Source organism: Equus caballus, chromosome 18, assembly GCF_041296265.1.
Source record: "Equus caballus isolate H_3958 breed thoroughbred chromosome 18, TB-T2T, whole genome shotgun sequence".
Lineage (NCBI taxonomy): Eukaryota > Metazoa > Chordata > Mammalia > Perissodactyla > Equidae > Equus > Equus caballus.
In genome coordinates this window covers 32,526,266-32,814,623 of record NC_091701.1, presented here as the reverse complement: position 1 = coordinate 32,814,623, position 288,358 = coordinate 32,526,266, and the positions used below count along the sequence as shown (strand labels likewise).

General features: G+C 39.3%; 2 protein-coding genes and 1 long non-coding RNA gene across 10 annotated transcripts; 2 read left to right on the top strand and 1 right to left on the bottom strand.

Moving 5' to 3' along the window:
* The first annotated feature begins 72,858 nt into the window (after positions 1-72,858).
* On the top strand, positions 72,859-89,650 carry MMADHC (metabolism of cobalamin associated D). Its single transcript, NM_001286855.1, is given in 8 exon segments — positions 72,859-72,914; positions 73,415-73,474; positions 78,473-78,617; positions 80,984-81,201; positions 83,680-83,785; positions 84,369-84,499; positions 88,180-88,266; positions 89,182-89,650. Coding segments are annotated over 7 exon segments (891 nt in total). The 5' UTR covers positions 72,859-72,914; positions 73,415-73,465; the 3' UTR covers positions 89,377-89,650.
* Positions 89,651-143,470: 53,820 nt separating this feature from the next.
* Positions 143,471-169,075, top strand: LOC111768899 (uncharacterized). Its single transcript, XR_002801542.2, has 3 exons — positions 143,471-143,556; positions 167,776-167,850; positions 167,996-169,075. It is a non-coding gene; the product is annotated as an uncharacterized lncRNA (long non-coding RNA).
* Positions 158,947-286,382, bottom strand: LYPD6 (LY6/PLAUR domain containing 6). 8 transcript variants are annotated; one of them, XR_002801541.2, is made up of 6 exons: positions 285,999-286,152; positions 262,558-262,649; positions 190,016-190,191; positions 182,719-182,817; positions 163,778-164,004; positions 158,947-161,912 (listed from the first exon to the last, which is right to left on the bottom strand). XR_002801541.2 is itself a non-coding variant. In XM_023622865.2 (6 exons), the coding sequence occupies exons 1-6, from the start codon at positions 286,044-286,046 to the stop codon at positions 161,893-161,895; spliced, it is 591 nt and encodes a 196-aa protein (XP_023478633.1). In that variant the 5' UTR covers positions 286,047-286,257; the 3' UTR covers positions 158,947-161,892. The 8 variants fall into 8 exon arrangements, 6 of the variants coding, with proteins under 6 accessions (XP_023478633.1, XP_023478632.1, XP_070097009.1 ...); XM_023622865.2 differs by having other exon boundaries at positions 163,849-164,004; positions 285,999-286,257; XM_023622864.2 differs by having other exon boundaries at positions 163,874-164,004; positions 285,999-286,250.
* Positions 286,383-288,358: the final 1,976 nt, after the last annotated feature.

The window sequence follows — 288,358 nt, the reverse complement described above, 5'->3', positions numbered from 1 at the left end:
TCTGAGGTACTGGGGGTTAAGACTTCAATACATGAATTTTAGAGGGATATAATTCAACCCATTACAGCAAATGAAAATGAAAAGTTTCTATGTATTTGTATATAGTTATATGATCGTTGAGAAAGAAGTGGAAAGATACACAGGATACACAAACTACTAACTTTCATTAACTAGGTATGGGATTAGCTGGGGTTAATGAGTACTTATTACGTATTTTATTATACACTTAATATTGCATCAATTGTTAGAATGAGTAGGTATTAATTTTTTAATTAAAAATATAATAAAAAGGAAAATGAAAACAAAATAAGTAATAAAATCTATTACTGGAAAGCAGAAAGTTTCTCAAATTATTGCATTTCTCCTCTTTCTTTTAATCCATTTCTATAAAGCCTTAAAATAATGATTCTCTCTGAGAGCCTAGGATGCAGAAGCCATACACTGATGAAAATAGAGAAAATTTGGATGTTAACAAAACCAACTGACAGAAAAGTAGGGACAAAAGCTAAATATAACTGATATGAGAATGATAGTTGTAATAACAGATTGTGTAAGTATAAAAATCATTGGTTTGAAGGGAGAGAAGAGAAAAAATTGAAATAAAGAAAAGTTATTCATGCATGAAACAGGAGTGCATTATAAAGATTGTTGCATGGAAACAAAGATCTGTTGATACGTTGGATGTGCTGGGGATAGAAAATGAAACAGAGAATGAGAACTCCAAGATAAAAATTAAAAGGCCTGATCATAATGTGCCTTCTTTAATGTGAAAAGATAAATATTAGAGGCAGAATAATGCCCCCCACTCCCTAAGATATCCACTCTCTAATCACTCAAAACCTATGAATATGTTACCTTTGTGGAAAAGGGACCTCATGAGTGTCATTAAGGGTACAGACCTTGAGATGGGGAGATTATCCTGGATTATCTGGATGGGTCAAATCTAATTTCATCAGTACTCAAAGCAAAGTAAACTCAAAGCAGTTTAGAATTTTTCTAAACTGAGTTAGAGAGATGAGACAGAAGAAGGAAGAGAGATTCCAAGCAGAAGGACTAGACCCACCATTGCAGGCTTTGAAGATAAGGGAGCCAAGAGTCAAGGAATATGAGTCGCCATTAGAATGGCCCTCAACTGACGGCACACAAGGAAAGCGGGATTTCATTCCTACAACCACAAGGACCTGAATTCTGCCAATAACTCAAAGGAGCGGCAAACAGAACCTCCTCTAGAATCTCCAGAAAGAATGCAGCAGCTTATCAACACCACGATTTTAGACTGCTAAATGGAACTAATTTACTGTGGTAAGAAAGAAGTAAAGGAAATGGCTGTTGACTACACTACTATGAAGAGTTCCAGATTAATGGAATGACATGTCTGCATGGCCACCTTTCTGAATAGACATCTAATTGCCAGGTGGATTCCTCACACCTTCTCTCACCATTCTGAAGGTCAGCTGCCATATTTGTGGTAGATGCCTTCTTTTTTCTGGGACAAATTGTGTCAGCAACAGAACTAGAAAACTGTGATTTCTATAGGCTACTCTCCTTTTTTAAAAGTCAAGTTCCAATTCTCCTGGGGCTCCATATTCACAACCATTTAAGATCCAATCCTGGATTCTGACTCATTATATATTTTGGTGGGTAAAAATAAACTCTAACTTAAAAAAAAAAAATCTGAGCGACCCAGGAAACCTGTTGCAAAAAATTGAATATTTATGTCCCCCCTAAATTCATATGTTGAAATCATAACCCCCAAAGCCATGCTATTAGGTATTAGGTGAAACTCTTATGAATGGAATTAGCGCCATTATAAGAGACCACAGAGAGATCCTTAGCCCTTCTGCCATGTGAGATTATATAGAAAAGACAGAGTCTAAGAGGCAGGCTCTCACCAGACATCAAATCTGCCAGCATCAATCTTGGACTTCCCAGCCTCCCGAACTTCAGAAATAAATTTCTATTGTTTGTAAACTATCTAGGCTGTGATATTTTGTTATAGCAGCTCGAATGGATTAACACACCTGTCATTCCAGAGATTCACTGAACTACCTCCACAGAGTGCGATTTGAGGGGAGGATAAAGGGGTTCAATCCTGTGTGACTTGCCCGCTGCTACTGGTACAAATAGCATTATTCTTTACCCAGACTATTCCCTCTGAAAAATCATTCTTTCCATTTATTTTTGAGATCTGATATCCTCATCTTGGAGAAGATTATACGGCCCCACCTAATTCCAAAGTTTGCAGTCTGCCCTTCTCATTTAGCAGCAGGTACAGAAATAATAGAAGTTAAAAACATTGATTGTGAATGATCCCTCAAAGATATTCAATTGTACTTTCATCTCTTCAGCTCTAATGAAGTTTGGATTTCTGCCTGTGTTTCCTGCCTTGATGGTTCAGGATGAGCTATAACACAAGAAAAAAAAACTCAAGATGATTTCCATGTCATTCCTTGGGTCATAAATCCAGAGAAAGAGTGGATTGAGAAACTTGTGCCAAAGATTCAGAAATTAAACAATAATAATAATAATGGAAGTTTCACAATTTTAACAGAGCAAAAATGTGTGTGCTCAGACTCTCATACGATATATTAAATTTGGCGGCGTGTTGCAAAGACGTCTGTGGGATAGGCAAACAGTCTGTCAGTCCCAATTACCTTGCGGGGCCTTGTTTTTGTTACTCCAGGCCCTCTGCTGTCTGGCATCGGCGCCCTGCATCAACCAAGATCCTAGCCAGCCAAAGAAGATTGAGCGGCACGCCTTGCACTTGAGCCTGGGAACTGTCACTCTGTTTCTCTTTAGACTTGTGACAGGGTATGCCTTTCCAATGGGCTGTCAGTTTGATTCCTGACTTGCCAAAGCAGCTGTGTGAACAGAGGTCTTTAAAAAGTCATAGAAGAGGACCTGATCTAGCCCAGCAAGTGATGACAAAAAACAGCCATTTCCTTAGGAAAAAAAAAAAAAAAAAAGACAGGTTAGCAACAATTATGTGACAAAATTAATTAAATCACATGGTGACCAAAAACTGCAATGCGAAAAAGAAAAAAAAAAAGCAGGCACTATCCAAACTCACAAATTAACACCGTAAATGATCCCTGCAGAAATGAACTTGAAATTAATTCTACTCGCTGAGTTAATGTGTTGAAAAAGCACATTGAGTTGGTAGGTTCTTTTAGCTTTCATTACATTGAACACTATTGAAAAAAAAAACCTATAATTGGCACCAACTCATTCTGTGAACTGCAAAGCCAAGAACGCTTTGCTGTCCATGACATTTTTTCCAGGGTTAATATCCTCTTACTTCAATTAGAGAGACATTTAAAAGATCAATCCAAGGATTAGCACCTGAGCATATTATTCTTTACTGTTTTAATGTCAGGAGTGGAAAGCAAAGAGTTTACTTCACCATAACTCTGAAGTTTCTTAAAACTCTGAGAGGAAAGGGAATAATTCCCTTCTTTAGACAGGGCAGTGATGAAGGTGTGGTCACAAACTCAACATCATTTGATATCATCATGGCTTTGTCCTTCTGACCCACACACCAAAGGAATTATTCCTTTAGTCTCCTCCCCAAAATAGACATCAGGACCCCCACTCCTCAGCCCTAAGTAATTCTCCACCCTGAAACATGGGGCCCATTTAAGAATGCGCAGAAAGAAATATGCTCTCCCATAAGAAATGGACAGTAATCTACACAATATCTCTGGGATGTTGGCTCCAAACTACCAGGAAAGAAAGAGTAAGGCTGGAGACTATGCAGCCTCAGGATTCTCCAGAGAAAGTTGTCTGATTGCCCACATTATGGCATAGAACTATCCAAACCCAAGAACTCAGTTTGAGAGATCTGTAGTCTGTTTTGGCTTCTTGTAATAGCTACCATTATAACTGTCCGTATACTTATTGTATGACTTTGGGCTAATTATATTTAGGTTCTCTCTGACTCAGTTTCCTCATCTATAAAATAAGAATAAGTAATAACACCTACATCGAAGGATTGTTGTGAAGACTAAATGAGTAAATATATGTAAACCATTTATAACAGAGCCAGGCAAGCACTATGTAAGTATTAGCTTTTATTTTTAATCTAACAACATATAACTAGCTTAATCTTCTATTTCTGTAATCAATATCTACTTCCTGTTGTAAATGAAGAAATTTCTATCATTCTATTTCCTTGTAACTGCCCTCTTCTCCCTTTGATCTTGGTTATGTTATTACATTCTTTATGCCTTTAAATAATATACTTTTATAACACTATGTAATATATTTACATTTATCCATTGATTTACCAGCCTTTAAAAATACACATTGACCTCCCCAAAAGAAAGTCAGAAAATATCTATGGGATAATTTCAGACTCACTGGGCACACTGTTAGATGGACTTGGGTCAACAGCCCATTTATTACCCAGCATCCACATGGTCTCACTTTGATTGGGGTACCACACTGGCATTCTGGCTCCTTCAGGGAATAGTATTACCTCAGAGCTGGCATCCAATAATCTCTTAATGACTTGGGTATCTCCGCTTATCATATGCATATTTATCCTGTTAAAGACAGTTTTCTTTGGGGGAATGCAAGAGGGTGGAGGGCTTTTCACAACAGCTACTTGTTCTAGGTGTATGGCTACCTAGAATTTGTTCTAGGTGTATGGCTACCTATGGCTGTGTAACAAACAATTCCAAAATTTAGAAGTTTTAGTTTAGGCTAAAGTCAAGCCTCAGCTCACCATATCTAAGGAGTTTTTAATCATACAAATAGGCTCTTAGTAGTTGCCATATCTGAGAATAATAAAATAGACAATCTTTTGGCAAGATTAATTAAGAATAAAAGAGAAAAGATACACAATGTTAGGAATAAAAAAGGGAGAATAATGACAAATGTAGTAAACCTTTTTTAAATCAGAAAGAGAACTCTATGAAAAACTTTCTGCCAATAAATTTGAAAACTCAGACAAAATAGAAAATTAACTAAAAAGGTATAACTTACTATTGCTAATTCAATAATAAATAGAAAACATTAATAGCCTTATAAGCACTTAAGAAATAGAATCACTAATTAAAAATCTCCACTATTATCTCTCTCAAAACCTTGCCCTTTATAGGCAAGTTCTACCACATATTCAAAGAACAGAACATGTTAATATTATACAAACTGTTCCCAAGAAATAGAAAAAAAAAAATAAGGAAAGTTACCAACTCATTCCATAAAGTTAAAAACCTTGAGATCAACAATGTATCATAGGAAAATCATAGACAAATCTCATTGTTGGAGGTAGATGTAAAACCCTGAATGGAATATTAGAAAACAAAACCAACAATGTCATAAAAAGTAATATATCACAACTAAATATTGCTCTAGGAATAAATGGATAATTGAATTTTAGAAATTATAGTAATTTTCCACATTAACAGATTAAAAGAGAAAAACTATATAATCCTCTCAAAAGGTATAGAAAAGCATTCAATAAAATCTAACCAATCTCTTAGGAAACTAGGATTAGCAGAAGCTTCCTCAGTCTGATACAGGGTACTTACTGCAAACCAGCAACACACGCCTCATAAAGCATTCTCTTCACAGTTGGGAAATATACAAGCATTCTCTGTCACCATCCCTCTTCCACAGTGAACTGGGTGCCCTGGCCAATACAGCAAAAGAAGAGAAAGAAATAAAATATGCAAAATTGCAACAGAAGGAAAAGAACTGTCACTACTCACAAAAAATATAATTGTCAGCATGGAAAAAAACACAAATAATTAGAATTAATAACAAAGTTTAGCACAGCAATGAGATAGCTATGAGATCAATACATAAAATTTTCCATAATTGGAGAGAATTTAAAATGTACATAATTTATAACCAAGTACTTAAACTTTTATGTAACTCCCCTAAAGAAACTCCCACAAATATGCACAAGGGATCCATAAAGGACATTCAATTCAAAGTTCTGTCTACCAAGAGGGGAATAAACTATGACATTCATATAGTGGAATACTACACAGCAGCTAAAATGAATGAACTAGAGCCATATGTATCAACATGGATAAATCTCAAAACACAGTGTTCCATGAAAAAAGCACGTTAGAAAAGAGTAGAAGTATGACCTTTTGCAAGTTAATTAACCTCTCTGTGACTCAGTTTCTTTGTTTGTAAAATGAGGATAATAATAGCACCCACTTTCTAAGGTTGATGTCTGTAATATGCTTTAGACCAGTGCCTGAAAGACATTAAGTGCTTAATAAGTGCTCACCATTATGATGATGATGGTGATGAGGACAATGATGATGATAACATTTACATACTCTTTAAACATAAAAATGATTCTATATCTTCTTTATGGATCATACACTGTAAAATTATAAAAGAGAAATGTCACAATAATAGTTAATTATGGAAAAAGGAGGGAGAAGAAAAAAGTGAAGTATCTGTCTCTATATTAATATATTTCTTTGTGAATAAGAGACATCTGAAGTAACTATAGCAAAAAGTTAACATACTTAAATCTGGGTGGTGGGTGTGTGTGATTTTGTTATATCATTTTCTATATTTCTATATATATGAAATATTTAATGATAAAAATTCAAAGGAAAGGACTTGAATGAGATATCTCAACATGTTAATAGCAATACGTCTGGATTTTAGGAGAGTGAGCGTCCTTTGTTTTCTTGAATAGAATTTTCTGAATTTTTCAAATTTTCCACAATAAGAATGTATGCTTTTATAATTAGACCTCCAAAAAAGAATTTTTTTAAAGCAGAGCTATCATCCTTTTAATACTGAAGTCACTAGAGGTCTGCTTCATCTAAATTAATCTTCATTTAGATGTCCTCTAATCCACACCAAATCTCTCTATATTACAAATTACATAATTTAATACAGCATTTGACTTATTACACCAAAATTTATGTTTACAAAATAAGCATCCCTTTCTTGCCTTTAGTCCTTAGAGTTATAATTCACAAATAATTTATGGATGTTTTTCACCATCTTATTGTAATATAATGTCATTCCCTATAAATTTCAGATTCCTGATGCAAAGGTGGAAGGGGTACTAGGATCCCTGGATGTATTTCTTAGAAAACCCACATAACAACACCATCACAGATCTTCTCTAACCTCCCCTATTTGATGTTTCATGTCTAAAATTGCATCTAATCTGAAAACAGAACTGATCTGCAGAGACCTTGTAATTTATCTTTTCCCATGATTACAATTTCTAATCTAACCAGCAGCAGTTCAAATTGAACTCTGATCCAAATGATCAATAGCCATGTGCGAGCCATTAGATGTGAGAATGTTAAATCGCTTTTGGATAAGGGCTGTCCAAATGAAAAGCATACAATTACCATCTATTAACATATATTGAAGCAAATAACACAAAACTTCAACATGTGTCACATACAACCTATCAGAATTCCAGTGATTATGATGTTAAGGTTAGATCTTATATTTTACATATGGATTAGTATTAAATTATGATTTATGTTTTTAGCTGTTTATTATTAATAATGTTGACCTTAGGCTACAAAATGGATAAATTTGTGAATAAACTATATTTAATTTTTTATTCTATCCTTTTTTGTGTGTGTGCTTCCTTAACATAAAATGTTTCCTACCTACTAATAGGAAATAGCTATGGTCAGTGAGTGAAAGGATAATTAAGTCAGTTTGATAAGAAAATAATTCCAAATATCTAACTTACTTTTTATGTTTTCCCTACAAATAAAAAACCCATACAGTTGCAAAAGCATAAAATTATATAAAGAGTAGAATTCAAAAAGAAATGAGTCCAATCGCCAAACTTCAGTGTCAGAGAGAATAGCAATGTAGTTCTGCAAACATCCCATGCTAACTCCTTCCAATACTAACAATGAAGTCTTTGGAAATTTTTCTTTCTGAAAACCTAAATCCCTAGTGTTCTAAGGTAAACCTAGATAAGTAACCTTTTATGGCATGTTTCCCAGTCTCCCTTGCATCTAGCTGAGGGTTTTAATCAGTGCACCAGGACAGTGTATATAAGAAAGATGATGTAATCTACTTCCAGATCTGTCCTTCAAAACATCTCCTGCCATCTTTCAGGCATCTCCTCATTGCTGTGGTGAGGCCACATGTTCCAAATGCCATAGCTAAGATGCAAGAGTATCACTCAGCTGCATGGATTTTGCATGAACCAAAAATAAACTTCCATTCTAATAAGCCTCTGAGGTTTCTTAGTTTGCTTGTGACTACATCACAGAACCTATTCAGGTCCTCACACTTCCTAAAGGTCTTCTCCGGTGTGAGCATAGTGAGAAAAATTTCCAACATTCACTCCCATTTCCACCCCCTCCCATCCCCAGCCCAGGCCCTTCTTTTCATTCAACAGCGCTGTAATTCAGGGTCAGCATCCTGTCCTTAGATGCTTAGATGCTTAGATCCTGCCCTGATGCTTAGATGTCCTTTTTCTCCCTCCATACTTACACAGACTTAGCCCCCAGTCCTTCCTCATTTGTACTTACATCTCTCTGTTTTCTCAGGATCCTAAATTTTAGCTCTCAAACACCATTCTCTCTCTTGGGCCAGAAGTGTATTTGGGCAAGCTGTCCTTAGATGTCCCTGCATCTTTACTTGGAGGGGATAATTCCCACTTCCTATCATGCCCTGGGATACAGAAGCCACCTTGTGAGAGGGTTCATGTGTCTGTTTTTAACCTGGGCGGGACCTGAGGGTCACAGAAGTTAGATCTTCTGCTTCAACAGATTTCAGCCTTGTTGGAAAGAGGAGTATGGAGCTCTCTTTTCTGGTCTTTTTGGGGGAGGGCTAAGGCTGTTATTTAAAGTCACTGCCTTTACTTCTCCTGTGATTGTTTTCCTGATGAAGATGTTTCTAATGAAGCCCATTAAAAACACAGGGAAATCTAAATAACGTCCACCTTCCATTCCCCATTTTAGTGCTTTAACTTTCTGAGTGATTGTTTGATGAGATTTCCCCATATTCTTTGCATTAGGGCTCCTTTTACTAACCTTTTACTGAGAGATCATTTGATGAGATTTCCCCCACTTTCTTTGCATTATGGCTCCACTTCTTCTTTTTTTTTTAATCTTTTTACACAGGAATCATTTCCACAAACCTGACATGTAGAACTAGAGTCTTTCAAGCAAGGTAAAGATTAGCCTGACCTTCCTTACATCAATTAATCAATATGGTTACACCATAGATTTACCTTTTAACCTTGGTGCTTCCACAGTGCAATATTAAAGCATGATTTGTGAGGTTGTTCCGCTTTATATATGGTTAAGAACAACCTTCTGTCTGTGTGCTTTGATAAAGTGTCAGAACATAATGCAACACAGGAGGGAAAGGAGGCTTTTATTGTCTTCATTGAAAATGGCTTTGTAAATCTAAGATTGGAGCAGCAACACCAGCAAAGCCGGCTGATTGAAACTAACTGCTGGGCTCTGTTTGTAGATTCCTGCTGCTGGAAAGGCCAATGTTGAGGAATGCTCTGAAGGGTGGAATCATTTGATCTGAATTTCCGATTGGAATATGTCATCTGTTGCCAGTATCAATACCCCCATCGCTGAAGCTTATCTCCAAGCCAAAAAGAAGGGCTCCTTGCAGGACATTTGGTCCCGTTCAAAACATCCATAAGACATTTGATCTATACCAAAAGGTCCTTGATATTTTGTCCTGTCCAAAACCATCTTGGCATAGACCAAATATGCTCACACATTTTCAACAGGACCAAATGTCAAGGACCTTTTTGGAGTGGACCAAATGTCTTATGTACCAAATGTCTAATGGACATTTTGGACAGGACCAAATGTCTGCTAATGGAAAGGTTTGCTCCACTCTATCCTAAACTTAAAATTGCCACTTTCCTGCCTGCCTTAGCCTGTTTCACAGGTGAGGAATTCAGAGAAGGCAAAGATGCTGAATTATCTTTAAATATGATCGAGACCTTTCACTGAATCCACTTAATGTCAGAGAACACTACCACTGTGTCCCCCTGTGTCTTTATAGACAGAAAGATTCTTCACCAGACCACAATGAGCTTAAGTGTTTGTCTCATAAAAGAATTATAGAATCTCTTTTTGGATATGTCATCCATCCCTTTTGCTTTACAAAAGAGGAAATTGAGCCCCAGAAAATAACATGTTTTGACCCAGGTTCCACAGAAATTTAGTGGAAGATTCAGACCTTGGAAGACAAAGCAGTTCCTCCCCCAAATGCAAAGCTGCAACACTAGCTCTTAAGAATGCTTTTAATTCTGTGATGATATTTGCAAACTTACCACTTCCACAGAAGCCAATAATAAAACTTCCTGTGGAGGTGTACGTTTCCTTGGGGCTGCCTGGCAGTGCTCTGTTTTCACCTAGCCATCTTGGTGTACCATCCTGAATCAGAAGAAAATTCAAATTACAGCTCTGCCACTTACCATCTGTGTGACCTTTGGTAAGACCTTTAACCTCTCTGTGCCTTAACATTCTCTTCAATAAAATAAAATAACTACCTCATGGGGCTATTTGTAGGGTTGAAAAAGTTAATACATATAAAGCACTTAAAACAGTATTTGGCACATAATAAACACCATATAAGTGTTAGCTCATATTATTCCTTGCATCCCTTCTCAGATTCTTCAGTAAATCCGGGGCATCACTCTGTGGCTTTAAGACATTTTGGTCCTTCACAAATCCTAAGAGTTTTATAATTCTTGACTTCCTTACGTGAACACATTATAGAGTTCCTCCAGTTCATTTTGAACATTCATATAGGGATTTTGAATATTCACATAGGGGGCATTTGGAAGAGGTGACTTTTTTACATATATTAAAAACAAAAACAAACCACCAACATCTATCATCACATTCACATTCTGATTCTTTTTGGGTGATTCACAAAGATTTAAGCTATTTCACTCCCAGGGCATGGTGCCAAAGATTGCTGAGTGAATTTCACTTTGCTTTCAACTTGTGAAGTATGGGAAGCACCAGAGAATGCCAAGCATCCTGCGATCAATGCACAAAGTGAACTTTGTTAGGGATTCTGTGATGTTCCCAATGGCACCTCAATCATTAAGTTTCCTTTTAATCACAGAGCAGTACCTTTCTCTTGAACCTAGTTTGACCAATCATTAAAATGTATCTGGTTTAGTCAAGGAATGCTCTTAGATAATGGGAGATCCTAGGCTATAATCACAGATTTGAGTTGATTATCTTTGTTTCCTTTCATTTAGCTAAATGAAACTTCCTATTTTAAGGAAGTCTCTTTAAAAAGTATATGCTTCTTAATAAATAAAGTGCAACTGATTCAAACATAAATTAATTTTTGATATGAAGTTCAAAATTATATGATGGTTTAAATAATACAGAGGAAGGATAAAATTAAGTGGAAAATGATGTGGAGCCAAACATAGTTTAGACTTGCTCAGTTACCAAATTGAGAATAATTGTATAAGGAATTAGCAGACCCTAAAAACATTATCTTCTTAGTGATGCCTGGATGCCATTATTTTTCAGCGTCTAGTGAGATGTGCATGAGTGTTTGTGTGTGTATATGTGTGCGTGTGTGTGAACGGCGTAACCCAGACAGCATAGCATAAATAATCATTTTGCAAACTGGTCTAGAGTATATGGAAAGACAATACTACTCCAGTGCTTTTCTTTGTGGAAAAATATGATAAGAATTTTGTTTAAAACAAAGCAGTAGTTGTATATTGTTTAGGTAGTTTTATTTTAATAAGGACACACATCCACGAAGGGTCAGACTATCAATTCTGTTCAATATTTCTCAAAACAAACCTACCAAACATATTTTGCATGGTTCTCCCTGTTTTCCCACTGAGCCTTGAGGAGACATCGGCACTACACCCTGGCTACTCTGGCACTGACCACAGAGGGACAAAGACTGAAGGAGACAAAGGTCCAAGCTAGACACAAAAGTGAGGCGATGCCCAGGCTTAGCTGTTGTAACCTCTCCTCTCCTGTTTGGGATTCTGCCTGGAGGAGTGGTTTTCACTCTCAGTTAGGATGAGCTTACTTAGCAGAGTTCTGAGAACAATGAGCTTGAGGTCTGAAAACAAAATTCAAGGATATTCTTAATAAGGTGATACACTGTTAATCTATTGGTTTCCTGCCAAGCAGTGTCTCAAATGCCTCTTTGGGGATTTATTCCATTTTAGGAGGATGGCAGCTATAAATATTTAAGTATGAGGAGACTTGTCTTTGACCTAAGGAAGTTTTCATTTTGTTTAGATAATAGCCTTAGAAATGTGATTATTTTATAGAATGGATAGACACAAGAATGCAAAGAAAAGCAATAAAGTCACTATTTTTTTTTGTCTAATGGAGTTCTCAAAGATTAAAAGGCATGATAACCGTTAGTGTGGGAGTGTGGAAATGGGCATTCTCAAACATTGCTGGAGAGAGTGTAAATTAGTCCCTTTTTAAGGGAGGGAATTTGGCAATATATATTAAGAGCCAGAGAAGTGTATAAATACCAACTGATACGTTCTACTTCTAGGGAATTATACAAGAATACAATTGGCCAAGGGCACAAAGATGTTTATGCAAGACTCTATAGTTTATAAAGGTAAAAAATTGGAAACAATATAAGTATCCAATAATAACAGTTGTTTTAATCATGTACTTTTATACAATGGAATGCTACATAGCTGATAGAAATGATTATGTAAACGTACATTTACCAAGAAAGATCTTTTTGAATGATCATTAATTAAAAACAGCAAACCAAATTGTACTATGATACTACTATAAGAGGAAAAAATAGTCAGGTATGAATTGAAGATATGCACCAAAATGTAACTTGTGATTGTCTTTGAATATTGAGTATTCACACGCTTTATGTTTATTTATAATTTCTAATGTTTCTACAATTAATATGCATTACTTGAGTACATATTTTTTTAAAAAATAAAGAATGGGGTATATTATGGAAAGGAATTAATGGCATTTGAAGATAGAATGATGTCATCATATTTACTTCAATTCACTAGAATGAAAATACTGCTTCATTCCATCTGATTTATATGTCATTGTTACGAACTTTTTAAAACAAAGACTCTACCTTGGAGAAGGTAGCACTGCAGGGAGAAGGAGAGGGGGATGGAGAGAAGAGACAAGAGAGGGAGAGAATGACAATTTCATGCGACAGTGCATTGTGGGCTTCAAACTGTCAGGTCTAAGTGAACTCCCAGCTATTACTCTCAGGTTTGCTTAAACCTGTAAAAACCACTTTACTCCCTTAAGTTTCAAGATTTTTATCTGTAAATTGAAAGTCATACTAATATTCACAGGACTGTTAGGAGAATTAAGTAAGAGGCGTAAGTCAAAGCTCCTTGCTCATAAAGGGTATGCGACAAATGCCTACAGTGAGTGGGTATATGTACTAGACGTAGAGCTACACACTTTACATACATGATCACATTTGATCGTTCCAACAACCCTGTCACACAAGCATTTTATCTCCCTTTTGCAGAAGAGGAAATAGAGTTGTAGAGAATTTAGGTAACTTGCCCAAAGCCAGAGGGCTGGAAAGAGGCAGGTGGAGACTGCCATGCAACTGTCCAAAATGGATGCTCAATAATAGATAGTGACAAACCAACCCCTCAGTCCCTTGTCCCTCCCTCTCTTCGTCCCTCTTTCCCTGCCTTCTCTACTCTCCTACCTCCTCTCTCTCCAGAAAAGAGAAAAGCAGATCACTTAAACTCAAAATGTATCCTGAAAAATGCCAAGTTGTTCGAATTCTCCATGAAACTCACTCCACTCTACAAGCTATTCTTGAAAACATGCAGGTCCAGAGGAAAGAGGGTGGAAAGACAATATATGCTATTTCCCATACAGTCGTGTATAAACTTCCCTTTCTCATGTGAATTTTTATGTGTTTTATTTTTCATCACAAATTTAATCTGATCCTTATACCCACATACCTACTATATTTCCCTACTAACATATTCTCTAATACAGCCCAAAAGGATAACTTTCTGGTTTTTCTTGTGTTGTTTTCTTTTTCATCTCAGCCTGTGCCATATCACGGTAGAATATTTTTTATCCCAAATCTGTTTGGAAATAATGAAACTTCTAAAATACAAAAATCTCAACTCCAAAATAACATGATTTAAAATAAAAGACTTGGGGGCTGGCCCAGTGGCACAGCGGTTAAGTTCTCACGTTCTGCTTCAGTGACCCAGGGTTTGCCAATTCAGATCCCGGGTGAGGACCTATGCACCGCTTGCCAAGCCATGCTGTGGCAGTCGTCCCACACATCAAGTAGAGGAAGATGAGCATGGATGTTAGCTCAGGGCGAGTCTTCCTCAGCAAAAAGAGGAGGATTGGCAGCAGATGTTAGCTCAGGGCTAATCTTCCTTAAAAAATAAATAAATAAAAGACTTGATTCAGATCCAAAATATTCTTTACGTGATCTATCAGGTTTTTTTTCTTTACAAATACTATGTAAATATGTATATGCATAATCATAATTCAATGCTTCAAAAGGGTTGTTATACATCAGACAAATGATCAAGAACAATCACAACTAGCATATACCCTGAAATACGGCTGTGCCATTACTGTGATAGTCCATTAGGATCAAAGCTGTTCCATAAGAATTATAAGAATCCATCTTGTCAATATGGTGCTATCAAACAGTTCTTCCAAGTCCACAAAACCCACTGACACATGAACCATGGCAATGCATTATTATAAAGAAGATCAACTCAAATCCTTTTAGCACAATCTATAGTTAGGTTACTTCTGATATTTAAGCTTCTGCAGAAATATATCCTACCTTTCTTCTGTTACATTCCTCATGCTCTTTTTGCCATCTATAGATCCCAACCTACAATCCCTTATAATTCCTGCACATTAATATTATACTCATCCTATTTGCACATGGGATTCTTTCACGGAGCCTGTCCTGTTGTCTCATGATCCAGATTTCTTCCTCATCTGCACTCAAGGAGCAGCTTCTACCTCTTATGTCACTGATTGTATTCTACTAGCACTGTGCAACCACAATCCCTTGGCTGGAAATTTGGGGACTTTAAAAAAGTAATACCATAGCACGAATTGTATATTACACAATAGTGTAATATTACAATAGTGTAATATACACAGCAGTGTAATATACAGTTTATATCCAGCAGTGAGGTGCTCAGTGGTTGACAAATAATGACCTTATTGAGAGCACATCTCCTTAACTGTACCCTTAGAAGGTTGCGTTTTCACCTATGGAACAAAAGAACCTTCTTTATCCCAAAGCCAAAATCTCCCGGATGAGGACAAAAGTCTTCTCCAGAGAAACTGCAATATGCTCAGAGGACTGGTACCCAGAGTCAATCGCTTCTTCCAGACTAATCTAATCACTTGAGAAGAGGTTGTCTCAGCTGAGCATCAGGGGGCTATGAAATCCCTTAGATCATACAACTTCATACAACAAAATAAACATGAGGCAAAGAGCTCTGTTAAGTACCTAGATTAAGTCTTGCAACAATTGGCAAATCACTAATAACAGGCCTTTTATTCTTGCAAGCGGTCAAAAATAATGAATAATAGAATGCTATGCCAAGTCGACTAACAGCAAGTTCACGTGAGATCATTTAAAACAGGAGAAAATGATGCTTGAAAAGGTCCCTGATGAGATTTTGCTTTTTCCTAAGAGACTCTAGATAGCATTCTGCTGCAGTATTTTAAAAACCACTTTCCAAAATTGGGCACCCTCATTATCATGCATTACATTTGCACTCTCCACTTAGGTTGCTTTGAAAAAGAACGGCACCCTAGTTGTGTTTTTTACATTAAAAGCACCTTCTCTCACATTTGATCTCTTCCTTTGTGACAGTCATTTTATTTCACAGCAACTACATTTCTTTGTCTCTATTTTACTGAATGTGTAGTTTTCAAATTATGCAGAGACGGCCACTTTGGGTGTTGTGGATAGAGAAACTGAGGGGCTCACTGCAGGCCCCAGCTTCATGCACCCCCTCAATGAGTACCAAAGTAAATAAATAAGCACAGGGGCTTTGAGTTGGGTCATTTCTATCCAGAGCAAAACAGAGACACTGGAGAGTAAAGCCAGCTATTGTTTATATTTACATTCTGGTTGTTTGGTTTTTTTTTTTTTCTTTCTGCGTTTTTCTCCCCAAATCCCCCTAGTACACAGTTGGATACTTTAGTTGTGGGTCCTTCTAGTTGTGGCACGTGGGACGCCGCCTCAGCATGGCCTGATGAGTTGGTGCCATGTCCCTGCCCAGGATCCGAACCAGCAAAACCCTGGGCTGCTGCAGCAGAGCGTGCAAACTTAACCACTCAGCCATGGGGTCAGCGCCTGTCTGCTTTTTTATTTTTAATTGAGTGAGATTATGTTGCAGACAGTAGGTTAATTTTGCCAGAGCTAAAAGGAGTGAGATCATTCTACAAGCTCTTGGGTAGAATGCCACCTTTAGTCAGTAGATGGTGGTACCTAAGGGTCAACTTCAGAGGCCTAGAAATAGACGGGAATTGGTAAATAAACACTGCACTCTGAGGAAACATAATTGTGACTAAAATGTCCAACTCACAGTAATATGGGGCTATCTTGGGGTTTCAAACTCCTCTGTACCCAGCTTTATCTTAGGCCACAAAAAAATAGGCCTATTTCATTGGCTCATCTAGAGCAAGAATTCATAGGAGAGAGGGGAAGATATGTATGGAAGTCTTGTGTATATAGTAGTCCACTCAAATATGTTACATTATAGTAAGTATAAATATCAAACATACTACTATAATGCCATAATACCTCACAGTATTCACAAATAATATAGCAATGTCAACACATTTAGTTAACAAATATGGATGCAAATGGTTGAGATTGTGTTAGAAGTTAGTTATCATTTATACCATAACTAATTCTAGAGTGTGAACTACAGTGCCATTCCTCACCTACTTACATCACCTGGTAACACAAATCCAACAACACAAAAAAGACCACAAAGAAAGGAGACTGGGATTATTAATATATGTGGACAATTCATCTGCTTGCATTAGCAGGCTCTGAGGGAGTTGCTATGTTCTGTAACAGTACAGCAGTTGATTCATAAGTAATCAAGAAAAGTTTAAATTATCCACTTTATATAAACACATCTAAGAAGTCAAAAAAAATGTCTAATACAACTTACGATCATTTCTATGAAATTATGAAAGCAAAACACAGCAAGGGGCCAATTTCACCTGGAAAATCCATTATTGTAGAACACCTCATTCTTCAATAACGTGTCATCATACTTACATTATTTTACATATTTAAGATAAGTCAGGGGAATTCCCAGAAGCTAAGGGAAATGATTAGTCTAAGAAATACTTGAGGAAAAATAGAGTTTCAGGTTTTCAAATTAGGAAAGTGAAATCCTAAGAGTCCCCTTGAGGTGGACATGAAGCAGGCACTTGGCCTCTGAACTGCTGGATTTAACACCATCTTCCCTTTGGGAGCCAGGCACCTGGGAGAGCGCTGATGCATGAGCCCTCTATCCTTGGTCTGGAGTTGGGGACAGGTGATTCCCTTCATAACCAAAACACAGCTGACTGCTCCCCACCAGTGTCACCCAGAGCTCCGGTCATCCATCACCTCTGCAGGAGAGCTCCAGACCGGAGGAATCAGGAGGAAGAAAACTAGAGGCCCTGGGAGCACGTCCTGCTTTCTCCCCAAGTTACTGCAGGAAAGAGGCCATTCCATAGTGAATTTACTAATTCATCCAGGTATTAGAAAATGGATTTCATACTAATCCCAAGTGGGGAGAAGAAAAAGAAAGGAATTAACAATGTTCTATTGAGTATACACTATAATAACATTTATAATAATGGTTTTGAGTGTTCTCAGGTACTTTACATGGTTCTTTAAACTCACCATCTAATTTAATCTTTAAAATAACCCTCCAAGATGGGTATTATCTGTATCCACTTAACATAAGAAAAATGAAACTTAGAGAGGTTAAACATTTTTGCCCAAAATCACATAGCTAGTAAAGTAGAAAATTATGATTCAAACTAGTTCTACCTGACTGCAAAAGCCAGTAATGGTGAGATTACTCAGTAAATGACAAGGTGAAGATGTGAGTCTCTGGTTTTCAGGTGTCTGTGTTGCTCTCCTTCTTTAATACTTCAATGTCAGCATACTAGCTCCAGTTCCTACAGGGCAGGCCTAGGAGTCCAACAATATTAGAATGGGAAGGACTCCTAAAGAGAAGCAAGGGTTCTTATCCTTTGAGGAGACTGCAGTACCCATTGGGAATCTGATGAGCATTATGGCCCCTGTCTCAGAACAACATACGCATGTCAATTCTTGTTATTCACTGCAGTTATGTTCTGTAAAGTCACCAGGTACACTGAATAAGTGAATACTGAACCATTATTCCTCAGGGAAATACAGGGCTATGTTCCTGCGAGCCTCTGGAAACATTATCAGCAACCAATCAATACATAACCTCATTTATGTGTGTTTCTATTTAAAGATACCTTATTTAGTATATATTGTTGATTCATTAACATTGAACTCACAGCCAGCAGCACTATAACTCATGCCAGAATGAAGCTTTCTAACATACATATTTTCTCCATAAGACACATCACAGCCTTCTCGCACTTAGGAACTCTAGACAACACTTTAGAGCGAGGCTTGAGGGCCTAGTTCAAACAGCGAAACCACCAATAAAAAGCACAAATATGTGAAAAAGGTGGCACCAAAAAGACTGTGAAAAGGACATTCATTTACAGTACAAGAGCTGGAACAAGAAGGCAGAGCATTGCCTTGATGACCTCAACTGGGAGTGTGTTGGGCAAATTCAAATTTTTCACTGTTCTGTGCATGTCTGTGAATGATTGTGAAAGTACTGCGAGTACTGATTGGGGGGTTACAAAATATTTTACTGAGTAGGAAATTTACATATATAGAATTGATGAATAACGAGAACTGATTGTGTGCATGTAAGCTTTCATGTAATTCCATAGGATATACGGACTGCACTAAGTCTACATATAGTCCCCTTTGAAATGCCGGATCTAGGTCAACTCATTTTACAGAAAGGTTCCTGAATATTGGGAGAACACTTGAGAATGAAAATGAGCTATAGTTTTGAATAATAAAGAAAACGTCAATAAGATTCCTAAAACAAGTGACCCATGAATACATATTAGTAAAATGGATTTGAAAAAAACCGAATGGACAAATAAGTTAAATTTTACTCTTACATGAAAGTTCAGGGAATGTATGATGTTTGCTTGTTACTGTATTAGCTCTTAAAAGCATAAACATTACCTTCTGTTAATTTCTGCTCAGAGAACTGAACTAGGTTCCAATTAATAGTTGATTTTGGTGATATGAGAAAGCAGAAACAACTGAATGCCTTTAACCTTGGTCTCTCAAACAATCCAGTATTATACCAGTTAGCTGCACTCTCAACCAGAGCAAGTTTGCCATTATAAGTTCCAGGAACCTGATCATGAGCACATACTGACAAAGAACAATGTAGAATGCAAACATGAAATTACTCACCCCAGATGTCTCCAATCTCAGCAGATACAGGAATAGAGTAATAAAGAGTGCAGATAAGGCCAAAAAATTTTTTAATTTTTCTTGGGCCACCTATCTCTCTTTTTTGCCCCATTCCTCTTCTTCTCTCTAGTCAAGTGTGCAAATGTGTGCACGCAAACACTCACATATAGTCATACGCTGCATAAGGACATTTCCATCAGCAACAGACCGAATACACAATGGTGGCCCCACAAGATTAGTATCATATAGCCTAGGCGTTTAGTAGGCTACCCATCTAGGTTTGTGTAAGTGCACCTTATAGTGTTCGCACAACAATGAAATCGCCTAACGATGCATTTCTCAGAACGCATCCCGTCATTAAGTGATGCATGAATATACACACATACATGCTATTCGTGCAGCACTGGGGAGCTCTCTGTCACCAGTTTTACCTTCTGAAATCCCACCTATCCTTGAGTCCTAGCTGCCTCTGTAAAGCCTCTTTTATCCCTTAGCACTGCTTAATTTCACCCTATCTGACCATTTTAGTCTCCACATTATTGACCTTACTCTGTAAATATTTTTGGGCTTGCCTGAAACCAAATACAGAATGCAAGAACAAAGAGAGCAGGGCAAGTGTCTCATGCATCCTAATATATCTCAGAGTCCTGATATATCTTACTGCTGTATCTTAACTCCTAGCATAACGTCAATTATGGACAAAGTAGTCAATAAAGATCTTTTGGATGAATGAATGAGTGAATGAACAAGAATGAGTAGACTGCATAGTATGGTTATTCAGAAGGCAAAAACAAGGCCAATTATGAAGACCAAAAGTTCCAGTCTGGTATAATTTGGTTGCATTTACAGTATCCTAGATTTACATTTATAATCAAATTTCAATTGATGTGAACCTGAATTCATTCGTTCAACATATATTCAATCAACATTTACTAAGCACCTGGTCTGGACAAGGCTCTATGCTAGGAGTCAGGATACAGCAGTGAACAAAACAGGCATCAGGGCTCCTGCTTAAAATGTGGAGATGAACATGAAAACAGGCTTTAATCTGTGAGTGTCAGTGAATTCAAAACCATGTTCTTTGGGTTATTCCAGAAACATTTTGATAAAACAGCCAGGAAATAAGTATCATGAAATAAACTCATTTCACACTGGCTTTCCCTCAAGCCTTATCTGTAAGACACTGTATAATACAGTACATGCCAGAGGGGAAGTGAGAACACGCCACCTGAGAAATCTTCAGTGCCATTCTTCGGCCTGAGCACTGTTTATCTTGAAAACTTACAGCTCCTGGCCTTGCTCCAAGGCAAGCAATGCAATGATTCATTGAGGTTTTACTCTTTGGGGATCAATTTTAAGCAGCAATGGCAAACAGGCTGTCCCAATAAAAACATGTCTTAAAGAAAGAAAGTTCCATATTTTTCTCCTAATAGACAGAAGTCTCATAAGTTTTGGAGTCAAGAAATTCCTCTATTCAAGTGGCACTGCCCAGATTTCTTATAAACATGATGTCTGAGATGGAAAACACAGACCTGCTCTTCAAAACTAAAACATCATCCTAAATCTAGATTTGGATTTATTCTTAAAACATAATTTTAGAGTGAACAGAGAAAAAGAGCATTAATATTCCCATATTGAAAGTGACTGAGATAAATCAGGAAAAATGATGATTCCAGTTTCACTAGTCTTCCTTTAAAGAGAATTTTCACAACTCTTCTCTGCCCTTATGCCCTTTCCATGCAAATTGAATTGGCTGCTTAAGTTATAGGGTAAGACTCAAATGAATAAGCTGCCATAACGCAGTCTTCAAAAAATTAACAAATTGGATAGGTTGAATCTTTTTATAGCAAGATAAAACAGATAAAACATCAGACATAGATCTTCCTACAGTAAGGAGAGAAACGCATTGTATTATCTATCACACTAAACCAAAGGACCAGTCTAAACAGTTCCATTTCATGGCAAAGTGTCATCCAAACTTCTCTTATAAAAAATAATAATAAAGTAAACAAAACCCTATTAGATGTGAGATATATTATAACAATTTTTTTGTTTGATTTCCTTGTATAACATGAAAAATAATTTTTTCCTCAATTAGATGAATTACAATATTTTAAGATTAAATTCCTTGGCATCATTTACATTCTAAAACTGAGTAGAAATACATGAGATAAAAATTTGCTGATTATTAATTTACTGTTGTAAAATATAATCTATTTACATATTAAAGATCAATATTCTTGCATTTAATCACTTGAACCTATGATTATACAAATGTATTTAGTTCAGACAGTTCTTTAGAGACAAATACCAGTCTGTTTTTACTTATATTGAAAATATATATCCTATTTATATTGATAGTATGCGTAAGATAATCAAAACTACATACATATTATGTAGTTATGGGAAATATTAGGGAAAATCAAGTTATTTGAGTAAGAAAAGAATAAGATATAAGCTTTACTGGTAACTTTCAAGAACTCAAAATCTTACTACACATAAAACAATGGTTCCCAAGCTCAAATATAAAATATTCTAGAAAGTCACATCTCAAACACTGTCCTAATTTTCTCAAATTCAAACAAGATTAATACACTTAACTTAAAGCAAAATAAAAAGGTAGATGACACTTAATGCTTTTGACAGAAAGGAAGAGAAAAGGAGAATAAAACAGAATCTCCTAAATGAATACAGTTGTTAAAGTGGTCAAGAATCTCAAACATTCTTGGAGCAGCTATCATTCATTTCTGTGGTGAACAGAACCAGAAAATTGTCCTATTTGAAATGGAAGCTATTGATGAAAGTTTTCCTTACTGTGAGATTTGCTAAACTCACTAGAAGTGAGGTGACAGGAGGAAGGGTTTTGCTAGAAAAAATTCAGAATTGGGTAATATCTCACTGGTATGAACTAATTTATATGTGACTCTGCTTGAAGCATGGGAAATTGATGAGATAGTCATTCAGGTCTCCTTTTAACTCTGAAAGTATATAGTAACATACTCTTTGAGAATGCACAGGATGGCTGGTCATTCAGCTTTTTCAAGAACGGACATACATAGGAAATGGGAAACAAATGCATTGAATTTTAGTTCTAAGATCTCCGTGCTCCTACCGTGCATTCTTTATTTAGGTTTTCCAGATACTATCTTTTCTATCATTTCATTCATATAAAAAGGAGGAAACCTGTTATCCGGATCTGAGGATTTACTTTTAATATTACATGGCCCAATTTTGGGACATTTAAGTTACTTTACTACTTTGTATGGCTATTATATGTTCAAACATTCTAACTCCTTTTAGTGACAATTTAAAAAGTCATGTTCAAAGCAATGGGGCCTTGTTCTCTTATATTTTTGCCACCCACCATTTCTACTATTATGGCAACTATCATGTAATGATACTTGAACTGGTATTCACTTGAACTGATCACATTTTGGGGATGGAGCATATGACAGATTCTTCTCATTGCCTAATGTTTGTTCTCAGTAACATTCAATAAAGCTTCATGCCCCTTCTGTAAACCTTGCTCTATTTTTCATCAATTTATTTTGGTAAAATATAGAAAACTGTCCCACTGATTCATGTTATTCATTATTTTTATAAATTATTCAACAGAGAAATAACAAAAACTCTATGAAGTTTAATCTAAATTGAACTAAACATATCAAAATTAATGAATAGTTCATCCTTGATTTTTATTGTGTTTATTCAATTGCTGCTTAATTAGAAAAATGTCATTCTTCAGACTACAGATCCCTATCACTGTAAAACTCTATGAGATTCTACTATAAAACTATTAACTTTAGACCCAGTGATTGCTTTCCTCAGGCCAGCAATAATGAAGACTAAATCAGGATTTCAATAAAATTGAAAGTTGGGTTATCCAAGGTACAAACTTCAATGGAGGTACCAATAAATATGCAAATGGTTTCCAAATTTTTCAGCATTTAAATCCTTTCAGAACCACTCTTATTCTACTTTGGTAGTTATTTGAGGGCAGATGATAGAAATTCAATTTAGTTAGATATAAATTCCAAAGAGAAGAAAATGTGTTAGTTCTGAGTTCCATTTCTGCTTGGGACCATAGAGAAAATAAATGATGCAGGATCTAATCATTCAGTCACCATTAGTTTGTGCAGACTATCTTCAAATTGCTTGGGCCATAGAACCCATAAGAACTTTGAGGAATAGAGGGGCTGGCGTGGTAGTGTAGTGGTTAAGTTTGTGTGCTTCACTTTGGCGGCCTGGGGTTCAAAGGTTCAGATCCCGGGTGCAGACCTACACACCACTTATCAAGCCGCGCTGTGGGGCATCCCACATACAAATAGAAGAAGATTGGCACAGATGTTAGCTCAAGAGCAATCTTTCTCAAGCAAAAAGAGGAAGATTGGCAACAGATGTTAGCTCAGGGCCAATTTTCCTCACCAAAAATAAAAGAACTTTGAGGAATAGAGCCATAGAGAAGAATAGTATCAAAAGGAATTAAGTTCACTTTTATACAGCTTGATTCATTAGCTCAGTCATATCAGCATGACTTTTGCCCATTAAACTCAACAAATCAATTCTGTTCAGTTCACCCCGTAATTTTGTAATCCTAGCGAAATTATAAAGTGTCATCTTAACGGTAAGTGAGCCCAATAAGAGTAGGTCACCATCCCCCATTCATATACTTACTCATACGATTATAATCTAATCTTAACAGAATGATTAAGTTTTTCTATCCTGAAGTTCAGAGAATATTGTGCAGAAGCACAAGAAATTAGGAAACTAGTATAGAATAGACCAAGTGAAGTATAAAGCTTACATGAAAATGTCAAATGTAGTCAGATCCATTTTGGGGGGCTATCTTTATAATGAATACAGCAAGACCAGTCACTATAACTCTGAAGTGTGTTGCTCAGCTATAACACACTCTGCTGCATACCAGGCAGAACCTAAAATTTTGAGCCGCATGAAATTTAAGTAGAGTCAACCAGGAGCACTTGTAAGCTACTATTACACCTAAGGTCAAAAGAGGCAAAAATCAAATGAAGAAGATTTATCCAACCATGGTCTAGCTAAAATATATGTTAACAACATACAAACAACCTGTAATTCTATATGTAAGAATCTACTCAAGGAATGATCTCTCCTCTAGGAGGCTTGGGTGTCACTGACTGAAAAAAAAAAAGCATAATTTCATTATTTCCCTTGTTTGGCTTTTGTTTGTTTTTCCCCTGTCATAGAGGCAGCAAAAACAAATTATTTGGGGGAGCCAGTTTGGCTTCCATAGCAGCTGCACCAGTCAGACGCATCGTGGCACATGATGAGATTGCCAAATGTTCATTGTTTAAATATGGCCCAATTTACTAGGGTCCAAGTTATAATTAGGTTTCTTCTTTGAATTTTAAAAGGAAAAAAGTGAAGACACAAACTCCTAATACATATAATTAAGACTAGCAGCCTTAACCTAACAGGTTTTTAGAGACACTCTCACTGTCACTCTAAATACAGGTTTCCCACTGAGAGCATAATTACAGTTTGTGTTGCACTTCATACTGTCTGCCTCCTAGAGAGCTAACACTGTTTGTTATTAAAAGAAGACCTTGTCATATCATGTTCACCTCTGCATATAATGTCTCTTGTTGTTGCTGCTTACCTTTTATCTACTTTTTTGGTGTGAAGAGGGGGAAAAAAGGCTAATAAACTATGGAGACTTGGTAAATTTTAACAAGTTGGAGTTAATAGGATGTTTTTTCCCCTCTCCTTTCACCAAAAGGAGGCCTGTCTTCTCAATTTGACACACTTGCATTCTGTCCCCATAGCTGCCTTTTCTTTATTATGCCTATAAACCAGGCTGGAAGGAAAAGCAAACCCACAGAATCCTAACTACCTAAGCCAGGAGGGTGGAAATTCCATTTCAAATTAAAAGCACAGTTTTAATCCATTAAACCTTTAGACTACATTTATATTTAACACCAAGGTGATAGCCAAACGTTTTCTACTGACATACAGCAAGTGCTTTGAGCAGGTCTTCGGGAGCAAAGTACATTCAGTTTCCGAAGAGATTCTATAAAATCATAGTGCTTTTTTTTTTTTAAGAACTTGCCCTACAGGGGACACTTACTGGTGCTCTGATAACTACATATTTCCAGACATTTTAATAGAATGGCAGCAAATGGATTTTTTTCTTCCGCATATTTACCGTCCTCAGTATTAAAGTCCCTATGCAGTATTGGCAATTTTTTAAACCTGCTTTGCATGTCTCACCAGGCTGTGACATCTCATTATGTGTTGTAACCTATTCTGACAAGTCTGCATCAAAAAAGACTACTTTGCAAGTTGGGATTTTTTTTTCACTATCATTTTTTGATCTGTTAAAGCTATAATCTGAGAACGAAACACACAGTTGTTCACAAAACTGTAAGATTTGAAAAGAAAAAAGTCACAAATAAGAATCTTGGATCAAGCAGGATTCATTAATATCATTGTCTCCAAGGCGCATTCAGCTATAATCATTCACTTGAGAGAAATGAAGTTATTTCCAATGATGATCATATCCAGCTAAATTTGAGGGTTTTTTAATATCCTGAAGCAGGAACTTGACTATGCTTTTCAACCAGCTATGTTTCCTCTTTATATGCCAGAAAGGTAAATTTCAACATTTTAATGTATAAAATAATGTAGTGGAATGGTAGTGTAAATTATGAAAGATCCGTAGAATGGAAAAGTCAAAGAATAGTCTCAAGGAAAGAAGTACATTAACATACACTGATAGAAAAGAGTTCCAAGACACACTGATAAGTGAAAAGAGCAAATTACAGAATAAAAAATATGCAGTGAAATTTTAAAAACATTCAAAACCACACTATTTACACTGATGGGGTTCAGGTCAGGCTGCCCCAAGATGTGCCACTCTGGTATGCAGATTATTTTGAGCTGAAGACAATAAAGACTCAGACTCAGGAAGAACATTCGACCTTTCCCCCCAACTGCCTAAAAGAAATTTAAAATAAAGGTTTGTCCCCAGGACAGGCCATCACCATAGATAACTTTGGGTTCCGGTAGACTGGGAGGACCCTTGCTAAGCCCACTCTTATCAAAGTTCTATTTACCAAACACTTGCTTTTCCATTTTCATGTGGGTTGCCTTCCTTCCCTTTGAAGCCCCAAATCACTACCCCAAACGTCCTCCTTGTCTGTAGCTGAAGATACTTAAACAGGCAGCCACGGCCAGTTGGCTGAGTTACTCAGTTTTCCCTGAGCTTCTCCCATGTATACATGCTATCAAACTTTGTTTGATTTTCTCCTGCTAACCTGCCTTTTTAATTATCTGACCAGCCATAAGAGCGTGAAGGAAAAGGGTGAGGGGGATTCTCCCACTTCCCCGACAACACACACACAGTTATATACATTAATGCAGACGTAAAAGAAGGTCTGGAAAGATACAAACCGTATTGATAACATTGGTTACCTCTGGTAGAGGGCATGAGATTGAGAGGCTGTATTAGTTTCCTACTGATACTATAACAAATTACCACAAACTTAATGGCTTAAAATAAACATGCATTTATTATCCTACAGTTCTAGAGGTCGGAAGTCTAAAATCAGTCTCACTGGACTAAAGTCAAAATTTTGGTAGGGCTGGTTCCTTCTGGGGGCTTTGAGGGGACAATCTATTTCCTTGCCTTTTTCGGTTTCTAGAAGCCAGCTGCATTCCTTGGCATGTGACCTCTTCCTTGGATTGATCCAATGTCTTGCTTCCATCATTATATCTACTACTCACTTACCTTGTCACTACCTTGGGCCCACCTGGATAATTCAAAATTATCTCCCCATCTCAAGATCTTCAACCAAGTTCCTTTTACCTTGAAAGGTAACGATCCATAGGATTCAGGGATCAGGACATGCACATCTGTCAGGAAGCCATTATTCAGCCTACCACAAAGGCCAAGAAGGGATTTTAGCTTTTTTGTATAGAGTTTAAATAGTACAATTAGAATGCATTTATATATTAACTATATAATTTACATAATTTAAAATAAAAAAGAAAGATAATTTCACTTCTCACTTTTAAAAATGTTTGAGACAGTAAGAAAAGTCATACTTCCTCTATATATTTAGTTCTTCTCTTTACTTATTTTTTTGCCACTCTGAATTCCTATTCTTTTCCCTTCTACACTCTTATTTCCTGGTTCTGCACCTACATTACAAGATTTCATGCCCATAATACAAGGTTCATAATCATATTTCATATCCTACCCTGAAAATATAACCTACATGGAATTGTGGCACAATTAGGTCAAGTATAATGGCCCATGGGATAAAGAATATGTCTTAACACATTAAACAGATGTTAACTGAGCCTCTACTATATGGAAAGAAATATGCAGAGAACTAGGGGTATTGATATTAAAAGTCCCACGTCTTGGAGAGTTCCCAATCTAGTGAAAAAGATAATATGCAAACTATTAATTACAATAGCATTTGAGGTGGCATTACAGAAGGATGCACAATGGACTATGGGAGGTTGACAGAGGAAGAAATTAGCTCTACTTGAAGTGCCAGGTGATGATAGGGGAGGAAGAGGTGGTTAGAGAAGAATTCATGGAGGAAGGCCTCTCTGACCTGGACCCCTCTGAATGTCTCCACATTTTCCATTCCATCCCATGGCCTAGGTTGTTAGCTCTCAGCTCTGCTGAAGGGTCACTCATCCCTGTAACTCTAGTCAACAAGGCATGTCTGCTGATATTCAACTCACCTGCCTTCCACATCTTCTCACTCAGAGTCATACAGCGATTTCTAGTTCTCACACACATAATACACGGAGACTCCGTGTCTTAGAAATGCTTAACTCCGGCTCTCTGTTTATTCATGCTGCCCCAAAGGGTTTACTGGGTAATAGAGGAAGCTGCCAGAAAATTGAATCCCAGATCCCTAATCAAGAAGGGGGCAAAAGACCCCTTCTGTCCTTAGGCTTCCTCCTATTTATCTGGATGGTTCTAATGGTAAAGGAAAAAACCAGAATTCTGACATTTACCTTTCTTTGCCTCTCTCAGTCTCACTCCTCTCTGCCTTTCCATTACAACTGCATTCTAATTGGGCAGCAAGCATTTTGGCCAAGCCTTAAAGGCTTTAATCTTGCCCAGACTTTAAGAGAAAACTACATCATCTGTCTTCTTGTCTTGATTCTTAATACTATGCTAAAACTTTAAAGAACTTCTAAGGCTGGCTTTAAGCCTATTGCTTTGCTAGACACACCAAGTACCAGCTCCCTCCTGCCCAATCTGTGATCTTTCTGAGACAGAAGGCTGTAAGGCAACATGATCTACTGGATGATGGATTGGTTCATACAACCCTCATTCCAAATGCTTTCTAACAATGTTAAGTGTTGAAAAACTAAAATCTACATTTCCCAGACTCTCTTGTAGTTAGGGTTCTGGATGAGATCTAGGTTCTGCTCATCTAATGCACTGGCATACAACTTTGTTTCACACTGAGCTACCTGGGGAGAGAGAGGTAGAATACAAGGCTGACAGGAACCACAGCAAAGAAAGCATGTTCTGGAGCTGGCAGCTGTCAAAGTAGCTCTCTGATTTGGCAACTTGTTGATGGTCAATTACTAGGAGTGGTAAGGTCTGGACGTGGTAGCCAGGCTGGTGGCAGCCTCCTTATCAAGCAGGGGCAGCAGCAACCTGAGCAGCCAGGGGCTTTTGAAATCATTCTTGAGAGCTGATTCATCCCGCGCAACAATTCTCTAAGCTATCTTCTCACTTAAATTATTTGTGCTTAGACTAGGTAGACTGGCTTCTGTTTTCTGCAACTAAGAATCCTGACTAGTATGTGTGTATGAAGCTGGGGGGGAGGGGCACAGTCAAATGCTTCAATTTAATATTGGAAAATACTGGCCCCCATCATGTCTAATTTGAGAGACAAGCGTGAGTCCAATATGCATTAGGTAATCGATGTTCTACTTCTGGGTAGGGTTAAGAGTAAAAGATCATTCTTCAAACACAGCACAATTTCCTTTTTCTGGCTTTTTCTTCTACCTACCTCTATTCAAGTTTTACAGGCTTTATACTTACAGTCTCCAAGCAGGGCCTCTTTACCTTATCAACTTTAGCTTTTTTGGTACAGGGTTGGGGGGCGGGTCTGGGGGACAAGTAAGGCTAAGGGAATAGTTCTTTGAGGTCTTTACAAGAAGAGAGAGAGAGAAAGCCCTTCAGTCCTCCACAATTCTAGCCATTTTCAGACAGTTCTGAATAAAACTGACATTTTGTTTGCATTTGGCTCCTTATCACTCTCCTCTATGACTTAGAACTCTATAGGATGGAGGGCCGAAGTGATTGATATCCACAAACTTCCACCACGCAAAGCTGGAACTCACGTTACAGATCATTTATTTCAACCCCCTGTTTTGTTGATGATGATAGTGATGTCTGTTATGGAACCAATAACTGGAAGAGCCCAAACTAAAACTCAAATTTGCAAATTCTGAGTGCACTGTTTTTACCATACCAGTAAAGACTTGGGTGAATGAATTTAAAAGACTAAGTTCTAGCCAGTGGATTGAATTTTCTAGTTCTCCATCCAACCCACTTTACTCTTTTATATATCCCTGCTACCCCTGTAAGCAATTGGGTTTGTAAGTCTTGATTTAAAAGATTCCTACATAAATATTTCAATGAACAAAAACTCCTTTGGTAAAGCAAATCACTCATTCCTTATATCTAAATTTTGTAGTTTGATATTCCTAAAAGCATAACCCACCTAGAAGAGGGGCTTGGAAGGCTGTAGGTCTAAAAATATTTTTTAACATAATCTTTTATCTTTATCTATCCCAGCTTATGGTTAAAAATGTACTGAGTTTGTTCTTACGGACAGACCATAACAAGAGCTCTCCAGGCCTGAGAAGCTTTTCCTACTGAACTGGGTTTGTAATGCCCCCACTGGCAGAACTTGCCTTGCCGTCCATCTGGAACAGCACCACCAGTTTTGTCATCCCCAAAGGCACTATTCTGACACATCTCATTAATTTTTACAGGGTCTTGACCCATAAGAATAAATGGTCTATGCTTCAATGTCTAAGTATGCACATAAAGAGAATAGAGTTTAACTTAAGTGCTATATCTTGGGTCCAAGAAAATATATATATATATGCTGAAAAGATATAAATTTCTTGAGGTGGTTCTTTATTAAGCTTCCAAGTAAATACAGTGTAGCATAAGACACTCCAAATCCATTTGGAAGTGAAGTATAAAAACACTATCAAGCATTATTGCTAGTTTCTTAGGCTGACTGTCATTATTCTAGCCCCTTTCATGCTAGTGTATTCCTAGTTTAAGTGTACCCATCTGTGGATAGGAAGCTCAAAAAGAAAGTGGTTAAATAATTCAAAATCCTCTCTCCTGTGAGAACATCAAATCCTAAAAATTTCCAAACGTCAGAATACAATAAAGTTGGTTCTGAGGCCATAATTAAATAACTGTTCACGAGGGAAAAATATAGACAAACCACAATGACTCATATTAAAAACAGACCCCAAAATTGACAAAGAAAATACAGATATACTGATGAATCAGATCCTAGCTCCAAAATATTGACCTTTTTTCCAAATAATCTCTTTTAACAAACTCTAACAATTAAGCAAATCAATTAGCACTTAGTACCTACACCCCTTCAGAATTTCACCTCTGGTAGAAGTGGTCAAGAAAAAAGTGAAATAATGAAAGGTAATACTTCTTGAGTTTTTGCTAAATATTAAGTGCTTTACCTGAAGTATCAAATTTCATCCTTATAAGAGCTATTATCATACCCATTTTGCTGATAATGGAAAAAAGCCTCGGCATATTTAGTGAACTGTTCAAGTCCACTCAGATAGTAAGCTGTAAACCCAGTCTATCTTCTCCAGAGCCAACCTTGGAATCACTATTCATGACTGGCACACTTGGGAGCAGCTGCATTTAATAGCATTCTTCCAGAAAAACTGCTATTTTAAGAAATTCTGGTTTTGGGATTATAAAATTTGTCAGAAAAGATCTTATGAAATCTGAGTATTTTTGTATGAATAAACCCCCATTGGGCATGCAAAATTCTTATTGTTTGTCTTCACTGAAAAAGGCATAGAATAAGAGGCCTACAAGAGTGGAAAATGCTAGAAAAAGAACCATAGGAAGCCTGAGCCACTCCTCACACACCCAATATATTATTTATGAACCTCCAAGAAAAATAGAGTAAGTGAAAAGGAGAAAGCAGGTAGTTTTTTCTCCTAAAATTTTACTTAAGTTTTCCATTTCTAGATTTTACTTAAAAATAATGGACTAATAAACATCAGCAAACATAGACTGCATTGCAGTCTATCCAGAAATTTCCTTTTATGGGTGAAATTCACATAAGACAGTCCATAAGTCACAAAAACATGTTGAATTATAAAACAACTACCTCCATATCAACTGGTACCTCGGTAGAATAGACAATCACCACATTAGTCGTCTCTAGTTTGAGAAGACAGAAAGCCAGAAGTAAAGTAAATGAAGTAAAGAAGCGAAGGTGAGAATTAGACAACGGCCTTGTTGGAGCCATCAGCCCTTCATAAAGCTTCAAATGGGATATGGGACTGCGTGGGGCAGGCCTAGACCTAGAGGTATGTAACACAGAATATATTTGTGTCTGGGTCCAGACAGGGGTGGTCATGATGGGAATCAAGGGAAGAAGTGAAGCATCAACACCGAGAAAGCAAAAATCAAGTAAGAGCAAAGCCAAAAGAACGTAAAGGAATATCCTGAGTTTCGGAGGCAAATCCTTTCACCTCCCACCATTCATGCTTTTTTCATCTCTAACCTTGGTGCCCCAGTGCAATGATGTGCAGAACTGGCTACCCAGTGTAACTATCTGGAGAGCTTTCAAAAACTATTGATCCTGTTCCCATACCCAAAACTTCTAATTTAATAGGTCTAGAGTGGGAAATACCACCCTAGTACAATACCACCCTAGCAGATTCTCAACCCTGGCTGCATATTAGAAAGTTCTGGAGCTTTTAAAAACTACCATGCCTAGGTCCCACCTCTCAGAGATTCTGATTAATTAATCTGAGGTGAGGTCCTGGCATTAGGTGTTTTTAAAAGCTCCCAGCTGACTCTAATGTGAAGCCAGAGTTCAAAACCACTACCAAACCTCCAAAGCAGAGAGATTCTATATTTTCTCCACTTTTTTTGAAACTACTTCCCCAAACCCACTCTTAACTATGACCATATCTTTTACCCTACTTAGACCATGGGAGTCTGAAATAAGCTCCATCATTTTTTCTCTTCTTCTTCCTTTCTTCTATCACTTTGATTTTTTATCAAGAAACGTCTTTATCATCTTAATCTCACTACCATCCTCATTTAGATTACTGAAGATAAACACGATAAAACTATCTCCCTTTCTTTACTGGAACTTTTCTTTCTGATCACAACCATGTGAAGTCTCTTTACTTTAAAAATAAACACCAAAGTCAAACAATACAACCTTCCAAAAACTTTAACTCTCGAGGCATCTCTCCATTGCTTTCCTTCCCTTCAAAGGCAAACTTCTTTGATAATAACGTCTCCTTACGACCAGGATTGGTGTGGTGATTCCTGATGATCTCTACCAACTTTGAAAAGTGGGAAAACCTGGAGAGAAATATTCTGTTCCAGAAACTCTAGCCAGGCCCCAGAAGAAGGGCCCTCTAACTTGTATCAAGCAGAATCAGAAGAGGAAATCCAACATTTTTGTACAAAAGGAGGGACTTTCATGTATTATATAAGGACAAAGAATTGATCTGAAAAGAAGATAAATTCTTGTGACATTAAACTGTAAAAGATTAGAGAACAAATTTCAGGCATTTTTACACTACTAATATTATATTGTTTGGTCAAAACTGTTACAATAACTCTGGTATAAAATAAATAGTCCAAGCCTGTAAATTTGATTCAACAATAGCTAGGTACAAATGAGAGAATAAATAAAACAAGGGTTGAATTATTGGCCATTGTATTATATGACTTCAGAATGAATTTACTGGTAATTAAAGTAATTACATGACATAATTCAATAGTTTCTAGGGGCAATAAAAATGGCACACTTGTAAATAGCCATATGGGTAAAAATGCCCATCATATTGGCTCAAAGTAAATAGGAGCAAAGCCAAGGACTGGAGAAAGGATCTCACAAACAAGTCCACTCATCTCTCTTCAAAGAGGGAGCAATATCTCTGGTTCACCAGACTTGAATGTTAAATCAATGGGCTTAAAGAAGAGAGATACAAGATTGGAAATACTTTAGTGACACACTCTGCCCTATCTCATGCTGCCATTTAGAAAGAATTCAAGGTCGTGCACCCATTCCACCACCATCATCATCGTCAACTTCAACACACTTATGACAATTTCACTTCCAGCAAGTAGAGCTCCAACATGGGTCCAAGAGTGTTGAGGATCAAGTAAATCTTTGTCTGGAAAATGAAGAGAGTAAAAGTAACTTTGTCTCAATTTTCTGGCCCTTTTCCCTTGGAAAGTTGAATGGAAAAACTGAAAGGAACCCATAAGAAGAAGTATAAAGAGAGTGGCTTGGTGGCTCTATTTTGGTCTGAAGGAAAGATTCCTTGAGAGCTCCTGCATGGTCTAATCCAGTTTACCAGGATAAAGAAGTGGATAGACTTGGCACTTGCCTGGAACAGATGTGAATGAACATACTACCCTGAAATCAAAGGATTCCAATGGTTATTTTCAAGATTTAGATATGTGAGGTATTATATATCTAAGTTCTCAAGTAACAATTACCATTATCTCTGGAAGGCCAACATAATTCCTTGCTTATTAATTGCTTAATAATCATTTGTTGAAATGAAACTTTTTGGTCTTAGTTTGCTTGATATGCCATAATTAGTAAAACTTACCTTAAAAATTTGTGGAAGAATAACTGAAAATGCCCTTTGAAAAATTGAATACTGCATAAATGCAAGATCTTCCTACTATTAACTGGAATATGAGAGTATAACAGCCCTACTGTGCATCTCACCAGGCAGTGTGCCTGTCAATTCATCAAGCTTCATTAAGAAACTAACAGATGAGCAATGTAAAAAAACTGACATTTGGAAGATCTTGGTCTTTTCCCTTTGGCTCCCTGCCCTCAGGCCAAGAGTATGGCCCTTAAATCCATCTCCCTAGGAGACTACAGGAAATGCCTGTGTGGTCAAACTGGTTCCGCCATTGGTCTCATTCCAACCAAAGCTCATTAGTTTTACTTTTCCCTTTAGATTTGTGGGTTAGAGTTTTATTTGTTGCATAATGGAAGACACTAGCAGCTTGTACTTTACCCCTTGGCATTGAATCAGCAATTTATCCATTACACTTTCTTTAATAAGATTAAGTGGTGGTTCACTATATGTCCTTAGACTTGATTGCCATTCTAAATGTTTAGCAATTACTCTAATTACAATAACATACTGACCATTCTATGTCTCTCATCAAAATAAAATAAAAATGAACTAGTGCTCAGTCTTCAACTTTAAAAATCGAGACCCGCACTGTCTAATATAGTAGCCTCTAGACACATATGGCTACTGAGCGCTCGAATTTGAGATGTGCTGAAGTATAAAATACAGACCAGATTTCAAAGATTTAGTACAAAAAGAGAATTTAAAATATCTCAATATTTTTTTAAATTTATTATGTGTTGAAATGATAATATTTTGGTTATATTGAGCAAAATAAAATATATTCTTAAAAGTGATACCAATTGTTTCTTTTTATTTTTTAAGGTGATGACTACAAAATTTAAAATTATATATGCGGTCTACATAATATTTCTACTGGACAGCATTGATCTAGATGCTCAGAGTCCTTCTGGAGATTTTCATTCTTAATGATCCTGAATAGTGTTGCTAATTTAATTAATTCTAATTCACTCTTTTACAGGCTTGTTTAAAATTTGTTTATTATCTTAACTCTAGAGTTGACAAGAATATAAAGAGAAAATTAAGTCCAATTAATTAATGACCATTAATCATGTTTAAATGGCACTGACCTTGATCTTCCAAGAGCTTGAGAAATCCTTTCAACATCTGCGTTAATGGCTTTGTGTCACACCTAGTGATACCAAGTGCTGAACCAGAAATATTCTAATGCTGTTCTAGCCTAGAGGTGACTGCCTTGACCCAGAGCCCCACTGAGCAAAATAAACAGCAAGTGACACATAATAGCCCAAGCACTGATGTATGTGTTGGGCAAATGTCATAGCACTTTTTCCAAAAGAGTATCACGAAATAGAATATAAGAAATTAGAAAGCAGATCTGTTCCTATACTTGTGATTTATTTTCAAACTCAGCTTTCAATATGTACGTAGTGTAAGGTATGCATGATATATGACCACCTACTCATACATTAGAAGTATTTTTCAAAGTGGATGACCACTGTATTTGTGGCCTATAAAAAGAAAATTTTCTTAAGGAAACTAAGAGAAATGAGAGATGAAAAGGCCTAGCATAAAAAAAAGTTCACAACCACCCCTTTGTGCCATTGGTTTCATCCATAAAATTGACAAGCAAGAATCATAAGAAAACAGCTCAACCAGAGCAAATAGCAATGTCCTTCTGATCTGGAATATACAGCAAGGGCTTTATTAAATATCAGAGTCTAAAGGAAGTATAGGCCTAAGCTGAGCCTTTGTGCAAAAGAAATAGAAGCCTGCAAGATGCCAGACAATGTGTGCAAGAAGGAGCTAATAAAGACTCAAAAAAAGAACAGCCCCATTAGGGAAATTGTGCTGTGTAATTTTCCTACCCTTCACTAAGGAAGTACACTCTATAGCTGTGACAGGATATTCAAAAACAGAGAAAACTATTTTTCTCTAACACAAGCTTCTAATAACAAGAAATTTAATAATAAGAAGTCGTTTGATGGATTTAATAATGCAAAGATAGTGTATTTAAAATAACAGATACCTGTGTTAAAAAAAAAATACAACGAAGGAAATGAAGAGATAACTAAAGACTGCTCAACATTTATGTGCAGAAGCACTTAATATTATTTGATTTTAACTCATCTTTAAGTTTCCCATTTTCCAGAGAGACAAACTAAAGCATTCAATTTAGTTGACTTGCCAAAATTAAAAGTAGCCTGTGGAAGGACCAGAAATAGAAGTAAATTAATTTCCAATTGATTTTTTTTTACTAATTTCCCAGGCAGTTCTTTCTCCTCACATCCTGACTATAAAACCGCTATTCTTAGAACAATCTGCATAGCTTTCAAGAGATCTAACATGAAGAAAATAATCTTAATAGAGTTCACTATATAGATGGTCCTTGAATCAAGTTCAACCTTTAAGACATTGTTCCACAAAATCGTGCTAAACTCTTCTTCCAAACTGTGACTACTCTAATAATTAATGATACAGCCTTTAAAACATTGTGTAAAATGTATATAATCATAAACTATTTTAAAATAAAAATGGCATAGGGCTATACATAATATCTTAAAGTTTTCTTTTTTTGGTATGTCATAAATATTTCCTTTTCAGTACTGTATTTTTTTTACTCTACATAATTTGTCACTCTATGAATGTCTCATAGTTTTCTCAACCACCACCATATCAATGGCTATTTATTTAGGTTACATACAATTCTAACTATTACAGACTATCCTACACTACTATTCTTTTGCTTATAGTTTGCAACTTATACAAGAATTTCAGAGGCATAAATTCCTAGAGGTGGAATTTCTGAGTCAAAGACTATTACATTTTGGGAGCTTTTGGCAGATACTGCAGAATTTACTCTCCAAATCATTTGGGCCAATTAACATTTTCACCAGAAATAAACGAGAGGGCCTGTTCCAATACCCTCACCAACACTGAGGGTTAATAATTCTATCATTCCTGACACGAGGGGAAGAACATATTTCAATTTTCACTCCACTTGGATTTTTTTGACAAATCAAAGTGGAAAGGTCTTTTTTCTTTTTAATTTTATCTTTTTATTCTCCTCCCTCTTGTTTAATTGATCTTTTCTGATGCTCTCTGAGAAAAATAGAATAACAATAATAGTTCTCTGTCTTGAGACTTACAGGATATATTTGAAAATATTCATCTGATTCCAGGGATTGGTAAATATAATTCAGTGCTGAATATACTGTGAATTCCAGCATTTTTTCTAACATCTTTGGTTTAGCTTTTCATCAAAGAAGAAATCAGTTTTATTCTATATAATAAAATTAGAAAGCAGATCTGTTCCTATACTTGTGATTTATTTTCAAACTCAGCTTTCAATATGTACGTAGTGTAAGGTATGCATGATATATGACCACCTACTCATACATTAGAAGTATTTTTCAAAGTGGATGACCACTGTATTTGCGGCCTATAAAAAGAAAATTTTCTTAAGGAAACTAAGAGAAATGAGAGATGAAAAGGCCTAGCATAAAAAAAAGTTCACATTTTAATTTGGCCTGTATTCAGCAAAAAATTCAAAACTTTCAATATTATCCAATTTAAAATTTCAACTCACTATTTATATGATTTTCTCTTCAAACAATTTCCGTCTTTCATGAACATAAACTCAAACCCAAAGAGATTATTTTCGTAAATGTATACTTCAAAAAGAAACAAACAAAAAACAAGAGAAGTGCTTCAAGATTGCCACGGAAACTGACATTTCTACTGTGCATCTTAAGGACAACATGTGAGAGCTTTAGTGAAGCCTTTGAAGGTTTAAGATGCATCAAATTAAAAACCACATCCATAATAAAAGAAAAAAAAAACTCCCCTGGCATCAATTCTGTCAACACTTCTTCGGGGAAGAAAATGATTTTTTTAAATATATGAACACAGTTGGGAATAAAGATATTTTCTTCTAAGAGACTATCTAGATATCTCACTGTTGGATATTAATGTTAAGATAAAAGTAAGGCAAATTTGTGCCAGGGGACATGACAGGGAAGTGAGCTACAAAGAGAAAATTTTCAAATTAAAAGAAATTGGAGTGCTTACAGAGTGTCATCAAGTCTTGAGGATTTGAAGACAACTTTAAAAGATATCTAGTTCAACCATTTATCCACCTAATGCTTAAATCTTCTCCATGGGAGATTGGTGAAATGTTCATTCACTTAATGTTTAAATATATGCAATGACAGGGAATGAGTTACCTACTGGGGCAGCCCATTTAACCTCTGGACAGCCAAGACGATTAGTAAGTCCTTCTTGGAATATCCTGCTGAAATCTGTTTTCTTATACTTGACATTTAGTGATCCTACCTACACACTGGCATTACATGGGAACTCTTGGGTGGCTCATTCTACATTCCCAACCCCCTCTTCCTTTCACCTTTCATCATACATACGGATAGTAAAACTGAATATTCACTTTTTCTGGTCTCCATTGCAGCTAAAGCTTGCAAACAGAACCCAGTTATAGCTAACGAGACATAAGAAAAGCTTACATGGCGGTTCTGGAAAAGCTTTTTTTCACCATTCTACCTTCTTTCTACCTTGAGCATAAACATGATAAAGCTATAATTGTTACTTGCAATCAAGAACCACAGACACTGGCCCTCACATTCCTGAACCACTCAACAGTAGCAGCCACCAACCTTCAGACCTCTTGTGACTTAAGAAAAGTAAACTCCAGGGGGCTGGCCTGGTGGCACAGCGGTTAACTTCCACTTTGCCGGCCGGGGTTCACCGGTTCGGATCCTGGGTGCAGACATGGCACAGCTTGGCAAGCCATGCTGTGGTAGGCCTCCCACATGTAAAGTAGACGAGGGTGGGCACGGTTGTTAGCTCAGGGCCAGTCTTCCTCAGCAAAAAGAGGAGGATTGGTAGCAGATGTTAGCTCAGGGCTAATCTTCCTCAAAAAAAACAAATAAAAAAAGAAAAAGAAAAGAAAAGTAAACTCCATCAATCCTGAGGAATTTTAACTCAGGGCTTCTGATGCTTGCACCTGAAGACACACTTATTTAACAAACGTACCATACGGTCATACTGAAAAGTCAAATACTTCTACTTGATAACACCTCATATATTAGCAGAGAAAAAGTATTTTAATAAACTGGTACAGCTAGCCAGACTGAATATACTCTCATGTTCAAATGTCAACAATCTAGAGTATATTATAATATTACAACAATTTAAAACTATTAGGTAGAGTACACTCAGAAGTAAGAGAATTTAGCAAATAAAAGTTAGAGACCTTTGAATTCTGATGGAAGACCACTGAAACAATTTATTCACTATTCCTGGTCAATTCCTTCTCTTTTCTATGTTCTCTTTCTATTCCTATCTTACCTCATCTCCAAGTCCACATTAAATTAAGATTTCTAAACCCAGAGAAGCCTGATAGAATGATCCAATTTGTTTTCTCTTCCTTTTTTTTTCAAGTCTATCAAGATGTCAGTTTTCCACAAATTACTGGCAGCCTTAGCTTAATCTCAAAAAGAACTGAATTTCAGCTTTCCCAGGATCATCAAATTTGAGTCTCAAGTTGCAATGTGATTTAGAGATACTAATCTGCTATATCTTTTTAGACTAATAGCAAAATGCCCCACCAGAAATATGTCTAAAACTTTGACCTATTTTTATAGTTTTCCATAATGCATATTACCATAATGCTATAAAAGAATTAATATAAGTAATCTCTTGGAAGAATTAAAAAATACAACAGCATAAATCTGAATTCCTCCCATAATTTACACCCAACTCACACCTTTTTAAGAAAAACATAATTGTATTATTATAGAATTTTTATTTTATCAGTTGCATTTCTGAACCAGCCAACAAGGTCAATCATACATCTCCCACTTACTTAAAAAAAAACTTCTAAGGATGATAGTAGAGTAGTTAAGAGAATGAACTTTAGCAAAAGTAAGACCCGAGTTTGAATTTGGATTTTGCCTCTTGTAAACTGACTGATTTGGGACAAATTACTTAACTCCACTTACATTCATCATCAGTAAAAAGAGAATAATTATACTACCTCATAGGTTTATTATAGGGATAAATTTTATAGGTGTGTGTGTGCATTTGTGTATAAGCCACATACATACATCTATATATCTATATATAGACATATATATAGATATATATAGCTTAGCAGCACACAAGCATTCAATAAATGGTCAGCTACTATCATTCCTAAAAATGTATTGGTACCCTTTGGTTTCCCTTAGACCTCAGCCATATTACTCTCTTTTATACTATCCTTGTTTTCCTAAATTATTTCTTCTAATTTGGTAGAATGACTCAAAACAAATGGAATATCTAGCATAAGTATAAATGATTTTTATATTTTTGTAACTTGAGTTTTTTAATCTCTGAAGCAAGCATTCCCCATTCTTTTGTAGAAATAGATTCTGTGTGATTTGGCAAGAGGTTATAAAAAGACAGAAATGATAAGCGGGTAGAGATAGAGCCCCCTAACATTAGAGGTATGCCTAAGTTTGTGTTCTCCCAGGAGGACACCCTGAGACGAGGATTTGAGTGCAAATGGTTTTTTTGGGAAACGCTGGGAATAATGGTGTGGAAGTAAAGAAAGGATACAAAGAAGGGTGCCTTACCAATCCAACTACCACTGTTGGTAACTTGAACTTAACTTCACTGAGGAAACTCTAGGAGCCAGTGCAAAACATACACCTTCAAATTACGGCACCTAAGAGGCAAGTGAGCTGGGGTATTTGTACCCTAATTCCTGAGATCATCAGTTGAGGGCTGCTCCCAGGGCTTGCTAATTCCCGGCACTTCTGGCCTACTGATCATGGATCACAGGCACAGTGGTTTTCTGAGGTGCTGGGGAAGGAGAAATCAGACACCGAGATGCAAATACTGGGAGATGCAAGTCAGGAGGAGCCCAGTGAATTAGAAGGATAGGAGGAAGAGGGCACTGACGGTGTATGCTTCAGGGCACCAAGCACCAAATCAAACCAGAGGAACAGGAGCTAAAATCAAGTCACGTCTTGTGACAGGATAAATTCCAGGAGTAGAAATGTTACACAAAAGGAATCTGAGAAGAGGAAGCAAAAGGCTGAAATTTTTTTGGGATCGGAAATGCCGACAGCCCAAAAGAAAGCTGGAATTTTAGCTTTATAGTACACATCTCAGCCAAAAAAATTTCATTTCAGTGTAACGTAGCAAAAAACTCATGGTGCCGTAAGTCCTTCTCCTAGCTGCACGGGCACACCTGGGCCTCTGGGTGCACCTCCTTTATCTGGCTGGCCATTCTTCTCAAATACATCCAGCCACACGTTTCGGAGCCTTTGAAGGGGAAGTCCATTTTGGAACTCCTCCTCAGGCCTGATCTTTCCTCTCTGGGGGGAAATTCAGACATGTCTAGATTCCACAAGTCCTTTGGTGCCTGCAACTTAGCTCACTGGCATGGCATTTTCTACATTTTCCTGGCCTGCTGCACAGAATTTGTTGGGTGCTATCCTGGTCTGCGTGGAGATCCAGAGAGAAGCCTAGGGCTGTGGGCTGAGGCCCAGAGTCTAGGTGGAAGTCAATCTAAAATTGTGAGGAAATCTAACACCTGACCTCTCCTTTCCTGACTTCTTCAGCAACATTTAGTAAGTACCTACTTTTCTCTCACTTCTCTCTCTGGCAGAGCTACCATGGCAAGCAAGCCAGGAGCTGAAACTTCCTCTTATTGGGTCTATCAGTTAGTCCATATGGACTAAGGAGATCAAAGTTGTAGATTAGATTGCCATGATTAGATTATCACTTATTTTCCAATGCCTGAATGCCACACTCTATCTCCACCCCACCATTGCCCCATTTCTGAGCAGCTTACCACAGGGGGAATCTCAGTCAAATCCATCTCTTAGACAATAGACGATGTGTACTTCTGGCAGCAAACATTGGTGGGGTCCTTCTCAGACACAAGGGATGTCACTATCATTGGAGGGGCTTGTGAAACATTTGGAAAGAGCTATTTGATAGTTTTTTGGGCTTCTGTGAAGTATGATTATACTTACGGAATTTTAAGAACTTATTAAGACTTTTTGATATGAGTTATGGGATATGCTTATTCAGAGAAACTCTTCCTTTGGAGTCATGATCACTTATTCCATTGATTTTCCATTTTTATAAACCCCTATTGATTTGATGTGTTGGAATAAAGATCTCTCTCAAGGGGGCAATTCTCACTGCACAAAAAAAGTGGCCGCTGATCAATGTGGAATTGTCCTTACAGATTAGTGTAAAAAAGAAACATTTAAAAGGCTATTTTAAATTAATTTGAGAACATTCTGAAAGGAAAATCAATTAAATACTATGTTTCTAGATATTTCCCTGAAATATCCGAACTTCCCATTTTGTATAGTGGGTTTGTTTTTGTTTTTTTTTTTTTAGAAAACTATATACGTGAATGAACACCTTTGGAAACATAACTGAATCTTTATCCCCTTGAAATATAATGATAAAGCTGAGAATGGTTTTACTAATAAAGACTCAACTCTAAATTATCCACACTAATGCAGGAAAACACCAATTTAATGATTTTTTAAGCACACAAACAAAAAAATAATTTACAGGTATTTCCAAGTGAGAACATGGAAACAAGGTAAGAAGGAGGAGGGAAATAAATTTAGATGCTCAACTTTGCCTTCATTATGCCAAGGAAACTGGTACTATTTTAAGGAGGCAAATGATAGTTGCTTCTGAGGGCCTATTTAATTCTAATTGTTTCCTAGGTTTACACCTATTAGTTCCTTATGGGAAATTCAAAGTGGGTAGAATGCACTGAGTTTTTTTTTCCTAATACCTTTAGGCAGGACTTTACTTTCTACTTACTGCCAACTCCATCACCCCCTATTACTCATAACCCCGTCCTAATTTAAACCTTTGTTTATTCAGCCTGGTCTCAGCAGGCATGTGATTTGGGACCCCTGTCCAACATTTTCCCCACCCAACCAAGCTATTCTATCTGCTATCCCAGAACTCTATCCCTCCATAATTCCACTCTCAAATAGCCTCCCTCATTTTCTCTCTGCCTGTCAAATCCCATGTCTCCATAAAATCAATTCATATGACAATCCCTTTATGAAGGAGTTATCACATTTATTATTTATAAGCAGTAGTTTACCAATAGATGTTTAATAACTGGTTCTCCCTGGAAAAGAGGGGGATCCTTGATTCGTACTGTGTGCCAATTTCTGTGGTGTAAATTCTCCTACCATAGCATGGCTAATTTCAAAACTTGGAGTGGAAAAGGTGCCCACAATCTACTCTCAGGAGTAGATCTCCTGAGAGCTGATGACAGCTGTCTCCAGCACACAATCATTTTATGAGACTAAATGGTCCAATACCTTCTAACATTGTTTCAAGGTATTATCTTTGAAGAGAGGTGGGATATTGTACTAGAAGCAACACTGAGCAGAAGCAAAGAGAACTAGGTTCTACCTCTAGCTCTGCCATCACCTAACTAGATGACTCTAAAGCCACTTAACCACTCAGGGTCTCAGTTTTCTTAACTATAAAATAACAAAAGCACACTGAATAACCTTCTAAAACTAGCAGGTCTATGATTCTATGTAACCCTTCATATGATCATGTCTTTTATCACCCACCTCAACTGAAATACTCCTTGAGGGTAGGCTATGCCATAACATATTATGTCCACAACACACCAAGCACAGTGCCTTCCACTTTGCAGATGCTTCACAAATAGGTTTTGAATAAATGATTTTCCTGGGTGACATTGGAGCTAGCAGGGTATATGATGGGTTAATGGAAGAGAATGGAGTATGGCATCATATTAGCACAAGGAGACAAGAATCAAGTGATTCATTTGAAGAATAATTTTCTCTATGAATATAGACTTTTCCAGATTAGTAACAGATGGATGGGAAGTGCCATATTTAGTTGCACACCATGTCTGTTCCTTTTATCCCCTCCAGGGACCACCCTAAGTAGGCATCAAGCTGTCCTCATTTGACAGTGCCTCCTAGTAGAAAATTCCCTTCCCCACCATCATTTTTCTTCTCTCAGGATCACACTAGACTGTGGTTTTAGCTTTTTTTTGCCATTTGTATTTCTCTTGTCATATATCTCTGACAGATTTATCTCAGAGAAAAGTGTCTTTTTTACCAATTTCTTTCTTTCCATTTTTCTCATACTACTACTTGTGTGTATAAAGAAGTTGAATTGGAGCACTTATTATTAAGACTCATATAGCAAAGTACAAGAAGACTATATGTACTGAAGTAAAATTGGACATTCAACAGAATGATAAATGAGGTTCTAGTTAAGTTTTGGCCAGGGCTCCAAAGGTCTGGGTATTATATAACAGTGAGGGAAGAAGAGTCCTGTGCAGAATTGCTAAGATTGTAGAACTATTTCTGCCAGCATTAATAACCTCCAACCAGTAAAAACTCTTGAGTTAGAAGAAATGGAGAAGAAGAAACCTTTGGTGTGAGTTATTGGAGGTATGGTTGCGCCAAAGGCAAAGGACTACTTCTTTGCTTTAAGCCAAGTGAGAGCAAATTCTTGGAGAATTTGAAAAGTATCTCCCAGAGTTTAAGAGCGTTTAGGTGCGGATATAAGAGGCTGGGGTTAGGCTGACCTGAAGGAGTAATGCAGAGAGAAAGATGGGACTCAGGTTTTCTGTAGAGCGGATGTGAGCCACACAGGAGGGCAAACCTAGAGGCATCTTGAAAGGACTGCCTGGAAGAAGAAAGTGACTCAAGAGATGGACGGCCACCAGCAGTCCAGGACCTGAGGACAGTATCAAAAGCAACCAGCTGTGCAAGCCCTCACCTATTTCACAGGAACTAGAGTTGTGGCTGAGGGTCCCAGAAGGGGAATCACCCTAAAAACACTCGATGAAAGAGTCTGCTTTGAACATCTATGAAGTCAAATCCGAATCACATGAGTAAGATCTTTGCTGTCCCCTTATCTCTCCTCCTCCACCTCACTCCAGTGCTGAAGGGGCCAGAAACCATAGCTAGAGACTGGAAGAGGAGACGCCACTTCCTACACACACACACACACACACACACACTCTCACACTCACACACTCACTCACACTCCAGGCTTTCTAACCCTTGGTCAGGCCTCGGTGTAGAATGAGAGAAAATTTAAAGAGCACAATAGGTTTACATTGTTGTACTGAACTGCACTCTTTGAAGCTTTAGAGTAACTGGAGAACTATTAATTATCTGAGAGTAATTTAAAAAGCTATGAGTTCTGCTCAAATTTCACCCAAGAGCCAGGGTTAAGGGCTTTAGGTGTTTTTTCTAATGAGTCCAGCTTTTTTACTATAACCTTGGCAGACTTTGAGAAAGACTGACCTCCAACTCTTAAACCCTTAAGTGTGGCCAAAGCCACTCTAAAACACCTGGAAGCTTGGCTCACCTGCCCCTAACTCAACCATAAGCACCAGCTTTCCAAGAAAAGCAAAAGCTATTTCTTCTGCAATTCTGTTGTTCTTCTATTTTGCCTAATGACTAGTATTAAAACTGTGTTTTGAAAATACACAGTGTATTTCTACTCCCCTATAGATTTTTTTTTTTAAAGATTTTAGTTTTTCCCTTTTCTCCCCAAAGCCCCCTGGTAGATAGTTGTATATTCTTTGTTGTGGGTCCTTCTAGTTGTGGCATGTGGGACGCTGCCTCAGCATGGTTTGATGAGCAGTGCTATGTCCGCGCCCAGGATTCGAACCAACGAAACACTGGGCCGCCTGCAGTGGAGTGTGCGAACTTAACCACTCAGCCACGGGGCCAGCCCCTCCCCTATAGATTTTTAAGTGGGCTAGTCCTATAATCCAAAACACTACTTACAGCATTCTTGATAAAGGAAAATGTGTGCATTGTTCCAAAATCAATGGTTGGGACCCAAGCCATTTGGAGATTGAGTTTTTCTGCAATATGTGCATAGTCCAGTAGGGACTGTCCATGTAAGAGTAAAATAAAAATCTTTATTCAAAACGATAATCTCTGTATATAACTTGTACACTGATCTCAAATTTCTCAAAGGATGTAGATGTTTCCCCAGAAGGTCTAGCAAGAGGATAAAAGAAACTCATTATTCTATCTGTGTTAATTTGTGACGGTGTGTATGGTCATGTGCCCAACATAGAAATGGCATGAGGAAATAGTTCCAGGCTGACTGTCTCTTGGGGACCCATGACACCATAAGTTGACAGAGTTAATAAAGATATAGTCTAAGAATTATGAACCTGCCCACTATTTTCCTGGGAATAAGAGCCAAAACTAATAGCAAAAAAGTGACCCAATGCTGCCAGGATAGCAGGCATTCTTTACTACATTTCATGCCAATTATTTCTTCTCACATGACAAGCAGGCATTAATTTCCAACTCCTGACCTATATTTCACATATCTGGGTTTCAGACCAAAAGAAACACTAGCTATCATAAAAATGCTACAATAGCCTACCACACGATGAGGAATCCCTTTAGGCTCCCAGCCAACAAGTTTGGATTGAGTCTGCAAAACTTTTATAGGGTGGAAAGGTGAGGGAGGGAAAAAAAGGATAATTGTCTTCTCTTCCTTGAGAGGTCTTATTTATTGCAATATCTACCACATTCAGAGTGGTAGAAAGACATGATGGAAAGAATAATCTAGTACCTACTTGTCTCCTTGGTGTCTCAGGAGCCAGCAGACCATGTCCTTGGCTGCTTCCCCTCTTTCAAGAACATACTAATCATGCAAGTAAAAACTCCAAAAAGAGATCTCCTGCCTCCTGAAATATCCCAAAGACATAGGATGAGAATAGAGAATATTCCAGACAAAAACTTTATGACAGAGTGTGGTTTTTGGGATGTCTTTGCCAAAAGTACTTATAGTGGCTGAGCAGGGATTTGCGTGTGATGGTGCACGTCCATTAAATGGTTCCCCGGGGACCCTAAAAAAGAAAAAGTAATATTCAAAAGTACCCAACATCTTCCCAGGGGTAGCTTTTTCAGGGGGAGAACCTAACTCTGTGAAGACTCACAATGTGTTAAACTGAAAAAATGTAATGAAGATATCATTCCCAGCCCTCTAAAGTAAATCCCAAAGGCAGACAAAAAACAAGACCACAAAATATTCTCAGATTATAGACAAATTTTAGATGGATATCAAGACCCAAAGAAGTTAATTTAACTTTCTAGGGTGACGGAGTAAGTCAAGAAACAGGGGTTTTGAATGAAATTCTTTTTGCCTCACAACCATACCAAGTGCTTAAATAATAAGTCATTGTCAAACTACACTGTTTCCAATTACAATTTGTATCTGCATATAACAGAAACACTGGGAAAGGGGACAGGAGGTATAGTACATTGTTATTCAAAGCAGAACATCAGCATCTTTCTGTACTTGATTCGTTCACCTCATTCAATTATTCATTCATTCACAAATAGGTATTGAGTAACTGTTACATTCCAGCTACCAGACTGAAATTGTGAACAAGATAGACAAGATTCCTGTCTTCATGAAGAGGCAGAAGAGAGAAGACAATTGTACTTTGGGCAACAGACAAGCTCTAGCTGAGGCAAAGTCCAAGGCCTACCCTCTGACATACTTGGTCAAGGTGGCCAATCTTTGTAAAAAGCAACAATTCTAGTCTAGACTCTACCACTAACCTAATGTGTGCCCTCAAACAAGTCATGAATAATTTCTGGCCCACAATTTGCCATCTGTAAAATGGAAACAATAGCACCTGCTTTAACACTTACCTAGAGGAACCGACATGCAAAGAAGATAACAAAGTTTTATAAAACACTGTATAAATAAAGTATCTAATCACAAATATTAGACAACACTTGTAGCAAAAATACTTGGTGAGAGTTAACATTTCTACTTGTTACCTAATTCAAGTCTAACAAAAAATACCTGCTGTCAGAAATGAGGACCAAAAAAGAGAAGTGGTGACTGTAAATAAACATTGACCCACTGCATCCTGAAGAACGCACAATACTGAGTTCTATACTAGGCCACAAGCTAGCACACAATAATGTTTTGCAAGGGCTTTATTTGAGTTATGCACAAGCTATATGATAAAAATAATATGCATATTTTCTAATACCTTCTAGAATTAAAGAAAAATAAGAGAAATAGGACAAACACACTTTTTTAATAGATAAATATGGTTTTCTTTAATGAACAAATAGGTTTATTTCAGTTAATATTCAATGACTCCAGGGAAAGAAGTTAGAGGAATAGTCCATGAGGTTTGTTTTTGGGTTCTGGTGGGGTTCCCCCCCCCCCCCCCCACCTCTCCACCAAAGGAAAGGAGCCAAGAAGAACTGTGAGCTGGGAGTTTCTTTTTCATTCTCCCATAATTCAAACATAATTTTTCCAACTGAAAAGCGGGCAAGCACTTCCTAAGCTGAGATCCAGAATGACCACTTTCAGCTTCAGAGAGGATGATTAAAATCGAATAAATACACAGTGGATGTACAATCGTAGTCACACAGAGGGATGTTTTCCTACATCTAAAACATAAATGCATCTAAATATTGTGAGTAGCTTTACTTCTAGGCAGAAAATATATTTTTTAAATACAGGGAATATGCAAAAAAATAAATCATAGATGAGTCTACTGGGTTCCTTATAGCAATGAGTACCTAGGGGTGCTTATTTTTAGGCAGAGAGGACAATAGGTTTGAATCCAAATCCACAGAGGATTCAGAAACTGCCATTTCTGGAGCAGTCAGTCAAAGAGATTGCCACTGAATGTTTAGCACAAGAGGCATGGGGAATACACTCTAGCTTGTTAAGGCCAGTTTCCCTGTCTGCGAGTCCTGGCACACATATATGGGAAAGCTCTGACCCTTTTGCAGACAGCTTGACTCCCCTACCTTTGGCATGGTGGGGCTCACCTCACCCAATAGCACACTTCCCATGGAGCAGGATATTAACTTGGCATGAGCTGATTTATCACCTAGTTATTGTAGTTGTGGCACGGTAGCTACAAGGAATAAACATTCTAATGCACTCTCACCCGAGGAAAACATAGACAAGGTAGACAGGGCACGTCTATTATAAGCTTAAATACTTAATAACTTAGTGCAGTAAAGATTTAATACCAGCTCCTTGCCGGGAGAGGTAAAAGAAGGGCAGAAAGAGCCCCAAAGAAGCAACGGGGAAACCACACAGCAAAAGAAATCAGAATTTTGCCTGTTATAGAATGCAATTCTATACATTGGCAGAAAAGCTGCAAATGAATAAGTTTTCAGTAAAGGTTGTCAAAAATTAAATCAGTATAAAAATACTATAAAAACACAAGAAAGAGAAAGACACTAGGCAGTTGGGCAATTACCAACTTGCAGAAAATGTCTTATAGAAACATCAGCATGAAGAGAAACTACATCCTAACCAAAACCATTTGATGACTGAACTCTAGATGCCCTGTAAACAGGATCTTCGCCTTTATTTTTCTCTCCCAGCAGCTGACTGGAATTTTGGTGGTTTAAACAAAAGTTGAAATGTTTTCTACAGATGAAACCCGTATATTTGGTGTTTGCATTTCTGAAATCTTTCTTTAGTCATACAAGGATCTGATGGATATGGGTACAAGTAACACCACACATACACACACACACATACTAAAAGTTGACATACACTCATATATCCAGATCTTGGAGTAGAAACATAGTTTCTGATGATGTAAAGAAATCCTCCCTTATCTGCGAGGGATATGTGCCAGTACCCCCAGTAGATACCTGAAACCGCGGTGAGTACCAAACTCTATATATACTGTTATTTCCTATACATGCATACCTATGATACAGTTTAACTTATAAATTAGGCACAGTAGGAGATTAACAACAACTAATAATAAAATAGAACAATTATAACAATACAGTGTGACAAAAGTTATGTGAATGTGATCTCTCTCTCTCACTCACAAAATATCTTATTGTACTGTCCTCATCGTTTTTCTTCTTGTGATGTATGAGATGACACAATGCCTGTGTGGTGAGATGAAGAAAGGTGAATGGAGTAGGCATTACAATGTAGCATTATTTTTGGACCTTAGTTGACCAAGGGTAACTGAAACAATGAAAGTGAAACCACCGATAAGGGGGAACTACAGTATAATCTTTCTTAGGGAGATTTCTTTGTTTGTTTGTTTATAAATATGGCACAGCCTTGTCAGATGTCTTATCTTCTTCAGTTGGTATCTCAGCTAGACAAAAAGGGAAGCTAAACATGATTCATCTGCACAAAATTTTAAATCTGCTGAATTCTCCAGCGTCTACCCTGAGCCAAGAGAATTGCATGATACATAGTAGGCACTGAGAACATTTTTGTTAAATGAATTAGTTAATATAGTAAGACCAATCAGCAAACCCAGTATTTAATTGGTTTTACCTTAATCATTTCTATAAACTAAAATAATTTCCATTTTAATATTGCTAGTTGTGAGCAAATAAAGAAAGACTGCTTAGATTTCACAAATGTGTTAGCATTTCACACCTTTCTCTTCCCAGCCAAGCCTCAGTAAATAATGGTATAGTGACATTCAAATCCTCATGTCTCAAGCTAACAAGTAAAACCAGCAGGGTAAGCAGCAAATTTATTAAGTATTATTTGAAGAATACTTAAAATACCACCTAGAAGTATTTTTCCTTCACCAAGTTACCATTGGTATCATCTGAAACTGCCACTATCAATCTACTTATTGGACTCAAAGCATTCAAAGTCTCTGTTAAAATGCAATTATGTTACAGGCACAACCTGAATTTTCTCACACCTTAACACAGTGGGTTAAAATGCAGTTGACTTAAAAGACTAATTTAAATGTTTCTGGCTTGAACATCCACTTGTGTTACACAGGCCCTCAGGACTTCAGCAACCCCCACCCCACTGCCTCACTCTTCACCCCATACAAACTCCTTTCCAATGTTTCTGGGTCCTCAGAGGGTATCTCAGGCCTGCTCCTAAATGACCATATTCCTGCTGGCTCCTGCAGCGACCTTAGATGGGGTCAGCCACCATTCCTGCAAGTACCCCAGTTCTTAATAGAGCCCTCCAGAAATCAAATCTATACAAGGAAGTGTGTCACAGGAAAGAACATCTCACTTCCATTTTGATCCCAGAACTTACATCTTTTTTCTCTCTCTCTTCCCACCTCCCCATTTCTACCTCTCCTCCCTCTCTATCTCCCCTTAAAATTTTAGTTAGGGTCCCTCTGCTCTCCACAGAGCTCAGATATGTTCCCAGCAGGGCTAGGGGACACTTCCAGGTGACTGAAACCACAGTGCACGCTGACCCAGCCCACCCTCTGACAGCCAAGGCTCTCTGCTGAGGGCTCATCCAGCCTGGCTCCCAAGACATTCCTCAGTGTTTTTGCAAACGTGCTTCTGGCAAATGCCAAGATAAAAATTTGCCAGATGTGCCTGAATTTCAGTCTCAGTTGAGACCATGTCCACATATGAAAGATGAAGAGATAAATATTAACACTCTATCATCCACAAACGTCTTCATGAGAATTAGATTCTTCTTTTCCAGCTTTATTGACGTATAATTGACAAATTAAAATTGTAACTATTTAAGGTATGCAACATGACAATATATGTATACATTGTGAAATGATTACTACAAACACATTTATTAACATATACATCACCCCACATACTTAACTATGTTTTGTGTATGGTGAGAACACTTAAGATCTACTCTTAGCAGCTTTCAATTTTACAATACAGTGTTATGAACTATAATCACCATGCTGTACATTAGATCCTCAGAACTTATTCACCTTATAACTGAAATTTTATACCCTTTGACCAGCCTCTCCCCATTCCCCTCATTCCCCAGCCCCTGGAAACCACCACTCTATTCTCTGCTTCTCTGAGTTTGACTTTTTAAAATTCCACGTATAAGTGAGATTATACAGTATATGTCTTTCTGTGTCTGGCTTATTTCACTTAGCATAGTGTTCTCCAGATTCTGAGACTAGCTGACCGCTCAGCAGAGAACAATCTCGGAATAATAGGACAAATGAGATTTGATGAGAGGATCAAAGAGGGAGAGGGACATAAAGCCTAAAAAGTTGAGAAGCTGGAGGTTCTTTGCAGGGAGAAAAGTCCCAGGAGCCAGGGGCCTTAGGGATATACGGCCATGGTAGCCTGAGAATATTGGGTCCACAGCAGAGGACACCCGGGTGCAAGGAGCTAAAAAGGGAACAGAAGGACAGCAGAGATAAACTAAATTAGGTCTCAGTGTTTCTCAGAATCAGTTTTAGAAATAAATAATTATCTTTTCCAATGAAATTCCACACAAAAGTTTTATTTCACAAATTTGTTGCTGGTCTTCCCTGTAACTGGCTCTGTTCCACCTGTAGCCAGTCATAACATCAGTCTACATGACATCGAACATCCAGCCATTTCAGTCATAATCAAAACTCCAGTTAACCAGCCAGCTGTTTTCTGTACATAACACCAAGCAGTCAACTGGACTAACTTCACACCTGGAATGATGGACAAGACCAGATGTTTGCCATTACATAAATAAGTGCCAATTGAAAACAGGAGTGTTAGCTGTCATTTTACATACAATCTTAAAATGACCCACCTCGTGCTTTTCTCATGACTAGGACATAAACTCAACAAAGATCTAAGATGTGCATATACAAAGACATGTGCACATGCACTGAAAATGCTAGTGAGTGAGCGTGTGTGTTACAGAATGTGTCAGAGGGATGGGGGAATAAATTATTTCACACAATCGAGATATTATAAACCTTATTACATATGCCTCTTTCCTGCCAGTTTGTGCTCTTCCCTGCCCTGCTCTGCTCTGCTCTGCTCTCGATCTCAGGGAACCACTCTTCCGGCTCTTTGCCCTCTGGCTTCAGCATAAGGGAGACACCACTGGAAGATGAATGGCAAGAAGAAGGGAATAATCAGATAATTTTTCCCTTTCTTTCTCTGTCTCCAGAAGTTGCAGCTCTTGCCAGGTAGCCCCTCTTTCCACAGTTCTTGTTCCCACAGGAAAGCCCCATCTGTGGTCTCTCAAGCTCTCTAGGCATCATCTGTGTAATCTGTTCTCTGGACTAAACTTCATCTACTGAGAGACCTAGAGTGACTTTTATTTTTCTGGGTGGACTCTGAGTGATACACAGGATCATCTGGAAAAGTAAAGTATCTTCTCATCCTGGGGTTTCAAGGACAGCCTGAGGCCTATTAAATAGTAGCCTAGGTGCCGAGTTCTTCTCCTCCTTTTCCTCTCCTCTCCCTGTCAAGTGTTTCACTGGAAGGAAAAATAAGTAAATAAAAGTGACTTATCAAAGTCCAGTCCAACTCAAAGTTTCTTCCAGTGGTTCTCATGAGAAGAACCCCCGAATCAAACGTTTGCAACACTTTCCAAAATCAGAAAATAATCCTTTCTGCTTGTTCCTCTCTCTGTATGTCTGCACATGATCTTCTGTTATTAATTTCACTTTATTGTGGTAAGAACACAACGTGAAATTCACTTTCTTAAAATTTTAAGTGTACAATACAGTACTGTTAACTATAGACACAGTGTTGTATAGAAGATCTCTAGAATTTATTCATCTTGCATAACTGAAACTTTATGCCCATTGATTAGCAATTTGCAATTTCCCCCTCTACCCTGCCCCAGCACCCAATATTTCTCTCTCCGATTCTATGAGTTTGACTACTAGATGCCTCATATAAGTGGAATCATGCAGCAGTTGTCCTTTTGTGACTGGCTCATATCACTTAGCATAATTTCCAATGTTCATGCTTGTTGTTGCATATTTCAGAATTTCCTTCTTTTTTTAAGGCTAATTAATATTCTATTGATTCTAATCCATTCCACTGATTCCACTAATATCACATTTTATTTACCCATTCATGCCTCAATGCACATCTAGGTAGTTTCCATATCTTGGCTATTATATAGTGCTTCAATGAACATGGGTGTGCTAATATCTCTTTGAGATCTTAATTTCAATTCTTTTGGATAAATACTCAAAAGTGGGATTGGTGGATCATATGGTAGTTCTATTTTTAATATTTCGAGGAGCTTCCATACTGTTTTCCATATCAGCTGCACCATTTTGTATTCCCACCAACAGCGTAAAAGGGTTCCAATTTCTGTACGTCCTCACCAACATTTGTTGTCTTTTGTTTTTTTGAAAACAGCTATTCTAAGGAGTGAGGTGATATCTCATGGTTTAATTTGCATTTCCCTGATGATTAGTAATATTGGGCATCTTTTCACACAGTTGTTGGCCCCTTGCAAGTCTTCTCTGGAGAAATGCCTATTCAAATCTTTAGCGCATTTTTAATCGGACTATTAAGGGGTTTTTTTGCTTTTAAGTTGTAGTAGTTCCTTTTATATTTTGGAAATTAACCCCTTGTCCGATATATGATTTGTAAATATTTTCTCCTATTCTGCATGTTGCCTTTTACTCTGCTTATTTCCTTTGCTGTACAGAAACTTATTAGTTTTTTGTAGTCCCACTTGCCTATCTTTACCTTCGCTGCCTGTGTTGTTGGTGTCATGTCCAAAAAATCACTGCCAAGATCAATGTCATGAAGCTTTCCCCCTATATATTCTTCTAGGAGTTTTACAGTTTCAGGTCTCACTTTTAAGTCTTTAATCCATTTTGAGTTGATTTTTGTGTATGGTGTCAGAAAAATGTCTAATTTCATTCTTTTGCATGTGGATATTCAGTTTTCTGAACACCATTTACTGAAGAGTCTATCCTTTCCTCATTGCATATTCTTGGCACCTTTGTCGAAAATTAGTTGATTATACATGGATGGATTTATTTCTGGACTCTATTCTGTTCCATTGGTCTACATGTCTTTCTTTAGGCCAGTACTATACTGTTTTAATTACTGTAATTTTGTATTATGTTATGAAATCAGGAAGTATGACGTCTCCAGCTTTGTTTTTCTTTTGCAAGTTTGATTTGGTTAATCAGAGTCCTGCATGGTTTCATCAGAATGTTTAAATTGTTTTTTATATATCTGTAAAAGATGCCTTTGGGATTTTGACAGGGATTGCATTGACTCTGTAGATCACTTTGGGTGGCATGGACATTTTAACAATATGAAGTCTTCCATTCTATGAACATAGGATGCCTTTCCATTTGTTTGGCCTATTTCAATTTCTTTCATCAAATTTTTTCAGTTTTCAGTGTATAAGTCTTTCACCTCCCTAGTTGTTTATTCCTAAATATTTTATTCTTTTTGTTGCTATTGTAAAGGGTTTGTTTTCCTAGTTTCCTTTTCAGATAGTTTGTTGTTAGTGCACAGCAATGCAACTGATTTTTGTATGTTGATTTTGTATCCTGAACCTTTATTGAATTTGTTCATTAGTTCTAACAATTTTTCTAATGGAGTCTTTAAGAGTTTTCTATATGTAAGATCATGCCACTTGCAAACAGGGAAAATTTAACTTCTTCCTTTCTGATTTGGATGCATTTTACTTCTTTTTCTTGCCTAATTTTCCTTGCTAGGACTTCCAGTAGTATGTTGAACAGAAGTGGTGAAAGCAGACAACTTTGCCTTGTTCCTCATCTTAGAGGAAAAACTCAGTTTGATGTTAGCTGTGGGATTTTCATATATGGTCTTTATTATGTTTAGGCAATTTCCTTTTATTCCTAGTTTGTTGAGAGTTTTTATCATGAAAGGGTGTTGAATTTGGTCAAACACATTTTCTGCATCTATTGAGATGATCATGTGATTTTTATCCTTTATTCTGCTAATATGGTGTATCACATTAATTGATTTTCACATGTTGAAACATCCTTGCTACCCAGAGATAAATCCCACTTGATCATGGTATATGACCTTAGTAATTTGCTGTTGAATTCATTGTGATAGCATTTTTTTTTCCCTTGGTGAAGAAGATTGGCCTTGAGCTAACATCTGTTGCCAATCTTCCTCTTTTTGCTTGATGCAAATTGTCCCTGAGCTAACATCTGTGCCAGTCTTCCTCTATTTTGTATGTGGGATGCTGCCACAGGATGGCTTGATGAGCGGTGTGTAGGTCCATGCCCAGGATCCAAACCTGTGAACCATGGGCTGCCAAAGTGAAGAGTGCAAACTTAACCACTATGCCACTGAGCCAGTCCCATTGTGGTAGGATTTTTCGAGGATTTTTGCATCTACATTTATTAGGAATACTGGCCTGTAGTTTTCTTTTCTTGTGATGTCTTTACCTAATTTTGGTATCAGAGTAATGCTGGTAATGAATTCAGAAGTATTTTTCCCTCCTCAATATTTTGGAAGAGTTTGAGAAGGATTGGTGTTAATTCTTCTTTAAGTGTATGGTAGAATTCACCAGTGAAGCCACCACATCCTGGGTTTCTTTTCTTTGTTGGAAAGTTTTTGACTACTGATTCAACCTCCACACTTGTTATTGGTCTGTTCAGATTTTATGTTTCTTCATGATTCAGCCTTGGTAGGTTGTGTGTTTCTAGGAATTTACCCATTTCTTATAGGTTATCCAATTTGTTGGTATATAAATTGTTCATAATAGTCTCTTAAGATCCTTTTTATTTCTGTGGTATCAACTGTAATATCTCCTCTTTCATTTCTGATTTTACTTATCTGAGTCTTTTCTCCTAGTCTAGCTAAAGCTTTGCCAATTTTGTTCATCTTTTTAAAAAATTAACTTATTTTCATTATTTTTTCTATTTCTATTGTTTTTCTATTCTCTATTTCATTTATTTCTGCTCAAATTTTTATTATTTCCTTCCTTCTGCTAACTTTGGGGTTAGTTTGTTCTCCTTTTTCTACTTCCTCGAGATGTAAAGTTAGATTATTTATTTGAGATCTTTCTTTTTGTTTAACGTGGGCTTTTTACTCATAGCTTCCCTTAGTCCTTCTTTTGCTGCATCCCATAGGCTTTGCTATGCTGTGTTTTCATTTGTCTCTAGATATTTTCTAATTCTCCTTTTGATTTCTTCTTCGACCTGTTGGTGGTTCAGAAGTATATTGTTTAATTTCCAAATTTTGTGAATTTTCTGAATTATATGATTATATTTGAAGTGTCCAGAATAGTCAAATTCATAGAGAAACAAAGCAGATTAGTGGTTGCCATGGGTTGGGGAAAGAAATAATGGGGAGTGACTGCTAACAGGTATGTGGTTTGTTTTGGGGTTGATTAAAATGTTCTAAAATTAGAAGTGATGGTTGCACAACTTTGTGTATATACAATAAACACTGAATTATACAGTTTAAAAGTGTGAACTACATGGTATGTGGATTATAGCCCAATAAAGCTGCTATAAGAAAAATAAAATTCCCCAGGGGGTTAGTAAGAAAAGAGAAGGAGCTTTGGATTAAATTGCTGGGACACTGTATTTTCTAAAAATTTAATAGAGGAGGAAAAGCCAGCAAGAGATAATGAACAGGATCAATTGGTGCAGTAGAAGAAAAAACAAAACATTATGGTATCATTGAGGCTGAGAGAAGAAAGTAACTGTTTCAAGAATTAGGCAGTGGTCAATTACGTCAAATGCTGCTGAGCAACTGAGTAAGAAGAAGATAAAAAAGTGACTACTGGATGTGACAAGCAATGTCTAAAAAATATATGTGACTTCTCTTTACGATATTTATTAATTTAGTCTATTATTTCAAACTACCAACAAATATTGCAAAGTATGGCAAAAATAAATTGCCTTTATAGGATTTGTCAGTTTTTTTAAGTTTATAATTCTCTGGGGCGAGCCCCATGGCCAAGTGATTAAAGTTCCACACACTCCACTTCGGTGGCCCGGGTTCACAGGTTCGGATCCTGGACACGGATATACTCCACTCGTCAGCCATACTGTGGAGGCATCCCACGTAGGAAAAATAGAGGGAGACTGGCACAGATGTTAGCTCAGGGTTAATCTTCCTTAAGCAAGTGAAGAGGAAGATTGCAACAGATATTAGCTCAGGGCAAAACTTCCTTACGAAAAAAATTTATAATTTTCTTAGTCTAAATAGATATTCAGTGTCATGCCTACAAAAAAAATTTAGAAAAGGTTGGAAGAAAAACTGGGGATATAGTCCAAAAATAGGACAAAAAGACACATAATGGAAATAGGGAAGAAAAACAATAAAATTAGAAGAACCTTACAAGGAGTCAAACATTTGAATAATAAGCATTCAGTAAGAACAATGGGAAAATGGAGAGGAGAAACTAATCAAAGAAAGAATTCAAGAAAACTTACCAGAGTCAAAGGACACAAGTTTCCAGATCAAAAGGGCCCAGTGAGTGCTAAGCATAATGAATGAAATGAGGCCACACAACAAACACCATCACTGTAAAATTTTAGAACACAGTAGGAAAAAGGACTAAACAATCCAATAAGGGTCCAGAAAGGAGGGAGAAAGGATTTTCATACAAAGTTTCAAGAATTACAATTACAGAGATCTTTTCAATCCCAACCCTGAAGTCAAAGGAAAATGGAAGCATGTCTTCAAAATTTTGAGGGGATGGGGCCAGCTCCATGGCCGAGTGGTTAAGTTTGCACGCTCCGCTGCGGCGGCCCAGGGTTCAGATTCCTGGTGCAGACATGGCGCTGCTCGTCAGGCCACGTTGAGGCGGTGTCCCACATCCCACAACTAGAAGGACGTGCAACTAAGATATACAACTGTGTCGGGGGGGGGGGGGGGGAGGGTTGGGGAGATAAAGCAGAAAGAAAAAGATTGCCAACAGTTGTTAGCCCAGGTGCCAATCTTTGAAAAAAAATAAAAAAAGGAAGATTGGCAACAGTTGTTAGCCCAGGTGCCAATCTTTAAAAAAAAAAATTTTTTTGAGGGGAAATTATTTGTAACCTAGAATTCTATATGTGGTAAAAATGACAATAATATGTGAAGGTAGAATAAGGACATTTTCAGAGGTACAAAATTATGAAAAATTTTACTTACCATCCAAGCCCTCTCAAAAAGCTACTGGAGAACATGCTCCTCCGATAGATGAGAGTAAATCAAGAAAGAGAGAGATATGGAACTCAAGGAACAAGGGATATAATATATGAATGAGGAGGCTTGTGAAGGAAAATCCCAGGATGACAGGTGTGCAACAGAGCTAGAGAGCAGCTGATCTAAGATTGGAGCAGGCAAAAGGTATCAGGAGAGATTACTTTGAGAAGATTTACCTGATAGAAACCTAAGGTGAAAAGTTTTGAGAGGGGATCTCCACAAGTGGGGGGACAGTTTGGTCTAGGATAGAAAGCTAAAAGAACAAAAACAACAGTAAAACCAGACACTTACTAACTTCAGGGAGAACAAAATGATGTTCAGGAGAAGAAAACTGATCATGGTACACTACTTCACTCATCCAAGAGCAGCAATTACACAGTCACAAAAATATAATCCTTGATAACTGGCCTAATCAGATAGCCATCTTGGGAGGTGGGTGAGACCAGAAGTGGATTGAGTATGTTCAAGGCAAGTAGTTGCAAAGCATTAAATTGACATCCTCCAGAGTGGAAAGTTATAATTTTAAAAATAATTTCGACATAAATGTCTCTTTTCATTGACTTTGTAAATGCTAATACTTTCTCTGTATTCCTACAGTTACAGCACAATGTCGAGCATATAAGAGATGCTAAAGAAAATATTTAATGGTAAACCAGTTACCTAAGTGTTTATTTCCAGAGGGATTATATATTGACCTTCAGGCAATATGAAAATGTTTGACCTTAATTTTATGTAGAAGTTTCCTCAGAAGTAATTTAGGAGTGAAGAAAGTACTTCGAAAGTAAATGTTAAAATTTTGAACTACTTTTTGCAATTCAGCTTATGGCATTCTCTTCACAGAAGAATCATAAAACAACTTATAAGAAAACATAAGTTTTAAATATAATTAAAAGATCATATCATCTGTCCACATTTTCTGCTGGGTGGTCAAGTAAAGTAAATTAAAAAAAAAGAAGTCAGTATGAAAGCTATTGAAAATATGGCTGTTCTTTCTATTTATGAGTATTTGTTTTTATTAAACACACTAACATCTTCACCGTTACCTATGTGCAAGCCTAGAATCCAACACTTAATTATCAGGACCAGCTCATACTAAGACTGTAGGAGTGCAGCCCACATCTTGGAATTGAGTGCAAGCGCTATCTGAGTCATTCCTGTTTCTCTATCATCAAATTCTTTGGAAATCTTTAGCTGTTATCTCTCCTTGCACTTGTAGCTTTCAAATCTTCTCCCTAGCAATGAAAGTCTCCAGAAATTTAAGAAACAGAAAGTATAAGCCTAATCAAAAGAAGACTGATTACTTTCTCGACATTCTACAAAAGAAGCAATAGCATCTTAAGGAGATAAAAAGCTTTCCTTATTCATTCATTTTTAAAATAAATCTGTAATTGAATCATTTGATTTTAACAGCTTCTTTGATTTAGAGGAGCAGATTCATTATAATTAGCATTTATAAATTCATGTCAAAGAGAAATTTATTAGGAATTATGGTTAAAACTTGCAATTAGCCAATATAAGAAAATTTTTCTATTAATTATGAGATTTTTTTTTTTGCAGAACATTTTAAAAATTATTTTACACTAAGATATTGTAACTGGGGATTTGAACCAATTTTAAAGATAGTTAAAACTGCCACAAAACAAAAATCTTCCCAAAATATTATTCCATGTAACATCGGAAAATTACAGCAAATGCTGAAGAAGCAAAGAATTTACATATTATTGGCTGGAAAGATAACTCGAAATGCACAACAATCGAGAGTAATTTTATTTGAAAATTCAAGACACTTTAAAAGACTAATAAAAAGAAAATGTTAAAATTATAATCCTTTACAGAGTTTGAATCTATATACATATATTCATGTGTGTATACATTTATATCACTTCTGAATGATATTACTATGCTCATAAAAAATGCTGTACTCTTTTTAAGAGAGATTTAGATATTAAATTTTGCACTGAATCTTTGGGGATTTATGCCAAAGCTGAAGCAACATACAAAGCAAAATTCTAGGAGGAGCTATTTTTAAACAAAATGAATTGAAAGGCAATAAAGTGTTTATCCAGCAGGAAGTTAAACAAATCTTCTCATTTGAAGTCAGAAGATTAGTTGCTTTTCATTTACCTATACCAGCACATACATTATTAAGGCTGTTGGCATATTAGTTCTACTTTGCCCTTTCCTGACAATTGTCTGCCAGAGAGAAAAGTAATGACCTCTCTGGATTTCACTTACTCCCTGAAATAAGCACAGCAATACTTTCCAAAATTCTAAGACTTTGCAGAGATTGTAGAAGAAAAGGACTCTACATTTCATGATATTGTTCCACTATAGTTGACGCACAACTCAAAGAACTTTCTAATTCAGAGGATCTCCGTGATCCTTTTATTTATCATTACCTGGGAATCACTGAACTGCTCATATATGTGCTAGTCTTATTAATTTCCTGGCTATTCTCTTCTATCATAAACTGTGGGGTGTTCATTTGGTCTTTAGTAGCCGCATGTCAGGAAGTCAGAATCACCTTCAAGCTCCATCAGCATATCCACTGACACTTTGCTTTAAGCCAAAATGGAGAAAACAAGGATGGATTTAGCACCATCATCACCCCCTTAAAATAAACAACTGGAAAATCAGACGAAATATAGGAAACAATGGCTTACAGACATTAGAGAAGAGGCATTCTAAGATTGTGACCTTTGAGAGAAAGAAAACAGACAATGGGACCTCAAGAATCCCCCGCTGACTTCCTAGAGGCAGTTTTGAGGCAACAATATGGAGTGGAGCAGGTTCTCTGAGTTGAAGAAGCAGAGAGCAGAATTCAGGTAAAGGGAGAGAGGAAGAACTTGCAGAGCACAGTAGCACAGAGAAAGCAGCCGCCTAGAGACAGCTCTCCAGAGCTCTGCAGTGTGGGGCACTTGAGACTTCGGCCACCTATCTGTGAGTGGGTGAGAGGAAACGGCCCGAGGCTGGGGAAAGAACCACAAGAAAGAAGTAGTCAGGAACACCCATGTGGTTCACAGAAGGCTCGGAATAGTTTGTCTTCCTACAAGACAGAATGAAAAGAAAAAATACAGAGAGAATCAAGTGGAATCCTCAGAAGGATACTGAATATCAAAGCACAACATAATCAAATTGCTGAAAACTAATGATAAAAAGAAAATCTTAAAACATCCAGGAAGATAAGATAGATTGTGACACATCACATACAGAGAAATAAAGAGAATGACAGCACATTCTTCATCAATGCAAGCCAAATGTACTGAAAAAATAAAACTATCTACCTACAGCTCTTTACCAAGGGAAAATATCTTTCAATAATAAATAAATATGCATTTCCAGATGAACAAAACAGAGAAAATTTATCACCAACAGAACTGCACTCCAAAAATGTTAAAGGAAGTTTCTTAGACAGAGCTGAAAGAACACCAGATAGAAAGTTAAACTTTCACAGAGGATTGAAGAAAGCCAGAAATGATAAATATGCAGAAGAATGTAAAAAACAATTTTCTCATTTTTTAAACTATCTTCAAAACATCATTGACCATTTAAAGCAAAAACAATAACAGTGTAGTTTGCTATTTATAGTATATATAGCAGTAAAACATATGACAACAATAGCATAAAGGATAAAGAGATGGAAGTTTACTGTTGTAAGGTTCTTATACTACACATGAAAATGTACAATATTTTTTGAAGGTAGATTGTGATAAGTTAAAGTTACACATTGTCAACTCAAGAGAAACTAATTAAAAAACAAAATACGGAGGTATAATCCAACAATGTAAATAAGACGTAATTATAAAAAATTGTCATTTAATCTCAAAAAAAGTAAAGGGAAGTGAAAAAAAGAACAAAGAGGTGGGGCAAATAGAAAACAGCAAGATGGTAAATTTAAACCTAACTATCTGAATAATGATATTAAATATAAATAGTCTAAACATTCTGATTAAAAGGCAGAGATTGTCATATTGAAGCAAAAAAATGACCACAAGAAATATTCCTTAAATATAAAGATATAAGTAGCTTAAAACTAAAAGGATGGAAAAATATATACCATGCTAACACTAATCAAAAGAAATTTTTGAGTGACAATATTAATATTAGACACAGTATACTTCATAACAAGGAATATTATCATGAATAAAGAGAGACATTTCATAATAATAAAAGGAGTTAATTCATCAGGAAGATACAACAATCCTAAATGTGTATGTGTCTACTAAAAGAACTTCAAAATAGAAAACGTAAAACTGACAGAACTGCAAAGAGACATAGGCAAGTCTGAGTTACACTTGGAGACTGACACCTCTCTTCCAGTTACTAATAGTGTAAGGAGTCAGAAAGTCTGAAGGATATAGAAAATAGGAACAAGGCTATCAACTAAATTGACTTCAATGACATTTATAAAGCACTATACTCAGTAACAGCAGAATTCTCACATTCTCCAAGCACATACTGAACACCAAAATAGATCATATTCAGGGCCATAAAATAACTCAATAAATTTAAGAGAAATGAACTCATATAAAGTATGTTCTATATCTACAAAAGAGTTCAACTAGAAATCAAGAGGAGATATTTGGAAAATCCCCAAGTATTTGATTATTAAACAATACACTTCTAAATAACTCATGAATAAAGAAGAAATAACAAGGGACAATAGAAAATATTTTGAAGTGAATAAAAATAAAAGCACAACATATCAACATTTATGGACTGCAGCTAAAGCAGAGTTTAGAGGGGAAATTATAGAAAATGCTTATATTAGAAAGAAGAAAGTTCTCAAATCATTTATCTAAGCTTCTACCTTAAGAAACTAGAAAAAGAACGGAAAATTAAACTCAAAGCAAGCATGAGGAAGGATATAATAAGGAGCAGAAATCAACAATATTGAAAACAGAAAAACAGTATAAAAACAATGAACTCAAAAACTATTACTAGGAGAAAAATCAATGAAATTGATAAATCTCTAGTTGGACTGATCAGGGGAAAAAAAAAGAGAAGACCCCTATTACCAATATTTGGAATGAAAAAGGGGCATCATTACAGGTCCTAAGATATTAAAAGGAAGATGCCTGCCCCTGAGGAGTTTATAATCTAGTTGGTAGGACAGGCTCTATGCCAGAATACAATGAACAATCTTATATCAATAATAATAACACAATCAATCACTTATTATACGCCAGGAAAAGTTTTAAGTACTTTATATAAATTAAGTCATTTAATATTCACAACCCTAATAGGTATACACCATTATTAACTCAACTCTACAGATATGAACCTTGGGTACTTGCCGAATGTAGATATGATAAAGGTAAATATGATCATTTAGTCATTCAAAATCAAGAGAAGAAATCAGGACCAGGAGGAGAAAAAGGATTGTCCTGGTCTTGGGAATTTGTCATGGAAGACATAAGGCTCAAGCAAATTCTTGCAAGGTCTGCGCTGATAACTACAGGTTTTCCACACTAGATGTCACAATCTGTTATCAGAGATCTAGTACATCAGCAGAGTAATTTAAATCAATTCCTCAGCTGTTTCAGTAAAGATTATTGAACACCTACCATGTTCCAGGCTCTGGGATCACAGAGACAGACAAAAGATGAATATCTATTGAGTATGTATATACAATATGCACCATACTGCTAGATGTCATTGGGGTATAGTCCATGCCCTCAAAAAGCTCACAATCTAGTTAGGGGTGTGTGTGTGTGTTTGTGAGCATGCATATGCATGTGTGTAAACCAATTAGAAAGCAATTGAAACTAGGTTATAGTCATGAGCCAATCTGAGTAATATTATACAAGCTTAGGAAAGCAGATTAGTGTCACTTACTCAGAGATAGCTTCATGGAGGAGATGCTTTGGAGCTGAATACTGAAAAACCAGTTGCATATATATAGACAAAGGAGGGAGAAGAGGCAAACCAGCTAGTGATAACAAGACGAGAAAGACTCAGGTGGGAATAAGCATTGTCTGCTTAGCTAAAGGCAGATAATGTGAGAAGACAGCAGAAGATAAAGCTGAGCACGGAAAGGGGACAAAAGGGATACCAACTGGGGCATGAAAATAAACTTAAATCCCAGATTGTTGTTGAGAATATAGGCCTAATAAATTTCATCCCTAAAGTCTAACTAAATCATTCTGCTTTACTTGGGAAGGAGAAAAGGCAGAAATACAAGAGGGAGTACAGAGAATTCCCAAAACAATAGAGAAAACAGTCTCAAAGATCCTTTGCTACGCACCTAATTTCCTTGAACTCAGAAATATCAGTAAAAAATAAAACAGAAAAAAAATTACCTGATGCAAGATTCCACTGATTTTTTAATGACAGAAGCTTCTTTAATAAGTAATTAATAAACATGTATCACTGATGCCATCAAAAATCATCAAACCACAGAAAATGGGAACCTTATACCAAAGAATAGTATAACCACTGATACTCCTGTGGACTGGGGAAGTGCCTGCTCTGCTCAAGTGACAGAGCACTGGGCCTTCAGCATGTCCAGGGGATAGTCCCACTGCAATTTGTCAGCTGATTAGCAAATGTTCTTAGTGACAGGAACACACAGCCCAGGAATATAGCCTTACCCTCACACGCGGCTCAAATCACCTCAGCGCAATGTTGCTCTCCTCTCCTGGCTCCCTTTAATGGCCCCAAATGCCAAATAAACATCTTCACCATCTCTGTATCTAAATTTGGATGCAGGTATCAAGTTTGGATGCCTGATGAGACTAATTAAGTACTTTTCAGAAGTGTGAAGTAATCAGTGCTAGAATGGAAGGAAAAAAAATGAAATCCCTAGAGGTGAATCTGACATGGTTCCTGTCCCTATTGAAGTTTCATAAGATCACAGCAGAAAGAATATTCTACCATAAATTGAAGGGCTCTGTGTTAACAGCAGGAAACAAAACCTCATCTCACAACTCTTCCCCGACTAACTCAGCATACCCACCACAAATTCTAAAATCTTCACACGGCTGTATATTGCCATCTGGTGTCCAGAGGCAGGGTAACATTGAGCCCACAGGTGATATTTTTCTGCAGTCACCCACCAAGTTCTGTTAAACTTGGCCCTTCACTGCATCAGGATTCCCGGTGTGATTCCTCATGCTACTACAGGGCATACCCACGAAAGTGTAATTATGAATTTATTTTATTGTCGTTACACTCTCATTTCGTGGCTTTCCCCAAGTACTCTGAAAATGCAAGTGTTCCCCAGGATCATTCTTTCTCCACATAGCATACATCCGACTCCCACCTTTCCTTCTCCCTGCTCTCCTCCATTATTGGGATGTGGACTCTCTATACATTTTAATAGCATTAGTTTCTGCATGAAATATAATTGGGAAGAAAGGGCTATATCAGAAATGCATCAGAATTGCTTATAACACCAACATCTGAGGGACTTTAGAATCATTTCATTTTGGAGATTCGCCATTTCCTTCCTTCTAGTTCCACAACCACACAGTGGGAGGGAGAAAGAGATGTTAATGAATAATCAAAAATAAACTGAATAAGAGAATATATTAGAAACAAAAAATAATTCTAAGGATCAATTATCTAAGGGCCCATTTCCTTCCGTGCAATCTTTAGAGTGTAAGACCGAGGGAGCCATTGCTAGCTGGGAAGCGTGAAAATTTTTGAAGATACGAGCTTTCAGATAGCAACAATTCTCTCAAAGCATTTTTAGACCTACATGACTGTCTTCGAGTCAGACTTTTTCCACACCAGGCAAAATAGAAGATTTGAGCAATTAGATGAGGTTAGGGGGTAGAAACATGAACATGGGACAGTTTTCTTAGTCTGCCTTGGACGTAGATTTGCCAGGTTGCCATGCCATATTTAAGACATACTTACACCAGAAAAAATTCACTGTTTATCTGAAACTCCAATTTACCTGAGTGTTCTGTATTTTATTGGGCATCCCTACTTGAGGTGGAACAAAAGACCTAGTTGAGAAAAAGAACTAGGCTCCTAAAGGAACTTGAGTCATTTTTATAGAAATGGTGCTTTGGTCGGGTTCCAAAGATCAATATCGAAGTAAAGGGCCAACACTGGAAGCAGTCAAATAGTACTTTGAATTTATTTAATGTTTTAAAATTTATAAACCATTTCATGTTTATTATATTATCAGATCTTCCTCATGACAACCCTGGTGTGGGTATTTTAATGCCCATTTCAAGGCTCACAGATGTTAAGGAATTGTCATCATGATCCACATGGAGCACTAGGGAAAAGCCAAAATTTGAATTCAAGTCTCCAAATATGGTGCAGTGTCTACAAATAAAGAAAATGTTCATGTGGACACTACACAAGACTTTCAATCCCTAGGCTGCACATGAAACTTCAATACCTGGCAAACCCAGTATAAAACTAACATCGTGACATACGCCTGGGAAAATGAAGATATTCTCAGAAAGAGTCACTGAGCTACCTTACATACTTGCAGCCTGTAGAATCCAGTTGGTTTTTAACCACAGATGTTCACTTTATTTCCCCAAGTACAGTGAGACATTATGCCCCTGACATAGGTTTACTCACATAGACCTCAAATCTCTAAATCTCCAACCACTGCTCTCTGTAAGCCATTTATATGTCCCAGAGATCTTCAATAAAAATCACAAGATAGTCCAAATCTGTTTAACTTGGAGTTCATTTTCCCTGGATCTTTACATTTCAAATTTAGAAAAATGTTATTGTAATAATTCTTTTGGCTATTAACTATCAGCGTCGTTTTTAAACTGTAGAGTAGTGACAGCTAGTGTTCACAGTGTGTATTGCACTTCTCTCCAACACAGTTTTTATCTTTTTTACCTCTGGTCCTCAAACTCTAGTGTTCATAAAAATTCCCTGAGGAGCGTGTTCAAATGCAGATTCCTAAGCCCCTCGTAGATTCTGATTCTATATATATGGGGTACATTATGCAAGCCCCAGTACTGCCATCCTTTTTCCACCTCCTGGTCAATCTCATTCAAAAGAACTTTATTGTGCATATGAATCACTAGGGATCTTCTTAAAATACAGATTCTGGGACAGTAGTTTTGGGATGGAGCCAGAGATTAGGCATTTCTAACAAGCTCCCAGGTAGCTTTATACCCTCATGTTAAACCTTTCCACTTCCTTTAAGTGAAAAATGATTCAGACCACCACAGCCTGAATCCTGGGTTTACAAAATGTGATTTACAGATGGCTCCCGCTCAGTGGTTAAACAGATTTTGCTTAAATATTCTCCTCATCCTGTTTTCTGCTCTATCTACATGATGTGAGTCCCAAAAGATAGGCACAGTCTCCTCAAGGACAAATAGCTTAGAACAAAGCAGGCCAACATCCTAATGGGAGTCATGCCTAAACCCATGGCTGTTCCTTTCTAGACCAAACCATTCGCTGGTACCAAAGAGACAGAAAGGCCCAGGGCAGTATCACCCCCTATTAGCACTGTGCATGTACATGGAAACCAAAGCTCCTTACCACATTATCACCTCCCTATAAGAATGGAGTTCAATGATGCTGATAATGATAATGTTGATGATGATGATGAAGATGATATCAGCTAACATTTATTGGTCACCTTCTAAATGCCATCCACTGTGCCAAACTCTTTACATGGATTATCTCATATAACCCTCAAAATATCTATGAGGTAGATAATATTATTGTCTCCATTTTAATGACGAGGAGAGAGACAGAGAGAAGAGCAGATAGGTAATAGTTGTATCTAATATCATATTTAAAGTCCACTGATACACCGTATGAATCATATTCAAGCTAAAACCCAAAATATTAAATTGAGGACCCCTCTACCATTATGCCTGAGAGACACATAACATTCACTCTACAGCATTTCTCTATTACATTCACATGCTGCTATCTAGCAATAGATGGCTAGAATATACAAGGGGTTTCCAGGAAAATCTTGAGTTTTCTAGAAAAGACCAGAGTATATGCCTAGCTTAATGTATCAAATACTAAATAGCTATTGCAGCATTAATGCAGGCAACTTAAAAAGATGTATTCTCAACAGTTGTTACGTGACCAAGTCAAAGAATAAAAGTCAAGTGTTCACATACTTTTTCTTTTATCCATATCCTTTTTTATTTCTATTATTATCCTTCTTTTAAATGTTGTTTTGTTGCAACCAGGTAACAGTTCCATGAAATAGTTTCATTTCTTAAAATAACACAGAATATTGTCTCCAAATTTATAATGTGCTTTAGATATGCTTGCCTGAGCAGAAAATATTCCCTCTTCTCTCTTTTGGTTTTATAATCCTCTTGTCTTTACAGAAAGAGCCAGCTGCAATACTTAGTGACAACTGTATATTCCTTAATTTGCTTAAGTATGCGTCCTTTGTCATTGAGAATTAGTTTTTTCTAGAATAAAAAGGAAGCCATATGTTTATCAAAAAGCATTAATGTAGGTAGCTGTGAGAGTAAGATGAGAAGAGAGCCCCAAGGATTACATATTGGCCTCTGAACAATCTCATAATCTGGTACTTTGATCAACCTTTATAGCTCTATGAAGGCTTCACTTTGTCTCTGAAGAATAAGAACAATCCAAGAAAGAGTGAAAGGAGGAAGTCAAAAGATAACGGAAATGGGAATAACAGTTGACAGACAGCCATTCACCTCTCTCTCTTCTTAGTTTTGTTGTGGTGGAAGGAATAGAGATTTTGGAGCCAGAAGAATCTGAGTTTGAATCTCATATTTATCACTACATGGGGCTGTGTGGCATCAGGCAGTTTACTCAGCCTCAATGGGCCTCAGTTTCTTCATTTGCGAAGTGTAGACACTACTACTCCCCCTGCCGAATTGTTGGGTAGATAGATGTTACGGAGGTATGGAGCCCAGAAATAGAACAAAAAGCAGCTGTTACTAATGGTAACTTGCTATTAATGGTCACCATGTCTTCACCAGTTCAACATTCTAGAAATATTTATTGATCACCTCTCTGTGGCAGAAATACAGTGAAGTCCCAGGCATACAGTGAACAAAGAGATAACGTCTCTGTCCTCAAGAGGTTTATGTTTCATCCTTTGAATAACTACGGTAATCAAAGTCTGTGCCCCCACTACTCCACTGAAACTCCTCTGGTAAAGTCACCAATGCCCTATTTATCAAATATGATGGACTGCCTTGGGTCCTCAATAAGACCTTATTGTAGCATCTAAATAATACAGAGCAATTATCTCCTTGATGTCTAGAATATTCCTCTCTCTCTCTGGATTTCCTTCCACCCTTTGCCTGAAACTTCTCAGTCTCCATTGCTAGTTTTTCTTCTTCTATTACCCCTTTAATTAATATTTCCTAGTATTCTGACCTTGGCTCTTTTCCTTTTATACTTGACACCAGTGGTTCTTGCTCTTTTCAGAGTCATGAACTCCTTTAAGAATCTGAAGAAGATATGCATCCTTTCCCTATGGGGAAAAAAAACGGATTTACTTACAAATATACAAAAATTTGCATACATTTTCAGGAGCTGACCTTCCTTCTTGTAAAGTCCATTATTGAATCCAGGTTAAGGGGTTCCTACGGCTTTAACTATTACCCATATGTCAATGACCCTCAAGTCTCTGTCTCCCACATAAACCACATTTCTGAGCAATAAGCTTACTTTCAAACGTCTTAGTGATAACTCCACATGTATGTCCCTCAGGCATCATAAAACTCAAAGTATCCCAAATCAAACTCGTTTTCTTTCTCCTAAAACCGGTTCTCCTCCTGGAAGACAATACCTGTGGGAAAGAGAACATTAGTTTCGATCCTAACAGAACTAAATTTAAATCCAGCCCTGGAAGCTTGAGTAATATACTTTAACCTCTTGGTGCTTTAATTTCTTCATATTGAACATGAGAAAAATAATAAGTCCATTTTCTGGATTGTTATGAGAATTAAAATAGATAAACAGAAAATCTCTACCCAAGTGCCCCCATAGAGAATACATTCCACAAATATTCATATTATTGGATTCCCAATCTCAGCACAAGCAACTCCATTCACCAAGTATCCAAAGTCAAAAATTTAGGAATCATCTTTAATTTGTCCCTTTTACCTCACGTGCAACCAACAGACAGCTATGCTATGTTGATTCCTCAACTTCCCTCTGCCCTTAGTTCAGGCTCTCATGTTCTTTCCCATGGATCCAGCAATAGTCTCCTATCCGGTTGATCCAATTCCATTCCTATACCCTTCCAACCTATCCTCTACACTGCAGCCAGAGGATACTCCCAAGACACAAATCTGATAACACCATGAGTCTGCTTAAATCTGCCCAGTTGCTTCTCATTGCTTCGGGATTACATCTACCTTATCATTGTACTGAAGGCTGACTATGATCTGGCCCCTTTCTACCTCCAACTTAATCCCTTGATTGGCTGTGGATCTCTCCAACTGCTCATACTGTTTTGGATTCCATACCTCTATTCATACTGCCTCCTTTGCCCGAAATGTCCTCACCCCTCTACATCTTTTCTTGGCATTCAGGCAAACACCTACTCATCTTTCAAAACAGTTCAAGCATCACTTCTTCTATGAAGTTATTCCTGACAGCCTCCCGCCACACCATTGATCACTGTCTCCTTTTATTTCCCACCTGTTCCTGACAGATGATTTTCTATCATGGCAAAGATGAATAACATATGGTTCCTAGTCTCAAAAAGCTTATAATCATCATTCAACCAGAAATCTTGTTATATAACCAGGACAAGTAAGCCAAATATAAAGAGAAATTATGAAGCATGAAAAAATAATGAGTTGTAAGTAACCGCAACACTCAGCTCAGTGGTCCCTTCTCAGAAGCCTTCTGTGACTCCCAAGCTCTGGGCTCTGTGTGTGTGTATTGCTATATACGTGTTAGCTATATATAAACTTGTTTAATCTTCACAAATAGTCTATGAGGTGGGCACTATTATTACTCCCGTTTTAGAAGTGAGAAAACTAAAGCATAAAGGGACTAAGTAACCTGCCCAACATGACCCAACTAGAAACATCAGTATGAATAAAGTACAGACTTCAGTACATTTTAAAAAGACAATTGATAAATAAAAATGATATACTATTTATAAATAAGTCTTTCGATAAATATATTTATTAAGCTTCTTAAGGACCTGGTACACAAAGAGAAAAACATAAGTGCTCTACGCTCAAACGCAGTGATTCATGAAAAACAAGTGATATGATACAACGAATAGGAGATTGTATCTCTTGGGGGGGTGGGAGGAATTTATCAAATGGATCAATGATTTAAGGAACGAAAACAAACGAGCCGCCCAACCCAGCTCACGGTCCCTCGTCCCCATCCTGCCAACTCACCCCGACGTCACCTTTTTTCCGCCCACGGCGTGTGGCCTACTGTGCGCGTGCGCATCATTGGTTCGGCGCTCCTTCGCATCGATGCGCTCGGAAGCAACTTCTTCAGCCTTGTCACTGCCAGCGTTGTCGCTACCCCTGCTGCCGTCGGCGCCGCCATTTTGACGGCGGGAAGAGTCAGGGTCTGGGACAGCTGGAGGTGGTGCTGGTGACTGATACGGTTGGTTCCCGCCCGCGTGAGCCCCTCCAAATGTGCCCGTCTTCGGGCCGTAGCTCTCAGTATTGCCCCTATGCTCACAGGGCCCCTGTCGCTATCCCCGGTCGTCCTGTCACTCTGTAGGCACTTTGTCGCTTCCTCACCCTTCAGCTCAGCTCGAACTTTGCTGGGGCTGTTGTCAGGCAACCCTGACCTGGGTTAAAAGAGCCGCTTCGGCCCTCAGGACTGTACCCTGGCCGCCGGCCCCCTGTCCCGCCCGGATCGGGGCCGCGTTGTTGTCAGCGGGCACCCCGGGAGGGCTCGGGGCTGCCGGCCTCCGCGGGGAAGGCTCGGGGCCCTGGGGCGGCGGGGGCGAATTCGGGTCTCCGTGGGGTCTGGGGCAGGCTCTGACTGTGTTGGGTCGTTGGGGAGGAGCGCACAGGAGCAGAGAGCCGACGCTCCCCGAGCTGTCTGCTGTCAGAGGGTAATCCAGTTCTAGCCTGTTTTGTTTTGTCCCTTCCCAGGGGTAACTTTGCAGAAGGGAAGATATTTTGTGTCTGCCCTCTCCGCTAGCGATGGCCAATGTAAGTAAAGCAGCTTCTTAAGAAGCAGGATGGTGAAATGGTTGGGGAACTTGTTAGGAAATAGAGGGACGGACTTAATTACGATGGCAGTGGTGGTATAATACTTCTCGTGATTAGACTTAGTGTGTCAAAAATGTTAAGGGAAGCGAAGGATGGGAAATTGTGTTGGTACGCTTTGAAAGTAGGTAGAACACAAACCTTCTTTTCGGTACACTGTACTTAGTTCTCCAGATTCAATTTTTAGAAATAAGTTCAGTGCCAGCATCCTTTCAATATTTTTAAAAGGCATTCTATCAGTAAATATTTAGGATCTATTTTTAAGCTGTTTTTTATTCCTTTGGTTAACTGAAGGTTTTGTAGCAGTTTCGGTATAGGAAGTAACCTTCCAAATCCTACGAAATGGGAGCAAGAAATAATATTCACATAGACCAGAAAGATTTATTGCATGTGACTGTCCAGTGATTAGTAAGACACATCCTACCATAAAGAGTTCACATAGTAGGGGACATAAGATGTGTATTAAAACAGCTACATGAAAAAGAAGTTGAAAGCTTTAATTTTTTAAAGGCTACGCAAAGATGCGTTGCAGATTCAGAGCTTTGTGAAGAAGGAAAAGTAGGAGTTTGGCATCAGTTAATTGGAGAAGCATTTAACTTGTTTTAAAAGAGGGGTGAGGTTTCAATAATCTGAGGTTTGAGTGGGAAGAGCTGGAGGTATATCCAAAGACACTCTCCTTTCTGAATCAAGAATCGGTTCTGGCTGCCTGAATGTAAGATGTATAAAAGAGATTCCAGGAGATGAGGTTGGTTTTGGAGTTGAGATCAAGTAATCGAGAGCCCTGAATGCTGAACTCTGTAATTTAGGCTTTATTCTTTAAATCGTGGGGGTTTATTCAGAGCTGTATGTTAGGAAGATTAACATGCCAACAGTTAGCCAGGATAGTATTCCTGCAGTTAAATTTAATGATGTGACTATAGGGACAAGTTGTAAAAGTTGACCATTAGTCTTGGCCACTTTTTAAGGTGAATTTTTCGGTAGCCATAACATGCACAGAAAGGGAATGTTGTAAAAGAAGTATGTGGTACTCTCAAAGTAACGTAGTGTTCTATTAGTTAAAAAAGAAGAGAATGCTAATATTTGATCAGGCTTTATTTTGATTTAAATCAATAAATTAGTTCAGTAGGGTGACTGTTGTGAAAGATATTTAAAAATCCTTTCATTGTGAGAAGTTCCTATTAAAATAAATTTTAATTTTAATATTCAAATGTACTTTAAGAAATTTTGTGTTAGTTTATATGCACTGTAAATTCAGAGTGGATGTTAGTAGTGAATTATGCAGATAGATGTGTCTTCAACAGTTTAGTTAGCGTGGCATAAATGGCCGTGCTTCAGAGGCTGGGCAGGTAAATTAAGAGGTGTTGGAGGAGACTGACAAACTGGAATACTCATGTCTTAGGTAAAGTGGGCAGCCTTTCCTTAGCTACAGTGATTTATTGCTATCTCATGCCATTGGGGAATGTGAATCCAGTGCTGCCAGATCTTCTGAGGTTTCAGGAGCACCCAAAAAACTGGAACTTTTGTGTGAAATCTCACAGTTTCTCCGTGTTGATATCCATTTCAAATTTCTTGTACCACACAGACATTTCTGTAGGTGGATACTGATGCATTTTGTAGATGATCACTTTTCAGTCTCTAGTGTAGACCGAATTTTCTCCTCACATGGCCAAAAGCAGGGCTTATTCCTAAGACAGCACCTAAAAGACTGTTTGTCTTTATATACCAATAAGAATATTACACTTAAATCTTAATAGCCTGTCATCTTCCCAAGTGTAGAATTCTAGGTTTGTTTGAAGTTAGCCATGTATAAAATACTTATCCTCGAAGTAAAATAAACTGGCTCTTCTAATTTTTGGCTATTTATTGGCTGTTACTTTTAATTATTTTATTCACCAGCTAACCCAATATCATAAAATCTGTCAAGTTTGCACAAAATATTCCACTTCCACAGTAAAGAATTTGAGAATCATATAGGATAAAAGGTAAAGTTTGAAGCAAATTAGTACCGTCACCACCTATCTTTTTCAGTGGGCAGACTAGATACTAGTTTATTTTGCCACTAAAATGGAACTTGGTAATTAGATTTTCCTAGACTGGAAACAAACTCACATTTTGTTATACAACTTTTGTTAAAAGTTTTACTGTCAAGGGGCCGGCCCAGTGTGTAGTGGTGAAGTTCACATGCTCTGCTTTGGCGGCCTGGGGTTCACAGGTTCAGATCCCAGGCATAGACCTACACACCACTCATCAAGCCATGCTGTGGAGCTGTCCCACATACAAAATAGAGGAAGATTGACACAGATGTTATCTCAGCAAGTCTTCGCAAAAAGAGGACCATTGGCAATGGATGTTAGCTCTGGGCCAATCTTCCTTACCAAAAAAGTTTTACTATCAAGAAAAAATGTCAAAATAGAATCTAGTGCCTTTGGTTCTCAGGCTCTGAAATAATCATTAATAATACTAGGCAATTTCTAAAATAATTTGGCTAATTTTCCTTTTCCATCTGGTTTTGTTTGAGAAGTAATGTGGATGTGAAGGATCACAAATCATATTTTAATAATCATACTTAAAATAATAATGGTATATAGAATTATTATGAAAATTAAGTAAAAATAATGCACGTAAAGCAGTTAGCACAGGACATGGGCCATAGTCACTAACATCTATTGCTTATTTACTATTGTATGCTTTTAGTGAGTATTGTCACCTTCAGATAATCTTACTGAGCCTCTTAATATTGTGAGCCTTTGCTCAGATATTTTTGGAATTTAAAATTTTAAATTCCCTTTAGATCCTGAGGCATATTCTGTTAGTTGTCCTCAGTTGCAAAGGTAAATTTATATTATAGAAACACCCAAAAGTCTGAGTTTGTCTAGTGGGTAAAAACCCTACTAATCACCATTTTTGTCTCTTTGGGCAGATTGGGTACACACCCCAAGGGAAGATGCTTAAATATTCAGTTGGGCAGAATGCTCTGGAGACAAGCCTTGCACTTTGGAGACACATGATGGATGTTCTGTTTATCCAGGTCTTTAAGAAAGAGTTCAGATTTGCCAGGCCTAGAAGGAGAGAAAAAAAGGGCATTTTAGCAGAAGAAATCTTGTGGCATTATAAAAGAAGACAGAGAAAGATGGCAAATGTTGGGTAGATATTTTTATGTGACTAAAGAGTAGAGGAAGGGAAGGGGAAGTAAAATTAGTAAGAAATTATGTGAGAAAGGTAGAAGGACCAGTTAGGATGTTCTCTTTTACTTATAAGAAGAAAGAAAGTCAGAAAGAACACATGGGTTGGATTTTAGAATACCATGTGTAAGGGAAAAAGAATGATTCAGAAGTATCAAATGGAAATAGACTGTTTCAACATCCGGGTGACTAGTTTTCATACCCCATCTCTAACCCACTCCAGTCCATTCTTTATACTACCTTTAGCACTACATTCCTTGAAACATTCCTTATCTTTATCAATTTACTCTACTCCTCCCTGCCTACAGATTAAAATTCTGCCTTATTATCTTAATTTAACAGGCCCTTAACTGACTGTGTCAAATATAAAGCCTTTTGTAGTTGCCCACAAGTTAACTTTCAAGCCTGTTTTTTGCTGTACTCCCTTATATCCACCCTCACTGGACTGTCACTCTTTTGAATATACCTTTTAGGACTCTATGCCTTTGTTCCTAAAAGTCAGTCATTGTAATGCCCCTTTCTCCAGCACATTTATACTATTTCTTTAAAACCTAGTATATCCTCTGTGAAACCTTTTCCTACTCCCCCAGGGATTTCTTTTTTTGTCAGGAAGATTGGCCCTAAGCTAACATGTTGCCAATCTTCCTCCTTTTACTTGAGGATGATTGTCACTGAGCTAACATCTGTGCCAATCTTCCTCTATTTTATGTGGGATGCCACCACAGCATGGCTTGATGAGTGGTGCTAGGTTGGCGCCCAGGATCCAAACCTGTGAACCCTGGGCCAGCAAAGCAGAGTGTGCAAAGGTAACCACTATGCTAGTGGGCCAGCTCCTCCAAGGGATTTCTTAATTGTTCAAATCTTTTAATAGCATTTCACAGATGATACAGTCTATGTTCTTATATGTTTTTCACTAAATTAGAGTTGGATTTTTTTTTTAAGTAAAAGGTCAGATAGTAAATATTTTAGGCTTTGTGGGCCATAGAGTCTATGTGCAACTACTTAACTCTGCCATTATGGCACGAAAGCAGACATAAACAAATGGGTGTAGCTGTGTTAACAATAAAACTTTATTTACCAAAAAAGAATGAGGCTGTATTCAGCTGTAGTTTGCCAACCGGTTCATTAAATTATTGTGATCCATGTATTTTGCTAAAAGCTTATGCATGAAGGATCTTTACGCATTCGTCCATTGTAACTGACCTCAGAGTGTAGGAAAGGAACATAGAAGCAGAAGATGTATCACAAATGTATGTGCTAAAATGAAGGAAGGTAGACATTGCTGTAAAACCAAGAGGAAAGATAAAGGTGGCATGGGAGACAATTAGCACAATTTATAGCAATAAAAGAAGAGAACAGTTAGAAGGTAAAAAAGTTTTGGTCCTAAGAGAGGTTTTGAAAGTTCTTTATTTTGAGGATAGAATCTTACTAGTTGTGCTACCATTTTGGTGTTGTTGCTAAATAGGGCAAATTTTAGAGATTCCTGTTTTCTCTAGTGTGGTCCTCTTGATTCTAGCCTTTATTGGAAAAGGCATACACTTTTACCCAAAGTAATTTATTGCTTGTTTTTTTTTTTAATATTCTGTTTATTTTTAAAATTGTAAATATACATAATGCTTGTCATATAGTAGGTGCTCAACAATAGTAGAATAAATTTTAGTTTTTAAAGGTACATTGCAGTGTGAAGATTTGACAGAGATTGTGTATGTATAATGTTTATATCCAAAACAAATGATTTTAATTTTCATGTCATTCTTAGGTGCTCTGTAACAGAGCCAGGCTGGTTTCCTACCTCCCAGGATTTTGCTCTTTAGTTAGAAGGGTTGTCAATCCCAAAGCCTTTTCAACTGCAGGATCTTCAGGTTCTGACGAGTCTCATGTGGCCACTGCACCTCCAGATATATGTAAGTAAAAGTTATTGCTTATAATTGTTTCAAAATATCTTGAGTTGTGTTTCTGTCATGTTTCTTCTTGAGGTTTTACAGATTTTCTAAAGTTACGTTTATCCAATTGAAAATAAAACCAGAGCTCTGCCTAAATATTTATACCAGAAAGCTTCAGTATAAAAAAGAAAGAAAGAATGAATGTTGGCTTCTAAAACTTATTTTCTTGAACTTTAGTTCCTTTCTAACTATCTTCAGATATACACAGTCCTACCTGAAACAAATCTTCGTTTGATTCTGTTAAACTGTGTTACTACTTCTTGCCATTCTTTGCTAAATTTCTTAAATGTAGCTGGCACCTTTTCTGTTTTAGTGTTTGTTGAATCAGTAACTCACCTACAGTAGGTAATCTGCTTGTACTTTGTACTTTTGTACTTTGTAGTACTTATCTGTAAAGTCTGCTTCTTCTAGTCCATTTCACATAACTATCATATTAATCATACTAAAATATTTTAATCATCATGTCACTTCCTTGATAAACTGGGTTTATCAAGTTATCTTGCTTATCCCTCAGTGCTTTCAGTAGCAGTTCCCAAACTATCCTCAAACTATGCATCATTGTTCAAGGTCTAAAACAAATGTGTTTCTAAGTTCTTTGGTTAGGTAAGTTTGAAGAATGCCATATTCCTATCTTGAAAGTTTATAAGCACACTAAAATATTAAGAAAGTGCACTTAGAAACTTACCCTAATGTATCCTTAAGGGATTACATGTGGAATCCTTTTTTCGTGCAACATGTTACTTAGAGTGTAATGTAAATAAGTTCACTTGGGCATTCAAAGCCTTCCATCTTGCCCTAGTTTTATTTTACAACTCCATCTCTGATTACTCCCCAATTTACATCATCTGAAGGCTAAACATATATGTATCATAAAGGAAGATTTGTCATTCAGAATATGTAAAGAGTTCATATCCCGAATGTATAAAGAATTTTTATAGATCAATAGGAAAAAGACAACCCAATAGAAAACCAAACAAAAAATTTAAAAATGGATATGTACAGGCCATTCATGGAAGAGAAAACCTAAATGACCAGTCAACATGAAAATGTCTTCAAATCCATTATTAATATGGGATATTTATTTTCTTAAAGACACTGTCAGATATGAATAGTCTTTAAAACCCATTTTGTTCAAAAATAGCTAATATGTTTTAACTTCTGAACTGGCTCCAGTCAGTCATTAGTGGCTATCTAGAGCCCTGTTAATATGATCTGCAGACCAGTAGCGTCGGCATCTTCTGGGAGTTTGTTAGAAATGAAGAATCTTGAGCCCCACTCCAGACTTAATAAATCAGAATCTGCATTTTAACAAGCTCTCAGATGATTATTAAATACTTAAACATTTAAGAAGTATTGGGCTAGAGTGTTTGGGTTGAGAATTATGAGTCAGTATCTGGGTCAGCAGGAAAGAGTTCCATGATTGATGGGTGTTGTGTTATTAACAAGTCTGGAAAAGGGATGTGGTGGCATTTATGGTGTAGTGATGAGGCAGCCATATTGATTGACATGGCTATTTTCAGTCAGTTCTGGCAGGGCATTGAAAAATATTTATTTTTATTGCTAACTAAGGCGTGCAGCAGTTGTCCCTTCCTTGCTCTAAACCAAACTCCTACTCTGAGTATTTCTTTGTTTAATTTTCTACTTTATTTTTTTCTGGATCTTTTTAAATTTTTCACAAGCTAGTTTTTAAAAAAGAAAAATTTTCAAGTTTTAAGGGAATGAAGTAATATGGTTTGTTCTTTTCTAAGTGTTTAACCTGTGTTAACTGCTGTGGCTGATAAACGGGACGTTATGTCACATTGGTCCATACAAGAATTTTTTCCAGACCTTTAATATTTTGTGCCACCAGGTAATGGCAGCTAAAAGCCTCTCCTGTGGGTAACCACTCTTAAATTTGTTATCTTTCCTTTTAGATCTTTCTTTCTGTATTGAAAAACATAAATATAAGGATGTAAAATAAACATTACACATGCTGTTCTTTGACTTAGCTTTTCCTTTTAATGTACTATGTCCTAGACTTCATCAATATTAGTACATAAAGATTTACTATATTATTTTTAATGACTATCACGTGTTAACATAGTATGGATTACAGTATTTTATTGAATCCTTCCCCTAATAATGGACTTGTTTATGAGCTGACAACTGGTTTCATTGATTAGTATTTTGGAAATGACAGCAAACTAATTTATATTCACACAGGACAGCAAATTTTAAAGATCTATCATTTGGGTAAAAAAAATATATAATTTTAAGAAGAGTATTCTTTCACTCTACCAATACAGTTAACTATTAAGGAGAAAACGATTCATTTTGTTGTTCTTCAGGTTCTCGAACAATATGGCCTGATGAAACTATGGGACCATTTGGACCTCAGGATCAGAGATTCCAGCTTCCCGGAAACATAGGTTTTGATTGTCACCTCAGTGGGACCACATCGCAGAAGAAAAGCCAGATTCATAAAACTTTGCCTGATGTTCTGGCAGAACCTTTATCAAGTGAAAGACATGAGTTTGTGATGGCACAATATGTGAATGAATTTCAGGTAAATTGTTAATGTCATTTATTCTTTTTCTAATTATTAGTGCTATATTAATTTCTGATTACTATGAGCATATTACTTTCATTGAAAAAGTAAAAAACAAATCTATTTAATTCCATTGTATAAAAAAACTACATATATAGCTTTTAAAAACTTGGCATTTTCCTCTACATAGTGTTTGCTATATAATCTTTTTACTTAACTTTAGATTACAGTCTCTTAGGTAATTAAATAATTCTTCAAAAATATTTCTATATTACTAGAAATTTGGAATTCTCATTTTTTCACTTCTATAAGTGGTAATTATAATTTATATATAGACAAAATTCTGACAGGTTTTAAACTCCTCTAGCCATCTTTAACAACTTCAGAAAATTTTGAGATCTCAGAAATACTTCTAATATATGAAAAAAGGAAGACACATAAATAGATTTTTTTAACCGAAAAGGAAGACTTAGAAGTAGATTTTTTTTTAATAGCGTCTGAGGAATTTTTTTAAATGAATTTTTAAACTGGTATTACATCTTTGCTCACTCAAGTGAAAAGTTACATGCAATTTAGACCCCTGATACTTATCATTTTTCACATTTCTGCATAGGTTCAGGCTGAATTTTTGATCAAAGCAGTATTATTAAAATTAACAACCCCTCACAATTATTATGGGTTCTATTGGATAACCTAACATTGGAGCAAAGTTGACCTCTCCTGACTTTTTATCTCAGATGATTCCTTCTCAGTCTTCTTGTCTCCTCCTCTGTCTGCTCTACCAATTACATGATATTTCCCGTACATTTCTGTCCTCCATCTTCTCATTTGAATTACTCCCAGGTCGCTTAACCCCTTGAATTCCTCCACAGGCTATGTTTTTATAATTCCCAATTTAGTATTTCTATTTCTGACATTTATGGTTCTATGTTTCTATCTATCTGCTGAATATCTTTATCTAGATGTCTCACAAGTCCCCAGATTTTACATGTCTAATACTAAATTAGTCCTTTTTCTCTCAAGACCTGTCCTTACTTCCATATTATCCATAGTATAAATGACTTAGTCATCCTCCCACTGTCCCAAGATAAAAATTATATTGCCGACCTTGACCCCTCGCTCCATCACACTTCCGTAAGTAGTGACAAAATTGCATTGCTTCTGTTTCTGAAGTAGCTGTTAAATCATTTATGTCCTTTCAGTTCTCACTAATACTGCCAGTCGAATGCCTCCTTCTCTTAACTGGATTCTTAGAGGCATAATATGATGGGGTATGGAGATAGGATGAATCTGGGTTCAAAGGTTAGCCCTGCCATTTACTTAATTTTGTGACCTTAAGAAAGTTACTTAACCTTTCTGAGCCTGTTTCTTTATATGTAAAATGGGGATAATAATAATCCCTAGCCCACAAAGTTGTTCACAGGATTAAATTTGAAAATGTATGTAAAGCACTTAAATACACTAAGTGATCAATAAATATTGGCGATTACTGGTCTATCACCTGCTCCTCCTCATAACCATACATCCTCCATAGTAATACTAGCATTAGCTTTTTATATCTGATTTTTCTTTTCCTCATTGCAAATAGACTGAAGTCAAAATTTTTTAATGTGGCATAAGTGGCTTGTCACAATTTTGATCTTTTATATTTCCCTCCTTACCTCCCACTACTCCCTCTGCACTCTAATCACAGCGTTCTTTTCACTTTTTTTAATACACCATTCTCTTTGACTATTGCATGGCTTTGTACTGTTATCTCTTGCTGGACTGTTTTCCTCCTGAATTCCTAACCTATATTCACCTCTTTTTTACCTATTAAAAAATACACATTAATTAACATGTGGCTCAAATATGATTTTAGCCTTTTCCTGATTTCTCCCAGCAAAGCAAGTTTCATCCCCATTTATACTGCCAGAAGACATTCTTCATAACTCTGTAGCACTTTTCATGTTGGATTACATTTATTTGTGCTATTTTTCTTCTGCCAGCTGATATATCTAAGAGTGAGGACTGGATTTTTTACCATTATAGTACCTGTTCTTGTCATAGTGTCTGATGTTTAGTAGGTACCTAGTACATTTCAGGTGAATAAAAAGCCTCTAAGCTCTTCCTGTAGGAGACTGTATATTTAATCATGTTATTTTGTAAATTAGTGTTACTGTCCCCATTACACAGGTAATAGAACAAAAGAAAAGAAAGGATAATTAGATATCACAAAATATCAGAAGAGGTAATGTAGGTACAATTATGGCATTTTATTCAGTTTCTTAGCCAACTTATATCCATATCAAGTCTTAGACGTTTGTGGTTTTATTATTCAACTTTTTTTTTAGAATTTTCAAATCTTAGATTCATCATAGATAAAAGTTTGAGTATATAAGAAAACACTGATTATTATCCCCAGTTAGAACTTTCTAGGGAAGACATGTTCATGACATGCAAGATATTTTATTTGAACTCCAGATTTTGTTTGCTTATATTTCTTATTTCCCTTAGGGTAATGATGCACCTGTTGAACAACAAATTAACAGTGCAGAAACTTACTTTGAAAGTGCCAAAGTAGAGTGTGCAATCCAAACATGTCCGGAATTGCTGCGAAAGGGTATGTTGTGCTTTACACATTTTACAGTAGTGTATGGTAAATAATGTCACTAATGTTTTAATTTGTTGAATGTACTCCATAAGAATCATAATATTTTGTAACTTAATATTTTAATGTGTCTGGCTGGAAGTGATTGCATGGCCAAGATAAAGGCTTTCAAATGTCCCCTGACATCTGACCTCAAGCTGGCATTAAAGAATAGTAGAATTTTTAATAACTTTTTCCCTGAAGTCGTTCCACTCCTCAGTGATTATTAGAGCTATAATTTGAGCTATTACATAATACTGAGAAAAATCTTAATGAACTTTTTGTTTTTTTGGAAGTTACAAGACCAATAACATTTAATCCTACTTACTCTTCAGAATTGTTGGCAGTAATATTTCAGTTAATCCAAAAAGAACAGAAGTAAGCCAAAACTAACTTCATTTCATTCTTTTCAAAAATAATATGCATTTATAAACCTACCTTGGTACCACAATAATTTAACTTAATCGTCATTTTTCAAAAGAAGTATTTTTATGCACTGTTTCATCTTTAAAAAATTATTTTCCTCCTGAAATTTTTATTCTTATTTCATTGGTAGATTTTGAATCACTGTTTCCAGAAGTGGCCACCAACAAACTAATGATTCTGACTGTAACACAGAAAACTAAGAATGATATGACTGTCTGGAGCGAGGAGGTAGAATATGAAAGAGAAATGCTCTTAGAAAAGGTAATTCTGTCAGTTGCTGACAATTTAATTTTATGATCTTATTTAAAGACCAGTGAACCGATGTTCTAAAATGATGGGTGCCTTTTCTAGCCTTTATTAATTCTCTGCTAACATATTGCAGTACTAAAGAACTTACATCTTTTCTGAGAATAAAAATGTCACAAATTTTTTTTAGTATCTTTGAAAAACTTAGATTCTCTCCATTCATTTCCTATTTTTTCAAATTTATGTCTGTTTTAGGAAATTTGGAAAGTACAGTAAAAAACAGCAATTTAAATAAAGTTAACTCTTCATGCCTCTTTCTCTCTCCCCCTCTCTCTGACCCTCTTCTCTCCCTCCATATCTCTTTCTCTCTCTGTCTTTAGAGGATGTCAAATAAAAAGTGAAAATTATCCCAACCTTCAGCAAGTAAACAGTAACAGTGTACGGTACAATAATAATGTAATACTATATATTCACATTTTTTTTCCTGTCCTTTGCCTTTAACCAGAAGATGTGTTTTGACACCTTTCCAAAGCATTGCACATAGATTTATTTCATTCTTTATAAAATCTGCATAGTATTCCATTGCATGGGCAAACCATAAATTTTTTAAATTATTTTAAAACTTCCTTAGTAGTTTATAAGTTGAAAATCAAACTTTTACTATTGCAGGCTGTGAATTTTTATGCACACACTTACATCTGTAAATTTCTAAATAGGGAATTGCTGAGTCTAGGGGTATATTCGTTTTAAATTTTGATACACACTGCCAATTTGCCCACCAAAAAGATTATCCTAGTATATATGCTGTCACTCTAGCTTACCCTAGATATTAGCATTTCCTTTCATTTTTTCCAACCTGAGAAATAAGTGGTAACTTCAAGTGTTATATTTAAAAATTCTATAATTTTTTCTGTAAGAGTTTGATGTTGGGTTATAACAATTTCTTTGTCTACAAGATAGAAAAGAATATCCCTTTCCCTGTGTGACAGGTTAAGATGAACTCACTTGGGCACCTTGGCTAACTATAGTTGAAAAAATTCCTTTTACTAATTTCTGTGCAGGATAATATCAGGAATTATTCTATATTTTCTTTAGAGTTGGGTGTGTGGTTCTCTCCATTTGTAAAAATATATCTTACATACTCAACAGAGTATTTTATGATAATGACTTCATACTTAAATGTCCCACATACAGCTTTGCTAATAAATTTCATGTAGTAGTTAACAATCATGAGCAAGTTATATGCTAATTAACAAGGAAGTTACAGAGAGGCCTAAGACATTGTCTCTGATTTTAAAGAGATCTGAATTTAGAGAGTTGAAATTTAAATAGGCAGTAAGTCAGTAAACATATTCTATTTACATATTAAGACATTGCTTAGGAAATAATACTTATCACTATCATTTAGTCATTAGACAGCTCTCACATGTGTGTTGCATTAGTGGTCCTAATTTTTGATGAGTTGAAAGGGTCGGATCCTCATTTGATCCTGAGCCTAGTATAGTTATCAGTTTTCTGTAACCAATTTCAGGATTTGAAATGGCAGCATGCTTTATCATGTGATTTTTAGTTTTATAATGACTGAAGCTATTTTATTATTTGTAGAAAGAAACCAGATATTAGTGCTTATTTTAGAGCCACATGTAGCTTACTGTCCAAGTAGATATTTTGTTTTATGGTTTAAATCTGTTCTAGTTTTTTTCCAGCAGATGTCAGTGTTTGCTGTCGATGAACAGAAATCTTAAGAGAAATACTTAAACTGATTTTTTGTGTGTGATAATTTGGGATTCTTTTAGTTAGTCTTTGCAGATATTTGATTGCATTGTTTTATTCTCCTTGTAGTTTTTGTGTATGCTGCATCTGTTCATGAAATTGATAAATATTCTAATGACTTTTCCAGACCATATTCAGTAGTTTTCCTATTTTTAGGAATTCTGAGGATTAATGAAATACAGCAATAAGTGTAATTTTAAGTATGACGATAACCTAAAGGATACAGTATTATCTTAATGTTTTTCATTAATTTACAAGAAAGTCTTGGGAGAAAATGTTAGCTTAAGTTGTGTACTTCTATAGTGAGAGTTAGCAAACTTTTTCTGTAAAGAGCCAAATAGTAAATTTGTAGGCTTTGTAGGTCATACGGTCTCAACTGTTTAACTCTACCCTTGTATTGTTAAAGCAACCATAGACGATATATAAATAAACAGGCATGGCTAAGTTCCAATGAAACTGTGTTTACACAAGCAGGCAGCCAACTGGATTTGGCCCTCACACTATGTATGTAGCTTGCTAACCCCTTCTTTAGGATATGGCCCATATTCCTAAGGCTTGACATTTTAGGGATCTCAGCTGAATACCAGAAGTGCTCAGCAAGGTCTCATCACTCTGAGTGGGCCATAAATCCATGTTACCTAGCACTGCATGACCCTTAATATCACTGTTCAGCTCTCAGCCCTGCAGCAGGCACACTCTACTGGGCCTGGTGGAATCTACCTTCTGTATGCACAGTTCAGTCCTTGACTACTGAAGCACAGCAAATTGCTCTGCAAACTAGTCAGGAGCCCTGTTTGTGTATCTTCCTCTTCTCCAGTACTCTGCCCTGCAAATTCCAGGTGCTTTAGCCATTCAGAACTCTTGCTTTCTACCTCCTCAGCTCGGTGACACCATCACTTTGCTTGGGCTTCACTTCTTTGCCCGGCGACAAGAAAGTGTCCCCAGACAGAAAGCTGGTGGAAATATAAGGATCACCTCATTTGTTTCCCTTCTATCAAAGATTACAGTTTTGTCTGACTGTTTTTCAGGGTCTAAAAACAGTTGCCTCATATTTTGGTCAGTTATATAGTTTTCTGCAGATGGCAAAGGTGATACTTATTACTCTGTTATGGCCAAAAGTGGAACTGTGCTCTTGTTTTTAGAGATTGATGATCTGTCCTTTTTTTAACATTCTAATCTGGTCTTAATATTTGTTACTGTCTTTTTCGCTGCTTAGACTTCTGATAAAGCAATAAAGACATCACAGGAATTAGGATGGTAAGACCAAGATTTTGAATAGGTGATATATACATATAGTATGTAATGATTATGCCCTATACAAAAGATACAGAGGGGTATATAGTGAAAAGTAAGTATCCTGTCCAGCCCTGTACCCCACCTATCCAATTTTCTATTATTTTTATGTGCCTTTTCAGAAATATTTCATTGACTGTGTGAGTTGATAGATGTGTTTTTGAAGGACACATAAGCAAGTATATGTTTTTAAACAACTTTCATTCAAACTAATGAATGGTTCAAATCTTTGCATTATGAATATTTTGTTTTCTCTTTCTTACCTTATTTCTAATATCTCCATAATGATACCAAATAGCAACTAGAGTTTATAATTCATGACAAATTTGGAGTTAATAGCATAGAACTGATTAGAAATAGTTCCTAAAATAGGAAATAATTTAGAAGAAAAAATATACAATTTAGACTTTTTGAAAGAAGTGAAAGTGTTATATGAACCATTAATCCTTTGGACTGGTGAAAATAATCTTATTACTTTATGGTCTAATTTATCATTAGTTTTAATTTTTTATTGATCTTTATTGAGTTCTCTATCTGAAGCAGAAGATATTTATTCAAAGAATTACTAAAAAGTAAAACAACCTGTGGTGGCCCTGTCTTTAGCGTGGGATTTGTCTTTTTCTGCACAGTTCATCAGTGGTGCTAAGGAAATTTGCTATGCTCTTCGAGCTGAAGGCTATTGGGCTGACTTTATTGACCCGTCATCTGGTTTGGCAGTGAGTAATTAAATATATTTTGAAAGCCAGTTTATATAATTTGAAGTAGGAATGGTTTTTATTATAAAATTGTTGATTATAACCTTGGTAAAAATAGATCATTTAAGACTTTTTTAAAACTTCACAATTTTACCCAAAGAAGTACCACTATGAGTCATTTGCATTCACAACTTTGACCTCTATCACTCACAGTTAAGTTTCTCTACCACTTTAAATTTTTTTATTAAAAATGATAAAAACAGTTTTTATTTTCCATCCTCACTAGTAGATATTATTTGATTTACATTGAATTAGTGTGTTTACTGTTTGTTAGTTAAGAATTACCAATCAATAGTTTCTTTAAGGAAGAAACAATTATTTTTAGAATTAAGAAAATATGGATGGTAAAAGAATACTTAGAGAAGTAACTTTTTGGAAACTAACATTTATAAAGTTGTACTTTGAAGAAAATAACTGAACCACTATTGTGGTCACATCTTAAATTCTGGGTATATCTTTCAGTTACAAATAGTAATAAAATTTTGAATCTTAATATAGGAATGTATACTGTTTCTTCTCAAAGTCAAGTAAGAGAGAGTATAGACTAGAAATACAAAACTTACTCTGAGCTTTAGTTTCCTTATCTCGAAAATGATGAAGGTGAACCATAGATGACTGTCTAAAGTTTATTCCATCTGTAAAGGTCATTTAACGTCACGCATTTGGTTCTAGATAACATGAAATTTGCTAGATCTTTGACTTGTATTAGCAGGAGAGGTGTTAGAGCAGTTTAGATGTTGCGTTTGACCTTTTCAGCTCTTTTGATTTTATTAAATATTTAGAGTATTAAAATAGGTGCTCATGTTTGCATAAAAATTATTATTCCTTTGTCTTTCTCACTGATGAAAATATGACTTCATTTTTTATTTCCTCCAGTTTTTTGGACCATATACAAACAACACTCTTTTTGAAACAGATGAACGTTATCGACATTTAGGATTTTCTGTCGATGATCTTGGCTGCTGTAAAGTAATTCGTCATAGTCTCTGGGGCACTCATGTGGTTGTAGGAAGTATCTTCACTAATGCAACACCAGACAGCTATATTATGAAGAAATTAAGTGGAAACTAGCAGTAATGTTAATTTTTTGCTGTACTATTTGTACAACATTTGGATTGGTCTATAAACACTGTCAAAGGCTTCAGTTTTTAAAATTTACTTATTTCTAGGTATTTATTTCAACATTTATGAATTAACCTTGGCAAATGGTTTGTGATTTTTAAGTCTCAAATGTTCATTCATATTATCATTGAATACATGTTGAACACATCCACATTGTACAGAATGTGGTAATTAACATGTAACCAGGGTATGATCTCATATTGTTATTTCTCCCCTTTATTGGAAAAGGCTCAGTTTTGATTATTTTCTCCAAAAATAAATCACTCATTTGGCTATGATGCTATGTGTTTTTTATTGCAGTATTTTTAAAATACAGTTCTTAAAAATTCCTAAGAAACTACAATATTAATCTTTTTAAAGTGGTTTTTTAAATAAATGTGATTGAGAATTTTAGCTTCAGTGTAGATTGAACTTTGTAAAATTTTCTTTATTACCTGTTAAGTGTTCTGGTACCAATCTGAGTATTACTTTTAAATAATGTATGTGTAGGAAAAGAAGAATAAGGATATACTACATCTTTATGTATAAAAGCATATGAATCTCATTGTTACACATACTGAAAAATAATTCTTAACTCCTGGGTTGAAACAGATAAAGATAGTTTATTTTCAGACAAAACTATGCTTCAGCTGCGAAATCATATTTCTCCAATTTTAGCAATAGATGGAAACTGCCATAGTTTACAGAAATGCCTCATTAGTGATAGAGTTTGTTTTTACAGCCCTTTAAACTTAAAAAGAATCTTCTTTGACTTGTGAGGCTTTTGCCAATAGGATTAGAGCTAAATGTCAAGAGAACAGGTAACTTCTACCAAATGAATTAATTGAAATGGATTTTTTTAATTAAATTCCTGTTTTTAAAAGGAACACATGGAAATAACCAAGTTTTTAGTTTAGTTGACAATTTGGTTTAAAACTTTGTCTAGTTCACGTGTAGCTTGATAATAAGTGATTCAAAGAGTAAGAGCTACACAGTTTTCATTTATCATGAAGAAGATGAAGTAATGATTTCCATAGCATTTAAAAAAAATTATTGAAGTATATATGCAGAAAAGTGCACTTGGCATAAGTGCTCAATAAATTTTCATCTCTGTAGCCAGCGTGCAGATCAAGACAGAACATTACTGGTACCTCGGAGGCTCGTCCTGCTTCCTTCCAGGCACTTTCTCCCCTTACTTGGTCCTCCCAAGGGTAACTACTGTCCTGATTTTCTATAGCATAAATTGATTTTGTCATGAAACCATATATAATGTGTTCGTTTTTGTGTCTGGCTTCTTTCACTCAACAATGCGAGATTAACCCTTATTATCGTGCATTATTATAGATTGTTTGCATAGCTTTTGCCTTCTCAGTGGTTCTGAACTGGGGCAGTTTTGTGCCCGCCCCCCACCCCCCCCCCCCCGGGGAAACTTGGCGATGTTGGGAGATATTTTTTGATTGTCACAGCTTAAGAGGGGTGCTATAGGCATCAGGTAGATAGAGGCCAGGGATGCTGCTAAACATCCTACAATGCAAAGGACAGCTCCCACAAAAAAGAATTATTTGGTCCACCGCCTTGCACTAACTACTCTTACTGTTTCTAATGTGCATATTGCTTATTCAGGCATTTCCTACCTTGCGCTGTTCTTTGAGCCATGTTCTCTTAATTTCAACTTTTGCTTTAACAGTTCTGAAGTGACATCCACTGGTTGAAAAGGATACTTACTCTCTCTAGGCACCTGTGGTATTTACTGTGTTGTAGGGAGGTTAGGGTACATCGTGTTGCGGCTCCTTTTATCATCTTGCTTTCTAACAGGATTTCCAAAACCCAGGAGTGAAAAGCAGTAACTGCCAATTAAATTTTTTTTTCTGAAATGTTATAGCAAGATTCAGGTTTGGCAAACATAACCCAGGGGACCATTACTGACAGTAGTAGAAAGTGGTTTACTGTTATGTACTGCAGTAAGAAAACACTGCAGGTGTCAGTTTCATCATATTCACTTGATCAGGATCCATAAAGAAAGAATTTGTAAAATTATCCATCTTAAATGTAAATTTGCTACCTTTTAAAATAATGCTGATCCATTGAGATTGATATTAGACCTGTCACTGAAAAATGTTTTTTTTTCTTTGTGGAATTTGTATTTTGACAAGAACTTAGGAATATTGTTTAGAAGTTAAATACTGGAAGGGAACTTTCAGATCATCTGACCCACATCCCTCATTTTATAGTAGACAAACAGGAAACATATAGGAGCATGCATCAGGTCACGCAGCTAGTGTTAAGACCCAGCGCTGGAACTTGACTGTGATTCCAATATATGTGTATATTTCTATATTGGCTCTTCATGGTCATTATCAAGCTTATTAAGTGATTAAAAATATCAAAGAGTTGCAGAATTTAAGCTGCAAGACCTTCTGAGTTAACTAATACTGCTGCCACATTTCATAGATAAAGAAGCTTCAGAATTCATTCCATTGAACTCTGCATGCTCTAAATTTCTTTGAAAATTTACTGAAACGTATCTAAAACTTCAATTATAGATGCTGTACTTCAAACAGTAGTTCTCTGACTTCGAGTTTAAAACTTTCATTTCTTTTTTAGGCTTCTGTCACTTGTAACATTGATATAATCCTTACATTTGAAAAGTATTCTGCTTTTAGTTCCAACTCTATTTTCTCTTCTTATGACTGGTTCTTTTGTTGCTCCAAGGCAGGATTTATCCACTCGGCACTATTGACATTTTGAAAAACATAATTTGTTATGGGAGCTGTCCTGTGCGTTGTAGTATGTTTGGCAACATCATTAGCCTCTCCTCTCTAGATGCCAGTAGCAACCCCTGGTCATGATAAAAATATCGCCAGACATTCCCAAATCTCCCGTAGTGTGCCAAATGTTTAGCTGAAAAAAATTTAACCAGGTGTCCCATATTTTATCTGACAACCCTCCCCCAAGTTGAGAACCATGACTGAAAGCACCTTCTGACTCAGTGGTCCTCAACTTCAACTGTACATTTGAATCACCTGGGAGGGCATTTAAACATACTGATGATTTGGGCCCCCCCACACCCACAGGTCGATTTCATTAGTCTAATGAGGCTCGGGCGTCAGTATTTTTTAAAAGTTTCCCAGGTGCTTCAGATGTGCATTCAGGGTTAAAACCATCGTCTATTTTGAAACTCAGTAGATTAAAGAGGCATCTAAAGAAATAGGAGCAGGGGGCAGCTCCCCTTCAGCAGCCCAGGGTTTCACGGGTTCAGATCCTGGGCACAGATCCTCAAGCCATGCTAAGGTGGCATCCCACATAGCTACAACTAGAATATACAACTGTGTACTGGGTGAATTGGGGAGGAAAAGAAGAAGAAAAAAGATTGGCAATAGATGTTAGCTCACTATGCCAATCTTTAAAAAAAAAGATAAAAGCAGAATATGATAATGAATTTAATGTATTAAGGAGATAAAGGAAACAAATATGAAGGCTCGAATGTTCTGCATTAAGAATGACCTAATTGGGCCCAAATCAAGTCAAAGATTCTTTCAAGGCCCACTTCCTTTGTGAAGCCTATCCTAACTACTCCATCCTTTACTGATCTTTTCTTTCCCTTCATTTGTATAGCACTTGGTTTACACCACACAATTTGGTGCTTGATTATATTCTTTTGTGTTTTTTGTTATCTTAAGCTGTTCCTCCCATACCTGCAAAGGAGGGATCCAGTTCTCTACTAAACTTAAACACAGCACTAAACTTACAGCAATAATCTTCTCATCTTCTCATTACTAGCCAGGATGTTTTGAACTTTTAAGTTTTCTTTGCCCTCCTCACTTTGCGTCAATAGGATATGTGTAAACTGTAACTTAATTATCCAGAATGTTGAAAATCAGGCTTTGAGAATTTGACTTCTAGTCATATTGTTGGAAGTTATAATCATTTAAAACCATGTTGCTACTATAAAGCTGTCATAAGTAAGACAGAGTGGTATTGGCACAATGGTAAACAAACTGACCAATGAACAGAAAAAGTCCAAGAAACAGACCTGAACGTAGCGGTCACTTGATTTATGAGGAAGGTGACATGCAGTGCAGTGAGTGAAGGGTGATGTTTCCAATATGTATTGCTGGGCCAAAGGATATTCATACAGGAAAAGAATATATTTTTGCTTTTCCTTTCCAACACACACAAAATCACTTCCAAATGGTTTGCAAATCTAAATGTGAAAGATTAAACAAAGCTTTTAGGGGGAAAAAAGATCTTTGTGACCTTGGAGTAGGCAAGGATTTTTTTAAAATAGGATACAACGCTAGCCATACAAGGGGGAAAAATTGATTAATTGTGTTAAAATTAAGAACTTTTAATTCATCAAAACTTTTAATTCAGGGGCTGGCCCCGTGGCCGAGTGGTTAAGTTCGCGCGCTCCGCTGCAGGCGGCCCAGTGTTTCGTTGGTTCAAATCCTGGGCGCGGACATGGCACTGCTCATCAGACCACGCTGAGGCAGCATCCCACATGCCACAACTAGAAGGACCCACAACGAAGAATACACAACTATGTACCGGGGGGCTTTGGGAAGAAAAAAAGGAGAAAAATAAAATCTTTAAAAAAAAAAAAAAAACTTTTAATTCAGCATCAGGAAGAAGGCAACCAACAGAATTGAAGACATATACATATCCAAAAATCCAGAAATATACAACAATATATACAAAGGACTTATATCCAAAATATGTAAAGAACTTATAAAATCAGTAAGCAAAAAAACCAACAGAAAAAGAAACAAGACTTAAACATTTACAAAAAAAGATATCCAAATGACCAAAGACATGGAAAGGTGTTCCACTTCATTCATTATCAGAAATGCAAATTAAACCCACAATACCACAGCACTACATGTTCCTAGAATGGCTAAAATGAGAAAAAAGATAGCAAGTGTTGGCAGAGACGTAAAGCAACTACAGCGGTTGTCAATGGAAGATGTAATGGTATAAATACTTCAGAAAACTCTTGGTAGTTCTAAAGCTTAACATACCTAGCAATTCCACTGAGATATAGACTCAACAAAAATGCACACATATGTACACCAAAACATGTACTCCTGTAAAAGTCTATATCAGCACTATATATAATAGCCAAAAGTAGGGCACTACTCAAATGCCCGTCAACACTAGAATGGATGTATCAGCTGTGGCATATTCGTGTAAAAGGATGCTATATAATAATGAAAATGAATGCTTTATGACTACTTATAACAAAATGATGACACTAATAAGCATAATGTTGTGTGAAAGAAGCTAGACACTTAAAAAGAGTACACACTATATAGTTCCAATAATATGAAGTACACAAACAAAACTGTTGCTGAAAGTCCGAATGATGCTTATCCTTGGGAGGGGAAGGAGAGTGACTGGAAGGAAAGATAAGGAGGCTGCTGAGGTGTTGATAATGTTCTTTTTCCTGAATTTGGGTGTTGACCACATGGGTAATTTAGTTGTGCAAATTCAAGTTGTACACTTATGTGCACTGTTTTGTGTGTATAATATACTTCAATAAAAAGTTTTTAAAATGCAACCAAATCTACTCTTAAAATAGTGGTAGAACCTATTCAAAGATAACTGGTACCAAGAAAAGACCCCTAAAACTGAATCCACTTTTTTTTTTTTTTTTTTTTGCTGAGGAAGATTAACCCTGAGCTAACATCTGTGCCAGTCTTCCTCTACGTTATACGTGGGTCCCCACCACAGCATTGCTTACAAGTGGTATAGGTCCTTGCCCAGGATCCAAACCCATGAACCCAGGCCACCGAAGCAGAACACACTGAACTTAACCACTATGCCACAAGGCGGGCACCTGAATCCACTTTTTAAAAAAGGAATTAAAATTTATAGTTAACCCTGAGAAAATTTTTGAACAAAATTATGGTTTTTCTTTTTAAATATTTAGGTGTAATTTCTACCGTACATTAATTCTTAGATTAAACAAAGCATCAAGTTTACAAAGCATTTCATTTTTCTTATTGTATTAGACACTGTATTTTTTATAATGTGATCTATTTTGCCAAGAGCTAAGGAGTTTTCCAAAAACCTCTTAATCCTTGGATATATAAATCATTCTCTTTTAGAGTTCCTAACATTGAGTCATCCTTGTGGATTTTCTCTCTTTAATTATTAATATAACAGTTCCATCATATTTGATTATTTCATGAAATGTTTCATTTTTGTCACATTTGCAATTTTACTTCAGTATGTTTACATGAAATGCCATAGTCATTAAATTTGCTTCCTTAAAATGAAAACAAACTAAACAGATAAGGTTGCAATGCTGTAGTCTGCTTTGATCAGATTGTCCTATATAAAAATAGAGGCTCTAATTGCTTTAATTTTGTTTGTGTAAGATTATATTTAAATTACAACTTCTTACATATTCTGATATAAAGAGCAGTATTCCTGTATTTAAAATGAGTGGCAATTTAATGATACAAAAATAGACATTACCTTTTTAAACACTGGTGTGTACTCATAGCCTAGGCTGTTTTGCTATAAATTGAATTTTTAGTAGTTTCTGAGTAGTAAAAAGCCATCCTTATCACAAACTTCATGAAAAATGTCTGCCAGAGGTCCAGTTTTGTTATCAGAAGAGTGCTTCAGCATAATCCCTGTAACACAGATGGGCAGGAATAGATGTTGTGAACTAGATGCTGACTAGTTTAGTGATAGTTCAGAACAGTAATCCAGATTTGATGGGCTCAAACTGGAACTTGGTCTTTGTGTCCATTTTAATCAAAAAACCTTGTGTAGAGAGATCGCCAATTAGTTTCACATTAGTTCAACCTATTTTACAATTGCAGCACAATTGGTATGGTATAGTTAATGATATATACTGCTTGTCTCCCAAATATTGCATGGTACATACTTAGGCTAAAAAGTTACTCACTTTTTATCTGAAAAGTCAAATTTATCTGAGTGTTCTCTGTTTTTCTTTGGTAAATCTGGTGACCCTATGTGAATGACAACATTGCTATCAAACAATAGTTATTTTTAATGGTGAGGTTGTAGAAGGACTTTAATAGAATACCAAACTAAAATTTTCTCTTTTTTTGAGGACGATTAGCCCTGAGCTAACATCCATGCCCATCTTCCTCTGTTTTATATGTGGGACGCCTGCCACAGGATGGCTTGATAAGTGATGCATAGGTCCACACCTGGGATCCGAACCAGAGATCCCTGGGCCGCCAAAGTGGAACATGCGAACTTAACCACTGCACCACTGGGCAGGCCCCAAACTAAAATTTTTTAAACAAATACCTACTGAAGTTGAAAAGGGCACAAGCTTTGAACACCCTGAAAAATCAGCATTTTCAGGTTAAACAAATGCCTCTGTGACTCATCATCATGTTTGTATTTCAGATTTTTGCCTTTGAATGTTCATGCTGCTGTTCATTGATTGCTGTCTTTTTATTTCTCCTGTTTGTTTTAAAACTGTGACCAAATTAGATCCTTAACATTGAAATCAACAATATTTTTTACAAGAATTTTATTCTTCACATTCCTGTTTGATTACAGAAGGGCATGAGATCCATTTGTCATTTGCTTATAGAACATGTGACTTCATTTACCCTTACTTGAAGTTATTTTAAATATTATAAATTCCATCTCTAATGTCACACACTCTTAATTGTAAATTACTGGGCTTGGAACTGTTTAAACTGAGTTAAATCACTAGTAGGGTCGAAAGAGTAGGGTCGAAAGGAAGACTTAGTTCTGGCCCTGAGTAAACAAGCTGGGAAAGAGAAAGGGAAACCATGTTTATTGCAGTGTAACTAAGTTAGAGTAATAAGATTTGTCCTGTGTTAAGCCCGGGTGAGTTAAAATACCTTCACAGAGTCAAATGGTCACTCATGGGAAATAAATTAACTCTCCTGGGACACTGGGGTATGAATTAGTGACCTGGAAGAGGCAATTAATCTCAAATGGATGAGCACTTGGCTTTTAGATTGCTCTCTATTTATAGTTCCCTTAGAATCAATTGTAGATGCACACACGATGTAGTTTTATGCAGATAAGCCCAAAGCTCTACAGTGGTTCAAGATGATAATGGCTCCAGGTGGCAGAAATCATTCTAGCATATTGGAATATGCTAGAAAGTTGGTTAAGGAATCTACAATGGAGATACAACTAATATTAAAATAGAGACTATCAAAAGCCTGATGGATTTTATTATGGAAGTTTTCTTTATAACAGTTAACACAAGTTCCTCCAAGCAAATTAGAGGTGTGGCAATAAAGTGAAAAAGATACAATATGCTATTTAGGGCTTTCAGAACTCCTGGCCTGCTTCTCAGATTAATCCTGTTTTCCATTTTAAAATTGTTTGTTTTCACTGGCAAATTAAAGACTCTGTAGAAGGTTAATATAACCACTTTTCTTACATTATGATTATTATAAAGGATGACTGAAAAGCACTGAGATTAATTAATTCCATAAGTTATATGTAAAGATCAATCTCATTACTTTACAATCATTTCTTTTTTTTTTTTTTAAAGATTGGCACCTGGGCTAACAACTGTTGCCAATCTTTTTTTTTTTTTCCTGCTTTTATCTCCCCAAACCCACCCCTGTACATAGTTGTGTATCTTACTTGCAGGTCCTTCTAGTTGTGGGATGTGGGACGCCACCTCAACGTGGCCTGATGAGCGGTGCCACGTCCGCACCCAGGATCCAAACCCTGGGCCGCCGCAGCGGAGCGCACGAACTTCACCACTCGGCCACGGAGCTGGCCCCCTACAATCGTTTCTGAAAGCAGATCTCTACTGTTGTTGGTACTGGACAGTTTGGTCCCAGCCAGCAGAAGGAGCTGTTGGAAGTCCGGGATTGCCTTTAGCTGTTGGCCTTTCCACTATGCCCATTTCATAGTGCAGAACAAGCTGATGCTAATAATGAGTGTCCTGTCACGTACATACGTATGCCATACACACACACACGTATATACACCTGTGAACAAAACGGCTTCTAAGAGCAAAATAGCTATATATGTGAGGTACAGTTATCTAATTTAAAATATTACATTAAAATTTATCCACATGGGCCAGCCCCGTGGCCAAGTGGTTAAGTTCGTGCACTCTGCTATGGCGGCCCAGGGTTTCACTGGTTCGGATCCTAGGCATGGACATGGCGCCGCTTATCAGGCCACGTTGAGGTGGCATCCCACATGCCACAACTAGGAGGACCCACAACTAAAATATACAAGTATGTACTGGGTATGTACTGGGGCGGGGGGGGGGGGGGGGGGAGAAAAAGCAGAAAGAAAAATAAAATTACCCACAGTGTGAATATCTCAAATGGATAAACATCCCTAATCTTGCACTTGGGACTTTGCCAACTTTATTCAACTCTCTGCTCATAGATGTTTGAAAAATACACTCTAGTGATACATTTGGCCAATAGGTGTCACCGTCTAATTACCTAGAAATTCCTCAAATTTGAAACTTCTAGTTTTGCAAAAGGTGTGGGGCTTCTGATTTTGTAAAGAATATCCTATCTTATCAATTCTTCCAGTCTGAAATTTGAACTATTCTATTTAGAGAGAGAGGTTTCTGTACACTGCTAAAGGACTTTTTTGCTTCGCTTTTTTTCTGTAATGCTATTACCCAAATTCCATTATTTGATCTATAAAACTATATTATCTTTAAAATAGAAAATGAGTCTTCAGTGCAGTTAAGTCAAATTGTTCAATAGTTATACACATCTTTTTTTTTGTTTTTTGAATTATAAGTTCCTGTAAAAGTATCAGTTTGTCACAGTGAAATCTAGTGGCTTGAAACCCAAAAGATGGGTGGGAAGAAGACTTCTAGCTATTAATACTTAAAGAAAGAGGCAGCAGTGAGAGCCAGTGTAAAGTGGTCAAATTTATCCTCACCAGCAAGAAAAGCGAAGAAATCCTGGAGTCATCAGAATGCTGGATATAGCCAAAAGATCTGATATGGTCGCAGATTTCAAATTAATTTCCAGTTGTTAAGCAATTATTTGATGCCTCCTATCCTCAATAAAAGGGACTTCGTCTCTGAAATATTAGAGTCATTAAAAATATACAATACTGTGTGAAGTACAGAGAAAGGTATATGAAAAAAATGAACCAATTAAAGTTTTTCATGTTACTCTGCAGTATTTGGAACAGGGCATTCAAAATCCAAAGTATCTTCTGAATCATAAAAGAAAACTCAAAATTTATGATTATTTTAATATGAGAATTTATATTCTAATTCTTTGAAAAATAAGGTATGTAAGAATAGACCCATTCATTGAACTTTAAGGTCATGGTAAATGAGTAACAGAACCTGACACACATAATTTGTAGCCTTGTGGGTGAGAAAAGAAAAAGGCATAGAAATAGTGATGTGTTTTTGGGTCTTCAAAATCATCTAGTCCTACTCTCTAGTTTTTAGATGAGAAACTCAAGCCTTTAGTGTCTTAAGTGATTTGCCCAAGGTTGCATTAGAATCCAGATTTCCTGGGTCTTAATCTCTTGAACTGCTTCTCCTCTAGTTGACAATTTCTAATAATTCAGCCAGGTGGTTTTGAAATTAATGTTTTATTTTCTATGAAAAAAAAGAATTTTCAGGTACAGTATGGGCTTTTATACTATCAACTTGCATTACATGATTGTCTCCTTGTAATGCAGTCTTAATTAGGAGCCCTCCCCATTCTCAAAGAGGAAACCAGGTTGCTCACAGTACTCCTGCTTTATTTGAGCAGCTCTGCTTCATTTATCATATCAGTGATGATAGAAAGGGTAGGAAGTTCTGTCTAATGGTGGTGGTAGAAGTAACAGAGAAAGAAAGCCAATACTTTTAATATAATAAAATACTGGATTTGCTCAGTAATGTTTAGGCTTTATAATTATATGGCTGTAAGATATCACCCTTTATTGTTGAAATTCCTTACTCAGTGATAATGTTATCTGAAATTCCTGTTTTTCCCATTGACTTTTTTTTTGAGCATGCAAGCTTTCTTAGGAATGCAACTGTCATATTGTAGCAGAATGGACAAATGAGATAATGAAGGCTATTAATTTGATCTTGAACAATGATTTCAAGCATTCTGTTATACAAAATGAGATCTATTTATTAAAATGAGTTACAGCAAGCTGTTTGCTAGTTACTTCAATCATTGCTGGCTGTCACTATATAAATATGAATATAATTGAATAGTTTTAAAATTTTATAATTCATTATTTCTCAAACCCTATACCTTTCCTTTGCTTTTTACTTAATCATCTCCAATATATGTGCACTCTGACTGAATTAGTCAAGTTTGACTGTTTATTCTGATGCCCTTTATGTCTGCTCCAAGTCATAGAGCTTATGGCATGTCTAGAGTCTTTGGAGGAGATGAAATTTGAGCTGGTCCATGACAGGTAAGATTTGAATACCAAGAAGAGGATATTCCAGGCCCTAGAATGTTGTCTGAAGAACAGCACCTAGTAGTAAGTGGACTGGTTTGCCTAGAGCTTTGTTGACATGTGAGGGAGGAAGATGAGGCTAGAAAAATAGGTTGGGATGGAAGGGATTTACAGCCCCAGATTGATGAATTTGCACTGTATGCTGTAGCATTAGACACGGAAAGCTTTTGAGTAGGAGAATAATTCTATTCAATCAACATCTTAAAAGATAGATCTTCTGGGGGCTGGCCCCGTGGCCTTGTGGTTAAGTTTGGTGCACTCTGCTTCAGCAGCCCAGGTTCAGTTCCCGGGTACAGACCTATACTTATAACACTCGTCAGCAGCCATGCTGTGGTGGCAACCCACATATAAAATAGAGGAGGAATGGCACAGATGTTAGCTCAGGGCAAATCTTCCTAAGCAAAAATATATATATATATACCTTCTGGCGGTAATGGGCATAAGTTTTGGGAGAGAAATAACTGGCAACAAGAAAACTGCTATTGTAATGGAGAAGAGCAAAGGTAATAGAAGCCTAAGTTATAGTGGTGTCCGTGAAAATGAGATAAATATTCCAAAGGAAGAATTAGGAGTTAATAGCTGACTGCTCCCTCTACCTTGCTCCCACATCCTCTACATCTAGCAATTTAAGAATTATTAAGAAATAATAATAACAATGGGCAACATTTCCATGGTGCTTACTATGTGCCCAGTACTTGTCCAAGTGCTTTACTTGTAGTAATTCATTTAATCTTCATAACAACCCCATGAAATACATATTATTATTTCCATTGCACAGATGAGAAACCTGAGGCAAAGCAAGGTTAGATGATGTGTTCACTTACACAGATAATGAGTGACAGCCAGGATGGAGAACGGAAGAAATTGTCTCCAGAGTCTAATGCCTCTACTCATGGTCTCACTAACAAGTTTGTGGGTTCTAGCCCTCTTAAATTTAGATGTGTTGAAGCCAAAATGGTGCTAAATATCCAGCATGTACTTAAAGATGGGAATCTAGAATTCAGAGAATAATCAGGATTGAAGATATAGAAATGAATGCTATCTATATCTCACTGAACTAATTCGGGAGGGGTTGTGGTAGGGGTGGGATCAAGACGATAAAGATGTTGAGCCCCATTAGAAATGGTGCTGACAGACTTCCTCACCAACGCTCTCAAGAGTAATGTTCTGCTTATCTTTTACTTTCTCATGTATTCTAGTGATTTGCTGTTTGGTCATGTACTATATTCATTTCCATTTGGTTCTAGGAAATCAGGTAGCTTATAGTATGTTCATGCTCATTTTAAAAGTTCCAACCTATGTAGGCTTCTGAAATTCTCAACATTACAACATGCCATGAAATATCATTGATTTCAGATATCCAGACACTCATCAGAAAATCAAAGAGCTGTATAGCATCATGGTTAAAAAAAGGGGGCTTTGGAAAAGATCTGGGTATGGATCTTAGTTCTGCCATTTACAAGTTTTCCAACTTTGGACAAGTTACTTCCTGTCTCTGATAACACCCATCTCATGGAAGGTTGTAAGGTTTAGGGGAGATGACATATGCGAGTCATTTGCTGCCATTTTCTATGGAAAAGATCAGTTAATTTTAGCTGCTATTGTCATCTGATCTCTGAATGTATACAAATTTTGATGACATCTAAATAAAAATTACCCCAAAAATGTATCCCTGAAAATATAATACAGACTACTTCAAGAGGGGATGTATTTATCAGAACACTTTAGTACTTAATCAAACCACAACATTGGAACAGAAAAAATAATATCACAAACAATTCATAACATCCAAAACAAAAAAATGGAATACTCCCACTAGTTGTTAATACATAGTGTGTTAACTTAGGTAATCATGGGATTCACTGCTTTAGATTTAATCAGCCATTACATGCCCGGAGACATTTGCCGGGACATTTTATTGGCATTTTAAATAGTTTTCCTTGAGTTAGGCTGGCATTACCTCAAAACCCAACATGCAAATAATGGATCCAACAGAATTCCACCTCAAAAATTTATAAAGATACATACATACATACACTGTGAGAAAAATAGAGATTTTTAAAGTATCAATATTTATAGTAACAGATGCTATGTGTAAAGCCAAGTCTTAAGTTGTCCTGCCCTTGGGCAAAGTAGTTCCATATGTGGAGATTGTGCTAGAGGTCAAACTGTTCACGTCTGTTGTGATGACTCCATAAGTCAGTCAGGGATTAGAATTGACCATTTTTTTTGCACAGACATTATATCTTGAAATTACATAAGAATCTCATTTAATATTCAAAAAAACTGTGAGGTAAGAAGTGATGGTATCGCCAATTCATGAGGAGGAAATTGAAACTCAGAAAAACATAAGAAATTATTTAAGCTTTACGTAATGGACTAAGAACTCAAGCTCGGTCTTTTTTATATGAGAGTCGCAATCTTTCATACTACATTACCGTGTGAAGGTTCTTGGTCAAGCTTCTAACTTTTGTAAATAGCTTTTGGATATTTTACTGAAAGAAGGGCTATTGATTAAATGTGATTTAAAGAGATTTTGAGAAATGATTATTTTTAGGTACCAAGAAGTCATAAATGGAAAGACTTGATAGTACAAGATTATATGGCAGGTGGTTCCGTGTGTTCTGCTGTCTTTGGAAACTAAGAGTTCAAGAAGCCTTTGAGTTCTGGTTTACAAAAAGGGCACGATTTTTAGACTGGACTAATAAAATTTAAATGAAATTAAAATTGTTAATATTGCAGTCCCCAGCATGATTCATGAATAAAGTGGAATATTTTTATTCATATATTATTTGACACAAGCACCTGCTTATATGGTTTAGTGAAGATCAATAATATCATAAATACGTTAACCAGAATTTTACTATTTATAAAATTATCATATGAATGAATTAGAAAGAAAAATAAAATACATATATTATTAAAAATTTGATTATTTTGAAATACACTTATCAAAATATTTTTTAAATTTGTTATAGGATATATGTGCTTTTTATTCTTTAAATTACAAGATCTAGCAGCAAGTATAATAACCACTGTAATTTTGAATTAGTTATAACTATAAATGGTATTATGAGATATCTGCAGCAACCATGATATGATAGGAAAAGATCTGTGTTTTCTATTGGTGACAAGTCACAGGAACTGCCAGTAACACTTTATTTGTTGCCTATATTCATAATGAAAAAAAATTCTAGGTTTCAGTTAACTGTTAGTGGAAATAAAAATGGAATTCTTCCCAACCAAATTTATTCTATGCATAGACCCCCTGGGGGATCCGTGGAGCCCACATTAAGAAAGCCTGTAACTAATCTTTTCTAAACGTTTGTACCATCAGTGATCATTCACTGTTATTGCATGCTTTGGTGCTTCTACTATAATAATCCTTATTATATTTAAAGTAGACTAAACTGCTATAATGAATTGAGCTGATATGCATTTTGGTGTCTAACATGATGAAAATCTTATTTCTCAGCTATATAACACTGAGGCAGGTGACTCTCTTCCGTAAGGTAATTCAGGGACCCAGGCTCCTTCCATCTTGTGGCTGCATTAGCTCCTGGGGCCCTCCTGTTGTCTAATTCTGCTGATGGAAGGGGGAAAAGAGTGCGAAGGAAGCACACCAGCTTCTTTAAAAGCTTTGGCCCAGAGGTGGCACACATCATCACCCCATTCCTTTGGCAACAACCAGTCACATGGCCCCATCTGGGCGCCACTTCCTAGTAACAACTCAATACAAGGAATGGGAAACACAAAATTTGGGTGGACAGTTTGCTGTATCTACCACAATCATATTTTCTCTTAGAGCTTTTATGAGATAGATTTGGAAGACAGTTTTCCTAATATTATATCATTCTTTGCATTCCTGAGACGAATCCTACTTGGCTTTGGTGGATGGCTGTTTTTCTAAATTGTTGAGCTGAGTGAAAAAACAAAAAAAAACCCCAACCAGCAGCTCTTGCCTTGTGAGTGGGAGCACTAAGCTGCAAACCTAGGAGTCATCTTTGAAGTGTCCTTCTCTTTCCTCCTCAGAGGTGATCTATCAATTACTGCTCCCTATTTATTTCACATCCTAAATACCACTTAAATCAGGGCTGCCCCTGCCACTGCCTCACTTCAGAGCCTCATAAATTCTCTCCTGGAAGACTTCTATAACAGCCTCCTAACTGAGTGTCTGCCTCCAGTTTTGTCCCCCTCCCAAGGCCATTTTCTCTGCCAATATCCTCAAACTTTTAGAACTTTACACCCCTATGAGGAAAAACATTGAGCACACACCTGAATATATGCACATTGATTCATTTCTAAGTTGTGTATATTCTTTGGCCATTATTTATGTCATAAAATGCTATAATATGGAGAGAGATAAATAAGAGTTCTAAAATGATCTTTCCCATCCACTGGATTATGTATCACTCTGGGTTCTGTCAGGATAAGAGACCCTCTAAGTATTACAGGACTAAGGGGTTTAACATAGAAAATATGGCTCACTTGAACAAGGGAGAAGCTAGGAAGTAAAGGTCTGTTGCAAGAGGGTCGTCAGAAGATTGGAAAAATAGTCACCACTTCAGCTTGAAGTGGAAAAGCCAGAGTTTGCAGAAGGCTGAGAAGCAACAGGTTGGAAACTAATACTCTATTCTGGATTCAGAGTGATTTTTCTAAAAGGCACCTGATTTTGTCTTACTCAAAATCCTTCTGTAGCTTCCTTCTGCATCCAGTAGTTTTTAATCGTTTTAGCCTTGCAAACTTACGTAAGAGCATAGACAAATAAGATATAATTCTTCCATTAAGCCTTGGTTGCACAGTGGGACAGTGTTGTAAGCCTTTTCCGTTCCCTCATGATGCTTCACAGTGACCCTTTAGTAGGGGAACTTCCAGAGCTCCGTAGAACCTGTTTAGAAATCACCACCCTAAATAGTGACATCCAAAGTAATCAGCCTGGCGTATAAGGCCCTCCAGCATCTGCCTTCTGCCTACCTTTTCACATTATTCTTCTAATAGCCTTCAGGACACCCTGCAATTTATTTCTTCATACCTTAAAGCTTTTCCTTGGTATATCTGCTCCCTTTTATTGGAATGCTTCTCCTACCTTGTCCATCAGGTATATTCTTATTCACAAATCATTACTACCTCCAGATCATTTTTCCTGACCCTAACAATCCCCCTCTTTTGAGTACAACATTCAGTACAAAGGAGGGCTTCAGTGTTATCGATTCCATGAATTGAGAAGGCACGGGTTGAGCGATCTCAGAAGAGCTTCCCGAAAATATGCAGTATCCATCGTCCCCTCACCTCATTTCTGAATTCTGTAGGCACTTAGAAAAATATCTAGATAGTGTATGGTTTTATTTTTGATGTACTTTTCATACTGTATATAGTTTTATATGTGTTTGTGTATGTTGTGTGTATCATTTTGTCAAAACCAAGAGTCAGTCTGAAATTTCTCAATGAAAGTAAGATATTTTGCTTTTTCTGGAGAAAAGTTGAAAATCATTCCAAAAATTGACAATAACAAGCATTCCTTGACTCTGGTATTCATAAATTCAAACTACAGCATTCAGAGTTCACTAACTGTCCTACGCTCTCCATCCAACTTTCTCATCCATCATTTCCCTCTATGAATCTCTCTCTCTAGGCGCAACAGTCTTCTTACTGTCTCCCCAAACAACATGTTAGCTTTAACTTCCAGGCCTTTGCTCATACTATTTCCTCTCATAGCATTGTCCTCCTCCTCTGCATTTCCTATCTGCATCCTTTCCAAGAAGAAAGATCAGCTCACGAACCACCTCTTCTAAATAGTCCATATTGTTCTCCTTTGCTGAACTTCGGTACCAACATTTGATTGAAGCATTTAATTTAGCAACTAATCCTAGATTGCCTTGAATTATGATGTAATTCTTTAAAGTCTTACTGTCTTGTGTCCCACACACAAAAAAAACATGAGTTCTGAATTATCAAGGTGCAGCATTTTATATTTATTCACATGCTCTTCCTTAACTAGCCCGTTGTTATAGACATGACAGGTGCTCTACAAATACGTATTAAAAGATAGTACATTTCAGAGCATGTCCAAGAACCAGGGAATAATGCAGTTTTGATTGATTCATTCATTCAACCAAAAAAAAATGATTTTTTATCTACTTGCACGAGTAAATAAACGTTACTTTAAATAATGAGTTACAACACGTGTGAAACCAAGATTTGAATGTCAAACATAAAAATAGAATTGTAGTGGATCTGAATTGAATAGTAGCAGCCATTATGGCTACTATATTGGCAAGAACATTGGGTCGAACGTTGTTAGTAAACGTAGTTTCAGTCCCAGAGACCTCACAGGGCAAGTTGTGTTACCTCTCTGGGCTTCATTTTACACATTTCTAAAAGAAGAATGTTGAACTTGGTCATTTTTGTTATGCATTTGTTATCCAGCCTCCAAAATTCATGTCATTTGTCTTTGGGGGAAGAGATGGGGATGAGAAAAAAACTCACAACAACTACAAGAGGCATTGATGAACATCTTTCCCCCTCCCCATAGTAGGCAGAATAATGGTCCTGCCAAGATGCCCGCATCCTAATCCCAGAATCTGTGAATATGTTGCATGGCAAGGCGGACTTATTGTTTCAGATGGAATGAAGGTTGCCAACCGGCTGACTTAAAATAAGTAGATTATTCGAGTGGGCCCGTTGGAATCTTGAGGCCTTTAAAAGTGGAAGAGGCAGGTGGAGGAGTTGCTGTCAGATGACACAGAGTCAGAAATAGTCCCCCTATTGTGGACTTTGAACATGGAAGGGGGCCACAAGCCGAGGAATGCTGTCAGCTTAAACCCGACAAGGCAAGGAAACAGATCATCCCCCAGAGCATCCAAAGGAACCAGCCCTGCTAACACCTTGATTTGAGCCCAGTGAGACCCATTGTGGACTTCTGACCACTAGAGCTGTAAGATAATAAATTTCTATTTTTTTAAGCCACCAGCCTTGTGGTAATTTGTTACAACAGTAATAGAAAACTAATACACCTCCTTCCCAATGAAAAAGATGTTTAATAAAAGGAAAAACTATAAACTTTTCTGGTAAAGTAATATGCCAAGAAAATAAATCCACGTGGCATGTATGACCTAGCAGCAGTCACTTTAGGGACCGTCTAAAATCATTATTTATTAAAAAGAAAGCAGAATAAATAAGCCACTTATATACTTTATGAAGCACTCACTTTCATCTTTCTGGTCTCAGAAGATGTATTTGTTGGAGCATAATAAATTATTACAGCGTAGCATTACCAACATATATTTTGTTGTTGTTGTCTAGCAGTTTTAAAAATGATTCCTACTAATAACCAATCCTGGCTGTGGAGACAAGTGACTCAGGAACTCTAAAGGTAATTAAATTAAAGGGACCATTTACAACCATTTAGTCTACTCCCTTCATTTTAGAGAGAAGTGATTGAGTCCCAGAAGTAAAGAGACTTGTCCAAAATTACACAGTTTTTAGCAGAATGGGAAGTAAAATACAATCCACCTGTACTCCAGGCCAGTGACATTGGCAGGTGGAGAGCAATGAGGAGAATGGGAGGAGATGGGAACCTCAGGAGGATAGGGTCCAGCCACACGTAGGAGTTTGAATTTAATCTAAGTGCAGTAGGAAGCCATAATTCTGTTTTTACATGCATAAATTTAAGAATATTAAAATACAAATTTAGTCTTGTAGAGATACACTAGTGAAAGTAAAGAGACCGGTTGCCAAGTTGTTGCAGTAGTTGAGGTAAGAGATGATGGCAGCTTGGATAAGGGTGGTAGCCCAGGTAATAAATAAAAATGGAGGGATTCAGGATCTACTTTGGAGTTAGAATCACTGGAACTTGCTGGTAGGTTGGATGTGTGGGTAAAGAAAAGAGAAGAATCAAAGGTTATTCCCAAGTTTTGGTTTAATAGTATCATATACTGAAATGGGAAAACTGAAGGTGGAGAAAAGCAGGAGTCCTACTGTATCCTCTTAAATTCAACCAATCAATTAAAAATCAATAAACTGTTTTCTGATTCAGTCCTTAAGTATATACTTAAGTGTAAAGCATTCTGCCAGGAATAATATGTATTCCCTCCTCATGTAACTTATAATTGAGGGAAGGACTAGTTGAGGGAGGTGTGGGTAACACTTATGAGGGTGTCATCCATGAGGAAAGGCAGGATAGGCTTTTCCATGAGAGAGTTACTTGTAAAGTGCAAAAGAGTGTAAGTGAGATGATTTCTTGCTGGAATAAGGGAGAAAAAAAAAGTATAATAGAGGAAGTGTTATTTGACATGGGTCTCTTAAGAGAGAGAGATGGCATTCCAAGCAGAAGGAATTGTGTTCTCAAGGACAAGGCGGTAAAGAAGTTCAAAGCATGTCCAAAGACTAAGGAAGGGGCCGGCTCCGTGGCCGAGTAGTTAAGTTCACGTGCTCCGCTGCGGCGGCCCAAGGTTCGGATCCTGGGCACGGACATGGCACCGCTCGTCAGGCCACGTTGAGGTGGCGTCCCACATCCCACAACTAGAAGGACCTGCAACTAAGATATACAACTATGCACTGGTGGGGGCGGGGGCGGGGGGTGGCAGGGTTTGGGAAATAAAGCAGGAAAAAAAAAAAAAGATTGGCAACAGTTGTTAGCCCAGGTGCCAATCCTTAAAAAAAAAAAAAAGACTAAGAAAGAGAACAGTTTGGTTCTGATTGATTGATTGATTCAGTCATTCAACATTTTTTTTTTTTTGAAAACTTAGTATATGCCAAATACTGTGTTACCAGCTGAGGACTCAAAGGTGTCTGAGATACAGCCCTTTCCCTCAGGAGGTTTACTGCCTCATAAGTGGTGTTGAATGAATTCAGTGAACACATGGGAAAGAGATATGAAAACAAATACTTATTCATTCATACATTTTGTCATTCATTCAATACCTATATATCAAGTACCTACTATATACACTGTACTAGGACTTGCACACTGTTCTAGACTTACACCCTAGGACAAATGGATGTGCTTATGGAAGCACTAGGAAAGGATCAGGGAAGTCCTTCTGGCTTTAATTTGGGGTGTGGTTGGGGTCGTCCAGGGAAAACTTTACAAATAAGTCCACTTTTACACTAGAGTAGTTAGAGTTCAGACCAAAATATTAGGTAAGGACCGTACTATGGAGAGCCCCTAATGTCCTTCCAAGGAGTTTGACTTAATTCAGTTGGCATTGGGAAGTCACTGAGGGATTCTTGACCACTCGAATGACAGAATTGGAGCTTTAATTTGACTCGTTAATTTGATGCAGGCAGAGCTAAAATAAGGAGAAACAGGGAAAGGAGGAGAAGTTTTGAAAGACCAGTAATTCCACTCCTAGGACTATGCTCAAGAGAGTTAAAAAATAGGTCCACACAAAAACTTGTAGAGGAATGTTTACAGTAGCATCATTCATAATAGCCCCAAGTAGAAACAACTCAAATATCCAACTGGTGAATGAGTAAAGAAATGTGGTATATCCATATAATGGAATATTAATCAGCTGTAAAAAGGAGTAAGTCACTAATTCATGCTACAACATGGATGAACCTTGAAAACATGCTGAATGAAAGAAACCAGACACAAAAGGCTACATATTGGAGATTCTATGTATTTGAAGGGTCTAGAATAGGCAAATCCATAGAGACAGATAGTAGATTAATGATTTCGGGGGCTGGAAGGAGGGAGGAGTGGGCAATGACTGTTAATGGGTTTGAGGTTTCTTTCTGGAATGATGAAATTGTTCTGAAATTAGATAGCGGTGATGATTGCACAACTCTGTGAATATAGCAAAACCCACTGAATTGCACACTTTAAAATACAAATTTTATATGTGAATTATATAACAATAAATATGCTATTTTTAAAAGTGAGTGGCTTTAAGACATGATACAATTACCAGGATATAGAGGACATGAGGAGGAGCAGATTTGGGGGGAAGATGAGTTTGGGACATTTTGAAGACATCTATAAAACACACAGGTATAAATATCCATCTTAAAAATTTCATTTCCAAGTTAAAAAGAGGTATATGTAGGTATTGTCTGCATGGAAATGATTACTGGGACCCTAGGAGTGGATAAATACTCTGAGTGAGAAAGTAAAAAGGGAAGAGATCAAGTCCAAGATAAAATCTTGAGAGATGTTATAGGAAGACAGCAAGGGAGAGAACAGAGTTCTAGGAAGAAAAACTATTTGGAAAAAAGCCTGAGGAAAGAAGGAGGCTGGAACACATGAAGAACTGAAATATAAGGCCAATGTGGTAAAGCCCAGAGGTAACTCAGGAGGAAACATGAGGGGCTGAGTCATCAGAGATGAGTTTATATAAACCTTGTAGGCGGGGCTGAGGATGCTTGGTCCTTAACCTAAGAACAATATGAAGCCAATAAACAGGGAGAGTCGTGATTAGATTTTCATTTTTAAAAGATCACTCTAGCTACAGTGTGGAGAATCATTTGAAGAGGGTTCAATCAAAATAATCCTGGTGGGAGATAAGAACTTGGACTAGGATGGTGATAGAGTAGTTAGAGAGATTTCAGAGATAAAATTATTACTTGGTGATGATCGAATATGGATAGTGAGGAAGAGACAGGTGTCAAGGAATATGCCTTGTTTTCTGGCTTTTATTGAATTGTGGTGCCTTTAAATGGAATGGAAGAGGAATCCATTGTGAGGAAATGGTGTTTGTCAAAATTTGAGCAGAGCTATTGAGAAGAAAATTATCTATACAAGACTGCCGCCCAGTAGAGCATTCTGAGCTGAAGATAACTTAGGAGTCATTATCATATCGACAGTCACTGAAGTCACTGAGGAGTAAGATTGATTAGGGAGAGAATACAGCAAGAAATAAACAGAACCACTCTAGGACTATGAGTCTGATGACCATAGTGAACTTGAAGAACAATCAGATTGAGGAGAATGAGCCACTAAAGGAGAAAGAGAGAGATGAGGTTGGTCAGAGAAACAGAAGGAGCACCAGGATAATCCCATGTCATGGTAACCAAGGAAAGAGAGTGTTTCTAAGAGAAAGGGATGATCAGCAGAGATGGACGGTTTGGATGCTGCTAGGAGGCCAGTAAGGATAAAGACTGAAAAATGCTGATTGTGAAAACTTGATATAATTCCATGGTGAAAATGTACCATAAGTAAATTGAATTACAGAACCTAAACACGGACACCACCTTTGAATGAGGAGGTGTGATCAGTGTTGACTGTTGTTGCACATGGTTTGTCAATGTTAAAACCAGTTCCTGATGAGGGTTAGGAAACTGAGACTTGGTGGCTTTCCAAGTAGCTCAGTAATAAGGCACGACTCAGCCACCCAGAGGGTGTTCCAGAGGTGTACTTTCCAAACCTGTAGTCCCCTGGGTCCTCCCTCTCCAGAACCTCCATCCAGAGAGGACCAGGAATGTGGAAACAAGGTGGGAATTCCCCATAACTTTTGGTAGTCCCTAAAATCAGGGAGGGAAAACATCCACATCTGACTCACCAAATCTTTTGGTCATACAAAAAAAATATGTATTCCTGGGGCCTGGCCCCATGGCTCTGTGGTTAAGTTCACGTACTCTGCTTTGGCGGCCCAGGGTTTCACCATTTTGGATCCTGGGCACGGACCTAGCACCACTCATCAAGCCATTCTGAGGCTGCATCGCACATAGGAGAGCCAGAAGGACCTACAACTACAATATACAATGATGTAGTGGGGGGCTTTGGGGAGGAGAAGAAAAATAAATTAAAAAATTGGCAACAGATGTTATCTGCAGGGCCAATCTTAAAAAAAAAAAAAAAAAGAACGTGTTTGTTAAATAATAAGTTTATCTTTCCCTTTCTCACATACCCCACTCCCACCTCCGGCAGCCTAAAAACTCATGTTCTAATTCCTGTTTGCTGAAGATATAATTGGTCAGTTTTGGGGGCGGGGGGAGTTATCCAAAGAGATGGGTAACAATACTAGCAATGAAAATTACAGGATTGTCCAACCATTTTGGCAAAATTTTCATAATCCAATAATGACTTCAGTATTGATTGTTATCTGAGGTAGGATGGTGATTTTCTGTTATTTAAGGTAATTCAATCCAAGCAGAACATAAGTGTTATAAAAATTTATACTTTGAGCTAGATCTATTTTATATGCATTTGAAAGCTAGCTGTATTTAATCACTTTTTATTACGTAAGCTAATGATGTGGATAATGTTGTTGACTTTTTATTCATCTCTTAATGGGTAGTTTCAAAGCTAAACCACGTAAGAGCCCTCCTACAGTGCTACTAAATGATATGATCAGAATCCTATAGGAAGATGCCAAATCATTCGTCAAGATCCACAACCCTCAGTTACAGAGACGATAAGAGGAAGCAGCAAAGTATTTATGGGATCTGTTGCAATTGCTCAAGAAATATTAAAGTATCTTTCTGTTTGATTGCATACAGCTTAAAAATACACTGTGGGTAAAAGCTAGGCTGCCTTACCAAACTTCTTTTTCCAAGTGTAATTAACAACATTTAACTTTCGGGGGGGTGTGTGCACTTTCAAATTAAGGTGCAGTCAACCTTTCCTTTTTCAGAGGCTGTAGCTCAGCTATCATGTTTTTGTTTTTTTCTTTTTTTTTTTTTTTTTGAGGAAGATTAGCCCTGAGCTAATGTCTGCTGCCAATCCTCTTTTTGCTGAGGAAGACTGGCCCTGAGCTAAATCCGTGCCCATCTTCCTCTACTTTATATGTGGGACGCCTTACACAGCATGGCTTGTCAAGCTGTGCGTAGGTCCACACCCAGGATCCGAACCAGTGAACTCCGGGGCGCTGAAGCAAAACGTGTGGACATAACCACTGCGCCACTGGGCTGACCCCTGGGCTATCACGTTTTTGAAGTATACAGACCCTCCGCTCCTCTGTCTCTTTTTCTCCTCTTCTTTTTTTCTGTTGCCTGTTTTTGAGATGTGTCATCCCTTGTTAGTAATTCTGCTTGGCAAAGGAGTAGAGAAAGGAGCCAAAACTTAATTCCATTCATTTTGCCTCTTGCTAACAGCAATGGTAGAAGATTTATTACAGGAAGAGGTTGGAAATATTTGCTGAAATGGAGTTCAGGGAATATAGTGTATTTCGATTATTTGCGCTCTCTGATCTTTAGCCAAATAATCCAGTCCTGGGCACTCAGTCAGCTGTTCAAGTCTAATTATCTCAGCTGTGGGGGGTCCACATACCTGCTTCCCCCTTCTGTACCTGCTTTATCAACTCACCTTCATCAGCAGGCCCACGTATTACTAACTCTACCTGAAGAAAGGCAGCACAAGCGACGTCTGCTGCCCGCTACCTTCACAGCACTCTAAGAAGAGTAAGACTTAATTACAGCGTTGAAGACGCAGTCCTTACAGGTGGCTTAGAATCACCTGGGGATCTTGTTAAAATGCAGATTTTGACTCAGGCGCTCTGGAGCGGGGCCTGAGATTCTGCACTTCTAACAAGCTCCCAGTGATGCTGTGTCTCTGGTTCATGGACCCACACATTTGAGGAGAAAAGCTTAGAAAAACTGTGGTAGACATTGGTAAGCAATATATAAGAACTCATTCTCCTTTTACATAAATTTCAGGATATAGGTAATAAAGGTCCTCCATGGTGCATTTTTCTTTAAATACAGAAAAATGTATTTTTTGCTATAAATCAGTAGATGTCAAACATTTCCTTTAAAAAAAATTTATTTTATTGTAATGGGAGCACTTAACATGAGATCTACCCCCTTGACAAATTTTTTTTTTTTTTTTTGAGGAAGATTAGCCCTGAGCTAACTACTGCCAATCCTCCTCTTTTTGCTGAGGAAGACTGGCCCTGAGCTAACATCCATGCCTATGTTCCTCTGCTTTATACATGGAACTCCTACCACAGCATGGCTTTTGCCAGGTGGTGCCATGTCCTCATCCGGGATCCGAACTGGCGAACCCCAGCTGCCAAGAAGCGGAATGTGGGAACTTAACCGCTGGACCACCAGGCCGGCCCCCCCTTAACAAATTTTTAAGTATACAATACTGTCTTGCTAACTACAGGTTCAATGTTGTACAGCTGATCTCTAGAACTTATTCATCTTGCTTAATTGAACCTGTATATCCTTTGATTAATAACTCCCTATTTCTTCCTCCCCCTGACCCCAGCAATCAGCATTCCACTCTTTGATTCTATGAGTTTGACTATTTTAGATACTTCGTTTAAGTGGAATCATACAATATCTGTCTTTCTGTGCCTGGCTTATTTCACTTAGCATAATGTCCTCAAGTTTCATCCATGTTGTCACATATTGCAGAATTTCCTTCTTTTTTAAGGCTGAGTAGTATTCCATTGTACGTATATATCACTTCCAGCTTCACCCAGGGGAAGGAAGGTGTTGGTTTATGCATCCAGCACCCCAACTTTTCCAAGGCGGCTCCCCCGAAGACTGGCCTCTTTCTTGCTGGTGTTGGAATTCTGACAGGTTCAGCATAGTCTGTCCACCTGGGGGAAAATGGAGATGGCCGCTTGGGCTGGTAGACAGCGTGGATCCTCCCCCTGCTCAGCACGGAGCAAGCAGAGGAAAAAATCTCAGCTCTCAGTTTCCTCCTGGAGAGGGAAAGAGTTGAGTCCAACAGGTTTTCTTAAAAGCAGGACAACTCCATTCTCAAAAGAAATATTCTCAAAAACTTCAATGAATAAAACAGAGAGAGTGGTTATGTGAAGGGAGGATCCCTGGACCAGCCCATTTAGCCTCCCTTTCAGCTTCCCTCAGCCAGAAATATCTCAGTGGAACTCTGTTTTCCAAAGGACACTGACAAAACCCATTGGTGTAGGCTATAATTTGTATCTCCCGGCCAGTGCCACATTCAGCACAGATTTATTGAATGCCTCCTATATGCCAGGCACAGAGTGGGGCTTACATTCTAGTGGGAAAGACCAACAATAAACAGAATGAATAAATAAATTATATAATCTGTTCAAAGGTGGTAGGAGCTATGGAAGAAAATAGCTGAGTAAGAGGAATTAGAAGTCCTGGTGTGCATGGGGCAGGTGCAACCGTAAACAGGGTGCTCAGAGCGGGACTCATGGAGAAGGTGAGATGCAAGCAAAGACTTGAAGGTGACCCATGTCACACTGATGGTGCATGAACTCATGGTAAAAGGTTGCTGCTGAGACCCATCCTATGTGAAGATAGCCTAGAGGCCATCTAAAGGCAATCCATGATGGATAGTTGATCTCGCAGACCACTTGGCCTGGCCTGCATCTCAGATCACAAGGAGGCATGAAGCCATACACTCGATTTTGTACTCTGTCATCTTACAGAGCTCAATTAAGATTCTAGAGTCGGTATCAAATATTCATTCATTCATTTATCAAACCACCATGTTGGAGACTCTGTGCCAGGTACCCAGGATGCCAGAGCTCCATCAGCTGAGGTCCTACCTACTCCTCAAGATGCTTGCAATCTAGCCAGAGGTGCACGTGCATGAAATGGCAATCCAAAACAATGTGCTAAGTGCAAGGTAAAGTTATGCACCTGGGCCATGAGAATTCAGAGCGCATCAACCCAGGCTGGGGTGACGGAAGGCTATCTAACATAGAGGATGAGCAGGCCTCCAGCGATGGCAGTCCCCTCCCTCCTAACAAACCCGCTGGCTGAGTAACTGCCCTCCTCAAGTCTAAAACCCTTTATAAATATCAGGTTTTGACTCATGGGTTTGTTTTTTTTTCCCAAATCGTTGTTAATTCAAGTAAATTGTTACCTTCAGATATTCCTAGATTCCACATTAGTGAAATGTTTTCCTTCATTTATAGAGTAATTTATTTTGCTATACATTCATTGTTCCTGACACTTCATAATGCTGAAATGCATTTTCTTGATTGTCTGTGGAGTTACCCAGGGGTAATAAATGTGTTGCTACATTTTGTAGACTGAAAAATGGCCTGCGTGAATGAGCAATAGCGAGAGGGCAGGCAGAAGGGGAGAGAGGGAACAGGAGACAGAGGTGCACAGAGAGAAAGGCGGAGAACACAGAAATAAGCCTGAGAGCAGGAAGAGGAAAAGCACATCTGTCCACACGACATAGCAGCCAAGTGATGCTTATGTCCAAGCGACATGGCCAGGAAGGCCCAGGGGTCAGCCTGCTGGTCGTCATTGCCGACACCTTTGTCTGAGACAAGGTGCCCAAAAGAGGAACCGGATAAATGGCACAATATCCCAGCACAGGGGGTTTGGGCATTGTGGGGACCAGACTTTTCGACTCAGATCAAAGAGGGAATCTCAGAACGGAAACCAGATTTCAAAGGATGTCACCAGAGCTCTACAGATAGGCCAGCTCCATTCCCTTATTCTCACAGTCTCACCCCGGCTTCCCCTCCTCCAGCTGTGATCCTCCAACATTGAGGTGTGTGTTCCCCCCAGGGGCTCAAGTGCATTTTTCTGCTTGTGAGAAATGGCAACACTTTGCCCCAAGTGGCTAGCACTCTGGCACAAAAGCTTGGAGTACTGGAGAGGGGGCTCCAGTGCTTTTTGCTCCTCTCTTTTCTCCACCTCCTGCTTCCTTCCCCACTTAGCAGCCCTCTACTCCAAGAAGACAGAGCAACCAAAAATAACTAGTGCACTTACTCTCAATCTGCTGAACATTAATTAATCACCACCACCACCACCACCCCCCGCCCCCCAGGCTGGAGAAGCTTCATCCAGATTGTTCCTGGACTGTCTTGTGACACAGATGGGCACAGAGACAATTCTTGAGCGGCCCCACCCCTCCATTATCACAGATGTCTTTTTAGATGGGTGGTCATCAATCACAGAGCACTCCTCGGCATCTCTGAGCAGGCAGTCTCAACCCAGGAATGCTAAAGAGAGACAACTGCCTGTTTTCACGTCTGGCTTTACTTTAAATGCTTGTGGTTATAAAGGAACAAGCATAGTGAACACACGGCTCATCCCATCATTCTCTTTCTGATGGTGACATCGAGGGACAATGTAGAAAGTCATAGTTTGGAGAACTTTTCCCAGCTTACATTATCTTTTAACAGCCGTCTCAAAAAATAATCCTCAAGCTTCCCTTGCTTCCTTTAATAACCATTAGTGATATATTTTCCATGAATTTATTTATACACTCTCAGTCCTACTAATTTTTCATAAGGAAATAGGTTCCTTAGGTTTACTATTGTGTAAAGTACTTCTTCATCTTTTGTGACTGTGCTAAATTTATCTCTTTAATCCCTCCTTCCAGTATGTAGTGAATAATTCTATGTTCTATACCCTGTAGGATTTGATTCATATATGTATTTATTTAATAAACATTTATTGAGCACTTTCTCCTGAAGACTAAAAAGTTCTACTTTCTTTTGTTGTAGTTTCCCTTCCCAGAGCTATATTCTTCTCTCCTTGCTTACCTACTTGTCCTGAACTGTGCCATCCCAGGTGGCATTATGTCTTTCTCAGTGATTGGCAGCCAGCACTTCCCAGGACCCCAGCCATGGATTTCCATGTTTTAGCGCAAAGATAGGATAATACTCTGTGTATTGCTCCCACTGCTCCTGCCAATGAGCGGCTACATTTTGTGGGTCTTTTGTTGCAACTATACATTGTTTACTCCATGTTGTCTCTAGTTGTCATTAGAATTGTTCAAAATTACGCCTGAGTATTTAAATCTACATCACTCCTTTGGAGTACTTTTCCCCAGTGCCATTGCCTCCCTCTTGCTCACACGGAAATGCATTTGACATTTTAAAAAACCATATGCAAAGTCTAGAAGAATCTCACAGATTAGCATCTTACTGTCTGGAAGATTTCATCCTCTTCTGCTATCTAAGTTCAGATCAACTCAAAACCAGCTCCACCTAATAGTTCTTGATTTGCCCATTAAGTATTGTGTCAAATAAAAATTTAGCTTTGGGGCCAGCCCCATGGTGTCGTGGTTAAAGTTCACAGCACTCTGCTTTGGCAGCCCGGGTTCACGGGTTTGGATCCCAGGAGCAGACCTATACCCCTTGTCAGGCACACTGTGGTGGTGACCTACAGACAAAATAGGGGAAGACTGGCACAGATGTTAGCTCAGGGCAAATCTTCCTCAGAAAAAAAAAAAAGTGTTACCAATAGTTTTTCACCCTCTATCAATAATCTATGATCACAGAAAACAAAGAAAGATATATCATCATTAGACCACAAATTATCAGTGTCATTCAAGCCCATAACTATAAAATCTTTCATTATTGAACTTTCTCTTACAGTTTTTCGTCGTCTTTGCCTCATCCTTTATCTTTCTATCAAAAGCACTGATAAAAATAGTAGAGATGTGAATAGCTGCCCAGATTAAAGCCAAATCCTTTATAAGCAAAGCGGTTGAAGCTATCATTTTCTATTTTGGTTAGTTTCCGAGAGTGAAAGAGACGCCTAGCTGCCCACCAAAATCCTTTCTCCTGGCACACGCCTAGACTTCATTTTACATCATCCCTTCTGGTTTGGAGCAGCCACGTGACTGAGCTCCAGCTAACTTCTATAGTGTTGAGCCACTGAATGTTTGGGACTATTTCGTCTCTCAACTTAGTCAAACCTGACTAATAAGAGGAATTATCTCCCTTAGAGTCATGTCTCTCAGCCAAGAGGGGTGATATGCATAATCGAAGAAGCAGATGTCCAGGCTGCCAAGTTGTGAGTAGAATTTCTAGAGAGAAAAGGACATTGCTACTTACTATTGCCAGCCCTAAGAGTGTGTGATTTTAAGAGATGGTAGCAAGTTTTACGGGGATGCTCATGGTGGCTAAGTCTCATGGTGGGTATTTCCCTGTGTCTAATTCATTGATTTTTCTCCCCAAGCTGTTTCCTTCATGGTTTCTATAACACATACAGTTTCTGCTGAAGTAGAAACATCCAGAAAGGCAAGGCCACAATTCTGTGAGTCTTGGTAAGTGAACAGAGTGCTGTAACCACCATTACAATCAGGATATAGAACATTTCCATGCCCCCAAAGTTTCCCCCATGGCCTTCGTGGCCATCCGCTCCTGCACCTTCAGCTTCTAGCAACCATTTTGTTTTATCTAGAACATCATACCAATGGAATCATAGAGTATGCATATAACCTTTTGGATGTGGTATCTTTCATTAACATAGAGCATGTAAACTTCACCCACTTTGTGGTGTGTATCAGTAATCGGTTCCTTCTTTATTGCTGATTATGTTCCATTATATTAGCATATCACAGTTTGCTTACCCATTCCCCGGCTGAGGGACATTTGGGTTGTTTTCAGGTTTTGGCTGTTACAAATAAAACATTCATGTACAGGATTTTGTGTGAACAGAGGTTTCATTTCACTTGGGTAAATATCAAGGAGCGAGGTTGCTGGGTTGTGTGGGAAGGAATTTTTAACTTTATAAGAAATTGTCAAAGTTTTCCAAAGTGATTGTTCCAAAGTGATTGTTCCATTTTGCCTTCCCATCAGAGTTCTAGATTTTTTTTAAAAAATTTATCCATTCTAATAGTGCCATGGATTAATTTTGCCTATTCCAAAACATTGTATAAACGGAATCACTTGTCTGGCTTCTTTTGCTTAGCATAATGAATGCAAAATTCATCTGTGTTATTCCATGTACCAGCAGTTATTCTTTTTTGCAGCTGAGTCGTACTCCATCGTATGATATAGCTCATTTGTTGATGCATTCGCCTGTTGATGGGCATTAGGGTTGTTTCCAGTTTGGGGCTATTACAAATAAAGCTGCTATGGATATTCTTGTATTAGTCTTTCTTATAGACATATGCTAACCTTCACTTGGGTATACCTGGGAGTGAAATTGCTAGGTTACAAGTAGGTGTATGTTTACTTTTATCAGAAACTTCTGCACCCTATTTTGTGTTCTTTTTCTTAAGGAGACTCCTTGAAATAGTATAAGCTTCAGGTCCCATAAAGGTGAATCTGCCCGGCAAACAAGATTTCAATCAAGAGGCCAATGTCACACAGAGCCCCTTCGGTGAGCTAAGTCAGAACACACCAGGTGATTGTAAGAGTCATCAATCTTGTTTTCCCTGGATGCAGCATCCTGTTGGCAGTGATAGCCAGCTCTCTAACAAGACTGCGGGCCAGACCCGGGTAGGCAGCTTAGAACATGTGCCTTGCAGTCAGCACGTCTGTACATCCTGAGAGAAGGGGCAGTTGCCCAGGTAACTCAGGATCTTGATCCCTCTTGGCTAACTCTCAGCTAATTGGATATTACAATTAATACACCTTTGGGGCTTTGATATGTCTGGATCATGGCATTCGTTCTCCTACTTGCTGGGTGTTGAGACATGCCTGAAAAGTCATAAAAATATGATTTGTGACCCAAGTTCTCTCAATTGCCAGGAAAGCCAATGCCCTCTTGTTTGTCCACGGCAGGGGAAGATGCACTAAGCAAGGAGTGTGTGCTACCTACCTGTGCCGGCAAGCCTGTCCCCACCACCTCTGGGTGGAGAAGACTGGTCAACAGCTTTGTCTCAGCTAGAGGATTTCTCCACTTACCAGAACACTAAACACTTGCCCATCCCTGGCCATGGTCTAACCCACAGCTCAGCTTATTTCCCAGCTTTTCCGGATCACTTTGCACTTGGTTCATTTCGGAAAATGATCCAGTGATGAAAGACATGAAGTTCGCCTATGGTTATTGCTACCTTCTCTGCACAAAGAGAGCACTCACCCCACCATACTCTGAAGAACATGCCTCTCATGCTCAGGGACGTGATTATAAGGGTCTGATTAACCCACCAGGGGCTCACACGGTTTTCAGTCAATGTAGCCATCCCTGGGCACTAGTCTTTCAGCTAATCCTATCAAAGGTTGTAGGCTGGGGGTGGGATGAGATTACAAATCCAAACATATTTACACAGATGTCTTTTTTAGCCCCATACACAGCCAGGATTGCATTTGCATCTTGTAACAAAATCATAATTATCACGGGCCAACTTAGTTAGAAACCTAAGACCAGGATGCTGAGAGAGAGAGAATGAAAAACAAAGAAAAGGGATGGCGATTAAGTAGGGGGGAAAAAAAACTCATGAGGAAAGCCTTCCAGCAGCAATCAGCTGAGAACAGCAGGTTTGTGTTCAGCCTATGTGGTTATTTTCTGATTAGGCTGGGTTGTCTGCCTAATCAGATTTTCTGCTCCCCTGTTATCCATCTTATTAGGTTCTTTCCACATGTGCGGCTTAGGGTTCCCTAGCAGTCACAAGATGATTCAAAGTAACGACCAACAAAGGCACTTTCTGTGGGATAGTATTTATTAGGTTTATTCCGAGTCAGGCCTCTGTGACTTTGAATAAGTAAGAGGATAGATTTTCTTTCTCTGGCATTTAAGTCTCATGAGGAGTCTAGTTTTCATACAAATCTAATAACGGAAATAGTTTCTTGATTAATCAAAAAAGCTCCTCTGGGTAGAACCTGATCTAGTAGGATTCCCTTAACATAAATAAATATTACTCAAGACCTGCCGTGCGCCAAGCTCCAGGCCAGGCTGTAGACATGGCGCATACAGAATACACACAGTCTGTACCTATTAGTGTTCATAGTCTGGGAAACTATGACTCAGAGGAGAAAATGATTTTCTTTCACTGAAAAGTGCACTGGCGGAAGGGAGACAGGAAGTAATCTTTTGCATTGTCCTTGCTCTGCCAGGGGCGAAATGACACTAGGAAAAATGTTTTTTTCCTAACAGCCACCGCTGGTATGGTGATTCCTGCCTGCCCAATGCAAAAATCAGAATACCCTTGTGAGTGTTTATGTGAAGATCTTTTGAAGATAAATTAAAATGACAAAAAGTCTTCATGCAATCATTCTATACTTTTATACTTGACTATTTGCCATAGGAATGATGAGAACAATCTGTAAGAAATAGTGTTTTAAGGAAAATGTATTAAAGTCTAAGACAACTGCATTACACAGTCGTACACAAAGTCATCTTATTTCAGACTCCATGACAAGCGAAATATGGCTATTTAGCAGAGAAGGCATATTCTGCCCTAAGGCTAAAAAGAATTGAAGTCCAAATCAAATGTGAGAAGATTCGACTTCTCTTTAAATGCCATCTACAGATGGTTCCTAGCATGCCTTCGGCTGTTTTACAGAGTCACACACTACACAAGCCCTTCTTAAAGACCACAATATGTTAAAGTGCTTAGAGACCCTTCTAAGAGGGACGGTATACAAATATCCCTTACTTGCTACTAAATTCAACTATTACTGCAGCAAAATTTCTCATGATTGAAAAGAAAAAAAATTCCTGTTTACCTGTGGAGTTTTTTGGTTCAGAATCTGTGCTTCAGGCATAGAAATTTGCCTTAGGTCCAGCATTTAAGATTGTGGATTCACGTCTGTTTAAAGTAGAATGGCAAAGGGACAGGTGGAGATGGCCGGAAGGTGATCTGCTTTGGGAATCAACCTTCCAGGAATGGCAAGTTCATGCATAGCAAATATGAATTCTGTAAGAGAAGGAGGGCAGCCCCTGGAGTCGGGTTCCTGTTCCAGTATTTACACAGGCCAAGAGTCCAGAGCACTCTGCAAACTGCTGCAAAGCAGTCCCACCTTCCCATTGTGTGGAAACTGCGAGTTAAAGCAGGGGCGCAAGAGGAGATGAGTCCTAGAGGCACCAGCCTCTCACCACTCCTCTTCTTGCCTGCATGACACACAGACTGGCTTCCAACATGTGCTGTGTTAATTCTCCTTATCTCTATTGCTGTCCCAGTCCCAAACTCTTCTGCCTCCTGCTCCAGGACCCTCAGGCTTTCCAATTCGACAACACCCCCACTTCAGATCTCTCCACCCTCTCTCTAGCTACTTCCTGTATCTCCATTCTGTTGCAGACAGCCTCCTGGGTTATCAAACTTTCTTCCATATTTATTTTCTCCTAAAATCTGCCTTTCCCTTTATCCTCCGTGACAGTAGGGAATCTCTCCAGTGGTACCACTGTCTCCATTTCTCCCATCCTATACCCCATCACCAAGCCCTGAGCAGGGGTCAGTAAATGCCTTACAGCTACTTTAAAACTGTCAGCCCATTGCCTTTCCTCTTCAACTGCCTCCCTTGGTGGTCGCATCATCTAATTATGAGATGCTCTCACCAGCTTCTCCTCTAAACCCCCAGGATCCCCCCATGCTCGGTGATGCCAGTCTGGGAATTAAAAATGCCAAACTCAAACAGCCTATCAGACACTTGAACTCCTAGGCAAAATCTCCAATGTGATCAGCCCGTACTTGAACACCCTGGCTATAGGAAACACTACAGCAGGAGTCACGCTTTCCATTCTTAAACAACTGTAGCTATGTGCAAAGTCTTTAATAAGCTGAAATCTATAGTCCTCTAATTAATGTTACTGTTTTAGTCCTGCCTTTTGAAGCTCTATAAAAGAAGTTCAATTGCTTTTCTCATATGACAGCCCTTGGACCACTTAGAAACTTTTATCTTATTCCTGCTAAGACTTCTCTACTCTAGGCTAACCAACTCCAGGGCCTTGAAATTTTCTGAATATAAGACATTTTTGGGTTTCTTCCCCCATGTAATTTCTCTCCCCGTGAACATTCTCCAGATTATGCATGTGGCACACAGAACTGCACACGTTGCTTTAAGTGTGATGTGATTGGTGGAACTACCTCCTCCCATCCAGAGATGGTCTTTCCATAAACACAGCCTAAGAGCTCATCAAGTTGTTGTTGTAATGGTGGTTGAGGTGATGGTGGTGGAGGTGGTGGTGGTGGTGGAGGTGGTGGTGGTGGTGGAGGTGGTGGTGGTGGTGGTGGTGGTGGTGGAGGTGGTGGTGGTGGTGGTGGTGGTGGTGGAGGTGGTGGTGGTGGAGGTGGTGGTGGTGGTGGAGGTGGTGGTGGTGGTGGTGGTGGAGGTGGTGGTGGTGGTGGTGATGGTGGTGATGGTTTCAGTGACCGTGTAATCCTGTTGACTCATCACAGTCAACTAATTCGAACTAGAAGCTTGTTTTGCTGCTGCGAAGTCACATCTCTACCACCTTTTTTATGAACTCTTGGCTTTTTGGACCAAGGTGAAGACTACTGAGCTGTATCTTGGTAGATTTAGACCATCATTGCAACCTAATGAAGATGGTTTTAGATCTTGATTTTGTCACTGTTTATTTGCCGTTCTTCCCAGCTCCGGGTCATGTGCAGATTAGTGAACACGTCTTCTACATCTTTATTCAAGTTTCTGTTGAAATATGAATCAAACAGTGTAAAGTTAGAGGCCTATGGAAAGAAACTAAAGAGTGTCCTTCAGGGTAGCGTGCGTCTATCAATCAACATCCTTTGGATACAATTGTTCAATTTATCAATTTTAATGTACCTCATTTTTCTTCTGTTTTGTCCCCAAAGCTCTCCTGAAATTTGGCTGCTTTATACATATCACATTTCTCACTTGTATCAATTTAATAATCATGACCCTCCTGAGAAAAAGACTAGTTTGATATGATTTCTTCAATAATATTTAGTAATCACCAGATTCTTTTCATATATAAGCAGTCCTCGCCATCCTGTTAATAAGTAATCCTAGAATCTTACGTAGAATCTATGAAATTTCCACTGATCTGCAGTGAGGGAAATGCCTCATCTTCTTCATTTTGAGAACCAGAATCACATTTGCCTGTCTCCAGTCTTTTAACATTCTCCTCCTCTCCACAATTCCCTCACCGAGGAAACAATCCATTCCTCTTGGAACCTCAGGATTCATTGAAACCTCATGAAACAGATTTTACCCTGCCTTATATTAGGGTTATTTGTATAGACATCTTATTCCCTCCACCCCCACCCCCAAGATACTCACCCTTGATTATGAACTCCTTGGCAACAAGGGGTATTGCTTATTTTTCTTGCTATCCCCTGAAGTGCCTTACACTGTATATGTGAAGTTGGAATTGAGCTGAATTGCACAAAGGAAGAAAATTAGTTTGATCTATGCAGTCTCAAAATCATTTTTTGGTCAAATTGGATTCTTTTCATCTGTCTTAATATCTAATTTGTGCATAGTTGAATCAGTCTTGCAGTTAATCTGATGTGGTCGTTAAGACTACTGAAGACAGTAAATTCATTTTCCTGATCTGGCAATTTTTAATCATATAGTCACAGCCACTCACACAGAAAAATAAAACAGCAGATTAAATAGCAAACTAATAGCAGAATGATGAATGGAATTATCCCTAGGCACAAAGGTTGTTACAGATAATCTACAGCTTCTGCCAATCATTCATTCAATTTTGATGCAGCACCCTTTTGTTAAGTGATAATAACAGTCAGCAATTACTGAGTGCTTCCTATGGGCGAAGCACATAACTAAGACAGAACAACAAGGTGGCTAACAGCGTGGGGCTTGGCTTGTGTCCTAGCTATACCAGGAACTACTTGTGTGACCTTAAGTCAATTACTTCAACTGTAAAACAAGTTATCATAAAGGTTAGCTATATCATTATTATTTAAGTGTATTATCTCATCTGGTCTTCACAACAACCCTGTGAGCCACTATTATTTTCCCCTACTTTACAAATTTGCATGGTCCTAGGTGCTGAGTGCTGTAGGATTCATACAAATGGCTATGTCAGAATCAGACAGGTCTTGCCCTAAATGACTTCACAATCAAGGAGGACTGAATTTTGAATAATTAACTATAATTAAAAGCAGAATAAAATATTTGCCATAGCAGCATGAATGCAAAATGCACGAGGGCACAGAGGATTTAATGAATGGCTTTATATAAAAGGGAGAATTTTATTTGAAACTGGAGGGAGGAAAATGATCTCTAAAATCATAGCAGAGGTTAAGGGCGATCCAGAGTGAGGGAGCCACATAAGCAAAGAATGGCAGCATGAAAGAGCATTAGGGGGACGGCACAAGCCAGAACGTGTTTCTCAACCTGCTGGCTGGAAGAATCACTTTAGCCTAGCCCAACCAGGATTGTTTTTCAATATGCCATCTATCAGCTAGAAAATATTAGACTACACTATATGTAAAAAAATTAAGATGTGTTTTGTGGAACTTTTTTTCAGTGATGTGTGTGGTATTAGGTCACAATATAAAATGTATTCTCATTATGAGTTGTGGTCTAAGTTTGAAAGGCACCCGTCTAGAGAGGTTGGAAGCTAAGTTGTGGTGAGAGGTAGTGTGGGTATGAGGCTGGTATTCTAGGAAAATAATGAGCAGCATGCATTTATGTTTGAGGTGAGAGATGCAAGAAGGGAAGTGGGAGAAGCCACAGCAGTGTATGGCAGCACTTCCCAATTTGATGTTAGGTAAGCCCATTCTGGGGGGTAGTAGTAGGTGTAGGGAGGGAAAGTCTTCTCATAAGCAAATATGGTCATCTAACATGTAGACAGAGGTAGATTTACTGTAAAATTAATAACACTAGAGCTTCAGAGACCCTTATTTTCACAAGTTCTTTTCAAGGGTCTGTTCAAAATTTTGTACTCATAATTTTGAGCTCTTTTTCTTAAAGAGGGCCTTCAAATTGTACAAGCTTCAGGATCCACCAAACCTAGATCTGCTCCAGCTTGTATGTAAATGTGAACAGGTGTCTTTTTTATAAAACAGGGCTTCTTAGAGACTAAGATACTAATGTGTATTTTGAAGCCCCCTGAGATAATTTTATACCTTCTCCTCTTTTCTCAAACTCCCACATCTCTTTCTTGACTCTCAGTCTCAACCAGCACTCACACTTCATATTTCCTGAGCAAAATGGAAGTCATTTGATGCAAACTCACTCATCTTTGCACCAACAAACCTACCAAATTGCTGTTAAAATACATACTACCACCTATGTTTGGGCAAAAGGTGACTTTTCATTTTCTCTTACTGACTTCATCTTTCTCTGGTGTTCCTATTTCCCTGGGGAAAATGAAAGCAGATTTATTAAAAGTAACTTAGTTTCTTAATTTAAAATAGGCGTTGGTTAAATATTCTCTTTGGAGTGAATACTCAATCTTTCAAAGGAGAAGGTGTTTTCCATTTCCTGTTGTCTTTCTCTTCTCCCTGGGTAACATGTGGACATAGTGGAAGCTCATGTGCATTTACAACAGTGGGGGAGAAGCTTCTGGTCCACTTGCTGGCCTTTGAGCCTTCATCAATCCCTGCTAGGGTTTGGCTCATTCTAATCTGCTCTTGGCTGTCCTGTGGCATCCACAGATGATGCCCTGGTCTCTTGCCACATCACAGGCTTCTCAACTCAACCTCAGACTTATTCTGGGCCTCTGTTGCTCTCAGTACGTCCATGCCTCCAGGGAGCTGGGAACAGCTGCTTTCTCACACCCATGAGAGTGGGTTTGTGTTGGTGGGGAGGCTCCATAAGGTAGCTCTCAAGCATCTCTTTCAGCCTGATTTCTCTCCCACTCCTGTGCCTTGCTGTATGTGATGCCAGATATAGGGCTTATTTGAGAGGATTTCAGCCGCCTCAGGCAATCCTCCAAGAAGGTAAATACCAGCTGTCCAGATTCTGTTTACTGCAAATCTATCTGGAAGTTACTAACATAACATACTCTCAGGTTAGACCTCAAGAGGATTCGTGCGTCTGATTCTTCCTTTCAAACCACCTCTCCTCTCTGATGTCTCCTCTCTTTGAACTTCCCTCCTCTGCCTGGCAGGAACTCTTGCACATCTTTTTCTTCTCCTCTTGTGTTCTTTGTACTTTACCCAAAGCCCTATCCTCCACGTCTTCCCTGGGGCAACAAGGTTTACGGGGCTGAAGTCTTATAGTAGAAGGTCAGCAAGGGAAGAAAAACTGTGATGAAAGAGAAGAAAAAATATATGAGAATATGTTTTTTAAGTGTTCGATTTACTACACCACAAATATATCTGTTCATCCACATACCTTTCTTTTCCCCTTACCGCTGAGACCAGTCATATCAAAGGCCAATCTTTCGCTTGTCCTATGACAACAACCCGCATCACCTTCAAGGATTTCTCAGTTTGGGTTATTCCCCTTCGCTCTGCCTTATCAGTCTCTTCCTCTGAGATCACTGTCCTCACATACAAACAGATTTCAATACCACCCATCTTAAAATGACTCATTCTTGACCCCAAATGCTCTTCCAGCTACGCTGCCATCTCTCCTGTCATTCAGAGCAAACCTCCCAAAAGCATTGTTATATACCACATTTCCATTTCCTTGAATCTCTTTAACTACTTAATCCACTACAATATGGTTTATTCCCCAGCCATTCCGCTGAATTTAATATTGTCAAGATCAACCGATGACTTCCTTATTGACAAGCCAATGGAATTTTGGATTCTAATGTTTGTCTTCTCAATTATATTTGATATAACCAATTATTTGCACCATCTTGAAGCATGCTTCTCTTTTGGTTCTGTGGTAGCACTTATGTTTTTCTGTTTTTTCTGCTACTCTACTGGCCTCTCCTTTTCAAGCTCTTTTGCTAGGTGTGTCTGTTCTTCCTGGCAGCTAAGGGTCAGTCCTGAATGCTCTCCCTCCCTCAGCTCTTTCTCTGTGTTCATGACTCTCAAATTCATATTGCCAGCCCAGACTTCTGCTTTGAGTCCTCTCCCATATCCATGTGCCTACTTAACATCTCCTCTTAAATATCTCGCATACATCTCAGCCTTGACATGTTTGAAAACTAATGATTGATTTTCCTCAGCACACTGCACCCTCAACCCCAACTCCCTTGTCTTAGTAAAGGACATCATGTTTCCGTTTCTTAAGCTAGAGACCAACAAGCACTCCTAGGTTTCTACTTTTCCCTCATCCCCCAAGTGCAATCCAAGAGAAAGTGATTTCAACTCTCCAAATGTCTTCTTTTTCACTCCACTGTAAGCTCCTGAAGTCAAGCCACCCCTTAAGTCATCTCTCACCTGATCTTTTCTAGTAGCTTCTCAATGGGTCTTCCTGCTTCAGTTCCTGCTCTCTCCAACCCATACTGTATTTAATAATTAGGGATATTGGCTTAAAATACACCATGATCCTTCCTCTTTCTCTTTCCTTTCTTTGCTTCCCTACCTTTCCTCAACAGTTCAGCCCGAAAGTCATTTGTTTGTGCTAAACAAGGTAGGCATCCATGTATGATGCGTATCAGTCACAATGACCCAGAACTGGGGATCAAAACCTAAGCAGGGCTGGCAAGGACATCACGTGGGGAGATGACTTGGTGCCAATTGCCTAAGCCTGGATGGGTGAGAAGGATAACCACACAGGAGATAGTGGAGATGGTCATAGTCCAGCATGGCTGTTGGAGCCTGAGTGAGGTGAGGAGATCATCCATTCTGGGAGGTGGGGGAGGGGGGATTGGTAACAGAGATGGGAGGTTGACTGCATGCAGGGACACTGATCAAACAAGCAAATATATTAAGAATAATGGAAGCCAGGTTTCTCACTGTAGGAGAAGGGAGTTGTAAATACAGAAAGTTAGAAAAATAGAATTTACCCTGTGGTACTGCATTAGAATTGGAGAGAGTAGTGTGAATTCATGGTTTCCAATATATATCAATAGACATAAAAATAAACATAGATGTAAATGTGTGCAAACCCACATGTACATACATACATACCTCCTTACCTCTGTCCATTGAGAAAGCCTGGGAGTAGTGATACCCCAATAGCAATAAGCACATATTTTGATTTCTAAATATCATTCTCCACTAAAAGGAACCAGGACTCCTTAGTAAAATGGATGATCCCAAGGCTGGGGTAGAGGAAGTACAAAATGGCCAGGGAACCTGTTTTGTGTCAGAAACTAACAAAGTGCTCAAAAAATGATGGAGACATGTCAAAAGAACATAGAAGCCAGCTTGAAGGGTCTCCCACTGGTCAAATCTGGAAATATTTAGCAGCAAAATAAGTAGTGCTAATAATAAATAATTATCCATTGAGTAAAATGAAAACCTATCAGTCCATACTGATATAAGTCAATCAATGAATAGATTGGATGTTTCATGAGAAATGGGAAATTTACATAGTTTTAAAGTACCTCTCCACAAAATATTTATTAATTACGAAGGAGATGGAAAGGTAACTTTATAGTGGAGGAGCCTGGCTGACATCCCCTTAATCCAGTGATCAAAGTTAAAATCACCAGCAATGGGGGCCAGCCCGGTGGCGCAGCGGTTAAGTTCGCACGTTCCGCTTCTCAGCCCCCTGGGGTTTGCTGGTTCAGATCCTGGGTGTGGACATGGCACCACTTGGCATGCCATGCTGTGGTAGGCATCTCACATAAAAGTAGAGGAAGATGGCCACGGCCACAATGTTAACTCAGGGCCAGGCTAGCTCAGCAAAAAGAGGAGGACTGGCAGTAGATAGCTCAGGGCTAATCTTCCTCAAAAAAGTAAAAAATAAATAAATAAATAAAATCACCAGCAATGAATGAGTTGATCAAAACTGTGTGCCACCTGCTAGGGTGCAAATACTTCACTTCTATGATATTCCTGCCAAAGACGCATAACCTTAATCCAACCATCAGAAAATAGCATCAGAAAACCCCAAACTGAAAGACTGTCTAGAAAGCAACCAGCCTGCAATCTTCAGAGTGTCAAGATCATGACCATCAGGAAAGAATGAGGAACTGGAGCAGATTGAAGGAAACTAAAGGGACATGACAACTAAAAGCAAAGCATGATTCTGGACTGGATCCTTCTGTTATAAAGGTCATTATTGTGACAACTGGCAAAACTTGAATAGGGTCTGAGGATTAGATAATAGTAACGTATCAATTTGATTTCCTAATTTCGGTGATTGCTTTGTGGTTAGTAGGAGAACTTCTTGTTGGAAGGTGTTTGGGGTGATGGCCGGTGTGGTAGGTGGCCTCCAAGATGGTTTCCATGATCCCCACTTCTTGATATTCAAGCCCCTGTATAACCCCCTCCTATTGGGTGTGGCCTATTCCTAGGGATTCACTTCTAATTAATAAAATATGGCAAAAGTGATAGCACAGCACTTGTGAGATTAGCTGACAAAAAGATTGTGGCTCCCATCTCGGGTGCTCTTTCTCCTTTTCTTGTTCACTCACTCTAAGAGAAGTCAGCTGCCACGTTGTGAGCGGCCCTGTGGAGAGAATTACCTGGTAAGGAACTGAGGGAGGCATCCCGCCCACAGCCTGTGAGGACTGAATCCTTAGCAAGGAACTGCAGGCCTTGGGTCAGTGGCGTGTGAGGAATCAAATCCTGCCAACAACCACTTGAGCGAGCTTGGAAGTGAATCCTCCTACACTAGGCCGTTCAGACGAGATTGCAGCCCCAGCCTGCACCTTGTTTGCAGCCTGTGAGAGACTGTAAGGCAGAGGAGCCAGGTAAGCCACGTCCAGATTCCGACCCACAGAAACTCTGAGATAATGAAGGCTGTGATAAGACATTAAATTTGGGGGTAATATATTATACAACAATAGAGAACTAATACAGGGTATCATATTGCACCTTACTCTCAAATAGTTCCAGAGGAAAAGCTGTACTTTAAATTTGAGATTGTTTTAAAAACGTGTGTGTGTGTTGTGAATTATGCCACTTCCCTGCTTAAAACTCTTGATTGGCTTCCCATCACACTGAGAATGAAACCCTAACTCTTTACCATGCCCTGCATGCTCTGCCCGTGGTCATTTCTCCAGCCCCCTTGGACCCCTCCCACCCTTCCCACACTGGTTTTCTTCCAGTTCCTTGAACAAATCATACTCCTTCCTATGACAGGGTTTTTGAATTTGCTCTTCCTTCTATCTGGATGCTCTTCCCCATTCCTCTCATGACTATCCCTTTTGCATCCTTTGAATCTCGCCTTTAATATCCACGTCACAAGTCTTCCCCCGTCATTCATAGTCTCTTTCTCAGCCCTTCACTGGTTTCCCTCCTATACTCATCAGATTTTGTAATTATTTTATTTGTGTACTTATTTTTATCAGTCTCTGCCTTTGATAGAGGTAAGCCCTGTGGGAATCATCTTCTCCTTTACGCCATTGCATCCTCAGGACCTAACACAGACTAAAAATCCTTTAAATATTTGTCAAATGAATTGATTAATATAATGCTTGATAAACTGGATAGAATTTTCAAAAGCAAAGTGTCATTTCTCCTCACTCCCAAAAAGAAATTGTAAAGCTATACAGAGAGAGTTAAATCTCATTAATATGGGCAATCAAGCCTGATCATAATAGACTGTTTATCTTCCAGCATCAAAATTGATTGAGTCTCCAGGTCATTGTATCCTTTTTCTGTGTTATTTTATTGTTATCGTGGTTATCACGTTTACTTGTGTCTACAGAGTTGGCTTTGGTTTTTCTATTCTTTCAGTCCCTATTTTGCAGACATCCCATCCCAGAGTTTTATTCAACGTTGAGTAAAATTCCACCTGCAGATAACAGCACCATCTTCCAAGAATCCCAGGAAACCCTCCGCATGGATTTAGTGGGCCCCAGAGCTGACTTTGATGGTGGGGCTGGGAACCCCCTTCTGACAGCGACATGCCTCCCGCCCCTACAACAGTTCAATACCATCAGGGAGAAGAGAAAAAGGCAGACAGAAAGAAGCTGAAATCTCCCAGCTTGTTTCTGCCAGAACACATCAGTTCCAGGTCATGTTTCTGCAGCACACATGTCATGGAGCGAGCACGAGCTGTCAGCAGGGAGAACAGAGACGCTCCTTTGACAGATCCCATGTCTACATTGCGGACCCATTACAACAGAGAACTTGTTCCCCTTGAATGAGCTGCCTCTCCCTCAGCTGCGTCCTCCAGCTGCAGAAATGCACCCACTGCTGCAAAAATCCTCAGTGTCAAGCCCTGGAAAGGCCATGTCTCCGCTTGTCATATATATTTACAGGACAGAGCTGCTATGTTCGTAGTTGGGGATGGGGTGAGGAGGGACAGACAGAAACACAGCCCGTCTCCCCAGAAGGTGCAGCCTGTCATTTCAAATGCTCACCATGTAAGTGTGTTCAGTTCACACCTAGAATCATAAAAAAAGTGAGCTTCAGAATTCACTTCCTTTTAGTGCAAACCTTTAGTAAAACCTTCTGAAAGCAGCTTTCAAGAAGTGGGTAAACAAACATTTTAATGAAAATTATGAACTCTGCCTAATTACTCATTACCTTTGAGTCCTAGTTTCCCAATATGAGGGGAGTAGGGAGGAAGGCAAAAACTATTCATTGAATAGGGCTACACATCGTAAACTAAAGGGAGACAGGAAGTTCCATCTGACAACAGAATGTGATTTGAAGGCCAAGTGGTGCGTAGGTCCACACCCCGGATCAGAACCAGTGAACCCGGGGCAGCTGAAGCAGAACATGCAAACTTAACCACTGTGCCACGGGGCAGGCCCCACTAGACACTATTCTTGGCACTGAGTAAACAACCTGCCCTCAAGGAGCTTACTTTAAGTGGAAAATAAAATAAATAAAAAGCAAATGTTGCTATTTAGCATTAAGTGCTATGAAGGAAATAAAACGTGAGTGACGAAGTGGGGATGGGGTCTAGAAAACCCTGAGGAGGTGACATCTGAGGAAAGACTCGAAAGAAGTGAGATAGGAGGCCAATGTGAAGGTCAGGGGAGAGCATTATAGAGACCCACGGTCAAAAACTTCGAGGTAGAAGTGTCCTCCAAGGCCAGCGTGGGTGGAGCAGAATAATCAAGGGAGAAACAGCAGGGAAGAGGGAAGACAGGCAGCCAGCGAGCAGAGAGTGGAGGGGCTGGATTTTATTCCAAGTGGAATATTGTAACCCAACTCAAATGGGTTCGTCTCCTGGTGAGTTGGAGCTGAAAAGCACAACCAAGGTTGAAGTGGCTGAAGAAAAGGTTATTGCTTGCACAAGCAATGGAGAACACTGGGCATAGATCCCAAAGCAGTGTCCCCCCACCTCTGTGCCGGTGGAGACTTTATGCACAAGAGTGCAGGAGATAACAGGGTTATTTGCTACAATTGTGTAACAACTGTGCTTTATCAGAGCGCATGTGGAATCAGTAAGCAGACCATTCATAATGAGTTCAAGGTAACATGCCATTACATAACAAGTTCAAGGCAAATTTTGATGCTTGGGGCCAGAGCCCTTTGAAAGGGTTTTGCTGCAAGTGTGCAAGTTTCTTGTGCACGATGGCAACATCCACGAAATGGGGACATCAACTTCTGAAAAACAGAACATTTAGTTTCTCCCTGTCTGGAAAACATTTGACAGGCCATGTTAGCTATTGATCAGATTCTCAGTAACCTTTCCTTGCCTGGTTCCCTGGTCACAGTATGAGTTTGGGAGGGTTTTGAAAAGGGGAATGACATGATTGGGTTTACATCTTTTAGGATCATCGTGGCTACTGTGCTGAAAAATTATGGAAAAGAACAAAAGCAGAAGAGGGAAACCAGTTACAGGCTATTGCAGTGGTTCAGGCAGGAGAAGGAGGTGCGTGGAGCCGGGCAGCAGCTATGCAGATGGTTCGAAGTAGTCATATTCTGGATAAATTTTGAAGGCAGAGGTGATAAGATTTGCTGATGAAGTGGATGTGGCACTCGAGAGAAGCGAAGTACTAAAGATGACACCTTGATTCTGGACCAGAGCAACTGGAGGAGTGGTGGTGCCATTTACTGAGATGGAAAAATCTGGAGGAGAAGACAGTTGAGAAGGTAGAAATGTAGATTCTGGTTTGGATATGTTCAAATTTTTATCCTTTAGGCATCCAGTCCAAGGGGTGCATGCATATATGTATGTGTGCAAGTGTGTGTGCATTTGTGTGTGTGCATGTGTGTAGCTCAGGGGAGAGATTTAGTCAGGAAATGTGAATTTGATAGTCATCAGCACAGGGCTGGAATTGAAAGCCATGTGATCGGATGAGATCATTAGGGAATGAGGGCAGATGGAGAGGAGAAGATGACCAAGGCCTGAGCCTAGAGCATTCAGCCATTTAGTCAAGGAGAGAAGTCGGAGCAGACAATGAGGTAGTGAGGAAATCCAAAAAGGACAGTGTTCCAGAAGACAGGAGAAGAGAGGGTTCCAAATACTGCCAAGAGATTAAGGTGAAGACTGGAAACGGGTCTTGGGAGTTGGCAAGATGGAGGCTGCTGACCTTGGAAAGAATGGTTTGATATAAGAGTGGACCAAAAACAGTGGGAGGAGTGGGTTCAAGAGAGAAAGGGAAGCGGGGAAGGGGGACAGCAACTACAGACCAGCTTCAGGAAGTTTTGCTGCAGAGGGAAGCAGAGAAGTGAGGCAGTAGCTAGAGAGCGACACGGATCTAGGTTCACGTTTTCTTCTTTTCTTTGTGAATCAGAAGTAGAAAGGAGGCTTGGTTCTCCTCACTCCCTTCTCAGTCACACAGATTCTCACTGCCTTTTAATTCAGATGAGAAATGATGACAAGCTCCATGGCTGAACAGGCATTTGTTAAGAGGGGAGGTATTACAGCATCCTTGGAAACAGAAGGGGAAAACTCCAGTGGAGCCGGAGAAATTATTGCTGATTTAAGACAGGGATGGACAAACTATTGCTGCTGGCCAAGTCAGACTTCTGCTTGCCTTTTAAAATAAAGTTTCATTGGAACACAGTGACAGGTATCATAAGGCCCGCAAAGCCTAAGATACTTACTCTCTGGTCCTTTACAGAAAAAGTGCACTGACCCCTGACATAGGAAGTAAGGGGGAAATTGGAGGAACAATGGACTTGAAGAGATGATGGGAATGGATCCAGGTTACAAGTACCGTACTGGATTACAAGTACTGTACCAGGTTATAAGTACTGGCCTTAAGTAGGAGCAGGGACATTTTCCCTTTGTAACTGGGGTGAAAGCAGGTGGAATATACAAACAGTGGGATATTAGTAAATCTGGAGGTGGCATACCAGGTTGTGCTTTTTTGATTATTTCTATTTTCGCCACTTAAAAAAGAAGTGAAGTCGTCTAATGAGAGTGTGGAGGGGAGAAAATGTCTGATATACAGATATGAGAAACAAAGTCCATAAAACCAAAGGGAAGGGGGATGAGCAGGGACATATCCAATCATTTGATGAAGAGTATATCTGCAGAGATCTTCACTCATTTGAGAAATTGCAAATTAAATTAATATGGGACCTTCAAACAGTCACTGAAGATCAAGAGAAAAGGAATTTCCTCATCAAGGCTAAGAAGAAACTAACTAGAAACTAATAATTTATTTTAAGAGATATTAATGTCTAGTAAAACTTCAAATATGTGTTCTCAATGACCCAGCAACTGCATTTTCAGGTAATATCCAAGTGAAATATAGAGATAAATATAAATGAATAAATAAATAAACTTCCACAAAGGCTTTTACTGCAGTCCTCTTGGTGAGAGCGAAAATCAAAGCCCACTTCCATTTTCAGAGCAGTGGTACTGCCAAATTAATTTTGGTATATTTATTTGATGGACTTCATTAGTACAGAAGTAATCTTGAAGACATAATGTTGAAAAACATTCAAGTTGCAGAAATTATTTATAGTACAGTAAATCATTTACATAAAATTTGCATACACATAAAATAATCTATGTTATTTATTAATATATATTTAGAAAACACAAAAACAAAGACTAGAATCACAAAATTCATAGCAGTTAACTCTGAGGAGAAGCACGAAGAGAAATGTGACCAGGGGAAGATTTATAGGGAACTTCTCCTTTATTGGTAATAGTTTATTTCTTAAAAGATTAGAGAAACTATGACATAATATTTGTTAATTCTGGGTGGTAGCTGCATGGGTATTTATCTTATCTTATTGTCAATGAAAAAACTTTTTGGTGTTTAAATTATTTTCTCAAATTAAAAATAAATTATAACAGTTTACAAATTGTTTTTTTAAGAAAACTAAAACTGAAAAAAAAAAACCACCTAATACTGGAGCTGAATAGGGTTTTGTAAAGACTGTTAACAAGGTGGCAGTCGCCAATATAAGAAACTCAGTACAGCGTGCAGTGGCAGGGTCGCACAGAGACTGAACTGCAAGGCCCTTCTCCTACTTAGGGGTCTGCAGTTGGAGCCCCTGAATGAATTTCCGCTCCTCTCCACCCAGCCATCTTGGCTGCTTCCACTAAATCCTTCATTTCTCACTGTACACATTATTCTCTCAAGGAAGTCTCTCATTTTGCACGAGGGAGTTACATCTCTCTCCTTTGTACTTGAAAAGTTCTCTATGTGTACCTCAACCTTGCAGCGTTTATCATGCTAGTATAATTTCTTGTTTCCTTGTTTGTCTCCCCTCTGAGATGCCGGCTCCTTAGGGTGGGGCTGTGTGTACTCATTAGGGGAGCTTCCACTGGCACAGCTCCCAGTCCAAGTACGTCCTTCCTCCGCTTTTGCTGAATTTTGTAGATTCGTGGTCCAGACGCTGTACTGCAGTGGGGCCCTCTGCTGGCAGAGGGCAGAATGAGGGTACCGCACGCCTGAAGATGACGCTGAGAAATATTCAAGGCAAACCATCTACTGAAAACTTTTTGCCTGGAGCTGGAATTGCCTTTTAGAATCATTAACGTCTGAAGATGATTTTCATGGGGGAAAAAAAAGGAAACTCAATTTTTAAAAATCAGCTGATCTTCAGGCTTGCCTTTCCTTCTTGTTTTATCTAAAAACACAAGTAGGGAAAGTTGGCTCAGAAGTTCAAAATTGGATTTTTCTTTTATAGCCTCCACTCAGCATTCCCCATGGAACAGTTTTCCACATAAAAAAGTCAAGCCTCAGCCCTACGGAAAACATCCTATAGACATTTTCCTGTTTTTGCCATCTTGTCCAATTTTGGAAAACGTATGACCCACACTAGACCTACCCATTGTAAATAATGAGGGAAAGATGGGTGGTGAAAACCACACTCCCGTCAAGCTTGACCTTGACCCATTCCTAGTTTTAAAATCCTAATCTAATATTGATGCCCCTTGGTTTGAGAACTGCTGGTCACAACGAGAGAAAAGGCATGACCTCCACTCTGATTTTTGAGGAAGACAATGTTTCTGGGACCCACAGATACAGTTGAGCTTCAGACCCTGTGGTAGTCGTGTAGTCCTTCCTGAGGGCACGGCCCTCCCGTCTGGGCAGCAGGTTGGTCACATGACTTGCATTGGCCACTGAAATGTGAGCAGAAGTGGAAGTGTGTCGACACCCGCTGAAAGCTGGAAGAGGCGTTGCTGTTCTCCCCCAGGGGTCTTGCTCCTGCTACCAAGAGAACAGCATGTTCTAGAAAGAGGCTGCTCTTTTAGCTGGAATTCCAGAATAAAGAGCTTTGGAGCCAACAAGCAGCAGACATGTAATATGAGCAGGGGGAAAAACAAAAAATAAAAAAATGCTTTGTTTTTGAAGCCGCTCAGATCTTAGGGTTGTTGGTTACCGTGGCATAACCTGCTGAAAGATGACCAATGGTGAGTTAAAAAATTAGAATAAGTTAAAAATGCACGCCACACAATAGCCACCAGGCTCCTGGTGAGCCTCCCCTCTGGCATCAGCAGCAGGTGCCCTGTAGAAGGTGAGAGGGAACTTTGCCATGGGCTGGCCTCTTTTCTTCTGCAAGGCCAATTGTAGCAAATATTCTGGTTTTGGTATACAAGCTGCTAAGAAGCTTCCTGGGTCTTTTTTTCCTTTTGTTAAATTCATCTCAAAGGTCCAGAATTTTCTTAGTCCAGAGCAAGCTCCAGTGTTCCACCTAACTTCCCATGGAGAGCTTTAAGAAAATTCTTACCAGCTTGCAAGGAACCATTGCTGTTCGAACAGAGCAGATTGTTTCCTATCTTTTCTGTATTACCAGCTGGAAAAACTAGAATTTCCAAAATTAGAGTAATTTTTTTCCTATTGATTTTGCCATTAGTGACCCTCAGTGGTCTCTCCAGGAAGATAGAAAGTCTTTCATTAAATGTTCCTTGAATGCGGGTGTAGCCCAGAGCCTGACTGTCTTCAGCCTGTTGCCGAGGAACGAGACAGGGGTTCATAGTTACAGAGAGAAAACAAGCAGAGTTTCATGGCAACGGGGTGCTTTTCTGGAGGAAACACAAACTGACTAGCGAAGGTGATAAAAATGGCCTATAAACACTGGAAACGTGGAGTGATCTGGGTCTTGTATCCATTTAATTTTAGTAGAATCAGTACATCATTTTATTCAGCACACGTAGGAACGTTCTGTATATCAAAATAACTTTTTCAACACCGACCATATATATACTGCTGAGAATTCAACATGCCATTCCTATTTGCCGTCATCATAGATACATATTTTAAAAAACAGAAGAACATAACTACAATGATTGCTTTTAATTTTTGAATATTAGTTAATATTATTGAAATATTAGTAACAAACAGCATCTCAGATTCTTTGGAAATTAAGGTAGGATGTGCTCTTTTGCAGTAAATCACCTGCCTTTGGCATCAGCTGTCTCTTTTTGGCTTCCCCTCCACCCCCTTTCTTCTTTCCTTTCCTTCTCTCTTGTGCCCACCCTTGGCTCTGGACAGCTGCAATCTTCTTTGCCTGGTGTCCACTTCCCATCTCCATCATCCCCCTGATCTCTTCAGTCCTAAGAGGGGCAGTGGTGTAGCAGAAGGGGCACTGAATTTGGAAACGTGGGGATTAGGGTTGAGTCCTAGTGCGCCACCAACATACTGTATGACTTGGGCTAAATCACTTAACATCTCTGTGTATCCATGACCTCATCCATAAAATGAACTGAGGATGTTTGGTGTAATTATTTCTAGGGTCCATTGCAACTTTTCAGTAATATGGATCTTCCTGCTTCTGTACATATCAATTGGTCATTTGAATCTGCTCTAGCTTTCTTCAGCCATTTTTGTTACTTCTTTTTCTTATTATTACTGACATTTGGGCTTTGAAAATAGATATTCTGTCTTATCCAATTATTTAAAAATAGCATTGATTGCCCCTACCATGATATTCCTACTTTGTAGATTTAAAAAAGAAAGCCTAAAGTAGAAGGTTACAGACTTCCAGGGGGTGGGGGGTGGGGTGGAGTCTGGGGAGGGGGCTGATTTTTTCTGCTTGAAAATGGCAAGTGAGTTAATCTTAGTTGCCAGAGGACCGTAAGCTACTCTTAACAAAATTTCAACATCTGTTCTCCAAAGGCAAGAGTGTTGATTTCCATCCGTGCTCCCAAAGTTCTTTTCTGTATAAGCCAAGTCCTAAGCAACGAAGGGTGGTTGTGTTAGATTTACCTGTCAGATCAGTCACGTCAGAGTCAACATAGGTCATATTTGGCAGAGATGAGAAATGGTATCTGGGCTTGTTTTATGCCATTTAAGTCATGATCTCACACACGGTGGGTGCCTCCAGCCTTCAGAAAAGTGTGTCCTCTAGGTAGTCAATGGCCAGTCAGATCTCTGCTGGAAAGTAATGGGACTTGTCCCACAAGCAACTCACCCCCCAAATTATTCCAGGATTAGCAAAGTCATTAATCCCCCTTATCCGTACATCTCTTACTTTCCTCCACTGAATTAATTTAATATTCTTGTTAATGTTTCCTAATGAGAAACAAAAGAGAGATCACAAAGGTAAAATATTGATAACACCAAGTTTAGAGACGGTACGCAGATACAGACACTCTCCTACACTGTTGGTATGAGCCTAAATTGGCATAACTTTCTGGAGGGTAATTTGGCGATATGGATGAAAATTTTAAATGCATAAAAACATTCCACTTCTATTAGTTGCCCTCGAGTTATCTCAAGAGTGTACACAGGTGTTCACTGCATAATCATTTATGAGAGCAAAATCTAGAAACAACTTTTAGGATATGCTGAATGTGGATCAATAAGAAATAGGTTAAATAAACCATGGCCCATCCGTACAATGGAATGCATGCGGCCACTTAAAGAAAGAAGCACATCGACACGTGCTGACGACAAGAGATCCCAGATGTACTAATTTTAAAAGGCGTTTTGCAGAACTTATTTTCTACATGTACATATGACACTATTCACATAACTATATAGATATATTTAAAATTGATGTGTGTGCATTAGATATATAAAAGCAAACTCAAGAAATTATTGATGGAGGTTATTGTGCAGAATGAGAAGTGGGAATAGAAAGAAAGATTTCACTTTTCCAATTAAAAACTTCTCTACTTAACTACTTCATATTTCAATGCTCATGCATTATCTTTACATAAAAATTTTTCAAAGTAAGAAACTGGAAACATCTTTTAAAAAAAGGAGTAAATGGTGAAATAAATTAGGATATAACCATAAAATGTAATACTAGCCAACCACTAAAAATTATCTCCTACAACTCTACTTGCCGACAGAAAAATGCTGGATGTATTGCTAAATTTAAAAAGCAGTTCACAAACCCAAAAGACTAACAAAGTGAAGGAAAAAACATTGGAAAACACTGAAGTCCCTCAAGGACACATTCCAGGTTTGTAACACCAGTGCCGGCATGGGGCCCAGCACACCCATCTCGAAAGTACATTTATTTGATGGTCACAGCGTGCCTGCACTGTGTTCGGGCTTACATAGTTTATGGCTGATCCTCACAATGACCTCATTTATCCCCATGTTACAAGCAAGGAGACTGAAGATTAGGGAGCATGTTTAACTAGAGAAGCTTGGATTCAAACCCCGATTTGTCTTCCCAAACCAAAAGTTTTGTGGTGTAAATTATTCAACAAGTCAAAAAACGACAGAAGGGATCACAGAAAGATTACCGGACTACATCAGATTCAATTAGTACAACTGTGACTAAGGAACTCATAGTTCAGGGAGAAATCCTTCCCCTGTCACAACACCTGAACAGAGAAGGGGAGTGGGCTCTAGACCAGGCGTTGAGCGCTGACTTCTTGCCTCTTGGTATATGGTAGGAAAGAAACTCTGAAAGGGTCATGAGCGATCACATAGTTCACTGTTTTTCAAACTGTAAGTTGTAACCCATAAGTGGGTCCTAAAATCAATGTAGTGGGTCTCAATCAGGATTTTTTAAAAAATAGTGAACTGGAGGGGGCCGGCTCAGTGGTGCAGCGGTTAAGTTTGCAAGTTCTGCTTTGGCAGCCCAGGGTTCGCAGGTTCGGATCCTGGGTGCAGACCTACACACTGCTTGCCAAGCCATGCTGTGGCAGGTGTCCCACATATAAAGTAGAGGAAGATGGGCACGGATGTTAGCTCAGGGCCAGTCTTCCTCAGCAAAAAAGAGGAGGATTGGTGGCAGATGTTAGCACAGGGCTAATCTTCCTAAAATAAATAAATAAATAAAATAAGATAAGATAAAATAAAATAATAGGGAACTGGAATAGAATGGAATATAGAAAATATTAGATATAATGCATGGTGTGAAGATCCATGTATTTTTTTGAAACATATTTCAGCTATATTTTCATATACACAGAAATATGTGCCTTGAGTTACACTGCAAAGTATTAGTATAGAGGGCAGCCTGAAAGGTGTTAAAATTACCAATTCAATTTCAACTCCTTCATCAGATGATGACCCTCAGGGATTGGATGGTTCCTTTAAGACCCTAATGCCTTTCTCTGCAGCACCTGACCCGATCTTGTGTTTCCCCACTTATGTCCTTTGTGTTTTAATATTCTCATCTTTCATATGGGACTGATGTTATTGAGCTCACCTTTCTGACAGGGCCATTAGGGAAGGTAATGTAGGTATAAATACGGAAGCTATACTCCTTAGGACTTACCATGTTATTAACACAGGATGAACTGAGCTCTGGAAGGACCCAAAGTCATTATCTTGGCATCAGGTGACAAAGCCAGTTTCCTGCCATAGAGAGTGAGAATTCCATGTTCATATATGATGATGGCCTCCCAAGAATGCTTCCAAGTCATCAATGACCCCCAGGTAGGGAGAGAACATTTGGCATGGCATCAGTGATACGGAATATGACGTGAGTAGTAGTGGAGCGTCCAGCATCACTGGCCTCCAAACACCTAAAGGTAATCCCCTTTTCAACCTCAATTCTTGTTTTTTCCAACTATTCTATTGAGCTCATAATGGCTTATAATATTGTATAATTTCAGGTGTACATTATTATATATCAGTTTCTATATAGACTGCATCATGTTCACCACCAATAGTCTAGTTTTTATCTGTCACCACACGTATGTGCCTCTTTACCCCTTTCGCCCACCCCCCAATGCCCTTTCCCTCTGGTAACCACTAATCTCTTTGTCCATGTGTTTGTTTATCTTCCACATATGAGTGAAATCATATGGTGTTTTTCATTTTCTCTCTGGCTTATCTTGCTAAACGTAACACCCTTAAGCTTCATCTATATTGTTGCAAATGGGACAATTTTGTCTTTTTTATGGCAGAGCAGTATTCCATTGTATATATATATATATATATACCACATTTTATCCATTCATCAGTCGGTGGGCACTTGGGTGGCTTCCACGTCTTGGCTATTGTGAATAATGCTGCAATGAACATAGGGGTGCATAAGTCTCTTTGAATTGTTGGTTTCAAGTTTTTTTGGATAAATACCCAGTAGTGGGATAGCTGGATCACATGGTATTTCGATTTTTAATTTTTTAAGAAATCTCCGTACTGTTTTCCATAGTGGCTGTACCAGTTTGCATTCCCACCAGCAGTGTATGAGGGTTCCCTTTTCTCCACATCCTCTCCAATATTTGTTATTTTTGGTCTTGGAACTGTAGCCATTCTGACAGGTATAAGGTGATATCTCAGTGTAGTTTTGATTTGCATTTCCCTAATAATTAATGATGTTGAACATCTTTTTGTCTGCCTGTTGGCCATCTGTATATCTTCTTTAGAAAAATGTCTATTCATATCCTCTGCCCATTTTTTGATTGGGTTGTTTGTTTTTATGTTGTTGAGTTGTATGATTTCTTTATCTATTTTTGAAATTAACCCCTTGTCAGATATATGACTTGCAAAGATTTTCTCCCAGTTGGTGGGTTCTCTTTTTGTTTTATTCATGATTTCTTTTGGCTTGCACAAGATTTTTAGTTTGATGTAGTCCCATTTGTTTATTTTTTCTTTTGTTTCCGTTGCCTGAGTAGACATGGTATTCAAAAAGTTGCTTCTAAGACCAAAGTCAGAGTGTGCCACCTATATTTTCTTCTAGGAGTTTTATGGTTTCAGGTCTTACATTCAAGTCTTTAATCCATTTTCAGTTAATTTTTTTGTATGGTGTAAGATATGGTCTACTTTCATTCTTTTGCATGTGGCTGTGGAGTTTTCTCAACATCATTTATTGAAGAGACTTTCCTTTCTCCATTGTACATTCTTGGCTCCTTTGTTGAAGATTAGTTGTCCATAGATGTATAGTTTTATTTCTGGGATTTCAATTCTGTTCCATTGATCCATGTGTCTGTTTTTGTGCCAGTACCATGCTGTTTTAATTATTATAGCTTTATAGTATATTTTGAAGTCAGGCATTGTGATGCCTCCAGCTTCGTTCTTTTTTCTCAGGATCACTGTGGCTATGTGGGGTGTTTTCTTTTTCCATATAAATGTTAGGATTCTTTGTTCTATTTCCATGAAGAATGTCATTGGGATTCTGATTGGGATTGCATTGAATCTACCTACAAGTAACATGGATATTTTAACTACGTTTTTTCTTCCAATCCATGAGTATGGAATATCTTTCCATTTCTTTATGCCTTCTTCAGTTTCTTTCAATATGCCTTATAGTTTTCAGTGTGTAGCTCTTCCACCTCCTTGGTTAAATTTGTTCCTACATATTTTATTCTTTTTGTTGTGATTATAAATGAGATTGTCTTCTTGACTTCTCTCTGCTAGTTTGTTGTTAGTCTATAGAAACGCAACTGATGGGAACTGACCTCATGCCCAATGGTTAAGTTTGCTGTGCTCTGCTTTAGCAGCCGGAGTTTGGTTCCCAGGCGTGGACCAACACCTCTCGTCAGCAGCCATGCTGTGGTGGCAATCCACATACAAAATAGAGGAAGATTGGCACAGATGTTAGCTCAGGGTGAAACTTCCTCAGGAAAAAAGAGAAATGCAACTGATTTTTATAAGTTGCTTTTGTACCCTACAACTTTGCTGTAGTTGTTGATTATTTCTAATAGTTCTCTGGGGGATTCTTTAGGGTTTTCTACATATAGAATCATGTCATCTGCAAACAGCAAGAGTTTCACTTCTTCCTTTCTAATTTGGATACCTTTTATTTCTTTTTCTTGCCTAATTGTTCTAGCCAAAACCTCCAGTACTATGTTGAATAAGAGTGGTGAGAGTGGGCACCCTTGTCATGTTCCTGTTCTCAGAGGGATGGCTTTCAGTTTTCCATCATTAAATATGATGTTGGCTGTGAGCTTGTCATATAAGGCCTTTATTATCTTGAGATACTTTCCTTTTATATCCATTATTGAGAGTTTTTATCATAAATGGATGTTGGATTTTGTCAAATGTTTTCTCTGCATCTGTTGAGATGATCCTGTGGTTTTTGTTCCTCATTTTGTTAATGTGGTGTATCACATTGACTGATTTGCGGATGTTGAACCATCCCTGCATCTCTGGTATAAATCCCACTTGATCATGCTTTATGATCCTTTTAATGTATTGCTGTATTTAGTTTGCCAATATTTTATTGAGGATTTTTGCATCTATGTTCATTAGCAATATTGACCTGTAATTTTCCTTCTTTGTGTTGTCCTTGTCTAGTTTTGGTATCAGGGTAATATTGGCCTCATAGAATGAGTTAGGAAGCATTTTGTATTCTTCAATTTTTTGGAATGGTTTGAGAAGGATAAGTATTAAGTCTTCTTTGAATGTTTGGTAGAATTCTCCAGAGAAGTCATCTGGTCTTGGATTGTAATTTTTTGGGAGGTTATTGATTACAGTTTCAATCTCTGTACTTGTGATTGGTCTATTCAGATTTTCTTTTTCTTCTTGGTTCAGTTTTGGGAGGTTGTGTGAGTCTAAGAATTTATCCATTTCTTCTTGGTTATCCGATTTGTTGGCATATAGCTTTTCATAGTATTCTCTTATAATCCTTTGTGCTTCTGTGGTAACCATTGTAATTTCTCCTCTTTCATTTATAATTTTATTTATTTGAACTTTCTGTCTTTTTTCCTCATTGAGTCTGACTAAGGGTTTTAAAATTTTATCTTCTCAAAGAATCAGCTCTTAGTTTCATTGATCGTTTCTATTAGTTTTTCAGTCTCTGTTTCATTTATTTCTTCTCTAATTTTTATTATTTCCCTCCTTCTGCTGACTTTGGGCTTTGTTTGTTCTTTTTCTAGTTCTGGTAGGTGTCGTTTAAGATTACTTATTTGAGATTTTTCTTGTTTGTTGAGGTGGGCCTGTATTTCTATAAATTTCCATTTAAAACTGCTTTTGCTGCATCCCATAAGATCAACTCCAATTCTTGCTCTAACTGTACATATTTCCTCTCAACAGGTGTACTAAATTCACAAGAAAGTGGTAATTGTGATCCAATTGAATGCTTTATCTACTGTTTTGTGGCGAGTGAAAACTCTTGCTTTTCTTTAGTCTAACAATGCATCATTTCATTAAGCATTAAGTTTTTCTCTCCTCAGGAGCATAAGGAATGTCCTCCTCTTCTCCAGCTTAACATACAAACATTTCCTTTTTCCCTGGCCCTTGGGTGTGATCAATGTGCTATGAGTCCTTTTGATTTGAGCTGATGGGCCCAGTTAGTAGGACTCCTTTGTATACATCTGATACTAGGCACAGTCAAAACACTTGTGTTGGAAAACCTGGAGCTGATGTGTGAAGAATATGCAGATTATGACCTGCTGAATGAAGAGGTACAAGCCAGCCACACAGGGTCAGCAGATAGCTCCCTCCACATCCAAGCTCCCTCTTTGGAAAAGTGAAATCTCCAGGGCCATTGATTGAAAAAATAGTTTCAATACATTCACACAAAGTAAGTAGAGTCACAAGGTTTATTCTTAGAGATCCCAGAATGGGGGTGTAAGGCGCCCAGGGAAGGGCACTCCTCTGTCCCAGGTCACATGCAAGAACGAGAGAGAGAGCAGGACAGCAAGCTGAACTCTGAGTGGTCATTTTAAAAGGTGCCCCAGGAAAAGCAAGGCAGGAACTTATGGTGGGAATCCTAAGCTTGGGTCCTGATCTAAATGTCCAGACTCTGGATGTGAGCAGGATTGTCATACTGTAAAATGCCTACGCAACAACTCAGAATGCCCTTTTTCTCATCACAACACTGTGGCCAGATATTGGCCAGATAGCCTAAGACAACATACCCTAACCCAAAACCAGAAAAAGACTGAGAAACTAACTGGATATTGCTAGATTGTTGGATTTCCAACTTTTGCTTTTTATCACCATGGGCCCAGACATGCATGGTCTGGGCATTGGCAGTGCTAAAGACATCCTTAGGGGGACATAAGGAAATAATAATGCTAGGATGCAGTACTCTGTGCAGTTTACTACTTTTTTTTTTTTTACTTAAATTACTAATTTGTTCATTGTAACTGGTTTGGTTCAGACATGCTTCTCCTTATCCTACCTTGTTCTGGTCCCACTAGGATCGGCCTGAGCTGGGATGTCCATTTTTAATTCCCTTTTAAATCTTTGCTTATCCATTTGATCAAAGAACAGTCTGAAAGCTTTGATCCATTGATTTTTAACAAAGGCTTTGCCATGTTCTGCAGGGCTGGTGTGCATGGATTATGCTCCGGCTCTATTGAGGCTCTGTATTTGTATCTGATTTTTCTCAGCCTTTTATGATTTTTCCATGGGATCTAAGCTTTCTGCACTCTCTTCTCATGAAAGGCATTTTAGACCTCTGTTTGATCTGGGCAGAAAATAGATTTCTCATTGGGCAGAAACCCTGGCATCATGATTCTTGTGTAACATTAAAGGTTCCCCAGCCCTGTCTCCAATGCAGTTCACCATCATTGATACTAGGTCACTTCTTTTGCAATAAGAGAAAGGTTAAGGATGATCAATCAACACTAGAAGAGCCAGGCTGGGTCCCCTTCTATTCGAATCCATTTCCCTTCTATTTGAAATAAGTCAAATAGTTTGCGAACTTCCAACCTAAATAGCAATGCTACTACAGGTTTATTCAGCTCAAGTCAACAAAACTTTAATAGGTAATTACTATGTACCAAATATGTGCTAGATGCAGGAGGTTCAGAGGTGATGTTTCTTGTCTTCAAGAAGCCAGTTAGGAGACATCAACACATACACAAATCTAATAACTTTCATTGTGAGTTCACTGTGTGCTAGGTTTAACACTAAGAGCTTTCCATGATCTCTTGATTCTCAAAATAATATGAAGAACTTTGCCTGAGGTCACTTAGCTTTTTGGTTGCTGAGCGTTGACTTGAGTCCAAGCCTGTTGAGCCAAAGCTGATGTTCCTTCCATTTCATGAGTCTTCCTTTCACTGCAACATACACTGTATTTTCTGGATTTGTAGCAATGATCGTAAGATGCACCACTGCTTTAATAACGTGTTAAGCCAACTGCAAAAAGCACACATCTACCCTCTCAATTACATTCTATTTACAGTCAGAGTTGAGTCTAAGCCTTCGTTCTATTTAGTGAGTCTTCTGGGTGGTTCTAGACTAGTGGTTTGCAAACTTTTGAGAGAAAGAGATCAGGAGGAAGACAGGAGGGAGAAACCTCCTATTGCTTTAAAATTCAATGGAAGCATTAAAACCTCTCTCCCTTCTTAGCACCACATTCCTACATATTTAACCAACACAGGTTGGAGAGTGAGAAGCAGAGAGGCAAGAAATGCATTTTTCAGCATCTTTCTTCCTCCAGGGAAATATGCAGCTCACAACTCCCGAAGCTGAGCAGACATGCTGAGACAGAAATTCCCTGGTCCTACATTCCCTTATCACAGAGCAGGCAGGAGTCCTCCACCTGAGTACCTAACTGCTGGAATCCAGACAAAGGCGGGCCCTGACATCCCTCCTGGAGGCCAGGGTGGGTCTCCTGGGCCCAGAGACACCCCTTTCCCTCCAACTCAGACCTGAGGGGGTGTCAGTGACAGGCCCAGACTTGACAAGTCTCTGCTAGGCTCCCATCTGGCAGGCTCTCCAGGCACAGCAAACGTGCAGTGCACTTTAAAGTTCCTGTCTCTGGACGAGCTCCTGGGCCGTGGCTCTCTCAGGTGTTAGGAGAAGCGGGCTTTCAGCCATGCTTTCTGCTCACTCAGAGCCCCAGCCTGTCAGGAGTTTTCTTAAGTCAAGGTTTGATCCCTGGAGCTCTGGTCAGATGTGATCTCCTGTGGATAGTAGAACACTTGTCTTCCACCAGTCTCTTTATCATGGAGCATTTTGTGGGCTAAAAAGGAGATGGAAAAATGTCAATGAACAGCCCACAAAGGCCTAAAGAAACTCCTAAAGGACTCAAGTATTCTCTGAACAATCCCAGGTCTGCCACGCTGAAGCGGCATGATTCCTCGGTGGCAAGCAACAGAAACTGATCTCAGCTAACTTAAGGACTTTTTTGGAATAAAAGAGGATTGGTTAGAAGGATATAGGGGAGCTCGCAAAATTGAAGGGAGGGTGGAAAAAGCAGGAGACAGGACAAGGCCGGCTCCTTGTATAAGGGCTGGTTCCTGCTGCTTTGTAGCTTTTGGCTTTTGTTGCCATCGTTACAATTAGAAGGCAGCCAATTCCTCCATAATAACTGCTTTCTTTGTCAAATCCTCATTTTAGAATTAGAACATGGCTTATAAAATACTTTATCAATGTTAAATTTCGTGACTTTGATGGCTGCACTGTGGTTACGGTAGAGAAGACCTTTGTCTTAGGAAATGCTGAAGTGTTAAGGGGTAAAAAGGCATGATGTATGCAACCTTCCTTAAAATGATTTGAAGATAAAAAATGTTATATTATTAAAAAGAGAATGATAAATCAAATTAACATTTAAGACAATGAATTTTCTTGAAATTTTTCTGTAAGTTTGGAATTATTTTTAAGTAAACAGCTAAAAACAAAGGAATTTTTTAAAAAGCATGCTCTCCAGATCTTCTCATATAAGATCAGCACAATCCAAATCTCTGGGGTCAGACCCCAGCATCGGGAGATTTTAAGCACCCCAGGGACCGCAGCTGGCAGGCAGGGCTGAGAATCAGGCTAGAGGACTCCAAGGCTCACCCCGTGTTAACACGACACCAAGAGGAGCCTCCAAATTAATAACAACTGTGACTTTAACCATATATAGGCTTAACTGTTTACTATATTTATAGTTTTCATTATAAAAGTAATAGAACCACATTACATAGAAATTGGGAAAAAAAATTTTTAAAGGGAAAAGAAAACGTTGCATATGCATAACATATGCAATGAGAGTATTTTGGTTTATTTCCTCCAAGTATTTTTCAATGTATATATTTAATTCCCAGATAGTATAACACATCGAACATGTGGCTTTAGTGCTGCTATTTTCATTTGACATTGAAAATGTCTTCAGAGAAATCATTGTTGATGATCCTGTACCAAGTGGATGTGCTGTTGTTGACTTGACTGTTCCCCTACTCTTGCACGTTTAGGTTGTCGAGAATTTTTATTATTTTTTTGAATTACAAATAATGCTGCAAGGAACAAATTTGTTCAAAGCAGTGTTTCCATATTTCAAGCCATTTACAGAAGTAGGATTATTGGGTCTGGATATGTCCATTCTCATAGCCCTCAACACATCCTGCCAAATTGCTTTGCAAAAAAGCTTTAACAATTTATTACGTGACCAGCAAGAGATGCTAGTTTTGCAGCATTTGACATTACACATTTCTTGTTGCAAATTTAATATGTGAAAATGTATCAGAAGTAGGCCAGGCCTGGCAGAAGGGAAGGCTTGTTTTTAACTCTTATTCTGTCACTACCCAGCTGTGATGCTTTGAGATTATCCCTTAATCTTTTTTCTGCATTTCATGTATTTATTAAACAAATGCTAACTGAGCACCTATGGAACTCCAGGCACTGTGCTCAGGGCTGGGAATAAGGTAGTGCTGCAGGTCAGGATCCCTGGGAAGCAGACTCTGAAATGGAGATTAGTGTGTAGCGGATTGATTAGGGAGTGCTTTTGGGGATCAGCATGCATGAAGGGAAGCTGATGAATGCAGGACTGGGCAGAGAATGTACCTGCAACAAAGTCTCAATGAAGCTGCAGCCAACCCCACGCACAGCTGGGGATATGCCTTCAAAGCTATACCAACTTGGGGTAAGGGGGCTGGTCTTTTGTGTCCCCACTTTGGTCAGTGACTTGATGCAGGCTGTCCTGGGAAGTGGGCATGACCTTGCGTGAGGCAGCTCTCTTCAGCCCCATCAATTCATGAGGAGGACAGCTGGCTGAGGACTGTGGGTGGCGATGCTCCCGGTGGTTGAGGATCTAAGTCTTTCATTCCTGAAGGGAGATCTGGGTGGTGTATCACAACATTACTGAACGTGGTGAGCAAACTGACAATTGTCCCTGCTCCATGAAGGGGAGACCAACAGACACTGATGTTACAGTCACACACACACACACACACACACGACAAACTGAAAAGCACTCAGAAAGAAAAGTTCTGGATGCCACGAGCATGGAGAGCATGGGGACTTGATCTAATCTGGAGGTTTCAAGGAAGATGTCCTTGAGGAAGTGATATATGAGCTGAGATACGGAGGATAAAAATGAGGCAACCAGGTCAAAGGTGAGCGGGGGTGAAGAGTACATCTGGCAGAGGAAAGAACATGTGCGAAGAGCTGGGCCTGGAGGGAGCAGAGAGCTCAAAGAATTAAGAGAAAAGCAGAGTCGGCATATGGATGACAGCCATAGGGAGTGTGACAGTAACGAGGCTGGGGGAAGCCTATGACCAGATCAGGGGCACTTTCTAGGCCGTGGAAAGGACATCGTTTTTCCACCCCGTGAAGAACGTGAAACCTTTGAAAAGTATTAAGCAGATGGGTGACATAATCTGATTTGCATTTTTAAAACTATTTCTGGCTGTGAAAGATGGATTGAAATGGGGCAAGAAAGGATAAGAGAGACTGATTAGGATGCTAGGAAACATGTGATCATAGCTTAGTCCTAAGTGGTGAAAGTGGACATAGAAAGACGTAGAAAGATTTGGAAGAAATAAAATAGATAGGCCTTGGCATTGCATTAAATTTTGGTGGTGAGGTAGGAGTGTCAAGAATGACTCCACGTTTCTGGATGGTGTCAATGCTGTTCACTGGAGGGAGGCTAGCTTCAGAGTAGACGACACGTTTGGTTTTGCTTGCTCTTGAGCTGAGGTAACAAACAAGCGATACGTTGGGATGGTAATTTGGGGAGAGCACTCTAGAACACACAGGAGGAGTCTGAGGGGAAGATAGACATTTGGCAGCCACTGGCAAATGGCTGGAAATATTAATAACTAGCAGGAGGAATCACCTAGGAGAGATTAGAGAGTGAGAAGGAGGCTTAGTGCCAAACCTTGAGGAACGTGGACATTTAAATTTGTGTAGAGGAGGATAGTCCATCAAAGGAAAGTTAGAAAACAAAGGTAAGTAGGGAAGCTCCTCAGAGAGAGTGGTTCACGGAAGCCAAGAAAAGTGATTCAACAAGGAGGGAGCAGTGAGAAGAGGACTGAGAAGTGACACTGGGCTGAGCAGCTTGTCCTCCATTAGTGAATTAAGTGAATGCCCTGTGGGGTCAGAAGACAGATTGCAGTGGGGTGAGGAGTGAGTGGGTGGTAGGAAATGAAGACAAAGAGCATAGCCACTTTTCAAGGTTGGCTGTGGAGTGTAGTAAATAGAGAGCGGGTAGCTGGAGGGGGCCGTAGGGTTCAAATAGATTTGCTTTTTTATTAATGATATTTGGATGAGAGAGATGTGGATGAGAGAGACATAGCTGAGTGGAAGAAGCTGAAGATTTGGGGGTGGAGAACGATCTATACAGTGAGGTCCCGGAGGAGGGCGGAAGGAAGGGGGTCCTGGGCACAGGAGAAATTAACCTCATCCACATCCGTGGAGGGTCAGAAAGAGCGTCAGTGCAGGTGGAAGGAGGTGCACAGTCTGGTGGCAGTAAGTGGAAGTGTTCTCATTTCTATTTTCCGTATCAAGTAGGAGGCGTGCCATCTGTGTAGAATGAGGGGAAAGTTGTAGTGTTGAAGACAGTGGACAGAGGGGTTGGACTAAGTACTTCGTAAAGCCCTCCAGCCCCAAGTACCTGCAATTTCCAAGTTCAAGCCATTGATAAAGCAACATGTTGGTAGAAGCTAAGAACTGAAGTGGGTTCTACAGATCGGTCCTGGTAAGGCAAGGACCTCTTGGTCAAGGTCTTTGCACTAGAGGGAAATAAACATCTCTAATCCCCGCAGTCTACCTCTAAGATCGGTTGCTCCTAGTTTAAATGAATTACTTCTTCCTTCTGGGCTAGGTCGCTGTCATAACTAGACAGGATCAGCTAGTGGAGACTAACCCTCCTATGCATGCACTTGGCCACGATTCGTTTTTTTGTAGGAACTACATCCACAGGGAATGTGATATAGGCAAGATCCTGTTATATCAGTTTGGCCTGGTAAATTAATAAATGTCTATTCTGTGTCCTCTGGGTACCAGATACCTGGAATGGAGCAGGGAATAAAAAGGAGATATTACCCATCATCCTGGAGCTTACAGTATAGTGGGGAGTCATAATAATAACTAATTAAATTATTCTAAGTGAGTAAAGCGTCATGAGGGAGTAGTTGAGAGTTCTACAGCAGTTAATCTAAGGAGGGCTCCACTTTATTTTAGAGGTGAGAGAAGACTCCCCAGGGAAAATGAATTTAAGAAATGAAGAATGAGCAGGTGTTTGGCTGATGAAAAGACTTAGCTTGTAGGGAGGGATGGGCATCAAAGGGTCATGACATTGAGTTTTAGGAAAGTTATCAGGTCAGTCTTGGGAGAAGCTGGCAATTAGCGGTAGATGACTATAACTTGAAGGTTAGTTACCAATGGACTTGTCCATGATTTATTTTTCTAGATTGGTCTTTGCTGCTTCTGTGATTATTTATTGATCATCCCTGATCAGTGTTTAACCTTTCATATCTGTGAGCTAATGGCTGCCCATTGGAGTCACGGTGGGCAGGGGGAGCTTTCCTAACCGTTTGCTGTTTGAAAGCACCCCAGACCAACCATATTAGAATGACTGGACATGGGGCCTGGTCATTATAATTTTTAGAAAGACTCCAGGTGATTCTAATGTGTAGTTGGCATTGAGACCCACTGTTGTGGGCTCTCGGTGACATGGATACACTGAGGTTTGGTCTCAGGATATCAAATCCCAGGCCTCAGGGTGAGGGTGCAGAATTAGGACAGGAGCATCTACTTCCCTCCGTTCCACCCTCTTCCCTCAAGTACCGCCAGGCATTCCTGCTTCCCCCAGGTCTGAGAGATTTAATTCTTGCATATGTTTGAGTTTCAACAGGCTCTTGCTCTTTCTGTGACATCTGCACTAATCTCAGTAATGTTGGCCTTCTATCATTGCCTAGTTCATATAGGGGAACTCCAGCCAGCCAGCCACCCCTGCCCTCCCTGCAGAGGCCTTTGTCACTGTTCTCCAGCAGAGATGGGTGGCGGGCGGTGTGTCTTCAGCTACTGTCACTACTGCTCTCTGCACTGCTCTCTAAGTCAGATGAATGTTGTTAAATGCAGTGATCTACAATCTTTCGTGCAACTTGCTCTCTCGGGCCTTCCAAACTTTGCCCTGGTCTTTCAGCTTTATCATTCCCTTTATGTAAGTACCAGGAATAAAGTGCCCCAGGTTGAAAATAATAAAGTGAAGTTATCCAGGGTCATGCCCAAAAGAAGCATTTCCCAGCTGAGTCCAGTGTTCACCTCTGTGTATGAAAGGGTGAGTTCCCTTCATCTCTGAGTCTCCTGAGAACTTCAGGCGGGATTTGTCTACTCCGTTTGTTCAGTGGATAGGACCACTGAATGGGGGACTTGGGGACCCTAGCACAAAACAGGTTCCTAGTTGGCTGCCTCGGTAGCTTGGAGCTCCTGAGGTGGCTATGCAGAGAGGCCTTCACCGTCCCCTCCCTATAAAATGAAGGTGGCAATGGGCTGGCTAATTTGACTAGATACTCATGTCAGCTGTTTTCAACATGTTCAACCTTAGCCTCGCCTAACCACACCAGCTATGCTTTTCTCGCAGACTTTTAATACTCCAAATAGGCCTTTCAGTTCTTTAGATTATCTCACTTTGAAGAAAGAGAGTTCCTGGGAGGTCTGATTGTGCATTTCACATTGGTCTCAGGATCTCTTGCATCAAGGAGGGTGCATCTCTACATAATACACTTGGTATTTAGGTCAGTGGCAAAACATATGCAGGGTCATTAATTATTTAAATACGATATTAAAGTCAGGGAGGGGCCCAACCCTTTGAGTGTTTAGAAAGACTTTAAAGGAAGGGATAAGCCCAGTTCTGACATATGCCAGGGCCAAGCCAGGCTGAGTGAGTCACGAGTGAGCCCAAATGTGTTCTCAGACCACTGAGGTCTACTCAGCACCCTTTCACCCAAAGCCCCTCAAGCCTGATCCCTGTCCTCAAACCACTCATCTTCACATGGCACTGTGTAATGCAGGCCCTCGTTGTTTTATTGCTGGGAGAGGCTGGGGTGGAGGCAAAGCCACGCTAGCAGGCAGCCATGAAGCTGAACCAGTAGCCATCACGCAGCGAACACCCAGGAGAGGGCAGAGGGGGTGTGGGGTGTACTCAGACTCTGAGTGCAGACTCCCTGTGACCTAAACAGTCACGTTCCTCTGTAGAGAGAATAGGAGTCAGACAGTAAGTCGATTCTGGATTCTTCTCAAAGATGAATGGCTTTATTGAGGGTCTGACATTTTTAGCCTTCCTTTTGCATCATGCCTATATTCTGGTGCTGTTTTGTTCATTTTGCTTAAAGTCAACAGAGCTGCTTTTCATACACACTTTCCCCACTTTGACAAAATGATCCCGGTCACTTCCATAGGAGGACTTCAGAGGAAGCCTGAATTCCAGACCCAAATACAGCTTTTGAGGCTGGTTTCTGACATTGGACGTGCCATAAACCCTGAGAAAACCATTTCTGAAAAACTGACAATCTCTAATTTAGACAAATCATTCTGCTTTTTTAGCCTATGACTCTGAAAATGATTATTTCCACTTAATTTAGTATCTTTCTTCTCAAGTTAGAATGAACAACTATGTTTCCATCAGGCTAGCTTGCTTTCTTGGCTTAAGTTTGCCCTCTCCAAATTTATCTTCTGCCCTTCCTCTGCTGATGGTCTCATGGTACTGCCAGTCCCACAGTGAGTGTGAAGGAAGAGGAAACTTTTGAACTATTGTCTATAACCCGTGTCTTAATTACATTGAGCATCAAAGAAGGGACATTTTGATGAGTTTTTTCTTTTCTTTAACACAAGCAATGTGCCTTTCTCAGAGACAAATGGTCTGGGTTCTCTGGGGTTCTTTTTCCTCCTGTATAAAATGGAGTGGACTAGAAATTTTCTAAGGCCCCATTCACCTCTAACTCTGTGACCTGAGAAATGGCTTTTTAGTAAAAGTGCCAAGAAGGATGGAGCCATCATGCGTGTCACCCTGGTGACAACTGTGTATGGAACAAAGAGTCCTGGAACAGGAATCAAAGTCCTTGTAGTATAAACCACCATTCCAAAGCTTTAGCTGTGAAAGCTGTAAATGGCGCCATGTTGATCAACTAAAGCAATATATAAATGAAAGTGCCTGGAAAATAAAATCATATACAAGAATCAGAAGTTGCTAGTAGGAGAGGAGCACAGAGACTCCCTCAGAAATCATTTCTTAACATCTGGATTTTAGGTCTCTCGTGAGCTTAAAATATAGCTACATAGAGATTTCTTCCCCCATCCAGTTCCAGCAACTACATTGGAGTTAGAATTTGCCAAAGGTAAGAGCAAGACAAGAGTAATGTGCTAATGGGAAAAGCTATACTTTTAAAATTAGCTAAAGAGAGTGAATGCTGAAAATGAAGGCTTGATTTGAAAGGCATTTTGGAAATCTGCACTGGTTTTGTAACACCAAAATATATTAAAAATTATTACATTAAAAAAAAAAAAGACCTGTTTTCCCAGTAGATTACAGTGGAGACACTCCAGGCTAAAGCCATGAGGCTTCACCGTCATGCCTTAGTCCTGCTCCCAAGTTGCTACGCAAGCTTAGAAAAATAGCTGAATCTCTAAGGTCAAGTTTTCCCAATTACAGTAATGTGGATTAGTAACACATGCTTAAAGGAGTTTTCACATATTTCACTCCTAGTAGATAAATTAAAAGTAATTTATTAAAAAGATTTGTGAAAGTGCTTTAAGTAGTCACATAAAAGTTACCATAATGTAGGCAAGGTACCACATCTGGCTTTACATACCTGGTATGCTCTAAATGTTGTTTATAAATAAAAGCTTATAAATGTGTTAGAAAAGAGATATAAAATGCCTTTATAAAGTGAAGGATCCTTTATAACCCCCAAAATTGGGTCACTGTGTAAGTCTGTGTTTTCAAAAATCAGGTTTTCTAAAAGCACAGTCTACTCACAGTGCCGTTTACATTAAGTGTGAAACTCACAGAGCTATTCATAGAAGTTAGTGATAAGAGCTATCTTCATCTATGTACAACACTTTAATGAGGACCAACCATGTCACTGATCCAGATCCTAAAGAAAACCTCTAACTTTGGAGAAAACATGTATTTCCCTGAGAATTTCAAAATATAGGGCATTAAATAACTATGAATCACAAACAAGCTGGAGGATTTTCAAGGTCACTTTCAATGTCTATCATTTTACTAAGAAGAATACAATAAATTCATTGCGTAGATGAAAATGACATTTATACTACTCAAATATTTGTTGCCTATTGCAGAAGAAACGACCAAGGGAAAATGCTTCCTATTGTATCATCACTAACATAATTCACCCCAAGAAGAGAATAAAATATAAAAATAAAGAACTGATGTGGTAGTATTTGGATATACAGATACACACACTCACATCATCTTTTTGTTTCCTGATTTAACAAAGAAAATGTTCTAGGGAAACCGCATACCTGGTTGAAAAGTCTGGTAATCTTTCCTTCCTTGATTTTCTGCAGGACTTACTGTCTCTATGAATCATTTGGCATGGGTGAACTGTCTTATATCTTTTCATGCACGTATTTCTTGTCTGTACCACTAGAAAGTGAACTCCTGGAAGGAAGTTCCCTGGGATGCTAAGCGCCCTGAAGCTAACTGGGTGCCTTAATCATTGATTGACATGTGCATTTGCAGGGAGGAGCCTGGTGAGATACACTTAAAACTTTTATTCATTGATTTACAAAATGTACAATATTTACACAATTTAGGCATTAATCCCATATTGACATGAACACCGTGAGGAGTCTAAAAATAAATAAGTGGCACATAGGTTAATATACATATCGCGGCTCTTTGCACTTCAGGCCGCGTCACTAGTGGTGGGATGTAATGGAAAGTTTAATGTGGTGGAAAAGTCAGATGGATGACCAGTCCTGGGCCTTCCACCTGAATGGCCCTTCCTTGGCTCCGTGAGGCTGTGGATGGCGAACAAACCATTTTCTTTCAAGAGAATGAAATACTAGTCATTCTGACAGGCACACAGGGTGCACATAGCCACATCCGTGTGGAATGTGCAGTGACTCCCTGGGTGGCAGATGAGTTCGCACCATTGTAGACCTGGTCCCTGCACACCAGCCAGGGAGGCTTTGGAGTAGTCGCTTTTTCGTTAAGAACCAACATTTGGACTTTTTCTCTTACTCAAATCGCATGCAGTACTTGGAAGGTGTCAGTGGAGAGTGACCATGCAAAAAATGGTACTTGTAGATATGTACAACATCAAATTTTCATTGTCTTTATAGCATCTTTAGATGTAGGATTAACCTGTCTCCTCTTTTAGCAAGAGGAATGAATGAGGAAGCCATACCTCCACCCCCCAAAGAAAAACACCATCTGGGGACACATGCAAATGGCATCCTGCAGAGGCAGGACCAGACAAACTCCACGTGATAAGATGGACAAATTTCTTGGTCAGGCTTGGCAGTTTTCCTAGGGGTGGTAATTCCACCTTCCCTTCCTCTTTAATCCCACCTCACCCAATATAACCGAAATCGGAAGGAAAAGGCTTCATGTTATTGAGCTCCTTCGAGCCTCAGTACCTTCATCTGTAAAGTGTAAATACTAGTAATACTCCTTTCAGGGGGCTTGCAGGGATTATATGACCAAACTTATGTAAAGTGCTTAGCATAGTGCCTGGCACATAAGAGGTGCTTAATAAATGTCTTGCTTTCTCTCTCCCTCCTTCCCCCACTCCAATTATAAGCAACATATTGACAAGCCTACAAAACTGATTTAAGGCCATTTGATGCAATTTAGATTATTCCGCAGCAGAGTTACCACTGTCAGTTCATATTTGGTCCCTGAGGGGGTCTCATTTTATGAGCCAGAGACATTTTCCTGGGTAGGGTAGATGGACCCTGACAACACTCTCCACTTTATGAGCAGTGGCTCTACCAAATTTCATGCAAATATGCCCCATAACCCTACAGAGAAACTCATAGTAGTGACGGTCACCACCTGAAATCTTCTGAGACAACACCACGGGGAAACCATGGGCAAAAACCTTGAGGCCAACACCTTACTCTTGCTCACAACATAAGTTAACTTTTTTCAACACTGGTGCAAGTATTATAGATAACTTTCAACAACCATATATTACAATCTCTACCACTGTTGAAAAATAAGTATTCTAATTTGATCGTTTTGTCAGAATAAAGAATTTTTTACAATATATTTTAGTTTATGCCATACAAAAATAAATATTGTATAAATGATTTACAAGGAAGAAGAAAAAAACATAACTCGGGGTGCCCAAAATATAGGAAGGATGGTGAAAATTTTACTATCTACTTGAAAAGCAATCATTTAAAAGAATAAAAACTTCCCATTGGGTCTCCTTACTAGTCTCACGATCACTCCACTGGTCCACTTACTGCTCATCCTAGGATATTATGTCTTCTTTCCCTATCAGCTTAATGCTGAATCTTCCCCCTAAAGTCACTGGGGATTTGAAAGAGGAGGAATGGAGGGCTCTTTGGCAGTATGAAGTGCAGATGGAAGATGATCTAGCTAAGCTACTTACTGGGCCCTCACCATGAACTAGGATCAACCTGCACACATCTCTTTCCTCTCATTCTGAAATCCAATCTCTCTCAAGATTAGTTATGTATGAACAGAACCCCATGACTGAAGAGAACAACCCCAGCCCGCTTTGGGACTCTTTGGATACCCATTGGTGCAGGTAAAATCCAGGATCTCACGAAGCACAATTAGGTGCCAAATCAAGGCCAATCTCACCAGTTATATGAAGAGATATAGCTAGTTTATGGATGCTAGTTCCGTTAAGTTGGGAAAAACCCTTCTTCATCCACCACTCTCCCCATACAACAAACTTGTATGTATTGCCTTTTTATCTCCCACACAGAGCAGAGGGAATATGATTCCCACTACTGCAAGAAAAATGTTGGGAAAATTAAATTGGACAATTGCTTACTACTTTTTCAAGACTCATTCAGAATCTCACCGGAAATAGTCCATTCATTTTTGAATTAAAGTCTTAAAATTCTAAAGCTATAAATGAATTCATAATTATATTTAAACCAGTGGTCCTTTACCTTTCTCCTGAAAAACACACATCTACGCATGTCCATATAACATATTGCCTAACATCTTAGAGGGTCCCAGGACCTCCTGTAGCTCACACACACATTCCAGATTAAGAGCCCCAGAGCTCAATAAATGCAGAACTATTTCCCAGTGTGAATACAAAGGTTTGTGGTATAGAACGCAGGGTTTGTTTGGGGGCAGGCTGGCTTTGATGAGGTCTTGAACTTGAAATGACTACACTGAAGCAATGCTTGTTCCTCATGACAAGTGGAAATGCTTGGCCGTGAAGACATCTGTGAGTATTGTGGTTTCACGTGTGTAACTATTGTCAGGCCAACGACTCATGCATGACTATGGACCATTGAGATCCCCAGGGATCGCTACTATACATGACGCCTTTGAGCTGCTATAATGTGAGTCCCAACCACACCCACAAGCAGGACACTATCACTGACATGCAGTGTGGGTGTCCGTTTGTCTGATTTATGGGTGATGTTGTGGCAAATGTGGCGTCAGTTTCATTTCGGGGAAGCGGCAAGTTACAGATATTTCCTTCACAACAGGAAGTGCAGACCTGAAAGAAAGGAAGAACAAAAAGGTGATGAGCAGCTGGCAGGTCTTGGAAGGAGGCAGGAATTTCTGAAGGAACTGTCTCCCTCACAGCAAGACAAATGAAAATTACCTGTCCTACAACAGACACCAACCCTGCATTTAAGGGGGTGGGATGAAATTTCACCTGGAAACAATGTGGTCAAAATGAAACACCCTGGACTAAGATTCAAGGGACATGGGTTCTGTTTTTGACATCCCACCATGTGGTTAATACAGTTTTCCAACCTTTCTAGGTCTCAGCTATTCCATCTGTGAAATGGGGATTGTAATACCCTACCTTTCTCAAAGAGGCTCTTTCCAACTACTTGAGGAAGCTGTTAAGAGGATAAACTTTCACTTGCCAACTTTTCACAGTGAAAGTCAAGTGGCAACAACCCAACTAATTTAAACTTCGATATTTACTATCATTAGAACTATCTGCATAATTATCTCCATTCTTATTGACGAGTTAAAGTTTGAAGGGTTTTCATTAATGCAATTACTCTTGCTTTATACTACTTTATTCATGGATCATAAGAAGGAAAGAAAACCAAAGGATTACTGACAGATATTATTTTAGGCCATGGCTACAGGAAGTACAGATCAGCAGCTTCAGCATCATCTGGGAGCTTATTAGAAATGCAGGATCTCAAAGCTGGCCCCAAACTTAGTGAATTAGAGTCTGCATTTTAACAAGATCCCCAAGTGATTCATTTGCACAGTAATGTTTGAAGAGCTTTATAATGGTTCGTATCCTATAGTCATTATCCTGCAGAGATCTGAGTCTGATCGCAGTTGACACAGGTTAGGAAGACATCATAATGTTGAGGAGAGAAAACCGAGGTCAGAAGTGAGTTTGAAGTCTGTCTCTGTCACTTACCAGCTGTGTGACCTGAGCACATGATGTCACTTCTTTGATCTATAACTTCCTCCTTGGTAAGGTAGCCACAATAATGCCTGAGAGCCAAGCCTAACTTGCTGGGGGGGTGGGGGGGGGAGCGAGGTGTGGGGGTGGCACAGGGGCAGGTTGGTAAAGCCCTTGGGTTTTCTTTTAATATTTCAAGCCAGGAACAAGTAGGCAGATTATATTTTAAAATGTAATTCTTAATGTATTTGACAAGTTGCTTGAAAATTGGGTGTCTTCTTAAGAGAAAGAAGCCCGTACTAACAGTGCCATTCCAGGGTACTGAGAATGGGAGTTGCTCCCAACCACCAGGAAGGCAGCCTGATGGGGAGACGCAGGCAGATTCCAAGTAAAGACCAAGGCCTGATGTACAAGATCATATGTACAGCCAGCTCTGCACAACCAGCAGGAGAGTCAGCGCATTCCCCACTCCAAGCATGAGTCGGACCACCACTCTCTGCTTCTTTCTATTCTCCTTTGAGGCTGCCCTCGAAGTTCCTTTCACACTGAGTGCTTCTATACAGGCACCAGATGGAGTTTAAGGGAAGCAAACCCACAAGGAGATGGTTCTCTCATCACCTACTCAAATGATTCAGTAGCCAAGGGATACCTTCCCCAAATCAGCATCCCAATAAAGACACAAGCCTCACTTTATAGACAGTTATCAAAGCTAAATTGCTGTGGCCATTCCCAGATGAATGAATTGTTGGTACATCTGCAATGCTTTACCATTGATCCCTTGCTCCTCTTCCTTCTGGTAGTTCTATTACTTTCTTCTGAGTGAGGAAAGGGCTTACAATAATTTTCAATCCCCTCTTGGTGTTGTGTTTACATAACTTATACTGGTTGTCCTATGCCCTCTTATAAATTTTTATTCTTTTAGAGCAAACAGGAAAGGAAGCATCTTCTCATAATGGTACAAAGACAGACAAAAGCCAGCCTACATGGGGGAGTAAGAATTTGCTCATGAACACTGGCAGGCGTCTGGAGCGGAGGAAGGCTGACTATGTTGTACCGGTCACTTGCTTTGTTGCCCAGACCTTGTGGCCTTCACGCTCAGAGTCTCTGCAGCCAGTGGACAAGCAATCTTCCAGTGGAACGCAGCGTTTGGTGACAGAGATGCTGTTTCCTGTGACTTCCATTGTGTGCTGAGTGTAGCAGTATCTGGTCTCTGTCAACAGATAAAATACATTTTAATGGAGATGGGAAATGTTAGCCCAACCCGCCTGAAAGGGAAATGACAGGATTGTCAACACCACTGTCCTGAAAAGATCAAACAGCACATGGGATGTACACTGGGTTGAGTTCGTGTCCAATCCCAGAGATATCCTTGGAGAGATCCACTTCACCCTGGTAGGAGGAGGGCCTTCTGAAGCACAGTGGCCTCTCTGCCTGTCCTAATCCCCATAAATCAAGATACAGCGGTATCACTCTTTGCCTTTCAACAAATTTTGCCACTGTATTGATTTTTATTTTTACGGAAGGAGAGGTTTGGAGGGATAATTTAGTAGGTGAGAGTCATAGCAATTTTCAGGAAGATGAGGAGGTGAAAAAGTACAAAGAACACAGGGTTAAAAGAAAAGAAGTTAGGCAGGTAACAATGATTTTCAAGGAGATAAAAGACTATAGTAGAGGCTGGGATGTGTGTGTGTGTGTGTGTGTGTGTGTGTGTGTGTGTTTTGGAAACAGCTATTCCCAAGTAAGGCCAGAAGAATTAAAAATAGATTCATTTTATCTGGAGAAAATGACTTTATCCAAAAGAAAGAACTTCTTGTCAATGAGCATAGCTGGATCCAAGAATTCATTACAGAAGAAAGCTAACCCAACAATGAAGGCGTTCCAAAATTAAGGCGCATCATCTCTCCTGAGCATAATTTCAGGGTCTTTCTAGGATGGCACATGAAGACCAGGATGTGAGTTTCTAGGGTCCCTCTAAGTCTTAGAAGTCTGAAAACTTGAGATTTACTACAAAATTCCACAGAGAATTTTTTTTTAAATTTGTAATTTAAAGACTAAAGAAAAATGGCTTTGTCAGTGTAATTCTTTAAGGCCTCTAGGTGGTGTTCAGCTTTCTAAGCCTGGGATTTAGGAGAACGTTCCTGCTCCACTTTCAGATTGAAAAAGAAAATGAATAATTCTTAAGAAATGTCACTGAGCTGTTTTTCATCCATATCTTAGACTCAACTTTGCATGCTTTATACATTCTGGATATTTAGTGGCTAATATGGAATTATGACCTTCTATGCTATTATTTATTAGGCAATAAAAGTTACTCCTCATCAGATTCTGTCATAATTTTGACAGCATTGAACCAAAATACTAATGTCCAAAGAAAAAAAGCTTGAGAATTTTAGACCCTGAGACTGAGCTAATATAGACCACAGTGACACATCTTGGGAGTCATGAAAATTCCGGCATTTTAATAATCTTCCTAGACACCCTGACTTGTCAGGAACCCGAGTGGCCTCCGACAGTCTTGCTAAGGGCAGGGACTTTCCCAATGGCGGCACTACTGGTGGGTGTACCTGGACTGAGTCTGCATCAATGTCCTCCCCCAAATGCTGTCTCCACACTGCACCTCAACCAGAATTTTGTCATTGGGACCAGAATAAGGCAGTCCCTAGCTTGCTCAGGATCCTAGAGAGCTCTTTGGGAGAAGGGTAAGTAAGGTCACCCTATGAGCTCACAAGAAAAGTTGAAAGTTTTGCACCCGGCAATGATTCTCCCAAAGCTCTAACATATTTTAAAATTGGAGGGACTGTTTTTCTGATGAAGAGGAGGTGGTAGCTCTCCTCTGATTTCTTTATATTTTTAAGCCTTTGGCAGGTTTTAACAAATGGAGGTCAGTGCCCGGAGAGATGTGCCATGTCTTCCGGAGAGAACTGGTTTGCTTCTTTACTATCAGACTCGGAAGTTTATGGCCATGAGAGGTGCGCCGTTCCCACCCCCATCCCAACTTGAGATGCTCAAGAAAGCAATAAAAACAGGAATGTCCTTATCTCCTGTCTCCTCTTCCTGCAGACAACCAGGAGCAGCTGCCCGAGGCTTTATTGCTCCAAATGTAAATCTGAGCAGATAAGATCACACATTTATGGAATAAGTAAATCATTACATGGTTTCAGTTTTGGAAATTAGGTTTGTCCCCCAAGTATTGAATTCTCTTGTTTTAAGTAAGCCTTAAAATAATTGCTGAACTTTGATACAACTACTTTTTATTCATACTTTTATGTCCATATCAAACTCTTTTAATTTATTAATTGGAAGCTATTCCATAGAATGAAAGTAGAGACAAATATAAATCTTTTTTTTTCAGGAAAATAAGTATGAGCCCAGTACCTAATAAGCCAATTCTTGCCATTCTAGGGGGAGAAAGGCAATCAGTGATGAGGCTGAATAAGAATTTTTCTTATACTTCAACCAAGTACAATCCATAAAACAAAGATATATTGAGAATACCCATTACTTCCAGCAGTAGAGACCTTAGATCTGAAGCAGAAATCCCTTAAAAGTATCCATTCCACCTCTCATCTTACAAAATTCTCATGTGAGTTATGAAATGTTAATGTGGACAAAGGTTCTGTGTTTAAATAAGTTTTGGAAATGCTCAAAGTTGAACAGGTTTCTTTAGCGCACAACTTAAGACAGCTTTGAGTTTGTATTGTGATCTCCAAGGGGATGGGGGCAAGCAGGCACCCAAATCTTGGACTTCCCAAGCAGAACTAGGTGGACACATGTGGCTTATCACTGGACTGCAGAATTGACAAAAACCGAGGTTCAGCGACAGAGCCTTGCTCTCCATGCATTTTGAATAATCCTTGGGTTAGTAATGAGGTTATATGAGAATCAAGCCTGCTGATAACTTCACACTAAAAGGATTTCAAAGGCTTTTATCTAAAAGATAAAAGATGGATTTGAATTTCTACCAGGTTAGTTTCAGCCTCTAAAATCTCATATTCTGCAACTGCATGGTATTCCCAGAGGTTGTGAAACAAAACTCTTTTACTGTGAGATTCACAGGCATTCAGCTAAAATCAGAACTGGGTAAGAGCGTTTAATCAACTATTGGATAACACAAAATATAATTTTCATGAGATTCACAGACACACACACACGGAAATACCATAACGTAGTTCTGAAATCAAGAAAAGATTCAAAGCTTTTAATTTCCATTTACCCACCAATATTCAGTTTCCAATAACAGAAACTGTATTTAAACAAAATATACACAAAATGATTTGAACTAAAAATGACTAACTCTTTAAAAAAAGGCTTTCTCAACACTCAGTTATTCTCTGTGGCTCCATTAGTTCTAGTTCCTTTACAAACTATACGTATAATGTATGTATATATACATACATATGTATGTATTCAATTCACCATGTGCAAGAAAGTTAATGGGAGGAAAATAAGTTTAATCATAATATTACAAATTATATTGAAAAATAAAAGGCTAGTGGCATCTGCCAGCACACGCCCTGCCTGATTCCCTACTGTGCACTCAGCCCTTCACATCCTGTTAAGCTCCTTCCAGGTCTTCTAAGTGTCGAATCAATGCCCTTCTGCCATATCTGATCCCGAAGGATTTCTTTGCAGCTTTGGGATCTACTATATATAATCTTCTCTGTGGGATTCTCCTCCCTGGACTTCAGAGTTTCATTTTCTGCATCTCTGATCTCTTCTCTTCCAAAACTTTCCCTAACCTGAAGGTAGATATTCCCCCATGTTCTGTTCTTGAACCTCTTCTCACTCAAGTCACCTCATCCAATCTCCACTGAAACATCTTCAGTCTGATTCTCACTCTTGAGCTATAAAACCAAATTTCCAACTGAGAAGTCTCCTGGACATTGCCAGCAGGACCTCGAGGACACCTCATGTGTCTCAAACCAATCACATTACCTTCCTCCCCATCTTACCTGTTTATCTTCCTGTGTTTCTATCTCAGGAAGGGACATCTGAGATGTGGCACCTCCATCTTGGACTAGAAACTTCAGAATCGGCTGAGACTTCTCTTCCCAAGGTGAGTGTCTCCAAGTCCTCTGAAATGTCTCCATTATCCATCTAATATTTTCTGCTCCATTTTCCATTTCCTCAGTGCAGGACCTGTGCACTTTGTCATCACTTCTTGTGTTCTTTGTCTCTGACCTCTCTCCTTTCTAATGCAGGTGCCAACAACCAACAACCACCAGATAGATGACTGAAACCAAGGTCAGATCATGCCACTCACTCACTGCCTATGAAAGCATGAAGACCACCGAGCTGTCAAGGAGCCCTGACTCCACACTGCTAGGTTTATTTGGCCTACCAGAATGGCCAGTAGATGATCTGTTGTTTTCTCTTTGCCCCTGAAGCTGTTTGTCAAGAGTATGGGAACAACAGTGCTTCCCTGGTAGAAGCAACAATTACATTTATAACTCAGAGCTTGGCATTTGAAACTCAGCAGTTATTATTGAAGGTTCTCGTTGATCTAGGTCCCAGACTACCTCGTCAATGCCTACTAGATACCTTGAGCCACCATGCCATAACTTCTGACCATTCTTTACAACACAAGATTTTTTCCTATCTTCTGCTCCTAGAAACTTGATGTTCTTCAAGGCTCAATCCAAATATGATGAATTCCATGATATCTTCTTTGATTTGCCTCCCAACCAGGTTGACAGCCTTTCTTAGCTTTCTTATTTGATTTTTCTTCTAGATAAGGGTTTCTCAACCTTGGCACAATTGGCATATATTTTTTACTGGCTGATTTTGTTTGTTTTTTAATTAAACTTTTTATTTTGAGATAATTATAGATACACATGCATTTGTAAGAAATAATACAGAAAAATCCCATGTACCTTTTACCCAACTTCCCCAAATGGCAACATATTGTAAAACTATAGTACAATATCACAATCAGGATACTGACATTTTATACTCACATCCCCCTCTTTCCCGCCTCCACTCCCTCCTTAACCCTTCAGGTAGCCACTAATCTGTGCACCATTTCTATAACTTTGTTATATCAAGGATGTTATGGAAATAGAACCATACAGTACGTAAACTTTTGGGATTGCGTATTTTCACTCAGCCTAATTCACTTGAGTTATCCAGGTTGTTGTGTGTATCAACAGTTTGTAAATTTTTCTTGCTGAGGAGTATTCCATGGTATGCATGTACCAAAGTTGGTTTAATCATTCACCCATTGAAAGGATATCTAGGTTGGAAATATTATTAATAAAGTTGCTATCAACATTTGTATAGAGGTTTTTGTGTAAACATAAGTTTTCATTTCTCTGGGATAAATGCTCAGAATTGGAATTACTGGGTTGTGTAGTAGTGGCATGTTTAGTTCTTTAAGAAACTGCCATACTGTTTTCCAGAGTGGCTGTATCATTTTACACTCCCATCAGCAATGTATGAGTAATCTAGGTTCTCCTAATTCTTACCAACATTTGCTGGTGTTGCTATATTTTTTATTTTAGTCATTCTGACAGATGTATAGTGACATCTCGTGTTTTTAATTTGCATTTTTCTAATAGGTAATGATGTTGAATATCTTTTCATATGCTTATTTGCCATCAATTTATCTTCTTTGGTGAAGACTCTTCATTTTTTTTTTTTTTTGCCCTTTTCCTAATTACTTTGTTTTTTTAAATGTTGAGTTTTGAGAAATCTTTTTATACATTTTAGATACTAGGCCTTTGTCAGATATGTGATTTGCAAACATTCTTTCTCAGTTTGTAGTTTGCCTTTTCATTCTTTCAACAAGGTCTTATGCAGCACAAAAGTGTTTAATTTTGATGAAGTCCAATTTATCGGTTTTCCTTTTCTGGATCATGCTTTTTCTATCAAGTCTAAGAAATCTTTGCTTAGCCCTAGATCCCAAAGATTTCCTCCAGTGTTTTTTTCCTAAATCTTATATAGTTTTATATTTAACATTGAAGTCTGTGATTCATTTCAAGTTAACTTTTGACAAAGGTCTAAGACTTAGGCCGAAGTTCATTTCTTACCCATGGACATCCAATTACTCTAGCACGATTTGTTGAAAAGGCCATCTGTCCTCCATTGGATTGCATTTGCGTCCTTGCCAAAATTAAATTTGGCATATTTTTGAGTGTCTCTTTCTGAGTTCTCTATTTTGCGCCACTGATTTATGTTTCTCTCTCTTTGCCAATACCAGTCTTGATTCCTGTAGCCGTAGCATAAATCTTGAAAGAGAGATTGATTCCTCCCACTTTATTCCTCTTTTTCAAAATCATTTTAGCTATTCTAGTTTCTTACCTTTCCATATGAATTGTACAATAATTTTGTCTATATCTACAACAGTCTTGCTGAGATTTTGACAGGAATTATGTTAAACTTGCATATCAATTTGGAGAATATTGACATCTTTACTACACTGAGTCTTTCCACTTATGAACATAGTAAATCTCTCCAATTATTTGGTTTTCTTTGATTTCTTTCATTAGTGTTTGTAGTTTTCAGCATACAAGTCCTGTACATGCTTTGTTAGATTTATTCTAAGTATTTAATTTTTATGAACAATTATAAATGATATTATATTTTAACTTCAGGGACCACATTAATTGGTAATCTATATATAAAGACAGTTGAGTTTTGTGAGTTTATCTTAATAGCTTATGACCTTGCTGAACTTACTAGTTCTAGGAGTTTTTTGTAGATTTGTTGGGATTTTCTACATAGAAAATCATGTCATCTGTGATAAGGGGCAGTTTTCTTTCTTCCTTTACAACCTGTATGCCTTTTATTTCCTTTTCTTGCCTTATTGTACTGGGTAGAACTTTCAGCAGTACATTGGATTAGAGTGGTCAATGCAACATACTTGCCTAGTTCTCGATCTTAACAGGAAAGCATTCAGTTTTTCACTATTAAGTATAATATCAGGCATAGGTTTTTAATGTTCTCTAGTTGAGGAAGTTCTTCTCTATTCCTATTTTGCTAAGAGTTTTTAATCATGAATGGTGTTGAATTTTGCCAAATGCTTTTTCTGTATCAGTTGATAAGAAAATGTGATTTTTTAATCTTTAATGCTGTGGATTACATTGATAGATTTTCAAATATTGAACCATCCTTGCATCCCTGGAATAAGCCCAACTTTTTCATGGTGCATAATTATTTTTATATATTGCTAAAGTCTATTTTATAATATTTTATTAAGGATGTTTGTGACTGTAGGGTTTTTTCTATACTGTCTTTGTCTGGTTTGGGATTCAAATAATTCCAGATTCATAAAATGAATTGAAAAATGTTCCCTTCTCTTCTATTTTATGGAAGATATTGTATAGAACTCATGTTAATTCTTCTTTAAAAACGGGATAGAATTCTCCAGTGAAATCATCTGGCCTGGAGATTTCTTCTTTGGGAGATTTTAAATTACAAATCTATTTTTCTTAATAGCTATAGAGCTATTCACATTTATCTATTTAATGTTGGGCGAATTTTGGTAGCTTGCGTTTTTTGAGGTATGGTCTATTTCATCTAAGTTGTCAAACTTACGTTTGTAAAATTGTTCACAGTATTCCTTTATTATCCTACATTTTTCCATTTATTTTTGCTCATCTTTATTATTTTCTTTATTCTGCTTAGTTTTGTTGTGTTTATTTCAGATGTCCTTTTTTCTAAAAATAGAAAAAAAGAGTATTAGGGATTATTGGATTATTAGGGAGCTTAGATTATTGATTTTCCTCTTTTATAACGTATGCATTTAGTGCTGTAAATTTCTCTCTCAGCATGGCTTTTGCTGTCTCCCACAAATTTTGATATGTTATATTTTCATTTTCATTTGGTTCACTGTCTTTTTATATTTCCCTTAAGACTTCATGTTTGATTCATGGATTACTTAGAAGTGTGTTGTTTAGTTTCCAAGAGTTTGATGATCTTCCTGTTATCTTTCTGTTATTGATTTCCAGTTTGATCCCATTGTGTCAGAGAGCACACTCTGTATGATTTCAATTTTTAAAATTTTGTTAAGGTTTGTTTTATGGCCAAAAATAGGGTTTATTCTGGTATATCTTCCATGGACACTTGAAAAGAACGTGTATTCTGCTGTCATTGGGTGGAGTAGTCTATAAATGTCAATTAGATCCTGTTGGTTGATTATATTGTTGAGTTCTTTTATATCCTTGTGGGTTTTCTGTTTAGCCGTCTATCTAATTGTTGAGTTTTGCTGAAGTCTCCAACTAAAATTGTAGATTCATCTGTTTCTCCTTTCATTTCTATCATTCTTTTTCACATATTTTTCAGGTCTGTTACTTGGTGCATACACATTTAAGACTGCTATGTCTTCTTGGTGGTTGATCCTTTTATCATTATATAATGTTCCTCTCTGCCTCTAGTAATTTTTTTTTATTCTGAAGGCTTTTGATTAATGTTTACAAGATATATTTTTTCCATCCTTTTACTTTCAATTTGCCTACAGCATTACATTTGAAGTGAGTTTCTTGCAGATGGCATATAGTTGAGTCATGTGTTTTAAAACACTCTGCCAAACCATTTCTTTAAATTTTATGTTTAGTGTAATTATTTATATGGTAAGGCTTAATTCTACCATTTTAATTTTTGTTTTATGTTTGTTCTATTTTTTTGTCACTCTATTTTGTTTTTCCTGCATTCTTGTTGGTTACTTAAATATTTCTTAGAATTCCATTTTGATTTATCTGTAGTGTTTCTGAGTATATCTCTTTGTAAAAATTCTCTTTAGCAGTTGCTCTAGGTATTAAATTATATGCATAACTTATCAGTCTGTTGAAATCATCATCTTATCTCTTCAAGGGAAGTGTAGAAATCTTTCTCTTTATGTCCTATTAACCTCACTTGTTTACCATAACATTATTTTAAATAGTCCTCTATATACATTCAGAACCACATGAGACAGCATTATAATTTTTGCTTTACCATCAAACATAACTTAGAAAACTCAAGAGAAGGACAGTTGTATCGTTTTGTAAAAGACATATTTTTGCTTACCGTGTTCTTTCTTCCTTTCTGATGTTCCAAGGTTCCTTCTTTTATCATTTCTTTTCTGCACAGAGAATTTACTTTAGCCATTGTAGGGTAAGTCTGCTGGTGGCAAATTCTCTTAGTTTTCCTTCATCTGAGAATGTCTTTGTTTCCCACTTCCTTCCTAAAGGATATTTTCTCTGGATGTGGGATTCTACATTGACTTTTTTTCTTCCAACACCTGAAAAATGCTGTGCCATTTCTTTCTGTCTTCCATGGTTTCTGATAAGAACTTTTTTGTTGTTCAAATAATTTTTCTCCTATAAGGTGTTCTTTCTCTCTTGCTGTTTCAATATTTTTTCTTAGTTTTTAGTTTCAGAAGTTTGACGATTATGTGTCTTTGTGTGGATTTCTCTAGTCAGTTTTATCCCCTTTGGGATTCACACAGCTTCTTGAATCTGCAAGTTTATCTTTTGCCAAATTTGGAAAGTTTCATCCTTTATTTCTTTGAGTAATTTTTTCAGCTCTGCCCTCTTTCTACTCTTGAGACTCCAATGACACTCTATTAAATCTTTTGTTGTATCCCCACAGATCCCTGAAGCTGAGTTCATTTTTTTTTCAGTCTAGTTTTTCTGTTTTTCAGATTTAGTAATTTCTATTGTTCCACCTTCCAGTTCACTGATTCTTTCCTCTATCTCTTCCATTCTGCTATTGAGTTTTTATTTCCATTACTGTATTTTAGAGTTCTGAAATTTCTATTTGGTTCTTCTTATATTTTCTATTTCTTTGCTGATATTTTACTGTTTCATTTGTTTGTTCAAGTGTATTTGTAATTACTCATTGAAACATTTTTATATGGTTTCTTTGAATCCTTGTTAGGTAATTCTAACATCTTTTTATCTCAGTGTTGGTATCTATTAATTGCCATTTTTCATTCTGTTTGAGATCTTCCTGGTATGACAAATGATTTTTGATTAAACCTAGACATTTTGGTATTATGCAATGACATTCTTGATCTTATTTAAACCTTCCATTTTAGCTGACTTCCTCTGACACAGTCCCAGAAGGGGAAGGAAGGGGTGCTGCCTCATTACTGCTAGGTCGAGGTAGAAGACCAGGTTCTCCACTCTGTCCCCTTTCACACCTGAGAGGGATCCCCTCATGATTTCTGGGTGGAAGTGGGATTTCCAGTTCCCTGCTAGGTTTCCTATGATACCATCCTGGCTGAGAGTGGTAGAAGTGCCTTGTTAATGATCCCCACGTGGCCTCTACTGATGCCACAAGGCGTGTGTGTGGCCTCATTACCACTGGGCACTGGTGAAGTTCTGACTCTCCATGAGGCCTTCTCCAACACAATCTCAGCAGTGCCAGGGAGAACCACCTCATTATTGTTGGATGGAGGTAGAAGTCCAGGCCCCCAACATGGTCTCTACTGACACCATTTGGGGCAGGCCTCATTCCCATCCAGGGGCAAAAAAAGTTTCCTACTCATCCTTCTCTGACACCACCCCAGGGAAGGTTGGTGTGTTTCATTACAGCCTGTTGAGGGTAGAAGTCTAGGCCCTCTATCAAGCCTCTGCTGGCATGGGTGGGGTTACAATTTTTTTCTGTGGTGTTTGGCTGGGGTAGGGCGGTTATTGCCTAGTTTTCTGTCTTTCTAGGCTGCCTCCTTCTTGGTCTTTTGGCTACAGAGAGAAAATTTTTGTTGAAATTTATTTTCTTGGTGCCTGTGGCCTTTCCAGGTTGCCAGTGTCTTCATCTCTAAGTCTGGAATATATAAGGCAAAAAGAAAACCCAGAGAATTCCCCACTGAATCATTCCATGGATCTTGAGGTCCTTAGCTATTCTGCTTTTTTCTATCCATCTTTCAGAGTCTTTTTTTCTTTCTTTAATGTATATAATGTTCAGGAGTTTTAGTTGTTCTTAGCAGGAGGAACAGAAAAGTACATCTACTTCATCATTTCAGAAGCCCTCAGCACTTCTGACATTTGGGGCTAGATAATTGTTTTTCAGGACCGACCTGTGCAGTTAGGATATTTAGCAGCATCTATGGCCTCTTCCCACTAAATGCCATTAGCACCCACAATTGTGACAACCAAAAATGTCCCCAGATGTCCCTTGGGGAAAAAAAATCACCCCCAGTTAAGATCCACTGTTCTAGATTATAATCTTCTTGAGAATAAGGCCCATTCTTGTTCATGTCTGCCTTCTCTCCAGTATATAGAACAGGGCTTTGCACAATATAGCAGGCACTTAATACATTAAGAATAGAGATGGATGGGTGAGGATACATTTATCTGAGCTCTTCAACTCAAAGTTGAACCAAATTAAAGCATTTTAGTTTAGTTCTATGAAATCTATAACATCTCTTCCATTTCTGGAATTTTGAATGGTATAATCAAATTTGAAAGTGAAATAACACTATATCTCAACCAGAAGTGCAACTTTCACCTAGTATAACTACTTTGGAAAATTGTTTGCCAGGATCTACTAAATCTAAACCTAAACATATTCTATGAATCAGCAATTTCATCCCTAAATATATCTCCAACAGAAATGATAAGTACTATAACATTCATAGAAGAACTATCTATACCAAAAAAATCCTGGAAACTATAAAAATGCCCAGTGGTAGAATGAATAAATAAATTATGGCATATATTCACACAGCAATGAGAATGAGTGGACTACAAGTAGGTCTAACAGAATGGATGAATCTCCCATAATATTGAGTGAAAGAAGTCAGATACAAAATAGTATATACTGTATGATTCCATTTCTATTAAAGAACCCAATAAGAGGCAAAACTAATCTATGCTATTGGGAATCATGAGAATAACCATATTAGCTGGCTGGGGCTGCCTTAACAAAGTAGCATAGACTGGGTGGCTTAAACAGCAGAAATTTTTTTTTCACAGTTCTGGAGGCTGGAAGTCCAAGGCCAAGGTGTCAGCAAGGTTAAGTTCTTCTGAGGCCTCTCTCCTTGGCTTGCACATGGGTATCTTCTCCCTGTTTCTTTACATGGTCTTTCCTCTGTGTACGTCTGTGTCCTACTTTCTTCTTCTTATAAAGACACCAGTCATACTGGATTAGAATCCACCCTAATGACATAATTTAACCTCAATTATCTCTTCAAAGCCCCTCTATTCATATACAGTCACTTTTAGTGGTACTGGAGGTTAGGACTTCAACATAGAAATTTGGGGTGGGAGGACACAATTCAGTCCATAACAATATCCTTGGTGGTAGGGACAGTGACAGAAAACAGACATGCGAGAAGCTTCTGAGCTGCTGAAAGTGGTCAATTTCTTAATCTGAGCACTGCTTTCATGGTGTGCTCAATTTGTGAAAGTTCATCATGCTGTTCACTATTCTGTATGTATGTTATATTTCAATTATAAGTTCAGTTAAATAAAAGTGAAAGAAAAAAGAATCCAAGATGAAAGAAAACAGACTTATGAAAAGGATGAACTACAAAATGAGCTGCAGTTAAGCTGAATTATTTAAAGCGTACCCTAATAAGGAATTATCACATGGTCTCTGGTACCCAGGCATCAGATTAATCTCTTGGCTTTCTTAGTCCTATCAATTACTCTCCGGAGACCCCTAAAAAAATACTTTTTTCCCTTCTTGTCCTAAGTAAGAAATTTTTCAAGGCAGAAATTAAAAATAACTAAATACTCATCATCCTGATTGAGTCATGACTGCTCTCCTTTAGCCTGCAGTCAGCGTCTCGTGAAGAAATTGCCAAACAGATACTTCCCTCTTTTTAAAAAAAGACCGTCCACACCTCTTAAGGACAGGTGACACACTCACTTGAGGAAACTCTCTTTTAAAGCAAATCACTGAAATTCAGAAAGTAATGTGCTTATTACCAGACAAAGGCCAAAAAGGTGGATGGGAAAGCATGTAAATGCAGTGCAAGTAAACCAGACTTTACAGTGGACAGTAATTAAAAGCGGTAAGGCAAAACCATCAAATGGCTGCTTCCTACCTGAGGCCACTGTGCTAACAGAAAATACCTGGACAAAAACACTGTGAACTGGAGTAGGTTAGATGCTCTCAGAGTACAAAAAAAAATCTTGTTTAGGTTGCTAGTAGTACTTTTGGTTAAAAAACTGCTGGAAAAATTCTAATTAAAGAGTAAATCTGAGAATTACAATGCCAGCTGAGATGGAGTGGCGTATACCTTCTTACCAAGAAATGGTAGAACAAAATTAAAATAGTCCGACAAAATAAAAATAACAACAAAAATCTGTGTGAAAGCATAGGCGAGCCACCAGGGCAAATAGGATTGGTGGAGCAAGATACCAGCGAAATGAACGCATTGAGTTGAGCTTGGCATTCTCTAGCTGTTCTTCCCTCGAGGCACCTGCTGATTCAAAAGGAGCACAAGTGGAGGGGCGAAGAAGCCAGGCAGAAAGCTGGGTGAAGGGGCAGAGAAGCTGAGCTGGGCCTCTGTCAGTCTCAAGGGGATTGGGAGGCACAAACAGGAACTCAGAGCTTGTAGGGCAGCTGGAGAGAAGGAAAGTACAGAGAAAGGAGGCTGACAGTCTCAGTAAAGAATTCTAGGCTGGCAGTCATTTACTTTCACCACTTTAAAAATGTCATTCCATTAACTTCTAGCTTCTAGTGTTTCTGTCAATACTAAGTGTTGACAAGGTTGTCTAGTAACTGGCACTCTCAGCCACTGCTGGGGAGAGTATAAATTGGCACAGCAAGTCTGGAAAACAGGTAGGCAGGATCCGGTAAAGCCAAAGCGTTATGTGCTGCATGCCCGGCAACCCTGCTCCCTGGGACAGACCGAGCAGAAATGCGTACACACGTGACCAAAAGACATGCACAAGGATGCTCAGAGCATTCAAAACCTGGAAACAACCCCAAGGTCCATCAACAGTGGGATGGATTAATTTTACTGTACTTACATAATGATCTACTATACATCTGTGAGAAAGAATGACTTTGCTATTCACAAAGCCATGGCTGAATTTCACATATAGAATGTGGGAAAGAAAGGAGTTCATTCTGCATGGTTCCATTTATATAAAGCTCAGTGACAGCAGTCACAATTGTGTTACCTTTGGGAGGTTCAGTGTAATGACTCGGGGATCCCGGTAGCCTTCTGGGGTTCTATTGCTCAACACAGCTGACAGACACACAGCTTGTTCACTTTGTGGAAATTCAACAAGCTGTGCACTTATGATCTGTTCACTTTCTGGTATGTATGTCAAACTTTAACAAACTTATTTTAAAAAAAGGAGGAAGTCTAAGACTATCATTTAGCAATATCATCTGAACATATCTCATTACACAGCAGCCACAAGTATTGGATGACATATAACCCATACCTTTTGTAAATGTACAGATGAACTCTCCAGAAAGTAAGGGAAATCCCAGGGGCCAACACTGGGTAAGGTATTGATTTTTTCACCCTGGGGGTCGGGGGGACTGTTAATAGATAAACTATAAGAAGATGCAAGGCCTTGGGTCCTTACGGGGTTTACAGCTAGAGTAGAGATCCCTGTATAGTGGTAGAAACCCTGAAGGGCTTATATCCTAAGTGTAAGATTGCCTAAAAGGAAAAAAAATCCAGCTTTAGGTAAAGTAAAACAAAAAGGTTGTCTGTCTCAGCCTGGGCTCTGTCTGACAAAAAGTCAACAATAAAGAAGGCTTTCCTGACAATTTGTAACCACGGGGCTTGTCTTCAGTTGAGCTGGGGATCACATTTATATTTCCTGCTTACACCAGATAATGTATATAGAAACAGTCGTCAAGGGACATGCCCAGCTTTTTCTTCACTTTCACAGAAAAATAGTGAGCAGCACAGAAGCTAGAACCAAAAGGATACGTGTCCCTCTATCTTAAGATTTCTCTTGGTCTGATTTTATATCAGCAATAACTTTGAAAGAAGGTTCTGCCTCAGAGGGAGGCATCTGCACTTCATAATTAAGAAGGAACATAAAATCCTTGGCGGCTTAGGTATCCTCCTAAGAATAAGCCTTTTAAAAAACTGTAATGTTTTTGACTTGACATTTAATTCCACAGACTCTTAACACTTATACAGTCCCTCTCTCAAGGAGCTTTTAATCTTGTAGCACAGAGAAAAGTCACAGGCAAAACCACATGGATCTGAGCATGTGACACTCAACTCTTGTTTTCCTTCATGAGTCCCTTCAAGTGCTCCCTCATATAATATGATTTCAAGATCCTTTCCCATTCTGGTTCACAAAGTCAAGAAAACTGCACAGATTTATAATGGGTGGTTGATGAAATTAAGGTTATTGGAAAGGAAGTGCTCAGGGACCAAAGATGAAATGGAAGCCCAGCAAGTGAAGCAATGAGAGTCCATTATGGAGGGCATCTTAAATTCTCATTTCTAGGGAGGGAGTATGGTACCATGAATCTGTAAGTGCCAGAGGCAATAACAGTGTGATAAAGGAGGAAGTACTTACAAACATATTTTGAAACTAAGAGTGATGGGGAACCTGAGTTACCTAGAAGTGGCTGGCTGAAGCCACCACTGCTGGTCAGAGCAATTCTAGTTAGGGCAAGGCTTTCTTGATGCTTATTTGACCAAATGATGATTCACAACAACACTGTTGAACCTGTAAGCAAGCTTAGCCTCAGCCACTAAGTCTCTGTGTGCATCCACATGACTGAAGTTAGCTTTTGAAGATTCTTGAAATTCAGGCCATCCCCTAAGCAACTTGGGATGTGAGCTTATTCCATAGAGATAAGGTTAAATACATGAAATGATTTTTTTCACTTTCAACAAGTTACTTTCATGTCATATGATAATTAAAACCTATATATATCACAAAATAAACAAAAAACCAGGGATGTCCCAGAAAGCTGGATGTCTTTCCATAGCAGCTACTGAGCTGCCCTTCCTAAGCCTGTTGGTAATCCTATAGCTGCTTCAAATGAACTAATAACAAACAGGAAAAACAAATATAGGGTTAGTCAGTAGATTTCAGCAATTAGAAACATTTTATATTTTAATCTAATAACAATGGCATTATTTTCATTATTCGTACAATCTGGAGAAAACCCAGAGGAAAGGCAAGGTGGCTCATGAGAAACGTGGCTGGTCAAGAAAGAAACTGAGCATGGCTTCATCTCTTCTCGCTTTAGTCCTCACTCCTTACCTGATGTCCAAGGCCCCACAAAACAACCTGGCTCCATGACTCTACCCCTACTATTGTTCGACATAAACTAGTTGCCCTACCCAGTTCAGGTCTCTCCAAATCCACTAAACTTGGGGAACCCTGTCTCCATGCCTTTGTTCTGAGTGACTTCCTGGAAGACACACCCTCTTCAACCTTTACCTCTATTGACCACTTGTTGGGCTGCTGCCATCTTTCCAGCCCATGATACTGTCACTGGCCACCTCAGCCCCCAAGTAGCAATTCTTCCCTTAAACTGCCACAGCATTTAATGCCATGTTTCATCTGGCGCTTGCCTGTGTCCTGCTATTTTGACACTTGATATGTTCAGATCTTATCTCCCCAGCTAAACTGCCTGTTCCTTGAAAGAAGAAACCAGATTCTGATCTTTCACTGCATGGTCCCCCAAAGGGCCTGGCATGGTTGTTCTGTGTCATGAACCTGAGGGCATAACTTTCCATTTATCTTTAAAAATTTAAGGACAAAAAGACAAAAGTGGGAGGAAAATAAAAGGGAAAAGAAGAAATTGTGTCAAGATCTCTGATACTGTTAGGTATCTGTACACTAGAAGGATAGATTTGACCTCAAATGAAAGCATCAAGATGGAACTTACTCAAAAAAAAAAAAAAGAAGAAAAGAAAGATGGAACTTTCTCTTTTTCTGAGAGGAATTCAAGCTGAGTGCTACTGGCCGCTGGTTTTTCTTTGTGACAGAGACATACTTGTGGACCACCAGACTTGGACTGGACCTCTAAGAATTATGACCCAAAGTCCAAGAGAGCACCGAGTCACAATGCTCCCTTTCCTCTGCATCATCTCTGCTAGGGCAACACTGAGAGAACACTGCCCCGTTTCCTGTACAGCAGCTCTGGCCAGTGGCAACAGTTTCAAAAGCAAATCTGCCAGCTTTGTCCCAGCAGGAACCAGCACAAAGGTTATTGGCTATACAAGCAAATTATCCTGTTTTTGTCCAGAATCACTGTTTACAGTGGTTCTCAAATTTTGCTGCATATTAAAACCACCTGGGGAGCTTGTAAAAATCCTTATGCCTGGCTGCACCCCATGCCATTTAAATATGAATCTCTGGGAATGGACCCAGGCATCAGTGTTTTAAAATTTCACCCCTTCATTTCAATGTTCCGTCAAGTTTGAGAAGCAGTGGTTTAACCAGGTCCATCAGCAACCTACCAAAACGTTCGTTCTGCAGTGATGATGTTAGAAAACTCTGGCTCATTCTGAAATGAGCACGTGACTGCAGAAGGCAATGTGGACAGGACTTATCTTTGATTACCCAGATGGCTGGATATCTAGCTTGTGACTAAGCCAATCTTTAGTTTCTCCATATTTTTCTCTTCCCTTTGATCTTTCCCATTAGCATGTCTACCTCCAAGTAAACAAGAGGAATCTAGCAATGACAACACTACATTTCACTTTCTAGTACTGGGGAGACAAGCTCCCAGGTGTTCTTGCCTGTGACTGTTCATTAGAATCACCTGGGATATTTAAAAACACGCATGCAGGGCCCTCATCTCAGAGATGCTGGCTCAATTTGTGTAGAGCTGTGGTTCTTAATACATGATGTGCACACCAGCAGCATCTGCGTCACTTGGGAATGCTTGAGAAACTCAAATTCTCAGGCCCAATCTCAGACTTGCTGAATCAGAAACTTGGAAGAAGGGAGGGCAGAGGGAGGCAGAAATTTGTGTTTTAATAAGTCCTCCAGAGAATGATGATCATGCTCAAGTCAGAGAACCACTGGTATAGGCAGGCACAGGTTCCAGTGATTCTGAAAAGACCCACAGGTGTTCCTACTGGGTAACCTAGGTGGGGACTCATGGGGTTAAATAGTACTGGCTTAGGTAGATGACACTTGTCTCTTAATTGCAGTTTCCATGCTCTCCCAATATCCAGTCATCCGGGAGACACAAAGTGCCTTTCACTGGGCTGAGGATGAGCTCTTGCATTACGTTGAAAAAAACAGATTTGGTGTTGGTGTGTTCAGTCATTTGAACAACTGAATTAGATCAGCAGCGAAGCCCATCTCACCACTTGCTCAAACATTTGTCAATAAAATGCTCTGTCCAAATCATCTCCCCATCAAATGAAGCGACTTTTCTCCAAAAATAAAACAGCCAATTAACAGTGACTCCATAGCCAAATATAACCTCCTTTTTAATTCAATAGGATAAATGAGATATGATATGAATACGAAGCATCTCCTTCATTTTGAAATGGGCCTTTGAGTTGAAATTTCATGCTTCGATGGGCATCCATCACCCTTCAAAGAGAACTTAATAGTTTAAAAAGCTCAGGGTTTTTATTGTGCAGTGATGACATTCAGAATTCTAGCTTTCATGCAGTCTCAGGATAGAAGAAGCCTCTGGCAAGCTATGTAATAAATGGAGTCTTTATATGAACATCGATTTATACTTTACATAAAGGAAGTTACTATGCAGTGACTAACGCTTCCAAGAGTGGATTACAGGCCGATTGTTCTCTTCTTGTCCTGCATTTGGCTGGGACTGGGGCTGGGAAGTATCTCACCTCTTTTGGAGCTCCAACAATGCTTCACGAGAAAGGGGGCAATCCTATGGATCAGTTCATGTCTCTGAGTCTCTGATGATAAGTTATTGGTGTGGTATGAAAGATCTACTCTTAGCTTTAGACAAGAGAAGCGGTTGAGATGGCAAGCATGCCTCTCTCTCTGCATGTGTCAGAGTCAGCAGGGCTTTTCACTCACGGACAGCTCTGGGGACCCCAATCTGTCTACTGAGAGTTTACCTCGAGGACAATAGATGTCTGGAGCCCATCGGTTGCACTCATAATTGTCTGCCGCCTTTTCACAGGTGAAACACTTAAATCCACCAGGATATGGTGTGGCTACAAAAAGGATCAAGAGAAAAGATTAACGTTTTAGACTGAGCACAGAATCTTGAATTGTGAAGTGAGACATTTTCATTTTTTTAAAAGGATTCTCAAGATAGCCTGGCAGTTTCTTAAAAAACTAAACATGCAACTACCATATGATTCAGCAATTGCACTCTTGGGCATTTACCCCTGAAAAATGAAAACTCACACAAAAAATCTGTACAAATCTTTACAGCAACTTTATTCATAATAGCCAAAAACTGAAAACCACCCAGACGTCCTTTAAAGGGTGTATGGCTAAACAAACTGTGGTATATCCATACTATGGAATACTAGTCAGCAATAAAAATGAACTATTAATACATTTAACAACATGGATGAATTTCCAGGGAATTATGCTGAATGAAAAAAGTCAGTCCCAAAAGGTTATATGCTGTAACATGATTCCATTTAGGTAATATTTTTAAAATGAGGAAATTTTAGAAATGGAGGAAAGATTAGTGGTTTCCAGGTGTTAAGGATGGGAATGGTAGTAGGGAGGATTAGAGGGAGGTGGGTGTGAGGCCAACAGGAGGAATCCTTGTGTTGCTGAAACTGTTTAGTGTCTTGACTTGGTAGTGGATACACAAACCTACATGTGATAAAATCATGTAGAAATAAATACACACACACAAAATACACACAAATGAACACATGTAAAACTGGGGAGGTCTGAATAAGACTGGTGGATTGACATATCAATGTCAATAACCTGGTTATGCTATTATTCTACAGTCTTTCAAAATGTTCCCACTGGCAGAAATTGGGTAAAATATACACAGAATCTGTCTACATTATTTCTTACTTTTGAATCTACAATTATCTCAATACAAATTTCAACTAAAAAAGGCACTCTGGCTTTCCAACAATTTATTTTTGTGTCAACTTATGTAGGCATGTCAACATGTAAATATAAATAATAGGTTCAATCATTAAAAATCTTCTGATGTTTGACCATTCTTTACCTACAAAATTGGCAATTTCTTTGGTTCAATCTAATATTTTTATCGGTCAGATGTGACATGGTTAAGAATTCCTGGGAATGGTAAGTATCAGCTAAGAGGAGAGTCTTCATTGCTAAAATACATGCTGTCTGTGCAGAGGTGACCCTCCTAAGGGGCCTCTCAGGCCCATGTCCAATGTCCAGTGTCCAATGGGGTAGCATGCTGAGGACACGTGGGGATGTGGATGCACTACAGGGTCCCAGCTCCAGCCCAAGGGATGCATAATTCCAAAAAGCCCTCCTATTGATCCCCTGCTCTCCTCACCCGAGTCATCTCTTCCTGCCTTCCTACGAGACCGTCCTCTAGGTTCTTGTATTCCTCGCCCTGCATCTACGCTCAGGTGGGAGGCATCCCATGAGTCATGCTCTAGAGAGGGCCCAGCACACCAGGCCTCCTTGGCATTTAAGGACAAGGATCCACAGGGAATGTCAGGCCTTCTCACCAACAGTGAGAAGGCTGTGTTACTGGCTGCTTAGCACTAATCATTTGCTTGCTTTGCTGCTTAGAGTTTTGCCTTTCATAAACAGAACTTGTGTTTTTGGGTTTTTTTTTTAATTTGTAAAATTACCTGGCTTCTTTGAAAGCTGCAAACACTCAGACACTTCATCTGCAGGAGCCAAGTGTTTGCCCTCACAGATGGCTGAGCCTGCATTTCCCACTGGCGGAAATAATCATCTCAGGGTAAATTGCTTTGCCCACATGGAACCAATTAAGTATGTTATCAAAAATAAATGAAGGAGGAGGCAGCAGCTTAAGGCCAGAATTATGGGCCAGATATAACTTTGATTTTCACCTTGCCTCGAACAGCTGCCCATCCGTGCACTTTCTTCAAATATTTCATAGAGCCGACTCTGATAATATCCTAACATGAGCAAAAGTCAAAAACTGTCTAAAAAAGACAGCTAAATGGACCTTTTTCTGGGCCCATTTGAGAGTTCTATGTTCCTCCAAGTAGTTGATGACTCAAATTCATAAACAGAATGATGGTGAGTACACGGGTCGTTTTAGAAAATAAGGAATGGAAAGCAGCTGAGACATAGCCATCCAACTGCTTCTTACCAACGAGGAAATTTCACCAGGGCTAAACATGCTCTCCTTCCCATGGAATTATAATAAAACAGAAGTAAACTATTTTGTAAAACTACACACAAATAATTTTCATATCTCCCCATCCCACCACCCAGATAGATGGGTTACATTTGAGTTAAAATATTCTAGTTTAGGTCAGTACATGCCTGAAGAATTCAAAACAAACAAGTTCTTCTATTCTAAAGCCATTCAATATTCTCATGGACATTTTAATTAATTGCTTTCATAAATAACATTATGAGAAAAACCATATGAAATTTTTAAGAAATTATCATGATAGGATACATTACAAAATAGCTTCACAATCAATTTTAAAATAGTTAATATACAAATACGTTTAAAAGATAGAACTTTAAAATAGTTGGTAGAATTATCAAAGTAGGAGTTTTGAAAAAACGATGTAAAAAACTTGTCAAAGAACAGCATTTCTCAAAAAATGATCATATTCGCCAGGGTTTATGACTGCAAGCTAGCCGTACCACTTCAGATTGCATGATTAATTCACCGGAGCATCCAATTTTTTCTGTCACTGCAGCCAGTAAAACTTCCAGCTGGAATGTTGGATTCGTTATTCCTGGAAACTGTCCCATCAAAGAAATAAATTAAGAACTTTGAATGAAGATTGACGATCCAGCCATTCCAAGAATAAACTTATGGAGAACCTAGCATTAATAAGTTCTAGTGTTCCCAAATTTGGATCATTTAATAGACTCTTCAGAATTATCTTTTACAAGACTAGTGGCATATTACATCAAATACTGTCATTTCTTATACAAGTAGGCCTGAACTCTGAAATTAACTCAAAGTATTTCAAAATTTAAACAGATATACGAGCTAAAAAACTATGGTAGCAAAATAATCCTTTGTTTCAAAACATTTATGCCTGGATGTGTTTATCAGTTTGTATCATTGGCAATTAACTAAATAATCTCATTTTTGGTGAGTTTTAATCTACAACTTCATATCTGTGTGCATGTTGGACAACCGTTTAATATTTGCCTGTGGGAACTCGTATTTACATCTGGGCAGGTAGCCCTGATGCGTGAATAATCAAACCCTTTTCGGTGACAAATCTCTGTAAACAGACTCAGCTTTAAGTCAGTAATTATAGAAAAATACCAAATAATGGTTAAATTCTTACCTCTGGAAATATTTAGCCAACAATACGGTCTACAGATGAACAACTATCTCCAGTAACTTGCTAATTGATACTGCATCTGATAAAGAAGTTTTTTTTAAAAAGAACAGAAAGAGGTTCCTAAGAGATGTGCTATTTTGCTCTTTGTTACTTCAAAGCACTACAGAGCAAGTAGAGTTTCAAATCGTTGTGGCCCCAGCTGTGAATGAATCTAATTTGGCTCTTGATCACAGAGTTAGTACTCTGTATTTCAGTGCATAAGTCCTTGGTCCCTCAAGAGAAGATGATTGTAAAGAAAAAAAGAAATCCCAAAGTGCCAGTTACTTCCTGTAACATAATCTGTCCATTAACTCTCATGGTCAGTCGTAGTTCAACCGACCGTAATGCATTTGTAAGGCATCGGAAAAGATTTCCTCTCTGTTTCCATCGCTTGGAACTTTTGCCTGGACAAAGGCCTTCAGTCACCAAAACTGTGGTGAGAAAAGAATCTTGTTTTGAAAGGTATGCTGATGTGTAATGCATCCAAACTTTTTTCATTCTTGCCAAATTAATTTCCATTGCTTTTGGAAACTGGATACAAATATAAAATTTCTAGAAATCTAATAAATTGATCTTCCTTCTCAGTCCACTTGGCAACAAAATATTGTCAGTACAACTTTATTACCATGAACATATTTCTGACAGAAACGCATTTCTTAGTACCTTTCTAGAAAATGCCCTCATTCCCTAAGATTGACGTAGTATAGAATTGTGAAAAAATTTCCTCGGCCCTCTGTCTGGGCACAAGCAAGCTCCCCCTGCAGCGATATAGTCTTTGGTCCACTTGATTAAGGAAAAACTCAGAATATTCAACCAAAGAAAAGTTAGATTCTTCAGGACAGGTTTCTATTACAGGGAAAGAAATGGAGGCCAAGAACAACGTGAAGCCGCTTGGGATGTTGAATTCTGCTATCTTGTGTGATGTCTAACAATCAAATAAGTAGCTTCATTTCTTGTAATACTAACTCCTGTTTTGAAGGTTTTTATTAGTCTATAGTACTTTAATCATGACTAGGAAGAAAGTCACCATTTTTCACAAGAAAAAAGAAAAGAATACAAATGATAGAAAATCATGTTATTGAGGACAGTGCCTCAAGTTTGAAAGCCATCAAGTTTATTTCTTTGAAAGGCTTAGAAACTTCAAAGATCAGGGAACCAGAGAGCAAAGAAGATTAGTCATGGGAGGCTGAACTTTCCCAACCCGGGTTCCAATCTCACCCTACTTATTATCTCCGAGGGCTGTGTGCGGCCCATGAGAAATGAGGTTATGTTTGTCTGGCATAGAAACCTTGCGTTTCTTCTTACGTCTCCAGGTTCACCACATCTCTCCTTGGGCAGGTTCCGGGCTGTATCTAACATTAAAGACATCTGGCTCACTCGCCAACCCCAAGAAAGCTGTTTGTGCCTCCATCTACAAAGTGAGGCAATTATATTAACAATTCAAAATCAAAATAATTCCACATTTCCTTCATGTATTTTTTATAGTCTGTGTTCTACAGAAAGCTGCTTATTTGTAGAAAGATCGCTCCATCTGAACATGGTCTAGTGAGTGCTGCTCAAGGGCAGAAGACCATGACTGCTTAAAGAGTCAAAGTGTAAAAACAAGCAAACAAACAGCAAAAACTTTTGAAATAGGGCAGAGAAATGTAAAGCTAACTCTGCTTTAAAGTGGGCAGAATAAACAAAGTTCTGGTCAAGTAGGAACCATGGATAGTAACTTCAGTCCAGCAAGAACTTAGACTCCTCAGGACCAGTAGTGGACACTCTGAAAGAGAACTTAGCCCAGACCTCCTGGTGAATTGTCTACGTACAATCTAGCTTAGGAACGACTTCTATCCTTCTCCCTATTTCAAGATCATGTCAGAAAACTCCATCAATTCTTTCCATGTGGAGAGTTCTTTTTAATCAAGCCATGGCTCTGTTTAATTAACATAGATTACATGAACAGAACTTTTCCACTAACTTCTAAAGAGCAGAAGTGATTGCCCCTCTAGCCTGACAGAGTTCATCCTTCAAAGATCCCATTCTGAAACGGACTTTACAACTGGGGGCCCACTCAACCCGGGCACTGACCCACCACACCACTGAGGCAGAAGTCGTATGTGTGTTTGTTTTGTTCTTGTTCACTTCCATTCAATCCCCTTGATTTCCTTGCCACTCTGTGTATTCAATCACTGGCTCAGAGAAGGCCAGGCAGGGCCAGTTTTGCCGCCCAGGGACTACTGAGTCTGTCACTGAAGAGGGCAAAATATCCCACAGAAGCCGGAAGTTCCAGCAACCAAACCTAAGAGACTGAAATCCAGGTTTGTGTTCACCACACCTGATAAAAAAGCAGTGTTGTTTGGAGAAAAGAACAATGCAATCCTGGGAAACAAGCAAGTATCAAAGCTCCTTGTTTTCATGAATGTTACTCAAACTAAACAGGCCTGCAAAAACAAGCAGCCAGATAATCTTTCCGCACAATTAGCCAGTAGGCACCAGCCTATCCTGGTGAATGCGTACGACAGCAATAAGTCTAAAGGAGCTTTTGCTGCCTGTCAAAAGTATATCTGGAGTGAAAAAATTAAAGCGACAGGTTTTCAGCGCCCTCAGTTTGTCTAAGCCAATTACAACAGGAACATAATAAACAACGAGCACCCGATCACCTATTATGTACGTGCCTAGTATTTTACAGATATTAGTTCTAGTCCACAAAATAACGCTACAGGGTATGTATGATTTCATCCACCTTAGAAATGTGCGCAATGACTTAAAAAGATTCCACTAACATTTATTGAGCGTTTACTATGGCTCCCACTCAGTGCTAAGGGCTTTGTATGCATTATTTTATTTAATCTTCATAAGGTTAGGGAATCGATTTCAAGTCAAAAGGCTAGGAAGCAGCTGAGCTAGTTGCTGACCCAAGGTTGGGTGGACTCCAAGCCCCTGTGTATTCCTCGGACCACCTCTCCTCTGAACCAGAACTTGTAGATGTTAAATATTCTAACAGTGTGGCATGGAAGGAGTCCAAGTGGCTGCCTTGGCTTTGTAATCTGTAAGATCCTCAAAAGCAAGGGCTATGTTTTATTTGCCTTTATAATTTCCATATCTATCGCAATCCTTGACACACAGTAGACACTCAAACAATGTTTGCTGCACAGAACATTTCAGAAGAGTCAGCACCACAGTCGGGGCTAATGCTAAAGGTCAGCACACACACGGTTACCAGTTCTCACCACCACGGGGCAATCCAGAAGAGGATTCAAATAAAAATAAAAGAGACGAAATAAATACAGAGATGGGAACCTAAAGAGGCAGTAAAACTGCTGTGTTTTCCAAAATGTGATCCTTTGAATATCAGCAGCAGAAGCCCCTGAAATTCTCACCGAAAGCAAAAATACATGGGGACAGCTCCAGATATATGCAATCAGACACTCTAGAGAAGGGATTTGGGCATCTACATTATTAGGCACTCCCTAGACAATTCTTAAATGCAGGAAACCCAAAGGGATAGGGGATAGGAAGTCGTGGGAGGCAATTATGTTGAAACTGAGAATTAGATGCAGTGACAGGAAGACCAGCTATTATCTTCCCTATAAAGGGCTGATCTTTTACACCTTCCTCTGGGACATGGTGGTTCATTTTGATAACTGACTGGCTGGCACAAGTCAAAGGGAAGGGTGGTCAGAATCAGAGCAATTGTGTAGGGAACAGGAAAAAAAAGCCTAATAATTTGCCTTAAAATAAACACCCTATAAAAAGGGGAGGGTAAAATACACAGCATCTTTGGTAGCGCCTGCACCCCTCAATTAAATCACCAGAGACTTCCCCCACAGTGAAGGCTGCCTTCTCCTGGCCATTTTTCAACTCATGTCTTATTCAAAGTAAAGTGACATTTCTGCAGCGAAGAGAATGGTCTTACTTGAAGGATGGAGGTAGATAATGTCTTTCACTGTGAAGTCTCGGGATTGAGTGGCTTTCAGACAATCAGCCAGCAGGCTCAGGAGCAGGAGCCAGGCCAGGGCAGGGCCAGATTCCATGTCACTCATACAGGGCGCCCAGAAGCGGGGACTCAGGACGACGAGAGAGAACTCGAACCTGAAATATGAAGCAAGATTCATCTCAGTGTCCAACTCGAGAAAGCTATGGGAGACTTGGCTGAGACCCCGTGTTGGTGGAGTGGGTTGGGGAGGGACAGGGAGCCGAGGGCACGAGGAAGCGGGCAGACATGGAGAGAAACTTTATAAAGGGTAATTTCAGAGCACTTAGAAAATTCCAGCCCAAATCTATTCTTAATCAGGTTGCTCAAGCTCCACTGGTAGCAGTCCCCTCTAATATTCAGCAGAGATGGTATCAAGAGAGATTGAATTTTAATGAAATCCAGCTATTTTTGCCAGGAAGCCAGGCGATGGCTGCCAGAATGCAACCATAAATAAGTCAGGTACCACAGCTCACAAGCATTCCCTTGATAAGGGTGAAGGCCAGATACACAAGTGCAGCCTTATGGGGCCATGTTGCCCATCCAGAGTTGTACAGGGTAGGCTTTCAGACTTGGAAAAAAATCCAAAATGTAGGGAAATTGGCTTCTCCCAAACCAAAAAGTACCTTTATAGCTCAAAATCTCCTTAACACAACATATTGGCTGGGTACTATTGAAGTCCTTTGTACGTATCATTCTGTCCTCCTACCAAACCTATGAGTGAAAAACATATATACAAGCTAGGCACTATCAATATCCCATTTTGAGTAAACTGAAGTCTAGCAAATAAGTAGGGGAGTTGATTCAAACTCAGGCCGTCTGGCCATCGAGTCCACCTTTTTAAACACTAGGTGATACTGTGTTCTTCCAGAGACCGTTCTGAGGTATATACACAAAAAGTGATGAAATGAGATCAAGGTACCACTGTGGCAGTAAGCAATCATCATTATACCTGTTATTCCAATTCTGTCCTTTTCAATTAAAATCGAGGGCAGTAAACTTTTTTACTTGGGTTGAATTGTCCAGTTTACTTAGGATGTAGACTTTTATCTTCATTTCTACGTGCTATTCGCTTGCCCTCTTACTGTTTTCCTATAGTCTGTTCCTTGTGTTCTGCTGTTTTCCAAATATCATCATTCGATTGCCAAGGCAAGGGGTCAAGTTAGACATTCACTTCATTTTAAACAGGAGGAAAAAACATAATTTGGACATTTTGTTTATAAGTTTTAATACAAATATTTACTGGGATTTTTTTAAACAGTATAAATAATTCTAAAATTATTTTGTCAAAACAACAGGCCAAGAGTAAATATATTACAAAGCAAAATAAAGAGAGAAAATCAGTATGGACTAATTGGATATTAGAATATACTACAGAGTAATATTAATCAAAACAGAATGATAGAAAATGTAAAAATGGATACAGAAAATGGAACAGTCTAAGGAGTTCAGAAATAGACATAACTATTTACAAGATACAAGCAACTTTTCAAAATTATGAAACAGAAAAATATTAAATGGATAATATTATGATAACTTGATTAAAAACTGTGAAAAAGATTAACTGAAACCAAACAATGCACGATACACTAACATTAGCTCCAGATGGATTGGTGTGTTCATTATTTTTTAAAAAATTAGACAAACTGTTAGGAAATAGAGTAGAATTCTTATTGCCCTGTACCAGCTTGATGATGCCAACCTTGCCAATTTCATGCTCACAACACCATCTTCCGTTTACAGTTTGGTTCCTCCAAGCAAAATCTGCATTCAGGAAAAGAATAAGCTGCTTGTTCACTTAATAATTGTGACTGCCAGGCACTGTGCTGGGCATCTGGTTGAACAATATGATGAGAAAATAAAGAAACAAATATCAAAGATATCTTTCCCTTGCTGAGTGACAGAGACAAACATTGTCTCATCTTAAATGAATGCAATAGTGCTTCCTTGGACATCCATTCTGGTCAGGTGAGGCTCTGTGGAAACCTGAGAGCATTGTAGCAACATCCCCATCTCCTGACAATCTGAGGGAGGGCTCAGTTTGAGAGGGGTGGTGAGGAAAGCTATCTGGTTTTATTTTGATATAATGTAACATTCAGTATCAACTAGTTGCCAACCTAAGTTTTTTTAAATGTGAAACGTGATGTCAACACCAGTGCTTCACATATATCAAACAGTGTAAGTGGCACATTTTCATTAAAGCATTTCTCAACCACAGTATTCCTTCTGGTTATTGATTTAAAAGTCTCCCTTGGCACAATACTTGCACTAAACATTATGTATTACTTAATGTCATCTGAAATTAACCTTACTACAACCTCTGCGGCATGGCTACGCAGCCTCCATTTTCACAGCCTGTGTTTAATATGTTTAAGTAACATACAGAGGTGAAGGGCTAGATGCTTGGGTTTGAAGCCTTGCTCCAACACTTTCTTGCTGTGCAATCTTAAAACAGTTACTTAACCACTTGGAGCCTCAGTTTTTTAATCTGAAAAATGAGGATCATAATACTACCTACCTCAAAAGTTTATGATGAGAATTAAATGAGTTGACATATGTAAAGCACTAAAACAGTGAAATAGCGTCTGTCACACAGTAAACGCCTTGTAATATTTCCCAGTATTTTTACTAGTCATGCATCACTTAACAACAGAGATACATTCTGAGAAATGAGTCATTAGGTGATTTCGTTGTTGTGCAAACATCATAGAGCATACTTACACAAACCTAGATGATCTAGCCTACTACACACCTAGGCCATATGGTACTAATCTTATGGACCACTGCCATACATGCAGTCTGCTGTGGACCAAAACATCGTTATGCAGTGCCTGACTGTATTATTGTTCAAAATCAGTCAATATAGTTTCCTAAGTGAAAGTAAAACATGGTGTAATTAACTTTGGTACAACATATGGCTCACTTTCCTTAAATCAGAAAAATATGAAAATTCCCAAAACTAGCAAGTATGACAAATCATGATCCATACGTCTCCTGCACCCCAACATCTGCCCCCTGACCAGCCACGCAGGGACTAAGCCGGTGGGAGGGAAGGGGAGGGGACCTCCTGCCACCAGCATTTTAATATTGCTGAGGCTCATGCAGGCCCAGGTGACATCCTGCTATCCCTCGTCAATGAAGCAGACAGATGGATGCTGCCCTTCTTACACTCTCCCCTCTCCGCAGGCTACCCTACCAGGCCTGTGTTCCACCCCTATGATCCTTACACACTGCTGTAGGTAGATTTTACCTGCATAAAAGATGCTGGGAGAGCAGAGGTCACGAGCACTTCACCTCACATCCCTTCCGAGTACCCGTCTGTGTGCGCATGCTCACACACGCTACTTACGGTGAAGAATCATGGATTAAGTGAAAGCAACCATTTCCTTCACTAAAGGAGATCAGCTCTACTTACCACAGCAAAGGGCAAGCCTGATTCTTCAGACCTGACTTGTTTAGTGCAATTTTCAAATCTAGGGGGTTCAACAATTTTTAATCATGAATTTTATGTATTTAACGGAGAATTTCCAAATTCTTAAAGTCGTTGAAACTTTATTATCCCAACACATTTTACTCATGAAATTATTCTCTTCTTCAGGAAAAAAACAAGTATGTATTTCTAGGCTTATATATAATTAGAAAAATGACTGAAAGGATAGACACCAAAATGCCGTGGGATTTAAGATAATTTTAATGTTCTTTTTGCTTAATTTGCTTGCTCAAAAATTTTGGATGAGCGTGTATTACTTTTATAAAAAGGAAAATGTTTTTTTGAAAAATAATGCTCTTCGAAGAATGAGTTTGACAAAATAATTTTACTTTTTTTTTTTTTTTAAGATTTTATTTTTTCCTTTTTCTCCCCAAAGCCCCCCGGTACATAGTTGTATATTCTTTGTTGTGGGTCCTTCTAGTTGTGGCATGTGGGACGCTGCCTCAGCGTGGTTTGATGAGCAGTGTCATGTCTGCGCCCAGGATTCGAACCAACGAAACACTGGGCCGCCTGCGGCGGAGCGCGCGAACTTAACCGCTCGGCCACGGGGCCAGCCCCAAATAATTTTACTTTTTATGCACAAATAAAAGTCAGCTTTTCTCCTAAGGCCAATGAGTATAGGCTCAAAAATGCCCTGTCTCTCCTAAAATAATAGAATCGACATCGGACAGAATGTTGTCTCTTGCCTTCTTTTACCAAGCTCTTCCCTTAGTGTCATAGCCCAGGCTCTTCATAGCAGAATCTGGGGCAAAGACTAAAGGTACTCAGACTTCATTTGAGAGGAACAAGCCCAAGACAATGAGGGTAAAGGTGAGGAGAAGGAGAGAAAGGTAGAATGAAGCTAGAAAACACAGAGCAACGTGATCCTAGGTCACTACGCTGCTCACCACTTCACAAGAAGCCACAACGAGACACAGGATTCCAAGGAAGACCCGCACCTTAGAGCAGTCCATGGAAGAAGGAAGGAGGGAGAACTTGTAAGCCTGGTGCCTTCCTGTCTCTTGTTTCCCATTGATCAAGGTTCACTCTACAAAGAACTCACTCCCCTCCATTGCAGCAGACACAGTGGAGGGGCAACTCAGTGTGGCTGGACCTCTGTTCAAAAAAGAGAAAGAAGGGACCCGTCACAGCAACCTGAGAAAATACTCAAGGTTTGTCTCTAGGGCATGTGTTATTAATCCTTGTAAATATCACATTGCTTTTTGTTTTTTCAAGATCTGATATTTTTATATTACTTAAAAAAATTTTTATTGAGATAAAATTTATCGTTTTAAAATAATACAATTCAGTGGGTTTTTTTGTATATTCATAACATTGTGCAACCATCACCTAGTCCAGGACACTTCCTTCACCCCAAAAAGAAATCTTGTACCCACTAAGTCAATCCCAATTCCCTCCTCTCCCCACTCCCTGGCAAACACTAATCTACTTTCTGTCTCGACGGATTTGCCCTTTGGGAATATTTTGTGTAAATGGAACCATAGAACATACGATCTTTTGTGTCCGGCTTCTTTCTCTCAGTATAATGTTTTCAAGGTTCATCCATGTTGTAGCATGAATCAGTAAACCATTCCCTTTTATGGCCAAATAAGATTTCATTGTTTGGACATACCACCTTGGTTTATTCATTCATCAGTTAGTTGATAAACCTATGGGTGGTTCCCACTTTTAAGCTATTGTGAATAATGCTGCTATTAACATTCACGTACAAATTCTGGGAGGACTTAAGTTTTCCATTTTCTCGAGTATACACCCAAGAGTGGAATTGCTGGGCCTTTGGTAACTCTAGGTTTAGCTTTTTGAGGAACTGCCAAATAGTTGTCCACTGTGGCTGCACCATTTTACATTCCCATCAGCAAAACATCAGTGTTCCAATTTCTCCACATCGTCACCAACGCTTATTTTCATTAAAATTTTTTTTATTATAGCCATCCTAGTGAGTGTGGAGTGGTATCTCACTGTGAGTTTGATTTGCATTTCTGAAGTGACTAATGATGCTGAACATCTTTTCGTGTGCTTATTGGCTATTTGTCTATCTTCTTTGGAGTAATGTCTATTCAAATCCGTTGCTCATTTTTTTTTTTTTTTTAATGAATTCACTTCCAGACCTTACATTCCAGAGGCCTGCCCTGACTTTTTTTCCCCAAAGATTGGCACCTGAGCCATCTGTTGCCAATCTTTTTTTTTTTTTTTCCTTCTTCTCCCTGAAGCCCCCCAGTACATAGTTGTATATTGTAGTTGTGGTCCTTCTGGTTGTACTATGTGGGACGCCGCCTCAGCATGGTCTGGTGGGCAGTGCCTGAGTTATAAGACTTCTTTCTGTATCCTGGACTCTTGTCTGTTTGCAGATAGATGATTTGCAAATGATCTCTCCCTTTCTCTCTGTTGACTTTTCACTTTCTTGATGGTGTCCTTTGACACACACAAGCTTTTAATTTTGATGAAGCCCACACATTGCTTTTTATAAGTATAGATTTTGTTCCCTTATACAAGTTAAGCCCAAAGAAGACTAAATAAAAAGATCTGCATGCAATGCAAAGTAAAAGAACTTGTCTACTTCACAGTAGCCTGGGCTATATTTTCCACCTCTCTTTTCCATGAGAAAAACAGGATGGGCAGGACTATTTATTAATATCCTGACTGCTTACATTCCTGTAGTAAATCATGAAGCACCACTCACCTATTAGTAATTTCTAGGAACTGAAAAATGAAAGATAAGTGACATGCATTCACAATTAAACTAGTTGTTACTGAATTACAGGCTCCATTTTACAGGGATGTATCTTTTCTGTACAGGTTCTCAGCAGTTGATGGAGCTTTAATCCCTAAACCCCACAAATACGATGCTGGACATGCTTAAATAATAAGAAGGGTCTTTTCTAGGACTTTTCCTTGGAGTCCACTGTGCCTTTGGACTGGTCTAGACATTTAGAAAAGATGTTGCGTTTCCATTTTATGCGCTGCTATTTGCATATGCACTGAGGATTCCGTCCCCAACTATGGCTCTCTTTATGAAGAAGTACACTCTCATTTTCACAGCTCTGTGACCTTTCATTTGTTATTTATGAGCTTTTGCAAATCTAATACCACTCTGACAGATTTAATTTGTGCTCTAAATTACCTCTGCATGAGTTACTCAACTGCTGGTTTTATTCCAATGGATTACTTGCTACATTCTGAAACAGAAAAAAAAAATTAGTTTCAGATCTATTAGACTTTCTCCACTTGGGAGAAACTTGAAAAGAGCTGCATTCTTATTTTCACTCCAGGGTACAAGATAGGATAAAGGAGGATTTCTACACTACTCAGAGAGGCAAAGTGAGAGGACCACAACCCAGGTGAGGTTTTACAAATCCACATCCTAATTACTATTTCATGTAGAGTCCATAAAATTAGATACTCCCAACTCCTTACACTGGTCACTAGAAGACAATTAAGTAATTCTGGAAGCTACATTGACTGAGGTACCAAGGACTAAATGACCACACCTCAGTCTTAAATCAATATATAAGCAATTATGAAATAGAGAACAAATGCAAAGCTAAATATTTTTCCCTGCTATTCGTAGTGAAATTTGAAATGCCTAGTATGAGAGCAAAATGGAATTCTGGAGCCTGGAAGATCATGACAAATCTTGACTTAATTTTCAATATGTATAGACTAGGCTTGGTGATGCCTTAATGACCTGAAAAAGTTAATTCAGCTCCCAAAAGTATAAACTGAAGGCACGTCCACACAAGTGTCTATTTAAATATATCATTCTGACCACACTACCTTTCTCACAATTTGAGAATTGCTCATAATATATGGTGGTTTTAAAACATGTCTGCAAATTTGTTGACATGTCTCCATTGAGAGGTGGGGTCTACATTCTTTCCTCTTGATTTTGGGCGAACCTAATTGACTAGCTGACCAGAGCGTGGAGGAAATAACACTGTGTGACTTTCAAAGCTGGGTCATAGAAGGTGACTCAACTTATAGCTGGTGTTCTGGAACACTCACACTGAAGCCATATAAGCAGTCTGAGTGCCCGGAGGGCCATGCTGTGAGGAAGCCCAAGTGAGCCACACAGAGCTACGGAGGCTTCACAGCTGAGACCCCAGCTGCTCCAGCCCCCTCTCCCCTCCCCTCTATTCCAGCTCTGGCCACTGTCTGACTGCAACTGCATGGAGACTTCAAGCAAGGACTGCCTAGCCAAGCCCTTCCTGCATTCCTGACCCACAGAAAGCACGAGAAATAAATAAAATGACTGTTACTGCTTTATGCCACTCCATTTTGTGGGGATTTGTTATGTAACTATAGTTATCTGGAATATAAGGAAGTGGAGCAGGAGAGCTAACTAGGAATTATAGTTCTGCTCATGAAGATAATTCCATTTTTCACACTGGTTGCAAGGTACAGAAATCCAAATTAAACAGGCTGTAAACAAAACTGAGGGGAAAGGAGGGGATAGAATTTTACTGTCTCACCTGACTCAAGTTTGGACATGGCTGGACTTTCAACCCTGTTATCCGGAATTTCCATCCCTCAAAGCTGCTTTGTCCCCTCTCTTTGCCTTTCTCGTTCAGGGCTCCCCAAACTTGCCACCAGCAGCTTGAGAAGAATTCCCAGGGAGTCTCTTTCCCAACCATTCCAGAAAAAGTCCTTAAAAAGGTGGGAAGTCCATCCTTGGACCATAATGTTCAGGGGAATGTGGCATTTCAATTGGCCAGGGCTGGCCAGTCACTAGCATGTCACTGGAACAAACACAGAGTGTAAATTTCATGGAACTCACATGGTTTGAGAACAGGGGAGGTATTGGTTTCCCAAAGGAAAATCTAGGTGTTGTCATGTGAAGCAATACTGGATGTTGGGCTAGCAAAATCACACAGATATCCACCACAAAAACAACACTGAGTTTGAAACAACCTCATTAACCTGAAAGTGCAAAAGAAGCTAACAGTAGCTCACATGAGTATTTCTGCAAATGCCAGAAGGTGGAGAAGTTACCTACTGACATGATTCTCCTCTCTAAAAATGGAACATCACTCCATTAAAAATTTTCAAATCAAAAGATAAGGTTTAAACAATGAAAACGTCGTTCTAGTGGGCATTTAGAATCACTTCTGCCCCATGCTCGCCCCTCGTTATGGAATGGATCTTCTACTCCCACACATCCTATGTTGCTATTAGGGAGTGCCATGCTCTCACATAGTCCATTTTATAGGCCACTGTTTTTGGGATATCTGATCAAGCCAGGCAAATCAGAGTTCTTTCTGGATATTTTTCAAGTCAGAATTGGAAAGTGGCAATCAGTCCTCTCTGGTACAGAAGCCACCAAGATGTGAAACTCAGGAAATTTGTATGCCATGTTCTTCCCATGTGAAGGAGGAAGAAGAGAATAAGCTTGCTGGCTGAGAGAGAGAGAGATGAGAGATGGAGAGAAGGGCCCAGCAATGTGCTACTTTTGTCTTTTTGGCCAATTTTTCTCTCTTCCCTTAGAAGCCTCAGTCTCCATCTAATAAATAGCCCTTTTGCCCAAGCTACTTTGAGTTGGCTTTCTGTCCCTTGCAACCAAGAGCTTTGACCAATGCAAGAGTCTTCCAAAAACGGTCCAGTCACCTGCTCAAATTTTCCTTTGTAACAAATATGCCTTTTACATTAATACTTCTTTATCAACTAAAAGGCTAGAGTTGGTTTTAAAAATGTCAATAATAGAGAACTAGTTGGAGATTACCTCTCCAGATGTCGTAGACACAGAGGTTTCATTCCATAACCTATGGAGAGAGAGATGTTCACATATTCCCAGTCTGAATTGAGGACCTATTTGCATAAAAATCAATGCTTTTAAAAAAATGCGTATTTCTTTTTCTGAACCCCTTGGCAAGGCGAGAGTTATAGAGAAAAGCTGCCTTTCTACCTTGCATCAATCTGATTTAAAGGTCAATTGCATCAAAAATGCTTCAATTCCTGAAGGATAAATGATGTCTGGTGAGTATGCCTAGCAGTATAGTCACATTTCTAAAAGATGTTGTATAAACTCTATTCTGCTTGTTGGCTGTATGCTTGTTTGCTTCCTCTGTCAATCTGAAGGTTCAAGAGAATTGATGAGAAGGCATTTTGAAGTGCAAACAGCTGCGAGGGGATGGAGTCAAAGAACTCTCCAGACAGGAATGGGACACCGGGTACATTTCAGTTACAGCTGCCATTTTTTATTTACTTGGAAGGGAGTGGCAGTTTGGGGAAATTTTTGCTTTTGTGTCTTTTATTAAAGACCTATATGTTTAAGAATGCCATGTTTTCATTTAATATTTTTTTCAGGAATTTTCATCCTAGAGACCTTCCAAAAGTATAGAATTACAAAAGGTACTCAGAAACATTACGATAGTTATAAGTATGTTAAATCGTAAATAGATTTGCTCTTATGTTCAAAATAACGCAGTTCCAAATCCGACATTGAGATTATTAGGTATAGGCCTTCTATCTCTTGATCAAAGAAGAGTTATCTCGGAACTGTACAGAGGTAGTCTTCTCCATATCCGGAGTGGTGCATTCATCTTTCCTCTGCAAATTCAGAGTGTTTCCAAACCTTCAGAAACAAGGAAGAAGTGCTAGGAATAATTATGCTTTAATCAATTATAAAGCAGACACTGCCTGCGGTGAATCCATGGAGATATTCTGCACTATTGAACCAAGTTTTATGGGCAGGGACCATTGTATGGTGTTTTGGTCCACTTCGTTTTGGTTTTAGAGACCTGATGTGAAGATTCTTTTTGAGGCCTTGAGGCCTGTTAATTCTTCCATATCACCCTTTCCGGTCCCCTTTGGCCACTGCCATGCTCAGCCATGTTCTTAAGTGCTCTCTGCCCCTCCTGCCTCCCCTCACTTCGTTCTCTGGAAGCCAAATGTAAACACATGACCCTGACATCTCTAACTTCTTCATGAAATATTCCTTCCATCACTTTGTGTGTTGACTGTGGCCCAGCTCACAATGAAAACACCACCTCCCTTTGGACTGTCTACAGTGGAGGGAGCTCCTTCTCCTGAGCCCCATGGATCCTGGGGGCAGGAGAAGGCCAGAGTTCTTCTCCTTCCCACTGCAGCTTACAAATCATTGCTCTTTCTCTTCAAACAATTCTCGTCTTCACCTCAAAGGCAACCAGCTGCACTGGCGGCTGTCAGGAAGTGGCTGGAGAATATGAACATTGTGGCTTACCTTTAACTACTAACAATCACTTAACTAATCTTGATTCTCATCCAGGACTGAGAAGAACCAATCCACATTAAATATTATTTCCTATCTTGCATGGAGTAGGGTTTTGTCCATGGTTTAAAGAATCCTAACCAAGTTTTTGTCAAAAGGCCTTGAAGGCTGTTTCCATATAGCCATTTATATTCATTCAAGTTCAAGAAAACTGTAATTGTTAGTTTCATAGGTGTGAAGAGCCCTTTCTGAATTTCTTACAGGGTAGGATAGCCAGCCTGTGCCCTCTCTTCTTGTGGAAAAAATGAAAAGAGAATCAAATAGGCAATATCAAAAAAATAGCTTATGTAAAAACCCTACGGCTGTATTTTTTCAAATCACTGGGTTCCTTAGTACCTAACTACTAAATCTTAACCGACATTTCTCATTTCATAAAGAATATATTTTCAAAGACAAATCTACCCATGCACTCTCTTCCAAATTTCTGATCAACCAATACCTCGAGCTACACACAATATGTCTTCTGATAGCTCAAAGACCATCACAGTTGCATTTTTGTGAAAGGGTATTGAGGTCTGCTAAAACTCACAGTCTAAACTATAACTTCACTTTTCAAGCACATTTAACAAATTAGCACAATTATTTTAGGAAGGAAGGATTTCCTCACCCTAGCTTTGAAGGCAAAGAAATAGATCAGATGACCTCCTAACTCTGCATCACTGAGGTAGGAATTCTTCCTTTGTAATGCACCATCTTCATTTATAAGTCTCCATAAATAACGGTTATTAAAGAAGTCTATTATTGTAGCAAAACACATTATAAGATTTTACATAGCATTCATTCAGGCAGAAAAAGATGTAGAAGTTATTAATAAAGTTATTAATAAAAGAAGATTGTCCTTGGTAACAGAAACTTTTTGTTTTCTCATCTAAATGAATTCCTTTCTTAGGGAAAAAATTACTGAGTAGCCTCTTGTAGATAAGAAAATGTAGGTATCTAAACTGACTCCTGACTGCTGATGCTGAAAAAGCCACATGAGATGCCTCTCCCCAGCACCTGATTACTGAGTTTTCCTATTTCTGTTCCTCAAGTGTCCTTGCTTTCTGTTTCATTCGTTCACTCGCTCATTCATTCATTCATCATCCTCCATGAGGCAGGTACAGATAACATTATCTGTTATACCTGTTATTGTTAATAGTTCCAGCTTACCCAAATTCTCGAACTCTAGTAAAATCATTTATGCAATTCTTAAAAACCACCAAAAAGGCCGCTAAGTACACGGGAGGCAATGCTGACTTGCCTAGTCTATGGGGGAGAGATGATGCATCTTTGAGTTGGTTAGTCAAGAGCGATCATGGTGTGATGCTGCCCTGCTGTCCTTACAACCAAGGCTACATATTCATAAGACGCCAGGTAGAGGAGCTTCATGACACAATGACTGCACCAACCCTCCACAGGCCCTCCGGGGAGATCACAAGGCATTATCAATGAAACCCACTAGGGGTCCATATTCCTTCCTATAACCAGGGCAGCTTATCTGGAAGAAGGAATACAGGGAGAAATGGAGACAGGGATGATCCATTACATTATATAAAGATCAAGATAAACGTCTAGGTTCATACAAATAATTAAATAAGTATACCAGTACCAGGACACTGGAAATAAGAGGGATTAGACAAAACAAGAGATGTTTAAAATTCCAAAGTGTCACAGCCAGAGGCACATTCATCATGAAGTTACGGTAGGGAAGCTTCGGGGTTGCTGATTGCATGGGCCCCTGCCAAGGCCGGTTCCTAATTCGAGGAGTGTAATTCATGTATTCTTTTCCTCAAGGACAGCTCTTCTCTAAAAACCTGGGTCAGCCACCCTTGGCCATAGTAAAGCAAAAACAATTCTTATTATTAGTGATAATGTTCTTGCTTTTTCTCTGAGAAGGGTTAAGTTAATAAATAAAAATACATGTTGTCATTCTACTCTCATGGAAAGGCAAAAAAAAAGCAAATGAGGGAAAGCCAGCACACTAACAAAGGCAGGCCTTATCAAAGCTGGAGAAGCGGAACTAAAGCTGGAAAAAACAACCAATCGAGCAAATAACTCCATCCCCCTGGACCCGCCTCCAGCACTGCCTGTGGGCAAACCACTCAGGACCACTCAGAGAATGCCACGGTGCCTTTAGGGCAACTACAGTCAAGAGAAAGGCCCTAACATTAGATAGCATGTGGTTTTTAACTATGTTAAGAAGGGTCAGAGAAACCACTTCATCTTATCACCTAAAAGAGAGGTGAATGCAGTGGGACTGGAAAGGAGGCCACTCTAAGGGCAGTGACAAGACCACACCCAGCAGGGCTCACCAGGCCCCAGGCAACAGAGCAAAGAGGGCATTAAGTGTCGGCTCCAGAGTCAGGGAGACCCCAGACCCTGTACCTCCCTCCTAGGATGGTTCTGAGGACAAAGAGAGAATGCCTGGAAAGCAGTATGGTTCAGTTGCTAAGAGCACTGGCTCTGGAGCTAGCCCAGGTTAGCATTCTGACTGCTACTGACAGCTGATTAACCTTGGGTAGGTTTCTTAACTTCTCTGTGCCTCAGTTTCCCCATCAGTAAAATAGGGGAAATCACCTAGCACATAACTGCCAGCTAATATAATTCTCAAAATCAGCCCTGAGTGGCCTAGCAAGGCATCTGGTTACTCATTTGAGTCAAGACGCCGGTTCGGAACCATCTGCTCTCCGGTCCGGGAAGGAGGTATGGAAGGTCTTCAGGAAGGCACCTACGGAGCGCCGTGTTCTGTGAGGAGAAAGCAAAAGCCCAGGTTGCTTGTCAGAATTTCCAGCTGATCCCAAACTAAGATCACCATCCTGCAGTGAGGATACAAACACAGGGCAGATGGATTAAGTGAGGCAGACTGGGGAGGGCCCAGGGCAGGATTTCTCAAATTTGAAAAATGCTTTCTCCTTTAAAGAGAAAAAAGTCTCAGACAGGACCTCTCATACCCCCACTATCAACTAATTAATCCTAATTATAATGCTACTCACATATACAGAAAACTAGGATTAAGCTCATTTCCTTAAAGCTCGTGTAATAGCTTTAAAGTAAAAAAAATTACCAAATATCAATGAAATTACATTCAAATTAAACAAGTCATGTGCTGCATAATGATGTTTCAGTCACCCACAGACGGCATATACAACAGTGGTCCCCTAAGGTTAGCACCATCTGGCCTAGGTGTGCAGTAGGCTAGACCATCTAGGTTTGTGTTCACTCGATGATGTTCGCACGATGACGAAATCGCCCAAGGACACATTTCTAAGAACACATCCCCATTGTGAAGCAATGCATGACTGTCCATTAATTAAATAAAATAGAAAATAACAGAAATGACTAATATTTATTGGGCACTTACGAAAGGGGTGAAGCATATGAAATTGCCACTATTCTATCATTTTGACCTACAAAAATAGCAATTTCATAGGTTCAACACAACACGGGTGAGGCCCTCTCTAAGTACTTTAATCTCCACAACACTATGAAATAGGCATCATTACTACCTTATTTTACAGATCAGAATACTGGGGCACCAAGAAATGAAGACACATATTTTTAAATGTCCTACAGAACTGGCAGGTGCCAGAGGACTCATCTGCTGCTGCCCAGGAGCAGCAGACCCCACTTTGGGAAGCCCTGACCTAGCAGGCAGACAGCATCCCATGGAGGAAGAGCCAGACCCAGAAGAGAGTTCAGGGCAGTCAGTGAGCACTAGAAAGACACCAAGACGGGGACAGTGTCTCCTGCTGGAGGGAAGGGGCCTCAAAGACCATTTCTTTTGTTTGTGTTATGGGCAGGGCAGAAAGATGGCTTTGCTGGTACTTCCCAGGAAGACAGGCTGGCCCTCCTTGGGGAACAACAGTTTAGGTGAAAACCTGGAGAGATGAAGAGCAGGGGAAAGGATGATAAAAGGAGAGAGGGTAAGTAAGAGAGCGAAGGGGGTTGTCAAAAATGGGCCAAGGTTTCCAAATTTGCTGCACATTACAATCACCAGAGATCCTTACAAACTACTGATGCTGGCTCTCACCCACTGCGATTTCACTGGTATGGGGTGTGACCTTGGTATTGGGATTTAAAAGCCCTTCAGGTGATTCTAATTTGCAGCAAAGTTTGGGAAACTTTATTATGCTTCTGCAAGTTGCTGGTGGAAGGAAACAGCCGTGAAATGCATTCTGTTCATCCACGGGCACCAGCAAACTGCACTGAAAAATTCCCCACAGCACTCAGATAAGGGACCATGAAGCAGTCCCACACAATCAGTGTAATTTATTTCACTAGATCTCCTCTATCCATCCTTCCTGAGCTCCTCAGAGTACTGAGGAAAGGAAGTGGGCGGGCCGTGACCTATAAAATGACCACAGCTTCACACCTGGTTTCTATGATGCTCTGGCTCCAACCTGACAGCTTCTTTGTAATAACTTCCCCAAAATGGTTTTCATCCTCTTGATGAAGTGACTGTCCCATGGAGCCCTTGAAATGCTCCAGGGTGAAGCGCACTCTACCTTTCCGACCTGGCACACTTAACTTTTATGACAACAGAAGAGGAAATGTCTTGAGGCCTCTCCTGGGACAAACACACGCTCACAACCATTACTCTGAAGGTAGCCAGAGAGATGGGTGAGTTTTTGAGAAAGGAAACAACGCCAACATTTTCAGAGGCAGTGTGGAGTGACAGGAAGAGAATGGCTTTCGCAGACTGCAGACCTGAGCTTAAACTCTTGCTCTGCTACAAAGAGCCAAGTGAACTTGAGTAACAAAACTCTCCCACAGTTCAGTCTCCTCATGTGCACTGACACACGGAGATTTCTTCAATTCACTGGGACCCCACACTGCGATTTCCACTGCGAATGACTATGATCGTCAGGCTAAGCCTTGGTTGTGAAGTGATCCCCATCTCTTCAGAGGTGGCAAATTTTCCATCTTCTCTGACTTTCTAGTCACTCGTTCTGCCGTTATTCATAGAAGGAAAGCAGGGCTGAGAATAAACTGAAAGGAAATAAACACAAGTATCGGAGTTGGGAATAAACAGGAAGAATAGTAATACATTTATCCTGATTTCACTCCACCAAGTTAGGATAACATAGTTCCAACATCAAAACCATAAATTTATGCAGCTGCACTGCATGCTGCCAGGTCTTTTTCATATGGGTGGCAAAAAAAAAGAAAAAAAGCATGTATTGTAGAGAATTATCGTACAAGAGGCAAAGGAACTGGATCAAAGATCTTAAAAGGACTGGGATTGGATACAGGATGACTGGTTGCTCCAATTCCTGTTTTCATGCTTATAAGGATCTGAGGTTTCCAGCCAGCCTGTGTGTGCACAGGAATATAGTAAGTAGTGATGATAAATGCTACATAAATTCTATGTAAAGCAAGGGTCTAAGTCAGCACTGTTCAATAGGACTTTCTGCAAGGATGGAAATGTTCTATATTGTGCTGTTCAATTTGGGAGCCACTGGCCACATATGGCTATTGAGCAATGGAAATGTGTGACTGAGGAACTGAATTTAATTGTAATTTAAACCAAATAGTCACATGTGAAGAGTGTCTACAGTATTGGATAGAACAGTTCTAAATTAATCATAAATAAATGAAAGAGAGTCATTTGAAGTTGTAACCTCAGGACCAATTAGGTTAGGGTGAAGCAGAATGATTATTACCCAGCTAAAAACCAACACATAAGTTTTAATTAAATCAAATCAGAAAATATCGTATAACTGCTTCTATGGAAGGCACTCTTGGCCAGATCATTAGTGCTGGATGAAAGGGGATAAAAACGAAGTGAAGTAGACCTAGGTATCATATTTTCAGGAGTACCACAAAGAACCACTCTCCCCCCACCTTTATTTCTTTTTTACTTGATGCCTGAAAATGTTAGCTCATATATGATTCTGTCAATTAGCTTATGATTTTTTTTTTTAATCCCAGTTTTATAGAGGAGTAAACTAAGGAAGAGAAAGGATAACTCAACTGCTCCAAGGTCACGTGGGTGGAACATGTGGGAGTGGACATTTGAATTCAGGCAGTCTGGCTCCATACGCCCTGCTTCAAAGAGCCATCAGTAATTTAGAAGTTACAGCATACAAAAGAATTGCCTTTGAGAGGAGGCTGGCTTGCTCCAAGTATCCTGGACATACTAAGACTGTATCACTTTAGGGGAAAGTGGTCATTTTAGTTTTAAGAAGCGTAAAGGAAACGTGAACACTGGACCCCAAATGAGGAGGATGAAGAGACAAGCAGACACGGAAACCAGGGACTCTGGAAGACCCACCTGGCCAACCAGCCATTTTTCCTAAGCCTTCTCTGAATCTACTGGTTTCTTTTCAAGTCACTAAAGTCAATGGGAAGATTGTGGATGGAGATATGAAAAACAGTCCAAGTCTTGAGAGAATTAGAGAAAAGAAGTGTTTCTATTATATGTTGAGAATTGGTCTCTACATAACTCAGTTTGCTTTAACTACAAAATCTTTTAAGATCAAAATGTGGGTAATTCTGAAGGGCTATGTTCCCCTCTATCAATTCTCCATTATTACCAATTTCAGAGGGTTCCAAATTTTTGGATTCTAAACAATGTGCGTGTAGCATCCTTGCTACTACATCACATGGTCTATTCCCCATTATTTTCTGAGAATAAACTCCTAGACATGCAGAAAAAAGGAAATGAAAGCACCCTGGCTTGCACTGGTTAGACTAGGAAGAATGCTGAAGGTTTCCCTTCCCTGGAACTGGGTCATAAAGTCATGAGGTAAGTATTTCCCAGGATCTTTTGTTTTCCTCTGCTTGCAATCAAGAGGGAAAGAGAAGAATCTCTCTTGGTCCTTTCCTCCTGTAGGATTTGATGAAGACAAAATATCAAGTCCAGGTAAAATGAGGAAATATATGAGTTTTCCATGACTTAATACAACCCATCTCTACTTATCATGAGACTTGCGAACAGGTATGTCTTTTCCAGTCTTCATTTACACTGCAAGTTCAACATCTCCCACTAACAATTCATGCTCTAAATGTGGCAAAAAAAAAAAGACAAGAAAACCATCATAAACTCCAAATTAATTATTGGTTTAGTTGGGAGAATTAATTCTAATAAATATTTATCGTGTCTAATACATACTGGGTATTGTTCTAGGTGCTGGGGTTATAGAGTAAATAAAACAGATGAAAACAACATTTGATATTCTGGTTCACTATATTTCTGATTTATCTCAGCTCAGTATTTTTGGAAGAAAAAACTGATTCAATGATAATTAATATTGGGGTTCAGTTCAAGATCCAGCTGATTAAATGTAGCTTATTAACATTTTGGCTCAGCACAGTTAAAGGTTCTTTCAGTGGTACAGTCCTTGCAAACTCTTTACTCTAAAGTGCAACGACAAAAATATACCACATGAAAAGATTTTTGGTTACTCAGCGCATCCCAAAACCCCAGAATTGTTCTGAACATTTTTTTTCTCCTGACGTGCAACTTCCCCCAGTTTTACTCATCCTACTTCCTAAATACTTTTCATGAATACATTGTCTTTATTAGGCCTATGGCCAGAACTTCAGTTCAGGTCTTAATGTTTGCTTGGACTATTGCAATAACTTCAAAGCTGGTCTGCCTTCCTTTAGTTTCTTTTCCTCCAGTTTCTTTTCCTCCCAACCTTTATGTCTTACAGTTTTCAAAAACAGAGATCTAATCACATAGGTCAACAGTTAGAAACTGTGTTTCCCACTGCTCGCAAGATATAGTTTAAATTCTTTATCGGTATCTACAAGGTAGTATAGAGTTATGGCAAGCCCTCGTGGGAGAATCAGAAAATAGGACCCTGGGATTCTGGATCAGGGCCATGCCATCTGCAGTAGAGAAGTGTAACCCTTTCAAGAAACAGCCCCTTGCATTTTATCGAGCCCTGCTAAAGACAAAATGCTTGCTCGTGTGATAACAAGTCATGTATCCAGAATTGCCCATTATGAGGTGGGTTCTATTGGACCTGTTCATTCATGTAGGCATTCATACCCAACAGAACCTCAGCCAGCACTGTTATCTGGGGGCTTATGGAATGTCTCATCCACAGGCAAGGAATCCTGCACAGCACAGCATCTGATCAGGACCCATTTCACAGAAACAATGTAGAGCACTGGGCCCAAGACCATGGGATCCACTGTTGTATCACAGACTGCATCACTCAGAAGCAGCTGGCCTCACCAAATGCTGGAATAGCCTTCCAAAGGTGCAGCCGAAGTACCAACCCAGAGGCAATGCTTTGAAAAGACAGGGTGCCATCCTTTGGGATGCAGCATATGCATTAGATCAGAGTCCTCCATATGATGCTGTGTGCCAAACAGGAAGAACACATGGGTCCAAAAACCAAGAGGTGGAAGCAGGAGTGGCCCCTCTTACTGTCCCTCCCAAAGACCCATGCAACTCTGAGCTCTGTATTGTTGGAGGTCCTGGTCTCCAAGGGGACACACTCTTGCCAAGGGACACAGCAAGGGTCCTGCTGAACTACAAGTTTCAGATGCCACCAGGGCACGTTGGCTGTTCGTGCCCAAGGACCAACACATGCCACACAGGCAGGGATAACTGGCCCTAAATAGGAAGAAGAGGCAGGACTGCTTTTACACAATGAAGGCAAGGAGGAACCCATATGAAACATAAGTGATCCACATGGGTGCTTCCTGGGACTCCCTTACACCACTGTGACTGTGAACAGACACATGCAGCAATCTTAGCCTGAGAAGGGCATGAGTACCAAGATTCCATACCCCTCAGGAAAGCAGATTTGGGTCAAACCATTAGGTAAACCATCAAGACCTACCAAGGAGATAATCAAGGATGTGAGGAACTCAGAATGGCTATTGTAGGAAGGAGAGGATGAGTACCAGTTGCAGCCCCCAAATCCACTGCAACGAGGACGGAACAGTTTGTCCCACTAACCTTTGTCGTCTGAGTTCCCTCTCAGGAAGAGCAGCCCACAGGAACCATGTAGGTGCTACTCTTTGAACTTGTGTGGAGAAGGAGTCTGTGTGGCATAAAGGGCAGACTGTAGCAGCCAAGAGAATGTCTAAGCCTCATGATTTCTGACTGTGGGTAGCACAATTAACCTGTGGCCCTAGTCACTGTCCTCCAAAATCCATGACCATGTTCACACTGAGGCCACACTTCCAAAGGCTGCTCCTAGCCAATGACTGAGCATGGCAGGGACACTAAAGCAGGCTCATTCTGGGAAGACATGGGACTCCTCTGATAGGGGACTTTGTCTCAAGGACTCTGCATCTTCCTTGCTAAAATTTCTTGGAATTGTACTGTAGTCTAAGATCGATCCTTTCCTCCCTTTCTCCCTCCCTCCCTTCCTTCCTTCCATTATTCCTTCCTTCCTCTCTCTCTCCCTTCCTTTGTTCCTTCACTGTAGGCCTGTACTGCATCTGACAGCTCTCCAGCCTCCCCCAGCTCCAGCCCCGTTTCCTTTACAGGTGTTCAGTAAGTCTCTTGCACATCTAATCCTGTCTCAGCATCTGCTTCACAGTCCTTCGTAATCAGCCTGTACCATCTCTCTAGGCTCATCTCCTCCTTCCTCCCAGCAACCTCCTGCCTGCTGTGTGCTCCACAGACACTACATTAATGGGCATGCTTCCTTCTGCATCCAAGCCTAGGAAAATCCACACTACTCCCTCCGTCTAGAATGCCCTCCCTCTCTGCTCTCTCTCTAGGGACTGAGGTTTGGCAGTCAGTATAAACACCAGACTTTGGCCTGGCCCTGTTTTCACTATTGCTGTTTTTGCATGAACAGTTCAGGGAAATCTGCCTCACTACAGAGCGCAGATTCCTCCACATCCTACGCCGAGTTGTAAGGTTCCATGTATTTGTCCCATACGACATGCATCCCACAAAGTGTCTCTTTCCCACTAGACAGTGACAGAGTCTAGAGTGTGTCCATCTATAACGAACTCCACTACCCAGCTCCAGCAGAATGCTGCTGTGAGGGTTAGTGAGGCAAGATCTGAAATCCAGATTTTTACTGTAAGATTGCTGCATGGTAAAGGTTATAAACTGATTCAAAATTAAAACAATACCCAACAGGAGGGCACACGAAGGAAACCCACTGGCTGCTGTGGTTCACGCCTGCCAGCTTATGTCCACCACTTTCCAACACCTCAGAGACCCGGACCATAACCCCCATGGACCCACCAGCAGGGTTGAATGCTCGAGGCTCAGCACACGATGATGCTTCTCAGAGGCTGCACTACTCTCTCTTTTAAGAAACTAAATTTTGTCCTCTCACTTCATGGGTATTTCATAACTCCGTGACACCACAGACTGTATTCACCTCACCACAGAGGCAACTAATTCATTGTCTTGTTCCACAAATATTTACTGAGGGGGCTGGCCCCGTGGCCGAGTGGTTAAGTTCGCGCGCTCCACTGCAGGCGGCCCAGTGTTTCGTTGGTTCGAATCCTGGGCATGGACATGATCTGTTCATGAAACCACAGTGAGGCAGCGTCCCACATGCCACAACTAGAAGGACCCACAACGAAGAATATACAACTATGTACTGGGGGGCTTTGGGGAGAAAAAGGAAAAAATAAAATCTTCAAAAAAAAAATATATTTACTGAGGACCTATCATGAGCCAAGCTCTGTGCTAAGTATGGAGGTTCAGAGTAGAAAAAGAGCCAGCATTACCATCAAGAAAATCATAATTAAGCAGGAAAGACAGAAATGTAAAAAGTACAATGTTATAATATTTGAGAAGATTTTATTAATACATTTATTCTCTACTAAAGGCAAACATCTTGATTTCTCAAAGAAAATTAACATCTTTTAAACAACAACAAAAAAATACAATTTCAAGAAAGCCTTAAACCATAATTTGGCTATTTGAAAGATTTCAATGGATAAGAAATATTTTTATTATAAAATTGTAGAAAGTGAGGATTTAGGAAATATGAATACTGAGCATTTTTTAAGTATTAATAATATTTAGTAAATGCTTTAATAAAATCACTTCAAAATTGTACCTCATTCCCACACTCTGAGATTTCTTTTTCTGAATAGTGGCATAAAACACAAATTAATTTGAGGAAAGAAAACAAAAAGTGTAATACAATTTTCTTAACTGAACATCTACCCTATCAAAGTTCCATTGCTTTTTACGTCCTATTTCCAGCAATAGAAACTTGTAAAGATCCACAAATACACCACCAGCTAGTTCCAGGGAAACTTGGCCATGGATTCTGGGATTGCTGAAGACATGTCTATACATTGTAAAGATACAACTAGCCACCCTTCAGCCCCTGTCCCTAACTTAGGCACATCTGCATTAACCTGGGCCGAAGTGTGTTTCATTGTGCTGCAAGGTGTGGCACGTGGATGGAGCCCAGAATGAGAGTGGACTTGGCAACTGTTCCAAATACCTCTTCCCTTCTTCCCCTCCAAGCCCACGATGACATTGCCAGTCAGTTGCCTGGTACTATTCCAGTCCCAAAAGCAGGTATGTGAACTTCACTTTCCTAATGACCCTGGCCAACACTTTAAAACACACAAATTGAAACTGCTCTGCGTCAGTGAGTACTGGGAGAATTTTAACAGCTGGATTAAAAGGCCAATCAATTGGTAAACTCCCAGAGGAAGCCCTAATGCCAGGGAATAGATTAACTGTTAACTGATTTCAAGAACAAATGGAAAGTGCAAATTTTAGAGAAATGAGGTAAGAAAGGAAAATAAGTGGGAGATGAACAACTGAAAGAATTTGGGCCATAGAAACTACGGTTTGGTAGGTTTGTAACATAATAAAAAGATGAAATTTTTCTTTTTTTCCCATGCTTTTTTAAAATTTCTAATCAAGTTTCATTTTTCTTTATACATGAGAAATTCTGGACTGGTTTGTTCTCTTCATCTGTTTTCCTGTCTAATGTTGTGACAAATGAGAAGGAAGAAAATGTGTCTAGTAACACACAAATTCAACTTCCTATTTCCCCCACGCCAGTCTCGCCTGGGCAAGGAAAGCCTGCGTGGTAAGGATGTTGGGGTTCAGGATTAGTAAGTAATGGAGGATATCCAGAGGACCCAGCTGGAGAGTTCTAAATATCCTCAACTTGCCTTGTGTGAGCATAAGGTCAAATGGTGGATGATGCTTAATGATACATTAATCCTTTATAAAGTCTGGGAAAAGGGAAAATGCCAGCCATGGAGAGATTTTCTGAGATGAGTATGACATTATCAAAAACAAAAGCAATGCAGGGGAAATTAAAAATACCAGAAACCTAGCAAAATATTGTTACCATGATTAGTCTTAAAAGGCAGGTCTGAGCTTCCCAGCTCAGACAGCAGTATGAGGAGCATGACTAGTTAACAATTACGAAAGAAGCAAATTTCAGTGGCACATCATTTACAAATAGAAATTCTCCTCTAAATACTTATTCTCTATCTTCTTTTTTCATTCCCACCACAAAAGACAGTTTGGATCCTAATATGAAGATCACTTTTTACATATAATTTTTTAGCTTAAAAAAAGCAAAAGTTGACAGAGTATTTTGGTTCCCAATAATAATAGTGCCCACAATGCAATACTGAATACTTATTTCCTGTTAACTGGAAAAAAGAGCAGAGACACTATGGGTGTGAGAGACCTCTCTTGGACACTGTGTTGACAGTGCTCACAGACCATGGTCCAATCTGACTGATTATCAACAGTATCTCAAAAAATGGACTATTAGAGAAACAGACTCAGGAAGTCTAAGGTAGAATCAGAAAAATCTGTATTAAAAAAAAAAAAATCAGGTGCAGGCCTGGTGGCATAGGGGTTAAGTTTGCTCAGATTCAGCAGCCCAGGGTTCACAGGTTCAGATCCCAGGTGTGGGCCTAGCACCACTCGTCAAGCCACACTGTAGCGGCATCCCACATAAAACAGAGAAAGACTGGCACAGATGTTAGCTCAGGGACAATCTTCCTCAAGCAAAAAGTAGAAGATTGGCAACAGATGTTAGCTCGTGGCCAATCTTCCTCATTAAAAAAAAAAAACCTACCTTCTCTGGTGATTCTAAGCATTTCCAGGCATGTAAACTTTAGAATTAGGTCAAGAAAAACAAGGAAAAACAACATCTCTAAAAAGCAGTTCACCAAAAAAGAAATTAAAATTGGCTAATAAATCTTTTTTAAATGCTCAATCTTATCAGAAAACTAAAAGAAGGTGAATCGAAACAATGATTCAAAACAATATTATTTGCTCACCTATAAAATGGGTAAAAATGTTTTCATTTGATAATACCCTATGTTAGCGAGTGTGTGGGGAAAAAAGACAATCTCATTTGAGAAGTAAATTAGTTTATGGTTTTTGGAAGGTAATTAAGCAGTATCTATCAATTTTTTTAATGTGCACACTTTTTAATCCAAAAGTTCCATTTCCAACAATTTTCCTAGAGATATATTTTAAAAGTGTGCCAAGATAATATAGGCGAAAATGTTCCTAATAACCTAAATATCTAGTAATAAGAGGTAGGTTTATAAATTGAAGTACAACCATAAAAAGGAACATTGTGTAGCTTTTAAAAAAAAAGGAGACCCATATGATATATTATGAAGAAAAAAAAAAAAAGCAAGATGCAGATGAGAATGTACACTGTGGTCCTTTTTGTGTTCTCTTATTTGTTTATTTGTTTGATTTTTGGTGAAAAAGATTGGCCTTGAGCTAACATCTGTGCCAATCTTCCTCTATTTTGTATGTGGGATGCCACCACAGAACAGTCTGATGAGCAGTGCGTAGGTCCACATCCGGGATCCTAACCCACGAATCCCAGGCTGCCGAGGCAGAGCAAGCGAACCCAACCACTACACCCACCACTGGGCTGGCTCCCTTTTTGTGTTTTCTAAAACGGAAATGCATATATACATGTACTTATATATGTGGGCTCTATGCATAACCTTTATTTTCTGAAAAGATAGCCAAGAAATTGTTAATGATTATCTTTGGGGAGAAGGCCTTCAGTAAGAGAAGTTTTTACTTTCCTTTTATATCTTTCTATACTGTTTGCATTTTCTTACCATGTATAAGTATTCAAGGGCATGCATGTTGTTTTCTGCAAGATATGTTTAATTCCATGCTAGCTTCCCCTACTATCTAGTTCATTTCTTAGTCAAATACTTCTGTCAATCATTATGTGAGTGAGTCAATTTATTTCAAATTATATCCTACCCACACTGCCAACCCACTTACTAGCAAAATGGATTTGAGAAGACCTATAATAAAAGACTCATAGTAAAGCTGTTAAATAAAAGAAGTAAATAAAATTCATGGAAAGGAAGGAAATAAAAAGCCCAGGCAAATGCATTGACTATGACTGAGCAAGTAACATAGCTCCAAGTTTCCTGAAGGAAGAGGCAAAAATGGAAACATGAAGGTTGATGTCATTCTTGTTGTCTAGAAAAAGATTTCATGCCTGTTTATTAAAGGAGACTTTTTTACCTGGTACTGGATCCTGAGAGACATGATGTAAGACACTTTGAAAACATCTTGATTTTATGTCCTTAGGCTCTCAAATTTGACCCTGCATCAGAATTACCCAGTAGGCTTGTTAAAACACAGATAGTTGGGCCCACTGCCGGAGTTTCTGATTGAGCAGGTCTGCGGTGGGGCCTGAGACTTTGCATCTTTAAGAGGTTCCTGGGTGATGCTTATGCTGCTGGTCCAGGACCCCACTTTGGGACAGTGGGATCTTAGACCAACCATTCATTCATTAACCCTAATGGTTAATGACTTCATCTGGAAGTTCTGCTAAAGATCTGGAGATACTCTTCACATAAGCATTTCAGTAAAACATTGAAATGTAACCCAGTGAAAACACTTACAAAGCTGCTGAGATCCATATATATAGCTTTCTTATGATCTAGTCAGAAAACAATAGATGGGCCTTGACACAGCCATAGATACAAATGTATCACACATGCCTCGGCCCTTCTTAATACAAATGCATTCCACGTCACCTGCCCTTGATAGGGTTTAGACAAAAGCTGATAATGCAAATTCATGAAATACCGAGTCGCATTAACAATAGCCTCATTTTACCCACACAGGAGGCTGGTCTCCTGCCAACATACAAATACATTATCATTCAGTTCCAAAATCAAGAATCAAGGACCTTTAGACAATCTGCACTCTGTTTTTCCTATTGACAGGGGGAATAGAGGATTAACTGTACCAGGGATTAATATAGGGCCTTTCTCATGGAGAGGTAAGAGTTCAAAACACTTTTCAGATAAACAGCCTCATTCGTCTTCCATTATCCCTGGGGGGTAAGCAGCACCTTTGTCACAACACTGGAATTCTATGTCTGAGACCACTTGGTGTCTAATGCCTACTTGGTTCACAGTTGTCAAAGCACTGGTGCCATAGGAAATAACTGGTGTATTTAACAACTACACCCAGATGCAGATCAGACACACACACAGATACACATATACAAATACCCACACACACTGGCATCAACAACCAGTATGTTTTACAAGATTAAAAACATCTAAAAATGTATCCAATAGATGCACTAGAAACCGTGGGCCTGCTTGCTTTAACTACATTCAGTTAGTTGTCTTTTTGCAAAAGTAGTTAGATAATACGTTACTAAAGTCCACCCTATAGGTAACATCTTTGATGCTTGGGTCATCATCCTAATAGGTGGGGTGCATAAGTTTTGTTCAGGAACTAAGAGTCAACTCCTTGTTCAGTTCAGGCCAGTTGAGACCACCAACTCATCAACTGGGCTTGCACAGATGACCAATAAGTGACTCTTTGACTTTAAGGAGATGAAAACTCCACCCTCAGATCATGATAACACTGCCATTTTGTGAGTGTGCATCTTATGCAGAGCCATGAAGCTTGACTACGCTTGCACAGATCATCAATTACCTCACTTCTCCTTACCTCCAATCATCTGTGCCCACTTCATACCACCCCACCCCTTTATCCCATAAATAGCCCTAGTCCCCATTTTCGGGGAAGGCAGATGTGAAATTGGTTCTCTTGACTCCTTGCTTGGCTGCCTTGTGACTAAATCCTTTCTCTTTGCAAATTCATCTTCTCAGTGATTGGCATAATCATGCAGCAGGCAAAACGAACCTGGTTTGGTAACATACTTATAAATGTGTACTCTGTACCTCAAAAAAGGGAAAAACAAAAAAGAATTTAAAAAAACTAAAAGTGCTCTGACATCCCTGAATTTCTTTAAGTTTAACTCATCTTCAACAGTTAGTTCAACAAACTTTAACTAAGCACCTACTGCGTGCCAAGTACTGTTTTAGGAGCTGGTAGTAAAACCTGGAGGGAAACCCTACTCTCCTCGCACTTAGAAGTGTAATGAGGAGGCACTTAAATAAAGCAGATGGTTCCAGATGACAGGGATAAGTTAGGTGTTATGTTAACTATACCACTAAAGGGTGCCATCAAAGCTCAAAGAATGACCACTTAACCCCTCCTGAGGCTCCCAGCAGGCTTCCTGGAGGAGGAGACACAGAGACTTGACAGAGGAGCAGGAAATAGCTGGAATGAAGACAAAGCAGGATGGTGAAGCAGTTTGTGGTAGGCTGCAGATCCAAAATCCAATTACTCCTTCTACGTAACAAACAGAAGTTCAATTTTGCTCAGGGTGGCATCCAGCCTGACTCAAAATATACTTCCCATAATTCCCTACACTAGGGTGACCATGTGACACATTCCTGGCTAATGAGATGTAAGTGAAAGCCACAGTAGGGCTTCTAGGAATGCAACTGGCTCAGATTTGGCTTTTACTTTCCTTTCTTTGCCCTTCACCTTTCTTGCTGCCTGCGGTATAGACAAGAAGCTCGGAGGTGTGGCTGTCATTTGGGGGAGCATGAGGAGAGGAAAGATGGAATGGGACTGGTCTCTTGGAGCTGTCATGTCTGCCCTGGACTGCCTACTTCCAGTCTCCTTGTTATTGAAAAAAATAAATCCCTGTAGTTAAGCCCCTGAGTGAGGACAGCTCCAGATGTCTGCAAACAGAAACCCATCTCATACATGTAGACAGTACTATTTATGCATTACTATTTATTTTATTTGTTTGTTTCCATATTCTGGGGAAGGCCCCAAATCTTAGAACAGATGCTAACATCCAAAAGCAAACTCTCTGAATCCTTCACTTTTTTCAAAACATGAAATTAAGGAGGCTTTGATACTTTTTAAAAATGGTGTTATAATTAAGCAGCAAACACTATTAACAATTGTGTTACTGGAAAGTTTAAATATGATATTTAATGAAGAGCTAATAAAATAAGATTACAATGGCCAGTTTCCTTCAAAAAATTCACATGAATACCTAATCCCAGGGTTTAAATAAGATTTGTTTAAACAAGATTTGTTCCGCTCTCCTCCAGAAAGAGAATTATGAACTATCACACACCAATCACACACACAGCCTTTTGTTGTCTCCTTACACACAATCAGTATCTCAAGCACTGACGTTGCTCTCCTTTTGCTACACAAACAGCGCCTGAGACTTACAATCAGCAGGACACCATACGAGAGTTTTAAAATCTGTTTCTTTGTTACCCCAGTAAAAATGCTAAAAGCCAGGTACCCCTGAGGGTGAAGCAAACAGCAAGAAGAGCTCAGGCAGAGGACATGCTGCTCCCACGTGCTGCAGGGACGGATCACTGCGTGTTCTTTCAGGTATAAAAGTGTCGGGCGTTGTCCTGGGACCTCCCTACCAGCACTACCAGAGCCATCTTCAGCTGAGGTGGGCTGCGAGCAGCCTGGAGATAGAGGGCAAGGATGCTCCAGTCCTGGTTCTTGATCTAATGAGCTGCCCACCGCGGACAATCACGCTGGCTTCTCCACCTGTACAATAAGGGGTTTGACCAGCATCAGTGATTCTGAGACTGGGGAGTTTTGTGGACCAGTAAAATTCAACTTGAAAACAAAAACTGTGGTCCAATGAAGGTTTGCCAATGTTGTGTTTTTCTTTAAAAGGACATACAAATAAACCAACGACAAAAGCCAAAATAGACATAATGTTCCCAACCACCCTTTATTGAGATTTGTCCCCTTATGATGAAGGATTCTGTTCTGCCTGTTTTGAAAGTGTTAGACTATCCTCCAAGTTTCTTAAGGTCCCTCTAATGATTTTGACCTCTTATTTATTTATATATTTTTGCTCTCTATTTTGAATTATTTTTTCCATTTCATCTCCCAAGCCAGTAGTTTACCCCAATAGTCCCTATAACCCATAGGTTCTTGACTATTTTTGGGACATGGACCCCTCAGCAATCTAGTGAAACTTATGGACCCTTTCCCAAAACAGTATTTTTAAATGCATAAAGTGAAATAGATAGGATTACAAAGGAAACTGACTATATTTAAATACCAATATCAAAATACCAAAATACACAAACTCATGATACAGCAATATATGCGTCTTTATTATGACATTAAATATCAAGCTCTAGTGGTAATACTAATAACAATGATAATTTCAAGCAGAGATGAGCATAAATGATATTTTAAGATGTATGCAACAACTCTAATGTTATGTGAAAATATTTTTTATTTCAATTGATAACAAAGTCACAGGTGCCATGAATACTCTTGTGGTTTCATCAGAAGATAATGAAAATAAAAATACATTTTTCCTTCCAAATTAAATGTTATATTCTCCTATAATTCAGAAACAGAAAATTTTCACCCTATCCTAGCACCACTACTTCCTTTTTTTATAGCCCATTCCATTCTCCATTCAACTGCATAACTGCAAGCATATTTGATGTGTCGTTTTGACGTAGGGGCAAATGTCGATGAAAAGGAAGTTATCTCTCACCCTGGTCTCCCAGCCATCCCATTGCTCCCTCTCTGTTAGCAATTTCTTGGGTATCCTTCCCATCTACTGAATATTAAAAAGCACCTTGTTTAAATTCTAGGAAACTTTTTATTGGCAGTGGAATTTTTTTTTTTTTTTTTTTTAGAATTATCATCTTTCTCATCTATCCATTCTATTTGAGCAGCACTGCCTGTCTTCTGCTTATTATTCTCTGGGGTTGGGTCCTCTTGGTTTCCGCAGCTTCCTCATTGCTTTGTTCACCCTCAGAGTTCAGGTCAAGATACTGAAACACTTGGAACAGCAACAACCCTATGAGCCTGGGGCGGGTCCAGCTGGCCGTCTGTCTGTCCTCTTTTGATGTCCCCAGGGAAACCTCTCTGTACCACCCACAGCTTCCTTAGTAGCAAAAGAGAGTGTTCTGATGAGAAGAAAGCGGCCTCCCTCTGATATCCCACTGGAAGCACTTCCAGGGCAGCCATAAGACAAAATAAAAACGCACACACAGCCACCTCCTGCCATCCCCATCAGATCATAAAATAAAGGACAAGCTTCCAAAATAGGAAAATCAGAACCTCATAACAAAAGGACAAACCTTCCCAAGAAAAGGCAGTTGGCATATCACAGTCATACAAACAAGAACACGCAGAGAAAAAGGAGCAGATGGAGGAGAGGCAAAAACTGAAGAAATTATAGAGGAAAATTTCTCTACTTTGCAAAAAGATTTCAGTTGGCAGGCTCAAAGAGCTTGTCCAGTTCTCAGTTAAGAATGATTATAAAAGACATATATCAGTGCAAACTCTGGTACTCGCTAGAATAGAGAAAAGCTATTGTTTTTATGTGTTTATCTTGTAATTGCTCATCTTACCATATTCCCTCCTTAATTCCAGTTTTTTTTTCTTAATATAGTCTCCTGGATTCTCTAAAAACAATCATAAGCAAAAAGGAAATTTTATCTTTTCTTTTTCAATATTTATTCCTTTCTTTCCTTTATTTATATTTTCTAGAACCTCCACAAGTCTTTTAAAAAGTGGTTATAGCTGTCTTATTTCTGATTTTAATAAAAAATCCTGAAAGCTTCTAGACAAAAACAAGTTACCTACAAAGGAAAAAGAATTAGACTGGTATCAGACTTCATCTGCCCACCACTGAGAGAAAAGAATCACGTTCCCAGAATTCTGTTCCCATACAAGATGTCATTCAACTCTCAAAGGAAATACGAAAAGTAATTTAATAACAACAATAGCATTGTTGCGTTAACACTTATATTGCACTTACTCAGTGCCAGATTCTATTCTAAGCATTTCACTTACTGTGACGGTTTGTCTGTGACGGTGGCTGCACTTAGTTCCTTCCCTCCCTCCCTCTCTATTCATGTCACTCCTCCAGCTCCAGATGGAATCTAGTCTCACCCCTCACAGAATCTGGTAGAAGTGTCGCTGTACCAGTTCTAAGTCAAGACATTATGGAGACTTTCAGTTTTCTGCCTCTTGGAGCTCTGGGTTTCCATGTAAGAAATCCAGGCTACTCTGACGGAAAGAGAGGCTATATGGAGGAGAACTGAGACGTGTAAGTGAAAAGCCGTCTTAGACATCTAGCCCAGCAGAACTTTCAGATGATTCCAGCCCCTGCTGTTATCTGACTCCAACAAGAATTATTTGAGAGCTCCCAAATAAGAAGTGCCCAGCTAAGCCCAACCAACCCACAGAACCATGAAAGATAATAATAAATTGCTATTTACAGTGTTGTTTAGGAGTAGTTCATTATATAGACATAGATAACCAGAATGCTTATACTAACTCATTTAGTCTTTAGAACATTTGTATTATTATTATCCTTATTTGACAGATAAGGAGACTAGGCCCAGAGAAGTTAAATAACTTTCCGAGGGTCATACAGCTAGAAAGAAAATCTTTGGAGAAATGCAAAGATTCAAAAACAAATAAACGTCATGCTTATTATAAAGCACATGTAATAGTAAAACCACATGTAAAAAATATTGAGAAAGACCCTAATGCACCAAGAATGAATCAGTGCAGAGACCTCAAGATAAAGGACAAGGGGAAGGAGGAAAAATGGGTGAGAAGCATATCTGGCAAATATATTGTGAAATCTAAATGGATAATGATACATGACTGAGAAAGTGTAAATTAAATGTTAAAGATTTCTGAAATAAGAAAAAGATTGCAAGAGTATAGTAATAGTCAAGAAGTAAAGAAAACAGGAGCTAGGAAGGAGCAAGACTGGAGGGAGGAAGGAGTGAAAGAAACAGAAGCATTCTAAAGTTCTTGGTATGAATTCCTGCAAGATATAAATTAACAAAACTGACTCAGCACATAGAAAATTGAATAGTCCAATTACCGTCAGAGAGATTGGGAAAGCGGTTAAATTCTTATCATTAAAAAAGAACAGAAGCAGATGATTTTACAGTGAGTTCTATATAACTTAGAAAGAATAGAAATATGTTATTTAAATTATTCAAGTCTATAGAAACATAGAGAAAGCCCCTAAATCCATTTTATAAAACTGGTTTAGACTTAAAACCAAATCTGATAAAGGCAGTACAATAAAAGAAATGACAGAGCAATTCCACTTATAAATTTTGCAAAAATTCTAAATTAAATATTAGCAAGTAAAATCCAAAAGTAGATGAAATGAATATTGCCAATGATCAAGTAGGGTTTACTTTGGAAAGGTAGTTTCCACACTAGCAAACCCATTAACATCATCCATGATAGCAACAAATGCATAGAGGAAAAATGGTTGGTTACATCAACAGATTCTAAAAAAGCATTGGGTAAAATTCAATAGCCATTTTTAATAAAACTCCAAGTAAAACACAAGTAGAAAGAAACCTCTTGAATGTGAAAATATCTATTTACCGAAAATCAACTGCAAACATTCCAAAAAATCAAATGCCAGGAATAAGATGGGATGCTTGCTATTATCATTACAGTTAAACAGTGAACTGAGGAAAAGGAAATAGTTAATATAAATAGAGTAAATGGGAAGATAAAATTTTCCCCTTTTGCTAACGATACATTTATATACCTAGAAATTCCAACTCCAGTTTAAAAATAAAAACTACTATGATCAATGAAGGAGTTTCATCAGATGGCTGGAAAAGTTTAGAGCTTTTCTCCATATTTGCAATGGAAATTTTTAAAAATATAATAGCATCAAAAATGAAAAGAAAACTTAGAGATAATCCTATAAATTCAAAATTCATACACACATTTAATGCAATGCCAATTAGAATCCCCAGTTTTTAAAGTGGATATAATAAATGTTTAGGCAAGACTAAATGTCCAAAAACTGGCAAGAAATTTTTGAAAATGAATAATGAGGAGAGGGCCATACCAGACTTAAATCCATTTGAATCAAAACATAGCATGGGAATAAATAACAGAACGCAGTGAGAGCCCAGAAATGAATCTCAGTATCATTTCTGGAGTGAAACTAACTTGATCATTGGCAATACTCATAGACTAGAAGCTTCTAGGCAAGAAAGTGTGGAGAGAACAGCTCACTGATAAATGGCACATGTACAACTGACTATGCATATGGAAAAAAGAAATAGTGGGGCTCCTACCCCAGATCCCATTATGAAGTCATTAAACAGAGCAAGCTAGCTCTATGCCATCTCCAGAAGGGAAATCTATGATGTACTTGTTCAGCAAGACAAAGTTAAGATTCAGAGAATATATGCTACAATAATCCTCCATTTGGGGAATGTCTTGTGTACCATTTAGAATTGTGAATAATGAATCCTAAGCACATGACTAACACTGCTTGAGAGGATGGTTTTTTGCAGAAAACAAAATATAAAGACATATATTTGAAGGTAGTTATATAACACACGGAGAGAAATGCGGAGATATATAAACTAGGTTGTTCAATACTGGTTGATGAGAGAGTGGGTGAGTCATGGCTATAAAGGGAGGGAAGGAACAAACAATGTAATTTTTAAAAGGTATCCATAACAAATACAGAATGTATAATGTGATCTAATTTGTCAAGAATTATTCACACACACATATAAACACACACTAGTGTGTCTGTCTAGAAAAAGAGAGAGAGAAAAGAAAGGATGAGCACCAAAATGTTATTTGTGGTTATCACAGAAGCATGAATTTCAGATGATTTTTATATAATCAGGAAAAAATAAATTTCATTATCAATAAGGGATCAAAATTATGAAATACAAATTGAAGGATATAAATTTAGTTTTAAAATATATTTTAAATGGATGCCAAGTCAGAGGGTCTTCATATTCTTTTTTGGGAAGTTTAAATAAGGTAGAGAATGAAAGCCCACAGCACATGTCTGACACATAATGATCGCTATTATTCTTTCCAGAAGTTCAGAGGTCACCTGTTGACAACTCTGTCTAGCTGTAGCAAAAGTATAACCTCAGGGACCCAGAGTGAAGAGAAGCTCATAGAATCACTAATGGCTTTAAAGCCACCTTCAAGGAGAGGAAAAAGAATATCGGCTGATTTTCTCAGTACAGCTGTACAGTGAGAAGAGACGACCTCATCGTGAATTAAGAGATGAAGCAAAAATATTTGCTTCTGACTTTCCAAACAGAAGGTCTTAAGTACTCCTGATAGAAACGTGACAGTGTAAGCTGATTACCACACTTTTTATTCTAGACTGTCGAGCCACTCAATTTGTAGGCAGGCTTTGTGTAATATCTCCCTACCTCCATCATCAGTTCTGCAGAAGCCGTTCCAGTCCCATTTGGCACCTTGCTATTCAAACCCCACCACAAAGGAAAGCAAATCACCATTACTGCCATGTCTTTAGCAGTCAGTACTTCAAAGCCCCAGGAGCTAATAGATGGTAATAGATTCCAAGAGAACTTAGAAATCCCTGTGGTTAAAACACTTCTTAAAAACGTATCCAGTCTTTCTAGCTGGGGAAAGCTAATCTCATCTTCTCTCACAGTACAGTGCAACCCAGATCCCTTAATCTTCCTCAGATTTGTGCATAAAATCCTCTGATGTTCGAGTAGCACCGTGTCCAAAAAGGCAGCTCCCTAACGCACCCCTGGGTCTGCTGCCGGACAGCTGCCCACACAATGTGAGCAGGACCACACTCGGCTCCAACTCCTTCCTGGGGAGGTTGCCCTGCCCACCCTCCATCCTCTGTGCCCAGGAATTCAGTGGGCCTTCATTCTTGATAAACTAGTTATTTAGTACCTTCTAATATGCTGAAGGAGCAAGTACAAGGCTATTTATTTTGAAAATTTATGCTTCTCTAGTTGTGAGGAGGAAATAACCATGTTACCTTCACTCAGTGAAGAGCTTTGAATTCATCCACTCACCATAGTCATCTATGACCAGACTGACTTCACTCGCCTTGCTGCTGAAAATGCCAGGAACACAAGAATGGGTTTTAAATGGAAACTCTTCAAGCTAAATCAGCCCTCAAAATACTTCTGATGACAGCTATTTAAGTGTAAAGCTGAAAAGTCATAGATGCGTAAATGTATTCAGAACTCTGATTATAATTACCATGAAAAAGGGCTTTCATAGTTATCTCTGAATCATCCTAACTTCAGAAGTAAGAAACGACTTATGCAAGGCCATACCTGCATCAGCTGGGTTTATTGAAAGAACAAAAGACCATACAGTTTTCATCATGCACTTGAGCCAATGTGCAAAGATTATTTTTTCTAGTGGGCTCCTACATAAAGCAGTATCCTTTCAATTGACAGGGAACTTTCCCAGGCAGTCAAATTTGGACCTAAGGGATTTCAAAAGAACAGTCAAGACCTTTGTGTAGCCTCAAAAAATAAATAAATAACACAACAGCTCTGTATGGCAGCACCCTGCTTATACAGATGGGAACAACACACACTACTATGTGATCACAGCTTCCCTCCTCCTCAGGGGGATTGATAATACACCATGTGAATTTCTGAGATGTTGAGAAAAAGGTTGAGGTACGCAGAGCACTCAGAAATTCCACCCTCCTCTTACTTTCAGTCCAAACAACCACTGAGAAATTGTATCCTGCAACCACACTGATTGTGCCTTTTACACCGACACTTAGACGCTCACATACCGTGCCCTGACTGTCAGAGAGAGCGCTCCTCCTCTATAAGTTCTAACCTCTCTGCCATCACACCCACTGCTATGGACTGAATTGTGTCCCCCCAAAGTCATATGTTGAAGTCCCACCCCCAATGTGATGGTATTTGGAGATGGGCCTTTGGGAGGTATTTAGGTTTAGATGAGGTCTTGAGGGTGGGGCCCTCTGATGGGATTAGCATCCTTATAAGAAGAGACACCACAGAGCTCGCTCTCCTCTCTCTCCCATGTGGGGACACAGCGAGAAGGTGGCCACCTACAAGCTAGGAGGAGGGCTTTCACCAAGAACCAAATCAGCTGGCATCTTGATCTGGGATTTCCCAGCCTCAAGAACTTTGAGAAATACATTTCCGTTGTTTAATTCCCCCAGTCTGTGGTATTTTGTTACATCAGCCCGAGCTGACTGAGACACCTCCATTTATGGCTTCCCTCTGCCCAGTTCCTTCACTCCAGTCAGTCAAACCATTTGTCCTGCTAAAGGCACACCATTCTCCTCTACTTCCCCACAAACAAGTCAGGATATTTATACCACATTTCCTTCTATCACCTACACCTTCTCTGCTTTCAGAAAGTTTCATTCTCCCAGCAACACCTCTTCCTCTCACTGAAAACATGGTGTGTCACAGGCAGAGGACACAGGGTTGCATCTGGCTCATCACACACTCTTGAGTGGCCTCTGGGAGTCACTTCTGGGGAACAGGAATCAAATATCTGCCGTTATAAGGATTAAACCAAATAACGTATCTGGAAAGCATTTTATAGGTTGTGAGGGGCCATATAAATGTAAAATATAATCACGCACCTTAGCTCCTTTTGTGGAATCCGACCTCAATGTAAAGCGCCAGTAACAGCTTCAGTAACAAAATTATTTTTTTTTTAAAAGCCCCATACAAACATACAAAGATCCATAACAGTCTATGCCGTCCCCTAAGTCAAGTTACTTTAGGGCAAGAACTGTTCTTCATAATCAGGAAAAAAAAAGTTTGATATAAGAGAAGGCTCAAATACGGTTTTAAGCACTTTCTACCCCCGACACTAACTGAGTGACACTGAACAAGGGGTCCCCCCACTGGTCCCTGAGAGTCTCAGGGGCAAGGGCAAGTTTTACTCACCTTTAAAACTCCAGAGTCCATTTCAGTGCCTGGTATACAGCAAGAAAGAATCAATCAATCAATCATTCAATGAATAAAGGTGGTGTCACATCCAAGAGAATGCTCAAAAATGTTGTCTCCTGCTGAGAGTGGGTTACTACTGATCACTCCAGGATTCTTCTTTGTAAATACATAGCAGCAGAGCATAATAGAAAGCTTTGGCTTTGAAGTCAGACACACCTGCACAATGACACTGAGCTAAAATCTGAGGACCATGGCCCAGGACCTTTCTTCCCGAAGGAAGAAAGGGCACCAAAGAAGTGGGGTGCACAGAGTGGTTATATACCCCCAAACAGGATGCTTCACATGTGATTGAAATGTCCCTTTTACAATAGTCACGTGACTGCTCTGTCGGCACAGCGATTGATGGAAACAACAGGTAGGTCTGCTGTCTTGGTGAACACAGCAGGGCGGCAGGTCTGCTGTCTTGAGCTGGGTTTTCACAGGTGAGCTGGGTGGTCAAAGGTGAGCATAGCAATCAGTTCCTAGTCTAAGGAAAGATGCTTATCCCTAAGGAAATGCCAATGTGGGGGGGAAGTTGCACCTTTATCTTAAGGCCATTTGTTCTTGCCATAGTAAATGTTAAAGCAGATATACAATGCATGCTCAATGGCCACAGTCAGGCCCTTTTGGGAAAAAACAAAGTCAGGCCGAAATAGGTTTACACCAAATGTCTTCCTCATATACTCCAATATATCCTATTGCTTGCCATTTCTATTAGTCAGGCTAAAGAGCTTCAAAATCGGCCACAGCTTCTTTCAGGTCTTCAACATAGAACATTCTGAAAATTACTCAAGGTCTAAAACATAGGTGAGCTACCTGGATAGAATGTCTACTGACAAGGAATTCAAAGCAAATTAACATAATCAATTGCATTTAATTAACAAGCAGCATATAATGCTTTTCAAAGTGTTTCCACATATATTATTCCACCTGGGAAAATGCCAGGAGGCTGAGTGCTCAAGAGTCAAGAGCCAGAGATAAGCATGGGATCCACTATGGTGATCTCAAGAGGAGCCACCATACCAGCGACGTGAATGCAGCTGTCCAGTACTAGAGTGATCCCCTGCTCTGCAGCTCAGAGACAGGGCTTGGGGCTCCTGTCCTAACAGGACAGAGGTAGTCAGGAGCAGGCGGAGGGATGAAACTGAAACATGACACTGGTCCACCTCCACTCCAGCCTGGCTCAGGGAGAGATCAATTTTGCATTGAACAAAAAGACTTTAAAGACCAAAAACAAAGATAGCAAACCAAAGCCCCACTGCAGTGACAGGTCAAAACCCTTAATCCAGGTGACCTTTCTTGCTATTCAAACGGAACCATTGTGATGAAAATGTGCCTGGGTTCAGTTTGTAAGCCAAGAAGCAGACAAGCACAGACGTTCCCTCAGGCCATTCATTAATGCACGGGGCCATTTTGGCTTCTCTGTTCCTAATTTTCATATTTCTCTAATTTGTTTCTCATCCCCCTGAAGCCAGTTTCATGCCTAGCTGTGACTATAACATTTTTATGTCTTGAAATTTTAACTTCTTCAGGTGTCTTGATTTTAGTAAACCCAGGAAAACATCAGCAAATCATCTCAAAGAGACAGGGGTACCACCCACAGTCCCCCACCCTGTATAAGTGGCCCTTCTCTCTCAGGCATACACAGGACAGTGTTTCTGCCAGGAAAGAGCTTCCTAGGAAAAGTTTAAGGAGATTGTTATCAGAATGGAAGTTAAGAAAAGTGATGGCTCAAATGTCACAAGGCAACTACAACTTCCTAAGTCTTTAAAAGCTAAGGCTTAGGGTATTTTTTACCTCCCAGCCACTTTCTTCTCCCCCTAAAACCATGGTATAATCGACCTTTAAGTCTTATGCTGTAACTTGATCTGACAATGCCCACTGTAAAGCTCAACAGTGTGTGCAATACAGTACTAACCCATTCTGTTGGATAAGGAACCTTCTAGAACTCTTCCAGTGCTTCCAGAAAAGAAGAGAGATAGTGTACCTAGCATTCGGAAGGGTTAAGTTCACCAGGTTCTTGAGAATTTCTAATCTTCCTTTTAATATAAGTCATAGTAACACTAACTTGAATGTTACTGAAAACAAGTTTGGTTGAGCAGCTCATAAAATAAGAATATAGAGAAGGGGAAAAGGTATTTAAGGTAGCAGACTCCAGTGAAGCTAAGAATACGTGAAGAATAGATTTCAAATGTAGTTATCTGTTTTGTAAAAAGAAACCCAAGCATTCAGGCAAGAATTACACCATTCTCCCTCCTTTCTCCCTCCTCCCTCCCATCACACCCGTGACTCCCCCACCTCTCCACCCCCTCACCCCTGCTGTTGAGTTGGGAGAATTCCGTGTGTGTTTTCCTGACACATCATTTATGCATGAGGACTTCTCTGCGTGTGGCCTTCCTCACCTCAGGAAGATGGAGCCCAGTGCTTCCCAACCTTCTCCTCTCAACTGTCCCCAATTTCACAGTAGAGCAAGTGCCTATCCAAGGGGGCCTGAGATTCAGCCCAAAATAGAAAGTAGAAATTTCCTTGATGACTCATATTTCATTTCTTAAAAAGTATCGATTGCATTCCACTCCATAAGATATTCATCTGTTTTCAGATAAAACAATATGTTTTCTGAAATCATGTGAAATGATTCACATTCAGGAACCTGCACCAGGTTAATCCTATCGTTTTGTGTATCGTGGTACACTATGAGTATCAATTCACACTATCGTCCATCTCCACAGAAATTCACTCAAACCTTTAATCCCCTTTCTCTCTGTAAATCAGCTTTAGAAAAAAATAAGGTGAGAGAAAGATAGTTCAGCATACTTAATTATTTAAATAAAATTGAAGTCATTATTAGGAACTTTTAGAAGAAAGAGAGTATTTCAATTTTACTCTTTTCCCTGTGTTGCCCTCCATTCTTCCTCCATACTGTAGTGGAATGCGGTAGCTAGAATTTGTGTTACTTTCCCATTGCCTTTTTTTGTGGCTGATAGAACCCTGGGCCAAGAGGGAAGCCTATCCCAAGTAGTTTAGGGAGGTTAATTCCCCAACACCTGTAAAGGGGGTGGCATCTGACCCTGGCCTAGATGGAACTATCTCCTTAGCTTCAAAGATTGGTTCAGCAATGAGCATGTGGTCAACCAAAGCCAACCAGGCACTTTGCCCCAAAGCACTTTGCCCTATATTGCTACTATATATATATATATATATATATATATAAAACTTAAGAAGTCAGTGGCCACCTTTGTTAACATGTGAAGAAAGCCTCCTAAGAATCAAGCCAATTCATATAAAGGAGGTGCTGAAAAAGAATCTAGAGTAAAAATGACACAGAGACTTGCAGAGAGAAAGGCTCAGAGAGACAGAGAGACATATATAAAGGGAGAGAGTAAAACACAAAGACTTAGAGAGAACAGAGTCCCAATGACATCACTTTAACACCTTGATTCCACTGTACCTGAAGCCAGAAGACCTCTCAGACCTCCCACTTACGTGAAAGGAAAAAAAATCCTCTTTTGACATAAAGTAGTTTAAGTTAGGTTCAGTCATTTATAACTGAACACTTTCAAAAATAAAAATATGGACATGTGATTCTCAACTACAAATCCTTCAACACTCCCTATCAAATATTTAGAGGGAATTCAAATTCCTTAATGTAGCACCAAGGACATTTGTGAACTTGTCCCCAGCTTCCATGGCTCAAGGGTGACGAATGGATGAACCTTGGTTTTGTGCACTACATGCAAAGACAACTGGCAGGTTGCTCCATGTCTTGATAAAGGATGTCTTCCCATTTTCTCAGTTTATTTCATTGTTTATACTTACAGCTCCCTCTACATCCTCACATTTACCCTCTACTCCCTGTTTCCCTTGCTGGGAGTGTCTCATCCTCATTATCTGCCCAGTGAATGCTCATCCCTCCATCTCAGCTCAAACAGCTGCCCCCTTGAGAACCCAGCTTCCTTAACACTACTTTCGGAGTGTGCAGGGCTGTAGCCATTATCAGCAGGCCTGCCTCCACACCCGACCAGGAGCTCCTCCAACCTGCAATCTGTCCTATTTATCTTTGCATTGCCAGCATCTAACACAGTGCCTCCCATGTAGTAAATCTTATGTGAACATAAATTAAATAAATGAAAGAATGAATTAACTTATACTGGTCAGTGAAATTAACTTATACTGGGCAGCGCTACTTTAATAAAGAGCAAGGTGAGAAAGGGAATGGAATTAGAGGCCAGTTTGCTTCCTTCCACCTGGAACCCAACCAAGGACCTCTATGACTCAAAATGATTTGGCTTCTGCATGAAGAGGACTAAATTCACAGAACTAGAAGCATTACTACGTTTTCTTCCCTCTCCTACTTTCCACACTCAATCCCTACATCTGCCCTCGATTCTACTCATTTGGAAGAAACATTTTGTTCAGATATTCATATGGGAACTGAGAGTTAACACAAAAATAGAGAACCTCAAACTAAGGAAGGAGCTGACTCTCTGGAAGAGGCCCCTCAATGCTGCTGGAGGGACAGTGTCACTGTCACACTGAGTGCACTGACATTTTTCCATTTGGTCTCATCAATTACTACTGCAGTCCCTCGCCTTGTCAGGAAACACCATTCCTGTGATTTATGATGAGGGTGAGGGCAGAGGGCTATGTTTCCATAACCAGGATCATGATGGCTGGTGGATAAGTCTTGATTTTCTGCACTACATGCACAGGTGAATGGAAGATGCTCCATGTCTTGATACAACCCATCTTTCCATGTTCTCAATTTATTTCACTGTTTATACTCAACAGGTAGCCAGTGTACATGAGGATCACATGCAGCCATCTGCTGCTTGGCTGCAAAGCTGCCATGCAGAGAGCGGACATCAGTCTGGTCTGCCAGAACCTCCCACCAGTGCACCTTACTTCCACTCTCTCCCTTTTCAGAAATTCCATTAGCCTTCAGATTTGTTCTAAAATGTCTATTTTCTTTGCTAAATGAGAAGTCACAGTTCTTCACTGCCAGTAGCATCCTGCACTAACCAGTTCCTTGTTTTCAGCAGTTGGGAATATGCCTGTAAGCGAAGCCTGCAGTTTCTACCTGGGAAGCAGGTATTCAGGCCCCCACTCTGAGTCTGGTAATAAAGGACCTGTTTCCACCCTCACTGCTGAAGGCTATGCACTGCATTTAGGCTTTTTTTTTGGAGAGAAGAGCTTCTAGCAGCTGAAGGCAAGACGATGAGATCAGTGAGAAGCAGAAATCAGGACCTTCCATGGCAGTAAGCATTATTAAAATTTAAAGTACATGGTAAATGAGAAATCTAGAGGGGGAAATTCCTAGGCAGCTGTAATGGAAACAAAAAACTCTACATCTAAGTGCAACAGGAAGCAAAATCTATTACCCTGCCATTACTGTTCTGAAGATTCTCCTTTCCTTATAATTATAACTAAGTTCAGGTTAGTCTTCATTCTTCAAGAAAGGGTAACTTCCCCCACATGCTATTTATCTTTTTACAGAAGATTCAAAGGTTCAAATATATGGCTTAGGTTTTAAGGACATTTTCATTTTGGCAAACATAGGCGATTATAATAGTTAATTACAGGTTTAGGGGGAAAATTCTTGAACTTTTGCCAAGATGTATTCATTGAGTGGCACCCAGGGAAGAGTGGCCTGGAGAACAGTGGCAATGTTCTAGACCCAAGAGCTGCCTTACTTGCCCAATTCATGGAAAGGGAGCCCCAAGTCCACCCCACTCTCCAAAGCAGGTCGTTCTTGTGTTCGTTCTGTCTCTCTGTATATATAAAGACAAACGTGCATTTTTTTCAGTGCCAAAGAAAAGCGGACCCTCTCCCCCTCCTTCTTTCCTATAGCTGTTCTCTTCCGGAAAGAGAACAAATAAGGCTTGATTTCTCTCTTTGCTAATCATGGGAAAGGAAAAACTTCAGTAAAATTGTACAGAACCAGTCTAACTGCCTTCACTGAATTCACTGGTCATGTCACTCCAAGAAAATAAATCTCCCCAACTGACTGGCTGAGAAGATCAGCTTAAGTCCCTGAATTCTTAACAAAAAGGTCACCAAGGTAGCCCTACGCAGACATGACCCATATTAGGACTCTGCTGCTAATTATCCAAATTGCCAATTTTTTTTTGCACACTAGGGCTTGTCTCTGGCTAACACTGTTCAACTCAGATAAATCCAGTATGTCCCTGCTGGATTTGTTCTCTTGGGGGCTTAGTGAAAGAAATACGCTTTTCAGATGTTTCTGCTCTGAATGCTGCAAGCAGAAAGAGCCTGTGAATTTATACACAGGAATAAAATGAGGCACTTATAATATCCATCTTCACTTACTCACACTCTGCCACCTAGAACTTCATGAGCTCTCCTTCAGGGAAAAGGAGGGATCAAAAGAAAAACAAACAGGGTCAGCCCTGTGGCCAAGTGGTTAAGTTCACATGCTTCACTTTGGCAGCCTGGGTTCATGGGTTTGGATCCTGGGCACAGACCTACACCACTCCTCAAGCCATGCTGTGCTGATGACCCACATACAAAGTAGAGGAAGACTGGCAGAGATGTTAGCTCAGGGAAAATCTTCCTCAGCAAAAAAAATGAAAGAAAGAAAGAAAAGAAAAGAAGAAGAAAAAAGCAAAGGGAAGAGAAAGAAAATGAAAGGATGGGCCCCATGAAGCCACTTGAAGGTAGAAGGATGCTGCGAGTAAATTACAAATGGAATGAGAGAAGTCTAGTCACAGAGATCCATGGGGACACCTCGAGACAGACTATTCCCTTTGTGCTCTTTCCTCTGTATACCAGCACCCAACTGTGGCAAACATCATATCAAGTGGAATGTTTCCCTGACCAGTGTCCGTGACTGGGACCAGTGCTGGGCCTTTACATAGGAACAAAGCAGATGATAGAGATTTTACTCTGCTACAGAGGACATGGAGGCGAAATCTCCCAGTAGTCCCTTCTCAATTCTCATGACAAATATAATCATCCAGGAATTTCTATAGAGGTTGCCATTTTGAGTTTTCTACACTCATAGGCAAATATCCAGGAGTTTGTGATCAGAATACTTTGTCTTCAGTTTATGTCACAAATGGAAATGTATGCTATCTCAAACACATAAAATTGGACCCTATATACATTTTGCCAATTGCCTTAGTAAATAAAATATGAACATCTTATAACTGAGATGCTGTCAGAAAATGAAAACTCCAGTATGGATGCTTAGATTGATTAGTTCATGCATTCAGTCAGTCAGTCAGTCAACAAATATTTAACAAGTTTCCACCGTTCCAGTGCCAGTAATTGCGTTGGGAATATAGGCAGAAATAAGATGTAGCCCCTACCCCTGAGAAGCTTATAGTGTTTAGAAAATGAAAATTTAATGTGATGTTTGGTACAATGTGGATGTTTTCGCAGAGTACTATTGGACCATAAAGGAAGATTCAGTGAGGGTCTGTGGGAATTGGGAAAAGCTTCACAAAAGAAATGGCGCTTCATTTAGATCCTTAAGGATGAATATGTTCTATAGGTTGAGAAAGAAGTGTAGGCCATAGTAAATACATGGTACATGGGGAAATTCAGTTGTACTGTTTACTGGTCTATATCCAGTTACTAGGAAATCATCACCACTGTTATCTCAAAGCAAATGCAATAATGCCTTAAACTGAAAAGTTATAAATTCACTCAAAGTATGCTCAGTTCTCTGTAATTTACCAAACTGACTCCTTTCTATGGTATTTATACAGTTCATGGAAGGCTTTGAACCATAATGACTAAGATGAATGTTTCTCTCCTTCTAGTTTCCATGTGCTGCTTCCTTTAGTCATCTGTTATTTGGGGTCCCTTTAAACTAAACTGACTTTAATCTTTGGACTGTACATGTGGCAACACACATGATCGTCAAATCTCTTTGATGTTAAACTAACAGATGTCAACTTTAATTCTCTGGTACTTTGATAAAAGGACTAAGAGAAGGCTCATGAAAGCAATCACGTTACCTGAAAAACTGAATTTTAACAATAATCAGCAAGGCCAAAGCTGTGGTTAAGCCCAGCCTAGTAAGAAATGAGTATTTTACAAAATGAACACTAATATCGGGTAGTTTTTGATCCAAAACACATTCACTGACCTATGAAAACTTGAGGCATTATTCAAGGTGAGTCAGCTGGTACAGAAAACTTCCAATATTTTCTTGTAATTTAAAAAGCACTTATTGGGCTTGGGATAATGGAAAAGTTTTGGAAGGAGCATAGTAGATCACTACTTGTAATTAATTAAAGTAGTGTGGATGTAATTAATGCCACTGAATTGTATGCTTTAAAATAGTTAAAATGATCAACTTTATGTTATGTGTATTTTACCACAATAAAAAATACCCAAAAAAGTACTCATTAGAATATTTTCTTATAAACTGGATATTGACATTCAAAGTTTTTTATTCTTATCCTTTTCCTTGGAGAATATTTTAAAAAAATCATCAGAGACTCTAGTTAAGGCTTATTGCTCTGTATTCAGACAAAACCATATGTAAATTATTAACAAAATAAGAAAACCTAGTCTACCTTAAAGAATTCTAGAGGAGCTCAGTGCACAATCGTTTCCCAATTTTCTCTTAAATTATTGAAGTAACAGCATTTTAACAGGCTATCAATTTGAGTATCTATTACTCTTCTAGAGACATTTGGAAATGGTTACAATTTCTATAGTTTTTATGTAAGACCAAAATTCATGCATAGTTAAGTTGTTCTGACACTAACTAAATCTTATACAAGATTTGAATCAAGCTGTTGAAAGATTTAGAAATTCTACTCATTTCTGGCATACTCAATAACACTGCACGAGATGCTGACTGATGTCAATGTGAGTTTCACAACCATGATTTAGGGTCACAGAATCACGTCTAAAAGAGGGTAAAAAGAAGTGAGCAAATGTTCAGAAGGTGGAGTGTGCTGAAGAGTTTCTTTTAAGAGTTAGCATTTTGAGGAGGAGCTGTAGCAGTTGAAATTGATTAAACCACTTCTAATATAATAGGAAAACAATCAATTCCATCTTAGAAATTCTAATCATACCTAAAGGAAAATGAGAGATATTTTACCCCAACATTACTTATGCATATGGTACAATTAGCATCATATGAGATGTCACTGCAGAGTAAGAATAATTTCATACCTCAGTCCTATTTATAATAATACTTTGCACTTAAGGAAATTATAACTTTCCATGTAAACCAAAGTATTTCTAAACATATATTTATGATCTGGAAAGCAACCAGAATTTCCATTAACAAGGCTATGCTTTTCCTATTAAGTTAAGTAGGTTTCATTTTTAAACTCTGCAAGGATTTTCTCACTATTAAATTTGCTGTACACTGGACCACGACTGAAGATGATGAAACTCAACACTTAATAGTGATGGACAAAGAATGTTTAATCTGGTCTCTCCTCTCTAGGACTATTCAGAGTAATAAAACACAGAAGGACAGAGAGGGATGCTGTGAAGAACTTCCATAACTGGAAATCATCACTAATTAACACTCATTAAAAAAGAGAAGCTTATCAGAGGAAAAGAATTCTAGACTGCAATTCAGAAGACCTGGATCTGAGTCCCACACTTGGACTTCAAGCTGTGTCATTTTAGGACATCCAACTCTCTCTGCCACCTCATAGGGTTGTTGGGACAATCAGCACATGAGAAAGCACCTGGTAAATGGAACAGCACTGACAAATGTATGTTAATACTGATAATACATCACCAGCATTAGAAATTAGTCCACAGTATTAGACATTAGTCCATTCACACTCCTGTTCTCCTGGATGACAATGTTACATCTCCTTTCTCTTTTCTCCTCAAACTTCTGCCATTCTCTACCCAAGCATCACTGTCTATTGGTGACCTGTTTTTCATTTCCACGAGAAATCTGAAGAAATCAGAAAAGAACTTCCACACACTCTCACCACCACCTCTCCTCACCTGCCAGAATCTCTGCCCATACACTTTGCCTCTCTTCTGCTCCAGGGATGAAACATCCATACTCCTACCACAGAGCAACCTCTCCAGGAGATCCTATCTCTTCCCACCCACTCAATAACACTCCAGCAATTCTCCTGTTGATACTGCAATTTTTTGCTCCCTACCAGATCAGTACTAGCAACAGACAAACAGACTGCTGTTCGACCCATCGAAAATCAAAAAGAAACAAAACCACCACCAAATTGAGTCCTCTTGACTCCAGTCCCGCTGTCAGTCCCAGCCTATTTCTTTTCTTCCTTTTACAGCAAAACTCTTTAAGAGTTGTTTATACTTGTCTCCAGTTCCTTTCCCTCCATTCTGTCTTAAACTCCCTCCAAACAAGCATTTGCCCCATCATTCCACCAAAACAGTTCTCATCAAGGCCACCAATGACCTCCAGTGTGCTGCATCGATAGTCAGTTCTCAGTTGTCATTTTACCTGACCTATGCACAGCATTTGACACAACGCATCACATCTTCTTCATAACCTTCCCTTCCCTTGGCTGCTCTGACACCTCTCTGTCCTGGTTTTCTTTCTTTCTCAATGGTAGTTTTTTCTCATTTTGCTTCTCTGTTTTCCTCCTCCTTGTTCCAGATTCATGATACTGAGTTTTTCAAATGCTAGTACTTAAACCTCTTCTCTTTTCTAATTCTCACTCATGCCTTGGTGATCTCTTCCAGGCCGATGGCTTTAAATATCGTCTGCATGCATCACTCCCTGGGGGCTGGTCAGAGGTTTCACGCGGCAACTGCAGGGCAAGCTAAGGGGCTATGTCACAGGAGGGGACAAAATAAGGTGGCCGGCTCATTCAATGCAAGGCAAATCACTACGTGCAAGGCTTCCCTTTTAACTTCTGCAAACTCTCATTTAAAAGATCTGTGTACATCAAAATCACTATTCACTAAAAACAGGAACCACATTGTATGTTGCAGATAACAGGCATTCAAAAAATATTTGTTAAAAAAAAGTTTGTTAATAAATTTATGAATATTAGAAGTTAAAATATTGCTGCTAAATTGAACACTTAAAAACAAGAGAACTAAAATGAAATGACAGGACAAGTACTATTATTAAAAGCTTGGTCATAGAAGATCCTTTGACTGTTACTATGAATTAGAGATAGCTAGGAGAGCCATTCCCAAGAATGGTTAAAACAAGACGTCCCCAGCTTTAGAAGGTACACAGAAAAAAGAAGAGACGAAAGGTAGACATGAACTGTGTTCGACTGAGTCCCCAGGGTCCAGCCCAGGGTGTGGCACGTGGCAGACTCAGTGCGTATATGACGAAAGAACGTAGAGGCTGAGGGAGGCTCCCAGGCGAGAAGAACAACAAAGCCAGCAAACAAAGGGGTGATGACACAAAGACTGGCAGGACCGGAGGAGCCGTAACACAGCTTCCCTTGCTTTGCTGTTCTATGCTGACATCATTATTGGCCCTGTGAGAGCCACTGTGTCTTCAAAAGGTTGGAGCCCACGTCTAGGAGAAATGCTGTTGTGGCCTGCACTCCTTAAAGTCTGATAAAACTGCTCCTGTGCACAGGGCCCACTGTACCCCAGGACCTGTTCAGCAGCTGTGGTTTCCTCAGGTCGTTAAGCAAAGCAGGCAGATTTCTGCCTAGTCTTCTCAAACCAAAACCTGCCAACAGACTCCAGAGGCCACATGATTCAGCACATTTTCCAAAAAAGGAACACAGAAAAGAAAATAAAATCAAGTCATCTACTTTGCTATAGAAAAATCACTTGCCTAGTTCAAAGTAGAACAGACTCTTCATCTTTCTTGTTAGACAAAGTTCTAAACCAGGGCCCATCGATTTTCTTAGCAGCAGTGGCCTTAAACCCAGTTAAGACAGTAGAATCTTGGAGTGGATGGTTCATATATGCATAACCATGTACCGTATAAGTCTGATTTAAGGCCATCTCCTGGCACCAGTGTGACAAAGGAGATGAGAAGGTATGGTGTTTGGGGACGGCACTGTGGGCAGGTTTGTACAAAACCAAGAGAAAAAAACACACACGCTTTGGACTGCCCTATATTTAATTAAATGAATTTACTCTGTACTTAAACTATCAAATGCCAGATTCCAAATGAGGGGACAGTAGCAATCGTTACTTGGAGGTTCTGCTGTCAGTCCTAAGGATGGCAAATCTCAGTTCTGCTCCTAATGAGTGGTGTGATCTTGGACTAAGTTGCTTATCCCAAAAGAGATACTGCACACAAAGCCGGCAGGACAGTGGGTGGGACACGGTGAGCACCTGGTAACGTATTATTATTAGACCCTTTACATATGTATGGCATCTAATGATAATATATTTTCAGATTACAACTAAATAATATGATTAATTGCATTTAATTCTCAGAACAGCTCTGCCAAGTAGTTATTAGTAGCATTTTACAGATGGGGGTTCAGGTTCATCTGACTTAAGCCCGTGTTCTTTAACGGTTCCTCTAGTGGCTTTTCCAGATTATAAGGGCCCCACCTCCTAAGCAGAAGAGTTCAGAGGCAATGGAGCAAAAAAGCGCTGGGGTTGGTGTGGAGTAGGTGAGGGACCACTCTATTTATTTTAATGGTATTCAGATGAAATGCAGGCATACAAAGAGATTGCATAATATGAGTTAACAGCCAAAAAGCTCTTCAATTGCCAAGTTACAGAGAGCTGTTTCTTTTGTACAGGTTTCGGATTGCAAATCTGGAGAATTTATCTGCAGGGCTGTTTTCCTAAGGCCTCCAAAACAGACCCAGGGCAAACCACACGTCGCAGGCGGACACTGTTAACTTTAGTTTCTGTTATTTCAGCCCTCAGGCGGTTTCCACGCCAGCACGCAGCCCTTTTGTGTTTCTGCAGCTCCATCCCAGGCCACATTTGTTTAGGTGTGTTCACTATCTCCAGTTCAGCTGCCTCCTCTCAGCTAAAATAACACTTGGCTTATGTGCTAAGAAAATGCTGCTATTGTAATTTTGCAGTGGTAGCATTTTTGGAACCAGATGCCCAATTCTGTATGCTTTGCACATTTATGGCATTGTTCTCAGTAATAATATCCTGTATAATCTCTCAGATCTCAGTCCTAGGGCTTCCCTGCATCCCAGCCACACTGTCCTCTTGGAGTCACCCCTACCAACTCCCTGCCTCTCTGAAATAACAGTAACAATAAGAATAATAACAGCAATAATAATAACAATATGGTCCCTTGTTGGCACGTGGGAGAGAATTCCAATTGTCTTGGCATCAGTTATAGCAATGGGCCTACAACAAAGCCTGGGGGAAGAGGCAGGGAAACAAAAGGGTGGATCAAGAACAAAGAGCAGAACTCCACTTTCCTGATTCTGTTTAGAAAAGGTATGTTCTAAATCTTGTTTCAGATGGTTGGGACCGGGGTCAAAGAAGATATACGAATTTTCTGGGCTTTACTTTTATCATACCAAGACAGAGAACAGGATCACATCTTTAGCAAGCGAACAAAAAACAGTACGCATCATTCTTATCATCAACTGATCTTCAGAGGAAAAGAAACCTCTCACTCAAGTTTCTCCCCACTCACACCACATCTGCCTCCAACAGCTCCATGACAGCCTCACATTCCCCAGAATGATTTAGTTTGATATACCTGGAAGTCAAAAATACACATGGCATATGCATGGGCACTTACAAGGGCCTTTCATGCTAATGAAAATCTTCAAGAAATCAAGGCAAGTTCTGTTTAGGCCACCTCCAAAATGAATTCACACATATCCCAGCCGCATCTAAGAAAGATGCACAAAGGCCTTGTGATTCTAATCTAAAGTAAGCCCTGAGGTCTGTGAAACAGCTTTTCTGATGAGTCCCCCAAAGTCTCTCTAGATCCTTGAAGACTCAAGTTCACCTGGACCAAGATGGACATTCAACTGCCCCTGAAGCCTGGGCACAGTGCCAAAACCAATTGAGCTCTTTACTACTTCTCTCCTTAGTCATCTCCAGCACATGGAAAAAAGAACAAACAACTATATATATATATAAATATTTTTAAATATGACTATGCTGTGAAATCAAATCTCATCCTAAAAATGTTAACCATCCATAGTAAAAGCCTAAGATGTACCACCTTCCCATTAAACAGACGTTAATTCTCTCTCCCTTGGCACCAGTATATAAAGAACCTCACTATAGATTTGACCTTGCAATTCTTAGCAGTACCTCCTAAGTGGAATAAGAATATGAAATTTAATACAGATCATTTCTCTTAAGAGCCTGAAACTCAAACAGAAAGCAAGAGAAAGGAGATTGTCAGGGATGGATTTTCCATTCAGTGTAATATTATTCAACATTTAATATCCCTTGGGCATCCAGTTCTTGCTGGGCTCTAAGTAATACTCAAACGGTTGCCTTCATGCCAATATAGTGAAGCACTCAGAATCCTAGGCCAGGTGTCACCACGACTCTCCAGGATGTAAGAATCACACTTCTACTCTGTACTTTTCAATGTTATTGACCAAAGCAATATGACACATCAAATTCACAAACACTTCCTACACTGAAGACCTGGCCATAGTACTTTTTTTTTTTTCTCAACCTATTTATTTAAGTGAACAAAACAGTATGTTTGACTTCTGAAATAATGTGACATGAGCACCAACTGTGCTGGTTTCTTTCAATTACCGGGATTTCTATAATAGGTTTCAGAAAAGAGGCTGGTCATTTAGCCAGGGGGTATATTTAGCCTCAATATCACCCAGAGAAATTGTAAATTTCCCAAGAAAGTTCACTCAATACTTTGCCCTTTAAAGCAACATGAATCAAGTATCATGCAGTTCATTTCTGGGTGGGGGCAGGAATGGGCTGTGAAAATGATCTCTTTAAAAACCCTACTGAGTAAATATATGGACTCAAAAATAATTTCCCACAGTACTTTCTAAATTCAATTTCTTTGACTAAAATAACTAAGAAACTGGTACCCCAATCAATCCCTTTTACATTGTGCTCTAGAATTAAACTTCAATTTAAACGTTACACAATTAAATGTTACATAAGGATTGATGTTTTGAATACACAGCTACAGCAATAAATATCCTTCAGGGAAAACAAAATCTGTTTTTGCCTCACACTAGTGTGGCCTCTGCCACCACACCTCCACATAAACCATTCTTGCTGAGGTGAACCATGGCCTCCATGCTACTACATCCAAATGAGGATTTCAGTCCTCAGCTTACTTGACTTTCACCAGCATTCACTCCCTGCTTCTAGAAACACTCTTGCCTTGGATGCGGTGGCATCACAGTCTCCTTGCTGTCCTCCTACCTCCCGAGCACTCCTTTTTAGCGTTCTGTTCCGACTCCGACTCCTCCCCTGCCTGACCTCTAAATGCGGCAATCCCCCAGGGCAGAGTCCTGGAATATCTTTTCTTCCATTTCTATGCTCTCGACCAAAGTGATCTCATGCATTCTCATTGCTTTAAATACTACACCAGCAACTCCCAAATTTATCACTTCAGCCCAAACCTATTTTATGACTCCAGAATCATTTATTTAATTATCTACTTGTCATCTCTAAGGCTGGCATCTGAAACTTAACATGTCTCCAGCTGAATTCTTGATCTCCAAGCAATGACCCCTCCATCCACACTGCTGTTCTGGACTCTTGGGAGTTATCCTCAATACTTCCTTCTCCCACACCCTACTCATCCCTCCATCTCCTTTTCTCCCCGACCAGGGTCTAATCCAAGGCTCACTGTCTCTTACTGGACCATTGCATCAGCCTCCCAAGCCACTGTCACTGCTTTCACTCTTGTCCCCAATCTTGCAACCCTCCAAAGGTTTACACTAAGGATCTGTAACAAAATCTGTGATCTTGGAGAATGATGGTAGACACTCCTAGATGAGAAATTTTTTTCTTTTTCACTGATGTATACTTCTATGAACTTTTACAGATGCATGTCTCTGTGTAACTCCCACCCAGAGCAAGACATGGAGCATTTCCAGCACTCCAGAAAGCTCACGGCCCCGCCCTGTCCCCATCTTCTCCAGACGCAACCACTATTCTGGCCTTTATTACAATGGATTAGTTTTGCCTGTTTTTGAACTTCATATAAATAGGCTTATAAAGACCAAAAAAAAATGCTTCAACTAAATTAAACTCTTCAAATGCTCCTGCAAATTAATGATTAGACCCAGCTTTAAGACAGTAACATCCTGGAGTCACCTGAAGCCAGGTGTTCAGTTCTAGAGTCTCAACTCCCCAGAAGAGTTTATTAATTAACAAATGAGAACGAAATCCACAAAGTACTCCAGATTAAGTTGCCCTCATGAATTGTCCCTCAGTACTTAAGATGACACAGGGACTAGTACTTCTTCTACTCACAGGCTTTGAGACAATCTGGCTAACTGATCTGCTAGGCAAATTCAGTCAAGGAGTACTCTTTCAATTCAGAGACTTCAAAGTGACAAAAATGTGACAGCATAAGCAAAGTCTATAGTTACAGTCTTAACAGAGGAAAGGGACTTTATCAGGCTTAAGGTCTTACCAGGGGAGTTGTGTTACAAGTATTAGGAATTAAATAGGATGGGCTACAGTGGGGCAGCTTAAAACTGGATTAAGGCTCATCTGCACCTATTCAACATTCTAACTTCACCCTGGAGGAAGGCTATCAAGTTTCTACTTCCAAGGCTCAGTACCTGATTTTCTCCCTCTGTCCAGAATAAGAACCAACTCCAATAAACAGCCCAGGAAGCCAAATCCCTAGAATGCATTAGCCCCTCCGGAGAGCTTATTCTGCCACCTGACATCCAAAGAGACATCTCCCTCAGAGTTTGGAATTTCTGAAGCTTTTGAGTGGGTGGCAGGGGGCAGAGGCAGAAGCCCAGGGACTTTTTTTGCTCCCTTGATGGTCCAACACCCCTCCCCAGGATCAAGAAGAGGAATTTTAAACTTAAAATCCTAAACTTAAAATTAGGGAGTATTTTGGAGACTTTACCAAAGTCTGGAAGAATTGACAAAACAAGTCTTACCAAGCTTCCCTGCTACTAGAGAGCCTAGGGCTCTGCACCCTTTGGCACCACAGTTAAAAATCTGCTAAGCGTATAGGGCAAGCCCAGTGGCATAGCGGTTAAGTGCCCACTTTCCGCTTCAGCGGCCTGGGGTTTGCCGGTTCAGATCTCAGGTGTGGACCTGTGCACCACTTGTCAAGCCATGCTGTGGCAGGCGTCCCATATATAAAGTAGAGGAAGATGGGCACGGATGTTAGCTCAGGGCCAGTCTTCCTCAGCAAAAAGAGGAGGATTGGTGGCAGATGTTAGCTCAGGGCTAATCTTCCTCAAAAAAAAAAAAAAATCTGCTAAGCATATCAGCTGGTAAGACCTGCTGATGCCACCTAAGTGAAACGCAGGGGTTTTGATGGCACGATTCCTGACACAGGGAAGGCATTCAAAAAAATGTTGGTGACTGTTGCCACAAGCCATAGTTTTGCTTCCTAGACATAAAAGAGAAAAAGAATTGCTCACTCTTCAGTTTGAAGTGTTGGGAGGGTGGAGGGAAGCAGAGGATAAGAAAGTAATTTGAGTTAAATCACCATCATCTCATCCTCTTTTTGATGAACTAAACCGAAATACTTCCTAGAAAAAAAGTTTCTTTAAAATATTTAATGACATATAACATAAGTCTACTTTGTCTTCCTTTCTCTCCCTTAATTTCCCTTGAATCCCTATTTTAGTAAATTTCATGTAGCCTGGCTTAAGATGCATGGAAAAACCTTCCAGATCCTCTGGTAGGTGAAGCAAGAGGTGGGAGGGCAAGTCCCAGGCAGGGTCAGTCATCCTCAGCTATATTCTTTGTCAGTGACTGTTTTGGAACTTGGAAGCAAGCCCATCTAAGACAGGATCGCAGCCCTGCGCTGTTCTCATGCAACCAAGACGCAGCCCAGTGAGGAGGAAAACCCCCGTGAGGAGACAGGGGAAAGACACACTTTAAGTTTTTTAACTTGTACAGCTGCACCCAGCCCTTGACCCATATTTCCATCAGCTGCACTCACATTTTAATCTTCGCTCCTCATGAGATACTCATGGGCTTACTTAGGCATGGAGATGCGTTAGCACCGGATAGGGACTCTGGTCCATTGGGGACTCCTGGCCACAGCTCTCGGTGTCAATCCCCTGGTGTGTGAAATACCAAATGCATTTGTCAGCAAAGACATTCAATCTATTGAAGGAATGAGAGAAGCAGCTGGCATTTTGTAGAGTGTGAATAATTCCTGGTTGGAGGACCTGGACTTAATTTCTTGGCAGTGTACCCTTTTCCCACCACCCTCCAAATTGTCCACATTGTATCCCTCTTTCCCTCCTACCTCAGTGAGAGCAATGGCCCCCTTCCTCTCTGGGCTCCTCCCTCTACTTGCATCCCCTCCCACTTCCTCAATCCCAGTTGAATGGTTTTCTGCCTCTTCTCCACAGAGAAGTATATTTATGCCTTCCCCATCTAAATAAAAACCAACCAACTAACAAAAGATTTCCCTCTTATTTTCACAGATTTAGCTACTCAAAGGCATTCCTCTTCCTCAACTCTCCCTCTCCGCGGGGTCAGTGGCATCTAACACCATGGACCACTTCCTCCTCCTTGGAACTCTCTCCTTGTCTGGCCCTCCTGACCCCACCTCCTGCTAGTTGTCTTCCTGGCTTTTGGGCAGACCACGGTATATACGATTTTTACCACACTCCTCTTTCTCTGAAGGCTGACTCTGGCAGGAGTGGGCACATGTTAGCACGACCCCGTGGGCACCTGCCTAAAATAGAAAAACTAGATTAACTATTCTAGAAAACTGAAACTGGGCTTGAGGGGCAGCCAATCAGACTGGTGGTCTCCTCCTTGGGGAAGATTTAAACTTAGGAGCCACTGGTTTATCACTTGCACAGAGCAGCAAAGGAAGATGGTGTTCAGATAGAAAAAAGAAACAAGTTTGCTGAGATATGTGAAATTAAGAGTGACAGAGTTCTGCTGTGCTCCTAGTCACTTTGTAGTCCCTAGTTCCAGAACCCCAACTGCCTCAGATACTTCATTAGCCTTCTCATAAATTGTAAAGATATTTTTTTGCTCGAGCTCACTTGTGTTGGTTTCTGTGGCCCACAACCACAGGAATTTGAGTACCACACCACTTCCTTCTCCTCCTCTCTTACAGTTCCTCCTCCCTCTAATTGCACATGTCACTGGAGGCCACCCTCAGCTCTTTTCTATTCTGGGTCTGTATACTCTCTTGGTGATCTCCTCCATGTTCTTGGCTTTAACTACCACCTCTGGGAAAATAACTCTGAAATCTAAGTCACCTGGCCAGATCTCTTTTCTGAGCTCCTGACCTGTATACCCTGGAAGATTGTTCATCTCTACTTGGATCTCCCACAAGGCCCTTATAATGAATAATTACAAAAGTGAACTCAAAATCATTGCTTTTCCCATACTTTCTAGACTGATGAATCAACCCACCATCCACGCAGTCACCTAAGTCAGAAATCTGAGGCAAGCTTCACTTCTTCCTCTGCTTCATCCTCCACAATCAGCACAATCTCCATGTCTTAATGATTCCACACCCTTAGTATTTCTTGAATACATCCTTTCCTCTCCATTCTGACATTTATTTTAGACCCCCATCACTTCATCCTATTTGGCCTTCTTGTCTCCTAACACCCCTCCAATCCTTCTCTATTTCTAAAACACGAATCTGGTTGATTATCCCCTGATTCTTTCAAGGTAAAGTCCAAACTCCCTGGAACAACATCCAAGAACTCTGATGATGGTTAAGACTCTTGTCTTCCTTGCCAGCCGCATCTTTTACCACTTCCCAGTGGACCCCTAAACTCCATCCACAATGAACAACTTGCAGTTTCCTGAGGTCCCTGCCTCTGAGCCTTCACACCTGATGCCCCACCCTCCCTGAAAAGCCTGCCCCCATTTCTTCAAAGGTTATCTCAACTAATTCAGATCAGCATCACCCCTTCTCGAAAGGCTTCCTTGAATGTCACCTAATACCCACCCACCTGCACCTTGGGATTATGTTTATAGCCTCTCTGCTCCCAGTCCCTTCTGTATAATTTTTCATAGGCCTTTGATGCCATTTGATAATCGTTCGCTTCCAACTGTGTCTTGTCCACAAGACTGTAAATTTCTTAAGGGAAGAGAGAATGTCTTTCCTATATTTGTATTCATAGGGTCTGCCATTCAAAACAGGCCTTCTGGATATCTTGTCCTGGAACACCCAGCAGGAAATCAATGAGAGAAGAAGCCAGAATCTCCAGAACCAGAATTTATTCTCATCCTTCTGTTACAGCTTTGAAAAGGAGAAGAGAAAGGTGTGTTTTCTGCCATTGTTTTGAGAGAGCTCTGGGGCTTTTCTTTCTCTTGCCTGAGAGACCTCAAGGAGGTGGTCCTCTATACGCATTTATTTAGAGTGGTCTTGTCCTCCCCTGTACAGTGCTGGCCCAGGGCTGCAGAACGTGGTTCAGCAGACAGTGCTGGCCATCCCCTGGCAAAGGCTCTGTAAATATTTTAACTCAGAAAAGACAAGGTCCTTTCCCTCAAAGAGCCCAAGACCCTAAAGGCTTGTTGTAAGGGAGCCACGCATCTCTTTGGCATGGGGTTCAGAGGTGGCCCCATCCAGTATTAATGCCCTATGTAATCTCTTCCCTTTTAATGTGGGCTGGCCTACTGATTTGTTCCTAACCAAAAGACTATGGCAAAGGTGATGGAATGTCTTTATAGCAGACAGTATCTCTTGCTGGCTTTGATGAAGCAAATTGCCAAGCTGGAGAGGCCCACATAACAAGGAACTAAGGGTGGCTTCTAAAGCCACTGGGAACTGAGGCCCTCAATCCAAAAGTCCTCAAGAAACGGAATTATGCAACAACCATGTGAGCTTGGAAGTGGATCCTTCCCCAGTTGGGCCTTCAGATAAGACCCCAGCCCTGGTTAACAATCGATTGCAGCCTTGTAATAGACCCTGAAACAAAAACCTATCCAAGCCATACCCCACAGAAAATGTGAGATAATAAATATTTGTTGTTTTAAGTTACCCACTTGTGGTAGTTTGTTATACAACAAAGATAACTAATACAATCTCCTTTATCCCTACTGAAAGTCTAGCTGCCTGAAAAAAAATAAAATAAAACTTCCATTTTTCAGCAGGTTGAATAGGAAGCCATCATCAACTAAATGTTTAACTAAAAATGAAATTCCTTCTAAATACAAGCTTTTAAATCATTTTAGTATTCTAAACACTGAGGCTAAAAGAATCCACACAAGACATTGTGTAAAATGAAGGGGGGAAAAAGGGAAATAAGGTTGAAACTTGTAATGGGGCTCTGGAGAAAACTGCAGGCTCCACTGGTGTATTTAACTTTTAAATCTTATTAAATTTGCTGGACGCATGTTAGCATTCATGGTTCATTTACTTTTATTCTGACTTCTATAAATAGGCACTCTATGAGCCCTGATAAATGACTTAAAATCTTGCTTGACTTCAATAAAGAAATTAGCATGTTAATCTTAAAAATTCTACCCATAGAAATGAACGAAAGCCTCATTTTCTGCCGCTCTCTACTCAATGCAAGTACACCTCCCCAATTCCTGGGCCCCTCCCTGCCATCCTTGTTCTTTACTTTGGCTCTGTGTTTATAAAATCTGGCATCCTCTCAAATCACTTAGATCTGGCTCTCTTGCAAAAACAAACAGAAGCTACCTGGGGCCCTTGACTCCTGCTCATTTACATTCTTTCCGTGCCAAGGGTCAGAGGATGTCAGAGTTGGTGGCAGCGAGTCAAACCTAGTATGGATGGCCCTTATCTACCAACACAATGTTTTTCTGCTCTGAATGTGCCAGCATTTATTTCTCTAAAATTATAAATGGAAGCATGTGCAACTGCCACAAATCTGAAACTAATAAATCTAAAAGTTCAGCCTAGAGCTGTGATAACAAGTAGAGAAGAGCCCATACAAAGCTCAAAACAATCAGGCAGTGAGCAGAGGGGGTAGGCACAATATACATGATCTATACAGGATATGGAAAAGAAAGGCAAGTTTGAAATTCCAGCTGGTTTGACTATGTGGAAGGCATATTTAAGTAATCAGCAATTCACACTAAAGCACTGCTTCTTTGTAAGTAATTAGTTGGTTGATAGGTTTCTAAACAGCCGTCAGCTATACAGTAATGTCAGTTTCACACGTGTCCCACTAGCTACACGTAGATGCCAGCTCCATCTGTTAAGTCCTGCAACCCACCTCTTTGCCCCGACAACTTGGGTTAAGGTCATCTAAACTGGTTTGTCCACTAACAGCATTTTTGAGCCCCTAAAAAGATGAAAATTGGTTGTTAGGAGGCAAAACAAAATCTTACACATAACAATAGTTTGTAGCTCTCCAAAGCTCAAACATACTTGACAAGATCTTATTCCTCAGGATTTAATTTCTCTCATTAAGAAGAATTTAAATTAAATTAAAGGGTTTTTTCCTGAGGGAGGGAGAGATAATGAAAAAAGAAGTTGAGAAACACTACTCTAGATGATTAGAATTCTAAATGAGCATATAGACAAGAAAATGAGTATAAGAAAGGCACGGTAGAATCTGCAAAGACTAAATGAAATAACCCTAATAACGATCTAATAACCAGATCCATTTGTGAATTAAAACAAGAGCAGAACTAGAGAAATCCCAAAGGCAGGTTATGACCCAGGTTTAGAATCTTGATCTTGAAGTCAGAAGACGTGGGCTGAGTCAGCTCCTAATACATGATACTAGTGGTCTGACCTTAGAGAAAAGCTACTTATTAATTGTGTTCTTTTTCCTTTTCTGCAGAAAGAATGAAAATGTCAGGTTGACAAGGTTAGTGCCATAGATAAGTGAAATAATATTAGTGAAGCACTTTGCAAACAAGAAGATGCTGTTCAGTTGAAAGGTAACAGCATCCAGAAGATCATCCATCTGAACACTGGACAGTACTGATGGGCAAAGGATTACATTAATAAGCCTATAGTTGACACCACTGAGAACTGTTGCTTTATGATGGTGTTAGAGTATGAAGGAGCTGCTCATTAGGAATAGCATGTCCTATGTAAAAAACAAAACAAAACAGGAATGACTTAATGAGACTCATTGATTCTACTTTAAGGGGATAGTGAGAGAGACTCAAACCACAAAGAAGTGATGAGAGAAAAACCTCCAGTCTTATCTTTCTCCCATCAACTAAACCAGCAGTTCTCAGCCGGCTACACTTCGAATCACCGGGGGCGCTTCTGAAACCCTGAAAAATGTCTGAACCTGGAAGATTGTGAGATCTCCAAAAATATTTACTGAATCAGTGAGCACTGACGAGGTTGCAGTGAGGTAAGGATTCTCACATATACTAGCAGGAGTGTAAACTAGTACACTCTTTAGAGAAAGCAATCTGTTAATACGTATTAAATTGTTCTTTGTTTGGTTCAGTTTTAATTTTGTTTTTGTTTTAAGTTCATACCCTTGGTCGAATAATCCTATGTCTAAGAACCTATCCCAAGGAAATAATCAAAGAGAAGAACAAAAATGTATCCATAAGGATGCCTATCACAGTCTCATTCTATGTTTGGATATTCTATCACTCAGGACAGCTTGGCTTGCTTTGATACTGCATAAAACACTTGTGCTCTGCAGACCCTATGTTATGGGCGGGAATATCTGACAGGTAAACAAAAGAAACAATAAATCAAAACAAGGTGCGACAAAAAATCAGGTGTCATCTCAACCAAAACCAGCCATCCTGCTGCTCATTAATACTTCAAAAAGTTGAGAACCTGCCAATCAGTTCAGGTCTGGTCAGGTCAGGTGTTAGTCTTCCATCATCCTGGTGATCTCAACTAATCTCAAAATCAAATGGCAAACAATTAGCAATTAAAGTATCTTAAAGGAACAAGTAATGTTGCAGGCTAAGGCAGCACAGGGAGAAAGAGAATAAAATTCACTTCATTGGCTTTCTTTCTAAACTCCCCATCTTCTTGAGTCAGGACTCCCCAGGATTTGCAACTCATCACCAACCTAAGATTCTCCACTGCAAACGACAAGCATTCTCTAGGGATTAATTGTTCTCTTATGCAAAAAAACCCCACTGAAAAGCTGCTGAAATCACCGCAAGTCTTCTGTGAGTCCTACCTTTCCTAGGCTACAAGATACAAATATTCCCTCATGAGGGCAATGAGAAAGATCCACTTAAAGAAGGAAACAAAATGAAGTTCTAGCAGGAGAACAAACTATGAGCTCTCAGGTATCAGTGAGCCAAAATATAACAATGATAACCAAAAAGGCAAAAGAGCTTTTTTTTATCAAATGCATTTATCAAGTACTATTAAGCATCCACTTGCCAAATGAGTCAGACCTCATAGCTAATCAGCCAGATAATACTGGTACAGGGGAATCGGTGGACGATACACAGGCAACCAAATACATTATGATAAACAGCATACGTGTAGTGCCTGATACTTGTCAAAGCACTTTCATACATGGTTTATCATTCAGTTCTCACATCGACCCCATAACATAAGCAGGAAAAGAAAGATTTGACAAGAACAAGCACACAAACTAGGTTAGCTGACATGCCCACATTTACAGAGCCCATTGATTACTGAAGATATCAATATTTAAATCTAGTTCTTCCGGTTTTCTTCATGCCATATCATGCTAGGATAGCACACGTAGATTCTGCATACGTGATATGAGGACAGGATTAGACAAGATGGTGGTATAACCAAGACCCAGGAGCCACAGTGCTCACTTCAAGTCCTAGTGCCATTAACTATGACAGTGTAATTTGGGGCAAATTATTAAAACACTCTGTGTGTCAGTTTCTTCATTGACTATGTGGGGATAATAAAAGCACTTGGCCTTAGCGTGATTATGAGGATCACGCATAAAGTGCCTAGCACGGTGACTGGCACACAGCAAAAGGTTCACAAAACATTGGCCACCATAATTACGAGGGTCACTTCTTGAGGATCAGGAATAATTCTCCACTTAATCAGATAAGATGCAGATACACTGAGCCCTTCTCCATGTCAGGTATGTGTTAAGTGGTGTGTTAGTTTCCTGCGGCTGCTATAACAAATTACCACAAACTTAGTAGCTTAAAACGACACATATTTCTTATCTCACAGTTCTCGACGTCAGCAGTTTGAAATGGGTCTCGCTGGGCTAAAATCCAGTGTCGGCAGAGCTGCATTTCTTCTGGAGGCTCTAGGAGAGAATCCATTTCCTTGCCTTTTCTAGCTTCCAGTGGCAACCTGCATTCCTTTGCTCGTGGCCCCTTCCTCCATTTTCAAAGCACAACCAGCCTGTGCTTCTGTTGACTGTCTCCTCTCTCCCCTCTTTCTCTCTTCACATCGTGTTCTTTGCCCCTGATTCTTCTGCCTCTCTATCATAAGGACCCTGTGATTACACTGGGCCCACCAGCATAACCAAGATAATAGCCCTATTTCTGGATCCTTAACTTAATCACATCTACAAAATCCCTTTGGCCATGTAAGGTAATATTCACAGGTCCCAGGGATGAGGATGTGGACATTTTTGTGAGACCATTATTCAGCCTACCATAGGTGTCAAAGGAATGAATCTGACACAAATGCTGAGCTCAAGTTCACAGACTATCGGATAAAACAGATGTATTTAAAAAAAAGAAAACTAATTCTAGTGCACATGGGACGACACCACTTAAGGCTATTGGAGAAGTATAAATAAAGTGCTAGGGGGTAACAGAGGATGGATCCATTTATCTCAACCAAGAAAGGAAGTGAAGGCCTCACAGAGAAAGTGATACACGCATAGAATTGGGCATTGATACGTGCATAAACTTGTGGTATGAAGGGCATCCCAGGAAAACACATGGAAAAGTTGGGAATACTGAATGGACTGGTGTGATCAGAACCTAGAGATGAAGGGAGGAGAAAATGGACAGAAGAAAATGTTGAAGAGGGACATTGAGGCCATACTGTGATGGGAGAGGGACTTCACAGATGAAAAGCCACTGAAGGCTGCTGAACCCGTCATTCAGATTTATGTTTTACAAAGAAATCTCCCAAGGCAGTGAGGAGAGTGGATTGCAGAAGGCAGACCCCAATTTAAGGCTATTTCAAAAGTGCAGAGAAAAAAGGAAAAAAGACTAAATTAAGGAAAGAATGCAGGCAATGAAAGCAAAGATGGGTTTGAGACACATTTCCAAAGTGAAATCAACAAGACCAAGTGATCAACTGAATACAAGAGGGAGACAGGGGGCCAGCCCCATGGCAGAGTGGTTAAAGTTCCACTCTGCTTTGGCAGTCCAGGGTTCACAGGTTCAGATCCAGGTGCAGACCTACTCCACTCATCAGCCATGCTGTGGAGGTGTCCCACATACAAAGTAGAGGAACACTGGCACAGATGTTAGCTCAGGGCTAATCTTCTTCAAGCCAAAAAGGAGGAGGATTGGCAACAGATGTTAGCTCAGGGCAACTCTTCTTCACAAAAGAAAAAAAAAAAAGAGGGAGACAGAAGTGATGTTCAAATGACTAGCTCAGGCAACTGGTGGATACTGATGCCACTAAGAACGAGGGGAGGAGCCGGCCCCATGGCCAAGTGGTTAAGTTCATGCACTCCACTTTGCTGGCCCAGGGTTTCACTGGTTTGGCTCCTGGGCGTGGACCACTCATCAACTCATGCTGAGGTGGTGTCCCACATGGCACCACCAGAGGCACTCACAACTAGAATATACAGCTATGTCCTGGGGGGCTTTGGGGAGAAGAAGAAGAAGGAAAAAAAAAGATTGGCAACAGATGTTAGCTCAGGTGCCAATCTTTAAAAGACAAGAGGGGATAGTTTATGGAGGGATACGTCTCAGACACACTCATCAGAACCTCTAATGGAGCTAACTCTGATGGTTTAGCAAAAAAGAAAAGCACGAAGAAATGACTACAAAGATCTAATATTCGGAGTCAGGGGAGCTGGGCTCTGGTCCTTCCCCGACATTTATTCGCTTTACGATTTTTGGACATGTTGTTCAGTCTCTCAGGGGCTTGGTTTCCCCATCTGTGAAGTGAGAGGTCGGGGGTACTAGATAATCTTAAATTCCCTTTCTGTTCTAACATTATACAGGCCTAATACTGAGTCATTATTTTCTTCTCAGTTTCAACCCCCTCTCCCAGTCACTCTTCACATTAACCAGTAACAGAAAATCTGACGGGTCTTGATTTTCAAAGAAGGGCTAGAGCTTGAAAGAGGAGGACAGGGCACTGACAATCACTGCATGCATCAGGCACTACACCTGCCATACTTTCCTTCCACTGCTCTCCCACTTGGCCTGGGCACCCCCAAGGGGTCCTAGAAAAGACTTGCATCACGGAAATCAAAGATATAAAGCTACGAATAATAGCTTCCATTTTCTGTTCTATCTTTTTGATGTTCTGTCCCCAAATACTCCTTTCCTATTAGTCTTTAAAATGTGTTTGTGCCAACAGGACAACAAATGAGTTTTCTAATTGGGTGCTGAAAGTTGTATGGGGGATCATGACAGTACTCTTACAAGGTCACTGATATTAAAGACAATATAAGCCCCCACTTAAAACTCTTCAGTGGCTTCCATTGCCTTTAGCTATAATTCTCAATGGGGTAGATATAGGGACTTAGCACAATCATCTTGTGGGTTTTCCAAATTATTAATGTACCCTTTTCTCCATCCTACAAGATTCTTATACTTCCCCAGATTGAATCACAGGAGTATTCCTACTCCTCTTAAATTTAAGAACAGTTAACAAAAAGATTGAAAAATACTAGTATCTAAAATAAAATTCATATTCCTTAGTTGGATATAGACACACACATAAATACATATATACCTATGTACATATATGTACATGCATGTATATGGGTATATGTATATACATACATATATGTGTGTGTCCAAATAAGATATATATATGGCATATACATATATATTTATATATACAGTGTGTGTGTGTGTGTGTATATATATATATATATATATATATATATATATATGGTTAAGTCTCTGGCCTACCTTTTTGTGTCCAACTTGTAGCTACATGCATCCTTATACGTTTTACCTTAACCTTATTCAAACATGTGACTCCCTCCAATTGACCATGCTGTGTTTATGCTGTGTATCCTGGTTCACATTCTTCCTTCTTCCTTCTTGTCCTCCCCAGGTACACAGATCTTGCTCAGCTGGCCCACTTCAGCTGTCATCTTCCAGTTTTCTAAATTGGTCACTCCCTCCTTTGTGTCTCACTGCACATTCAATCATGACTTCTACACTCTTCCTTGTAAATTTGTTATATGTCTATATCCTGCTACTAAGTTTTAATTTTCCAGAAGTAGAACAGGCCAGATATATAACTGATGTTTGTTGGCTGAGTGAATGAATATGATAATAGAAGAGGAAACATCAAGGGCATTACTTGGTCTCTTTAAGACAAAGATATATTCCTTTCTTCAAAATCCTTTATAGGTCCAGAAAACAATTTTTGCTTATTTACTACCAATAATTACAGGTAAGAACTTTTAAAGGTAGTGCTATTTTTGAAATATAATATACTCCATAATTTAGGGGGCAAAGAATGAACCATGCACACAATATGGTCAGCAAAACATGTTTGATTAATTTTTTTTAATCCAATTTATCCTGCCATCATGTCAAAAAACAGAAAGCGTAGAAATTGAACTATCACCACGTTAAATTTCATGCTGCAGTGGGATTACAATTTGTAACACTAAAACAGTGGGACATTTGTTTTTGTTTCATGTGTGCTGAAGCTGCTACAGTTTCACCCTTCAGGAATATATTTACAGCCCTATCAGTCAACAAGCCCAGAGAAACAGCTCTCGGGAATACGATCACCATTGACGGGAGAAATAAAGTAAGCACGTTAACATGTGCCAGATGAGACTGCTATGAATGTGTTCACCTATAAGAGCCACCCAGAAGCACACTAAATTGAACCCTGAAAGAGAGCATCAGGTAACTGTGTGTCCAAATCCTCCCTCAACCCTAAGAGACAATGCCTTTTCCAGCAAAAAGTGCTTAGTCAGTGTCAATTATAATGCAAACATCACATTGTAATACAAACACTTGAAGTTAAAACTCTTGAAGCTCTCCTTAGGAGCAGAAAAAACTAATTCAATGGTTAAATGCCAATCAGAGTGGGATAACGAGGCAGCAGCAGAAAATACAAGATTTAGAAATCAACTGCATCTCCTTTCGGAATCCATCACATCTGAATGGCTGTCAGAAGCAGAACAGCAGCGAGTTAGCACTATTAACTTGGGGGTAAAAGAATGATTCCTATTTAAGTGAACACACATAGAATCCTAGTAAATTTTTGAAGAGTTATATGTTAAATGGGTTTAGAAAACTTTTTTAGCCTAAAAAGTTTGTACAAAGGAATTTGGATAATGAAAACAAAATAGGAAATAAAAATCAGAAGTACATTTTCTCCAGCTATTATACATATGTTATGCATACATAAAGAATCAAATATCTCCTAAGGTAGTCATGAAATTTTGGACTCATGACTGATCCATTCATCCTGAGAAAACATTTAGCCTTTAGAAAAGGACATTATCTCCTGGGCCAAAAGCAGACTGCAAGCTTCATCATTTGACCTTTTCATTGGCATTCTCCCGAGCTGTGACTTCTCCCCAAATTATGAAAAGGAAGATGAGCAGCACTAGGGCCCAAGGGAAACGATCAGAAGACACCTGCTCTAAATCACAGACCCAGGAACTCTCCTCCTGTCCTCCTGTCTTGCCTCAAGTTCTTTACCAAATCGTGAAAAGCAATGGCATGCAACATAGAAGTGATAGGAAAAAAGAAAGTATCTGGAACAGGCTGAGTAGTCACGGCTGGGAAGAGAGAAGTGATGTGTCCATGTATGGAAAAGGAAAACATCTCAGGTGTACCAAGTTTCTCCAGCCTAAAGATTCTCCTTTTACTGAGACACAGGAAAGGGGCCACCAGTGACTAGTATAATGTGTTCCTACCCGCCTCAGCCACTGCTTATTGGCCCAAGTGGATATCTGTCCCAGGTTAGGCCAATCAGCTCTCTTCCCCAGGACTGCTGAGTCTGGGACCAGAGAGAGAATGAGTAAGTCCTATGTAGTGGCATAAACTATGAGATGTGTACGTCTCAGGAGCATTTGAGGGCATTCTTCCCACTTCGTCCACACCTGGGTCTGCAGTAAGAAAGAACAAAACCAACAAGCTGAGAGAAACCAAGAGATGGGAAGAGAGTACTGGATGCATTCAAGTCTCTGCTAGTGAGGCCCAACTATAGCTCTGCGGTTTCAATGCCTGATTCTTCCCTCCATTGTTCTACACTTAACCATGTACAGGAGGGTTGGCACAGACCATCACCATAAAAATCTACTATTAATTAAACTCACAGACCCAGAGTGCAAAGGCCAATCCTTACAGAATCCAAAGAGAATCAGTTAGGGGGAAGAAAAAGATCCATTCTGCTCCATGCATGAGACAATCCTTTAAATATAAATCTTCCTAAATTGAGTTGAGTTTTTGCTCCTTATATATAAGAATCTAAATACTCAATAAAAAAAATAAAAAGAGTTTATGCCTGAGTACTTTTGAATATAACAGAAGACTTAGAGGGATGGCTAGTTTGAGAAGCAGACCTCCCAGACGCTCCACCATCTGAGCGTGCACAAGTCCTTTGTCTCGTGGATAGTGAGGTTCTTTGGGAACTGATTACTCATATGTATGGATACATGTATACATATGTATGTAGGTTTATGACTATCAGGTCTTTTCTTAGTACCGAAGGTTAAAGTCAACATCTCCTCTCCCTGATTCAAAGCAATCTCGAGATGTCAGATTACTGTGAGAGAGTAACAAAAACAATTTTGCAGCCTTTAGAGCAATTTTGAAAGTTTACAATTTTCTAAAACTACATACAAGACTTTGAGAAAGCATATAAAATGCTAATGTGATAAGCATTATATGTGAAAGCATATAAAATGTTTATGTGATAAGATTGATTAGAAGGTCAGGTCTCAAGCAAGCAATTAGAATTGACACTTGAAGGCAGATTTAATTCTTATCATATCAATGTAAACTATGTACCCTAGCAAAAAGATTATGTTAACAAAAAACTGTATAATGATATTAACAAGTTTTGATATTTAGAGATAGAACACTGAGAGTCACGCTAGTTTTCTTGGTCACACCCACGTGGACTATTCTGCCAGCCAAAAATATTAAAAACACTGAATTAACATTTAATATAACTTTGAAAAGATTAAGTCATTTACCAGAAACAAGTTTTGTGCCACAGAAAAAAATATAATTAATTTAGGTAACTTTAAACTAAGTAAATTCAAGTTCTCTTCATAACAGCGTCTCAACAGCTACTTCATAACACACAAGTACTCTCTTCCTACACGTCCATGATTCCTCCAATCTCTCAAATGCTCAGTTCTCAGGGCTCAAGAGTTCCTAAAGCAAACAAACCTGCACGTTGTGAGTGAGCGAGAACAAGACGCACAATTTTCGGCTGGCCCTGCCATTATATAAGCCAATGCTGTCACAGTTAGCTTCTTCCCCAGATTTTGCAGATCATTAATATTCCTGAACTTCCATTCAAACTTGAAGCAGATTGGCTTTTTCACCCAGTAAAAGGCCAATTTCTCTCCCAGTCCCCTTACACCACAAAGAGGTGAGAAAAGGTGAGCACAGGTGGTTGAGGGATTCACTTCATGGCTTTCCAACAACATAGATGCATTCCTTAATACAAATTGGATAAAGGGGCCATAAAGAGCCAGCTGGAGACCCATACAGACTCTTGTTCCTCCAGGTGCTGATGCTCTGTGTCTCTAGTTTAAACGGCTTTGCCTTTCTCTCTTAAAATGCTATAAGGAGGAAGTTACCCAAACAGCCAGAGCTACCAGGAGCAACCTCCACAGCCACCATTATCACCATTCCCACCTCCTACTTGCCTTAAGCACCAGTGCAACCGGTCCCTAAAAATGCTGCATGAAGTCTGTATGTTTGTGTGTGTTATGTGTGTATGTATGGCAGGGTTTGAGGGGGCAGGGGAGGAAAGAAGCACAGGATCTTCTGTTTGCATCTTTCTAATACCAGTCCCTACCCCTAGGTATACTTTCTCATGCCAGACTTCAGGAGAGAACTTTAAAAAATAGCAGGGGCTGGCCACGTGGCCTAGTGGTTAAGTTCTGGATGGTCCGCTTCAGTGGCCCAGGTTTGGTTCCAGGGAGCGGACCTATATCACTCATTGGCAGCCATGCTGTGGCAGCGACCCACACACAAAACAGAGGAAGAGTGGCACAGATGTTAGCTCAGGGCAAAACTTCCTTAAGCAAAAAGAGGAAGACTGGCAACAGATGTTAGCTCAAGGCAAATCTTTCTCAGCAAAAAAAAAGAGCAAAATACACTGCTAAAGTAGCATTTGGTTTTCTAAGCAAAGCTTCAGCCCCCTGCACGCAAGGCAGAACCACCAAGCCTGGTTCCTCATTAAACAGAGTCTTTATCACCAACCCCACTGCTTTTGCCATCATCTGACTGGTGCCAAAAAGTTCTGATTTACAAGCTGGAGAGTCAGAGAAAGAGGCTTTAAAAGGTTTCAAGGTAGAGAATTTTTTTTTTTAATGAGCATATTTAGATTGTTATGAGTCAAGTTCAAAATTCAAGTCACATAAGAACAATTTTTATAGAGGGAGGAGTAACCTGATGTTCAAATTCATTTGCCTCCCATTTTGAAGTAATTCATCTTTAAAATTTCTGTGAAAATTCTAGAGAGGTGCCCAGAAAATAGCACCAACCATCTGTAAGTAAAAACAAAAGCTCTCTATAGTATATATCACAGGTTCAAAGCACTTTGGCATCGGCAGATTGAACACGTTATTAAAAGAATTTAACTGCAAGAAGAGCTACCATAATTACACAGCAGCTGGTCTAATGTTGACAAAACAACTTTTAAAGGCTTTCAGAAGCCTTAAAGGCTAATCAATTAAAAAGGCATGAATAGTAATGTGCATCCTATCCTTAACACTGCAAATACAGTGAGGTATGCATTGTGGAACAATCATTTCTTACATCCTACAATTAAACCGAACACATGAATAAATTCTAAGTTGTGTCTAGGTAAGACTATTATACTTAAAATAAAATAACTCCATAAAAGTCAATTATAAACACTGAATTTAATGAGCATTTCCATACTGGCAAAGTTATTATCAAAATGCCAACAGCTCATGCCAGAATTTGCACTTACTTTACCAAGAGCAGGCAGAGAAGTGTTTCAGATTATTGTCCACCTTGGCTAACAACATGCTGGAGGCATAAAGAATGACTGACTGAATGAACGAATTAATAAATGAATGTTGGAATGAGTTTGTACACTGTATCCAAGGAACACTGACTTAACCCCCATGAGATGTGCCCAAGTGGTCACGTGGAAAGGCCTCCTCTGCCAGGACCAGCCAGTTTCCTTCAAGGGCCAACTGAGAGGCCATCTCTCACAGGAACCCTTCTCCACACTCCCCACAAGGCTTGTTTCTTTTTGGAATCCCTTACATTCAAAGAATTAGAAAGGATTTTACATATCACTGGATCCATCCTCTTTAAGGCCCAGCAAACTTTTTCTATAAAGAGCCAGACAGTAAATAAATCAGGCTTTGTGGGCCGGAAGGTCTCATCATAACTGCTCACCTCTACCACTGGAGTGTGACAGCAGCCATGCACAAGAGTTAAACAACTGGGCATGCCTGGGTTCTGATAAAACTTTATTTACAAAAGGAGGCAGGGAGCCGGATTTGGCCCACGGTCAGTAATTTGCTGACCCCTGCTCCACCAGTTTGAGTCTTCTCTTTCCCATTCAGAGTCCAGGAGTCTCCGTGGGGACCTCCAGTGAAGGGAGCTAACGCCCTCGCAGCAGCCTCTTCTATGTTCCGAAGCTTGCCCTTCCATTGACTGAAACGAATCTCCCCACAACTTGCAGCCACTGTCACATCCTCATCTGCTGCTCACCCTGTCCTCTCCCTGCCCAGAGCACTCTGCACAAATAGGCCTTCAAAAACCATTCCTTCAATTAAAGAAAATACCGCCAGTTTTGCCTTCTGGAGCCCCAGAGAGTGAGTCTAATACCTCCTCCACCTGACGGCCCTTTATGTGTTTAAGACAACTACGGGATAAGGCATTTACTGTCTGCACCACTCATTTGGGATCTATCTCACAGCGTTTTTATTGTTAGTTTTCTTCTTCCATGTACACATTTTTTTCCTCCTCGTTTAGATGGCAAGTGAAGCATAGTCCCTGGCACATGAGCTCCATTTAGTTTTACGAGTGAGAGTGGCAGAAGGACCACAGAAACATCAATCAACAAATCTTTTTAAACACCTTTCTCCACAAATTCAGTGGGGACTGCTCCTGAGACAGGAGGTGGACGGCTCATCACGGCAGCAGTAAGGCTGCTAGTGTGTGGAATTCTTCAGATGTAAAAACTGATTGTTGAGAGGCAAAAGGCTTCCTTTCTCTACCTTCTAGCACCCACCAGGATCCTGCAGTGTAATTTTAATGTGGCACACTCAATAACTCCAACGTTCCAACTGAGAAGTCTGAGGCTGGGCCCACTGTCTGTCCTGGTCACACACTCAACCCTTCTTCCTGGCCTTCCAGCGGCCCTATCTCAGTCATTTTAATATCCTGTGCTATTTATCCCTCTCCTTAATAATCCTCATCACAGAGCAATACACACACTGTTGGTATTTATGCAAAAACACATAGCAGGCCTTCAATAATCCACTCAAATTTAAGAAATTAATAAAACCTTAAGAGTGCTTCTTATTCACAAGCAATCCTCTTCAGGGTAAGAAATTGGGTCCCTCACAGAATTCCTACTTACAAGACATTAGTAAAATGATTATCTCACAATGTTACCTCAAAAAATCTATTCCCTAGCACAAGTGTCTTTCATAATCAGTAATAAAATATTCAAATATTTAAGCAGGCTATTTTTTAATATCAAGGGTCTTTAAGACCACAACAATGACCTCATCTCATTTAACATCATTCTTCCTTGTTATATTCCTTCTCCCCACCCCCACGAAGGACAGGAGGGAGATATTTCACAAAGTCCTGTACTATCTCCAGTCACTAGAAATAACTGTGACTGCTGTGTCCATATGTGAAAGATTGCTTGTGGACACTCATCAGGGTAGTGGAGAGGCCCCAGCAAGGGCAGGGTGGGCATCTGCCCACCCCGTGCTCCAGAAAGCCCAAGACGAGCTGTCAGCCTAGGCTGCACTGTCCAATACAGTAGATACCAGCCACAAGTGGCCACTTAAATTTAAGTAAATTAAAATTAAATAAAATTAAAAATCCAGTTCCTCAGCTGCACCAGCCATATTTCAAGAACTCAATAGCACATGTACCTAGTGCCTATTCTATTGGCCAGTGCAAATATAGAATATTTCTGTCACCACAGAAGAGACTAGAAAGTTCTACTGGATAGGGCTAGAGGGCCCACCGTGCTGCCCACTGACTGCTGCTCTCTAGCCAACACCTGGGGGTCTTGACCGATAAACTGACAAGGCCTGCTGGAAATGTACTCTGTACCTCCTTGAAACCCAACGAAAAAAATAGGGATATGGAAATGTCACACCTGATTATGCCAAACAATTAACACCACATCGTTATAAAAGCATTCTTTAAGTAAAACGAACAAAGAAAAACATCATTTGCTCTTACCTCAGGGAGTTCTGCCAAAATCCTGGAGCTTTTGAAAATCCATGAGAAACTTTTACACAGAATAAAAACAAGACTGGATTCTCATCTGGATTCTAGTAAAAAGGACGGGGAGAGAGAACACGAGGAAAAATCTCTCTAACCATTTGTTCTATAGACGGCATCCTTTGTATTATTTTATGAAGTTCATTTTTGCTTTAATTTTCACTTTGCATCAAAAAAGAACGTGGGGTTTTTTTTTCTGTATAAAATACGACTCCAAAGTCCCAGGGAAAGCATTAAAATACTTACGTGCCTTAGATTTATCACCAGGAAAGTAAAGTTATTCAATAATCTGCCTCTAGGTAGCACAACATATAATTTTTTTTTCAGGTTTACTGAAATTGCCATTTCTCGAAAACCCAAGAACAAGAAAAAGTTGCTAATAAATTTTACATTTCCCACATAGTTACTTTAGAAAACATAAAATTATGAGAGGAACTAAATTCAAATTCCAGGCTGCTTTCTGAAAGATGAGATGACCTCCTCTATAAAGTCTGTGAAACATCTGTTTTGATAACACATGTACTTAAAATTCCCCACATGTCAGTTTCAAGTTACTATAAAATATAAGGCAGCACCAGCTGCAAGGATAAGAAAGAAAAGCTGTTAGCAAAGTGTTGGGAAATGTTCAAGATTTTAATGGGACCCAAGTCTCACTACATTTGCATATCATCCTAGGAAACAGACTGAACAGAAACTGGAAGTCCTACCCCATCCATGTGTGAGAAAATTTTGCCGTGATCTTGGAACGTTCTCTCTCACTACCTTCCTGCTAAGAGACTGCGGTGTGTTTAATTCTGGTGCCTTTTAACCAAAATGCCTCCCCACCATTATTTCTACCCCTCCAAATATTACCCATCTGCAAAGACCAGTCCAACTCTCACACTTTCCATGAAAATTGCTGCATCTCTTGTAGTCCACAAGTTCCGACTTCTCTGCATTTATAGCAAATACTAAAGGACCCATACGACTACAACTTAACTGTCCTCACTCTGCTCTGACATGCTGATGCTGATCTGATCTCCTCACACCTGTGGATCTGCTCCCATTTCATTTCTTTTACAGAGATAATAAAGATCCCCAAATTATATCTTCCCTGAACTGATATTCGTATTCCCAACCATTTACTCCATATCTCCATCTGGAAGCCCAAGAGACATCGCAAATGCAAGGTGTCTGAAGCTGATCTGATCCTCTTCCAAATCTGCCCCTACTCAGCCTTCCCATCTCAGTAAAAGACAACCCCACTCTTCCAGGTAGCAGACCCCAACACTTGGAACCATCTGTGACTCTGCTTTCTCATTTATGCCCCATATCGTACCCTTTGGGAAATGCTGTCTCCTCCACTGTTTCCAAATAGACAAACAATGCCCCTTCTTACCATCTCCACCGCAACCACCTGGGTCTAAGCCAACATCATCTGGATTATCACAACAGCCCCCTTCAACCTTGCCTGCTCCCTCCTATTATTTGTCCTCACAGTGACCAGTAATCTTTTAAATTATACATTTAACCATTCCTTGGTGCAAATTCTTCCAGTGGCTCCCCAAATCATTCAGGTTCTCCGAAGGAAGGAAAGAAGGAAGAAAGGAAGGAAGAAAAGAAGGATGGAAGAAGGGAGGAAGGGAGGGAGGGAGGAAGGGAGGAACGGAGGAAAGGAGGAAGGGAGGAAGGAAGGACGTCTTTACCATAACCTCTAAGCCCTGCGTGATGGACAGCCTGCCCCCTTATGTTTTTGACCTTTTACTACTCTCCCCTGGCTTACTCCACTCCTGCCACTGGTCTCCTTGCTGTTTTGAGAGCAAGTGTGACACGATGCCACTGTAGCACCTTTGTATTTCTGCCTGGAAGGCTCTTCCTGCAGAGGTCCCCATGGCCCTCTCCCTTACCTTGTCCAGGTGCTCATGTGACACCTTCACAGTGGGGTCTCCAGGACCACCATATTTAAAGTTACCAACTGCCTCCCACCCACCTCTGACACTCTCTCTCCCTCCTCCCCACTTTAGTTTCTCCATAGTGTTTATCACCATCTAACATATGCATATTTTCTTATTCATTTATTTTCTGCCTCCATCCCTTTAGAATGTAGGTTCCATGAGGACAGGGATCTTTGTGAGTCTTTTTCACTGCTTTATCCCCAGACTTTTGCTGCTTCCATTCACTATTGTTTTTCTACCTTGAACTGTGATTGGCACAAGTTGGTCCTCAAAGATTTAAAGAGAGAAACAGAGAGGGAAGCCAATTCCAAGTTCCATGAGGACAGTTGCCATGTCTTACCCTTCCTTTTTACACCTCTGGATAGGGCCCAGAAAAAAGTACTTGTTGCTTGATTGTTGCTGTTTGCATTGGCAAATGTAAAATATTAGGTCATTCAAATTGTTAGGCAAGTTAAACGTAGACAGCGTTGATGCAATATTAAAAGATGTAACTATTTTTTAAAGATTTCAAAGCTATTTAAACTTAAGCTCATAATCTCTATTCAAGTATGAACAATTCTCAAAATCATCAATAAGAGATAGTTTCTCAAGTCCTGCCAAAAAAATGACACAAATACTTGGCCAAAAAAGATGAGAAAGGAAATCTCAGTACTGTCATTTACTGGGTAAATTACAGCAAAGAAAATCAACATGCCAAACCCCAAAACAAGACGTTTGAACTCTTTTGCCATTAGGTGGATTATTAAATGGACAGGTGCTTTTAATAAATCAACTCCACATTGTCAAACAATGATGTTGGTGTTGTTAGGAAATTATGGAAACCGCAGGAACGCAACAGGAAAAGGAGGAGCCTTTTCTCTCCGCCCTGTGAAAAGAGAAGGGTGTAAACCCAGTCATGTCCCAAACAACTGGTCTTTAATAAAGGAGACTTCCCGGTCAATAAGTCTGAAAAATGGCTGGGAAGACTCAGTCTTTCTACACATCCAGAGTGTTGCCTATAAAACATCAACAATCAAGTACAGCCAAACGCAAACTAGATTCACGTAAGATGACTTGAAAATTATGCAGAAAGCTTTACAGAAATCCTTCTTCCATAAAATGATTGAGCGTTCCCAAGGGGCAATGCTGTAACATGCCAAAACAAACCCTGCCTAGTGGTTTTACGGCACCGAGGTTCAGTCCCATAGAGAGCATCTCAGTCTGACGGGAGAGGACTCAGGTCTCTTCCAAAGTTTATTGAGCTTCTGCAGCACAGAACCAATCACATGGATCATCTGTTATGTTTTTAAAATCTGTACAGAAATATCTAAGTAGAATTCTTTTATCTGTGTATCTTTAGAAACAGGAAACTAAACATTAAACACTAATTAGCATCATGTGTGGGGGTTATTAAAAACTTACTTTTAATTGTTAAGAAAAATAGTCTTGTATGCCAGGTAATGGTTACATTACTGGCATGACAGTGGTGAGAATTATAGGAAGTACTGCTCATTAACTAATCTTCTCATTTATTCAGCAAACACTGACTGAGAAGAGAGAATCTCCGCTCATCAAATATCTACCGAGCACCTACTCTGTGCCAGGGCTGGCAAAGAGTGATGAACTAACACACCGTTCATACGTTTAAGGGAACAGAAAAGGCGGCCTCTAAAGATGAGAGAGCTGAATTCAAAAACTAGGGCACAGCGTGGTTTGGAACCCTCGTCAAGACAACTCAAGGAGGTGAGGACACACGTGACCTCTGAATCAAGACAATATTACAAAACATCTTTTATCACTTGGGAAAAATATAGTTAGCAATTGTTCACCAAATTTCAAAATTCAAGTTAGAGTTTAAAAATATAATTGAATGTATACAACTAATTCCTTTTTTTTTTTTTGGCTTGAGGAAGATTAGCCCTGAGCTAACATCTGTGCCAATCTTCCTCTGTTTTTTTGTATGTGGGATGCCTCCACAGTGTGGCTGATGAGTGGAGTAGGTCCACGTCCAGGATCTTAACCTGCGAACTCAGGCCGTGGAAGCGGAACACACAGAACTTTAACCAGTAGGCCACAGGGCCAGCCCTAATTCCAATCTTTTTAACAAGACAAGAAAAACTAAACAGGAATATTGATGTTTCATCAGAGATAAGCTTGAATTCAAATAACAGAACATTTGACAAAGATTCTTAATTTTAAATAAGGGGGGAGGATAAATCACCTTAGAAATAGCATAAGGTATTAATTTAATTCTAAAAGGGAAATTATTATATTTTGGCTTTTGTATCCTCACATTACCTAATAAATTATTTCTTTAAAAAGATATAAAGGAAATCAAATTCACAGCCCGCTGTAAATTGTCTGCTGTAGATTACCTGTAGGTTACCTGTAGAGACTCAGATTACTCTAATTTCAGAGAATTCATAAAACGCAATGATAATATTATGAAAAACAGCCAGTGTCAATCCTTTCTCTTTCTAACCTAAGAGATTACAGATGACCACTCTGTATTCCCCCACCCCCAATGACCTCTGGAAGCGGAGCTATCTCAGGAGGAGGAGGCACAATCCAGACTTAGCCACGCTGTGTCCCAGACGTCTATACCTGCCTTGACTCCCTCCCAAGAATACCCAGCTTTTACCAGCATCTCGTCAAGCAAAGGGGTAATCTGGCAGGAGCCACACAGAAAATCCAAGATGGGTGTTGGTGGCACAAGGTGTAATAAACGTCTTCTGTAATCCTGAAGATGAAGGAAAGAATAGTGCACATTTTCTATATATTCAGTATTCATCTTTGTCATTGTTATGCTATAGCTCTTGATTAATTGCACTGCTTTGCTCAGAAATGCCTCTGTCAGAATAAAATCTGGGTCTTTTATAAATTGTTCTTTTCTGAAATATTATCCCTTCTATTAATATAAATGTTTCAATATTTTTGTTAGGTGGTGTGTGTGTGTGTTTGGGGAATTCATTATTTGTGCTTTGACTGCCTGTGACTTGATGTAGTCTAAAACATAAAAATAAAGGGGAAAATGCACAGCTTGCAGGTTTGCACTATCTTAATGTTTTCTTCTCTTAAAGCAGACGCAGAGATTTTCTAACAAGAGTACATTTTTGATCAAAAAGGTTATAGACAACACAAGAGCTTCTAGCTCATAAGCAAGAGGGTAGCTAGAAAAGAAACAGGAAGAGAGACAGATTCCCTAATTGTAGATTCACAGAATTTAAAACCCAGAACGACCTCAGACATCAGCAAGTCCAATATTTTGTGCACAGAACACTGACCCTCGAGAAGCACCTTCAAAATGAGTTCTACTGTCAAACAGGTTTGGGATTCACTGAATAGTCCACCTCCTCACAGATATTTAGAATGAACATTCAGTTACTAAAAGTTCCGAGAAGTCCTGCCATTAAAAGAAAAAAAAAATATTATTTAACCTATTGTTTCCCAAACATCTTCGACCACAGACACTTTTTTTCTCCCTTCAACATCCACAGAACCAGCAGTTCTTCTTGCAGATCCTGCTCTAGAAGTGCTGATTTTTTACAATCGTTTTACAAATGAGGAAACGGACATTCAAAGAAGTTAACTGGCTTGGCCCAAATCCAGTAATTAATTGGTGATTGATAATTCAGCAAGTAGCACGATGAGAGTTTAGATTAAAAAGTGGGAAATAAGCAATGACCCCAAGATTTTCCCTTTCCACTCATATCTCACCACAAAATAGTTGCCTCTTCTGAGTCTGTCTCAATCCCCTTGAATTCTTATATTCCCTCAACTTTTACTTGCCTACTTGATTAATATGCAGCTGTTAACCAGCTGGGATTCATTCATTGCAAGCATACCTTTCCCCCTAAGGGAAGCCTTTCAACCATGATCTTTTAGACTCTAGAGTTGAGACAATGCCTTACCAAGGGAGCGGCTAGAATGGAGGCAGTGGCAGGAACAGGGCACATAATTTAAGGTAAATAGAGCTCTGTGGTTCTCCCCAAATTGATTTCTGTTCATTTTAGGGGTTCCCCAGGTAAGATCTGAATCAGATAGGATTGGAAAGTTTTCTTAAATCCATTATAAAGTAAGTGACCCTTTCCTTACTTTAGTCCTTCTTTCTTGAACTCTTTTCCTTTCCATTTTCCATGTTCAACCTTACTTAGCACACTCCTTCTCCTGGAGATATTTGAAACCCTCATGCAACGTCAGAACTTCCCAGAAACTATAGGAAATAAGTTTCCCTGCATGTCTGCAATGTCTTCTAGGTGCTATACCACTCTACATTTCTTGAATTTGCTTGGCCTAGTTGAAAACTAACCCTTCTAGCAAAGGTCTCCCCCAGATAGTTTACAAGCAGAGAAGAAAATACCATAAAAACAGTGGATTTCTTTACAGTTCTATTCCATTATATGATACATATCGTCCTTCATTTAGAAAGTTTAGCCTCTGAATAGCTTTCGTGGGAAAAATATCTCTTGCATCCTGTTGATTTTCACTTGCCTAGTTTGCCTAAACCAAGAATAACCACACTGGCAACAGTAGAAGGTGAACCCTTAGTTGTTTCTCAGAATTGGGTGGAGCTGATACTGATCCAGCCACATCTCAACTGGTGCTCCTTAAAACAATATTTTAGGGGGTTGGTGTCAAGATGACAGTGTAGGCGGACTCTGAACTCACCTCCCCCCATGGACTCAACAAATTGACAACTACTCTTGGAACAATTACCCCTGAGAGAGAACTGAAAACTGAATGGAAAGAACCCCCGCAACAAGGGACAGTCCTGATTGAGGTGGAAGAGGGAGAAATTCCTTTCTGGAGAGGAAAAAAAGCCATCTTCACAAGCCACAGTGCTTCACTGCTAGCCAGGAGCAATCCTAAGGTATGCAGTCTTCCCTGGAGCAGTGGGGTACCTGAGCAGGGGAGCGCTACCACTATAAGCATCCTTTGGACTCAGCACTACTGAGACAAGTGTCATAATATCTGGCTTCGCTGGCTACTAACAATGGGGAATGCCCCCAGAAAAGCGATTGGACATAAGGGGAAACAAGCCAGCTCTTAAAGGGCCCACACACAAATTCACCTTTTTTGGAAAGCAACCTAAAATCACCAGAAAGAAAAGTACACAGTCCTTTGGTGAAAAGAGACTCACCTGATAGGCTCTGGGTGCATCTTGGTGAGAGGTGAGACCTCTCCAGGGACTGACCATTGGCAGCAGCCATTACTGTGACCTAGTACAGGCGTGCTGACACAGATGCTGGCAGAAGCCATTGGAATTCTTCCCCTGGCCTGTTGGCACAGGCGTCTGCCCCACCCACCAGAGCACTGATTTCATCCAGGTCAGCCAGGGCAGGCAGCCTGCCCTAGGGACTGTCCCCACCCAACAGCAAGCCCTCGAGCAACCTATAGGCCTGCATAGTCTGGGTGCCTGGATCCTCTGCATCCCGGCAAGTGGATCTGCCTCCGAGGGTCAAGGTATACACAAGGAGCGGGTGGAGTGTGTGGGGCATTGGTGGAGTGTGTGGGGCCTCTGCAGTGAGGTGACGGGATCCACTTCAGGGCGTCAGGGTGAGTACATGGGGCAGGACTGTGTTGACAGTGTTTGTGGCCCTGCAGGTGGAGGTCAACTGTAGAAGACTTATGCGTCTCATACAGCCACATAGGGGATCGGCTCCACCTTCCAAAGCATGAAACAATTGGGTGCTCCCACTGAGTGCCAGGGCCAGCCCCACTCAGCTGCAATCCTGAGAGAGCTGACAAGAGCCTTGCAGGCTGAAGGCCTACAGCAATTATAAGCCCCTGAGCCTAGCAACAAACCATGCTGGGGGCCTACTCACTTAACAGAAAAACTGAAACAGGAATGTGCTATTAGACCTTGCAGCCAACTGTGCTGAGGCTCCCCATGCCCAGTAAAGCTACTGAAGGGTCCATAGCAGCCACACACAGCTGAGCATTACAGCCAGCCAGCCAGAGGGAGAGCCTAGCCTCCCTGGGCACTTGCAGCAAGAGCAACCCTGTCACAACAGAAGGATATATGTAGCCCACACAGGACACTCCTGAAACATCTGCAACTGGTGACAAGAGGGAAGCACACTGTTGGGCCTCATAAGGAATTTCTTACATAAGGTCACCTCTCCAGGATCAGGAGATGTAGCTGACCTACCTAATACATAGATATAAGCACAGAGAAAGAGGCAAAATGAGGAGGCAAAGGAATATGTTCCAAATAAGGGAACAGGACAAAACCCCAGAAAAAGAACTAAATAAAACAGAAATAATCTACCTGACAAAGAGTTCAAACAAAAGGTTATAAAGTTGTTCACTGATTTTGGGAGAATGGATGAACTCAGTGAGAACTTCAACAAACAATTGGAAAATATAAAAAAGAACGAATCAGAAATGAAGAATACAATACTGGAAATGAAAAATTCACTAGATGGACTCAATAGCAGAGTAGATGATACAGAAGAACAGATTAGGGAGTTGGACGGAATACTAGAGGAAATCGCATAAGCTGAACAGATAAAAGAAAAAGGAATTAAAAAGAACAAGAACATTCTAAGCGACCTCTGGGACAACATCAAGTGCACTAACATTTGTATCACACGTGTCCCAGAAGGAGAAGAAAGAGACAAAGGGGCAGAGGATCTATTTGAAGAAATAATAGCTGAAAACTTTCCTAACCTAAGGAAGGAAACAGACATCCAAGTACAGGAAGCACAAAGAGCACCAAACAAGATAAACCCAAAGTGGCCCACACCAAGAAACACTGTAAGTAAAATGTCAAGAATTAAAGATAAAGAGAGAATCCTAAAAGTCACAAGAGAAAGGAAATAAGTTACATACAGAGGAAACCATTTAAGGCTATCAGCTGACTTCTCAGCTGAAACCTTACAAGCTCAAAGGGAGTGGCACGATATAATTAACGTGCTGAAAGGAAAAAACCTACAGCCAAGAATACTCTACCTGGCAAGGTTATCATTCAGAATGGAAGGAAAGAGAAAGAGTTTCCCAGACAAGCAAAATTAAAGGAGTTTATCACCAAGAAACCAGTCTTACAAGAAATGCTAAATGGAGTTATTTAAGTGGGAAAGAGAAGACCACAAATAGGAATAAGAAAATGATTTTTTAAAAAAAAAAGCCACAAAATCACTGGTAAAGGCAAAAATACAGTAAAGGTAGATCAACCATCTATGAAGATAATAAGAAGGTCAAAAAGACAAAAGTATTAAAATTACCTATTTCCATGATAAGAGGGTAACAGATACACACACCAAAAAAAAAGATGTTAGATATGATACCAAAAACATAAAACATAGAAGGAGGGGAGTAAAAGAGTAGAGCTTTTAGAAAGAAGTCAAACTAAAGAGACCATCAACTTAATATACATTGCTATACACACAGGTTATTACATATGAACCTCATGGTAATCACAAACCAAAAACTATTATAAATGCACAAAAAATCAAGAGAAAGGAACCTAAACATAATACTACAGACAGCCATCAAACTACAAGGGAAGAGAGCTAGAGAAGAAAGGAACAAAAAGAACTACTAAAAGACCCAGAAAAAAAAGTAACAAAATGGCACTAAGTACATACTTATCAATACCTACTTTAAATGTCATGGACTAAATGCTCCAATCAAAAGGTAAAGGATTGGGGCCAGCCCCGTGGCAGAGGGGTTAAGTTCATGCACTCAGCTTCAGCAGCCCACAGATTCACTGGTTCAGATGCTGGGCATTGACCTAGCACTGCTCGTCAGGCCATGCTGAGGCAGTGTCTCACACAGCACAACTAGAAGGACCTGCAACTAGAATATACAAGTGTGTACTAGGGGGGCTTTGGGAAGAAGAAGAAGAAGAAGGGAAAAAAAAAAGATTGGCAACAGATATTAGTGCAGCTGCCAATCTTAAAAAAAAAAAGTGGCATAGGGTGGCTGATTGGTTAAAAAAAAGACCCATATATATGCTGCATACAAGAGACACAATTCAGACCTAAAGACACTCACAAATTGAAAGTGAAGGGATGGAAAATGATACTCCATGCAAATGGCAATGAAAAGAAAACCGTGGTAGCAATACTTATATCAGACAAAGTAGACTTTAAAACAAAAAGTGTAACAAAGGACAAAGAAGGCCACTATATAATGGTAAAGGGAACAATCCAACAAGAGGATATAGCACTTGTAAACATCTATGCACCCAACATAGGTGCATCTAAATATATAAAACAATTATTAACAGACATAAAAGGAGAATTAGACAGTAACAATAATAGTAGGGGACTTTAACACTCCATTACACAAATGGATAGATCATCCAAATAGAAGATAAACAAGGAAACACTGGCCTTAAATGACACCTTAGACCAGATGGACTTAGTAGATATTAGTAGATATATACAGCACATTCCAACCAAAGCCACAGAATACACATTGTTTTCAAATGCACATGGAACATTCTCCAGGATTAAGCACATACTAGGCCACAAAACAAGTCTCAATAAATTAAGAAGATGGAAATAATACCAAGCATCTTTTCAGACCACAAAGGCATAAAACTAGAAATCAACTAGAGGAAGAAAATCAGAAAAACCACAAATATGTAGAGATTAAACAAAATGCTACTGAACAATGACTGGGTCAATGAAAAAAACAAAGGCAAAATCAAAATGGAGACAAATGAAAATGAAAATATGACATGCCAAAATTCATAGGATACAGTAAGAATGGTTCTAAGAGCAAAGTTTATAGCAATGCAGGCCCACTTCAACTAATAAGAAAAATCTCAAATAAACAATCTAACAATGCACCTAAAGGAACTGGAAAAAGAAGAACAAACAAAGCCCAAAATCAGTAGAAGGAAGGAAATAATAAAAATCTGAGTAGAAATAAATGAGATAGAGACTAAAAAACAAAAAGAAAAAAATCAATGAAACCAAAGCTGATTCTTTGAAAAGATAAACAAAATTGACAAACCTTTAGCTAGACTTACCAAGAAAAAAAGAGAGAAGTTTCAAATAAATAAAATCAGAAATGAAAGAGAAGAAATTACGACAGACACCTGAGAAATAGAAAAGATTATAAGAGAATACTACAAAAAGCTATACGCCAAGAAATTGGATAACCTAGAAGAAACAGATAAATTCTTAGAATCATACAACCTTCCAAAACTGAATCAAGAAGAAATAGAGAATTTGAATAGACCAATCACCAGTAAGGAGATCAAAACAGTAATCAAAAACCTCCCAAAAAATAAAAGTCCAGGACCAGATGGCTTCCCTGGTGAATTCTACCAAACATTCAAAGAAGACTTAATACCTATCCTCAAACTCTTCCAAAAGATGAAAGAGGAGGGGAAGCTTCCTAATTCATCCTACAAAGCCAACATTACCTGCTACCAAAACCAGACAAGGACAACACAAAAAAAGAAAATTACGTGCCAATATCACTGATGAACATTGATGCAAAAGTCCTCAACAAAATACTAGCAAATGAAATAATACATTGAAAAGATCACACACCATGATCAAGTGGGATTTATTCCAGGGATGCAGGGATGGTTCACCTTCTGCAAATCAATCAACATGATATACCACATTAACAAAATGAAGAATAAAAATCACATGATCATCTTGCAGATGCAGAGAAAGCATTTGACAACATACAGCATCCATTTATGATAAAAACTCTGAATAAAATGGGTATAGACGGAAAATGCCTCAACACAATAAAGGCCATATATGAGAAACCCACAGCTAATATCATTCTCAATGGAGAAACACTGAAAGCTATCCCTCTAAGAACAGGAACCAGACAAGGATGTCCACTTTCACCACTCTTTTAACATAGTATTGGAAGTATTAACCAGAGGAATCAGGCAAGAAAAAGAAATAAAAAGCATCCAGATTGGAAAGGAAGAAGTGAAATTGCCACTATTTGAAGACGACATGATTTTATATATAGAAAACCCTAATGAATGTACCAAAAAGCTTTTAGAAATAATAAATGAATACAGTAAAGTTGCAGGACACAAAATCAACATACAAAAATCAGTTGTGTTTCTATACACTAACAATGAAGTAGCAGAAAGAGAAATTAAGAATACAATCCCACTTACAATTGCAACAAAAAGAATAAAATACTTAGGAATAAACTTAACCAAAGAGGTGAAAGATCTGTACACTGAAAACTATAAAACATTGTTGAAAGAAACCAAAGACAACACAAAGAAATGGAAAGATATTCCATGCTCTTGGATTGGAAATTAACATAGTTAAAATGCCCATACTTCCTACAGCAATCTACAGATTCAATGCAATCCCTATCAAAGTTCCAACAATGTTTTTCACAGAAATAGAACAAAGAATCCTAAAATTTATATGGAACAACAAGAGACCCCGAATAGCCAAAGGAATCCTGAGAAAAAAGAACAAAGCTGGAGGTATCACACTCCCTGATTTCAAAATATACTACAAAGCTATAGTAACCAAAACAGCATGGTACTACCACAAAAACAGACACAAGTCAATAGAACAGAATCAAGAGCCCAGAAATAAACCCACACATCTACAGACAGCTAATTTTTGACAAGGAAGCCAAGAACATACAATGGAGAAAGAAAAGTCTCTTCAACAAACGGTGTTGGGAAAACTGGACAGCCACATGCAAAAGAATGAAAGTAGACTGTTATCTTACACGATACACAAAAAATAACTCAAAATGGAGTAAAGACTTGAATGTAAGACCTGAAACCATTAAACTTCTAGATGAAAACATAGGCAGTACACTCTTCGACGTTGGTCTTAGCAGCATATTTTCAAATACCACGTCTGACTGGGCAAGGGAAACAAAAGAAAAAATGAACAAATGGGACTACATCAAACTAAAAAGCTTCTGCACAGCAAAGGAAACCATAAACAAAACAAAAAGACAACCTAACAACTGGGAGAAGATATTTGCAAACCATACATTTGATAAGGGGTTAATATCCAAAATATATAAAGAACTGATACATTTCAACAACAAAAAAACTAACAAGCCAATTAAAGATTGGGCAAAAGATCTGAACAGACATTTCTCCAAAGAAGATATACAGATGGCAAACAGGCACATGAAAAGATGTTCAACATCACTAACTATCAGGGAAACGCAAATCAAATCTACAATGAGATAGCACCTTACTCCAGTCACAATGGCTATAAGCAACAAGACAGGAAATAATGATTGTTGGAGAGGATGTGGAGAAAACGGAACTCTCATACACTGCTGGCGGGAGTGCAAACTGGTGCAGACACTATGGAAAACAGTATGGAGATTCCTCAAAAAATTAATAGAAATACCCTATGATCCAGCTATTCCACTGCTGGGTATTTATCCAAAGAACACCTAAACATGAATGCGTAAAGATACATGCACCTCTATGTTCACTGCAGCATTATTCACAATAGCCAAGACTTGGAAGCAACCTAGGTGCCCATCAAGGGACAAATGGATAAAGAAGATGTGGTACATATACACAATGGACTACTACTCAGCCATAAGAAACGATGAAATCCGGCCATTTGTGACAACATGGATGGACCTTAAGGGTATTATGCTAAGCAAATCAAGTCAGAGGGAGAAAGTCAAATATCACATGATTTCTCTCATAAGTAAAAGATAAAAACACAACAAACAATCACATAGAGACAGAGATTGGATTGGTGGTTACCAGAGGGGAAGGGGGCAGGGAGGAGGGTGAAAGGGGTGATTAGGCACACGTGTGTGGTGATGGATGGTAATTAATCCTTGGGTGGTGAACATGCTGTAATCTACACAGAAATCAAAATGTAACGATGTACACCTGAAATTTATATGTTCTAAACCAATCTTACTGCAATAAAAAAATAACATTTTAACTCAGCTGGCTGTGATTCCAGTCTATGACAATGGAACAGGAAGAAGAACATTGGCTATTAGAGATTAAACAGATCTAACCTTGTCTAGTTCTCTGTTTAAAAAGCACCAGCCCTAACTTCTATGCGTTATTCACTTCTACTAGAAGGGGGCCATATGGGAGTTGGCTCCTGAAAGAGTTTTCCAATACCACAGAAGGACTTTGTATATCTTTATCTACATACAGCAAGTTTGATATATAGTCCTCTATTTTATTCTATTAGGATAAGTATCAAACACACTGAAATGAGCTATATACATAGCTAGGTAGTCACCATGGAAACTCGAGAAAAAGAAGACTATCAAGGTACTAAAGAAATTACATATGAATACTTAAATATCAGTGATAAAAAGGGGAATGATTATTTTCTTCTTTGAACTTTTTCTCTTTTTTTTAATAGAAATTATCTATACACTTTTAAAAGCACAGGACAGCTTACTATGAAAATGTGAAGCAGCCACCTTTTTACTTCCACCTGCGAAGATGGCAGAGCTAACTTTCCCAAGTCCTAGGTCATGGTGATGTGGGGCTTAGGGTCTGTTCCGTAAAGACTCTCAGTACCTAGAAGGTATTCCTAAGGAAACCAAAGTAGAGAAGTGTCTCTGAGGATAATAGTCACAGTGTGTGGTATCTATTTGTTCTTCATGGGCATCCAAAGACTAAAATTAGGCAGCAGTTGTCATAATATACAAAACTTATCCCTTCCATGTAAACCAATCTTTTATGGTTTTCCCCCCTTCTCCCCAATCTTTACAGCTTTTTCTCTATGAAAGTTGTAATTCTATTCAACATATTTATTGAGAGCTTACTCTGTGCAAGACAATACACTCATGCTAGCATTCAAGAGAAATAAGACATTACGTAAACAATAAGCTAGGATGTAAAAAACAGTATGTCAGTACAAAATGCAGGTATAAGTAAAAGAGTAAAATTTACATGGACCAGGGAATCAGGAGAAAAGGCTTCCTTGGGGAGGCTGCATTTGAACTAGGCCTTGAAGAATAAAAAGGATTATCAATTGGGAAATAATGGATGGAAGGACACTCCTGACGAAGAACGAGTCAGAACGCCTACAAAAGTTTCTGTGAATTCACTCGGTTGGGTGATTGGGAATATGAATTAAAAGAACTCCATAAAAGAAAATTCTTCTATGAAGTTATACAGAAAAGAAAAACCATGTACTTCTAATACCCTTCCTTTGATCTTGTACGGAAAGACACCACGTAAATGCAGAATATTACCTCTATTCAAGTCAGTATTTTTAAGTGGTAATATTTTTAGAACACTTGAAAGTTGATTTTTTCTCTCTTCAAGACAGAAAAATTCTAAGAAATTAAATGTATTCCACATGGATAATCAAGTCAAAGAACAGTGAAAATCTACACAACAAGATTCCAGGGAGATGTGCTCCATCTTTTCAATTATTTATTATGGATCTCATGCTCATAGAAGTCAAGAACTCTGTCTTTTAATTTAGTTTGGTCTAAATACCAACATTATGCCACACTTTCAGTTGCTCAAAACTATTTTATTAGATCAGCATTTAATGGGTAGTTTTAAATGTCAAAAAATATATGTTGGTTCCTACTCATCTGGGAATTTAAATTAGTGCAGCCTCTTGATTTTATAGTGGAAGCAAATGAAGCCCAGACAGTGGGTGACTAATTTGCTAAAGGTCAGCCAGCTAGTTAATGGCAACCAGTTAAACTGGAGGAAACTAAATAACTTGCCCAAGGTCATACGGTTGGCAACTGGTGGGGCCAGGATTACAACACGGGAGAGCCCAGGCCTCTATCCTTTCTTCCACACAGCCTCTCTGCCAATGGAAAACTGACATATTCCCTCACAAACAGGCAGAATCCTGCAAATAAAAAGCAGAGAGCAATAAATGCTCTTTTTATAAGTGCAAGTAAGTGCATACATTATCTAAATTGCTTTAATGGCATAAAGGAACTAGTTTTTCTAGATGTCTTGATGGAAACTTAAATAATGTGCACATTTGCTAATTTATTATACTATTGGGTACTAAAAAGGAAAAAAGCGAGACGAGAATAATGTGAGGTTTATTTCTCCTGCTTTTTAGGGTATAAAAATACTAAGAAATACGTTTTTGAAAATGTTCACCCCAAATCCCACCACTCAAACACATTAACTGTGTTGTTCTTTAAGCATTTAGAATGCTTAAAGATACTTGTTTTGATAATTCAAGTAACAATCATGATTTCAAAAAAAATGGCAGAGATAGGGGAATAATCCTGGGTTTATGGTTTCTTACATCTATGGCTTCTAAAAGGTCTATCAAAACATGAAGATTCACACCCAATACTTTCATTTCACCTAACAACCCATTATATGGTAATCATTCATGTATACACCAAAATGTTTTTGAACCTATTTTTAATTTTAGCCTGCATCCCCTCTTGGCAAAAAAGAGAGTAAGGATGAGCAGGTGGGAATGCAGGACAGGAGACAGGGGTATTACATAGTCTTTGAGCTTATTACTTTCTGTCTAAAACTCCTTGCTTTCAAACACCAACAGATGAGTTCTAGTTCTAGTTTTTTATTTTCATGAAAAATAATCCAAGTTCACTCTATTTGTAACTGTGTGCGTGAAAATTTGACTTCTGGTATCTGCCTAGCTCTTCTTCTGTAGCAACCTGATAAGGGTAAAAATGTCAACTAGGTTACTAGTTAACGGTAACTAGTCGCGAGTTATAACTATGATCCTTAATTGGTAGATTGAGAGAAAACTAAAATTACCTGATGGGGAACTCATACTCAGGGCTTCTCGGAGGGTCCTGATTCTGGAAACTGGGTACATCCCTTATGGGATCCTGGAAGCTTGTCTGTGGAGTTGTCACAAGAGATATCAGCTTCTGGGGGCATGAGGCTTCTAAGCCAGGATGGCTCCCGCACCTGTCAGTGTGGATCTCACCTCCTCACACCTGAGCTGTGCTATGTGGACTGCTACAAGGACTCCTACAAAGGATGGCAAGCAGTGGTTCCTGTCCTATAGCCTTCTGGTTACACGGGTGCCACAGGTGACCAATGGTAGTCTTGGAGTTAGAGCAGCTGAATCCAAGAAGATCCTTTAGCAGGCTCTGCAGTAACCTTCATAACGGACAGACAACGGTCCTATCCCTTGAGCTTTTATTTTTCCAAACTAGAAAACTTTATATTCTGTCATCAGATAATGGCCACCTCCCCCAAATCCTCATCCACAATCCTGAGGCTTGATTTAATCATTTGAGGGCTCCTATCTGGGTCCTTCACGTCTGTCTTTTTTGAGGAATAAAAGTTGCATGCAGTCACATATACACCAAATTTTACATAATAACAAGATAAAATCATCCATCCTTCTGCTAAGATTCTTTCTGACAATACCAAGTATACTACTGCATAAGCACCTTATTAAGCTGATGTTGGAGAACAACATACAAGGATTCCTAGGTTTCTTCTAGGGATCTGGTGCTAATAGTCAATTGTTAATATTTAATAGTTTGGGTACATATTTTTATCTTGCAAAGATTCTAGCTTATCAGGAAGGGCCAGAGCTCACTGGGATCATATGCACTAAAGCAGGAAAGGAAGGTGGTGAATTCAAGCCCAGACCCGAGATAAAGATAAAGTCCAGAGCCAAGGAAAGAAACAAAACTCCAGTCTAAAAACACAGGAACAACATGAAATAAGAGAGGGAAGCAAGCGGCAGGACCTGGGTCAAAAGTCAAGAATAAGCCAGAGGATCCTAGATGACCAACACATACCACTTTTGCAGCCCAGGGGTTATATGCAACAAGGAATCTCAGGATGACTTACAGATCATAGCTAAGACTTCAGTGAATCATACAACCTCAAGGACAAAATGGGCCCTAGGATCTCTTCTTATTTCAATTTCTGCGACTCTGTAGGAGCTTTCAGCCCTTTCATTCCATTCAAAACATTCAACAGTATGTACTGGGAGACTGCTATGTGCTAGGCACCAAGGCAAGCATTGTGGAGCCAAAAAGAAAAGAAAGAGACTTGGTCCCTGTCCTCACGGGGCTTACACACTAGGAAGGACTCAGCAGTGCTTCCATTAACTTGCTTCTTCATATCCTGATAGTTATTGCAAAAATGGAATCCCTTTCTATTTCCCAGTTCTCACTAAAGAAAGCACCAGCCTTCATCTTCAGCCACATTTTTCCCTAAGACCAAATACAAAAAAATTATTTAAATATGCTGCCTTTTACATAGAGGGACTTCAGGGGTGAAAAGAAGGCAAAATTTTCAACTACAGAATTGCAGAAGACATAGAAATGACAATCAAAAGAGCCTTTCTCAGAGTAAGACTATATGAAATCTAAGGTTATAATACATCTTATTTTCATAACAGCTTTTTTATAAGAGCAATACATGTTCATTGTAGGAAATTTGTGAAATATTGACGTAAAAGACAATAAAACCATTTGCAATCCCATAACACCCAGAGACAGTCACTGTCAATATGTTGATTCATTTCTTTCTATATAGATGGATGAACAGGTAGGTAGAGAGGATTTATATAAACTTACTCAACTACACGTTTTTTTTTCTTAAAGATTGGCACCTGAACTAACATCTGTTGCCAATATTGTTCTTTTTTTTTTTTTTTATTCTTCCCAAATCCCCCTAGTACATAGTTGTATATTCTAGCTGTAGGTCCCTCTGGTTGTGCTATGTGAGATGCCGCCTCAGCACGGCCTGACAAGCGGTGCCACATCCATGCCCAGGATTCGAACCAGAGAAACCCTGGGCCCAGAAGCGGAGCACACCAACTTAACCACTCAGCCACAGGGTGGCCCTGACAACTACACTTTTTTAAAACGGCATCACACTAATATATAATTTTATGTCCTACTCCTTTTTTTTTTGAGGAAGATTAGCCCTGAGCTAACTGCTGCCAATCCTCCTCTTTTTGCTGAGGAAGACTGGCCCTGAGCTAACATCCGTGCCCATCTTCCTTTACTTTATATGCGGGACACCTATCACAGCATGGCTTGACAAGCAGTGCCATGTCCACACCCGGGATCCAAACCGAGAGAATATTATCCAGCTATGTTGACTGCTGATGAGAAGAGAATTTAAAACCATCTCCTATAAATGTGCTTGGGATTGCTTTTCCCAAGGACACTTATCTTTAATCTTCCATTTTGACTTTAATCTTCTGTTATTTTTCTTCCCATTTAGGTTGTCTTTTAAGTTATTCCTGTGGTTCAACTTTATCAGCTTGGTTTTTACTTACCCGTAAGAACTGCATACCATCTGTAAACATTTATAAAAGTTTAAATAAAACCATCCTCAAACTACTTGCCCAAAGAGCCTCTTTGTCCACTCAGAGAAACATCTATTTATCTCCACTCTTTGTTCCTTGGCCAAACAAAACGTTCATAAATAGGGAGGGAACTGGGATTTGAAACCTGGTCAGGCTTTTTGAAAGTTTAAAAATAACACATTTTCTACAACACTGTAGCCACACACATACTTCCTTCTTTAACTCTAATATACTATTGCCCCTTTCTACAAAATAAATTGTATTTGCTTTAAACTGTGTTTGCTTTGAATAATAATCACCCACTTGTCCACTGGGACCTGGATCTGGTTTGATGGCTCCAGGGTCCTCCCTGAAACCCTTCCCTTGACAGAAGCCCCCCAAGGCTGCCAGCCAACGCCCCAGAGAGCTGTCACTTACAGACAAAGGTTCTTCAACACACTGGGGTAATGGCCATCTGGTCTTAGGAATTTAGTATCTAGTCTGTTGATTAGGTCTGGAATATCCTGCACACTGGCCATTTCCTGATGTATTATCTCCAACGTGTTTATTTCTTGAAAAGCCTGGGTGTAGGAATAATACATGGCAAAAGCAGAAGCAAAGAATTCATTTACACTATGTTCTCTTTGTATCTCTGAGTATATATTTGGTATAAGGTAAGCCAAGTGCTTCCACAATTCTCATTTCACAGTATTTAAGAATCTTTCAGTATTGTTCTGGGAATCCATTGCAAAGATTTTTTTCATATTCACTTTTTATCTCATTTTCAGCGTGCCTGGGATCTGTCACCCTTCATGGGCTCAATTTAATATTCAAATATTAAATTCAAATATTCCTTTTCCACTACATGTATCTAAGTAAGCCTTCTTTTTCTTCCCTTTATTTTTTTGCTATATATTTAGTGTTTCAAAGAGCTTGAATACAAGATCTTTCTTTTTCTCATCATAAGTTGCCATAAGTGGGAAATACTCCCCACTTTCTTATGGGTAATTTGATTTTTTAAGTATTTCCTTCCATTTTTTTTCCGTAACACATCTGCACTGAAGTCTCTTTTAGAGAACTGATTGTGTACTTGATGTCTTTCCTTGGAGTTCCCCCTCCCACTGGAATATTTAACTGAACTGAAATACGTATCATTGAAATATGTATCATTATATGCTCCAATCCACATTGCTTCTGCTAGGCACTTAGTGAACATTCTCTGAATGAATGTATGATACCAACAGCCAACAATCATGGGGCATTTACTAGGGGTCATGTTCTATGCTAAGCACTTTACATGCAACATGTCATTAACTCTTAGATAAACTGCACTGGCAAGGAGTTTGTCCATGTATCCCTAGCACCTAGAGCAGTACTGGCACATAGTAGGTGCTTACTAAATATGGTTGCATGGATAAATTGAAACACTGCATGAGGTAGGTATCATTATTACCCATGCTTCACACATAAGGAAACCAAAGCACAGAGAGGTACAATCACTTTCTGAAGCCTCACAGGGTATGTGAAGCCAGAACTTGAACCCAAAGCCCACATACTTAACCAAGATTTATTACTAGTAAACTCAATACTACCTATTTAATGCAAATAAAATTAACTCTATCTTAATAAATATTATGCAACGTCACAAATAAACACTATGAACAATAATTTTCCAAAAACAGATGTGCAAATGATGGATTTTTAATAATCAGATAGACAGATACCTGTAAACTCCTTATTGCTAGCAATACAGGTAAAAACATGATTTCTCTTTAATCACTGTCTTCTGTTGCATTTGTAAACAAGCTAACAAGGATTTCAGGACTTTTGATAAGTGGGTATTTTTTTTTCCAGAGTGGTTCTGGGTTTATTTAAGTAATCTGTTTTGCCAATTCTTTTTAAAATAAGAATGGCACTAATGAAATAATCATTTATTAGGGCTTCGTTGTAATTGTCTACAGACTTTATGAGGAGTTTCTGCTCATAAAGTGGGAGACTCACGATGTTTCAAACATCTCTGCCATTATTAGTCACTTGACTTTCCTGAAATACTACCATTAGGACCTCATTCTTTAGGGTTTCGATTGCTTGTACATTTAACAACTCATTAATAAAAATAATATACCCCTTTGAAAAGGGTAGTTCCTTAAAACCATTATTAGCTTTCTCCTTAAATCTTTATCAGCCCACACCTTAGTGGGAGCTAAGTGATACTTGGTAGAGAGCAAAGCCTTTCGGGATTGGTACAGAATGGTCCTGAAGCCATGGGTTGATAGTAAAAAGAGTGCAGAAATTAGAAGCAGGAAAACACCAAAGAATGTAGCCCAGCAAGAAGGAATGAAGGGAGGGAGGGAGGAGGGAGCAAGGGAGGGAAAAACTGGGAAAAAAACTTGAACTCTGTTATTCACCTTGGAAAACTCACTTAATCTCTGAAAGCTTCAGTTACTCCATCTGTAAAATGGGGGTGATAAAAATCTGACTTCCTCACAGACACTTTAATAACAGATTTAGCAGCAGTTTAATGTGCCCTGTAAACTGAACAGCATGATGCAATATATGGTATGGTTTTTTACTTGGCATTATTTGCCTGTTATCAGCCCCATTTATGCATTCTGTTGATATAAACATTCATCTTACAAAGACTGTCAACAGCTTCAAAATATAGGCCCATGAATCTTATCTACCTTTTTGGTCTGGAAGCATTTCTGATATTTTTACCCTGAGAAACCAATTCACAATTTTTAACAGCCTTTGCGTGCCTACAAGCTCAGAAAGCTTACTGTGTGCTCTCAGGACTGGAGTTCTATAAAACCTCTGTTTAAACAAGGAAGCCTCTTTCAAGTCCTGTCTCAGTCTGGTGCCTTTGGTCAAGGTGGAAACTAAAATTGAAAACAGATAGATGTTTTACATTTAAATGGGTTTAACATAAATGTGCATTGAGCCATTTCATGGACGATTGCACAAATATCTTTTGCAAACTTGATACACGTGAGCACATATATAGTAACCATTAATGCCTTCTAGAGAAATAAGGTGCAGCTTCAAAATTTTAAGCAGCTTCCTCGAGTCCTCTCACTCGACAGAAAATGTAATGGCTTTAAGAGAACTGCTCTAATAACATCACGGCATCTGCAATGGCTGGCCAGAGCAGAGCAGAACACAGTGTATGCCACGTAAGTCAATTTAACAAGAAATAAGCTTCCCCCTGGAGAATCTAAGCTCCCTAGCCTCCCACAAAGAAAACTGAATTTTGGAGGTCACACCTTGGGTAGGTTACCAGAGGGAGAAGAGAAGCTTAACATTCTTTTTGTCATACGCTCTGGGAGGCCAGTGCTATTCCACCAGTAGATTGCTACCAAAGTCCCCCGGCCCCGCCCCCCTCAAATTATAACAAGTCCTATAGTCCCCTAGGAAATGGCAAATGACTATGATACTTAAGATGCCAGGGACCATGCCGGATGCAATCACGTTCAACCACCAAGTTTTGAACCGCGCAGAGAGGAGTAGGGTCGATACTGCGGGCGGGGGAGGGGAGGGGCGGAGAGATGGTGAGACTGTGGTGGGGGTCAGAGTGAGTCAGACCCACAAATAGAGAGTTTTAGGCTGAAATTGACTGTTTATCCAAATGTAAATCAACCGAACTGCTGTTAGCAGAGAGAAAAGCAGTCGCCCAGTCAAGCCCAGGCGAAGCCCTGGCTGGGTGGACGGACGGCCCCCTCGCCGAGGCGCCCAGGTGGGTGGTCAGTGGGCCTGGCGCCTTCTCGCAATGGCTGGAGGCGCCCCCGCTCACCGCACCTGGGGCACCGGCTCCGGGTGGGCGCAGCCAGGCCACGGCCACCGCCCGCCCCGCTCCTGCCCCGCAGCAACATGTGGGGCGCCGCCACTCCCCGCCCGGGAACTCCCTCAGGCTGGAGTTCCTGGTGGACGCACGCTTGGCCCTGGGAAGGCGCTGAATTACTCTTGGGAAAGACTCCTCCAGCGCTGAACTTGGCAGCTCCAGACATTTCCATCCCACCCCCTGAGCGCCAGCGCTACACACACGCACACACACGCCCCTCTGGACCTGCCCACGCTGCGCGCAGTGCTGGCTGCCTACTCGGAGGCAGAACACCGGAGCGGGATGCGGAGGCGAGGACCCCAGCTCCGCTCCCCCCGGGGGGCTGTCCAAACACTGGGTAGTTCCAAGGACTCAGCCCACTGCCCGGTTGGCCCAGGCCCCCGCATCAGTTCGGGCTGCTGGCACCAACCGGCTCTCCTTTTGTGCTCTCCCGGGAAGCCCGCCTCTACTCACCCGGGCTGCACGCGGATTCCGGCCGCCAGCGGCAGCCCGCTGCCCCATCCCACGAACACTGCGGCGCCCCCAGAGTGTGCAATGCGGAGCCCCGCCAGCGCGCGCCGGAGCCGGGGAGTGCGGGGAGGGAGCGAGGGAGCGCCGGGAGGGCGGAGGGAGGGAGAGGACGCGGCGGGAGGGGCGGGGGGCGGTGAGGGGCGCGCGCGCCACTCCCACCCGCGCCGGGCACTCGCCACCGCCCGCAGCCGCGGCCGGCCAGCCCGGCTTCGCGGGCCGCGGACCAATCAGCGCGCGCGGGGGGAGCCGAGCCCTCCGCCGGGCGCGCTCATTGGCCCGGCGCGCAAGACCCAACTCCGGGAGAGTCGGCCTGAGCGCCAAGTCTGCAAACTCTGGCCCGCTGGAGCGGACCGCCTGGCCTTAGGTGGGGCGCCTGGGCCCGCGCTCTGGCCGGCGGGGTGAGTCAGCCGAGTCCGGCGGGCGGAACAGGGAGGATTTGAGACCTGCCCTTGAAGCTCGTTCCCAGTGAGCGTTCAAAACGAGCAGTGTTTGCTCAGGTTGCAACGATTCCTTCCTGCTAGCGACCCCCTGAGCCGCTCGCCTCACCTTGGCTAGCAGCAGAGGGATGGAAAGCCTGGCAGTGTGGAATGGCCCCGGTCAGATCTTACTCCCCGCCACCCCTATGGCCGCGCGAAGCTCGCTGCACTTAGGAACAGTAGCTGAAGAGCAGGGCGAGCTCCGAACCCAGGGCAGACCTGGACCACTGGACGTTTGCAGTAGAAGACCCAGACTGCGGGCCAGACGATGGAGCAGGGGAGAGAGTCTGGGAGGCAGATCTCCGTGAGAAAGTGGGAATCCGGTGTGGGTTTTAGTGGACATAATTCTCCCACCCTCTACCATACCCTCCCCCCAGTGAAGCCCCCCGCCCCCCAACCTCTCAAGAGGTATTGATTTTCTCTTCCTTATTGTAAATCATGTGTGACTCTCCTGGACTTGTATCAATCCGGAGCCTCAGAGTGGAAGAGAAGCACGCCCCCACCCGCCTCCCCTCGGAGCCCCGCCGGCGCTGGCGAGGAGCGGGTTGACCAGGAAAGGTCCCCAGGGAGGTCTGGAGGAGGAACTCCGCGGGTGAGCCCGGGAGCCGGGAGCTCGCCTCCGCAGCCCCGCCTGCGCCCGCACCTGATCTGCAGGGCTACCTGCTCGAGGACCGTCTGCCCCTGTGGCTCTGTTTGTTCATCCTTGAGGCCCCTCTCTCTCCTCCTTGGACTTTCTATTCTTCGAGCTTCTTTTCAGGCAAGCCCCCTCTGAGTCTTCCTGCCTCTGCTCTTCCTTACCCCCTTTCAACATAAAAGCATCCTTATTATTTTTCTTTTTTTAACTTCCTTCCCATTCTCTCTGTTTGGAAGGGCCTCCGACAACATATTTTTGATTAACACCTCCTGAACCTCAGCAAGTTTTTTCTTACTTCGTTTATGTACACAGGTTTACACAAGCTCCAGGTTCAAGTGGGCAAAAATAATCAGCGCTCCTTTAGAACCTTGGAACACGGGAGGCGCTCCTTGTGGTGCTGTCTTCCTGCAGGGCTCAGCATGTTGAATGAATTGAACAGGAATTAATCAAACTGAACCTGGAAATGCCCCTCAGGGACTGGGCAGGCTACCTCTGAGAGTTAGAGTCTGGTACTTATTAATAAGTGTCAGCGCTGCCACTTATCCCGTCTCCAGGGAAGAAATTCCTCCTTCTGAAGTTCCCATCCGTGTTCCTAGTTCACTTGATTTTTTTTTTAATTGCCTCAGCTCATAGTTTAGTTAAAACTTATGATTTGGGTTCAAAATGCAGTTCAATATATTAATGCAGTTCATGAGGCTCTGAGTTCTGGGTGGAGATAGAACCCTTGGGATCTCTTTTCCAAAATGTATTTTAAAACAAGGATAGAAAGATATGCACTCCAAATTTCAGCAGTGTTTATCTCTGTGTGCTGGGATTATAGATGATTTTTTGTTTCCTTCTTTATGCTTTATGTATTTTCTAGAGAACATGTAATACATATTGATCAAGAAAAAAATTTTTAAATACGTTAACTCCCAACATACAATACTCTTCAGGCATCAGAAGAGCTAAAATATTAAATACTCCTTCTTTACCCTCCGAATCTTATCAATCACCAAGTCACATAAATTCTGTCTCCTAGAATAGCTTTCAGGTCAGTCCCTCCTCAACATGTCTACTGCTGCTGCCACACCCTTATCATCTCTTACCCAGGCATCAGCAACAGCCTTAACTGCTCTACTAATCAGTCAGCCACCATGCTGCAATCTCTCTTTAAGAATGACAAAAGTGATCATGTCCCTTAAAAGCTTAAA

Excerpts from the sequence above, each read along its gene's own strand:
- LYPD6 (XM_023622864.2), bottom strand. The coding sequence starts at position 286,046 with ATGGGGCAGCGGGCTGCCGCTGGCGGCCGGAATCCGCGTGCAGCCCGG. Across the intron at positions 190,192-262,557 it reads TTTTGGCAGAACTCCCTGAG|GTTCGAGTTCTCTCTCGTCG; the intron begins GTAAGAGCAAAT and ends TTCATATTTCAG. Across the intron at positions 161,913-163,873 it reads CTGAGCGTGAAGGCCACAAG|GTCTGCACTTCCTGTTGTGA; the intron begins GTCTGGGCAACA and ends CCTTTCTTTCAG.